General features: G+C 36.1%; 9 protein-coding genes across 20 annotated transcripts; 7 read left to right on the forward strand and 2 right to left on the reverse strand.

Annotated features, from left to right (window-relative positions):
- The first annotated feature begins 1,901 nt into the window (after positions 1-1,901).
- LOC6033563 (transient receptor potential cation channel subfamily A member 1) lies at positions 1,902-28,093 on the forward strand. Of its 6 annotated transcripts, XM_038264771.1 has the most exons (16): positions 1,902-2,187; positions 2,319-2,483; positions 16,543-16,790; positions 17,278-17,473; positions 17,546-17,842; positions 17,908-18,717; positions 18,774-19,088; positions 19,168-19,278; positions 21,692-21,799; positions 22,260-22,445; positions 22,596-23,009; positions 23,189-23,305; positions 26,649-26,811; positions 26,962-27,240; positions 27,300-27,430; positions 27,511-28,093. In XM_038264771.1, exons 1-16 carry the CDS (start codon positions 2,059-2,061, stop codon positions 27,685-27,687), a joined length of 3,846 nt encoding a protein of 1,281 aa, XP_038120699.1. In that variant the 5' UTR covers positions 1,902-2,058; the 3' UTR covers positions 27,688-28,093. The 6 variants fall into 6 exon arrangements, with proteins under 6 accessions (XP_038120699.1, XP_038120694.1, XP_038120695.1 ...); XM_038264766.1 differs by lacking the exon at positions 21,692-21,799; XM_038264767.1 differs by lacking the exon at positions 19,168-19,278 and having other exon boundaries at positions 2,059-2,187; positions 27,511-27,687.
- A 356-nt stretch (positions 28,094-28,449) lies between these two features.
- On the forward strand, positions 28,450-47,680 carry LOC6033562 (transient receptor potential cation channel subfamily A member 1). Its single transcript, XM_038261238.1, has 15 exons — positions 28,450-28,581; positions 28,644-28,808; positions 37,986-38,233; positions 38,313-38,508; positions 38,562-38,858; positions 39,014-39,823; positions 39,876-40,190; positions 43,894-44,001; positions 44,075-44,272; positions 44,408-44,806; positions 44,913-45,029; positions 45,178-45,340; positions 45,403-45,672; positions 45,732-45,862; positions 47,540-47,680. Exons 1-15 carry the CDS (start codon positions 28,450-28,452, stop codon positions 47,678-47,680), a joined length of 3,690 nt encoding a protein of 1,229 aa, XP_038117166.1.
- A 54-nt stretch (positions 47,681-47,734) lies between these two features.
- Positions 47,735-71,299, reverse strand: LOC6033561 (zinc finger protein on ecdysone puffs). 2 transcript variants are annotated; one of them, XM_038260795.1, is made up of 6 exons: positions 71,072-71,299; positions 65,774-66,139; positions 57,488-57,639; positions 52,939-53,507; positions 52,145-52,870; positions 47,735-49,672 (listed from the first exon to the last, which is right to left on the reverse strand). In XM_038260795.1, the coding sequence occupies exons 2-6, from the start codon at positions 66,041-66,043 to the stop codon at positions 49,374-49,376; spliced, it is 2,016 nt and encodes a 671-aa protein (XP_038116723.1). In that variant the 5' UTR covers positions 66,044-66,139; positions 71,072-71,299; the 3' UTR covers positions 47,735-49,373. The 2 variants fall into 2 exon arrangements, with proteins under 2 accessions (XP_038116723.1, XP_038116724.1); XM_038260796.1 differs by lacking the exon at positions 57,488-57,639 and adding an exon at positions 54,502-54,587 and having other exon boundaries at positions 71,072-71,227.
- Positions 71,300-79,855: 8,556 nt separating this feature from the next.
- Positions 79,856-120,645, reverse strand: LOC6033560 (uncharacterized protein CG5098). Its single transcript, XM_038261673.1, has 9 exons — positions 119,898-120,645; positions 95,958-96,306; positions 95,549-95,892; positions 95,068-95,482; positions 94,910-95,000; positions 89,583-90,661; positions 81,343-82,093; positions 81,073-81,275; positions 79,856-81,006 (listed from the first exon to the last, which is right to left on the reverse strand). Exons 2-9 carry the CDS (start codon positions 96,162-96,164, stop codon positions 80,608-80,610), a joined length of 3,489 nt encoding a protein of 1,162 aa, XP_038117601.1. The 5' UTR covers positions 96,165-96,306; positions 119,898-120,645; the 3' UTR covers positions 79,856-80,607.
- LOC119769409 lies at positions 100,241-101,406 on the forward strand. Its single transcript, XM_038261674.1, has 3 exons — positions 100,241-100,499; positions 100,574-100,820; positions 100,878-101,406. Exons 2-3 carry the CDS (start codon positions 100,629-100,631, stop codon positions 101,070-101,072), a joined length of 387 nt encoding a protein of 128 aa, XP_038117602.1. The 5' UTR covers positions 100,241-100,499; positions 100,574-100,628; the 3' UTR covers positions 101,073-101,406.
- A 1,683-nt stretch (positions 120,646-122,328) lies between the features above and the next one.
- LOC6033559 (thymidylate kinase) lies at positions 122,329-123,230 on the forward strand. Its single transcript, XM_001843937.2, has 3 exons — positions 122,329-122,531; positions 122,600-122,848; positions 122,909-123,230. The coding sequence occupies exons 1-3, from the start codon at positions 122,333-122,335 to the stop codon at positions 123,205-123,207; spliced, it is 747 nt and encodes a 248-aa protein (XP_001843989.2). The 5' UTR covers positions 122,329-122,332; the 3' UTR covers positions 123,208-123,230.
- Positions 123,231-132,064: 8,834 nt separating this feature from the next.
- LOC6033558 (proline-rich protein 2) lies at positions 132,065-139,636 on the forward strand. 3 transcript variants are annotated; one of them, XM_038264957.1, is made up of 8 exons: positions 132,065-132,230; positions 132,289-132,352; positions 132,425-132,641; positions 132,712-132,874; positions 132,937-133,051; positions 133,387-133,443; positions 138,626-139,119; positions 139,404-139,636. In XM_038264957.1, the coding sequence occupies exons 1-8, from the start codon at positions 132,159-132,161 to the stop codon at positions 139,521-139,523; spliced, it is 1,302 nt and encodes a 433-aa protein (XP_038120885.1). In that variant the 5' UTR covers positions 132,065-132,158; the 3' UTR covers positions 139,524-139,636. The 3 variants fall into 3 exon arrangements, with proteins under 3 accessions (XP_038120885.1, XP_038120884.1, XP_038120886.1); XM_038264956.1 differs by having other exon boundaries at positions 132,066-132,230; positions 132,934-133,051; XM_038264958.1 differs by lacking the exon at positions 133,387-133,443 and having other exon boundaries at positions 132,066-132,230; positions 132,934-133,051.
- An 11,379-nt stretch (positions 139,637-151,015) lies between these two features.
- On the forward strand, positions 151,016-161,545 carry LOC6033555 (rap1 GTPase-GDP dissociation stimulator 1-B). Of its 4 annotated transcripts, none has more exons than XM_038263466.1 (5): positions 151,016-151,292; positions 158,372-159,289; positions 159,467-159,640; positions 159,699-159,911; positions 159,978-161,545. In XM_038263466.1, exons 1-5 carry the CDS (start codon positions 151,286-151,288, stop codon positions 160,508-160,510), a joined length of 1,845 nt encoding a protein of 614 aa, XP_038119394.1. In that variant the 5' UTR covers positions 151,016-151,285; the 3' UTR covers positions 160,511-161,545. The 4 variants fall into 4 exon arrangements, with proteins under 4 accessions (XP_038119394.1, XP_038119395.1, XP_001843985.2 ...); XM_038263467.1 differs by having other exon boundaries at positions 158,375-159,289; XM_001843933.2 differs by having other exon boundaries at positions 158,378-159,289.
- Positions 161,546-169,421: 7,876 nt separating this feature from the next.
- LOC6033552 (protein transport protein Sec24A) lies at positions 169,422-209,750 on the forward strand. Its single transcript, XM_038261976.1, has 16 exons — positions 169,422-169,766; positions 190,007-191,054; positions 191,103-191,335; positions 191,399-191,501; positions 191,564-191,690; positions 192,532-192,641; positions 192,702-192,933; positions 193,000-193,157; positions 193,225-193,298; positions 195,457-195,608; positions 195,678-195,931; positions 196,010-196,375; positions 196,437-196,648; positions 196,721-196,818; positions 208,228-208,366; positions 208,451-209,750. The coding sequence occupies exons 2-16, from the start codon at positions 190,023-190,025 to the stop codon at positions 208,560-208,562; spliced, it is 3,402 nt and encodes a 1,133-aa protein (XP_038117904.1). The 5' UTR covers positions 169,422-169,766; positions 190,007-190,022; the 3' UTR covers positions 208,563-209,750.
- The last annotated feature ends 54,044 nt before the right edge of the window (positions 209,751-263,794 follow it).

Here is a 263,794-nt window from a genome sequence, read left to right on the forward strand (position 1 = left end):
ATTCTGAATAGTTTTACTTCAATTGAAAGTTATTCTTTTTTTTTCAATCAAAAAAATATTTTTTTACGTTAAAAAAAATAAATTTGCATTGATCTTATGATTGCAAGATAACGGTGATGTTGAATATGCAAATTAAACTCGATTTAATTGAAATTTCGAACCTGTGGAAAATGTGTGATAAAATAGTTTAAGTGAAGCATCGACATGAAAACTCAATTTGGAAATAATAAAATAAATTTTAATAATCAGTTTTACAGTTGTTTTTCATCAACCAAAAAAAATTAAGCAATAGGAAATTGAAAATGACTTGTTTTGTGAGTGTATCGTTCATGAGCAATGACTTAACGAAAATATTAAATTGAGTCGCAAGACAACGTCATTGCAATAAAAAAGGATAAATTTGTCAAAAAATGAGAGATTTTTAGAAAAAGACTATTGAAAAATTTGAACAAAATAAACTCAGCATTTATTTTATTTCATGACTTTGTCCCTTTGTTTTATGCGATTATTTTTTTTAATTTGTAATATAATAAACAAACTTCAAATTCTAAGCCTAATTTTCAAAACACTGGAACAAAAATAATTACCAAATTCTACTTACTATTTATTACTATCTTATTCTTACAGTTTCACATAACAGTACAAATTAAAACAAATAGTTTAAATTTGCAAGGTGTTATTTTGGAAAGTTGAATATTACCTCTAGGTATAATGTTGTAAATTTACCTCAAATTAGACTGATAAAGTGGCATTACATCAGAAAAGAAGTAAAATCACACTTTTTTTTTCTGACATAAAAGATGTACCCCTTCCCTGATGTAATATTATCATGATTTTTTTTACTGTGTGCTTAGTGAAAATTTAATCAATTGTAAATTATTTTTCAATGAAAGACTTTTTGAAATATATTTTGTTCGCGATTTTTTTGGGAAAATGTTGTAGGTAGTTTGGTTAAAAACATGAAAAATTAATGTATTGACCTAAATAAAAAAATATATAAATAAATACGAAACTTATGTTTGAACCACAGTCTTGAAGGCATCTTAAATAAAAAAAACTTAATTGTCCTGTATTTTTTTTTTCAATTCACCAAGCAGAACTATTTTGCTTGATTAACTAGCTTTTGTAATTTTTGAAAAGGTGGTGAAGTGTTGTTACGAAAATAAATTATTTCACTTTTTTTTAATATAAACGAGCATGATTTATTAGTGCTCATGATCGCAAAAAGCAAGTTTTTTTGCTTCGATTTTTGATTTAACATTAATTATGCCAATTAATTGAAAAATAATTTATTCGCGAATCGATTAACCCATTGTTTTAAAACTTGTTTATTTGTATGAGAAAAAAAGAGGCAAAATAATAAAAAAAATCACATACACGCTTCAAGTGTATCAGATTATTTTAACAACCCATGCTAAAAGGTAATTTTGTTATCAAGCCAGAAGTGATTCAATATCAAATTTTTAAAAGCATAATTGCAGCTAGTTACTTCTACTACGGTAATAAGCAAGTTGTTGCGTTACAATCACAGATATAATCTTCTTTTTGAAGATTAAAGATTGAAGTGCTGAAGATATTTAGCTATTATAGCTATCTTTGGATTTTGAATTTTAACTTGATAATATGGAATACACTTTCATTGTTCATTGGCTGAACATGAAAACTAAATCAGATCAAATCTTTACGCAACGGAGTGAACTTCCGCTAGTGTTAAATTGTGAATTCTAGTGTGAAATAAGTATGAAGAAAAACACATGAAAACATGAAATTTATATCGGATTTTAAAGATGTATTTCCAGTAGGAAAATTGTTGGCTGCTCAAGGCTGCCATGTTAACGGCGTTTCTATAGTAAGTGTTGGGATTTAATTTCGAAGCAATTTTTAAATATTTATCTATACAGAGGAAGAAAAAGTTGAAATATTTCAGTTATAGTTCAATCCAGTCGCAAATGAGTGCGTTAGAAAACTAATTACAACCCAACAAAGGGACATCGGAAGCCCCACAGAGTGCCAACAAAGTCATGACCAACCCCCCACGGAAGAATCGCTACTAGCGCCATGCCAACTCCGCTGTACCTGTGTCACAGCGCTAGAACAACCGCCACTTCCGACGAGCCGGACAGTACCCTGGGCGTGTGCGACTCTCCGGCGGAAGAGGATGACCTTCACAGTGCGCCACATTTCGGAGTGAGATTCATGAATGAAGGCAGAAAAGTGCTTTCTACTTAAAGAGTGGGCCTAGAAAAAAAGATTTGGCTACATTGGGGATCCTTTTTGCTCTTTTTTTTTTTTTGCTCGTTTTGTCTCCGCGAACACAGAATTGGTTGCTGGCCAAGCTGCGGAAAACCGGCGGAAACATTCTTCACGGCAGCAAGGCCGACAACATGGACCAAGTCGAAAACAGTGAGCTGCAGTCCATCCTGTCGCAACCGGCGGAGCACGAAGTGTGCCTGCTGAGCGAGAGTCCTTACAGGATACTTCGGGTGAGTGGAAAGTTCGACGCCAACATTTCAAAAAGCATCATGTACAAACCTTGCGTTTTGAGAAAAACACATTTGAATGTTGAGCATCCATTTTCAATTCCCATTTTAATATAAAAGCAAAATAAGATGTTCTAATGATAACAAATGATGAAAAACGTTGCTTTTATTGATACTTGACCATCCAAATTCAATAAAACATCATTTTCGTAATTTTATTTGAGTAAAACAAACATAACTCCTTTTGAAATCACCAACGTCGATATCACCCTGCTGTCATTGAGGGAGGCGCTTTGTTATGATTCGTTTCTCTTCGCCGAATGTACATGGCGCTTTGTTCATGTAGCTTTTTTTCCGTCACGAGGTTCATGTAGTCTTTTGTTTGACAGGTTGACAGGGCTATATAAACAGGGACTGCTGATGGCAGAGCTTTTGTTTATGTTACTTTATTTAAAATCATGATTAAACAGACTTTACTGAAGTAACTTTTGCTCATTTTTGGTGGAGAGGTAGCTTATTAGGAGTACTTTTAGAATATGCAATAAACCAGAAAGTGTCAAAATGTACATGATGCCTTTTGAAATGTTACCGTCGAGTTATCTTTTTTTATTTGTGAGAGAGGTCATGGCTCCATCCCAAATATTTGTTAGGTCTATCAATCATTTTCATTATTATCAATCAATTCTTATTCAGTTTAAGTATGATCAGCACATGGTTTTTAAAAAGCTATTTGCAATAAGAAAATATTTTCATGGCAATTGACAATTATATACACTACAAATGGGTACAAAATCGATCCACATTAATAATCCTTCAGTAAATTAAATCAATCAATTAGTATTGTTAATCATAACTTGCCTTTTTTTCGAAAAAAATCGCGGTTCTTCTAAGCATAGTATTTTCAAATAAAACAACTCACGTTGCACGTTTTCTCTCAGCTGCTCTTAAATATCTCACTGGTTTAGGGGAAGGAGAGCAAGCTTGATGTTTTTTTTGAACATGGTTTTTTTTAGAATGATTTGAATCATCAAATTTATTTTTTAGTCGCCCCCCCCCCCCCACCGTCTTGATTTGTTTAATACAATTTTGGATGATTTATAAAAAGGGTAATTCTCCGCCAACTCACACAGCAGTTGCCCCGACCCCTCTTCGATTTGCGTGAAACTTTGTCCTAAGGGATAACTTTTGTCCCTGATCACGAATCCGAGGTCCATTTTTTTTGATATCTCGTGACGGAGGGGCGGTACGACCCCTTCCATTTTTGAACATGTGAAAAAAGAGGTGTTTTTCAATAATTTGCAGCCTGAAACGGTGATGAGATAGAAATTTGGTGTCAAAAGGACTTTTATGTAAAATTAGACGCCCGATTTGATAGCATACTCAGAATTCCAAAAAAACGTATTTTACATCGAAAAAAACACTAAAAAAGTTTTTAAAATTCTGCCATTTTCCGTTACTGAACTGTAATGTCATGTTATTTTATAGGAAATTCAATCCACATTGACCCAGAAGGGTCATTTTTTGATTAAGAACAACTTTTTTCATTTTAAAATTTCGTGTTTTTTCTAACTTTGCAGGGTTAATTTTTAGAGTGTAACAATGTTCTACAAAGTTGTAGAGCAGACAATTACAAAAATTTTGATATGTAGACATAAGGGGTTTGCTCATAAACATCACGAGTTATCGCGATTTTACGAAAAAAAGTTTTGAAAAAGTTGGTCGTTATCGATCATGGCCGTTCATGGTACCCGCGACAGACACGGACAACGAAACAAAGAGAAACGCAAAAAGTAACTTTTTCAAAAAAAAAATCGTAGAATCGCAATAACTCGTGATGGTTATATATATATATGCAAACCCCTTATGTCTATATATCAAAATTTTTGTAATTGTCTGCTCTACAACTTTGTGCAACAATGTTACTCTCTAAAAAATAACCCTGCAAAGTTAGAAAAAACACGAAATTTTAAAATGAAATTTTTTGTTCTAAATGAAAAAATGACCCTTCTGAGTCAATGTAGATTCGAAAAGTGCATTAAATTTCCCATAAAATGACATGTTACAAAAAATTTTACAGTCAAGTAACGGAAAATGGGAGAATTTTTTAAACTTTTTTAGTGTTTTTATCGATGAAAAATACGTTTTTTCGGAATTCTGAGTACGCCATCAAATCGGGCGTCTAATTTTACATAAAAGTCCCTTTGACACCAAATTTCTATCTCATCACCGTTTCAGGCTGCAAATTATTGAAAAACACCTCTTTTTTCGCATGTTCAAAAATGGAAGGGGTCGTACTGCCCCTCCGTCACGAGATATCAAAAAACGGACCTCGGATTCGTGATCAGGGACAAAAGTTACCCCTTAGGACAAAGTTTCACGCAAATCGAAGAGGGGTCGGGGCAACTTTTCCCGATTTCGTGTGAGTTGGTAGAGAATTACCCACTTACGTTGACCAAACATGAAATTGTTTTAAAAAAAACATAGGCAATATTGATGAACAGCGTAACGCTCAGCGAAAAATCGACAATTTCAATGAAAAGCTTAGAAAATCTTACGTTATTCTCTGAAAAATCGCATGTGTTTGCCTTTTTTGAGCTTTGGTCGAATTTAAAAATAATAAAATTCAATTAGAAACATAACTTAGTTGAGGATTCCGTGGAGAATTTCTCTTATACTTTTAAAAAAGTGGAACATCAATATTTAGATAGCTTAATATTTAATTTTCATTTAGAAAACAATATTTAACCTAATAAAAGAACACAATCCAGATGCACAGCAAAAAAAAAGTTGAATTTTGGAATGTTGAAAATTTGGTTGGTTGAATATTACTCATTCTTTGAGTAATATTACTCAAAAAAAGTATAAAAGTGTGACCTGATGAATATTCATCAGAAACTGATGAAAATTCACCAATTCCTGATGCAATATTACACTTTTTTTTTGTCACAAAATCTGTCACCATTTCCTGATGAATATTACCATATTTTTTTTCTGTGTTTGACAGCACATCAAAATTTTGGAAAATCGAATCTAAACTTCATTTTTGGACCTCTCTCTGTGGCGTTTGCCTCTGCCTAGCCTCTGATCTTCCCAGCCCTTGAAAAACAAACTAAGAATATTTGGCCATTATTGACCAAACGATGCCAACAAAGTTTCTGACGTTTTTTGAACAATATTTTAGCAAGGAATACCAACTTAGTTACATCTCTCCCCTACCAATAGCATCTCGTCAACACAATGTTCTATTTCTCCACCAAATGGTGGCTCTCACCGTAATTGTAGCTGCTACCATGTCGCCACAACCGTCGTTTGAGAGATTCACTATTTCAAGAGAACCGAGACCAACCGTATCCTGTCGTCGTCATCGGTATCGTTCGGGAAAACGCCGGGAGCCGAGATTTGGCTCACCACCTCACAGGAGCAATGAAAAGCTATAAAAACAGCCATTCGCGGATCGTAGATCTTCAGTTTATCTCGGAACGCGGTGGAATTAATAACAGTTACGGTGGCGGCATAACGTGACGCGTGTGACTAACTTTGACCAGAATGGATATTTATCTGTAAAGCGGTGTGACCATCGCTTTCCCCCAAAGGATATTAACCTCAAGTGTGGATGGAAGGGGGGTTTTGTGGAGAGCAAGAGTGCTGCAAGTGATCAAAGGATTAGTGATTTTTGATAAGTGATAGTGATCAATCGAGCTCAAACGGTTGTTAGTTTTATAATCTGTGTCTTAGAATTGGATTAAAAATGAATCACAGAAGTCAACTTCACGCCAAAATATAACATTTAAACAGTCCTTGTCAAACATTTTGATAACGAAAACATGAACACACCAAAAAAATGATGGTAATATTCATCAGGAAATGGTGACAGATTTTATGTCAAAAAAATGATAGATTTTACATCAGGAATTTGTGAATTTTTATCAGTTTGTGATGAATTTTTATCAGATTCATATTTTTACACATTTTTAGGTAATATTCCTCAAAAAGAGGTAATATTCAACCAACCAAATTTTCAACCTTCCAAAATTCAACTTTTTTCTGAGCACCAGAAAGTTTGCCAAAAAATCACTGAATAAGTGTAAAGTAATCTAGGTAATTATCGATACTTTACCGACAATTTCTTATGTCTACGGACTTGTTTGCTGTATGTCCTCTATTTCAGTTCTAAAAATATTTTTAAAACCCTGTTTTTTTGCACTCTTACAAAGCTGCTGAAAAAACTGCGATTACGGGTTTTTAAATAATTCTGTAAATTGTATTATTTAAATCTAACAATTGAAAAAAAAAATCATGGTAATATATATTACACTTGGGAAGCGGTACATTTCTAAAAATATGTGTAATCCAGCGCCGTACCTAGGGGTTGGCGCAGTTGGCGACCGCCAAGGGCGCCAGCCCTTGGGGGGCGCCGAAATCGGTGATTGTACTTATTTTTAATGTCAGTTATAACATCCTCATTAGGTATTTAAAAGAGAAAGGGCGGCAAAATATAAAGTATAACTACAAATTACTAGATAATTTGGTTTAACATATAATAAAAAAATGATTTAGGAGCGTCAAAATCAATTGTATGAATATTTCTACCGAAGTGTTCTTGAAAATTTACATTTAATGCTAAATTTATTTTGTCAGAGGCAGGGCGCTGAAGTGGCAGAAAGATCAAGGAGTTATAGATGAGCTTTTCAAAATTAATACAGCGTTAAAGTTTGGACCGTTATACAATAAAGTTTCCAGACTAAAATATTGTCCAACTGTATGTTATTTTCACGTTGTTGTCATATTTTGAACTCCTTTAAAATAGGAATTATTTCTAGATTTTTTTTTTAAGGAATCCTATAAACAAAATTTAGATTTTTTTGCTTTTTGGGTGTTTTTCAAACCGCCTTGAATCAGAGGTATTTAGAAACATCCAAAAAGCTAAAAATAAATATTTTTAACCTTAAAAAACTCTAGATTGTAGCATTGAAATTCATAATTTTTGTTTGGTTTCTCTAAACCGGATTTTGATCCAAGGAACAACTTTGTAAAACATCGCAAAGCGCTAGAAATTGATCCTGAAAAAATACAGGATATTTTTTGAAGTATGGAAAAAATATAACGTGCTGGGGCACATCTTCGGTTTTCGGCTCGGAGTGTTTCTGGGGCTCAGGGTTTTTGTACTGGAACACATCTAGGTTCCATAAAAGTGGAAATTGTGATTTTGTGAATTAGAGTTATTTGATGAAGCTTTGCCTCAACGCAAGGAAAACAGAAGAAAATGTCCTCTACTAAGAAGCAGAGCCTTTAGAAGCTGTTGGTGGAAATTCTGGAGCGGTAGAGCGGCTGTTTTGGGTCGTGTTGTCCTATCCCGGTGAGCTCTTTCCATTTTGGGTCCTTATTTAGTGTTCATGTATTAATTACATAACAGAAAAAAAATATTTGAAGTTGCTGCTGTCAATGTCATGGCAACGTACTTTTTCCCGAAACTCATGGCTACCTTGTTATTCATTGAAATAATAATTTCACTTTTCAGTGATTTTTTACGTTCCTAAATCTAATTTGTGCAAGAAATAGCTTAAGTTCTCTCTAAAATGATAGAGCATTTTAAGCCCACACTTAATTCAGTGCTGCTACACCCTTTCAAAGAAAAATATGCCTTTTTTTAATTTCATAGATTTTCTAAATTGAAAAATGACATTTACACAATCAATATAGATTTAAGAATATTAGTGACAGTAGAAAAAAAACATGATTACTTCGATTTGGTTTTTTTTATATTAAAATAAATGTTAAAAATGCACCGAGTAATTAATTCAGAAACTGTATGCTGCTTGATGAATTCATCAAATATTTAAGAATTAATTGAGGTATTGTAAATGTGTTTTATGTTTGATGATTTTTATGGTTTTAATAAAATCTGTTCAAAGTTTCTGATTATAAAACTTTGAAAACTTCTGCGATTCCTTTTGTAAATAATTTCTTTTCCTATCCATCTTTGTACTAATGAACGACTAAAAAATCTTCATTTTGCTTAAATTATTATATCCTTTTTGTATCTTATTATTTTATTAATTTTGATGATGATACTTGAGTATTTCAGTCTATTCTACTTAGGAATTAAGTATGCTGTCATATTTTTATATTTTTTTTGTACCAAATGTTGATTTCCTCAAAATGTTCATTCTCTATTATGTGCAAAACTATGCCTTCCTGCTTCATTTTATTTTATTTTTGTTGTTTTTGATGCTGTTTTCTATCCATTTTAGCAACTCAAGAAAACAAGTTTGCAGATGTTTTTTCGGTGCACTAAGTTTTAGCAAGATTTGATGTTCAGCAAAACATGAAGACTATTTCACTTGGTGAGAGCTTTCCATTTTAATACAGGCAACTCTTCATATATTCTAACATATTTACAACTCATTAAAGACCAACCACGCCAATCTTACTATATACGCGGTAGGGTGTTCCCTTGGTCGTTCGCTGTGAGTTGTGGATTGCCTGCTTCTCTAATGAAGGTTCGACTAGGGGGGCATGCTTATTAATTTCTCGTCGCTCCATACCCTCAGTGACGTGATGGGAGCAAGGGCGTCTATGCAAAGTGTCTCACACCGCTACAAATTTTCGGCGCTTGGGGAGGGAAAAGGGAAACCATTTTGATCTATGCGCCGGTATTTGTAGCATTAAAATTCGTGCAAAAAAACTTATGCACGTGGGTGTACAGATTACGGAGTAAAAGATGATCGAATTGTTCACCTAGCGCTCACATGTGTTCCAGGACCAAGTTGCCTGCGGGTATGGGGATCATACATACATACATACATATGGAAAAAATATAACGTGCTCTAAAAATGTGTGATGTTGTACAAAGTTGTTCCCCGGTTCAAAACCTATAAGAAACCTTTAATTTGAGAAAAAAATCATAGGGTATAGGAAAACTTTCTCGAAGATGAGTTAAAAGGTGAAAAATAAATTAATTAAATTTATTTAAGACTTAACAACTTAACATTAACCAAATGCGCTCAAAATTTCAGGATAGTTTCTGAGGCTATAGTACTTTTAAATTCCATTTGAGGCACTAGAAATTAAACATTTTTGTCTTTTTCATATATCCGTGAGCCATGCTACTGTTCAAGTGTTATTTCGCCAAAATTTACACATTTACTTTTTTAAACGTCTTAAAAGCTCTGATAATGAGAAACTATTTAGAACTTTATTTTTAGAAAAAATAGTTTCAGGTAAAGACAAACAAATAATATTTTATCAAGGTTAGGAAATATTCATACAGCTTTGTTAAAAAACAAACAATTTTCTAGAATATGGAATTTAATTTAATGAATTAAAAATAAATTTGAAAAATTTCAATGAAAAAAAACAAAGAACAACATAATTTAACAAAAAAAAAAATATATATATATATATATATTCCGGACGCCCAGTATGGGCGAATCTATAACAAAAAATTACTTATCTTCATATTTTTCACCAAATATAATGCTATAATTATTATCATTAAAATAAGTTTCATCATGAATTGCGCTGGATTTTGAATGATCATTAATTAATTTTGACGAAATTTGGTTCTGCCGCTGCAAGTTGAAAAATTATACTTATTATTATTTTTATAATTTTTAAGAAGGATTTTTCTTTATCTAATAACACCGAAATGAAAACTCATCAGGATTGAGTATCAATTCTGTGCATTTATCTGAAAAATAAACTTAAAAAAACAAAACCCTGCTATTATTATCGATTTTATGAAATCTGAGAAAATATTCAGCCAACTTAATTCCTACAATAAATTTTCAATTCAACCTATCTCAAATCAATTTGAAAAATAAAACAATAAAAATACTGTGTTTCGTTTTTTAACCATCACAAGGTCTCCAATTGCAATTATAAAATCAAAAGTAATTGAAGCAATCATTGAAAAATAACATCAGTTTATCAAAATGCTTGTAATTTTGGGTAGGGCGCCAAATTGATGCTTCGCCAAGGGCGCCGTGGACCCAAGGTACGGCTCTGGTGTAATCTTACCTCTAAAAAATTGTAACTTTACCTTTTTTGGACTTTTCTGACGAAATGTCACAAATTCAGTCTTAATTGAGGTAAAATTACATCATAAAAGAGGTAATATTCAGCATTTCAAAATTACATCTTCCAAAATAAAACAATATTCTACTGTGTAATTGAACAGTTAATGACGTTATCGCCTTACTTTCGAGATAGTGAAAAAAGTAAAAATCTCAAACCAATTTTCACCATTTTTGTTAGCTTGGGAGTTTAGGTGTTAATATTTGCTTATAGCCATATTGTTTTTTTTTATTTTGCTACTTTTAAAATATTACACAAGAACCATATTATTAATAAGAAGAGGGTTGAAATAAATTCATACATAAAGGAGAATGGGCAAATTTGTATGGGAGCTGGTCCAAGGATGTACACGAACGGGACCAACTTTTTTCGAAAGATCTCGCCGAGACATGAAAAAAGTCTTCTGGACAAACTCTCTAAACCCCGGGGTTCAAAAGTTACATGCTGTTGAAGTTTGAGCATTTTGAGTAAAAATATACAAAAAATCGCATTTTTGCCATAACTCCAGGGAGTCCTAGGATGACCAAAGACATCCCAACACATTAACAAAGCAGTCTACCATACTGACTGAAGCTATGCGGGTATGTTCCGGGGTCAAAAACCGTCGACCTCTTGCTTGTTACGGCTGTAGCTCCACAGATCATAACTCCAGGGAGTCCTTGAATGACCCAGGACATCCTAACATATTAGCAAAGTAGTCTACAACACTCACTGAAGCTATGCGGGTATGTTCCGTTGTCAAAACCGGTCGACATTTTGCTTGTTACGGTAGTAGACCCACAGATCTTAACTCCAGGGAGTCCTAGGAGAACCCAGGACACTCCAACACATCAGCATAGTAGTCTACCATACTCACTGAAGCCATGCAGGTATGATCAGTGTTCAAAAACCGCCGACATATTGCTTGTTACGGCGGTAGACTCACCGGTCTTAACTCCAAGGAGTTCTCGGATGACTCAGACCATCCCAATAAGTTGTTACAACATTGCACTGAAGCCTTTCATACTCACTGAAGCAGTCTGGGTCGGATCCGGTTTCAAAACCTTGAAGTTTCGACTTGTTTCTATGGGATGCCTCTTGCACAAACGGTTCAAACGGATAAAAACAAGAGAAATCATGTTTCACTCATGCTAAGACATATCAGAATTTATAGTTTTTGCTGATACGCGTCGAATGAAGTCAAAAAAAATCGAAATCCATAATGAAACAGAGATTTTATAAATGATTTTAGAAATGGCAAAAATGCGATTTTTTGTATATTTTTACTCAAAATGCTCAAACTTCAACAGCATGTAACTTTTGAACCCCGGGGTTTAGAGAGTTTGTCCAGAAGACTTTTTTTCATGTCTCGGCGAGATCTTTCGAAAAAAGTTGGTCCCGTTCGTGTACATTCTTGGACCAAATTCGCCCATTCTCCTTTAAAACATTTTGTTCAGTGAGGATTAAATGCTTCGGGAAGGCGGTCAATTTCTCGTTGAAGATGAAACTCAACTGTATTCTGTGATGCTCATTTAATTGGCCAATCGACCAGAATCGAATAAAGATCAAATGAAATTTTCCCGCTCACGTTGCAAGCCCAGGCTTCGATTACGAATACAGTCAGCTGTCGGACCACGGGTTTTATAAATTGAAAATTAATTGATTTAGCTAGGACTTTGGTGGCTTCGTATAGGTCGGTAGTAATCATAAATTTCAAAGAGAGGACGTTGACTGGACTTTGAGTGAAAGTGACTGTGTTCAATAACAGCAAGGTACAACATAAGGAATAAACTGTGCGATATGATAGTGCAATTGTGTAACAACGTCCACGGTAACCGTCGTCCATATCAGGTGTTATCTCGAGCATTGAAAATAACAGAATTTGATATCTATCTGTTACAATGATTAACCGGAAATCAATCAGACAGATGTTTCGTAACTATCGCACAAATCCAAATCATCCGTTGAGTATAGCAACTCCACTAAAGATACCGGCCACCTGGAGTCGAGTTCTTCGGCTGCAACCCAGTACTCGGATTAATCCTGAACATCTTCTAGAGGTTGGTTAATACTGTTTCTTAAAAGAGTTATTCGATCATTAGATTATAAATCATTTACACATTTTATTTTTTTTAAAGCATGGAAAACATTGTAAGAAAAAATCCTACTTGAAATCCAATGACAAATTTCAGAAAGGTTACAAGAGCTGTATATAAAAACTCTTTAAATTGCTATAGATTTAATATTTCAACTACAGTGTTATAACATTCATTTCAATCCTTTTCCCAGCCTCAAGAATCATTCAACTATAGGCTGTTTAATTTTTTTTTTCGATGAATCTCAGTTTTCTCACCGAAAAGAATAAAATAAAAAAAAAACCTGAAAAGACAAACTGTCATAATATTGATTTATGGTATTTTTTTTGGTGTTATATATCCATTCCATTCTACTGAAATTCTGTTTTTTTTTGTTTTTTTAGCTGGTGCGTTTAGATTTGCATATGATTTTGAAACACTGGAGTTTGAAATTTAAACTTTGTAACGTAAAAATGACTTTGACCTTAAAAAAAATTTTTTTTCAAGGTAAAATTGTTTGTTTTTAGAGCACATAAAGTGAACGTAATTCCCTTATCTTAATCCTGAATTGATATCCTAAAAATTGATTTGCTCGGGTTGTAAGCATTTGTTCATAGAAGGAAAGATACATTATTTTTTGTGTCGTAGCAACAGTAGCAATATTTTTCGGAGAACAATAAATTCCGCTTAATTTTGCGAACATTATAGAATTTCTCTTATGAGCAATTGTACATTTTCAAACAGCTTTTTGAAGCTTTGAGTTTAATGGCCTTTAAATATTATTTTTAAAAATAAAAACAGAAATATATTTAATCAATGATTGAAAATATTCATAGCTTTTTGGTTTTGTATGAAGCTATGAATTTTCTAAAAAGAATTTTAAGAATTTGAAATCAATTAAAACACTGTTAGGGTAGAGTAGTCATCAATGAGACACGGGGAACAATGATAAAATGGCTCTAACAAGTCGTAGTTTCAACCAACCAGGCTCATATTTGGGGGAAAAGTGTGTCTACTGGATACACGTCTGCCATAATAGTGGCTTTGGTTATGGACGCTCCCTAGAAAAGTTATTCATAAATGTTTGATTCTGGGGTGTAAAAGTAAATTATGGACAAAAATACTTTTTCGCACGTAGGCTGCCATTTACACCAAAACTAATATTTCTTCAAATTTCTTTCGACGTTCCATAGGGATTGAGTTGGGCTACAATGTCTTTTCATTAGATTTGGCCAAAATGTAGAATATACCCAGAATCCAGGGCTGTCTCATTGTTCCCCACTCATTTCAGCCCATGGGTAACAATGAGACACTTTGATTTTTCTTCATTAAACTTTTCAAAATCGATGAAAAACTTTCAAAACTTGAATTAAAAGTGATTTTTGGCATATTTATAGAGTTTAAACTTCATTTAACCAAAAATACAAAGATATTTGGTATTAATATATGGATTTTACAAAATTTAAATACTTTTTAGTGTAACTTTTGTTAATAAAAGTTTCATGTTGGCAAAATTGTTCTAAAATGTTCAAGGCAAGTCACCTGCAATGGAACATTACGAAAACATGATGTTTTACTAGAAAAATGTTGATTTTCGTAGAGTGTCTCATTGTTCCCCAGCTGTCTCATTGTTCCTGCCAAGTGCGTCTACAATGAGACAGTTGAATGACTCTGGCTGTAGATGTCGGATCGATCTCATATTTTGGTCAATGTTAGAACACATTAAAAAAAAGATGATGCAACAAAAAGCTCATTAAAACATGCCGATGAAAAAATTAGAAAAATCGTTGAAAGTGTAAAACCAAAAGTGTCTCATTGATGACTACCCTACCCTACAAGTAAAAAATATGTTTGATTGCTTGAAAAATTGGAAAAAATATCGAAATTAGATGCAGAAAAATTATTATAAACAAGCCTAACCCAACAAACTTCGTTCTTCCTTTTTTTTCGTTTGTTGACGTTATTTCTTTTTGCTTATTCAGCCTCCTGTGATTAAAATTTGATAACACGTAACTTTTTCCATACAATTTGCCGATGCTCCAGAATCGGTTTTAGAGTTAAAAAAAAATAAAACCTTCCTTGGACTTATACGAACCCACCGTAACAAAGAGCACCTCGATCCGACACTCCGTATTGAACTGATTCACCCCCTCAAAGTTGGGGAAAAAAAAACTTTTTTCCAAAAAAGTTCAAATTTTAAATGGAAATATACGTGTAAACAACTGAAATCAATATTAAACAAATTCCCCTGCGTTTAGAACCATTTGTAGCATGTTTGGGTTAGTTAAAAAATATTGTGGATTTTCTTGAAACAAACCCGCAAAAAAAATCGCTTTTTTTATTTTGCATTTTTTGATTGCATATCAACTGTACAAGTATATAATTAATTTTCAAACTGTTTTTTCATTGAAATGTTGAATTTCTGGTTTGTAATTTCAATTGATCCAGTTTTTAAATGGAATTAATCGATAAATCTGTAGATCAAAATTTATTTCTGATTCTGGATTTTTTGCTTATATCATAAAATTAAAGCTAGATCATATCAATTTCTGCTGGCTTAGAAAATATAAAATATCTGAACGAGTTTCGGCTCGCTAGTGAACACGTCTTATTTTAAACAAGAATATTAGGTATAAAACATTCATTGGTTTGAAGTAATAATCGATTTTACCCACATTTTCGTATGACTGCGCTATTAACACGCATAACTAGCTTCTTAACCCTCTACAACCCAACCCCACCTTTAGGCGGGCTTTGATCTAAAAATTCGCCAAAAATCCATTTTTCAATTTTCATATGTTCATTAACATCAACATGAATAAACTAGATAGGCAAAAGGTAAAGATAGGAGGTGGTAGAATAAGCCCAATACTATTAGGTACAACCATAAACTAAACTAGATTAATGCTAATAAAAATTCTAAAAAAGAAACAAGGAAAATATAAACCAAGGCAAGTTTTTAGTAGAACAAAAATTGCTCAAAATGACCTCCTGATGAACACGGAAAAAAACAAAAAAATGGGCAGTAGAGGGTTTACCGCTTTTCTAGCGTGCTTAGAGGTACTTCTCACATGGTTTTCAATATACTTGCCCGAGGCTTTCAGGAGCCTTAAAGATAAGCGTAATTACTATACTCTAACAACATTATAAATACAGACATTGGAACAGTTTACAAATCGTGGAAAAATAGCTATCCACTTTATCAACCCCCAGGTCTTTTGTGGTCTCTTTTGCACGTTTTACTCTCCCATCCGATGGAAGGCTGGAGTAGATGGCTGGATGTGGTAATGAACAAAATGATATGCTTTTACCTTCATTTGAAAGCTATTCTTGTGATTTTTCAATTGATTTTTCGATCATTGTAAAATTTGATCTTTTTTGATTTTTGTAACGATACTCACTGATTCATAAATACCTAAGTAAAGTTTTTTTTTTTTATAATGGGTGTAAACAAACTACAGAAATGTGTGTTCTGAAATAGTTAACAAGTATATTGCATTAATAATTACAAATTTTAATTAATCCACAACCATCAAACCACACGCAAACATCTAACAAGAGGTTAAATTAAATTGGATAGGTACTGCCCAGAGTTCCGCTAGTAAGTAGGTTGCAGTATGTGCTTCAGGAATGAACACAATTTATTTCTCTACTCTAAAGTCAAAATTTAAACACATCATGAAGCGTATTGCTTGGGTTGACATTGTCCAAACAATATTTCCTTCAATAAAAGAATTTGCATTTGTACGTATGAAATTTACCTGTCGTGTTTTTTTTTTCATCGTAATTAATTACCTTTAAACAATGTTTATTTTTTGAATAACTTTATCTTTCAAATGCGATTCATCTTTTTCGCACCTCCCAGAAAAAAACCTCAGTAGAGAATTCGATACTGATTTCCACTTTCCCTTTCTCCCGCCATTTCTCCCCAGGCCGCAGAATCGGGCAACTTGGAGGAGTTCGTCAGGCTGTACGAGGGAGACAACGGCCGGCTCGCGATAAAGGACAGTCGGGGGCGCACGGCAACCCACCAGGCGGCGGCCCGGAACCGCGTCAACATCCTCAACTACATCTACACCCAGCGGGGGGACCTCAACGAGCAGGACATGTTTGGAAACACGCCGCTGCACTTGGCCGTCGAAAACGATTCGCTGGATGCGTTGGAATTTCTGCTGAAAATGTAAGTTGGCGATTTCGCTCTGGATGCAAATTTTTGATGAGGGGGAGAGAGAAAAGTTGTTACTTGTAATGGAAATGGATTTTGCGTATATTTCGACAAATTGCAGTTTATTTTAAGAATGTTTTAAAGCGCGCAGGTCGTAAACGATCTGATATCAAATTGTTAACAAAACATAACTGAATAATTCCTCAACAGTGTGTTTTTGGATTTTTGATTAGCATGAGTGGGTAGCAAACTGGAAATTAGTTTCATACGTTACTCCATATCATAAAAAACCCTCACTGCACAGCTAAGCTAACACTTCTCAGCTTCCACTTTCACCTGACCTGACCCTGAACTTCACTGCCCTCGACGTTGACTAGGATTTCCACTTCGGTCCTTGAACGGGAGAGATTACGTTTTTCTAATATGATGAAGTCAAGCACCTTTTTTGGGAATGTATAGCAAAATATGTTGAAACACACGAAAATATAAACCATTTTTTCAGACCGGTAGCGACCAACATTTTGAACGACAAAAAACTAGCGCCCGTCCACTTGGCCACCGAGCTTAACAAAGTTAAGGGACTGCAGGTGATGGGAAAGTACCGGGACGTCTTCGATATCCAGCAAGGCGGAGAGCATGGTCGTACAGCACTGCATCTGGCGGCTATCTACGACAACGAGGAATGCGCTCGGATTTTGGTGAGCTATTTCTGATTTTAAGTTTGTCATTCGTGGGCGTAATTCTATTGTGATTATTTTTGACAAAATCAGATTTCGGAGTTTGGAGCTTCGCCGCGGAAACCGTGCAACAATGGCTATTATCCCATTCACGAGGCGGCGAAAAATGCCAGCTCAAAAACGATGGAAGTGTTCTTCCAGTGGGGTGAGTCGAAGGGATGCACTCGGGAGGAAATGATTTCGTTCTACGACTCGGAGGGAAACGTTCCGCTCCACTCGGCGGTGCACGGGGGCGATATCAAGGCGGTCGAGCTTTGCATGAAGTCAGGTGCGAAAATCTCCACCCAGCAGCACGATCTTTCCACGCCGGTACACTTGGCTGCAGCTCAGGTAGGACATCCTGTTTGGGGTATTGAGTTGGGTTGGGAATTTAATGAGTATTATTTTTTAAATAGGGAGCGATTGACATCGTGAAACTTATGTTTATGATGCAACCGTTGGAGAAACGCATCAGTTTGAACTGTACTGATATTCAGAAGATGACTCCCCTGCATTGTGCCGCCAATTTTGACCATCCAGAGATTGTCGAGTACCTGGTCCAGGAGGGAGCGGACATCAACGCGTTGGATAAGGAAAACCGGTCCCCTCTGCTGTTGTCCGCGTCCAGGGCTGGATGGCGCACTGTGATGATTCTCATTCGTTTAGGGGCCAACATAGAACTGAAGGATGTCAACTCCAGAAATGTCCTCCACTTGGTCATTATGAACGGTGGCCGGTTGGATGAATTCGCCAAGCAAGTGTCCACCACCCAATCGGAAAAGTATCTCTTACAGTTGATGAACGAGAAGGACGACACAGGTTGCTCACCGTTGCATTATGCAAGTCGCGAAGGGCACATCCGTTCACTGGAGAATCTTATCCAGTTGGGTGCCTGCATCAACCTAAAGAACAACAACAACGAAAGTCCACTGCACTTTGCTGCTCGCTACGGACGATTCAACACGGTTCGTCAGCTCCTGGACTCGGAAAAGGGAACCTTCATCATCAACGAAAGTGACGGCGAAGGACTGACTCCACTGCACATCGCGTCCAAAGAGGGTCATACGAGAGTTGTTCAGTTATTGCTAAACCGGGGAGCACTTCTCCACAGGGATCACAACGGACGAAACCCGCTTCACTTGGCGGCAATGTCTGGATACACGCAAACCATCGAATTGCTACATTCTGTTCATTCTCACCTGTTGGACCAAGTTGACAAAGATGGAGTAAGACACTTGATAACACGAACACGACCCCCAACTAATCCCCAAATTCCTTCCAGAACACCGCACTGCATCTCGCAACGATGGAGAACAGACCAAGTGCCGTGGTGCTGCTACTAAACCTCGGCTGCAAACTGCTCCACAACTACATGGATATGAACGCGATTGACTACGCGATCTACTACAAATATCCAGAGGCTGCCCTGGCCATGGCGACCCACGAAGAACGGTCCGCTGAAATAATGGCGCTCAAATCCGACAAACACCCTTGTGTCACACTAGCTCTAATAGCCTCCATGCCACGAGTCTTCGAGGCCGTTCAGGACAATTGCATTACGAAGGCAAACTGCAAGAAGGATTCCAAGAGTTTTTACGTAAGTTGGTCATTTTAATCTATCCAAAGCTCAATATACCAAACCAGACGCTGTACTCAAAATACAAAACCCCTCCCAGATTAAGTACTCCTTTAGCTGTCTTCAATGTCCCACCATGTACGCTCAGATGGACTCCCGAACGGGGGAGGCCGTCCAGATTTCGAAGCCGATTCCCCTGCCGGCACTGAACGTAAGTGTGCGGACATCCGGCTGGTCGAACTGCATGCATGCTACTCTCGTATCTCTTATCGTTTTGATATTATCTCGAGCAAATAATCGCTATTGCATGGCAATTTTTGTATTGTTTGACAGTCATTTTATTACCAATCAGTACTTGAATCGATATCCGGTTTTCGGTTTTTGTTTTAGTAGCATTGAGGGTTGGCCTAATGATTGTCAAATAGGAGTTTGATGATAACGAGTGCTGCGGGAATTAAGCTATTACCTCTCGACAAGTTCACTGACATTGTGCTCAACAATAGATTTATTGCTGTGTTTGGTTTTGCATTTATAGGAGAATCCCACTGATCAATATATTTTACTTGATATCAGCACTATTTGTTAATTTGATTTAAAAAAAAATGAAAAAAATATTGTGATATTTGCGAATCCGGATATGGAAGGCAACCTATGAAAATCTTTAAATGTTCAGAAGAAAATAATAAAATAATTTTTGAATTTTTTTTTAACAGTGCACATTAACCAGAGCAATTTGCATCCAGATTTTTGTTACATAAATTTTTAGTGTCATCAAAACTACGGGAACTATCGATACATTTTTTATTCATCCCCTAGAGTACTGTCTACACATTAATTTTCAACAAAGTTTGACTATTTATAAAATCAGATTTTTGCAGGATTGGGGCCGTAACTTTGACAATTTAGGAATAAGAAGACAAAAACTTCCATGATTGCTGTGCACCCTTAACCGAAATGTTGCCAACTCGACGGTACCATTTCAAAAGGCATCATGTACATTTTGACACTTTCTGGGTTGTTGCATATTCTGAAAATACTCCTAATATGCTAACTCTCCACCAAAAATGAGTATAAGTTACTTCAGTAAAGTCTGTTTAATCATGATTTCAAATAATGTAACATAAACAAAATCTCTGCCATCAGCAGTCCCTGTTTATATAGCCCTGTCAACCTGTCAAATAAAAGACTACATGAACCTCGTGACGAAAAAAAAAAGCATCATGAACAAAGCGCCATGTACATTCGGCGAAGAAAAACGAATCATAACAAAGCGTCCCCCTCAATGACAGCAGGGTGATATAGACGTTGGTGATTTCAAAAGAAGTTATGATTGTTTTTCTCAAATAAAATTACGGAAATAATGTTTTATTGAATTTGGATGATCAAGTATCAATAAAAGCAACGTTGTTCATCGTTTGTTATCATTAGAACATCTTATTTTGCATTTATATTTAAATGGGAATTGAAAATGGATGCTCAGCAATCAAATGCGTTTTTCTCAAAAAGGATGGTGTGTACATGATGCTTTTTGAAATGTTGGCGTCGAACTATCCATTACTTATGTCAAATAAAGCCAATTTCCATCACGTTAAAATAGTCCTCAAATATAGTTCCTGACTCTCCAAACAAAGGAAAAAGTCTGTACCATTAAGAAAAATTTCTTTTTGATTAAGTATATTCTAAGCAAGGCTGGAATAATCGCAAAACAAACATTTTCGCTTGCGAACTTTCTTCACCCGTGAAAAAGAGAAGAGCCGAATCACGCGAAATTCTCAAAGAAAATCAATCTGCTGATGATTTTTTGTGAATTTCCTGGTCAGCGCAACTTAAAATCGTTTATTTCACTTTATTTACACACATTGCCCATCTACAAAATGTGACAGATCATTTTTCGCCGAGTGACATTACATTTGTAAGTGTAGCAGTGAAAAAGATGTTCCGCCGAATAATCAAGATGATGATTTTTTTAAGATTCCTTATACCGATCTTCCGTTCGCGAGAGAGGAGAGCCATGCTCCCTTCGGATTTTTTCTCTTGATGAACATTAAAAGAATTTCTTTTGATGATGATTATTCCATCGCTGCTTCTAAATAATCTTCTTAAAGACTAAAAAACGCTATAAAGTTTTTAAATACATTTTTAGGGTTTTTTTTTTCATTTAAAAAAAATCGATGTATTCTAAATATATAACACAACTTTAAATTTAGCACATTTCTTCTTAATTCGTGTCTTAATTCAATTATTACGTAACCCACTTAGGGAAGAAATGTTTTGACATGTGAGAGGGGTGTCTGAAAATGGTGATTTTTAAATTTTCAGTATTTAACGACACATTCATCGTTTCGTTTCTTTCTGATACCAGCTTAAAATCCGCTGGTCTTGTGTATCACAAATCCGCTATTTTCGTTCCAAGAAATCGTTCCCTGTAGCTTTAAAGCTGTGCGACGATACAAACCATCAACACACATCGCAATCCCCGACGGCAGCATTTCCACACCTAGACGGCTTCTCCAATGACGACGACGACGACAACGAATGACTTCCGAACTTCCGCCGTGGAAAAATTACCTGTCGCTTGTTTTTATCATCACAAATTTTCTCACTCTCCTCCACACGCTTCACAGATCAAGTATTCCTTCCACGCGTACCAAAAATCAAAAGAAGAAGTGGAAAAGATTAGAAAAGCTCTAAATGATCCAAACTGGCGCCAAACGCCGCTCCACGTGGTCAATGTGAGTGGACCTCTAGTTTGTGTGTGTGAGTGTGTGTAGGTGTGGGTGTTGGGTTTGTGTGTACTATTGTTTTCCAGTTGTGACTATTTGACATTTTTCCGGTGCTTTTGATATTTCTGTGTTTACAAAAAGTAAGGTTTTTCTTCATGCTGGCACCGAAACTTTTTTACTATCACTAAGGCATTTTGTAATAGGTGTATGTATGTTATATTCTGCTTTTTATAATTTTCCTCAAAGCACATTTTTTTAACTTACACGCTTGCAAACTCACTTCAATTTTTATTTATTTCCCGTGTGGTCTTGCTGGTGAAATGCCAATAAGGGTAACGAGCTGTTTTTTCGACTCGAGGAAATCTGAACATATTTTGCAAATTTCGGTCGATTTTATAACTCGTTAACCTTACCGTTCTACCCAGAGTTGTCAGGATGCTTGCTCATTTTTCAATCTCTCTCCCCAAAGGCAATGGTGGCCCACGGACGCGTCGAACTGCTAGCTCATCCCCTTAGTCAGAAATATCTGCAGATGAAGTGGAACTCGTACGGGAAGTACTTCCATCTGGCGAATCTTTTGTTCTACAGCGTGTTCCTGTTTTTCGTGACTCTATTTGCTGCTCAGCTGATGAACAACGACACGTCTCAACTCAATGTAAGCTTGTTGACTCTTTCTTTCCAGTGAACTCGGATGACACCTGATAGCATGAGAATACACTAGGGTTGTCTTTGCATGAGCAAATGTGGACCACCCTAGTGCTTCCACAGTAGAACCATTAATTTTGTTTCTTCTGCTACTCATCAGCAAACTACCCCGGCGGCGGAAGAATCCTCAGAGCAGGATTCGCTAGCTCCGGTGACGATGGCAGCCCGGTACAAACACTACAACCCATCATACAACACTGGCCAAAACGACTCCAACCTGCGCGTGGAAAGCCACATGACCGTTTCGACCACAACGTTCGTTTCCGGAATCGGAATAATCGTGTACATTCTCGGCAACGCCATGCGCGAGATTCTCCAAGCGTATCAACAGAAATGGCACTACCTAATCGAGCCCATCAACCTGATCTCATGGCTGCTGTACTTTTCCGCGCTGGTCATGATTTGGCCAATGTTTGTCCAGGGACGCTGCGAAAGTGGCAACTTTTCCGCGGCATCCGTGACCGTGTTCCTCTCGTGGTTTAATTTGCTCCTCTTTCTGCAGAGATTCGATCAGGTTGGTGCCGATGGTTTGAACATGGATGTAAATATTTTAAACATAATCGCATAATTGAATTTCGATCCCAATCCAAATTTATAAACGCGTCGGTGTTGTTTTGTGAACTAGTTGCAAGGTGGCACAACGGAAACAGCGTACATATTTTCAGTAACATTTTCCCCTCCCTCTACCGACAGGTTGGTCTCTACGTCGTCATGTTCCTGGAAATCCTGCAGACGCTGATAAAGGTGCTAACGGTGTTCTCTATTCTGATAATTGCGTTTGGACTTTCGTTTTACATTCTACTCTCGAAGGTAATAAAATTATCGTAGGTTTAATGTCGCGAGTTGAATCATGCGTTAAATTTTAGGCACTTGTATCGTAACATTACATGTTCATCAATTTTACAAATCATTGATAACCTTAGAGTTTTTTTTTAACTTTTCATGAAACTTTTCAATAGATTGCTAAATTTTATTTCTGAAATTATTTTTATTAAAAATTATCTAGCCTTTTCCATCACAAACTATTGAAAATTAACATAAAATCAAATAAATTAAAAAAATATATTTAAAGTCTTGAAAAAATGATTTTTAACATACATCTAAGAGTACAAAGATAAAAAGCAATTCTCTACGAAATTGGCTGATTTTTACATTTTTATTTCTTGTATTTTTATTTGGCTCAAACTTTGTGGGGGCCTTCCCTATGACCAAAGAAGCCATTTTGTGACATTGATTCATCCATAGAAGTCTCGATACAATTTTAGCAGCTGTCCATACAAAAATGGTACGAAAATATTCGAAAATCTGTAACTTTCGAAGGAATTTTCTGATCAATTTGGTGTCTTCGGCAGAGTTGTAAGTATTGATGAGGACTGTTCAGAAAACAATAGGTACACGGAAAAAAATCTAGCCGATTTTATAATTATTTTTTTGTTTCACACAAAAACATTCTCCCAAAATTGGTATTTTATTTATATTCGAGATTTTGTTATATGTTTTAGGGGACCAAAACCCGCAACATTTGAGCCATAGAGAAGAATGGTCAAAAATGTTGCCACCGAGATACATTTTTTGGAAAAAAGAGATTTTTGTAAAAATCGAAATTTCATACACACAATTATTTGACCTCAATTTTTTATGTAAATTTGAAATTGCAATCTACAAGTACTTAACAGATTTTTTGATAAAGTGACTCATTTTCAAGATGTAGTCACTTAAGGGGTTACATACATGTAGAAGCCGGGACCGTGGTGTAGGGGCAAGCGTGGTTGCCTCACACCCAGTCGGCCTGGGTTCGATCCCAGAAGGTCCCGGTGGCAAATTTTGAGACGAGATTTGTCTGATCACGCCTTCCGTCGGACAGGGAAGTAAATGTTGGTCCCGGTCTAACCTAGAGGTTAGGTCGTTAGCTCAGTTCAGGTGTAGGAGTCGTCTCCCTGGGTCCTGCCTCGGTGGAGTCGCTGGTAGGCAGTTGGACTAACAATCCAAAGGTCATCAGTTCGAATCCCGAGGTGGATGGAAGCTAAGGTGTAAAAAGAGGTTTGCAATTGCCTCAACAATCAAGCCTTCGAACACCTAGTTTCGAGTAGGAATCTCGCAATCGAGAACGCCAAGGCAATGCTGTAGAGCGAATAATTTGATTGATTTTGATTTTTGATACATGTAGAAAATCAAAAATTTCATATTTCAGAAAATTCAGTAAATCCACTTAAAAGATGATTTTCAATCACTCCTGAAAGTTTCATGAAGATATTTCATGATTAAACTGAGTAAGAGACGATTTACGTTCAAATTTTTTCCATACGCAAAGCGAACTATCGAACTTTGCGAGCGTTTTTCTCTGAACACCGAGTTGACTTACGGGTGCCACGATATCTTAAGATGGGATGGGCCAAATTGGCTGAAATTTGAGATGAAGACTTGCAAGACATATCTCGTGTGCATGACGAAGCCCAATTTTGAATTTTTGCTTTTTAAAAAAATAAAAAAATAAAAAACTGGCGATTTTTTATATGAAAAACATAAAATTATTTTTATCTTTTTTTCAAACAAACTTTTTGAAAATCGGGCTTCGTCATGCACACAGGACCGGTTTAACGAGGCTTCACAAAAAATTTGAACCGATTTGGTCAAAGCAGTGTGGAAATATCGTGGCACCCGTTTTTTGAAACTGCTAACTTAAAATGGCTATATCTCGGCAAGGATACAACCAAATATCTTCAAATTTATTTTGATAATAGTTGAAAATATATATTTTAATGCCCTTAAAACAGATTTCAAAAAAAGTTTAAGTGTGTGCCCAAACCAACCTCTTACATTAAGTTTGATTTCAGTGAACTATTTGTATATTTTTTCCGATTTTTTCGAAAACAATATTTTAAAAATTATTGAAGCAACACTAAATTTTTTAAAGGGCCAAACATTCAATATTACGCCCTTTTGAAATGTTAGTCTGAATTAAAAAAAGCTGTTTTTGAAAAGATCGGAAAATTACACGATTTTTTATTTTTTATAAATTGAAAATCGGACCATAAGTTGCTGAGACATCGGCATTAGAAAATGGAGAGTTGTTTGGGTTAGACTTAGAAAACTTCAATTTTATTATTTATTTTTCTTTAAGCCGCTGTATCACAGTAATCAATTAAACTTTTGGTGGCTATATCTTAAAAACCAGGCACTTTACAAAAAAATATGTGAAATACTTGTCGATTGCAAATTCAAATTTACAAAAAAATTAGGTAGAATTTTTTTTCTCCAAAATTCACAACTTAAAAAAAAAATTATAACTCGGTGGCCATTTTTTACCATACTTGTCTTGCGAATTTTATTCCCCTAAAACATATCAAAAATTAAAAAATACCAATTTTTGGAAATTGATTTTTTAGTGAAAAAAAAGTTAATTAAAAAATCGGCTAGATTTTTTCCGTGTACTTTTTTTCTAAACAGTCCTCATTACCTACAACTTTGCCAAAGACACGAAGTAGATCAGAAAATTCCTTCAAAAGTCATAGATTTTTGAATATTTAGGCACCCACAAAATTTGAGCCAGATCAAATAATACAATTAAAATCAATTTCCGGTTTTGTTCGAGAAATGCTCTAAAGTCAATACCGTAATCTGGGGTGAATCGGGACTACAGTCTGAATAGGGACAGCAGTTTTTAGAGCACTTAAAGCTTCTAAATTTGGAAATGGATGTACACATTTTGTTGGCCTGAGTCTTTTCGAACCGAAACCAGCCAGGAAAATCAAAATATTGTGTTCCAACATGGTTAAAACTGCTGTCCCAATTCGCCCCATGTGTCCCGATTGACCCCAGTTTACGGTATCTAAAGTATTTTTTGAAAAGGTCCTATAAACGAAATTTTTAATTTTTGCCTTGAGTCAGGATATTCAAAAACACTCAAAAGGCAAAAAATGAAAATTTTGTTTATAGGACCTTTTCAAAAAAAAAAACTCTAGATATGTATGGAGCCAATAAAATAGAAAGTGACCCTGTTGTTCCCAAGGGAGGTCAATGCCCGCGGAGTATTTAGTAGCTATTCGATTGTTACATGTGCGCTTGACCTTACATCAAAAGAAAATCAAATGACGTGACGTGTGTATATGTTTCTAATTTCCTGTTTTTCAATCTTCCCGTCCCCGTCCACCAGATAAAGAGCCATCAAGCGAACCACCAATCATTCTCGTCAATCCCGATGTCACTGGTGCGTACCTTCTCCATGATGCTGGGCGAGATGGACTTTCTTGGGACATACGTTCAACCGTACTACAGCTCGGAACTACCCTATCCCATACCGTCGTTTATAATTCTAAGTAAGATTCCCACTCATACGATAGTCGCATAGTTGTCCGTTTTGTTTCTTGTTTCCAAGAAAGACAACCCTAAAATAAACTGTGACAACCCTCTTCACGAAAAATAACTCTAATCGAAATGTCATCTGACCGGATGGTCGCCCCTTGCAGGTCTCTTCATGATACTGATGCCGATTCTGCTGATGAACCTGCTCATCGGTTTGGCGGTCGGTGACATCGAGTCGGTACGTCGGAACGCCCAGCTCAAGCGGCTGGCCATGCAGGTGGTGCTGCACACCGAGCTGGAGCGCAAGCTGCCCCAGATGTGGCTCGAAATGGTCGACCGGAACGAGCTGATCGAGTATCCGAACGAGAAAAAGTGCAAACTGGGCTTTATGGACTCGATTCTGAGGAAATGGTTCTGCAATCCGTTCTCCGACGAAGGCAAGGGTAATTCATTTTGACTTTTTGATATTCAGCGAGAGCTCTAATGCAAGTGTATTCGGCAGGTGGCATCGACTTTGTTCTGGACAGCAACGAGGATTACATCGTAACGGAATTGGAAAAGCAAAAACGGAAACTTCGTGAAATTGGGAGCGCTTTGGACAGTCAACACCAGCTGTTGAGACTCATCGTACAGGTAAATTACCATGCTTCCCCTTTCCGTTAATACGATGGAGACGCGCTATACTTTAATCTTATTTGTATATTTTTCTTCAGAAAATGGAGATCAAAACGGAAGCAGACGACGTAGACGAAGGGGTTTCCACCGGCGATGGAAAGGGCCTGCTGACACTGGGTTGCGGACGAATGATGAGCGGTTCACGCTGGTCTTCGCCAAGAATCAGAAAGAAACTGCGCGCAGCTATGAGCTTTAACAAGTCCATGAGCAAGTAATGCGGGAGAATGAGCACAAGTTTAGCACAAAAAGTTAATGAATGGCAATGTGTGATTGTATTGGTATGCTAATATTTCGATGGAGAGTTTTTCATATAAAAGGAAATGATTGCTAGACATTTAAAAAAAAAAGTCACGTTTACAAGAGTGATTTTGAAGAGCCTTATTCTCTAATCAAATTGAAAACCTAACTAATACAGGGGATAAACTCAACAACGATGATCTCACGACGAGGATTGGGACTTATTTTATGTCTATTCTAACCTATTCTCCAACTTCACTAAATGTTTATGTTTGATGTTAAAATCAAGATGATAATTTCTGTAACACTAAAAAATACCGTCACTGTACTTAACTCTGTCAGAAAACGTTTGGGTTGTATTGTAATTTGTGACATCTATCAATTTAGATGGTTTTTAACTTGTTGTGATAAAATGTAATGGAATAAATGTATTCACAAAAATATTTGTTTCATTCAACTGAAAATATTGAGAAATTTCCAAATTAGTGACATACAACCTATAGATTGTACGTGCGTGAAATTCGCTTGAAAAAAAAAAACATTTAAATAGAAGAAACTTCACATTGTATCAATATTGATTCACTGAATTACTATAATGCAAATCAAATTTCAATCAACATAATTTAGTTTCAACCAGCTCGCGTTCTATGTTCAAATAAACCTCGCAAAAACCATACCAAGCATCTCCTATAAAATGGCCAAAAGGTCACGACCAACCGGTCAAAGTCAAGTCTGCAGCCATGCCAGCACCACTGCTGGTGCCCCACAGCGGGAAAGTCATCGGGCTGGACGTGGCCAGCACCGGCGGCCAAGTGCCGAGTGATTGTGCAACGGACGGGGATGAAAAGTTACCCAACAAGATTAATTTCGGTGTAAGGGTTAGAAATTTGATCACAAAAGAGTTTGCTCCTTTAACTATTTGGACGTTACGCAGATATGGCTGCTGGTAAAGTTACGTAAAATCGGAGAAAATATCTTCAACTCGCGCAAGGTGGAGGACGGAGAGAATCTCGAAAATGAAGACTTGAAGTCCATTATATCACAATCAACAGTGTCGGAAGTGTGCCTGATTGCGGAAAGTCCGTTCAAAATTCTCAAGGTAGGTACCGTGTTTTAAATGTTTGTGAAAACTTTTTGAAGTTATTAATTGATATTCAATCTGTAATTTGCCAGAATTGTCCGACGACGAAGCTGAGGGCATTTTTCATACCTCACAGAGCGCAAAAAATATGTCCCAGAGTAAATCGTTGACAAACGACGGAAAATATTTTATAACTTTTTTCAAATAAATTTTAAAAACAAAACTAGAGAACTTTTTAAAGGATTTTTTTCCGGAATAACAAAATAATTCAATTAGGTTCTAAAATTAAGCTTAAATTTGTGATATTATTGTTCAAATCTCTAAAGCTTATTTTTCTTAGTACAATGACCCATTGTACGACCGCAAAGGATTTAAAATGGATTTTAAAATCAATTTTAAAAAAATAACTTCGCGGCTAGAGGGTGACGATTCTCGAGATTTTCAATTTCCCGGGAATCGAGAGTTGAATTTGGCCATTTCCCGGGAATTCCTGGGAGTTTTTTTTTACTATACCAATATAGGCAATAATTTAAAAAGAAAAGTAATAAATTTGTTTTTTTTTTTTCATGAATTTATTTACTTACAATCAATTCATACTTATTCTTTGAAACGTTAATTTAAGTATCCTCATTTTATAAAGGAACTAAGGAACTATATTTCATTATGATTTTTTGTTTTTTTTTTTTTGTTTCTTGAGCTTTTTGGGACTCAACATTTTAGTTTATAATGTTTACGAATAATATATAATTTCCCAGTTTCGGGATAAATAACGACTCAAACAAAAAATTAAACCTGTTTTATTTTTCCTTTTTAAGGTCTGAACTGAAAATATTAATTGAAGAAACCGGCTCCGTGGCTTAATGGTTACGGCTTCTGTCTCCCAAGCAGAAGGTTCAGGGATAAAATCCCGGTCGGTACCTTTGAAATTTGGAATCAGGAATTTGAATATGAATAAAAACTAAAATGAATCAGGTGGGATTCGAACCTTTGGATTGGTGGTCTGGGACGCTAAGCAGTCGGCCATCAGAAGGTTTACACTCTAGCAGTGAATTGATCCGTAGTGTTGAAACATGTTATTTTCTCATATCAAATACGCGCTGATCCCTGATTTGCCTGACGGGATTGGAAGTCTAAATATAGATCGAGTTTCCTTCAGATGCTTGCTTCTATGTTTAGGCGGGGCCGAACAATGCCAAGCGACCTCGGAATTGGACCGCAAGGAGCTCTGTCATTCTGAAATGGGCCGTTGGAAGCAGCGCGAGGGCTATCACCACCTAATACCCGGGACTGAGATAAGCTGTATCAGTGTATCAGCATTCGGCATATACACTAGGGCGGGTACGTTTTTCAAAAAGTTCTCGGATCAAGTTTTAGTATGGTTCCCCTTGTAGGGCATGCCTATAGGGACTTTCATGCCAAATATCAGCTCATTTGGTTGTAAACTGGCTGCGCGCATCAGGGTTAAAGTTTACATGGGAATTACTATGGGAAATTGGAACTTTTTGTTCAAACGCTCCTACAGGTCTGGGAAAATCACGCGCCAACTTCTAGTATGGTCAGGACTATGGGGAATGGTCTGGAGAACACTTTTCCCGAAGAGAGCATATGGATTCGTTGTCCCTAGACCTGGCGCATCGGCAAACAATCCGATGTCTCCGGAATCAATGGTTTTTCCTCCTAAAGCATCAAATTTTCCTTAGCATGCTATGAAAGCTTGATGAACACCGCGACGCCATACGTCAGACAGCAACCACGTGGGTGAGAAACGGCTGGAATATTTAATTGCAAACCTTCTTTTAACTGGAAATTGATCATTTTGAGTAATCCTGATATTATTATGTCGAATTCAGAATCTTACACACTAAAAAATAGCTAATATTACATTTAACGTAATTGCCACTTTGATGTAATAAATTATCGTGTAAATAAGATTTTGATGTAATTTTATGTTTGTTATGACGTAAGTGAACAACTTTTACACCAGCATTCATAAGCAAAACCTTTACATCGTGCGAACATGAAAAAAAATACAAATTTGCTATGCTAACACATAAGTTTTAACCTAATTTTACACTAAATTTGATGCACATAATTGGAGCGTGTTATAAGATGTAATTTTACATCTAATTAAACAGAATTACACGCCCTCTCTTCGATACACGAATGACAGATGTGTCGAGCAAACAAATGTCAGCCATGTTTACAATCGTGAAAGTTGTTCAGACTGGAATTTTTCTCTTCGAATATTTCCGATATTTTGTCGAAAGCTGTTTTTAATAATTAAAGAGGACTTTAATTAGACGTGAGCAATGGTAAATATGAGGGTTTTCCGTATAAACCAGATCAGTTTAAGGTTTTTTGATTTCGCTTTACAGGCGGAACTTCGACTCTTGAAACCTGTTCCGGAAAGGCAGCTGGCCAGGAACTGAACGACGTTCTCAACAGCAATGACCAATGCCATTCCGTAGTAATTTGCAGCGATTTAAATGGGAATATAGTTTCGGAAGAAGGAAAAGTTCGTGGAGTGGACCGAATCGTATGAAAGTTAGGAAGTTCTTTGGAACCGCGTGTTCCTTTCAGCTAAGCCAGTTTTACGCCTTCTGCAGTACGGTACAAATGGTTTGCCGGATGATCGTCAGTAAGGGTTACGGAGCAAGATCTGTTGGAAAATCGCATCGAAAATACATGTTGGCTTCAAATTTATAAGGGAAATCAAAAAACAAAATGTATTTAGTGCTAAGGAAAAATAAATAAAAATAAAAGTGTAATGAGGGGCAATAAAACAATCACAAATGATTTCAAAATTGTTTTCGTTCGTCCAGTTAGAATTGGCCAATTCCAATAAGAATATTTTCCCACAGCGTTGCGTTTAGTGTAATATTACCCGACCACGAATGATTTTTTAGATCGTGTAAATTTACAATTTGACGTAACTTTACGTCTAATTAGACGCTCCAGTTATGTGCATCTTTTTTAACGGAAAATTACACGATTTTTTCGTAGTGTGTTAGCATAGCAAATTTGTATTTTTTTTGCAAATATTTCAACCACGTGGTAGCTGCCTGACGTATGGCGTCGCGGTGTTCATCAAGCTTTCATAGCATGCTAAGGAAAATTTGATGCTTTTCAGCACAGCAAAAAAAGTGGTAAAACGCTGGCATGTAAAGATGGGTCGTGTAGTTATTTTTTTGTAATATTACACAGTTTAGTAGTACTGAGCTCCAGAAAGTTGCCTATCACCTTTTACACCCAAAATGTGTAATATTTTACACATTTTTAATTAATATCGCATACGCGTGTTGTTTGCATCAGCAGCTGGAATCTAGCTGTCAAAATTTTCAAACAGTTACCAAATCGCGCTAATAAAAAAAAGTGCAGAAGATTTTTTTTACAAATTTTATGTGAAAATCTGTCTGAAACGCAAGGTCTGTGCAGGTGAGTGTTTTTTCCGTTCTACCTCTCCAGTTTGAAAAAAAAACTCAAACTTTAAAACTCCTTCCAGGCCATGCAACCTTACGGAAATCTCCGGGTAATTGGTGGCTTTATAACGACGGTCCAGAGGTGGTGTTTCGGAAAAAGAATAATTCCGGATTCCGAATCTAGAGATGAGTTCATTTTTGGGAAGTGTGCGGCATTAGAGAGCTGACAGGTAGAATCCAGCACCATCTGTTAGACCCGCGGTCATTCCCGGATCTGTTTCCACTCATTCAACCGGCTACATAATTGTCTTTTTATAAGGCGTATCGGTTGACATAAAATCGAGAAGCAAACGCATCTCGCACCGGTCACAATCATCCGCTCCTCGGTCGAGGAACAACCGATTGGACGCGAAAAGGAAATGCACCCGGGTCGTTCACGATCATCCGTACCTTGGCCGCTGGAATTCAATTCGAGAGTTTAGTTGACCTCTAGGAGGAAGTGAACCTTGCCATTACCGGACCGGTCACGATCATCTGCAGCTGGAGATCAAACTTTCCTCTCAATTTTCCTTCACAGATCTGATTCGATCTTCAAGAGAATTCCGGGTGTTCGAGCTGGCGGCGGAAATCAGGCTTGGACATTTCTCGGCAGCGGAACAACCCATTCGGATGAAAGTTAGCCGCGAAGAGGAATCGCACCTTGTCTACACCTGGGCACACAGTCACCAGAACCTCGGGCGTAGAACAGACAGATGCGCGCGAAGAGGAAAACACCTTGTCCCGGGCCATCATTCGTACCTCGGCCACGTATCAATCGATTCGAGAGGTAAGTTGTCCTCTAGGAGGAAACGTACATTGTCACATCGGGACCATTCATCCGCAGCTGGACATCTAATTTTCCTTTTCCTTCACAGAATTGATGCGATCTTGACGGAACAACGCCGGGTTTTTGAGCTGGCAGCGGAGTTCAGACCTAGACATTCCGCAGCCGCGGAACAATCGATTTAACATGAAAGTTGTCCGCGAGGAGAAATCGCATCGAGGATGCTGCTGGAAAAATTGCCAACATTAACATGACGCTGGCCGTTTGGCGAAAGTTTAAAGGTTTGTTTAAGGGTGAAGAACGACCTCATTACGAAGAAATTCCGGAAACTCGTTGAAAAGTTTATTGAAATGCTTTTATTACATATATTATTCGTTGTGCAATAAATCAAATACAAAAAATCATTCTGTTTATGTTTAATTTGACATTTCTAATTCAAAATAACCAATTCGATATCTATCTCAGAGGACAAAATTGGTTTTGTGTAATATTACACGATTTTTAGGTTACATTCATAAATGTAATTTTAAGTGGTTTCTTTCACAAAGGTGATGTGCATGCTTTTTGATGCGATTTTACCATCGCATTTTTTGCTGTGAGGGAAAACCGTTGATTCCGGAGACATCGGATTGTTTGCCGATGCGCCAGGTCTAGGGACAACGAATCCATATGCTCTCTTCGGGAAAAGTGTTCTCCAGACCATTCCCCATAGGCCTGACCATACCAGAAGTTGGCGCGTAATTTCCCCAGACCTGTAGGAGCGTTTGAACAAAAAGTTCCAATTTCCCATAGTAATTCCCATGTAAACTTTAACCCTGATGCGCGCAGCCAGTTTACAACCAAATGAGCTGATATTAGGCATGAAAGTCCCTATAGGCATGCCCTACAAGGGGAACCATACTTAAACTTGATCCGAGAACTTTTTGAAAAACGTACCCACCCTAATATACACAGTCTGATACAAATTATGTTTTCCCATAATTTCGCTACCGGTTAGCGGGTATTGGATTGGACCACACACACACACTGAAAATATTAATTGAAGAAATATTTATATATTTACAAAGTGAAACACAAAGTGACTTATCGACATCAAAAAAGGAAATTACCGTGATTCAGCGGAATTAACTTAGGGACTTAAAAACAGATTCTGAGGATGGCAATGCTCGAGAGAGGATATGGAAATTGAACCCATTTTGAAAAAGTTTTTCCCTCTTAAAAATAATGAATAAACTATTTAAAAAAAAAAATAGATTTTATTTCTGCACACTACGAAAAAATCGTGTAATTTTCCGTTAAAAAAGATGCACATAACTGGAGCGTCTAATTAGACGTAAAGTTACGTCAAATTGTAAATTTACACGATCTAAAAAATCATTCGTGGTCGGGTAATATTACACTAAACGCAACGCTGTGGGAAAATATTCTTATTGGAATTGGCCAATTCTAACTGGACGAACGAAAACAATTTTGAAATCATTTGTGATTGTTTTATTGCCCTCATTACACTTTTATTTTTATTTATTTTTCCTTAGCACTAAATACATTTTGTTTTTTGATTTCCCTTATAAATTTGAAGCCAACATGTATTTTCGATGCGATTTTCCAACAGATCTTGCTCCGTAACCCTTACTGACGATCATCCGGCAAACCATTTGTACCGTACTGCAGAAGGCGTAAAACTGGCTTAGCTGAAAGGAACACGCGGTTCCAAAGAACTTCCTAACTTTCATACGATTCGGTCCACTCCACGAACTTTTCCTTCTTCCGAAACTATATTCCCATTTAAATCGCTGCAAATTACTACGGAATGGCATTGGTCATTGCTGTTGAGAACGTCGTTCAGTTCCTGGCCAGCTGCCTTTCCGGAACAGGTTTCAAGAGTCGAAGTTCCGCCTGTAAAGCGAAATCAAAAAACCTTAAACTGATCTGGTTTATACGGAAAAACCTCATATTTACCATTGCTCACGTCTAATTAAAGTCCTCTTTAATTATTAAAAACAGCTTTCGACAAAATATCGGAAATATTCGAAGAGAAAAATTCCAGTCTGAACAACTTTCACGATTGTAAACATGGCTGACATTTGTTTGCTCGACACATCTGTCATTCGTGTATCGAAGAGAGGGCGTGTAATTCTGTTTAATTAGATGTAAAATTACATCTTATAACACGCTCCAATTATGTGCATCAAATTTAGTGTAAAATTAGGTTAAAACTTATGTGTTATTCATGTTCGCACGATGTAAAGGTTTTGCTTATGAATGCTGGTGTAAAAGTTGTTCACTTACGTCATAACAAACATAAAATTACATCAAAATCTTATTTACACGATAATTTATTACATCAAAGTGGCAATTACGTTAAATGTAATATTAGCTATTTTTTAGTGTGTGGGGTGTAACTGCTTTAAGGTAAATTTTGGTTATTGCTTCTCTCAATTATAATTATTGGAATTAAAAATTAAACTTTCTAAATGAGAAGATAGGAGAAGAATAGGTTTTTTCAATCTTTTTCAATATTGAACATCCGATGTTCTAAACAATTTAGAATTTTCCAAATAATTTTCTGATCAATTTAAATAATTTCGTTCGATATTTAAAAGCATAAAATTTCCCGGGAATCGAGAGGTACAAAAATGGTTGATTCCCGTTCGTCACCCTCTATTCGCGGCCCTACTTGACAGCTCGTTCAAAGGGGACCAAATCCATCGAAAAAATTTTGTCTTGTCAATTTATTTTTTTGCAATAAAATTCTTTTAATCGTGTTTTTTACTGTTGTACAAAACGATTTACAAAGGGGTTTAGGACCTTATTAGAGAAAAATTAGTATATTTTCAATGTCTGAAAATAAATCTAATGTGCGATTTTAATATTGAACATTTCTATTTTAAATCCTGAAAATCTAAAAAATATTAATCACAGAAACTAAAATATTGTTCGTTATTTCTTTAAGGACAACACAAATAAAATTTATTTAAAAAAATATTTCTCAAGTAAATTTGGTCCAACCGAATAGCCACCAAAGAATTTAACTAGAAAAAAAAAATATTTCACAAAGCCATAGCCTGTTCATACTTTTAAACTTCAATCTCTTTAATAATAAAATATTTTTGTGATAATATCTAAAAATTTCATGAAATATGTTGTTGGTGTGATTCAGAAATAAAATGATGCTCCGATATTGCTCAATATTGGATTAAAAGTGACAACTAAATTATACTCATATTTTTTGTTTAGTAATTTGAGTATTACTGGCTATGATGGAGTTGTAAAAAATGGTCCCGACCAATAGTTTTCGAGATATAGTCAGTTAAAAATTACAGCCTAATTAGGTGACAAATAAAAAAAAAAACATTTTCATTGATTCTAATTCTTTGTGAGTCTGAATCTAAGAAACTAATTGCCCGATTTTCAACGTTCTACAAAGTCAATTTTAGGAAATTTTCTCAGCTTTTTAAACATCTTTTTTCAGGGATATTTTCTTTCAAGAAAAAAATGTCCAATGCAAAAAAAGAAAAGAAATCGAAAATATATACCTAAAGATGCTATAACTCGAAAACCGTACAATATATAAAAATGTAAAGAATTTTTCTATTGCAAACTAGATTTTTCGTTGAAACAGGATTTCTTGATATCTTCCAAAAAAACACGATTTTTCAAAAAGTCATATCTCCTAAACCAGATTTTGCCCCATCACGCACTATGGCTCAGAAGATGTCTTTTCAGTCCCCAAAACTTTTCGAAATTTCGAACAAATTTTGAAAGCTAAAATACGTATTTTGTGAATTTAACTGTTACTAATAAAAAGTTAAATGAAGAAATCATTTTTTTTGTATTATTTTTTGTCAAAGAGTACGAATTATAACCAAGTTGTAAGTTGACAAAAAAAGACACCAATCCCTTTTCAAGATACTGAATTTCATTCCTACTGAATATTTATTTTGTATAACCAACCCCCAAAATTTTATAGAGACTTGTATGAAAATACTAATGATGCAAAATACAGTATGTGAAAAAAGTATTCCTTGGGCACTATGCACATTTTGTGATGAAACATGTATACAATTTAAAGTTTGACAACCCACGATTTTAAATACCTGGGCAAAAAGTATGTTTGATCCACGAGAACAAAAATTACGAAAGCCATACATTTTTGGCAGATTTCTCAAACGAAACCATAGCAACGTTTTTGCCTAGGTATTTAAAAACGTCGATTTTATAGAAAACCTAGATCTATGGGTATCAAAAGATCGGAAATTTTATGCCCTTTCCGATGCCACATAGGTTGACTTGTGAATTATGGACCGGTTCGGATGCCGGCGGATTTTCCGACGACGTAATTCCAGTTTGGTACGAAATTCCAACGAAAAATCTATTCTATCGATACAAAGACCCCCAAAACGGTGTTATACCCACTCCAAAATGTTTATTTAGCAATTCTATGGTAATATATTGACATTTAGATTAATTAAAAGTTTGCAAAATCTAGTTTAGATAAGTTTTATATAGAATGTCCAGAGTTATATAAACTTTTATACTAAGCATTTAGTAAACTTTATATTCAATCCAAATTATTTTTTTAATCAATCAAGGATGCTTATTTGGAGTTGGGAGACTGGATTTATGGTGATTTGTCAACAAATAACATTATTTATGTTAATTTTTCGAAAGGTGTACAAACTTTTTTTGCACCTTTTTTGATTTCTGTAATAGTATTTGTTATATAACTTTTAAGGGAAACCATCTATTTATGAGCATTTTGGACACTTTTTTGAAATTCCAGAGCTCTCGCCTTCCCCTTCTTGGACAATTGCCATACAAAATAAATCTTTTTTGTATTGAGCGTGGACAATCGCCCTATCGAAAAATCGATATGGTTTTTTTTTCTCCAAAATTGATTTAAGTAGGACCGTTTTTTAAATTATCAATTAATCTATTCTCCCCCCTCATCAGATGGCCGAGTTCGGCAACATGGACGAGTTCAAACGCCTGTACGAGGCCGATAACGAGCGGCTGGCGTTGCAGGATCACCGCGGTCGCACCGTCATGCACCAGGCCGCGCTGAAAAATCGTATCAACATTCTGGAGTTTATTCAAGCGCACGGTGGAGACTTCCACCTGCAGGACCTCGCCGGCAACACGCCGCTACACGTGGCCGTGGAAAGCGAAGCGCTGGATGCGGTGGAATTTTTACTGAACATGTACGTAGAATGCTTGAGGTGTGGAGTTATGATATTTTAATTGGAATTTTTTGGATTTTTGTTTTTTTTTGCTACTCAGTCCCGTTGCCACAAACATTTTGAACGAAAAGAAGCAAGCTCCAGTGCATTTGGCTACCGAGCTGAACAAGGTTAAAAGTTTGCAGCTTATGGGAAAATTTCGAGATCTGTTCGATATTCAGCAGGGTGGTGAGTACGGTCGAACTGCTTTACATATAGCGGCAATTTTTGATCACGAAGAATGTGCAAGGGTTTTGGTAAGTTGTTGTGAGCATGTAGATATCACAAATTTTCAATTCTATATTTTAAGACTTCAGAATTTGGAGCTTCTCCACAGAAGCCATGCAACAACGGATACTATCCAATACACGAGGCTGCGAAAAATGCCAGCTCCAAAACGATGGAAGTATTCTTCCAGTGGGGTGAATCCAACGGTTGTACTCGCGAGGAAATGATTTCCATGCATGATTCCGAAGGAAATGTGCCTCTGCACTCGGCTGTCCACGGGGGTGATATCCAAGCGGTTGAGCTGTGTCTGAAGTCGGGGGCGAAAATCTCCACCCCGCAGCATGATCTGTCCACGCCGGTGCATCTGGCCGCTGCGCAGGTATTATTCTTTTGTATTTAAGAGGAACAGAAGGTTAGATGTCCCTTTTTGATCCTATTAAGAGTCTTAAGCATGTCTCAAATATTGAAGTTTTGATAAAATTCAAATTTGATCTAAAAGATTCTAAACCTTATTTTTTTCTATTCATTATACAGGGTTCTATTGATATCGTGAAGCTCATGTTCGAAATGCAACCATCTGAAAAGAAGCACAGCCTTCATCGAACTGACATCCAAAAGATGACACCTCTGCACTGTGCCGCAATTTTCGATCGTCCTGATTTGGTCGAGTACCTAATCCAGGAGGGAGCGGAACTAAATGCTCTGGACCAGGAAAACCGCTCCCCGCTGTTGCTAGCCGCTTCCCGGGGAGGTTGGCGCACCGTCATGGTCTTGATCCGGCTGGGAGCCAACATAAGTTTGAAGGATGCTAATTGTAGAAATGTTATCCACTTGGTCATTACGAACGGAGGTCATCTGGATGAATTCGCCCAAGAAGTGTCCGGTACACCGTCGGAGTTTTACTTTCTACAACTTTTGAACGCCAAAGATAACACGGGATGTTCTCCGCTGCACTATGCCAGCCGAGATGGACACATTCAATCGTTGCAAAATTTGATCAGACTTGGCGCTTCTATCAACGTGAAGAATAAGTACAACGAGAGTCCTCTGCACTTTGCCGCTCGCTATGGACACATCAATTCACTTCGGCAGCTGCTTGACTCTGAAAAGGGAATTTTCATCATCAACGAGGGAGACGGTGAAGGATTAACTCCACTACATATTGCGTCCAAGGAGGGACATACGAAGATTGTTCAATTTTTGCTTAATCGAGGTGCCTTGCTTCACAGAGACCATAAGGGTCGCAACCCACTTCACTTGGCTGCAATGTCCGGTTACACGCAAACCATAGAGTTACTACATTCTGTTCATTCTCATCTGCTGGATCAAGTTGATAAAGATGGAGTAAGTTTTTCAAACATCAAAAAAATATTCAACATCATTGAATTGTTTCCAGAACACGGCACTTCATCTCGCGACCATGGAGAACAAGCAGAGTGCCGTACTACTGCTGCTCAATCTGGGCTGTAAACTGCAGCACAACTATTCGGACATGAGTGCGATAGATTATGCGATTTACTTTAAATATTCGGGGGTAGCCCTCGCGATGGTCACCCACGAGAAGAGGGCCACGGAAATAATGGCCCTCAAGTCGGATAAGAATCCGAGCGTTACGCTTGCGTTGATTGCCACCATGCCGCAGGTCTTCGAGGCCGTTCAGAATAATTGCATTACGCGGGCGGAGTGCAAGAAGGATTCGATGAACTTTTATGTGAGTTTTGACATTTGCTATTGAAAATTTATATGTAGATATACTAATTTTTAAGTCACGTCTTTGTAAAAAATTGGAATTCAACAAAAATCTTCATTTCATTAAATTTTTGTTGTTCTCTTTAGAGCAATTCTCTCAGATTTCGGTCACTCGATTTTCTTTTGCATTTTTAATCCGACTGAATTTTTTTTTTTGCCTTCGGTATGCAAAAAGAAGCCATTTTGCATCATTAGTTTGTCTATATAATTTTCCATACAAATTTGGCAGCTGACCATACATAAATGATGTATGAAAAGTAAATAATCTGTATTTTTTGAAGGAATTTTATGATTGATTTGGTGTCTTCGGCAAAGTTGTAGGTATGGATACGGTCTACACTGAAAAAATGATACACGGTAAAAAATTTGTGATTTTTAATATAACTTTTTGTCACTAAAACTTGATTTGCAAAAAAAAACACATTTTTTATGTTTTAGGGGACATTAAATGCCAACTATTTAGAAATTTCCAGGCTGTGCAAAAAATCTTTGACCGAGTTATGAACTTTAAAATCAATACTGATTTTTTTTTCAAAAAAACAAAATATTTATTTAGGCAACTTTTTTGAAAATAGTCGCAGTTTTTCATTGTTTAAAATAAGTTCACATGTTTGCACACCTTTGAAAAAAATATTTTTGAAGAGCTGTGAAAATTCTCTATATTTTGCTTTTTTGAACTTTGTTGATACGACCCTTTGTTGCTGAGATATTGCCACGCAAACATTTAAAAACAGGAAAATTGATGTTTTCTAAGTCTCACCCAAACTACCCACCATTTTCTAACGTCAATATCTCAGCAACTAATGGTCCGATTTGCAATGTTAAAATATAAATTATTCGTGAATTTTCCGATCTTTTCGAAAACAATATTTTCAAAATTTAAAAATCAAGACTAACAATTCAAAAGGGTCAAACATTTAATATTAAGCCCTTTTGAAATGTTAGTCTTGATTTCTTGATTTGAAAATATTGTTTTCGAAAAGATCGGAAAATTTCACGAATGTTGGCGTTTGATGACATATCAAAAACAAAATCAAGCTTTAGTAACGAAAACTTGAATTAAAAATCACCAAATTTTTTTCACCGTGAATAAATTGTTTTCAGTGTAGTCCTTATCCTACAACTTTGCCGAAAACACCTAATCGTTTAAAAAAATCCTTCAAAAGATACAGATTTTTGAATTTTCATACGGGTCATTCCACCTGAAGCGGAACAGCATTCGAAAATTACCATCTCCGATTCTGCTCAAATTTGGCAGAGCTGTTGAGACTATCAAAACATGCAAAAATCCCGAATTTCATTCAAATCGGACCACCCCCTCCATTTTTGTACCCTCCCAAAAAATCGACTTTTTGGCGATTTTTGAGCGAAACCCCTATCTTCAAACGACGATAACTCAGGAACCACAAATCTTAGAGGGTCGGTCTTAGACTCAATTTTTAAGGAAATTGGACGTAGAATCCATTTCCGTGATCAAAATTTAGATTAAAATATGTTTTCTACCTGTATTGCACAATTGAAAACTTTAAATGGCCGTATCTCAAAACAGCCCTATTTATTTTTTAAATTTGACCTCACCATCGTATTCCCCGTCCGATTTTACATAAGAATCACTTATCGACAGAAAGGAATATTTTTCGTTCCAGAGATATCGAATTTTAAAGTTTTAAGTATTTGAAATTACCTATATTAGCTACACTCGCCGCATCTGCTAGAAGCACTCAGTCATGTTGTTCAATAATAACTACCTGGTGTTCTGTAAGATGAATTATTTTTATAATTTTATACGATTTTGAGATAATCAATACCTTGAACAATCTATTTTTTGTTTAAGGAATATTTATTGGGTAATTTTTAATGCACTATTTTCCCTGATCTCAGTGTCATTGAACCATATTAAGTAAAATTTGAACTTTTAATATTTATTTGCAAATGCTACAGAGTTTTTACAATATAATTTTCGAAAATTTATCATTATTCTATTATTTTCATATTTTTCCTGATTCCTTATTTCTTCTCACTTTCTCAAATTATTTCCTTTATTTCTTCTTTTATTTGAAACGAGAACAAATGTAGAGCTGGCTGTAGTAGATGAAATAATTCTCATGGGTTCTAGATCTTTTGCCATGTGCGGTAGCGAAATAGTGGCATTCAGCAAAAACCCCAAATTATGCCTTAGGGTTTGAAAGATTGATCATATTAAACCGATTTTTATATTGTGTTTCACCAGAATAATTGATGATTTTTTTTTTCAATTCTGGTACATTTAATTTCAAAAGCAATACCATATACTTCTGATACATGTGGATAGCAGCTGTATCGTCTTCCAAGATTTCGAAATGATTGACAAACAAAAAAAAGATTATTGTTCGGACTGTGTCGAAATGAACACAACTGAATAATAACACAACTAGATAATAAATCAGATTAATCGTTGTGATTTTCTTACCTTTTTCCAGTTTTATACTTTCCAGAAATCCTCCTCCTTAATGCTTCAAGAGAGTTTTATTCATGTTAATTCATAATTTTTAACACGATAATGTATCGTACACTTTTTCTTAAGTTACAAGATCAATTACAATTTCCTGCTAGCTCTGCACATTACATTTTTGCCTAATTTGCTAATGATTATTTGGGATGAAATCTTAATTCAATAAATAACCAGGTAGCAGTTATTGAACAGCGCTTCTGAGTGCTTCTAGCATATGCGGCGAATAAAGCTAATGTAGGTAATCTCAAAAACTAAAAACTTTAAAATTCGATATCTCTGGAACGAAAAATATTCCTTTCTGTCGATAAGTGATTCTTATGTAAAATCGGACGGGGAATACGATGGTGAGGTCAAATTTAAAAAATAAATAGGGCTGTTTTGAGATACGGCCATTTAAAGTTTTCAATTGCGCAATACAGGTAGAAAACATATTTTAATCTAAATTTTGATCACGGAAATGAATTCTATGTCCAATTTCCTTCAAAATTGAGTTTAAGACCGACCCTCTAAGATTTGTGGTTCCTGAGTTATCGTCGTTTGAAGATAGGGGTTTCGCTCAAAAATCGCCAAAAAGTCGATTTTTTGGGAGGGTACAAAAATGGAGGGGGTGGTCCGATTTGGATGAAATTCAGGATTTTTGCATGTTTTGATAGTCTCAACAGCTCTGCCAAATTTGAGCAGAATCGGAGATGGTAATTTTCAAATTTGCATTTTTTCTTGCACACTTCAGGTGGAATGACCCATACATCATTTTTTTATGGCCAGCTGCCAAATTTGTATGGAAAATTCTTTGGACAAACTAATGATGTAAAATGGCTTCTTTGAGCATACCAAAGGCGCCAAAAAAGTTTCAGCTGGATTAAAAAATACAAAAATTAAAATTAAAAAAAGACCGATTTCGTAGAGAATTGCTCTTTATTGATCGTATTTGTTGTTGTTTTTGCTGTTCTGATAAATAGGGACCATCCATAAATCACGTGGACACCTTAGGGGGGGGGGGATTGAGAATGTTCTCGCTCCATACAAAAAAGATTTTATTTGTATGGAAATTGTCCACGATGGGAGGGAATGTTGAGATTTCCAAAAAAGTGTCCCCGTAGTTTGTGGATGGTCCCATAACAACATAAATCATTTTAGTAAATAATAATACAGAATTTTCAATACGCGTTTTCAGATAAAATATTCTTTTCATGCATATCAAAACTCACAGGAAGAGGTGGAAGAAATTAGAAAGACGGAAAATAACCCAAAGTGGCGCCCACCTCCATTATATGTGGCAAATGTGAGTTACCTACTTTTGAATTTTAACTTCAGATTTCGTAAATTTGAACTGATTTATGCGTGACTCATTTCAGGCAATGGTCACGCACGGTCGCGTCGAACTGCTGGCCCACCCCCTGAGCCAAAAGTACCTGCAGATGAAGTGGAACTCGTATGGAAAGTATTTCCACGTGGCCCATCTTTTGATCTACAGCATTTTCCTGCTTTTCGTAACCGTCTTTGCGTCCCAGTTGATGCACAATGATGCCATGGAGGCGCATCCTACCGTCAATGTAAGTCCATTAAGGGTCGAGTGTGTCACAACGAAGGTCACACAAGTGAACTAGTTAACACCCCCATGCTGCTGCGTTAGTTGGGTCACGTGTGCTGGCCAGACTTATAACTTCATTATAAATTCTACTCACTAGGAATCTTCACCCGACCGCGAACCGACAGCAGCCGGGCACGACTTACTGGCAGGACGTTACGGTAACGGTTACAATATTGGCCAGAATGCTACCCACCTGCTGGTGACCATCGAGGGTCAAATGGTCATTACGACCACAACCCTTGCGTCGGGATTGGGGGTCATTGCCTACATCGTCTGTAACGCTCTGCGCGAGCTTGTCCAGGTGTACCAGCAAAAATGGAACTACCTAATCGAGCCCATCAACCTGATTTCGTGGGTGCTGTACTTCTCGGCCATCGCCATGGTGTGGCCAATATTTGTCGAGGGCCGCTGCGTTAGCGAAAACTTTTCATCCGCTTCGGTGACGGTTTTTCTGTCGTGGTTCAACTTGCTCCTGTTTTTGCAAAGATTCGACCAGGTTGGTGTGAATTTAAATAAATTGAAAACTACTTTCTGCTTCGATAAATCAACTTTGGTTCCAGTTGATAGAAGAGATGATTTATCCATGCATTTGTTCCGCACAGGTTGGTCTTTACGTTGTGATGTTCCTGGAAATACTTCAGACGCTCGTGAAGGTGCTGGCAGTCTTTTCGATTCTGATTATTGCGTTTGGTCTTGCTTTTTATATTCTACTGTCGAAGGTAATAAACTGGTAAAACTGTGGACATTTTTCAAAAGCAGGCAAATATGCGAGAGAGTTTAAAAAAATCGCATCTTTCATTTAATAGTATTTGTTTTTCTATGTGAGTCCATGAGAAGGTTAAACCATACGTTTCCTATTTTTGTTAGATTCAGGACCACCAAGCGAACCACCAATCGTTTTCGTCGATCCCGATGTCTCTGATGCGTACCTTCTCTATGATGCTGGGCGAGATGGACTTCCTAGGCACATACGTCCAACCCTACTACAACTCTAACCTTCCCTTTCCCATACCGGCTTTCATTGCGCTGTGTAAAAATCTTGCCAACTTTGACTTTGAATCAGTTTCATCCAAAATGAACACAACATTCCAGGCCTCTTCATGGTGCTGATGCCGATTCTGCTGATGAACCTGCTCATCGGTTTGGCCGTCGGAGACATCGAATCGGTGCGTCGGAACGCCCAGCTGAAGCGGCTGGCCATGCAAGTTCAGCTGCACACCGAGCTGGAGCTGAAACTGCCCCGAATCGTGCTGGACAAGGTGGACCGGATGGAGGTCGTTGAGTACCCCAACGAGCACAAGGCAAAGCTGGGCTTTCTGGACGTGGTGCTGAAGAAGTGGTTCGGGAATCCGTTTGCGGAGGGTGGTAAGGATGTTTTTTAAGATAAAAGAAGTTCGAATGTCTTGATTTGCGAAATTTAGGTGAAGCTGATTCGATGCTGGACAACAACGATGATTTTATCATGATGGAGTTGGGTAAACAAAAACGTAAGCTTCGTGAAATCGGAAACGCTTTAGACAACCAAAGTCAGATGTTGAGGCTCATAGTGCAGGTAAATTAATCGCTAATCGACAAAATAACATGAAAATCCCATGCATTTTATGTACTATTCAAAAATCATCAATCTTCATTAGCCTGTCCCATTTTGAGATCATATCGAGGAATTACTGGTGCTCACTTCTTAAATGATAGATTATGATGTTAGGAACAATGTTTTCTTAGACTTTTTACTGAAAAAGTCACTTTTTTGAACGAATCTTCTAAAACCGCTTGGAATCAATACAAAAACTGTTTCAATCTAGTGTATATGTATTTTGCTTAAACTATAGGTTTTTGTCCATAGATTAAGATGCACTATCAATATTAGACCAAAATTTAAGTTTTTGGCGTCTCCCAAGCTGATTTATGTCGAAAAAATCGCATTTTTCGAGACTTTTTTCAGAAATGTTCATTTAATTTAGGGTAGCCCATTTTTCCCAGCAAAACAAAACTGCATGCAGCTTGTAGGAAATTTCACGGCGAACATTTTTCCCTCTGAGAAAATGCAATTTCGACACTCCAGTGCCGAGATATTTGAGTTTTAGTGAGAAAAAAGTGCCAATTTTCAAAATTTCTCAGAATTCAGAACCCAGGCCTACTAATTATACGACGTTGCAAGCATATGTCTTAAAGGTTAGGGTATGCTTTCATAAAGTAATTTTGGCCACTGAATCCGAATCTGGAATCTAATTTTGTGTTATGCACAATGCTATGTTTTGGAGCTACGCCCTTTTGGACTGTTATTTGCGCGTATAAACTGCAATTTAAATCGCTTGCAAGTTCGGTCAATTCTCGTTTTTTTACTCACAGAATTATTTTTGATTAATGTTTTCTCATGTTCTCAAAATTTGCAGAATATCGTAAAATCAAACTAAAATATGCGATTTTACGATATTCTTAAAATATCTATCCTATGAAGGGTCGGATGATGGTTCCCATAGTTTACATACAGATAAGTGAGATCCAGCTTAAGTACATAAATGTCGCTTAAGTGGTCATAAATTGAGACAGGGTTGCCAGATCTTGATTTTTCTAGCGTTAACTAGATTTTCGATCACCTAAGTGAATATTGGTGGGATGACGGTTTCGGATATAATTTTTAAATGAATTTGTGTGATTCGGCTTCAAAAAATAAGTAAATAACACTCAGGTGGCAATAACTTTAAACAGGGTTGCCAGATTGTCAACGTTCAGATTCGTGAGGAATGTTTCACGATTAACTTACTAACGATCGTTTTCATACTGATTAGTGCGTTCAGACTTGAAAAAAACATAAATATTAATTGGTAATAACTTTAGACAGGGTTGCCAAATTACCAAAATTTTGTTTTTATCGGAAAGGTCTTTCAATTACCTTACCAACAATAAATACCGTTATTGCGATATTTCGAGTCGGTTTCTAGATATTTTTAATATCCGAATATATGCGTGTAAAGTTTAACGGTGCAGAGCAACCAAAAAAGTTATTCTCTTCTGTTTACAAAATTGCCAAACTTACGGACTCAATCATGCAACAATCTGATTGTAAAAATAGTCCAACTTTATTGTAAATTATTTTGTAGACAACTTCAGCGGATGAATAAAAAACTATACAGATAATTCCCGTAATTTGCTCTGATTGGTGTGCACCGTTAAACAATTAATTGAGACGCAATGAGACCTTTCAGCACCATGCAACTTTCAATTGCAGAAAATGGACATCAAAACCGAGGCAGACGATGTCGATGAAGGAATTGCCCTAGGAGGGGATGGAAAAGCTTCGTCGAGTTCACCGAAACTTCGAAAAAAGATTCGCGCCGCAATGGTTGTCACCAAATCTATTCGCAAATAAATTTTGAAAACGTGTAGTGATGTTCTTTCAACGAAACTGAATAAAACAATAATGTTTTTTAAACTCAGATTTTTGCATGGTTTTATTTTTGTCAATCACTAGAAGAATATTTTTCGGTTTCACAATTATGCTCCGTTACATCGGTACCTGTTTTGTTTTTGTATGCTTTGTATTTTTTTCGTTTTTCATTGCGTTTTAGCGGTGATGTCGCGTGTAATTTATTAACATTTGTTTGCTTGTTTGCTGTGAATATTTTTTACTGGGAATTTATTTTTTTCTCTTTTTTCAAATCTCCAATAAGTTAGACAGGGAGTTTCGCACGGATGATGCACGTTTGCTACAAATATATGCTTGTCAAATGGTTTTGCTTTTTTTCTCAAGTTCAAACATGTTTGCGTGCACTTCCATAACACAAATGGATCGCTACGAATTACGCAAGCGTCGTTTCCGTTAACTGTGGGCGTTCCTGCTCTTGCAGGACCAACGATTGTTTTTTCGAATGATGCACCCAAACAGTCATGTGGAGTGGGTGGTAAGGGATGATGACGACGGTCCTCTACTAAACTGCCCGTGGTTCGATTTTTGCGCCCATTGTCCAATTATTATAAAACTAAATCTTTTTTGTTTGAATTTTTCAGTGAAAAAATCAATCAATTCGAAGCACAATATTAGGGTGATTTTTTTGCTGTAACTACACAAAGAGAAGCATATTTTCCGCAGAGTTTCAACGTATGCCCCACAACAATGCTACTACTGTTTTTTTTTGTTTCCTGTGAAATACAATTACATTTTGTTCATTATTTTTAGGTAGATTACTTAACGATACCGAGAATTTAGTGTTTTTAATTTTAAACTTGTTTTGTTTGCTTACATTTGAGAGAATATATTATGCTTTTGTTTTCATTAAATATTATATGCTTTCTGTTTTGCTGGCAGATCAGCATCAACGGTTTACACAATTATCCATAAATTACTAATAAATACGTAAAAATGTGCACTCGTCTTTCTGAAGTATCGAGGTTCTATAGAAGCATTAAGCAACCCGAACTGGTTGTTGCTCGCACTTTTGTGTGTGGTTGGTTGTTTATGATTTGTTTTATTATTGAAAGCCTGGACGACACAGAAGCGTTCGAGTGCACATTTACTAGAAGTATTTGTTTCCGTTTGCTTGAATTGTGTTTTTTTTTTTTTTGTTTATATCTGTAACAAACACATTTTCTTGGTTTTCTATATTTAGTCATGCATAAACATTTCTTCTGTACTTGGCGTTACAGCGCATTGATGAAGTGTATTTAAATAATTCAAATTTAAATAATATTCTATAATATTGGACGCATTGCCCTATCTAGGATTACACAAAGGAAAACTAAAATGATCGTTAGTAAACGAAAAAAAAAGGTTATCATTACAGGATGTTAAAACCATTGAAGATTGCTGTATTTGTGTGCGTCATCATTACAAACGTTATCATCAAATAGTAGAGTTTGATAGAATAAAAATACAATATTTTGAATGTGTCGTGTGATTTTTTTGTTTTGTATCATTGCAGAGAGTAAGTTTTTTTTGGCTTCAGAATTTCTCTGAAAATAGCTGACTTTGCACAAAACCCTTTTTCTTTTGTTATGATCAGTTGAAGCTGAAAGTGTTGTGATGAATCTGAGTTTAATTTTTTTTGTTTATTTTCTTAGCCGCATTAGTAGCGTCCACCGTAACGGCCGGAACGTGCGGCACGTCCCCGCCCGCTGTTTTTCTTGCCTCCGGGGGTGGTTTTCTCCTCCTCCTTCTCCTTGGCCTCGTCCTGGGAGGCGTCGTCGGATTTGGCGGGAGCCGCCTCACCGGAAGAAGCGGTGGACTTTTCGTCCGCGGATGCGGCCGCGTCACCGCCCTTGTTCGCTTCGGCGCCGTCCGTCTCCATCGGTTCCTGCTGAGATTCGCTGTTGCCGTTGGCGTCGTCGCTCTTGCTGTCGTCGGCCATGCTGGCGTCGCCCGATTCTGGAGCGATTGAAAAAAGGTTGTTGTGAAAAACCTGTTCTACTTTCTACTTTTCCATTGAATGTGGATGTTGGAAATCTATAAAATTGTTGACAAATTACACTAACCTACAAAAATTGCGAAAAAAAAATTTCATAAAGAACATCATTTTTAAATCGTTAATCACTTTTCAAGATCAACTCGGATCGCTTTGCACTCTTCGACAAAATTGAGCGTTAAATTTCACAAAAAAAATCTCACTCTTGACAAAATTTCCACACAATTAACAGCAGATTCTGGAAAAAATCGAAAATGTTGCCATTCTTTATAATATTTTATTTTATTCCTGGATTCAAGCCCAGCACTCACTTAGGGGACTGGCTATATAAACATTTTTTTTATAAAGCTATATAAACATTGAAATGTTTCAAAACCGTCAACATTTTCTCGATTTAGATATAAATGTTTTCAAAATTGACAACATTGTTATTCGAAAACGGAAAAAAAATGTTGACGATTTTGGAAACATTTCAATGTTTACCAATTCAAAAACACAAAGTTGCTTTATTAGTAGGGCTTGTGATTTTTCGCGATTTCGCGGAAGCCGCGTAATCCGTGAAATCCACCCCTGGCCGTGAAATTTGGGAAATACCGTTGAATATAAATTATGTGTTTTAATTCAATTGATTAGTAAAATAATACATATCGATATCATGTTTGTTAATCATTTTGCAATGCATTATATCTTTTTTGAATTATCAATAAATGTAAAAACTGCTTTTAATGAAGTTTTACCTGAATTTTAATAAAATACTCAAATTTCCCTATTGCTGAAATTAAGGAAAGCAAAAAACATCTTTATTGCATTTTTTTTATGATTCTAGGTTTGATGAATTAGAGGACGTGCTAATTTTATAAAATCTTAATAAAATTAAAACATCATAAATTCTTGAACTTTTTTTATTAGGTCCAATAAATAAATGTTTGAGTGTATCCCTTTCACACCTTATGTAAATGTTTATTAGTATAAGCGGGATACACTCAATGTTTACATTTGTTTGTAAGACTTAAAACAAAAAGTCTAGAATTCAACTGACGGAAATTCTTCAAAATTTCCCAAGATTAATCCAATACTCCTTTTTTAAATAAATAATTTGTGTCAGGGGGTTTTATTTTGCAAACTTTTAAGACACTTTTCTGTTAGTAACTTTGCTAAAAGTATACATTTTAACGTTCATTTTGAGCAGTTTTTAGGGTACCGTGAAATTGCCGTGAAATTTTAATGTTTTGTAATTGGCATGCCGCGTAATTTTGATTTATTTGCCGTGAAAAATCACTAGCCCTACTTATTAGCTTACAGGATTTCTATCCGGGTGTAACACAAACTTATAAAACAAACTTTTACAAACTTTCAAAGATTAATGGATTCCAAATGTGGTTCTTATGGCAAATTTAGTGTACATTTCGAATCTGTAAAAATATTCAGGTGTAATGTTGTTATTACATTCGAAATGTTTGAAAAAATCCCGTTCGTTTGATACCCACAATGTAAAAACGGAAATTTTTAGTATTTTTTCGGAAATACGTAGTTTTGTGAAAATTTGGAGTATTTTCAAAGAATATTGTTTTTACATTCGAAATGTATGAAAAAATCCCGATCGTTTGATACCCACATTGTAAAAACGGAAATTTTGAGTTTTTTTTTCTCGAAAATACGTAATTTTGTGAAAATTTGGGGTATTTAAAAATTTTTTTTATTACATTCGAAATGTATGAAAAAATCCCGATCGTTTGATACCCATATTGTGAAAATTGAAATTTTGAGTATTTTTTTTTCGAAAAAACGTGGTTTAGTGAAAATTTGGAGTATTTTCTAAAAATGTTGTTTTTACATCCGAAATGTATGAAAAAACCTGATCATTCGATACCCATATTGCAATATATTTTTGGATTCTTTAGAGAAAAAAAAATGCATTTTCAAAATACAGGAAAATACGTATTTTTGTGAAAATTTTAATGGATAACTGACATCATCCCGATTCCAAAACACTATAATTGTTTGATGTTTGCATGATTTTTCATAAGATTAAAGACAATGTCTCCCATATAGCCAAAACCCCATAAGCTCTGTGCTTCAGTTAAGCACTGGGCCGTGCTTAACCGAGGCAGCTGACCGGTGCAAATCCGGGGCAGTGCAAAACCGAGGCGTACAAAACCGAGGCATGACTGTATGTACTATTTTTACTACTATTTTTTGCTGTGTACAGATATATTAAGTGATTTTTTAAATCTCGGATAAAATAAAATAAAATACACCAGCAAAAGCAATTTCAGTGACGAGAAATACAACAACGTGGTATATATTTAAATTTCATGATGTCACAAATTCAAAAAGTGTCGTAATTCTACAACGTACATGTAAGCTTTACATGTGAAATAATATTACAATAAAGATTTGTCAAAAAACAATATATATAACAATTCAATCCTGACCTTCACCCGTAGCCTCCGACGGGTCGTACAGCTCGGGGTCCTTCTTCTCGGCGTCGCCGTTCTCGGCCTCCTCCGCGGCCTTCTTCTCCTCGGCGGCAGCGGCGGCCAGCTTCTGCTTCTTGGCAGCCTCAGCCTCCTCCAACGCGACGGCGGCGCGCTTCTGCGAGATGCGCACCTCCATGGCCTTCTCGTTCAGGAAGCGAATGAACGCACGGTAATGGGAGTGCGTACGAGCGTGGATCTCCCCGGTCTCCTCGGTGTCAAAGTACTTGTGGCAGATGCGGCACTCGTGACACTCGAGCTTGCTGATCAGGCTGATGCCGAGGGCACGGTTCTTCTTGTACCGCGGCAGCTTGTTGTCGATCTCCGGAGCGATCTCGTCACCGAACTTGTAGTCCAGGATGCAATCCGCGCTCTCCTCGTCCTTGACGATTTCGTCCTCGGGGACGTCCTCGTCGGGCTTCGGTTCTTCCGCAGCTGCGCCATCTTCGGCGCCTGTTGCGGGCACCTTTTCGGCACCCACCTCCGAATCGGCTGGCTTGGCCGCATCCGCACTAGTAGCGGTAGCAGTGGCCTCACCAGATTCGGACGTGGCTGTCGAAGCTTTGTTCGATTCTGTTTTTTTCGCTGCCGAAGAGGCAGCATCTTTGTCCTTCTTCTTGTTTTTCGGGGCCGTTTCTTCACGAATGTCTAGCAATTCATCATTAGCAGTGGAGATAACCAATTCTGGAATGAAACGGAACCTTGGGTCAGTACAACAGCCGATTGCCAAACATGTACAATCGGTAACTTACGTTTTGCTTTCTTCTCGATGTCAAGTCGGCTTGGTTTTGTCTTGCAGTTCTTCATATGAACCACAGACAACAAATGGTCATCGTACTCGGTGCGGTTGTGGAACTCCAACTCGCAATCATCGCACTTGGGGTGCAAGAACTTCTTCAGGTCCAGATGCTTCTCCGACCTCCGATGGGCGATTATATGGCCGTAGAAGAACAACTCGCACATCGGACAGTACTCGCGCATCTTGGAGTAGTTCTTGGCTTTGCCCATACGCTTCAGCCGGTCGATCTCGATCGTCTTGAGCTGTTCGGCGATCCGGGCCTCCTGGCGCAGCAGAGTGGCCCGCATGCGGTAGCTCTCCTCGATGCTCTCCTTCATGACCCGGTGGGTGCGACCCGTGATATGGTTCTCGAACGAGGTCGCATCGTACATGTGCTTGTCGCACATGTGACAGTACAGGTACTCGTTCGAAACCTCGTCGTACGGCGAACTCTTCGACTGCTGCTGGTTCTGCTGCTGTTGCTTGCTGTTGTTTCCTGCATTGCTCGAGTTTCCCTTCTTATTGTTTGCTCCCTGCTTGTTGCTGTTTGCGGGAAAATAATAAAAAAGTTAAAACAATAAAGAAAACTCAGTTAATATATTATCATCGAAAGCGTGAAGAAAATGACCACATTGTTTCAGCTTTTAAACTTATAACTAATGTATATGTACAGTACCAGAAAGCCACACAAAGTTAACTTCCCAGAATAACATTAAAATTATATTTCACTGAAAGTCGAGCATCATATTCTTAGAAATCCTTTTGCTTGAAGATTCGATTAATCGTGCAACTGATTTTGCATAGAAATAAATTGCCTTTCGACACAAATCACTCTAATCAACTGGCTCAGACAGCGTTAGGAAAATGAACAAATCGGAAAGAGACATTTTTCTCCAGAATGAAATGTTGTCTCACAAAACAATAATTCATAGAAATATTGATTTCTTTATTCATAAACAATTTAAAAAAACAGGTGTAGAAGACTGAGGTAAGTTTCAACCTTGCTGCCCATACATTACAAAAAAAAACTATTGATCACCAGTTATTCCAGTGTTGACCAAGTAAAATTGATTTAGGTCATACTTGGATGGAATGAGTGCTGAGGAAAAGAGTTTATCGAACTCTGTTGTTTGATTTTGTAAGAGATTGATTGCAATATTTGTATTTTGCTACCTGCACTGATGTGGGAATATTTACAATATCTAACACAACTTGTTAACATGAATAACACAATGTTTCTCAAAAAAAAACTTAAAGATTAGCTAATGGAATGGTGTGATGAAGGAGCAAACAAAAATACAACGATTTAAGCACACAACATCAAGTATAAAACATAATGATGTCAAACATAAACGAAACATTTGTGATGATGTGCGAAACAACCTTAAAAACACGCCGAGTGTCGATTAAAACCATTTTACATTAACAAAAAAATAATACAAATTTTCCCTGTTGTGTGTGCGTGGTTCAGAGACATGTTATAAGTTCACCTACGAAAACAAAATGAGAGAATGTTTGAAAATGCTGGTGGTATTACCTGTTCTTATTTTTACTATTATTATTACTAGACTGAATTGGATTTCGTCTTTGATATCCAAGATTTAACCTTGAAATATAGTCGTTCTGAAAAGGACAAACCGATAAAAGAGAAATATATATAGGATTTAAATTAATGAGAATTTAGTCCAGAAAAAAACGGGCGCGGATGTGAAAACACAAAAGGTGGGGTTTTGCGGGGAGGGTGAAAAGGAGGGTTTTCAGTTATTGCTACCACGAAGATGGGAAAAATAACAACTAAAAAATGGTTCAGAAATCATTTGGTTACTAGAAAGTGATACCAACGGAGAAAACACATCGGGAGAGGAAATCAAATTTGAATGATGGGAGCACAAATTTGGAGGTTTTTGTTTGTAATTTTCTGATCTTTTCAAACTGTTTTCAAAATTTTGCCTGTGAAGGAAATTCCTTCGTTTGCTAAATATCAAATTAAATCCAATTGAAGTCTAGCAGATTTTTAAATTAACCTAATTATTACCTGTTTTAAACTAATTACAGCAATGTGAGATTCGTCGGTATAAAGGTTGATTACTTTTTCAAAAGATTCTATCAGTATAGGAAACCCATGGCGCAGATGACCTTTTGGAAAAATACTTCATATAGATGAAATTCATCATTTTTTGAACATGAACTTATTGAAACCGTTTAAGTATCCTGGGATTGTAAATTGAAAATTAACCCTTTAATAAGTTAATTCTCAATAATTGAGGATTATGCTTATCCAAAATAAATTATCCTATAAAAAATTCAATAAACTTAGAAATCAATTAAAATTTAAACTGTCGATGTTTAAATACTGTTAAAATTTTCTTTTTTACAAATATCATGTTTTAAAAAACATGTTCAGTGCACTTTTGGATTAGATCACTTTTCCATTTAACTCAATATTGCAAAAAAAACTACGTAACGCTATCGAAATATCACTTGCAGCACCAACGGAATCAAAATTTACGCGATGCACCAAGGGGGTCAACAAAAGTTGGAAATGCAACTTCAACCGGCTGTATCTCGGCAAAAACCAACTTGGATGATTCTTGTAGCATTCGATCCGGAAGAATGTCAAGAATCACCTCCAACTAAGTAGATCCAAAACAGATGCGTCTACCCTAAGTTATATTGAAAAAGGCATTTCCATCTTTTTTCCAAGGGTTCAAAGAGCCGGTAAATTGCATTTCCAACGTTTTTGACCCCGTTGGGGCTACAAGTGATATTAGAGCTATCTCGGGAAACTCTAGCATAGACAGCAATTGAAGAAATCCCAGAGGTAATCTTCTCAATCCATTAGGACATGTAAACACGCAAGAAGCCATATCATGATTCATTCAATTACATATTCCGATTCTCTGAGACCAGAGTACGTGGCACCGAGGGATTTCTCGCGAATTAAGGAATCTACGTTAAATTTGATCTAAGAGTTGCGTTACAGTTTGTTGATATTTGCGAACAATGTTAAAAAACGTCATTTTATACATACCGTCATCAGGGGTGACATTGGGTCTGGGGGGTGAGATTGGGTCTTACAATAATGCTGAAATTTGTATGACCCAATCTCACCCCCCAGACCCAATGTCACCCCTAATGACGGTACATGATTTATTAATCTTTCATTAATATGTTAAATGTTACGTAAACTAGGAGAACCGTCATCAGGGGTGACATTGGGTCTGAAATGCTGAAATTTGAAACCTATTTCACCTCTTATCCGTAATGTTTTAAAACATAATTAAACCGTCCTTAATGCAGAATCGAATTGACAACTCTAGCATCTCCAACTTATGTGAAATTTCCTGATGAGATCAACAATATCGTCTCGTACGGCGTTTTAAGCTTGTTACAAAAATATCTTCAGATTATGAGGAAAACTTCAATTGACCAAAATCTGATTACTAGGAGCTTGTGATGCACAAAATTCCATAACTTTAAACTTTTAAGTATGTGTGTTGGGGCAGTTCCAAAAATAAATTTGATTTTTAACACATTTTTTCAGTATTTGAAAAAAAAAATAGAAAACGTGAAACGTACGCTGGAAGAACCTTTGTAACATAAATCGATCGCTACACGGAAAAAAAGAGTTCCCAAAATCGTGAACAAGCGTTCATGAAAATGGGAACCACGAACAAAGTGTTCAAATCCCATGGTACGATTTTGAAAAACGTACCATGGCATTTGGTTCCCATTTTCATGAACGCTTGTTCACGATTTTGGGAACTCTTTTTTCTCCGTGTACTTACTCGCTCTTAAGCTATAACAGTAAAAACATTGCTCATGGTTTGCTCGAAACCAGAAGTATCATGCGCCTCCACCGCAAAGTAATCGAGATTCAGTTAGTATGGAGACGCATCATAGTTTGTAACCTTACACGGAGAAAAAAGAGTTCCCAAAATCGTGAACAAGCGTTCATGAAAATGAGAACCACGAACAAAGTGTTCAAATTTCATGGTACGTTTTTCAAAATCGTACCATGGGATTTGAACACTTTGTTCGAGGTTCTCATTTTCATGAACGCTTGTTCACGATTTTGGGAACTCTTTTTTCTCCGTGTAAGAATAAGTAATTTTTGTGTTTCGCTGAATGTAGTCTGTACAGTTCACATACTCTTTTGGAGTCACAGAATTAGGACTATAATTCAGAAGTTTTGGCTTTAGTGAACAGAATGTGCAGCAAACTAATGATCTAGAAGTGTCTATCCGGGGGAAAAAAGGCTGCCGAAGTGCAGCTGTACACATACTCTCTGAACTTGAGGGGGTGGGGGAAGTACTTTGGGAGCTTTTTGGTACTGGCCGAATACACCGCAACTCTTCAAAGGAAGAACACACGTGACCATCACGTGCCTGTGTGTGAGTTATGCAAAAGCTGAATCATCCGAAACAGAAGTGGTGAGCTTTTTTCACGTGAATCATTCGCTTTTGGTTGTTGTTGTTGTTGTTGTTGTTGTTTTTTGGAGAAAATGGTAGAAAATCTCTTACCTCTCTTTCTTGTTCGAGGAGTCTCTAGCATCGGATTTGTTTTTATTATGGGAATTTTTGGCCAGAACATTTTTGGAACGGGTGAATGCATCCGGCTTGCGAATGCCACCTTTATAGGGGCCGTTATTGTTACGGTTCTTGCCGTACCGATTCTGAATGTGGAAGAGATAGAAAACAACGAAGAGAAGAGAATAGAAGAGATGTTTTGTTTTATGGACAACACTTTTTTTTTCTTGTTTGTTTGTTTATATTTTTTGCGGGGTGTGTGTATCATTTTGTACTCGAAAGTTGCATTTTTGGGAGGTGTTTGCGCAGCGACTTGAAAGCTACCGTTCGAACCGTGTGGCAGCCTGGGAACACTGGAAATATTTCGCTGCCTAAACACCTTGGGAGTGAAATGCACACTGGAGCTGGTTCTCTGGTGGATTTGTTCGAAAGCATGGAGAAAGAGCCAGAAACAGGGAAGTTTATTTCGTTCGATGTGTAGTTGCGATGAGAATGTTTTAACAGTACGGTAAACACGTTATTTCTATTAGTATCGATATTAATTTGGAAACATAACATGAGCGAAAGTGTTTTCTATAACTAGGCAGTAGCACTTGGAAATCAATCTTTGAATCGCTGAGAGTATGATATTTAGAAAACAAACGGAAATATTAAAGGTAAATATTTGCATGTGGTTGACTAGATGAAAGATCAGAAAATTGGAATTTAAATTTGACTGAACGTAACTGAAAATGTTCATAAGGACTGAAGGTAATTTTTAAAAATAATGGTTTGGAATGTTCACGATCCAGATGTTCAATGTATGTGACGAAAATTGTAAGTAACTCAAACTTTAATTTCCTCTTTCACCGACATTACACTTTTAAAGAATAAAAAAAAAGCTGCTCTATACAACCACGTTATTCCCCTGCGGATATTATTAGCCTAACTAGAAAGGATAATGATAGTAGGAAGTAACTGAAAACCAAACGAAAGCAATCAGTCGTTGTGCTAGTGCTCTTGGACAATTCTCTGGAAGATTGAATCATAGAGTTTTTTTAAAAGGTCCTATTAGATATTGTCTTTCATATGTTTATAAAACCTTTAAAAAAACTCTGGAATTATTTGTTCGTAACGCAATTAAAATAATCATTCTTGAAAATTTATAAGTTTATCCAATACAGTCCAAAAAACAAAAACAAGGTCTTTTTTGCATTGTTTTTTAACATCAATTTACAAGCCAATTCTATTGTTGTCATTGATTTGACTATGTGACGTACGCGCCTCGACGAAGAAATGTATTTTAAATTAACTAGCTTTAGAACAAAAAAAATTCAAGATTTTGATGAAAACGGCTTTTTCATTTTAAAAAACATTCATAATGGCGCTTACGTCACGTCACGTGACGTCAATCAATGTAAACTATAAATTTTGCTCAAAAATTGATGTTATAAAACAATGCAAAAGGTTTGGAAACATATTAAATGCTGGCAGTAGCTGAAACAGTGGGGTAAGTGATACAATTGAGTTTTTATAGGAAATGTTGAAATGTTGAAGGAATGGCTGTATCTTGGCACTGAAGTGACATATACTAATTGTTAAAAAATCAAAATTGTTCAGAATTGTATCCTACAAGATGGTATTGGTTTTGGTGCCAAATTTTTTTAGATGCATTTTAAAATTACGATTTCCTGGATCAATATGAATACTGAACATAATTGGTAGGACTCCTCACTATGATTTAAAGCAGGGGTGACCAAAGTATGGCCCGCGGGCCAAACGTGGTCCGCGAGGTGTTATTTTGTGGCCCGCGGACCCATTTTGAATAATCATGTAAAATGGCCCTTTGGATTTCATAATTCTTAAAATTAAGGTTTAGTGAACATTTTCAGTTTTTTTATAACATATAACTAATGATTTAGTCAATCTTTGATCCAGAATATACGAAACAGATATTTTACTGAAAAATCTATCGTTTTGAAACTGTTTCACAAGTGCGAATGGGATTGAAAACAGTTAATTTCGTCAAAAACTTCATCAAATGAATTATGAAACGTTCAAATTTTACTGAAGTGAAAACTGTAAAGACAGCAAAAATATAGGTATTTCATATTAATTGAAATGTCATGACGCAACATTTTTTATGAGCTGGCCCAACTTTTTTTTCTGCACTTATAAACCACCCAACTCATGACATTTGGGTTACGAATTAAGTTCGTAACACCTAATTCAGGTTGTCGAAAATTTATAAAAATATTATTGAAATTGGTGGAACAATTGTAGAATAATTTCTTCGCAGCGATTTATATTTAAAAACAAGCTCTTCCCGGCAAACTTCGTCTTGCCCTTGTTTGGTTTCCTGACGTTTCTTGCTTGTTTGCTAATTCAGCCTCCTGTGATCAAATTTGATTGTACGTAACTTTTCCCATACAATCGGTAGATTTTCCGGAATCGGTTTCAGAGTGGATAAAGTTGTAACTTTTTGGTGTAAGAACCTTCCTTGGGCTTTCACGAACCTAACGCATCAAAGAGCGCTCCGATCCGACTTTCCGTTATCAACTGATTCGCGTTCGAACAAAATCATCGAAATTTTTTATATATATAGATATATAGATACAAGCTTACCCCGGCAAACATCGTCCTGCCCTTGTATGGTTTCCTGACGTTTCTTGCTTGTTTGCTAATTCAGCCTCCTGTGATCTAAGTTTGAGTTTACGTAACTTTTCCCATACAATCCACAGATTTTCCGGAATCGGTCCCAGAGTGGCCAAAGTGACAACTTATTTGCGTAAAAACCTTCCTTGGGCTTATACGAACCCAACGCAACAAAGAGCACCTCGATCCGACGTTCCGTATTGAACTGATTCGCGTTCGAACAAAACCGTCGAAATTTTTTATATATATAGATTCCATTTCTCTAAGTATAAAACACCTGTTTTAAAATATTTTTACAAAAAAAATAATGTAAAAATATAAGTGAATTCAGTTATAGACTATTCTCATTTTCATTAAATTTGTTCAAAAACTAGCGTCTTCAGTCACAAAATTATCAAACATCCATCAACTTAGACCAAAAATATTGTACAGCCTAATCTGTTGGTTGAGGCATAATAATTGCTATTTTTCTGCTATTTTTTTGTCCAAAAAATACATGCAATTTAAAAAAACTTCAGCTGATACATGTATTTTACAGTTGTATAATTTAAAATAACGCCATTTATTTAAAAAAAACATTTTTTCCCATTTGGCCCGCAATTTTATGTAAACTTCAAATTTGGTCCGCCACTCTATAACTTTGAGCACCTCTGATTTAAAGTGAAATACGTGGCAATTTGAACGCAATTTTTAAGGTTTGAGAAAAAATATGATATTTTTCATGCAAACAGTAAATTTTTAATTTTTCAGTAAATCGTAAATCACGAGTTCTAAACGATTTTAGCGAATTTGTCGTCGTATGAAAACATTGTTCCTGAGGCAAAAACCTATCGAAATCCGGGTGAGCCCGAAGGCACATAGGTGGAACTCCATACAACCTGTCAGCTCAAAAAGTGGTACGATTCTTGAGTTCTGTCACTGGTATAGTGGAAATTTGTCCACGCTTGTCACAGCCTACTCAGCATCAATTACTGTAAAATTTGAATCTATTATACCTCTTGCAAATTGACAGAACAAAACATGTATACCACTTGTATGTTGACAGAAGTTTAGATTACAGTGATCAATCGTACGGAAATATAAAGTTGAAAAATCATGAGAGTTTTCAGTAAAACTCGCACAAAAGTATCATGCGTAATTCAAGCATTCGTTCAATAAATGAAGGAGTTCATGTTGCTTTGGTGACGCGATTTCTTTGCTAATAGGGGGAGAGGGGGTAATATGCACCCCCTAAGGGAAAACTGTGATTTCTCAACCATTACAGCATTACTGAGGAAGAATTTTGTTCGATATTCTAAAACAACTAATATTCTTCGTCATCCATGTGAAAAAAGTCTTAAAAAACCTCAAAATTGTTCGAAAATATCAAATTTCTAAAAACATTTTTGATTCATTTCAAACAACCATGCGGGGCAATATGCACCGCAACATTGGGGCAAAATGCACTACAACAACGGGGCAAAATGCACCACAACATGGGGCAAAATGCACCGGGTAAAAGCAGTTTTCACTAGTCACCACTAGATGACACCGCTGTTTTTACAAAGGAGCTTCACAGCGGTGCATTTTGCCCCGACCACGCTTTTTGCAGAAAATTTAATTAAAAATGCATTTTTTGATGTTTTTGGACTCATCTATCTACAGAATAGTGAAGATTATGGCAAAAACTATATACCTCAACACTAACAATAACAACAAATGCTTTTTATATTGTCAAAAAATCATAATGAAAGTTCAATGAAAATTAGATGAAAACACAACATTTTAAAGTTTTGCAAATAACTTAAGCTGTATTTATACTACGATACTCAAATTTTTCCAGCATGGTTTAGCAATGTTAAGCTTCCAATTTCTATGAGTTTATCCCCGGAAAATTCTTCCAAATACCGAGAAAAGCAGGGGGTGCATTTTGCCCCGGGGGTGCATATTACCCCCTCTCCCCCTAATTCAATTTGTATGCTCTTCCTCAACAATTAAAGCTCTCCCTCGTGATCCACTGATGGACGATGGGTTAATGACGTGGTTGATTTGAAAATTGAGAGGAACAGATAAGAGCTGCGAATCTCCTCCTCTTCCCATATTTTTGTTCGATGTCAAAGAATTCAAGCCATGCACTACCACCTAAATACCTGTTTGCAATCGAATACAATGATGAGCCATGATATCTGAAAATGAAGTTTTTAATGCACAGTTTTTTCCGGCATTTTGGAGCAGGAAAGGTAAAAGAATCGCAAAAACAAACCGCCAACATGAGAGTCGCACGAGAGGCAAAACGAAAATTCAAATCATGGAGTGCTGCGATTTTGTTTACTTGAGGCAACTTTTCAGTATACCAGTTGTGATTGGACGAGGGGTCAATGCATATTTCATGTAGCCAGTGCCTGTGTACGATTTAATAAAATTATCAACTAAGATTTAACTTAAAACTTTAAAAGCATTATAAAAAAAATGATCGAAAATTATAAAATTTGGAATATAAGAAAACTAGAAATTTAAAATTTGGTTGTGAGTGATACAAACACATATGACACATTCTTGCGAAATTAACCACTTTTTTGGGAAATATGTCTCGTATGAAACCTGTTCCAAATATAATTATTATTACAGATGCGGATTGGAAATACGAAGCCCTTTTTAGTTTCAACAAATTAATAAGGCATGTTTTAGCTATTTGAAAAATTTCCAGCTGCGATTAAAGAAATAAACCAATAATGATGAACAACCATCGAACAAATGCTATTTAGCGCTTCTGTACTGCCCACCATTGAAAAAACGGCTAATATCCACTTTTGGCAAAAACGAGATATTAGCACCAGGTGGTAGAGGATGTTCGAACGCATCTTCTGGAACTTGAATTTCACTGAAATAGTGTTTAGACTTGGCTGCCGATGCGAAAAAACCAAACGGCTAATATGCCACTCTTATGGGATATTGCCTTGGCGGTGATTTTGTGACAAACACTAAAACGCGTTTTTCTCGGAATACTTGATTTGGCATAATAGCCGAATTTTCAATTATGGGCAGTGTAAGCGTTCTTAAGAGATTGGGCACAGATAAAAAAACAAAATTGTATTTGAATAAAATTTTGATCAACAAATGGGACTAGATTTACTTAAATTAAGGATTACTCACTAGCTATATTCACTAACAATATTTATTAGAATCTATAGAACAACGACAACATCAAGGGATGTTTATGTGTGTGACAAATTGTCCAAGGCATTGTGCACATTGAAATCAATCATCGTAATCTGGGTCGAACGGAGAGAATCTTCTGTCTCATTTTACACGCTATCTCGCGAGTTTTCCTTTCTGCTCTAACAACCGCAAGGTTATGGAGGTGGCTCGCACTGACAGCGGCTCGACATCCTCTCCGCTTGCCTTAGATCGTAATCAGCTATGAAATTATTTGGCTGGCCGGAAACATTGTTTTCAAATGAGGCAAGTTTTGTAAAAAGAGTTCTGTTGAAAATGCTGTTTAGGTTTAATTGCACGCCGAAGTACTGCTAAGTCAACATTATGTTCTCGATGGAAATAAATGCTGTTATCACAATTAAAAATAATTTTCCACTTTTTATAATTTTTTGAAATTCAAAATATTCTAATTACATGCACTATGGACGACCCGTCGTTGCGAAACTGCCATAAAAACTTGTCGAAAAGTTGGAGCTCTCCACCGCTAGAGGCAGCACCGTGCATAGCCTCATTTTTGAACCTCAAGTTCCACGGATGTGCCGAAGGTTTCTGCCACATCGCCGTTTTTTGGGACATACTACTACACACTCTTATATCGAAAAAAATCCGTTTAAAAATCAAATTTTGAGGAGCACTAACTATTTAATCTACTCATAAAGCTTATATTTGAAATTAAGGCTCAGTTCACAAAAGGTTACAATCACTTGAAGGTTGGAGAGGGTTTATTTTTGAAGTTTTTATGGTTTAGTGTTTTTTTTTATTCAGATTTTATTGTTTTTTAAAGAACCTTAACAATGCAGTCTTAAGGAGGGAAAACAAAGTTAATTATGTAACTTGAAAAACAGCAAATCGGCCAATTTTGATTATTATTGTTGAATTTGAACCAGCGGATAAAAAAAAATACAGGATGTCGTTAAAAATTTTAATGTACGAAGCATTTCACAACATGGAAATGGTATTAATATATTTATTGTATAATAAATGTAATTTTTTTTCTTCTAGAATCACTAGGCGTTGCAGGTGTTAACACGTTTCCACTGATGTCTTTGCTAAAACAACCCAATAAATGAAATAAAATTGAAATATTTTGCGGCACTTATATGAAATGTTTGGACTTTTTTTTACTTTGGACTTTTCACTTTGGTAAAACTTGATAAATATTAAACTTGAAAACTAAAAAAAAAAAACTTGATAAATATTATTTTACTCCCTGATATAAAGTAAACTAACAGGAAATCGTTTCAATAAAATTACAATTACAATTATGTATGCTTCCCTTTAATCAGTATCCAAGCAACCTGGGCTGGACAATCATCACATATACATGACGAAATCTATTCTGCAACCCGCTCAAGTCACCATCGCCATGCGAATGCGAATGCGAATAAATATTATTCATGCTCAATTGATAATTTAAGGAAACAAGATTTTTCTTTGAAATTTTCGTTACTCAAATATTTTCTTCATTTTAAACCACTCAATCTAAGGAGAACTCTAATTTTCAAATGACCGATTCTTAGCGAAGCTACACCAAAAAGTCACTTTTTTCAATTTTCAATACGATTTTTTAAATGAAAAAAATCATTTTTATTATTATTCAAAAAATGCAATGTTCATTAAATACGTTTTCTTACATTAAACACCAAAAATATTGACCAAATAGAGTCTGCAAGCCATTGAATGGGAGAGGAGTTTTTTCATAAATCTGCTCCTTTCGTTGTCCCGTCACGAAAAGAAATGGCTGGCAAAAACTCAAATTTTAACCAATTCTTTCGGTTCAAGGAGCAAAAGATTCGTTTTTTAATTTGTGATAATGTGTAGAAGAGCAAAAGTTTTTAAAAATCAAACTGGCAAAACTGTAGCGATTTTTGTAGTGTGCCTTTTAAAAGTCCAGTTTTACGATGTTGTCCCGTCACGCTACACTTTTATTTCAGGGGAAGCACATGTACTATATGGTTCATTCTGCATGATATTTCTTTGTAGGAAAATCAATTATCTTTCCAAAAATGTAATAACACATTGGGGTTTCTTCTTTTATTTTGCCACTACAGCCAAAACGCTAAAAAAAACTTGGGATTTTTTTTAAAAGGAGCCGAAGAATCGGTCAAATATTTTTTACTAAAAATAAAAAACCCAACCATGGGGAAACCTTGAAGACTCGAAACTAATAATACATGATTATTTTGTCACATAGCAAAATAAGTAAATTTATCATGGACAAAAAGTGTATTTCCAGAGAATTGTTCAGCTTTGTTCAGACAGGTAGAGCACTAGCGCACAGGTGAAGAAATCAGTAGGTAAATCGTAGAGTTAAAAGTGAAACTAAAGTGATTGAACAGATTTAAGAGAAGGGGCTTCAAAAGAATGAAAAATTAACAGGTCGTTTGTGATGATGTAGGAAAGAGAGAGTGGGCGAAGAAGGGGGTGATCATCGGAACGGCCACAACTTACCCGGACGAAGGGGAATCCATTCATATCGTCGAATCGGGACGATTGGACGCCGTCCAGGAGCGACGGCGGAACCTGGTTGGAGTTTTGATTGCGGAGTAAATTATTGATCAGACTGTTGGCTAACGTGAGGGCGTCATTATTGCCACGGCCCCCGCCCACACCCGTGTCCCAGGGGTTGATTCGGCCAGCACCATAGTTGTTGCCGAAGTTGCCACCGCCACCACCACCACCACCTCCTCCGTTGCGACGGTTATTGTTGCGATAAGCCATTTCTAATTTGCTTGTTGCTTCGTTTTTTTTTTCTTCGTAGAGATTTGAAAGGGCGGTGATGTGTGCTGCACTGGTTCAATTCAAACGTGGGAGTATCTGCAAAAGGAATCGGAACACGACGGGGTCGATTAGAACAGGTGAAAAATTGTTGGGCGCCTCGACGCCGGCCCGGCCTGGAGAAAAGTGGTTATGAAACAGTTTTCCCAGCATGGAGCAAGTCATCCACACTGACTGTTGCCGGCACCATGTGTCGACACTATGGAACATGCGCATATTGGGCGATTCTTATGGGAGATTTGGGCAGTAATGCGTTTTTGAAAGGAATTAAGTCCTTTTATTTCAATCTTAAAAAGGAAAAGGAAATTGATAACTCTGCTGTTCTAAATTTTCTTGATAGAAGCACTGAAAATTATAGTAACCCTAATTTCCCCTAAATTATTCATCCTCTCCATCCAAAATCCCGGCTTCTCGCCAATTTATTCCTCAATCTGCCCTTCGTTGACGAACCACTCATGAAAAAATATTGATTCAAAGTGTTCCCACGGGATTAGCACGTGGCCCTGGCTGTGGAATCACTACCATAGAATTGGTCTGGAGCACTTTCACTAATGACCACATGTAGAATGCTCATTTGGTTACGACGAAGAAGCTTTAACTGACATGCATCCTCCCCTGTGGGTTGAGAGCAGCGCTCTGACTCACAATATTATCGATTGGTGAATTTTTCCATGTGGAAGCACGTTACACAAATTGCACCATTTATTAGGTAACTTTGGGAACTCTCAAAAGTTGCCCAGCTCATCCGCACTTTCGCACCATTATCGGTCTCCAAACTGCAGAAAAAAAAAGCTCATTAAAAATTTGAACCACGTCCACAATTAGCGTCACGGTTAGTTTAATTCCCCCTAGCACTCGCACACACTCACACTCGCCAATTATCCAACTCCCACGGGGTTGATTCTTAGCAGGTTCCAGCTGTTTATTCACCTTCACCAATGAATAGTATACACACTCGTGGTCAAGAAGCGCTCCCCTTTCGGGTTATTGCTAGCCGGCAGAAGACTGAAACGGATCAAGTATCACGGTTCTCTCAGATTATGTGGTCAAGCGAGCTAACCCTTAAATGTCCAAAATTTGATCGTCTTTGATTGTTGTGTTAATATACTCCAACTCCAACTAAAAGTTTTATTCTACAATAAATTCTACTATTTGTTTCTTTTTTTCACGAGTTTCATGTAGTTTGTTTACTTTTCTTGGAGTTGTTCTTACTAAGCACTTTCCTGATATTTTGTTTCAATTTAATTAAACCCTAGCACAGCCAATCTTTCGAAGGGTTATTCGCTTTTTTAATCTTTTTTTTTTCAATTTGATTTGTGTTTTTATTGGAATTTAATAAATTTGCTGGAAGTTATTTGAGATCGATTTATAAGCCTTTGCAGGGAGAGTACACATATCAAAGTTTAGATTTAGCTAGCTAAGTGTTCTTTAAAGGAACAAGTTTTGAGAAAGAAAACTTTGTGATTACTTTGTATTTTTGTGTGTTATTACTGGGTTTATTCAACAACTCTAGAGTTTCTTTTTTTGAAAAGGTCAAAATACAAAATTTTTAATTTTTGCTTTTAAGGTACTTTTAAATTACCTTGAGTCAGGGATATTGGAAAAACTCAAAAAGCTTAACATTCTAATTTTGTTTATTTGACCTTTTCAAAAAAGAACTCCACAGCTTTTTAATCTGCTCTATAATAAAAAAAAAAAGTTGTCGTTAAGGGTTATCTCCAGCAGATTGTTTCCAGCAATAAGTACGAGGCAGAAACCTTTCGTAATATGCAGGCCGGCTGGTTGCAGATTTCATTTTATCGCTTCTAATGTGGACGTTTGGATCAAAAACGCACACACTCACACTTAAATCTACTTTTCTAGATTGTCGAGAATCGCGTCGGATGGAAAGTTGGAGCAAGTATTGGAGAGCAAGTGCGTGCGTAAAAGTGTGCGAACGTCAAGTAGATTAAATTCACGTTATAGAGAAGCAAGTGCAACTCGTTTGCCCTATACATTTGCTCTGTGATGTTATTTTACAGAGTGACGTGTTAGAGAGTGGCGTGGATGGATATAGCTGCTTATTGTCAAAATGCAATTTAAATGACTTTTTGCATTATCATACGAGTAAGGGAAAGCTATATTTAAACCATAACATCTGTTTTAAGAAATTGTGCTAAATCTTAAAAAAAATCTATTGGATATTTGATAAAATCGTAAAATTTTTGAATGTTGATATGCACAATTTAAAAAAGCTCGATTATGGATTTTGTATATGTGTTTTCTTCATAGTTGGAAAAGTTTGATGATCTTGACACAATTTCCTTGTATATCGTAAAATTTGGTTAATGTTGTTAAAAATGGCATCTGGAACCATTTTTTTTTTTTTTGTAAAATGTCATAGAAAATGAGGATCTGGCAACACTATCCTGAGCTATCGCAGTTTAAATTAAATTTTAATTAAGAACTACGTTTTATAGATATTGGATAGTTTTTTAACTTTCCAATAAGTCACAATGTTGATGATCCGTAATGCTGTTCAAAGATGTAGAAGATATGGTTAAATTTATGAAGCTATTCGGGACTAAATGTAATAAATTTTGTTAGTGGTCAAATCGTACCCAATTTGAAGCAGTCCGATAAATTATAATGTTTGGTAATTTGGCATGACTTTTTTTATGAATCTTAAGTTAAACTAATGAAAATTTGTGTGGCTGGATGTTGTAATTTGTTACTGTAAAAATAGCTAATTCTAGGGTTATTTTGCAACTTTTTTGGATCAGTAGATTTACTCGATTCTTGAAGGGGTTACATGTAATCGGCAAAAAGTCTAAGGTTGTTATGATAACACACTTAATTTTATTTACAATCTGGTTTCAGAGTATTGAAGTATACATTTTCATCTATTAACAAAACAAATTTGGAGACATTTGGTTGTATCATTGAAGAGATATAGCTATTTGAAGTTAGCAGTTTCAAAAAACGGGTGCACTGCCACACTGCCTTGACCAAATCGGCTCAAAATTTTGGTGAAGACTCGTTAAACTGGTCCTGTGTGCATGGCGATGGCCGATTTTTAAAAAGTTTATTATAAAAAAGATAAAAATAATTTTGTGTTTTTCGTATAAAAAATCATCAGTTTTTGATTTTTGTATTTTTTAAAAAGCAAAATTTTGAGCTTAAATCGTTTCTTACTCAGTTTAATCCTGAAGTATCTTCATGAAACTTTCAGGAGTGATTGAAAATCATCTTTTTAGTGGATTTAATAAATTTTCTGTATAACGAAATTTTGTGATTTTCTACATGTATGAAACCCCTTAAGCAACTGCACACTTTGTTCCCAACTTTGAATTTATCAGCCTAGGACCTTAGTCAACATCTCAGCTTAGGATACTAACTTCATACAAGTAATGCATAATCAACGAAATAAATGAAAAAAGTTGCTGTAAAAATTACATCCAGAACTACATTTTACTACAATGATGGTTCAAGCAATCCTTTCTGCAATATTTTTGGGTAAAATCATAAAAAATGTTTGGAGGTGCTCACCCAACTACAGGTGCAAAATACAAGTTTAAACAATAGCTTTAAAATGATGGCAGAGCAATTCTGAATAACACTCTGAATAGGATATTTCAGTGAAACTTTTTTCTCCACTTTAGTTTGGCGTCTCAACACCCAAAACAGGTGCCGAAAAGTATTTCTTTTCAATATAAGTGCTGAAAGGTTGAACTTTTCAGCACTCAAATAAATGGTGTAATACATTTTACAGCACTGTTTATTTTTGGAGATAAAAATAAGGCAATTTCGTCATTATAGAATAACAGGAAAATTTACAAGTATTTTCAAATCAGAATTGTGAAAAAAAAACTTTTTAAATGGGAAATTCGAGGATTCGATTAGCTTGGTGCTGCTGAATTCAATTTATTTTATTGTAGTTGATAAAATGTTTCATGTAGCTCAAAGAAGAGGTTTGCCTTCAAAATAAACTTTCCAGCAGCACAGTTTTACACTAATAAGCTGTTTTATCAAGAAAACATAACAAAACCAGATCCAAACCGTTGTAAAATCTGAAAGTAACATAAGCTTGTAACTGTTTTAAAAGTAAAATCAACACGTTACTAACTTTTTCAATTATTGATGCGTTATTTTAATGTTCTTTGATGTTTCTACCGATACCGGAAGCACTTTTCACCAAAGATAATATCCACTCGCGAGCCCTGCAAAGGGGGACTTCCCCCCATCCTATCTATAACGAATCTCACCTCACCTCTCTATCGATTGATATTTTTGACGCAACTGTACAAATGGCAGAAACTAGAAAATTATACATGAATGATTTTACTTTTGCATCTATCAAGAAGAATTATATAATTTTTTTATTTCTTTTTATGATATTTTATTCGGCTTTATAAATCATTCTCATTCGCCATTGGTGGCCATCACAAATTGGTTATTTGTCATAGACCAAAAAAGCCGGCTACATTTCTTATTGCTTCTACTACGGCATCATCACCATCAGTAGCAATAGCAATACCTATATGATTGAGGGGTGAACGCCAGGCAGACAGACGAAAAATCGATAATTTTTTGCTGCTAACTCCGCTATTTCACTCTCTCCCTCTCGTAACGAGAGTCGAAATGGGATTACGCCCTGCCTTTTTTCCTATAGGAAAAAAAAGGTCCGGCATTTTTTCCAAACTTTTATTGGAACAATTGAAGCTAAATTTTAAACCAAAAATTGCGTGGCCTATTGCACACGGAACACCAGCCTGAAACTTCCTGGTTCGTATTTTACTACAAACGCAAAGTCCCTCACGAGACAACTTTTCGCAAATGGTGGCCACCAGTGTCGATTTCGATCTCTGTGGCAGTCCCTGAAAATTTTCCATTGCCACTTTTCCACAAATAGTTGGTGGCCAATTCCATACTATTCCTACTCTGCCACCTACCGCGGCCAATTCGGAAGCTTTTCCGGCCACATTTACTTACTTCTTGACGAGGAAAAACCACTTGAAAAAATTGAGACACTTTCTTTGAAATTTACTTGGAGAGAAAAAGGGTACTTGACACCGCGAAAGAACAAAATCAATTGAAAGCCGGAGCGAGTGAACACGGCATTGGCCACTCTGCTCACGAGGTGTTCTACCCTAGTCGGTGGTAGTTCCTACCCTACCCTATCGAACTTGACAGCCGGCTGCGCATAAGCGTTCATCGGATAGTTAACAGGCCCTCCCTCAGCCACAGCCGGCCGTATTTACTAATACTGCTACCTCGGACTGTCAGGCTGCAAGCCGGGAGTTCATCATTTGACATGACTTGTGTACTGCGAGCCGGCTTTTTATTTTTGGGCGAAATCTATGAAAATGAACGTAACTCGCCCGTTCAGAAGTGACGTCTGCTTTAGAAGTGAAATATGCAGTTCGAGAGTGTTTGTATCAATTTGGTTGAATGACAAAATTGTATAATATTTTTGAAATATTTTTATTTAGGCCAGAAGGACTCCCCTCATCATCTGAAAAAATATGATCTTGTTTAAAAATAACAAATCATGAAACCAAATTTCGATTTCGATAATGATTCTAATGATTTTAATTTAGGTACTATGCATCTAAAAATCCGATCGTGAAATTGCATGCACATCACACGGAATGACGGAAGAAAAATACAGGGTGGCCACTCAAGTCGGGAAATCGGGAAAGTCGGGAAAAAGTCGGGAATTCGCCAAAATCCGCCAAAAATCGGGAAAAAGTCGGGAATTTATGATTTTTTGTCAAAAAGTCGGGAAAAGTCGGGAATTCTGAGCATACTTGTTATAAAATTATTTTTTAACTCTTGCATAATTTTGTAATATTTTGTACAATTTTCACTAATTTCTGTTTAAGTAACTTACTTAAATTTTAAGGTTCTTTTCACTATTTCAATATATTTGAGTATAGAAAAGCTGTTTAAGACATTCAGAATTTTAACGAATATTGGAGTCTTTGACAAAGTTTTTTTTAATTGATCAAATGATTGCTATTAATTTTTGTTCATCAAACAAGAGGTAAAAATTGATTAATTAATGGAAAACTAGTATAAAAATAGAGCCTAATGGCCAGCTTAGAATTATAATTCTATTTCATTTTGTCACACAATTGAATATTTGAAAACAGATTCCAACTTGAGTTTGGCAATGTTTTTTTTTTTGGTAAATATTTTAAATTGTTAAAACTTAAATATCGAATAAAATTCCAAATTGAAAAGCTTTTTTACGTTTTGAAAACATAAAGAAAATATTGAAATTGCAAAAAAAAAATCCAAGAAATTTTGAGTTATTGCGAAATTGTTTAAAAAAAACGTCTTTTCAAACATTTTGCTTAAAATAAGTGGATAAATAAGTTTTTTATCAAACTGAATTTTCATTGAAAAAAAAAGTTAAATACTGACCACTAAATAAATTACCATTGATTAAAAAATTCAATATCAAAAATTACAAAATTAAAAAGGGAACTTGGCAAAAACATTTTTTTATGAGTTCCTTGACATTTTTCTAAACCCTTTGAATAAATAATAACAGCAATTATGTTTTAATCATTCTTTGATTTAAAATGATGATGAATTTCAAAAAAAATAGAAACGATATTTTAAGTTCAGTTATCTTTAACTTTTTGTCATTTCCAGTTGAAACGAAGTTGAAACTATACGTTTGTCAATTTAAAAAAAATAACATGGAAGTTATAAGTTTTGTTGAACTTTCGATTATTTTTTCAAAGAAATTTGTGTTTCTACTCTGAATCATAATAATGAAATTCTAGTTTTGAAGTTTTGTTTTATTTGTTGTTTAGTTTCTGTATTTACAAAAAATGCCTATATTTGGATTATTTAAATTCATTGAAATTTTTTTTTCGGTGGTTAATATTGACGGAGCCACGTAGCCTAGTTGTAACGCTACCGCCTCGTAAGCGGTAGATCGGGGTTCAAATCCCGGCTCGGACCAACACAACTGGTGATAGTTTCTCTTCTGGATTCGATTGCTTAGTAAAGGGAAGGTAGTGTATCGTCACAAACTGGACCTTATCACAACACCTTAGGGAGGCGACCTATGGAATGTTAACAATAACCTTTACATGTTAACATTAGTTGAGTGAAAAACTGCCACAGAATCCGCTTTGTAAATGCCGGCCCCGATACTCTTCACGGGTGTTCCCCTCAGGAACTGGGAAAGATTTACTTTTTTTTACTTTAATATTGACATTTCCTCTAGAAAATTTTTTGCTTGAAATTATTCTTTAAATAAGAAATGCCAATTATTTCAGCATTCTGGAAAAGTCTGGAAAAAAGTCGGGAAAAAGTCGGGAATTTGAAAATGGAATTTGAGTGGTCACCCTGATTTAAAATATAACAAATCGAGTTGGCCCATGAGATATTTATACGTAAAAAGTTGTGTTTCACCTCCCTAATTTTGAATATGTTAGTCCAAAATATTCGATCAGCGCAAATTGTGTTTTTCAGTGTGTTTTTTCGGTACTAAACAAATATTTAAAAAAAAATTAAAAAATACATTTCTTTGAAGTTCATAGTAATTAATGGTAAAGAAACACAAAACATTCTGAAAAAATACAAATAAAAAGGCTTATTTTCAAATTATTAAAATTTTCTTGAGCAACCAAGCGCCTTCTCCTGAGGTACTTTATATGGGAATACTTTATTTTCTTAAAAAAAAAAACACAATTTTCGTCGATAGAGTATTTTTAAGCGCCCGTATTCTTAAACCCAAGTTTCTACGTATAAATCTTCCATGGGTCATCTCGATTTATAATATTTGACTTCCGCCATGCCCTGACATCTCACCATCTTTTTGCACACTGAATGTACGATGAGTCTGCTTAAATTTCTTCATAAAATACACACACTGACTTTAAAATAAGAAACACAATAGCTTTTCAAAAACACTCTAGAAAATTTACTTCCACAAAAACTGCTTTCAAAACCCAAAAGGAGACGCACGGTAGTTCAATCACCCACGCGGAAGAGTGCGAGAAACGAACGTGGAAAAACTCTCCCAAGCAACGGCGCGCAAAACGAGAGAGCGCGCGCTGGTTTTTCCTTATTCTCTCTCAATGCGCCGTGCACACACGCTCTTGAGAGAGGCGCACGGCGAGGACGAGCTGACTGCAGCATGGCGTCGGTTGCTCCGATTTATGCTGCGTAGAGCTTTTGTGAAAAAGGAGAGAGCGCAGAGGCTCGTTTGACGCACACATTCGCGTTGCGTTTTAAGAGCGAGTCCACGAGCAAAGCATACCCATCTCGCATCAACCTCATCAATCTGCCTGAAATTTTCAGGGATTGTTTTTACATATAAAACTAGCATCTGGCCAAAATATGAGCACTCTAGGTCAACGGGAAGTGGGGCAAATCGGGACACAAATTTCGAAGGTTCAAAAACGTCAAAAATCTTAAAAAGGCTATAACTTGAGCAAAATTCTATTTAATTTCAAAATTCAAAATGCATCTAAAAGGGCTTGAAAAATGCAACAAAATGCAGGGAGAAGCATCCCAATTGGTTAAATCTAAAGGGAGTTATTGACATTTTAGTGAAAAAATAGCATAATTTTCAAACTCAAATAAAAAAGTGTTCCATCAAGATATCAACTCGGTTCGACCTGCAGCTTGTAGGGGACATCTGGGACTACCATCTGAAAATGAGAACGCTTTGGGTAAGGCAGTTTAACACATCAAATAGACAATTTTACTTTTAGTGCATTTTTTCGCTGTAAATTTTGGCTCGGGGACCCCTTAGATCCCATTTTTTGGTTACAATTTTATCATATTCGTGTTCCTGAGACAATTTCACAATAGAAACATGCATAAACATGTTTAATTTCATCCATTTTAACCCTTTAAAAAATGAAAGTTTAAAAAAATCTTCGATTCACATTTATTGAAAATCAAGTTCGTTTCCAAGGATACTAGATGACACCAGAAAAAAAGCAGCTTCATAATTTTTTTTAACTTTCATTTTTTAAAGGGTTAAAATGGATGAAAATAAACATGTTTATGCATGTTTCTATTATGAAATTGTCTCAGGAACACGAATATGATAAAATTATATCCAAAAAATGGGATCTAAGGGGTCCCCGAGCCAAAATTTACAGCGAAAAAATTCACTAAAAGTAAAAGTGTCTATTTGATGTGTTAAACTGCCTTACCCAAAGCGTTCTCATTCTCAGATGGTAGTCCCAGATGTCCCCTACAAGCTGCAGGTTGAACCGAGTTGATATCTGGATGGAACACTTTTTTATTTTAGTTTGAAAATTATGCTATTTTTTCACTAAAATGCCAATAACTCCCTTTAGATTTAACCAATTAGGATGCTTCTCCCTGCATTTTGTTGCATTTTTCAAGCCCTTTTAGATGCATTTTGAATTTTGAAATTAAATAGAATTTTGCTCAAGTTATAGCCTTTTTAAGATTTTTGACGTTTTTGAACCTTCGAAATTTGTGTCCCGATTTGCCCCACTTCCCGTTGACCTAGAGTGCTCATATTTTGGCCAGATGCTAGTTTTATATGTACAAACGACCCCTGAAAATTTCAGGTAGATTGGTGAGGTCCAAACGACCTCCCATACAAAGGGGTATGCCCTGTTCGTGGACTCGCTCTTAAGCGCATAAACAATAAACATAACGGAGTGGAAGCTTGTGCGTTTATGTTGTTTGGAGACGGATTAGGATTTTTAATTTATGTGCGATGCAAATAAAAGAAAAAGGATCTAAAAAAAAATTTAACATGAACCATTTTTTAAAACTTTTTTTTGCGCTTGTACAAAGAACCTACCCTTTTAAATAAAATAAAAAGTTTGCCAAGATTGTCAAAATTATTGGGACAATCGGACGATTCTTTTTTCCAGTGATTTGTAAGGATGTCTAGATGATCCTAGAACCTAGAAGTTTGCAGAATTTGATTTGATCAAATATGTCATTTTTGCTATCAAAAGCATCGTTCCATTTTTTTGTCCAAAATTCTGCTTTGCAAAAATTAAAGATTTCTGAATTTCAACTGAAAATTTCACAAAAATATCAGTAGCTAATAAAAAACACAGTTTACCTCAGGATTTATTGATTTCAGCGTTTGTAATAATTATTTTGTTGAAATATGCACTTCCAGAGAGAACAAAAGTTTGTTTACATCTGTAAAAAAAAGTGATTCAAATTTGTGGATTTCATGGGTCAATACTCTTTTAAATTATTCAAAATAAGCTGGAAATCAAGCCCATAATTTGAAATATCAAAAATAATTGATTAGCAAGGATTTTTTTAAATGTTGAACCTGATTCCGAATAATTAAAAAGTTAAGGCAATTTAAGAGCGAGTCCACGAACAGGGCATACCCCTTTGTACGGGACGTCGTTTGGACCTCACCAATCTGCCTGAACTTTTCAGGGGTTGTTTGTACATATAAAACTAAAAATATGAGCACTGTAGGTCAACGGGAAGTGGGGCAAATCGGGAAGGATTAAAATGGATGAAAATAAACATTTTTATTGATGTTTCTATTGTGAAATTGTCTCAAGAACACGAATATGATAAAATTATCACCATAAAATGGGATCTAAGGGATCCCCCGAGCAAAACATTACAACCAAAAAATTCACTAAAATTAAAAGTGTCTATTTAATATGTTAAACTGACTTATCCAAAGCGTTCTCAATCTCATATGGTAGTCCCAGATGTGATATCTGGATGGAACACTTTTTTATTTGAGTTTGAAAATTATCCTATTTTTTCACTAAAATGCCAATAACTCCCTTTTGATTTAACCAATTCAGATGCTTCACTCTGCATTTTGTTGCATTTTTGAGCCCTTTAAGATGCATTTTGAATTTTGAAATTAAATTGAATTTTAGATTTTTGACGTTTTTGAACCTTCAAAATTTGTGTCCCGATTTGCCCCACTTCCCGTTGACCTAGAGTGCACATATTTTGGCCAGATGCTAGTTTTATATGTACAAACAACCCCTGAAAATTTCAGGCGGATTGGTGGGGTCGATGCGAGACGGGTATGTTTTGCTCGTGGACTCACTCTTAAATAGGTAAAAACTCATGTTTACAAAATTAAAATTTTGATAGGATAGGGGCAGGGGGGGCAGAATGGTCCGCCTAAGTAAAATGCGCCAAAAACCATCGAAAAACATAAAAATTTATGAATTCAGTGTAGTAGGCTTATGCTTTGGGATGTTCCCTTCAATGTTGTATACTTGGTTGATGAAATTTTTGAGCTTAGAACTATTTTTGAGCCACTTTAAAAAATAATGTTTTTTTCGACTACTTTTCCAGGGTGCGGGGCAGAATGGGCCACCTTACAAAACAAGCTATTTTTTCTAATACAACGTTGGAGGGTGATAATAAATGACTTGAGGGACCTTTCTAACATAGTTTCCATGAAGTTAGACAACTTTTATAAAAATAGTCACTTAACAAAACAAAGATTTTTGAAAATAGTGTTAAAATGTTGAAACAAGACGCTATTTTTAGAAATAAGCATCAAAACAAGTAAAAAATCAACTAATGTTGCATTAAACGTAATTTGTGAAGCTACCAGGAGTGAAATAATTCATTTAGCTCAAATTTCGTGACTTTTGATTGTTTTTATAAGGCAGGAAAAGGGTGGTCCATTTTGCCCCCAAGTGGAATTTAATTTAATACTTCCACCACCAAGCCTCTAAATGATTTTAAGGTTCCGTTGTTGTTTGTTTACCTTGGTAGTAACCTCTAGTAACATTATAAGCATTGAACAAACTTTTTCAAACAATCATACTTATCAGAAAGCTTATTTAGAAACCTCGAAATAAACAACATTTGCGTGGCTTTGTCAATTATTTACATTTTTGCTCATAATTCGAAAAATACAATGAATTCAAACGTCGTTTTCGGTAGTAATCCGATCAACAAATCAAAAAAAGAAAATTGTATTTGTCAGTTTTTCGAAAATTTGAAATTCGAAAAGCAGGGGTGGTTTTCCTTCGAAGTATTTTTTAATTGCATAAACTTGAACTTTTTTCGATAAAAATGAACAAAAAATGGCTGTAACTAGAAAACGGTGCACGTTATAAAAAAATGTGAAATGGTAAAGTCCTTTCGATTGATACATTTAAAAAAAATCGTTAATCCTTTGGTTAATCGGTACCAGATTTTGCACCATCCTCTATAGCGCAAAAGATGCCTTTTTGAGTTTCCTCGTTCTACGTAATTGTCCCGTATAATTTTTTGATGATTCTGACTTTTTTAAAGTTATGTTTGACTTTTCGAAAACACCCATAAAATCTAGTCTTTTGTTCGAATAGTCATTAGAAAAAAAAAAACACTAAGTCAGATCGTCCTGTTGTTACACTTCTGTGCATAATTGTCCCACCAAGTCATTTTACGAAGAATTGAATCTTGTTTATTTTTTGCAAGAGGACAACAGCTAAGAGTGATAAACTGCTAACTGATTCCAAAGCGAAAAAATCCCGATGAAACTCTTAAGTGCAAATTGATTTAAATAAAAATTCAGATGGTAATTTTTCGATAGAGTGCATGTAAAGGCGTAACATACATTTAGAAAATCTTTAAAAAAAAAAAACATTACAGAGAACTGATTAAAATTTACATTAAATATAAAAGTGATTTCAATCACCCCTGAAAGTTTCATGACGATAAATAATTCATGATTAACAAGACAGACGAATAAAGCTTAAAATTTTGCCATGCGCAAAGCGAACTGCCAAACTTTCTGAGTGTTTTTGTTGAAGGACTGAGTTTATTTACGGGTGCCACGATAAATTTGGGCTTAAGACTTTCGAAACATATCCCGTGTGCATAACGAAGCTCTATTTTTATCATTTTTTTTTAATAAACTTGAAAATTGGCTCTTGCAACGATGGAAGCGAAAATGATTTGTTTGCGATTATTCCATCCCTGGGCTCTTGTCATGCACACAGGATCGGTTTAACGAATCTTCACCAACAATTTGAATTGATTTGGTCAAAGCAGTGTTGAGATATCGTGGCACCCGTTATTTGTAAAACGGCTAACTTCAAATAGCTTTATTTCGGCAATGATACATACACAACAGTCTTCATATTTATTTTGGTAATTTTGGAACATGTCTATTTCAATTCCCTGCAAACAGATTAAAAAACACAGTATATTGAGTGCTCATACCAACTTATTGCCGATTTACCATTATCGAACCCCATAAGAATAAACGAGAACCACCGATTTTGATATTGCAGATAAGGTCAGACCGCTCGATGAAAATTATTTCAGATCCCGAGCAGACGGAAATAACTTGGGAATAACATTTTTTGATATTTGAAAATACTAGGCAAATAACATTTTGTGTTATTTATAACAAGATTTGTTATTCGTCGTTATGATTTTGTTGTTTTGGATTGTTATTGTAATAACAGACTTATAACATTTTTAGTTATTCTTCGAGCAAATCTTTGTTATTATTTTTTGTTATTTTAACAACAAATCCGATCATCCCAATAACAGTTGGAGGTATTCTTCCATAACAAAAAATGTTATTCCAAGGTTGTTTTGGCCTTCAGCCAATATCAGACCAATAACAAATTTTGTTATGATAACATAAACTGTTATTAAATCCTTATGCAAACATTGATTTTTCAAGAAGATTCCATAACACTTTCTGTTATTATAACAGTATTTGTTATTGAAATGGCATGAATTTTGTTATTACCGTCTGCCCGGGATAATAAAACACAAGTGTCATAAATTTTTCATACAGTTTTATTTTTGCTGCACTTTAAGTTTGCTTACTAAAACTTTTTTTTACGAGAATTCAATATAGATTTTACTTCTCCAGATTAGACACTATTTTACAGACTACACACGTGGTGATCAATTTTATCAATTAATTTTTATTTAATCACATGCATCCAACGAATTGTTCAATTCGTCTATTGTGTTTTTTGTTTCTTTCTGTTGCTCACTTTCAATGTGTTCGATTCAATGTCCTCAGTTTAGTGTTGTTTGTGTGTGTTTCTTTTGCAAAAAGAAAACTTCCCTTGCCTAAATGAAAATATGTATCCTTCTGCTTGAGAGACAGTACCTAACATTATTAAATAAATTACCTCGCTGCTCACAACTAGTTCAAAGATATCGCCCTGAAAAGTACATTCTCGAAACACGATCGAATATCTTCCTTTCTTGCTTTTTTTGATCTGGCTTTCCCGTCTAATTTAAAATTAAATTAAAAAATATCATACACTAGCTGACTGACTGCTATATTTACACGAGTAAAATGTACATTTTCGTGAATTGATCTTGGTGACTGTTTTGTGTTGGCAAAATACCCAATCCACCGTAATATCTTTCGTTTGAACAACTGACGCACAGTTGCAGAGTGTTTTAGTTTATTTTCTGTGGCTGGGAAAAAAATGACAAAAAAAACAACGGAACATAATACAAGTTTTAACCAAACCGAAAAAAGAAAAACGAACAAAAGCAACAAGTCCTAGCGCCTAGCCCTAGTTCCGTAATACTCAAGAATCGCCGTCCTCGGAATGATCCTTGCAGTGCGCTTTGAACTCGTCGCTCAGCTCCCAGTCGTGCTTTCGCGCACACACGACGTGCGCTTCCGCGTTGCAGCCCCGCCTCAGGCAGCTGACCACGGCGCCCGAGTGGCCACATATCCGACACGGGTGCCGGCAGCAGTTCCAGATGGCCGCCTCCAGCCCGACGATGCGCGTCCCGATGATGTGGACGCCCGGCGCCCACACCAGGCAGTCCTCGTGCAGCCACACCTCGTACGAGTCTTCGCCGGCCTTGACCATGCCGTAGAACATGTCCGGGGGTGGAGGAGGAACGGTGGCCGTTGGGGGTGGCGCCGCACTACTCGTGCTCGCCGTTGGTTCGAGCGACTTTCGCTTTTTGGACTTTGTCTGAGAACGAGAAGGGGGAAGGCGTTTAGATGCGGCGTTGAGGTTTGACATAATTGAACAACTCACCCCACTTGCGCCGACCGGTTCCACCTTCGGCTGCACCAGCTTCGAGGCCAGACTCTCGCGCGTTCGCTTCTCGCTGAAGAAGTCCTGGTCGGTTTTACTCTCCGCGAACTCGCCCGACTTGGTGCTGATGATGTACGGCCCGAAGAGGTCGCCGAGGCGCATCTTGTGCGGTCCCGTCTTGCAGAATACGCACATCCACGAGGCTGCAGGGTAATTTAGGAAGACATTGGGTTATTGAGGAAGAATGATCAACTTGAGTTTCGAACTTACCGTCCGTCGTGTCCGCGTCGTACTTGGTGCTGAGCGTGCTCACGTGCAGACCCCGGATTTTGCTCTTCTCCGAGTTGTTCATGCTGTTGGCAAACTTTTTCGTCTGCTTCGCCGGCTTGTCCGAGTCGTCCTCGTTGATGGGCGCGTTAATGACCATGTGGCTTCCGTCGGACTTGACCTGCACGAACGGTCCCTTGTACTTTCCGTTCATATCCGCCGCCGACGACGACGACGCCGTCGCTTCGTTTGATTTTACTTTGGCATTTTTGCCCCCGTTGGATCCTGCCGCCGCCCCCTTCTTCCCTCCTTTGGTTATCGGCTTCTTTCCGAGGCCCGCCTTCCCCGAGCCAAAGTTGGCCATCCTTTCCTCAGCCGCCGCAAAGCTCGTTCCCTTACCGTGCGCGGATTTCTTCTTCAACACCTTCTTCCGCTTGTTCGGTGGCGTTCCGGCCGCTTTACCAGCGCTGGCCCGTTTCGCCGCCGGTGTTAGTACCTTTTTCTGAGTCCCACTCGGGCCCGGTTCCACATCCGCCGCCGGTGCCGTTGGTGAATTACTGCTTCCGGGTCCGACCGAAGTCAATTCGGACTCTGCCTTCCCAGCCAGTTCGGTGAGAATGTCCGTGGCAGGTTCGCTGGCTGGGGCCTGTTGCTTCGCGGAAGGGGACGACTTTTTCGCTGGCGAAGACTTGGAACAGGAGGGCGGCATCGATTCCTCAATACCGGCGAACATCTCCTCGAGTTTGTTCTCGATCTGCAAGAAATCAGTCTTAATTAGGGTGGCCACTCAAATCCCAATTTCAAATTCCCGACTTTTTAAGACTTTTCCAAAGTCATTATTAACAATCGAACAAAAAAATTTACATGAAAATAAGAAAATTTTAGTGTTTTCGAAAAAATAAACGGTATTTTGTGAAAATTGGAATTTTATGCAAAAAAAAACAACTCTTATAAAGCGAAAAAATGCATAATAATTTTCGCTTCGTTTACTCAAACTTTCATATTTTGCAATATGGTTATTTTGCAAAATATGAAAATTTTAGTATTTTCGAAAAAAAAATTTATTATTTGAAAATCTAAGTAACAAAAAACTCTAATAAAGCGAAAATGCATACAAAATTTTGTTTTATTTGATACCCATATTGCAAATTGTAAAAAAAAAAATATTATTTTCCAAAAAAAACGATATTTGGTGAAAATTTGAGTTTTTACAAAAAAAAATAGAGTTAAAATGCATACCAAATTTCGCTTTGTTCGATATTGCGAATTATGAAAATTTGACTATTTTCCCAAAAAAGGTATTTTGTGAAAATTTTAGTTTTTTTACAAAAAAAAATCAAATAAAGTGAAGTGCATACACAATTTTGCCTCATTTTATACCCATATTGCAAATTATGAAAATTTTAATATTTTCTGGAAATACGGAATCTTGCGTTTTTTTTTGTATTTCGCCAAAAAAAAGCCTAATAAAGTGAAAATGCATACACAATTTCCCTTCGTTTAATACCCATTTTTCCAAGAAAAAAAACAACTCTAGTAAAGTGAAAAAATGCATAACAATTTTCGCTTCGTTTGATACACTGAAACAAATATCATGATGTATGGTATTAGTTTCGCATATAGATTTTTGCAGAATGCCTCTACATTTGACCGGTATATGCGCTGCACATAAGTTGTGTGAGCACTGCATATAAGTGGATAAGAAATAGAAATATGCTACCGCATATAAAATTTATGCTCACGGCACATGAAAAGTATATGCAATGCTCACAGATTTAATTATTTGGGGATATGCACCCGCATATAGCATGTAAGTGAAACACTCATGATTTTTAATAAATTTTCAATTGTTTTTTAAAAGTCATGCATTTTATTAATATGGATTACTTCTTATGTTGAATTATGGTTTTATTTTCTTTCCTTTATATAAAAAACAAGTTATTAATTAACGGTTTCATTTTATTAAATTTAATTATTTAAGTAATTTTAATAAGTTACTGGTGCACTTTGGGTGTTTTCTGAAACGGGAGCGGCTCCGTTTGTTTCTTCGAGAAGATCGCATCGAGCGGCTGCCTCGTTGCTCTTTGTTTCCGACCGCGCCGGCTGCTTGAAGTGGTCCATCGGATTCTCTAAGCACATGCCCAACTTGATGTCCAGCTTGAACAAAGTGCGACACGTCTCCTCGATCTTTTCGCGTCAAGGTTGACCGGCAGCGGCGGATACACCGGAAGATTATTCTGGTCCAGAAAGAAATGAATGTTTAGCATCGTTCTCACCACACCACACACATCTCTACAAACCTGATTCGGAACTGTTGTAACCGAGAGTGGCGAAAGGACAATTCCGACGATGCGGTTCACCATCTCCGAATGCATGGCCCTTCGATGTTCTGCAGGCCCCGAACCTATCACCGCCTGCTGCTCTCAAAGTAAATGCCGTGGAAAACCCGGTACAACACCAAACAGGACACGTCGAATACAGCCGGAATCTTAGCAATGTGGCCAAACAAACTCTGCATCTGGTTCGGTTGATGATCCGGACCACCTTCTAGCCGGAACTACCACCGGAACTGCGCGTAAAAAAAATTGAGGCCCACCGTTTGAGCGAAGTTGCACAAAAATGAACCGCGGCTGTTACTGCTGACCGACACACTGACACACGCGCAAACAATTTTGAACACATTTGGGCACACATTCATAAATGTTGTGAACCTTGCATATAAATTTCATGAGTAAAAGCATACTGCAAAAATCTATAGAATTGCGCATATGAAACTTATATGCGATGCTCACAAGCGGTATTTGCGTAAACAATATTTTTTATCTAACAGTATGCAAGCTCGGTTATGTGCAGTACGCATATAATGTCTATGAAGATATTTATTCAAATTTATATGTGGAGCATATGATGTTCAATATGAAAGCTCATGGTTAATATTAGGTTGATTTGAGATACAGTTATGTGCGGTTGGCATATAGAATCAATCATGATTTTAGTTTCAGTGTATGAAAATGCATACAAAATTTTGCTTCATTTGAAACCAATATTGCAAATTGTAAAAAATTGATTATTTTCCCAAAAAAAAAAACAATATTTTGTGAAAATTTGAGTATTTTTTCAATAACCATATTGCGAATTGTGAAAATATTACTTTAAAAAACAGTATTTTGTGAAATCAAATAAAGTGAAAATGCATACACAATTTTGCCTCGTTTGATACCCATATTGCAAATTATGAAAATTTTAGTATTTTCAAAAAATACGAAATTTTGAGTGTTTTTTTTTATTTTACCAAAAAAAACCTAATAAAGTGCATACACAATTTCGCTTATGAAATTGAAAGCTTATGAAAATTTTAGTACTTTTGAAAAATATGATATTTTGTGAAAATTTGAGTATATTACATACCGAAAAACTCTAATAAAGTGAAAATCATCCAAATTTTCGCTTCGTTTGATACCCAAATTGCAAATTATGAAAATTTTAATATTTTCTAAAAAATATACGGTATTTTGTGAAAATTTTAATATTTTACAAAATAAAAAACAACTCTAATAAAGTGAAAATGCGTAACAAATTTCGCTTCGTTTGATAACCATATTGCAAATTTGAGTTTGTCGAAAACAAATACGGTATTTTGTGAAAATTTTATTTTTAACCTAAAAACTCTGGTACATACAAATTGTAAAAATTTATTATTTTCTAAAAATACAATATTTTGTGAAAATATGAGTATTTCACAAAAAAAAAACTCTAATGACCTGAAAATGCATACCAAATTTCGCTTTGTTTGATACCCAAATTGCAAATTATGAAAATTTTAGTATCTTCTAAAAATATGATATTTTGTGAAAATTTGTGTATTTCACAAAAAAAAAACTCTAAAAAAGTGAAAATGCATACATTATTTTGCTTCGTTTGATACCCATATTGCAAATTACAAAAAAAAATATTTTCTCAAAATACTACATTTAGTAAATTTTTTATATTTTACCAAAAAAGCTAATAAAATGAAAATGCATGCAAAATTTCGATTTGTTTGATATTGCGAATTATGAAATTTTTTGTATATGCAAAAAATACGATATTTTGTGAAAATTTTAGTATTTTACGAAAAAAAATCTAATAAAGTGAAAATGCAAATCAAATTTTGCTTCGTTTGATATATATTTTGCAATCATGAAAATTTTACGATTTAAAAAAAATAAACGGTATTTCATGAATTTGTTTGAGTATTTATACTTTGAAACTTACTAAATTTTCAAAAATATATTCTTAGAGAAAACTTTCACAATTTAACATGATATGGTTGCATTAATTTAGTTTTAGATAAAAAAAAAACGAGATAGTGTCCGTTATTATCGATAAGATTATTGCCGATAGGATTAACGAAATAACAATAACGATAACCGCTATCATTAGACGTTGATATTATTGACGATAATATAATTGATAAACAACCTTGTATCATGCTTTACCATTCATTTTATGCAAAATATTTGAAGAGAAATATAAAAAATTAATCGTTTTTGATATTTTCAAATAGGTAGTAAAAAAGCCTAGTGTGTTGACATTTAACCCGAAAGTCATTTAAATTTTGATTTGATAGTTAAAGTATTTCGATTTATGAAAATCAAGCTGCATGTGGCAATATTTCTGAAAAGACTCAATGAATTTAGTTTTGAATTTTAAAATATTAATAAATATTTCAACTCAAGTTGAAATCGTTTTTCAAAATTACAGTTTTTGGGGGGAGGTGTCCACGTGCTTCCATCCCGCCAGTCCATATGTATAGCCTTAGTGTTGTGTTTGCTGTATTTGATATTTTGTGAACCACACCGTATGCTGTACTCGACAGATATGGACTGGTTACCGGCCGGGCTGATGGGTCTCGCAGCTGGCTAGTTGAACGTACCTGTTAGAACATCAAATCATGATGTTTTATCCTTTTGTTTCCTTAGTAACAGTAGCATAGTTAGTTCAGCAAGGGAAGCAATAGTTTGATCCGTTCAGCTGTTCAAGCAATTGCTTTCGATTCAAACTTGTGCTGAACATTGTTGGACTACCTAGACTATGGTTCAAAGGAAACAAACACGAGGGTACAAAGGGATAAGCTCCCCCCGGATGGGGCTAAATTGTGGAACGCTCCCAGTGAGTTTTACTGAGCTGCTTTGGACATTTTAGGTAATAGTTGTACAAAAAAATAGTTAAAGCTCGGTATTAATTCACTGGGAGGTCGTGTAAAAATGTCCGTGCTTGTGAAGTTCTGTTTCTGTGTCACTGTTGTGTTAGTTTGTAACATGTTCGACATGAAACTTCTAACCAGCAATGATTAGTTATGCGGAATTCTTCAAGTACGGGAGCACGACGAAAATTAGACGACCCGAAGAAATAGTGAAGTGATAGTGAAAGCAAAATAAATAAAGTGTCTATAAAGAATCATGAAGTGAAATTATTATTATAATTATTTATATTTAATATGATATTACACTTTACAGCTGAATTGAAACTCACTATCAGAATCTAATGTTTTCTTGTGTTCTCTTTTGTTCTTTTCGTTTCAAACTGAATGAGCGAGCATCTGACTTGCTACGCAGCCGCAGGATAACACCAGCTGTGATCAATACCACACCGACTGACGAGGTTTGCTACCAAGCTTGGTGTCCATGGCTATATGTCCATTGTCCAACCGAGAGACCTCCAAGGTCGCAGGGAAGTATTAATTAGTATCGCCTTTTTATTTTTGACCATTTTGTTAATACAAATTCCTTTGCAGATACCACTTTAAAAGTATGGCTCGCGCTCTGCTTTGATGTTTTGCTAATTCTATCCGCTTTCTACCCCCAATGTGTCCTGCACTGGGGGTGCCTGGGGTAACTTCGAGTTTACCTGGGCCGCCCGAGGAATTATGTCGTAGGTGGCTCGTGTACTGGTTCACTCACCTCTCCTCGCGGCAAGGGTTTCCGTAGGTCTACACTCGAACATGCAACATGGGACAGCATGAATCTTCAGCTGAAGCCGGACGAATGTATTCCGAAATTACAGAATTACAGAATTAATCAAAATTATATCAAATTGAATTTATTCATTGAAATTGTTGTGCTAATCTGTGTCAAGCACATGCCATCATAATCATCCTATATTTATTAGGATTTTAATGTCTTAAGTAGCATTTCCATTCTCAAATTCATGAAACTAGTGAAAGTAACCTTAAATATTGATTTAAGTCACCCACCGCCTGCCACCCACCGCCCGCCGCCAGCCGCCCACCAACAACCGCCTGCCACCAGCCGCCGACCACCCACCGCCCGCCACCCATCAACCACCGCAAACAACCCATCAACAGTCGCCCAACACACCATATACGCAACCACAGTAGAAGAGTTAAAGAATAGTAATAGTTTAGTTGTGATCGAAGTCGGTTGATAAGTTTAAGCGACAGCCTTTCGCTATCACAGTGTACATAGTGAAATTTGCTCCTGATTTGTGTTTCGTCGACGTGAGCTTAGGCAGTATGTTGGAAGACGGCAGCTTTACACTTGACGCAAGGCTCCTTTTGGATAATGTGATTCAACACGTCGGCTTAGGATGAACCCGGTGAGTTTGTTCCGAGCTTTCATTTTCTTTGATGAACTAATGGGCTAGATGAAGCGAAATCATAATTAATTTTGAGCTAGAAAAATGTGTAAACAAGTTGTTAGGTTTCGTTCTTTTAAAAGAAGCGAACATTGAAATTGAAGTAAATTTTAAACTGATAAATAACGACTCCAAAATTAACCACTTGTGAACTATCTTGAACAAAAAGGGGGACAAAGTAATACACATCCAAATTTCTTTGTGAACTAGTCTTTTTTTTTATATTGAATTAGTTTTCAGCAGGATGACCCCTTTATGTGAAAGCAAGTGAGTGTAAATGATCACCTCTTAATCTCATTTGATTTTGTTCGATCTTTCCACAGCCGGCTGTCTAAGAAAGAACCTTTCCAAAATTAATGTCCTCAACAATTAAACGAGAATCTCTCAACAGCAGAATCTGATAACTTGCCTTGAGAATAATATTTTCATAATAAACTAAAAAGACTCAAAAAATCTTAAAACTGGAATCTTCTCAACAGCAACATCTGAATGCTTGCTTTGAGATTAATACAACATACTTTAAAATTTTAATGGAAAATTAAATAAACGGGAATTGTCTCAACAGCAGCATCCGATTGCTTGCCTTGAGAATAAAATGGTATCCGTTAATTTCATCTATGCCACTGGTCGTATCGCTTGCTTAGGGCGAATCCCAGACCTTTACCCCACACAACTACCAACTCCACGCGACACTTACGCAGCCCTGTTGTTTAAATTCAATTAAATTTGGTCAAACGGTCAATTTGATCGAGTTCCACAATAGGGTTGGGAAAAAGAGCCTGCGGTTTCGCTACCTTTTTCTAAGTAAGTCAAGCATCAACATTTCCCGTGCTCCTAATCCTTATTCCTGCCCCGGTGAATGGTGGAGATGGGAGCGGCCGGCAATGGATGGCTCTCATGGTGCTGCCTGTCCTGTTCGAGTAGAATTGGTTTTAATTCCCTTTAATCAATTTCTAAGCAACCTGGGCTGGACAATCATCACATATACATGACGAAATCCAGTCTGCAACCCGCTAAGATCACCATCTCCATGCGAATGCGAATGCGAATGCGAAAAAGTAATAGTTTAGTTGTAATTAATGGCAACAAAATCCCTTAAAAGAGCTTAGCTCACTGGGATTTGCCAACCTGCAAAGTGCTAACAGTAATGATTGTTAAAAATAATAAAATACGTAGCTACCGAGCCTAACTCTTCAAAAAGAGTAGGTGAATGTTTCCAGCAATCAACGCTGTGAAGTGCGAAATTCGGTTTAATTTAAAAAAAAAAAAAAAAAAAAAGTGCTCAAAACTAATTGATTAGAAAATTGTATAAGAGGTTTTAAAATTTTGCGAATTATTGAACTTTTTCCCAATTTATCCACTCGAGTGGCCACCCTAATCTTAATTTTATTTATGTAAGGTATGCACTTCGGAAGAAACCGGTCAAGAAAAATTTCAAATGGGAAGCAGCGGTAGCGAAAGCAAGCCAGAAAGGGTGAAGAAAAGCCCCAAGAAAACGTTCCCTCTTTTTTGTTCTGCCGTTCGTAAAGCTGTTTCTTGACCCCCTTTCTTTTGAACAGCATACCGGCCCTTAGCCCATTTCAAGACAAACGATGATCTTCACTCACCTCTTCATAACTTTTATCCGCGTCCGGTTTGTGCTGAGATTCTGGCTTTGAGCTAGCGGAACTTGAGGAACCTTCCCCCGCAGGAACCGCCGTTCCTTCAGCGCTTACACCAGCGGGAGGACCATTACAACTACCACCCGTCGTCGTTGTCGTCGTCGCCGAAGACGCCACCGCCGCCGCCGCAGGAACCTGTACATCACCTTCCGTGCTGGAAATCATCGCCGCAATCTTGTCGATCGTCTCGCAATCGTCCGACGTGGACTCGCTGTCCTTGCGCGACTCGGCCATGGCTGCCGCCGCCGAAAGCACGCTGGAAATGACCGAACTTACGGCGGCCGCCGGTGATTTAATCCTCGGCGATTCCCGCGTCGTCTCCGGATGCCGGTTATTGCTTTCGTTCAACGCCGCTGCCGCCGACGCCGGCGTCCCCACTTGCTGCTGCAGGTTTATCCGCGTGCTGTCGGACAGATCGGTAATGTGCGGACTATGACTACTATCACTGGCGAGGCCCTGGCTGAGGCTGCTGATGCCCTCCAACGCCAGCGTCGCAATATCGTTCCGAACCGCAATGTTGGGCCGCATCGGATCGATCCCGTCGATCCGGTCGACGCCGCACTTGTCCGCGCTGTTCTCGCCCGTCAAAAAGTCGTGCATCCGTTCCAGCTCGTCCGCCGAGCTCATCTTGTTCGTTCGGTCCGGCTTTCTCCGGCGGCGCGACTTGCTCGAGTTCGAGTCGGCCGAATCGTCGTTCGACGTGATGCTCTGGCTGGGCGAGGGAACGGGAACCGCTGCCGCAGGTGCCGCCGGGGACGTTGAGGGAGCTCGCAGCAACGGTGGACTGTCGGTTTTGGCGGTGGCGGAGGTCGCGGCAGCGTCGGGCGTCACTTCCGGTGGTGTCGATGGCACGTTTGCAGAAATCAACGGGAAAGACTTGGCGGCTCCCGGTGGAAGGGGTGGTGGTGGTGCTGCCGATTGGTGGCCACCGCCGTCCAGGGCGGCAGAGGAGGATGATGATGCCGGTGGGCTGCGACTCCGGTTCGGGCTCTGGCCTGGGGGAACCGGAGTTTGCAGGGACGAGTCTGGAGGGGAAATAGAGGAGTTAACTAATTTTTGATTGCTAACTCTCGTGTAATTTTTTACTCAAACATTTTATCAACAAGTCAGATGATTTGTATCATAATTTCAACAAAAAAAATTTCTCTCCAAAGATTTTTGAGAGTTAAAATTAATTGAAAATATATTTTAAACTTTTTGAAGATTCTTTAATATTGAAACCCGTCCAGAGGCAAAGTTTGTTTTAAAAGGATTAATTAATATTCGAATGTTTAAGAAATCTGAAGTCGGATTAAGACTGTACGGCCAATCGAATACCGTCATCTGGGAAGAATTGAGACACATGTGCGAATTGGGACAGCTGTTTTAGTCTTGTAACTTTTTGATTGCTGAATTTATTTATTTAATTTTTTTTTTAATTTGTAATTTTTTTGATTTTTTATTTTCTGAATTTCTTAAATTTTAGAATTTTAGAATTTTAGCATTTTGGAATTTTAGAATTTTAGAATTTTAGAATTTTAGAATTTTAGAATTTTAGAATTTTAGAATTTTAGAATTTTAGAATTTTAGAATTTTAGAATTTTAGAATTTTAGAATTTTAGAATTTTAGAATTTTAGAATTTTAGAATTTTAGAATTTTAGAATTTTAGAATTTTAGAATTTTAGAATTTTAGAATTTTAGAATTTTAGAATTTTAGAATTTTAGAATTTAGAATTTTAGAATTTTAGAATTTAGAATTTTAGAATTTAAGAATTTAAGAATTTAAGAATTTAAGAATTTAAGAATTTAAGAATTTAAATTTAGAATTTAAGAATTTAAATTTTAGAATTTTAGAATTTTAGAATTTTAGAATTTTAGAATTTTAGAATTTTAGAATTTTAGAATTTTAGAATTTTAGAATTTTAGAATTTTAGAATTTTAGAATTTTAGAATTTTAGAATTTTAGAATTTTAGAATTTTAGAATTTTAGAATTTTAGAATTTTAGAATTTTAGAATTTTAGAATTTTAGAATTTTAGAATTTTAGAATTTTAGAATTTTAGAATTTTAGAATTTTAGAATTTTAAATTTTAGAATTTTAGAATTTTAAATTTTAGAATTTTAGAATTTTAGAATTTTAGAATTTTAGAATTTTAGAATTTTAGAATTTTAGAATTTTAGAATTTTAGAATTTTAGAATTTTAGAATTTTAGAATTTTAGAATTTTAGAATTTTAGAATTTTAGAATTTTAGAATTTTAGAATTTTAGAATTTTAGAATTTTAGAATTTTAGAATTTTAGAATTTTAGAATTTTAGAATTTTAGAATTTTAGAATTTTAGAATTTTAGAATTTTAGAATTTTAGAATTTTAGAATTTTAGAATTTTAAATTTTAGAATTTTAGAATTTTAAATTTTAAATTTTAGAATTTTAAATTTTAGAATTTTAGAATTTTAGAATTTTAGAATTTTAGAATTTTAGAATTTTAGAATTTTAGAATTTTAGAATTTTAGAATTTTAGAATTTTAGAATTTTAGAATTTTAGAATTTTAGAATTTTAGAATTTTAGAATTTTAGAATTTTAGAATTTTAGAATTTTAGAATTTTAGAATTTTAAATTTTAGAATTTTAGAATTTTAGAATTTTAGAATTTTAGAATTTTAGAATTTTAGAATTTTAGAATTTTAGAATTTTAGAATTTTAGAATTTTAGAATTTTAAATTTTAGAATTTTAGAATTTTAGAATTTTAGAATTTTAGAATTTTAGAATTTTAGAATTTTAGAATTTTAGAATTTTAGAATTTTAGAATTTTAGAATTTTAAATTTTAAATTTTAGAATTTTAGAATTTTAGAATTTTAGAATTTTAGAATTTTAGAATTTTAGAATTTTAGAATTTTAGAATTTTAGAATTTTAGAATTTTAGAATTTTAGAATTTTAGAATTTTAGAATTTTAGAATTTTAGAATTTTAGAATTTTAGAATTTTAGAATTTTAGAATTTTAGAATTTTAGAATTTTAGAATTTTAGAATTTTAGAATTTTAAATTTTAGAATTTTAGAATTTTAGAATTTTAGAATTTTAGAATTTTAGAATTTTAGAATTTTAGAATTTTAGAATTTTAGAATTTTAGAATTTTAGAATTTTAGAATTTTAGAATTTTAGAATTTTAGAATTTTAGAATTTTAGAATTTTAGAATTTTAGAATTTTAGAATTTTAGAATTTTAGAATTTTAGAATTTTAGAATTTTAAATTTTAGAATTTTAGAATTTTAGAATTTTAGAATTTTAGAATTTTAGAATTTTAAATTTTAGAATTTTAGAATTTTAGAATTTTAGAATTTTAGAATTTTAGAATTTTAGAATTTTAGAATTTTAGAATTTTAGAATTTTAGAATTTTAGAATTTTAGAATTTTAAATTTTAGAATTTTAAATTTTAGAATTTTAGAATTTTAGAATTTTAGAATTTTAGAATTTTAGAATTTTAGAATTTTAGAATTTTAGAATTTTAGAATTTTAGAATTTTAGAATTTTAGAATTTTAGAATTTTAGAATTTTAGAATTTTAGAATTTTAGAATTTTAGAATTTTAGAATTTTAGAATTTTAGAATTTTAGAATTTTAGAATTTTAGAATTTTAGAATTTTAGAATTTTAGAATTTTAGAATTTTAGAATTTTAGAATTTTAGAATTTTAGAATTTTAGAATTTTAGAATTTTAGAATTTTAGAATTTTAGAATTTTAGAATTTTAGAATTTTAGAATTTTAGAATTTTAGAATTTTAGAATTTTAGAATTTTAGAATTTTAGAATTTTAGAATTTTAGAATTTTAGAATTTTAGAATTTTAGAATTTTAGAATTTTAGAATTTTAGAATTTTAGAATTTTAGAATTTTAAATTTTAGAATTTTAGAATTTTAGAATTTTAGAATTTTAGAATTTTAGAATTTTAGAATTTTAGAATTTTAGAATTTTAGAATTTTAGAATTTTAGAATTTTAGAATTTTAGAATTTTAGAATTTTAGAATTTTAGAATTTTAGAATTTTAGAATTTTAGAACTTTAGAACTTTAGAACTTTAGAACTTTAGAATTTTAGAATTTTAGAATTTTAGAACTTTAGAATTTTGCAATTTTAGAATTTTAGGATTTTAGCTTAAATCAGGAATTTTTGTGGTACTTTTGTACCCGACCCCCTCCGATTTCAATGAAACTTTTTAGACATGTTATCCTAGGCCTATTTAAGCCATTTTTGTGTATATCCAGTTGCACTCGAAAATGACATTTGAGAAGGGCGTAAGTTAGTTAAATATTTTTGTATTTTGTAATTTAAAAATTACTGTAACTCAAAGTCGTTGCATCGTATCAAAAAGTGGTTAAAGACAAACTTGTAGGAAATTTGATGAGCTTTCTGAAAAAAAATACACTGAAAGAAAAATACACGCCACCTCTATGAGATTTTTAAATTTTTAAGTTTAAAAGTTAAATTTTAAGGTGATGTCACGATTTTTTTTCGCTCAAAATTTTTGTCAAAATAGCCTAAAATGTGACAAAAAGACTCACAAAAAATGCAGGATGGTATGTCTCTCCTAAAAAAATACAAAATTCATTTACTAAAACTGTTTTTTTTGAAAAGTGGTCTAAACGTCAAAATTTTCAAAAACCGATAGTGAGAATCGATTCTCCCGACAATGTTACACAAAAGTCTCCATATTGACCAGCATCTGATGATTTTCTGAATTTTTTTTTTGAATTTTTTTGAGTTTTTGATTAATTTTGATGCTAAACGAGATCCAAAAACGAAAAACCATATTTGCACCGCTGTGGGCTTGGCTTGTTTTGTTGGAAAATTTGCTACCCTAGGTGGGAATGGCGGAGTTTTTTTTAAGATAGAAAATTTGATCTCGGTATTCATAAGACGGGAGCAAATTTGATACGCACCCCAGAGCTGGAGATGGCCCTACAAAAGCCTTTTGTAAGGCCATCTCTAGCTCTGGGGTGCGAATCAAATTTGCTTACGTCTTATGAATACCGAGATCAAATTTGCCAACTTAAACAAAAACTTCAGATTTTCAGATGAAAGAGCAAACTTACAAATCTGAGATCGAAAAATTAATAAAAATCTAACATATGTAACAGAGGTTTGGAGATGGATTCAAACTGTGTTCAAAATGTTGTGATGGGATCGGATTAGGGTTTCTTTATTAAAAATTAATATGCTCTTAATTTTTTAAATAAATCTGCAGTTCAGGATTTTTTGGGTTTCTGTGGTGAGTATGGCATGAAATAATAACTTACTTATCTTCGGCGACATTGAAACTGGATTACTCTGCATCGCATGCAGCAGGATATCTTTCACCAAATCCGATGTCTCGACAACTCCCGGCATCTAAAAATTGATCAAATCTCATTAATCTCCCCCGCAAATCGCCAAAACAAACTATACAACAACTCACATTATCCCTCCCATTCTTGCCGACTTCGCTGTTGAGCTGCTTTGCGTCCTTGATGTGCAGCCCGCCAAAGTCGTTCCCCGCTCCGATTGGTCCCATCGGCGGCATGTTGTGCAATCCCCCAGCAGCCGCTGCCAGCCCCGGCGCCCGGTTGTTAATACTTGCGGCGTTCGGGGGCACGTTACTGTTGGTGCTCATCATGTTGTAGTAACCGTTACCACCGGCTTGTGGCGCCGCCTGGGGTGGCAGCCCGCCCGGACCCGGCCCAAGGAAGCTACACGACGGAGCTAAGCCGGCGGCGCCGCCACCGCCGTTGTTGCCGACTCCGTGGGGACCATGGCCGGAACGGTCTTTAAGGGCTGCGGTTGATTGGATAACGCCTCCGATTTGACTCAACGGTCCCGATCGATTGTGGTTCCTGGAATTGAGGGGTGGGTGGAGAGTTAGGTTCAAGTTATGCTTGGGCCGTTCAGCAAAACCTTACGCATTCATGTGATGATGTTGCTGGTGTTGGCCGTGTTGTTGCTGGGGCTGCTGCCCGGGAATCATTTTGTGGTGAAAGTGATCGTTCTGCTCGGGCATCGCCGGAGGAGGGCCACCTCCACCGCCCATGCCTGGAGGAATGTTTGACGGTAGTCCTTGTTGCTGCTGCTGGGATAGTGGACCAAGGGGCGGCGGTCCGGGCAGTCCCGGCTGTTGCAGGTTGTTGCCTGCCCCCTTCGGAGAGGGCGTACTCCGGGCGGCCGACGACAGGGACAGATCGACCGAACCCAGCGGCATGCCGGAACTACGACCAAACGTTGGCAGTATCGGATTGATTTCAAGATTCTGCGAAGAAATAAAATCAGTGTCAAACCAAACTCCAATCAACTGAAACACAAAAAAACACTCACGTTCTTGTGGTTTGCGGACATAAAGTTGTACAGCTGGTCCTGGTGGTTGGGCGGGGTGTGCCAGGTGAGCGGTGACCGCGCCATTGACCGCTCGCTCGACATGTGCGCCAGCTGGGGCTGTCGCGGAATGTACGAGGGCACCTGCAGCGGGTTCCAGGTCGAGTTCGGCTGGCCGAGACGCCCGTGGGGCGGATTGTGGCCGGACATTTTGGCGGAGCTCGGGAGCTGGGCAGCTGAGAATTTAGCTTTTTTTCAGTTGGCGTCGAGATTGTTGGTGGTCATCCGGAAAATTATTTTGATTTGAGACTTGGGTTTAATGCTACGGTGTTTATTGGATTGTTTTGGCTAGCTGGGATAGAAAATAGAGAAAATTGCAATGTTTAGGGGACAGTGGCTTTGTAATTTACATAATATTTAGTCAATGTCGGACACATTACTACTTCGGTAAACAATTTAGAAATTGCCTTTTTGAAGGGGCAGAGATGAAACATTTAACAACTGAGCAATTGTATGTATGTATGTATGTATGATCCCCATACCCTCAGGCAACTTGGTCCTGGAACACATGTGAGCGCTAGGTGAACAATTCGATCATCTTTTACTCCGTAATCTGTACACCCACGTGCATAAGTTTTTTTGCACGAATTTTAATGCTACAAATACCGGCGCGTAGATCAAAATGGTTTCCCGCTTCCCTCCCCAAGCGCCGGAAATTTGTAGCGGGTGTAAGGACACTTCGCATAGACGCCCTTGCTCCCATCACGTCACTGAGGGTATGGAGCGACGAGAAATTAATAAGCATGCCCCCCCAGTCGAACCTTCATTAGAGAAGCAGGCAAAAATGGAAGGGGTCCACAACTCACAGCGAACGACCGAGGGAACACCCTACCGCGTATATAATAAGATTGGCGTGGTTGTCTTCAATGAATTGTCAATATGTGTGAGTAAATGAAAGTGTTCTTTTGTATTAAAAAAGGAAAGCTCTCACCAAATTACGAATTCTTCATATCTCGGGTGAGTTTTCAAAAAGCCGTAAGAACCACCGTGACCTCTGACACTAATTTTCATTTTTCTCGAAAATGAAACAAAATTTCATTTATTTTTAGTTTGGAGCACTTGAAGGACGTGTAGATGAACAATCTCGAGCATTTTTTATATTGGTTTTCCCTAAGAAAGTCGAATACCGATGCAAAAAGGACTTAGTTTACCAATGGCTCTTACGGCTTTTTGAAAACTAATCCGAGATATCTAGATGGGCATTTCTATCTTGAAGTCCAAGTTTTTTCAAGTTCAGCTTTGAAAATCCATGAAAGCTTCATTCTTGAGTTGCTCTGCTTCTCGATCTTCTGTTCCTGGCACTGTTCTCGCCGTTTCCGTGTTGGTTTTCTCCGGCAGCTCCAAGCAGCAATGACATGTTGGACGGCTTCCGGTGCGTATCGCGAATGTAGTCATTCACGCGATTGATGATCTTGTCTCGGACACGTACGACACAGTGGCCGGAGGTTTGGGCACTACTCAACATGGCGCGGATGAAGCTTTTTTCTCCAATTTCACCTGGTGCACATCGAGTTCCGGTTCATTCACAAACCGTCGGAATTACTTTGTCGAAAAATAAATTTTAGTTTTAACTCAAACACAAAAAAACTCCAGAAAAATGACAAGCGCAGAAAAATTTGCGTCCGACCCGCCACGCAGCCTACTTCGATCTTAAACATTTAACAACTGAGCAATTCTCTACGAAATCGGTCTTTTTTCTTCAATTTTAATTTTTGTATTTTTTAATCCGACTGAAACTTTTTTGGTGGCTTCGGTATGCCCAAAGAAGCCATTTTGCATCATTAGTTTGCCCATATAATTTTGCATACAAATTTGGCAGCTGTCCATACAAAAATGATGTTTGAAAATTCAAAAATCTGTATCTTTTGAAGGAATTTTTTGATCGATTTGGTGTCTTCGGCAAAGTTGTAGGTATGGATACGGACTACACTGGAAATAAATGATACACGGTAAAAAAATTTGGTGATTTTTTTATTTAACTTTTTATCACTAAAACTTGATTTGCAAAAAAACACTATTTTTAATTTTTTTTATTTTTTGATATGTTTTAGAGGACATAAAATGCCAACTTTTCCGAAATTTTCAGGCTGTGCAAAAAATCTTTGACCGAGTTATGAATTTTTTTATCAATACTGATTTTTTCAAAAAATCGAAATATTGGTCGCAAAAATTTTTCAACTTCATTTTTCGATGTAAAATTAAATTTGCAATCGAAAAGTACTTTAGTAAAATTTTGATAAAGTGCACCGTTTTCAAGTTAAATCCATATTTAGGTGACTTTTTCGAAAATAGTCGCAGTTTTTCATTTTTTTAAATTAGTGCACATGTTTGCACACTTTTGGAAAAAATATTTTTGAAAAGCTGAGAAAATTCTCTATATTTTGCTTCTTCGGACTTTGTTGATACGATCTTTAGTTGCTGAGATATTGCAATGCAAAGGTTTAAAAACAGGAAAACTGATGTTATCTAAGTCTCACCCAAACAACCCACCATTTTGTAATGTTGATATCTCAGCAACTAATGGTCCGATTTTCAATGTTAATATATGAAACATTTGTGAAATTTTCCGATATTTTCGAAAACAATATTTAAAAAAAATTTAAACCAAGACTAACATTTCAAAAGGGCCAAACATTCAATATTACGCCCTTTTAAAATGTTAGTCTTGGTGGTGATAGCCCTCGCGCTGCTTCCAACGACCCGTTTCAGAATGACAGAGCTCCTTGCGGTCCAATTCCGAGGTCACTGGGCATTGTTCGGCCCCGCCTAAACATAGAGGCAAGCATCTGAAGGAAACTCGATCTATATTTATTTAGACTTCCAAATCCCTTCAGGCAAATCAGGAATCAGCGCGTATTTAATATGAGAAGATAACATATGTTTCAACACTACGGATAATTTCACTGCTAAAGTGTAACTTTCTGATGGCCGACTGCTTAGCCTCCCAGACCACCAAAATTCAAAGGCGTGAGTTCGAATCCCACCTGATTCATTTTCGTTTTTGTTCATATTCGAAGTTCAAATTCCTGATTCCAAATTTCAAAGGTACCGCGGCCGGGATTTGATCCCTGAACCTTCTGCTTGTGAGGCAGAATCCGTAACCATTAAGCCACGGAGCCGGTTTGTCTCCCCCTCTTCAAAGTCGGCCCGGAAAATCAGGGGGCAAAAAAAAGTATTTTTTCAAAAAACTTCAAAATTTCAATGGAAATTGAACTGCAATCAGATGAAATCAATTTAAAATGCATTCCCCTGCGCTTAGAATTATTTTTAGAATGTTTGGGTTGATTAAAAATCTTTTGTTTTTTTGGAAATTTTCGATGTTTAGTATCGCAAAAAAAAATTCTTCGCTACAATTTTTGTTTTTGTCAAATCTTACATTTTTTTTTTTTGAAAACTAATGATTGCAAAAATAACTGAACTAGTGTAAAATGCATTTTATAACACTATTTCCATGCAAATGTTGAAACTATGGCTTGTTATTTCAATATTTATATTTTTTGCCCCCATTATTATTATTTGAGATGAGAAAAGTGAAAGGGTCATTTCGCCTCATCTGTACACAAAAAAGTACAAATTCGAAATCGACTTTTTCCAGTGTTGGCATTTTCGCGCTCTCACGAGAAAAATTTCTCTCTCTCGAGTTCTCGCCGCGAGTCCCGAGCTTCCGAGAGAAACTCACCGATTGCCCGTGCTCTACTCCGTTCGCGAACGGGCAATTACAAAAGCCGACTCGGTCCTAACCAGGTCCAGTACAAGGGTCGTATGAAAATAATTTTAAGAAAAAACGACTGGTAGCGCGAGAAAAAACTGTATGATTCATCTCCTCCACACGTTTTCACAAGTTTTTTCCTTCCTCTTCCGTCGCCGATCGCAGCAACAGTTGCATTTCGCTTCAAATGGTGGTTTTTCGATCGAAGCAACCTGGCTGCGGTGATAGAAAATGGTGCCAATTTTTCTATGACCGTTGAAGAGACAACATCTGGGGGAAGACCCAGCAGGAGCAGGTTCGGGAGGACGGCCAGCTTGGTGAGAGGCCGCCGGACCGCAGTGCTGCCGACTCTCATGTCAGTCGTTCTGACGAGGACATCGGGCTCTGGGTAAGTGTTCGTCACGAAGCTAGCCGCCAACGGGAAATTTTCACCCTCGTCTTCGCACAGTTGGACCAGACATCTCGTCGCCAGAGAAGGAGCCGCGGCTGTCCCGTAAGTCACGGTTGTGAGTTCAAGGACCTGGACAAAGTCGGACGGATCGTTTCTCCAGAAAATCCGCTGGTAGCTGGTGTCAGACGAGGCGACTCGGATTTGGCGGTACAACTTTGAGATGTCCGCGGAGAAGACGACAGGGTGTTTGCGGAAGACCAGCAGTTCTGGGAGATGGCGGAGGGAGAACATCTTGGCCGAGGCATCGAAAACGACCCACAAGTCGGTCGTTGAGTTCGAGCGGCGGAGAATGCCATGGTAAGGCAAGAAGTAGCGGCCAAGGTAGGTGAGTCACCGGTTTCGTAAACCGTATTGCAGTGCCCCAGGGTTTGGTATAAACTCATCGTATTGTTTCCGCAGATCCGGTTCTGGCGACGACGGGGCGGAACGGCCAGCGAACCTCGAACCGGCCGGTATGGTCCCGCTTGTGGGTGGAGCGGAAGGCCTCGCAATCTTTCTGTACGGTGGTGACAGGCGTAGCAGATTCGATCTCTTCGGCCTACTAGAAGCGTTGAATGGACTCGCTGATGCGCTCCAACGTTGCGGTGTGGCTGTACTGTGGACCAGGGACGGTGTCCCCAACCTCTCCTGCGACGACCCAGCCCAGGTAGGTCTCGCGCAGATCCGGTAGTTTGTTCCCCAACTCAATGTGTCCATTTTTCAGGAGCATGAAGAACATGGCAGCAAGCAGCAAGTCCGGAGTCTGGAAGTCGGGATCGGCCAGCTGGATGCACTCCGGAATCGGCCAGTCAGCGATGCGATCAGCGATCAAGCACTCAACCTTCATCGCGAAGCTTTTGTACCGGGCGTACGTCTTCATTGCGCCGATGTCGCAAATTGGAACAGCCATAGACTCTGAAATAAAGTTGACCTGCGAACCGTTGTCCAGCAGGGTGGGTGTGGGCTTTCACGTCGCCTCGGTTGTCGACGGCGACTGTTGTTGGCCAACGGGTTGGACCACTGGCGCCGGGTTCATTGGTGGGGCAGCGCCCTACTGCAGTTGCTTGCTACTTCTCCTCCACACGTTTTCGCGCGTTTTTCTCCTCCCTTTTTCTCCCCTTTTCCGTCGCCGATCGCAGCAACAGTTACGTTTTGCTTCAGAGGGTGGTTCGTCGATCAAAGCAACCTGGTTGCTCTTACATCGACCGTTGAAGACTCGACATATTTCCTGGATAGCTTTCTTCCGGACCCATTTCAAGATTGGTCTAGGCGGAATTCCGTCCGTGAGGGGAAATTTCCCATTGATCGCGGGTCTCAAACCCTGAAACTAATTAATTTGATATGAACATTTTACCGATCGTTACTGATCGTAGTAGCCGACCAAACACCAACCACCCAAAACAACGTTACCAGGGCCGGCCGTAACCATGGTAGCCAATCTGAGAGGGGTGTAGGTCAAGTGCAGGCCCCCTAATCAGTCATACCCGCTTGGGACGTTGGTGAGATTAGACGCACTTATTAATTTCTCTCTCTCCCTCTCTATTTTCAGAAAGCCGGAGAAATGGGCGCCAAGATGTCTCGCCGTAAAGGGCGGAAGGCCGCGGAAGAGGCCACAACGGCCGCGCAGTTAGCCACTCCGGAGATTCGAGTGGACGAAACGGACGTTGACCGGGTTGCGTGTGGCGGACGGGTTGACGGGGGGATCGATTTGGCGGGGGGTGCTTCGGAACCGGATCCGCCGGTTTCGGAAACAAAATTTATTGATTCTTGTTTTGGCCACTCTATTGAACCGGCGGATCCGGGTCCGGAAACCCCGGTGGTAATTGAAATTTTACTAAATAACCCTTTGGAAAATTCTGCGGCGGTTCCGATTCCGGAACCGTCCGTAGATCAAAATTCTTTGTTGACTGATTTGTCTTTTTCAGGGGTATGCCAGGGCCAAATTGATGAGGTTGTTCCGATACCGGATCCGTCGGTTTCGGAAACAAAATTTATTGATTCTAGTTTTGACCAATCCGTTGAACCGGCGGATCCGGTTGCGGAATCTCCGACGGTGATTGAAATTTACGTAAATAACGTTTCGGACAATGCTACGGTGGTTCCGATTCCGGAACCGCCTGTAGATCAAAATTTTTCAATTACTCTTTCAGGGGTATGCCAGGGCAAAATTGATGAGATTACCGCTGTTCCGATACCGGATCCACCGGTCACGGACCAAAATTTAATTGACAATCCTTTGGTTGATTCCGAAAGACCGGTGGATCCGGCTGAGGAATCTCCGGTAATCGATTCTGTTGCATTTTCGGAACCTACTGCGGCGGCTTCCACTTTGGAACCGCGCGCAGAACGGTATGTTCGCAAAATTGATTTGTCCATTTCAGACTCTTCGGAGGGAGTTCCGGAACCTCGAAATTTAAAAACTTCGCAAAATTCTAAAAAATCCGCTCGATTTTCAGATTTGGCCCAGGTTAAAGAGTTCACAGTGTCGGAATCTTCAATTTCGACCTTGTACTCGGTTCCGGTGAAAGGTTGCCCGGAAACGGTGCCGGAACTGCCTCCACAAAATTCAAATGATGTAAAATATTTTTGGTGTTACACCTGTCAAAATTCTCGTACTAATTCTTTGCCCTGGTTGCTGCGATTGCGGTATTCCAAATTTTCGATGTATTTGCGCCATTTGTTTTGTAGTTCGATGTTTTGCGCTGTTATTTGTTTGGTAGTTTTTGTTTGAATTGTTTAATGTTTTTTTCTCGTTTCATGAGCTGTTTCTAGTTTTGAGCGTTTCTTGGTTACCGATGATGAGACGATTGGATTGAAGATTTCAGAGTAGAGTAAATATTATTTTTGGATATTTTTTTTTTCAAATAAAAAAAAATACTTTATTTGGTTATTACAGATGATGATGACGATGATGGCGATGATGATGATTATATGACGAGCAAGACGATGATGCAGATGATGGATGGACGAAGATTTGATTATATGAGATGAATTTTGGATGGATTAGCAAGGTATATTTTTAGATCGAAAATATAATAATTACAAATAATTACAAATAAACCGTTTTGATATTTCAGATGCCGAATTATTGGACCGAACGACGATACCGACGGAGCGGCCTTTTTGAAGATCTGGAAGACTGCAGATTTTGTTTTATAATGAAATGTATTGTATTTTTGAAATGTATTTTTGCATTGTTTGTAATAAATTTTTTGAAAACAAAATTGTGTTGCTTTATTCAATGAATGTGAGAAATTGATAAATTTCAATTTAATTTATCTTTTATTTAGTTAGGCTAGTACATATTTTATTTAAAACATTTTTCTCTCGCCTTTGGTAAAGGTAGAAGGAGGACAAACGAATAAATAAAACTTTGCTTTTTTTAAGAAAAAAAAAGTATTACATAATGATTTATACCAGGGATGACCAAAGTATGGCCCGCGGGCCAAACGTGGCCCGCGAGGTGATTTTTTGTGGCCCGCGGACCCATTTTGAATAATCATGTAAAATGGCCCATTGATCAAATGTAAAGTGATTTAATACTACTTAAAAAAAAGTTTATTTCAAACTGTTTTATGTTCCTTTTTTTATTCTGATGATTTATCCATATTTTGATTCCCATTTTACGACATGAATATATTGTTCAAAAATCTTTCTAATTTAAACAATTTCAATTAAATAAGTAATTATCAACATTATTTTTATCAAATATTTAAGAAAATGTTTGAGAAACTTTCAAATTTAGTTTAGTTAGAAAACTGCAATACAACTTTTCATGAACTGTGTTCAAACTTACTTTGCACTTAGAAATCTTCCACCTCGGGATTGGAACTCATGACAGTTGGATAACGGATCTGATTGACTACCACCTCGCTCAGACAGACAAAATTTACAAATTTCAATTGTAAATTAAGTGCAGTCAGCTGAAATCAATTTTAAATGCATTTCTCTGCGTTTAGAATCATGTTGAGCATGTTCGGGTTTATTTAAAAAAAAATTTAGTGAATTTTCGATCAACAGTTCCACAGATTTCATATCGCCATTTTTAAATTTGAAAAAAAAAACTTTAAAATTCAAATGAAAACACATGTACATTCAATTAAAATCCTTTTTTCAAATAGCTTAAAAAATTAAATCTGATGGAAAACTTTCATTTTCATTTTTTTTTGTAGTTTTGAATAACGAAAATGTTCAAAAAATAACAGAAATTTCTAAAAACTTCAAGTGATACATATATTTTTTAGTCTTTTGAATGAAATTAACGCAATTTAATTTTTCATTATTTTTTTAATTTGGCCCGCAAGCTCATTTGAGTTTGAAATTTGGCCCGGCATCCAAAAACTTTGAGCACCCCTGGACTACAAGTTCTCTCCCTCGCCCGCGAGCGAGCAATGCTTTCCTTCTTTTCGTTCGAATTCCAACACTGACTTTTTCTGATCAAGCTCAAATTTGGTGGAACTATTGATACTATCAAAACATGTAAAAATCCCGATTTTGAACCAAATTGGACCATCCCTCTTTTTTTTTTGAAATTAAATATGTCTTTATTGAACTTTCTTATAATAATTACATTTCATTTACATTCTAAGTGGTATGGCTACATGCTCTTCATCTTTGTTATATTTTTCGTTTTCTTATTAACTGTTCACATTCATTTATTTACTTCAAATTGTTTTACATTTTTGCATTGAATCGAATACATTTGGGTAAAAAAGAAAAAAAATCACTTTAACAACTAATCCTAACTTAAAACTAAAAAAGTAAATTCATTGAAATATTCAAAATCATCAGAACGAGTAAACTACGAACTGTATTTTAAGATAAATCCTCCAAGCGTTCTTACTTGTTCCGCACGAGTTTTGCAACCACGCAGTGTTGTTGTCATTTCGATGAAAATGTTCAGAAGTTCTTGTGGTGAAAACAGGTCACTACTGCCTTCATCCGTTGATGCAGGTTGGTTTTCCTTCGGTTGCTGACTGAAACCAGGAGGTGTTGTATTCTCTGCAACTTTTTGCCGCTGATTCAACGGCAATGGCTGCAGATTTGGAACCACTCGAACAGATCCCGCTCCAGGTGACGCCAAAGCAGGAAAATCCACGTCCGTGAAAGTTGGTGGTGTTTTGCGACGATTTGGTTGGTGCCTCGTCGTCGCCTGATGCCGAATTTTCACAAACTCAGCTCGTTTTGGGCAGCTTCGATTCTTGGTAGAATGGTCGCCGCCGCAATTGAAGCATTTGGCTTCAATGTTCTCGTTGATTGTTTCGCAAGCTTGAGTTTTGTGCTCACCTCCGCAGGTTGCACAACGACTCTTGATGAAACAGTTCCTTCCACCATGTCCAAACTGCAAACAGTTCGAACACTGCGTCACGTCACGGTGCACTGGACGATAACGTTCCCAAGTCACGATGATGTTGAAAATTGCCCGAACTGCCTTCAGCTCAGACGGCGATGTCGATCCTTTCTCGAGATGAACCAGGTACAGTTGATCACGATACTTGATGTCCTTGTTGTGTCTCGTCATCTTGAAGACTTCGATTACGTTCAACTTCAGAGTTTTGAGCTCTTCTTTCAGCACACTCACATCCATGTCGTACAGGCCTCGGAGGACCTGCTTCATGGGGCGTTTACCTGGGTCGTCATGGCTGTAGTATTCAATCTTTGTGTTGTTCAGGAAATCCCGAACGTAGTTGTAATCCTTTCTGGTAGGTAGCAGAATTTTGAGTCCATCAGCACACAAGCGAATGGAAGCTCGTAAAGCACCAGATTTGATAAACCCGGTCAGCCACTTTCGCACCGAATCCGATGACGATGTTTTCACAAAAATGGGTGGCAACTTTTCCCGTCGTTCAAATTCTTCCTTCTCGCTCACGTCCACGGGGAGGGTAGCGAACTGGTTTCCAGACAATTTTTGAGCGTCCTTGCTCAAACTGCCTGGCTTTGCAGGTAGCGCTTCGGCATTCTTTAGTTTCTTCAAATCTGCCGATCCTGCTGGTGAGGACCGCCTCTTTTTCTTGCCGTGAGGCATTTTTGCACTTTTTAAGCACTTTTTTGGTTTGTGAGGGACGCACGTCTGACTCGCTTCTCTGCTGATCGCAGACTCGACCATCCCTCTTTTTTTGGCACTGCACAAAAGTTTTGCGATTTTCGTATTTTTTTCGAAAAACCTCTTTTTTCAAATGGCCATATTATCTCAGAAACAAGAAATGATAGAGCAAAACTCTACAGCTATTTTTAAAGGAAATTGGTCGCTGAATTGAATTTCTATAATCGTTGTATACCTACTAATTTTAAAGGCTTACATAATAATATTTTTTAATAAATTATAGAACAGAAAAAATAATATTTTTTCGATTTAGGGGCAGGGGGGGGCAGAATGGCCCGCCTAAGTAAAATGCGCCAAAAACCATAGAAAAACATAAAAATTTACGAATTCAGTGTAGTAGGCTTATGCTTTGGGATGTTCCCTTCAATGTTGTATACTTGGTTGGTGAAATTTTTTAACTTAAAACTATTTTTGAGCCACTTTAAAAAAAAAGTTTTTTCGACTACTTTTCCAAGGTGCGGGGCAGAATGGGCCACCCTGCGGGGCAGAATGGGCCACCTTAGAATACAAGCCATTTCGTCTAATACAACGTTGAAGGGAGATAAGAAATGACTTAAGGTACCTTTCTAACATAGTTTCCATGAAGTTAGACCACTTTTATGAAAATAGTCACTTACCAAAACAAACATTTTTGAAAATAGTGTTAATATGTTGAAAAAGGACACTATTTTTACAAATAATCATCCAAACAACTAAAAAATCAACTAATGTTGCATTTAACGTTATTTGTGAAGCTACCAGGAGTGAAATAATCAATTTAATCAAAATTTCATAACTTTTGATTGCTTTTATAAGGCAGGATAAGGGTGGTCCATTCTGCCCCCAAGTGGATTTTAATTTGAGCAATTCTCTACCAAAACCGGAAATGGATTTTATTTGTATTTTTTGATTTGGCTCAAACTTTGTGGGGGCCTTCCCTATGACCAAAGAAGCCATTTTGCATCATTAGTTTGTCCATATAAATTTCCATACAAATTTGGCAGCTGTTCATACAAAAATGGTACGTAAATATTCGAAAATCTGTAACTTTTGAAGGAATTTTTTGATCAATTTGGTGTCTTCGGCAAAGTTGTAGGTATTCGCAGTAATTTTGAGTTTTGACCCAGAAGGAGGGTAACCGTATAAATTAGAGCAACACATGTCTCATGGTGAAAAACATTGGAAAGTGATAAACATTGAATAAAGAAGGTAATTAGCGAAAAAATTGTGCACTGTATTCCGCCGGGGAATTGAACCCCGTTCTATCTCATACCGTGAGAACGCATCACCGATCTGCCAACGGAACCAAACCACCGTGCTGAGAGGCGACCTCTTAGAACGTGATCTGTTTCTACTGGGTAATCGTATGACATTTGTTCCATGTCTCCGACGCAACCATAACACCAATTCTTTCGCTCTTCTATTATGTCAATTTCTCTCTCTTTCCAGTGGCTCTCCGAGATCCTTGTGGATCAAGTATATTTTTAGAAGCATTTGTGTCGTTGTTCATTAGGGTCATTGGGTGAATACTGAACACCTCGACCCAAATGCGACGTATAAACGCGGTTGCCTACTTGAACAATGACAACATTTGAGTGGATTAAAGCCACCGGCTTATTTTCGCAGTAATTTTGAGTTTTGACCCAGAAGGAGGGTAACCGTATAAATTAGAGCAACACATGTCTCATGGTGAAAAACATTGGAAAGTGATAAACATTGAATAAAGAAGGTAATTAGCGAAAAAATTGTGCACTGTATTCCGCCGGGGAATTGAACCCCGTTCTATCTCATACCGTGAGAACGCATCACCGATCTGCCAACGGAACCAAACCACCGTGCTGAGAGGCGACCTCTTAGAACGTGATCTGTTTCTACTGGGTAATCGTATGACATTTGTTCCATGTCTCCGACGCAACCATAACACCAATTCTTTCGCTCTTCTATTATGTCAATTTCTCTCTCTTCCAGTGGCTCTCCGAGATCCTTGTGGATCAAGTATATTTTTAGAAGCATTTGTGTCGTTGTTCATTAGGGTCATTGGGTGAATACTGAACACCTCGACCCAAATGCGACGTATAAACGCGGTTGCCTACTTGAACAATGACAACATTTGAGTGGATTAAAGCCACCGGCTTATTTTCGCAGTAATTTTGAGTTTTGACCCAGAAGGAGGGTAACCGTATAAATTAGAGCAACACATGTCTCATGGTGAAAAACATTGGAAAGTGATAAACATTGAATAAAGAAGGTAATTAGCGAAAAAATTGTGCACTGTATTCCGCCGGGGAATTGAACCCCGTTCTATCTCATACCGTGAGAACGCATCACCGATCTGCCAACGGAACCAAACCACCGTGCTGAGAGGCGACCTCTTAGAACGTGATCTGTTTCTACTGGGTAATCGTATGACATTTGTTCCATGTCTCCGACGCAACCATAACACCAATTCTTTCGCTCTTCTATTATGTCAATTTCTCTCTCTTTCCAGTGGCTCTCCGAGATCCTTGTGGATCAAGTATATTTTAGAAGCATTTGTGTCGTTGTTCATTAGGGTCATTGGGTGAATACTGAACACCTCGACCCAAATGCGACGTATAAACGCGGTTGCCTACTTGAACAATGACAACATTTGAGTGGATTAAAGCCACCGGCTTATTTTCGCAGTAATTTTGAGTTTTGACCCAGAAGGAGGGTAACCGTATAAATTAGAGCAACACATGTCTCATGGTGAAAAACATTGGAAAGTGATAAACATTGAATAAAGAAGGTAATTAGCGAAAAATTGTGCACTGTATTCCGCCGGGAATTGAACCCCGTTCTATCTCATACCGTGAGAACGCATCACCGATCTGCCAACGGAACCAAACCACCGTGCTGAGGGCGACCTCTTAGAACGTGATCTGTTTCTACTGGGTAATCGTATGACATTTGTTCCATGTCTCCGACGCAACCATAACACCAATTCTTTCGCTCTTCTATTATGTCAATTTCTCTCTCTTTCAGTGGCTCTCCGAGATCCTTGTGGATCAAGTATATTTTAGAAGCATTTGTGTCGTTGTTCATTAGGGTCATTGGGTGAATACTGAACACCTCGACCCAAATGCGACGTATAAACGGTTGCCTACTTGAACAATGACAACATTTGAGTGGATTAAAGCCACCGGCTTATTTTCGCAGTAATTTTGAGTTTTGACCCAGAAGGAGGGTAACCGTATAAATTAGAGCAACACATGTCTCATGGTGAAAAACATTGGAAAGTGATAAACATTGAATAAAGAAGGTAATTAGCGAAAAAATTGTGCACTGTATTCCGCCGGGGAATTGAACCCCGTTCTATCTCATACCGTGAGAACGCATCACCGATCTGCCAACGGAACCAAACCACCGTGCTGAGAGGCGACCTCTTAGAACGTGATCTGTTTCTACTGGGTAATCGGTGGCTTTAATCCACTCAAATGTTGTCATTGTTCAAGTAGGCAACCGCGTTTATACGTCGCATTTGGGTCGAGGTGTTCAGTATTCACCCAATGACCCTAATGAACAACGACACAAATGCTTCTAAAATATACTTGATCCACAAGGATCTCGGAGACCACTGGAAAGAGAGAGAAATTGACATAATAGAAGAGCGAAAGAATTGGTGTTATGGTTGCGTCGGAGACATGGAACAAATGTCATACGATTACCCAGTAGAAACAGATCACGTTCTAAGAGGTCGCCTCTCAGCACGGTGGTTTGGTTCCGTTGGCAGATCGGTGATGCGTTCTCACGGTATGAGATAGAACGGGGTTCAATCCCCGGCGGAATACAGTGCACAATTTTTCGCTAATTACCTTCTTTATTCAATGTTTATCACTTTCCAATGTTTTCACCATGAGACATGTGTTGCTCTAATTTATACGGTTACCCTCCTTCTGGGTCAAAACTCAAAATTACTGCGAAAATAAGCCGGTGGCTTTAATCCACTCAAATGTTGTCATTGTTCAAGTAGGCAACCGCGTTTATACGTCGCATTTGGGTCGAGGTGTTCAGTATTCACCCAATGACCCTAATGAACAACGACACAAATGCTTCTAAAAATATACTTGATCCACAAGGATCTCGGAGAGCCACTGGAAGAGAGAGAAATTGACATAATAGAAGAGCGAAAGAATTGGTGTTATGGTTGCGTCGGAGACATGGAACAAATGTCATACGATTACCCAGTAGAAACAGATCACGTTCTAAGAGGTCGCCTCTCAGCACGGTGGTTTGGTTCCGTTGGCAGATCGGTGATGCGTTCTCACGGTATGAGATAGAACGGGGTTCAATTCCCGGCGGAATACAGTGCACAATTTTTCGCTAATTACCTTCTTTATTCAATGTTTATCACTTTCCAATGTTTTTCACCATGAGACATGTGTTGCTCTAATTTATACGGTTACCCTCCTTCTGGGTCAAAACTCAAAATTACTGCGAAAATAAGCCGGTGGCTTTAATCCACTCAAATGTTGTCATTGTTCAAGTAGGCAACCGCGTTTATACGTCGCATTTGGGTCGAGGTGTTCAGTATTCACCCAATGACCCTAATGAACAACGACACAAATGCTTCTAAAAATATACTTGATCCACAAGGATCTCGGAGAGCCACTGGAAGAGAGAGAAATTGACATAATAGAAGAGCGAAAGAATTGGTGTTATGGTTGCGTCGGAGACATGGAACAAATGTCATACGATTACCCAGTAGAAACAGATCACGTTCTAAGAGGTCGCCTCTCAGCACGGTGGTTTGGTTCCGTTGGCAGATCGGTGATGCGTTCTCACGGTATGAGATAGAACGGGGTTCAATTCCCCGGCGGAATACAGTGCACAATTTTTTCGCTAATTACCTTCTTTATTCAATGTTTATCACTTTCCAATGTTTTTCACCATGAGACATGTGTTGCTCTAATTTATACGGTTACCCTCCTTCTGGGTCAAAACTCAAAATTACTGCGAAAATAAGCCGGTGGCTTTAATCCACTCAAATGTTGTCATTGTTCAAGTAGGCAACCGCGTTTATACGTCGCATTTGGGTCGAGGTGTTCAGTATTCACCCAATGACCCTAATGAACAACGACACAAATGCTTCTAAAAATATACTTGATCCACAAGGATCTCGGAGAGCCACTGGAAAGAGAGAAATTGACATAATAGAAGAGCGAAAGAATTGGTGTTATGGTTGCGTCGGAGACATGGAACAAATGTCATACGATTACCCAGTAGAAACAGATCACGTTCTAAGAGGTCGCCTCTCAGCACGGTGGTTTGGTTCCGTTGGCAGATCGGTGATGCGTTCTCACGGTATGAGATAGAACGGGGTTCAATTCCCCGGCGGAATACAGTGCACAATTTTTTCGCTAATTACCTTCTTTATTCAATGTTTATCACTTTCCAATGTTTTTCACCATGAGACATGTGTTGCTCTAATTTGTAGGTATTGTTAAGGACTATTTAGAAAAAAATAGGTACACGGAAAAAAAAATTTCCCGATTTTTTTATTAACTTTTTTTTCACAAAAACTCAAATTCCCAAAATACGTATTTTTTGATTTTCGAGATTTTTTGATATGTTTTAGGGGACAAAAATCCGCAACTTTTGAGCTATAGAGAAACATGGTCAAAAAATCTGCCGCCGAGTTATGATTTTTTGAAAAACTGGTGATTTTTGGAAAAAATCGAAATTTCGTACATAAATTTTTTTTGACCTCATTTTTTTATGCAAAATTGAATTTGCAATCGAAAATTACTTTACCGATTTTTTGATAAAGGGCCCCGTTTTCAAGATATAGCCACCGAAAGTTTGATTTCAGCGAAATATTTGCAGTTTTTCGATTTTTAAAAATAGTGACCATGAGTGACCATCTCTAAAAATATTTTTTTTGAAAAGTTCAGAAAATTTGCTATAAAATTGTCTAAGAGACATCGAAGATTGGACCTCTGGTTGTTGAGATACAGCGGCTTAAAGAAAAAGAAACACAAAAATTGAAGTTTTCTAAGTCTCACCCAAACAGCCCACGATTTTCTAATGACGATTTTCCAGCAATTAATGGTTCAATTTTCAATGTTAATACATGAAACATTCGTGAAATTTTCCGATCTTTTCGAAAAAAATATTTTGAAAATTTTTAAATCAAGACTAACATTTCAAATGGGCATAATATTCAATGTTTGGCCCTTTTAAAATGTTAGTATTGATTTAATTTTTTTCAAAATATTTTTTTCGAAAAGATCGGAAAATTTCACGAATGTTTCATGTAACATTGAAAATTGAACCATTAGTGCTGAGATATCGTCATTAGAAAATCGTGGGTTTGGTGAGACTTAGAAAACTTCAATTTTCGTGTTTCTTTTTCTTTAAGCCGCTGTATCTCAACAACCAGGATCTTCGGTGTCTCTTAGACAATTTTATAGCAAATTTTCTGAACTTTCAAAAAATATTTTAGAGATGGTCACTCATGGTCACTATTTTAAAAAAAAACTGCAAATATTTCGCTGAAATCAAACTTTCGGTGGCTATATCTTGAAAAGGTCCTTTATCAAAAATCTGTAAAGTACTTTTCGATTGCAAATTCAATTTTGCATAAATGAGGTCAAAATTTATGTATGAAATTTCGATTTTTCAAAATCACCAGTTTTCAAAAATCATAACTCGGCGGCAGATTTTGACCATGTTTCTCTATAGCTCAAAGTTGCGGATTTTGTCCCAAACATATCAAAATCTCGAAAATCAAAAATACGTATTTTGGGAATTTGAGTTTTTGTGAAAATAAAGTTAAAAAAATCGGGAAATTTTTCCGTGTACCTATTTTTCTAAATAGTCCTTAACAATACCTACAACTTTGCCGAAGACACCAAATTGATTAAAAATTCCTTCAAAAGTTACAGATTTTCGAATATTTACGTACCATTTTTGTATGAACAGCTGCCAAATTTGTATGGAAATTTATATGGACAAACTAATGATGCAAAATGGCTTCTTTGGTCATAGGGAAGGCCCCCACAAAGTTTGAGCCAAATCAAAAAATACAAAAAATAAAAATGGTCGAAATCGGCCGGTTTTGTAGAGAATTGCTCATTTAACACTTCCACCACCAAGCCTCTAAATGATTTGAAGGTTCCGTTGTTGTTTGCATACCTTGGTAGTAACATCTAGTAACATTATAAGCATTGTACAAACTTTTTCAATCAATCCAACTTTTCAGAAAGCTTATTTAAAAACCTCGAAATAAACAACATTTGCGTGGTTTTGTCAATAATTTACATTTTTGCTCATAATTCGAAAAATACAATGAATTCAAACGTCGTTTTCGGTATGGTGATGTTATTTGACGTCCTTTATAAGACCCTTGCCTTACGGTTGGTCTAAATCCATTCTAAAGCCCAAAACCAAGGGTGGCCCATTCTGCCCCCCTGGTCCATTCTGCCCCCCCTGCCCCTATGCCTGAATTAAAAAAAAATTACGCTCAACGGTGGTTGATCACTTTTTCGTTGGACACTTTTTAATTTGTATCTCGTTGGTTTGACAATGTCAAACTAAAAGGTGACGAACTGTCACTTTTTACACGGGATACACACTTACTATCAAACCAATCGCTTGGTGAGCTCCGTGTAAAGAGGGTGTCAAACTAAAAAGTGACCCTGTTCGTTTGACAACAACTGGTGTCAAACCATCGGGGTTTGAGTGTATCTAAAAATTTTAATTGCTGTCTTGTTTTAAAAACAGGATTAGGCGACAAATCATCGCGCCTTCAGTTTTACCTTTAGTTTTCAAAACGGATTGGTGCTAAATTTTTGAAACTTATCATGAATTAACATTCAAACGCTCGGTTAGTCATTTGACCCCTATTGTTTGAAGTTTCGGACCGAGACTTTGCTTTGTACACCTAAAAAGTGATGAAATTGCATACGCTCCATACACAATTTTTAAAATTTGTTTGGAAATTTTGTTGCGAGGGAGGGGGAGGCGGAATTTGCGTTACGTAATATTTGAACGCTCCCTTGGTAAACTGTCAAACGCGAAAGAGTGCGAGTTTGTTTGTCATAGTCTAATACCACCTTCAGTAATCATCACTTTTGCTAAAATTCTATAATGAACGAAAAAATGATGTTTTAAAAATCTATAACTGCATATCTGTCAAACTGAAATGTCACTTATGACTTATTGTTTGGATGCTGCCGAAAAAAAAATCCTCTTTCAAATGTATTGTGATCTTTAGAAACAAAGGTAAGCTAAATGTGAGTAAGAAATGCCTCGATGCTAACCACCTGTTTTTTTTTTTGGTTTGGTATGAATTACAGTCCTGGAAACATTTTTAATGGCAAGCAAAATCAAATTTTGATAACTGAAATACCACACACCAATTTCTCATTACTGAAATCAGTTAAATTTACTGAAATCTGCACTACTGAAATTTTCAGTAAATGAAAACTTGCTGAAATTTGAGCAAACTTTGACAGATCCATAAAAATTTTAACTGATGTTCAGCGAAAAACTAACTGAAAATTTCAGTAGTGCAGTTTTCAGTAAATGTTAACTGAAAACGAATATCAGAACTGGCTGTGCAGCAACGATTGCTGGATCTTCAGAAAATGATCTGTCAAGCTGACACAAGAAAACTGCTAAATTTTTAAGAAAAATAATTTGGCGTTTATTTTATTGAAATTTCAGTTGTTTTGAAAACCATTTTTACTGAAATTTTAGTAAATTCAATTCAATTGTGTTTTTATGTTTCTAAGTTTAGATTTTGCTATCTGCTTGCTCTTTTAGGGAAAATAAATTTTGAGAAAAAACCCTAGATCTATGTAAAATTTTAGTAAACTATCTGTCTAAGTGACAAATATCACTTAACTTCAGTAAAACTTTACCAAAATTCTAGCAAAAAAACTTTGGTGTGGTATTTACATTAGTTAGTGAGATCATTGTCAAATAAAATTATTGAATCATACTTTAAATCGCTCGTAAATTGTTGTAAATGTTCATGATATCAGGCAATGTAGCATGTTTTCTTAATTACATATTTCAAGTAACCTATCTTAAATTTTATAATTTTGTATATGTGTATCAACTTTTTGATAAAATTCCTTCTACAAGTTGTTTAAAATAGTGCCCTACACATGCTGATTCCTTTTGGTAACGATTATCCCATTCCTTGCAAAGTTATGAAAATCGTCATTAATCAATGATTGCCAACTGAACGTCAATGATTGTACCACAAAATTATATAAATTTTGAAGCACAATTGATTTAGATAAAAAAATCCTTCAGTGGCTTCAAGAAGGCAACAACTGGCACATGCTGATTCATTTTGGTGCAGAAATTCTTAAAATTGAAGTAGATGCAGAGCTTTTTAGACTAATGATCAATTTTTTTCGAAAATGATCAACGACTTCACCTTAAAGGCTATGCCAAATAAATCATTACGAGAAAAATGCGTTCGTCACAAAATCTTTGTCTAAGTATTTTTTGTAGATTTGGAAATGGTTTTTGCATCGGCATTAAAAATTAAAGACTATTTTAGGAAAAATCAAGTTTTAGGAGATGCATCCGGAAGAATCAAACGGTTCGATAAAAAAAAAACGTTACTTAAATCCACCTTTAGGTGGTTAGTGCCTTCCTCACATTTAAAGGGTAATGCTATCCAAAATAGACACGCTCGTAGGAAGGTCTTTTAACCCTCTAACGCCCAGAGCTGTTTGCTAATCGAAAAAATAGTAAATGGCTAAATTTTGATACAATAATGCAGGAAATACTTTACTTTGACCCACAAACATCGAATTGGTGCAAAAAAGTTGAATTTTAAGTGGTGCACCATCAGGAAGATGAGCAACTTTTTTTTAAATCACAAAATCTCGTTTTCTTAAAATCTATTGATTCAGTTGCTTGAAAATACTTCGAAATGTGTTAAAAACTACTTGTTTTTTGCTATAAGATCATATTTCTGAAGTATGAAATTACAAATTCTAAAATCTCTGCATTTTCAGATTTCATTGATTGACTCATTCAAAACTCACAAACAACCATTTTCATGAAAAATAAGGAAAATTATAAAACCATCGTTCTAATAACAATGTTTTGTCTTTATTATGGATAGTCAAAACGTTTATAACCTTTTGTTTTGATAAAAATAAGCTTTTTCTGTAATTTAGAAAAAAACTGCTCCTGAATATTTAGTTCAGGGGTGCCCAAAGTATGGCCCGCGGGCCAAACGTGGCCCGCGATGTGATATTTTGTGGCCCGCGGACCCATTTTTAATGATCATGTAAAATGGCCCGTTGACCACTTGCAAAGTGATTTTATACTTTTTCAAAATTATGGTTTATTTTAATTTTTTATATGACAATCTTTTTTTATTTTTTTTGATAATAAAAAGAAACTTATGGTTTAACGGAGCGGCCGTGGCTGACTGGTTACGGTGTTCGCTTTGTAAGCGAATGGTTCTGGGTTCGATTCCCATCTGCTCCCAACGAGAAAGTTAAGAACATATAAATTTGAAATGATGAATATGAACGAAAAATCAAAGTCGCTCGAGGCGGGGTCGATCCTCCGTCCTTTGGATTGGTAAGCAAATATGCTAACCACTAGGCCACGACGACTTGGTGAGCGTAGACTGGAATTAGGAATACTATTACAGAGAGCGAGTTGTGGCGCTATAACCACGGCAAATAGAGTCCAGGGCATTCGTGGAAATACAATGTCCCATCCCAGAGGGTCCCGGAGTACCAAACCTTGATAAACCAACGAATACAACCAAAATCTCGGAGCGTATGGTGGTGTGTCCCCACGCTTCTTCCTCCTGTCGATTCAGAATTGTGTTGTTGTTCGAACACTCAGTGCTCAAACTCAACCCAATTACGAGTCATCTCTGCGATACGGCTTTACGCAGTAGGCCTGGCCGGTTTAACGCTTGTGATGTTTCAATGCATTCTAATGCAATGGTGCACTGTAAATGTTAATAAATGACAAGAAGAGTGCTAGGCGTCATCTAACCTAAGGCACTCTCCAGGATCCCTTCGAAAGATTGGCTGCGATAGGGTCTGATTAGATTAGATTAGATTAGATAAAAAGAAACTTATGGTTTATCAATATTTTGATCCCCACTTTAGGATACAAATAATTTGTTCAAAATATTTTATAATTAAAACAATTTCACACGTTTCAATATGAGTGAAACTAGTAAATATCGTCAAAACTTTCATCAAACATTTTTAGAAATATCAAAAAACGTTCAAGTTTGACTTAGGTAGAATTCTGTAATAGTTGCAAAAATAAAAGTTTTCTTTATTAATTTGCAAGTCACCCTCAAACTTACATTGCACTTCCTTAGGGATTCGAGCTCATTACAGTTAGATAACGAATCTGATTGACTATCAACTGATTCAGGCAGACAAAATGTGGAAATCGGAGGATCAAGTTTGCAGCAAATATTTTACAAAGCTTTCGTCGATCAACCCACCCTCCACCATTATTAAAAAACCAGGAGCATAAATATATTTTCAAAAAACTTAAAAATAATAAATTTAAGTGCATTTAGCTGAAATTAATTAAATATGCATTCCTTTGCATTTAAAATCATTTGAGCATGTTTGGGTTTATTTAAAATAATTTGAATTTTAGTGAATTTTCGATTAAATAAATAAATGTTGATTCGCTTTTTTTTTGAAAAAAATGATTGCAGGTTAACTATACGGAAGCTTAAAACATTTTCTAAAAGTTGTTTTTCATTGAAATGTTCAAATTCTGGATCTCAACGATTGTTTATTAGCCACACTTAACTTATAGAAGAATTGTTCAACATGTAAAGTCACCACAATTTTCGAAATATAAAAACAAAACTTTTTTTTTTTTTTTGAAAACACAAGTACATTCAGCTAAGAACTTTTTTTTTCAAATACCAGAAACAACAATACCGATAGTAACTCGTTATTTTGTGGTTTCTATTATTTTGAAAAGACATTTTTTTAAATATTTAACAGAAATGTATTCTTTTACATTAAAATAACGTAATTTATTTTTTTAACAACCTTTTTTTGTAAATTTGGCCCGCCAGCTCATTTGAGCTTCAAATTTGGCCCGGCCTTCAAAAACTTTGAGCACCCCTGATTTAGTTGCTCATATGCCTAGGTGGTGCTCTGGTGCACCAAATGAAAAAGCTTGAAAAACACTTAAAACCGGTCCAAATTCACAATGTTATTCACAGGGGTTCTTGTCCAAGGTTCAAATGATAGCAAAACATTTTTTGTTTCATAAAATTTTGTGTTTGGTATTTTTTACGGGCTTTCGAAAACAGGTCTTATTTATTTCCCTAAAATTGGCCCATTTTTGTTTACACTTCGTACTGTAATTTGCTTGTGCTTAACCAAATTTGATGAAATTTGGAGAGATGTTAGTATACATTCTACATGAACACATGCAACTTAAAGCACCATGAAAGGTTGTGTCAGTTCCGAGATATTTGAGTTCGAAGTTTTGGTGCTCTGGAGTAACCATGGGCGGGAGAGGGTTAAATACCTCGCATGTCGCATGATATATTTGGACCACGTTTTCATCAAAATATCTGAGATCTGGCCTCTAAAAAGTGTATAAAACACTTAAGTGCTTATAACTTTTGATAGGGTTGTCCGATTTTCAATGTATTGGACGCGTTGGAAAGGTCATTTGATTACCTGTTCAATGACAGGTTGCATGATAGATCCGGACAACGTTTTCATCATGATATCTGAGATCCGGCTTCCAAAAAGTACACAGATAACACTTAAGTGCTAATAACTTTTGACAGGGTTGTCAGATCTTCAATGTATTGGTCGCGTTGGAAAGGTCTTTTAAATATCTTTTAAAAATGTACAACGTGCCGGGTTCTTTTTTTACTAAAACCACCCTTTTTACAATCTTCCGGACTTTTGTTAAAATCGTTTTTTAGCATAACTTTTGAAGTACTTAACTAAACCGCATAATTTTCAATAGCGACTTATGAGACCCCAAGACGGATCGAATGACGCCTAAACGGACAAAATCGGTTCAGCCAATGTCGAGATAATCGAATGACAATTTTTCGATCAACATCCCACCACACACAGAGACATTTGCTCAGAATTCAGAATTCTGAGTCGATAGGTATATATAAAGGTGGGTCTAGGAGGTCTAATTGCGAAGTTCAGTTTTCGAGTGATTTTATAGCCTTTCCTCAGTAAGGTGAGGAAGGCAAAAACTTCTTGGGACAGACTTGATGTAATGAGTTTCCAAACAAACTACTAGCTTTTTAAGGTCTTTCGAAAAGTAATCTTCAAATAATTATATGAAGTCAGAATCGTCCAAAAATTACATTGCAAAAAAGAACTAAATTAAGATCTCTTTTTTATATTTTTTGAAGGAAAATCAAACTAGGCAGATTTAAAATTGTAGCAAGGCCGTAAAGATCAGTTTTAGTGTCAGCTTTGTATAAATTTGTAATTTGGTGCTAGGATTTTGGGTACAGTAACTTGTTCGTGTGAACTTGAACATCATGTCCAGGGAGAATGCCATCAATATTTCAGGAACTGATTAATATCTTCAGTTCGAGATGCTTTCATCGGAGTTCCAACACTGACAACAACAAAAATCGATTCACCGCCGTGTCATCACCCTTACAAACTTTGATATCCTTACATTGTCCAATCCTGCCGGCGTAGTCGATTCCGCTTCTAATCCTTCGATCCTGCGGTGGGTGCACCTGGACAGTGAGCACCAAAATACACACTCACACGCCAAGATCCACAAACACCACTTCTTTCGCCCGTAAAGATTCCTTTTTTTCCTCTCTTTTTTGCCTTTCAACACCAACTTTTCTTCAGCGACATTCTGGTCCTTTTGCGCGACGGAACAGTTCCACCGGGAAATCCGTCCCGCGGAAGCCGTCTTCACCACACACACGCACACAAGTCCACTCCGGTTCCAGCGATGGGCTCTTCTTGATGACGGACCGAATCCGTGGTCCCCCGAGGAAGGTTCCTTTCGCCGTCTTCTTTTGTTCAATATGGCGTTCCCTTTTTCCGACACTTTTGGACGGACAGCGCTTTGGCAGAGCCTCGGATCGGCAGCGGGTGGGGAACACAACACACACGCACACACAAACACACACGCACGCAATTTGTGTGACCGAAGCGTACCTGTCAAAGAGAAACTTTTGACGTTTGCTCGCGGAGCCGCAATGACACGATCCTTTTTCGGGGCCGATTTTCGGCAGAGATTTAAAACATTTTCACTGAAATGTAACACTCTGGTGTAATTTTCAACAATAAGCGTCCTGTTGTGCAATTTTGAGTGGTAATTCTAGCAGCAAATTGTAATTTTGAAGACGATTTTACTCGACGAGACTCGCGGTTTGACTTTTCTACGGCAAACTTGCAAATTTTGCGTCACCCGGTGTGAAAAATGTTTGCTCTTTAAATTTCATACCAGTTTGGTTGAAATGACAATGTGGGAAGGTCATTCCTAAATAACGAATAGAAAACAAAATTCAAAATAAAAATTAAGAGTTTTATCGAGAAATTGGGTCCTAAAATGAAGCTTAGATTGCTGATGTTATTGTTTACAGTGATAAAGCTTATTTTTCTGAGTACAATGACCCTTTGTACGACCACAAAGAGTTTAAAATGGATTTTTAAATCAATTTTGAAAAATTAACCTCGCGGTCCTTCTTGACAGAAAAGCTCCTACTTGACAGCTCATTCCAAGGGGACCATGGTTGATCCATCGAAAAAATGTTGTCTTCTAAATATTTTTTTTTGCATTAAAATGAAAAAAAGTGATCACAAATGGTTTTTAATCGTGTTTTTTACCGTTGTACATAAAAATTGACATTGGGCTTTAGTACCCAATTAAAAAGTGAGTTGTGAGCCGGTAACATCCTCTTGGGTAACCTCTGGAGTGAAACTTTCACAGCTGTCATGGAAAACTTCACAGCAGCTTATCAGATAGTTTAACTCCATGTAGCACTTTTAATTTCTCGAATGATCAAAATAATCAAATTATTCGCTCTACAGCTTTGCCTTGGCGTTCTCGATTGAGAGATTCCTACTCGAAACTAATGGTGCCGCACTCGTCGGTGCCAGTTTTGGTTCAATCGAACGTCATTTGTCAGTACGCGTGGAACTCGCAAGAAACTGAAAAAATATCGAGTGCGGCACTAGAGTTTCAGTTCCAAGATGGCGGCGAAACTCGTGCGAAACTAGCGCGAGTTTCTTCAAAGAAACACTTTGACAGCTCTGAGTGCGGCACTCAGTGTGGAACTAGCCATCAAACGAACGTACCATAAGTGTCCGAAGGCTTGATTGTTGAGGCAATTGGGTACTAAAGCCCTATGTCAATTTTTATCTACAACAGTAAAAAACACGATCAAAAACGATTTCTGATCACTTTTTTTCATTTTAAAGCAAAAAAAAAATTACAAGACAACATTTTTTTCGATGGATCAACTATGGTCCCCTTGGAACGAGCTGTCAAGTAGGACCACGAGGATAATTTTTAAAAATTGATTTAAAAATCCATTTTAAACTATTTGTGGTCGTACAAAGCGTCATTGTACTCAGATAAATAAGCTTTTTCGCTGAAGGCAATAATATCAGCAATCTAAGCTTTATTTTAGGACCCAATTGCAAATCTCATTTTACACATTAACTTCCATCTATCCCGGGATTAGAACTGACGACCTTTAGATTGTTAGTCCAACTGCCTACCAGCGACTCCACCGAGACAGGACCCAGGGAGACGACTCCTACAGGATTGAGCTAACGACCTAACCTCTGAGTTAGACTGGGCCAACATTTACTTCCCCGTCCGTGGTGAAACCAAAACATGAAATTATTGGGAATTTTATAATTTTATAATTTTATAATTTTATAATTTTATAACTTTATAATTTTATAATTTTATAATTTTATTTCTTCATAATTTACGTACGTTACGTACTCTACGACAGCCTCCCCTAGAGGTACTATGAAATTTGTATGCCGGCTCACATCTCTGCTGTTTTATTTTTCGATTTGTTGTGACGTTTCTGCACTTTCACGAGCGTTCACGTCAAAATTTTAAACATCTGAGCCATGATCTTGGGTGAAATTGCGCGCCAAAACCGTAACTTGATGAAGTGGATTAGGCCTGCGCTGAACTCTCTAGATTGGTCGCCCACTACAAATCGAGTTACATTCCATTCCACAATGTCGATAGTTCAAAAACGAGGAGCCCTGATCGTGCTGGAGGGATGTGACCGGGCCGGTAAAACCACACAATGCAAGCGGATAGGTAAGATTCGGTTTGAGTTTGGCGCAGGATTTTTTCGGGTTTGATTTCGTGGGTTGATTGTTTTTTAGTGGAACACCTAACCCAATCCGGACGCAAGGCCAAATTTATGAACTTCCCGGACCGGTCAACGGACTGCGGCAAGCTTATCAACTCTTACCTGACCAACAAAGATAACTTCACCGATGAAGGGATCCACCTGCTTTTCACACTTAACCGGTGGGAAGCCCGAAAGCAGATGGAACAGTTACTGCAAGATGGAACCACTCTGATCGTGGATCGGTACTCGTTTTCGGGAGTTGCGTTCAGTTCAGCCAAAGGTGAGAAATAGTTGGTAAATCTTAATACAAAAATCCTAACCCACTTTCAATCCTGTGAAGGACTCGACATGGAGTGGTGCAAGGCGCCGGAAGCGGGCCTGCTCAAGCCGGACCTAGTGATCCTGCTGACGTTGACGGCGGAAGCGCTTGCGAAGCGCGGAGGCTTCGGCGAGGAACGGTACGAAGTGCCCGAGTTCCAGCGGCGCGTGATGGGTAAATTCGCAGAGCTGAGGGACGACACGTATTGGAGACAGATTGATGCGGACAAGGGCCAGGATGAGCTTACGGTGGAGTTGAGCGAGCTGGTGCTGGGCACGATCGACGCGTGTGGGCACCGGGCGCTGGGAAAGTTGTGGTGAGAGAGGGGAGGGAAATTAGGGAATTGGGGTTTAATTTGCGTTTATCTGTATTTAGTCTTTTTGTCATTCTCATTGATGTATCAACTGGGATAAAATTTATGTTTGATCAAGTAGTATCATAAGATATTTTTTTCCGAAAATTCAATCTTTGTATGACATACCTGCCAATCCCTGTTTGAGAAGTTGCAACATCCCCTAATTAAAAAAATGGTATTTTGGGCGCCTTGGGGCCTTCTTACATCTTTTTCGTGAAGTCGCAACACAAATCGGCAATTTGGCAAATTTGCAAAATGCAAAGTTTCTCTTGGGCTATGCTGAGGGCGCAAGATTGTTTAAGAAGGGTGACTTAAATATTTTATTTTTTTAAGAACTTGTTAGTCGACGACTAACCTACCCTGGAGATGGAGCCACACGTTGCCGTCGTTTCAGGGCTATTTGCAAAGATGGTTTCCGATGTTGATATATATCACACATTTATTTTATATTTATATACTTGTGTTGATAGAAATCACAACTTTTATACTATGTAAAATTGCAAGATATTGATTTTTTTATTTGCATCTCAATATTCTTGTTTATAAAATCTGGTAGGAACAGGTTTAAATCTTTTTGATACATCGTTAGCTTAGGTAGAAATTCATAAAGCAAAGCAACGCTTACGCACAACAATAAGAGAGGTCTCTTCTAGGCATTGTGGGATTATAATTTTTTGTAACTTTAGATTGTTTAATAATTCCAGGCCGACAGTTCTGTGTAAACAAGTTAAGTGATGCTATCAGAATCTCTGATTATAATTTAAGTGATATACTAACCATTCGGGATTGTCAAAACATCCATAGAGTCTCGATCAATCAATAATGAAATGATATCGGACAAAATTCGTTAATCTGTTGAACTAACGGTTCTCGGATTATGGTTGTATCGACCATTGTTGCGAATCGAGGATTTACAGGAGTTTTGACGATCAAATGGAGCCTAACATTTCAAATGGACACAAGGGTTTTGTGAACAGGAGTTCATCTCTTTCACTCAATTGACAGTTTATATTAGGTATGATAGGGATACACTCTTGTTTGCAGAGCTTCTGTGCCCTAATGAAATGGAAGGCACGAAATAGTCTTCTTAACGAAGAGTATTCAACTTGTAAAGTATGAACTGTTCATTTATGTTTATTGGTTTTGGAAGCGGCAAGTCAGGTTTAAAAACAAGGTAAAGGAATGTTTGGCTTTGCAATTATAATTTCGGGGATTTGAGATTCAAGTTACTTTCAGACAGTTTTGTTATGGTTGTTGATTCAAGTTAGTTAGTTTTCTGTAAATGAATAATTGGACTTAAATGATCAGTTGAACTTGTCGGAGTGTACTAATTCATTAGCAGATCTGCTTCTAGTTGTAATGTACGACAAGGCTACTGACGGACGCGACAGGACGGGGCCCAGAAAAAAGTCCTCAAGATTTATATTCCCAAGACAAGTTGGTTTCCATTTTTTGTTTTCCAGTATTTTTTTTTAATTTCCTTTAAATTTGAAATACATCATAGGTTTCTTTTGTATAAATCTGCGATTAGTTACATTTTCTTATTTAATTAACTCATAATTTAATTTCTCCGGGCCTTTTTACTTTGGATCATAATTTCAGATTTCCTTTATTCAGTGTTAAACTTAGATTACCGTAACTGCTCAAGTCATCCAAGTTCTTACTACTCACACCTACACTAATTTTCTTTCACCTTCCCCCTCCCGATCCCCTATATCTTCCGGTGGTGTTCATTTTGTTTGCAATACTAGTTCGGCCACTACCCTTTTTTCCACAAGAAACCGGACTTGGACTGACTTGAGGCCGCGTCCCCCACCTTGCTCCGTAAAACGAAAACGAAAACGAAACGAAATTCTTAAATTCTTAAATTCTTAAATACTTAAATTCTTAAATTCTTAAATTCTTAAATTCTTAAATTCTTAAATCCTTAAATTCTTAAATTCTTAAGTTGTTAATTTCTTAAATTCTTAAATTCTTTAATTCTTTAATTCTTAAATGCTTAAATTATTAAATTCTTAAATTCTTAAATTCTTAAATTCTTAAATTCTTAAATTCTTAAATTCTTAAATTCTTAAATTCTTAAATTCTTCAATTATTAAATTCTTAAATTCTTAAATTCTTAAATTCTTAAATTCTTAAATTCTTAAATTCTTAAATTCTTAAATTCTTAAATTCTTAAATTCTTAAATTCTTAAATTTTCAATTCATAAATGTTTAGATTCCTGTGGCAAATGGGCAGTATTCATGATTGCTGAGAGTCGCAGGACTCTCGCCCTTTGCTATTAGTAAGTATCCAGCAAAGCAAAGGGTATAGCATGCATTTAATACTGTCAACTCCCATTCGGCTGTGTTCTCGTCGCTGTCATGTTGTAAACTGGAGCCGAGGGAGGTCCTGTTGTGAATTCTAGTTGGAGGTGGTCCGAAGATCATTGAAGAAGGTAGAATTCGCCATCACCCAAGACACGAAGGCACGAAGGATAGACCATGTCTTGGGGGGTGAAAGGATGATAGGATTTAGTGATAATACCACAATTTTAATATTTGTCTTTCTCTCTTATTTCAGAGGATGCCTGGTCTGAGTTCTAAGTGTTGCAGAAGCCTTCCGCTCTACATAATGGAGCCTTCCTTCTATCATTTCCTGTATTTTGAAAAAGGTGATGCGCCGAATGTCGACATATAGTTTATCACACTTACTCTATACGGTGTGAGCGTGAAATGCTGTATGTTTGCAATTGGTGCATTGGCTATTTTCAAAACAGGCTAGATTTTTCCTATTATTTTAAGATAAAATTTAGTAAAATCTATCCATCTATTTATTTTGCTATTGCTATAACTTGTCCCTTACCTCACAAACTTAACTACTCTATTCTTCAAACTTGGAATCGCAATACATTATTGTAGAAATGTAACAGTTGAAAAAATTGGTAAGGAATTTGGGCATAACTGTTATTAATATGATTAAAGGTACGTTCAATCTGTTTTATTATATATATTAACTATTCTAGTTTGTTTGTCCTGTCCCATATTTCACAACTTCAGTTGTTATCTTGTAAACATCTCGTTACAAGTTGGTAGTTCTGTCTAGTTGCAAAATAATGTTTCTTTATTCTTTCTTTATGTGTTAGTCTGTTATTCAATGTTCGATTTTATTTTACATTGTAGGGGAGAGTGGGGAGACTTGATCCCCTTTTTTTGTATCGCACATAACTCTGTCAATTTCTTACATAACTATGATCTTTTTGCATGAATTGAAAGCTTAAACATTCAACTATGTTTGGCTGATAAGGGTATTTCATCAGATAAACTCTTCGAATAATGCCAAGCGTTTTAAAAAAATATTTTAAACCGGCTTTTTCAAAATGTTGGGGGTAATTTGATCCCCCTTTCAACAATTTGAAGAAATCTCAAGCAAAATTTTCCTTATTTATCCAAACTTTTAATTTTCTATAAGATACAGCAATTTCAAATTAAACCTGTACGTTTGTGTTCAAAATATAACAAGTTTAGCGTGTAAAATATTTAAAAACTTAAAATTTTCTTTTTAGACCGAAATTGAGCATGTTTACAAAGCTGGTAAATTTTGTTTACAAAACTTTTGAAAAATGGTTCAAACTGCAGTTAGTTATGTACAACTATACTGAAGGAAACTATGTACGAAAACCCAGCCAAATTATTTAATCATGAGGCTGATTCCAGTGACTGTAAAAATGCAGGGATCAAGTCTCCCTAAACGCACTTTTTTAAACAATTGATTGTAAAAATAGTATGACGATAAATTTAACGTCAAATGCGTAAGGGTTTTGGAGTTGATATGTTTATCAAACAATTCATGTATAAAAAATATTTTTTTGAATAATTTTTGAGTGTTTTCTATACTTATCAAAACAAAAAAAAAAGATCTCTTGGATGTTTTTTGCAGCACTTCTTCGAAAAATGTGTGTAACTCAATTTAAACATTTTTTATTTTTTTTTTCTTTGTATTCTACAATGAGTTTTAGTCAATTTCGCACAACTTTCTAGAACAAAGCTAATTGTTTTACCCACATGCTGACGAGATACAGGCTTGGGATCAAATCTCCCCGGGGATCAAGTCGCCCCACTCTCCCCTACTTATCCCATTTTTTCTCTTTTTCTCTTTCATGTACCTTGCGAGCATACGATGACCAAAAAAGTCATTGTATAAGCCAACACACGTGTATTTTTCACAAAGCCGCGAAACAGAACAAGTATTTTTATAAGTGCGTGAATAACAATCGGTCGTTGAATCTCAAAAAAATGTGAGAACAATATCGCGCCGTGGTTCAGTGATAATAAGGCGAAGAAAGTAGACGACGATTCCGCATGAAGAATATAGCGAAAATTATGTGTTAATTGCACAATGGATGAAGGTTTGAAGTTGACACTATCAAAAGGGAATGGTAAGATGCAATAGTAATATTGCTAGGTTTGATAGTGTCAAAAGGTAAGATCAAGGAATAAGGATTATATGAAACTATATTGTCATAATTATTGTATTCACTGAAATATCTATCCGCTTTCTACCCCCAATGTGTCCTGCACTGGGGGTGCCTGGGGTAACTTCGAGTTGACCTGGGCCGCCCGAGGAATTATGTCGTAGGTGGTTCGTGTACTTCTCACTCACCTCTCCTCGCGGCAAGGTTTTCCGTAGGTCTACACTCGAACATGCAACATGGGACAGCATGAATCTTCAGCTGAAGCCGGACGAATGTATTCCGAAATTACAGAACTTGTTAGTCGACGACTAACCTACAGCTCCGCCCGCTCAGCCCTGGTTGCAACATCTATGTTTCTAAGCGTAAAGGAGCTATTACACTACCGCAAACAAACTCGCACTTTTTCGTGTTTGACAGTTTGCCAAACTCGCAAACTTGTATTCGGCAAGTTCGCAAACAAGAAAAAATATGTGCAGGCTGCAAACAAACAAAGTAGAGAAACTGTCAAAAACTGCGAGTTTGTTTGTTTGTTTGCCTTAGTCTAATACGTCCTTTAGGAAGTTCGGATAATCGAATCATGGACAATTTTTTTTTTCTCACTTTTAACTCCAAATTAAGATTCTGCGACCCCATTTTAGTCACATTTCAGTGTTTGATTGCCGATTAAATTCCGAAATGCATTTTCTCAATATTTAATCATAGCCATTTTGGCCGCCATCTTGCATTTTAAATTTCCAAATCCGTGCCGTCCCAAAACTCCAAAACCCAATCCGCGAATTTAAGAATTTAAGAAGAAGCAGCTGTGGCTGAATGGTTACGTTGTTCGCTTTGTAAGCGAATGGTTCTGGGTTCGATTCCCATCTGCTCCCATCGAGAAAAATAAGGACATAGAAATACTTGAAATGCTGAATATGAACGAAAAATCAAAGTCGCTGGAGGCGGGGTTTGAACCCCCGTCCTTTGGATTGGTAAGCAAAAATGCTAACTACTAGGCCATGGCGACTTGGTGAGTTTAGACTGGAATTAGGAATACTGTTACAACCAACCCGCGGCGTCCTCCAAATGCTAATGCTTAAGAATTTAAGAATTTAAGAATTTAAGAATTTAAGAATTTAAGAATTTAAGAATTTAAGAATTTAAGAATTTAAGAATTTAAGAATTTAAGAATTTAAGAATTTAAGAATTTAAGAATTTAAGAATTTAAGAATTTAAGAATTTAAGAATTTAAAATTTAAGAATTTAAGAATTTAAAATTTAAATTTAAGAATTTAAATTTAAGAATTTAAGAATTTAAGAATTTAAGAATTTAAATTTAAGAATTTAAATTTAAGAATTTAAATTTAAGAATTTAAGAATTTAAGAATTTAAGAATTTAAATTTAAAATTTAAATTTAAATTTAAGAATTTAAATTTAAGAATTTAAGAATTTAAAATTTAAGAATTTAAGAATTTAAGAATTTAAAATTTAAGAATTTAAGAATTTAAGAATTTAAGAATTTAAAATTTAAGAATTTAAGAATTTAAGAATTTAAATTTAAATTTAAAATTTAAGAATTTAAGAATTTAAGAATTTAAGAATTTAAGAATTTAAGAATTTAGGAATTTAGGAATTTAGGAATTTAGGAATTTAGGAATTTAGGAATTTAGGAATTTAGGAATTTAAGAATTTAAGAATTTAAGAATTTAAGAATTTAAGAATTTAAGAATTTAGGAATTTAAGAATTTAAGAATTTAAGAATTTAAGAATTTAAGAATTGGGTACTAAAGCCCTATGTCAATGTTTATGCACAACGGTAAAAAACACAATTAAAAACCATTTCTAATCACTTTTTTTCATTTTAATGCAAATTTTTTTTTTACAAGGCAACATTTTTTTTGATGGATTAACTATGGTCCCCTTGGAACGAGCTGTCAAGTAGGAGCTTCTGCCAACCTCCTGTGGTCTAGTGGTTACGGGATCCGCCAACAAGCGGAAGGTCAGAGGTTCAATCCTCGGGTGGCAGCTTTGGAGCCTTGATCATCCCGCAAAATCATCAGTACAGGTTTTCTTTCCCTGCTGTCTGCGCTTTGGAGAAACCTCGAGTTAGTCAAAAATTGGACTACTCGGGGAAGAGCTCCAATGCCAACTGACGACAGTCGGGTCAATACAGAGAGCCGAAATAACTGATGACAAAGGGAGAGATCTAAAAATAGCCAATAGGGACCGCTCCAGTCCCCGTCCGTCCTCATCATTTGAAGTTGGACATCAACAGCCTGCGAGCCACAACAAATCTTCAAAGTTGCTCATTTCTCCTTCGCTAAGTCAACCACTACGGATTTCGTCCGACCGTAGGACGGTTCGCTCTCTTCGGGAGCACATAGCTTCGGCTGACTTGTGCACTTCGGAAGGTAGTTGTCTGGTCAACTAGCCGAAGATGCGCTAACAGATTTGATGAGTGTTCGGACTCAAAAAACGTTACTTAATCCACCAGAAGGTGGTTGCTGCCTTCCTCCTGAAAGCTTTGGCTAACGCTTACTTAGTAAAGACACTATACATCTGAGTGCTGCCATCTATGATACATTTTTATTATTCATTTGAAAGCACTGCAGTGTTTGTGTGCGTGAACGGCGTGCACTGAGCGGAAAGTTCCGACAGCTATCCGCCGGAGCTTTCAAATTATGTAAATAATGACCCTTTTTAGTATCAACCAAAACAGTTTTTCTAACATAACTTTTGAGGTACTGCACCAAACCGGATGAAATTAAAAAAAGACTTAAAGGACCTGAAGGCGAATCTAAAAACATAGATCCGGACAAAATCGGTCGGGCCAATTCCGAGAAAAGTGAGTGAGAAAAAAAATTCTACGTCCATCCACACGCACAGACATTTGCTCAGAATTTGATTCTGAGCCGATATGTATACGTAAAGGTATATCTAGAAGGCTTATTTAAAAAGTTCAATTTTTGAGTGATTTTATAGCCTTGCCTCAGTGAGGTGAGGAAGGCAAAACACGGGAGGAGAATTGTTCCTTCCGCACCAACCACGCTTCAACGTATAGCGTTCAAGCGCACTCTACCAGTGTATATGTGCATTGGGAAAAAGGCTGTAAACAGATAGCTTGATTCTTCTCAATAAGATTCGAGCAAATTGCAGCCTTAAGAGTATAACAGGGAATCACAAAAGATAGTCGCTATGACGGTCGAGGTGAATTAATCCCAAAATCTGCCCACAAGGCGGACAAAAAAGAAAGGAGCTTTTCTGTCAAGAAGGATCGTGAGGTTAATTTTTCAAAATTGATTTAAAAATCCATTTTAAACTCTTTGTGGTCGTACAAAGGGTCATTGTACTCAGAAAAATAAGCTTTATCGCTATAAACAATAATATCAGCAATCTAAGCTAAGAATTTAAGAATTTAAGAATTTAAGAATTGAAGAAGTTAAGAATTTAAGAATTTAAGAATTTAAGAATTTACAGCAGTCGTATGACAGAAACAAAAAAAAAGAATTCTCGACTTTTTTTTGAAAAGGTCCTATAAACAAAATTTTCAATTTTTGCTTTTTGGGTGTTTTTAGAACCGCCTTGAGTCAGGGGTATTCAAAAACACCCAAAAAGCAAAAAGTGAAAATTTTGTTTATAGGACCTTTTCAAAAAAAACTCGAGAATTTAAGAATTTAAGAATTCAAAGTTTTTCATATTTCTAGTTTTAGAATTGGGTCCCAATATTAAGATTACATTTGTGATATTATTGTTCACAACGATAAAGCTTATTTTTCTGAGTACAATGACTCTTTGAACGACCGCAAAGGATTTAAAATGGATTTTTAATTCAATTTTTAAAAATTAACTTCACGGCCCTTGACAGAAAAGGTCCTACTTGACAGCTCGTTCCAAGGGGACCATAGTTGATCCATAAAAAAAATGTTGTCTTGTCAATAACTTTTTTTTCATTAACATGACAAAAATGGTCAGAAATGGGTTTTAATCGTGTTTTTTATCGTTGTACATGAAAATTTAGAAGTTAGGCCAAAGTTGATACCCTGTTTATAGTACTCAATTTAAGAATTTCAAATTTTCAGTTTTTTTTTATTTAAGAAATTTTAAATTTTTGATTTCTTAATTTGGGTAGAGGGGAAGGGGGGTTGGTGATTGTCCACGCTTCATACAAAAAAGATTTTATTTGTATGGAAATTGTCTACGGGAGGGAGGGGGGCGGTAACAGATTCCTAAAAAAGTGTCCACGTGGTTTATGGATGGCCCTAAACAATGATGTGCAGACTTTAAATTCTGAAAAAAATATCACAGATTTCTGTAAAAAAAAACTGGCAACCCTGTCGCACGCAACAAAAACAAAACGTCAATCATTTCCAAAAGTTTTAACTCGCGCGATCGATTTTCACCCCTTTCCAGCATATTTTCCAGCAAATTTCGGTCCATTTCCCGGAAAATTTCGTCGTATTTCTACACCACAAGAAGTGACCAAGTATGAGTGCCAAGAAGTATCTGAAAACGGTTCCACCACAACCGCCGGCCCAACCCGTGGCAAAAACGGAAAAGGTAAACAGGTTTTCTGATTATTTGGCTTGGGCGTTACAAAATGATTTGGAATTTTCAGGAGGAACAGCTCTGGAACGCCCTCAAGCGCCACATCATGCGGGAACGGGAACGCAAGAAGCAAGGTAAGCTGCTGCGGTGGCGCACAGGTTCCGGGATTTCACGGTAATCAAATTTATGGCAATTTTAATTTCCAGAGATGGAAGCCGAAGTGGAGGAGGAACGCCAACGGAAGGAGCGCGAGGCTCGGGAAAAGCAGGACGTTATGACGCTCGGCGAAACCAAGGAGCAGATCTCGATGATGGAGAAAACGCTGCAGGAACTGCGCAACGAAAAGCAGCAGCTGTTTCTGCAGCTGAAAAAGGTTCTCAACGAGGACGACAACATCCGGAAGAGGCAGATGAAGGAAGCAGCGTACGGAGGAGCAGCATTGGGAGAGTTTGAGAGGGAATATTTATCGAAATTTGTGTTGTTTCTTTTTCAGGGAGATGTTTCCTGTTCACAACATTCAGCAGCAACAACAACAGCAGCAGCAGCAGCAACCTCCGCCCCCGCAACAGCAACAGCAGCAGATCTTCCTGCCAGCGGGAAGGCCAACCAATCCGATGCCACCTCACCAGCAGCACCTGATCCATAAGGTTCCCACGGTAAGGCTCTACAACTCAAGATGATTTAATAAAACTCTCATTTTCACATTTTTTTCTAGCAGGTGAATCCGCCGGTGGTGACCAACGTGGGCAAGCGTACGCACAGTCCGTCGCCGCAAAATTACTACCCCAAGCCGAACACGAGCCAGACCTACGCGCTTCCCCCGCAGCCGCAGAGTAAGTATTGCGCACTAACCCCCTTCTCGCGTCAGAACATTGCAATCTGTCTCTGGTACACATCATGAATGAAGATAAACTACTTACTTACTTTCTTACCAACGATCTTAAGAATGATTTAGGTTTTCCATTTTGTTTGTCTATATATTCTCGTTCATTTTTGTCTAAATTTTTGCAATCTTCTTTCTCTAATAGTGTACTTAATTTACGACTATATTTTATATTTATTCCTGCCAATCATTTTTCCTTCTTTTCTCGAAAAAAACCCGTTGAAAATCGTATAATCTTTATATGAACAAACCGAAAACATAAAAAAAACTATAAAAACAATACAGAAATGGAGGAGGGCAGACGAGGCCCGGGTGAAGTGGCCCGTGCCGTTCTGTGGAACAGTGAGTTGATATTTTTGCTATTCTCTATTTTTACAAATCTCTCTCTTCTTTCTATCACTCTTTTTCTGAATTGCTTATCATTTCCTCCTCGCCACCCTCCCCCGCATCATCACCATAACTTGTGTTCAATATTGTTTCTTCCTGCTTGTAATCATCCCTTTTTGCAGTTTACGGCGTTAGTATCATAATAGGGGAAATATACCCTTTCTCGACCCATTTCTGTTGTCGGCTTATCAGAACTTTGATAATGAATTACAGCTTTCATTGTCTTTTGCAATCAGTAACATAACCAAACTTTTAGGAACCCTCAAGAAGGTATTAGACTATGGCGAACAAACTCGCACTTTTTTGTATTTGACAGTTTGCCAAACTCGCAAACAAAGCCAAATGTAGGCAGGCTGACGTTTCTGCAAGCAAATGCAGGCAAACGAACAAAGCAGGCAAACTGTCAAACTGTTAAAAATTTGTTTGTTTGTTCGTCATAGTGTAATGCCTCCTTGAAAACAAACAAGTGCAATGGTAATGTGAGAGGCATAACCAGAATGACGATAGAACGAACAATTAATCTGATAGAAAATTTCAAATTAAAAGGCCACGTGTTTTAAATCTTGTTTAAAAGAAATACTGAAATTAAAAAACTGGTGACAAATATTTTTTTTTTTAAATAAACTTTTTTGAAAATCGGCCTAAGCGTGTGCGTGGCACACGGGACCAGATTAGCGAGTCTTCACCAAAATTTTGAATCAATTTTATCCATGCGGTTTTTTTTTAAACTGCTTACATAAAATAGCAATGATTAAGTTGATAGTTAAAACTGTATATTTAAATTCCGTGAAAACAGATTAAAAAAAGTTTAATTGTGTGCTCATACCAACCTCTGGCATTTTTGCCGATTTACATGTTACCCCTTAAATAGTGAGAATTTGCAAATAAGTTATGCCGTGACGTCGTGCATGACAGTTTAAGAGGCAGTTTTTGTAAATTTGCAGCAAAATAACCTGTTTTTTGGCTTTTTTGCTCGGTTTGTTCTGGAGGTCGTATCCGAGGTCGTATCAGCGTTTTTTTTTATGAGCCAAATATGAGCCCAACACGAGCATTGGCTGGCACTTCGTGCATTGTTTACCTTTTTTGGTACACGCAGAAAAATGTTTTGTAGAATCAGCCTGTACGAGGTTTGAATCAACAAAATTTTTGTTGAATATTATCAACGCCGATTTTGCGTTGAAACTAACCTTTATTTTCTCAATTCCACAAAAGTCTTTTGTTGTTTTGAAAAAGCTGCTTTGACGTTTAGCGTTGATTCAACAAAAATCATGATTTTCAAATCAACAAAACGTTTTGTTGATTCATATATGCCTTATTTTTCTGCGTGTACCCTCCGTAAATGTCAAACCATACAAAATTGCTGCCGGATCTTTTCCGGGAGAGATCTGGAAATAGATCCGGCACAATTTGTATTGACTTGACGATTACTGAGGGTGCCGAAAAGTTTGGTTATGTTTTGCTTGCAAAAAACAATGTTGACAGCTCCAATACAAACTGAGTGGGCCTAAGATATTATCTAGCCAAACATTTTAAAAATGGCGAATATATTAAAATAATATCGAGCCAAACATTTCATTAGGGCACAAAACCAAAAACCGCGACTCGAGTAAATCGCTGGCAAAAAGTGGACAACTTGTTTCAATTCCTATTTAAAAAGAAAGCTTGACTGGTGGTATTTTTACTGATGATACGATAAAACACATCATTATCCTCAACTCTGCTTTAATGCTTCTTAATTATATCCTCAACTCTGCTTTAATGCTTCTTAATTTATGTTGATTTTCGCAATAAAACTCATAATTTTAGAAAATCTCGTTATTGGGCCTTTTTAACTTTCTAACTGTTGTTCATAATAGGCCGTTTCTAAATGCAATTTCGAAGAGAACTGAAAGGGCACTAAAGCGCTGTCACCGGATTGTTGTTTTGAATGACGTTTATGGGCCTTTTTGTTTAGTTAGAAATAATGAGGAATTCAGCGGAAATTTTGATATTGGTGATGTTTTGTGATCGAATGGTGTAGATAAGGTATGTGAAACATAAAAATTCTTCAAAAGTGTACTGAACAACAGCCGCGGGCCGTATTAAATATTGTATTTCGACGAAGTTTTTTTTCTGCAGAAATCCTTGGTGAAACGTAAACCAAGCTTTGTTTTGAAGTGAATTAGTGTTAAGAATGTATGAAAAGTTCACTTTATAACATAGAAAGTTCCTTAACCACGAAAAACTAACGAAAAAGAAAAGGGCACAATTTAACTTTTTTTCTGGTTTGGAGTGAACATTGTTTTGTGCCCTTTTGTGTTTTTGATTTTTTCAATAGAAAATTGTTTGCTAACAATCTGATTCTTGGAGGGCATGTAGGGAGTGTACTAATGAATGGAATAGTGGAATAATCTCAAATGTTTACGTTTTGGTTTTGTGCCCTAATGAAATGTTTGGCTCGATATATTCATTGCTTTGTTTTGGTTTTGAACGACAAAATAAACATTTTGAAATCATTTTCTTGAAAAACTTGTTGAGAGATACGCCATGTTCAAATATTGTTCTAGAACAGTTGGAGGGAGCGCGCCGCGAAAGCCGTCACGAAAAAGAAGATTTCCATACGAATTTTGAGTTGCGTTTTTAACGGACGAGCTCCGATGAGGCCCACATTCCCACTGAGAATTTTGGCTCGAACCTCGAGTCGATCTGGCTCGAGATCGAGCCTGAATCGAGTCGAGGCTCGAGCCAAAATTCTCAGTGGGTTGCCATCTGTCAGTGTATACAGTCATCCCACATATTCGGAACACCCACAAATTCGGAACACTTTTGTGGTAATTTGTCAATAGGATGCAAAATGCAACTTTTCTGTCGACCCTACTATTTTTAGGACCTATATTTGGACATTCTCTTGCTATTTCACTAGTAAAAGTAGTACTTTTCAAACAAAAACCTGCCACCAGAGCAGCAAAACACTGCCTCCAAATTGCCTGTTCCATGATTGTGGGATGTTATTGTGCCTCCCACAATTGTGGAACACCTGAATTTAATTGATATTTTCACAAAAAAATTTATCAGACCATTCATAAAACATTACTAAGCGTGAGTTTTATTGGTTTCAGAGTGTGAAGTCATTATTTTGTAAAAAATAAGTACTCCTGGAGAGAGAAAAAAGTTTGTTTACATCGGAAGAAAAAAGTGTTCCGAATTTGTGGATTTCAAGGGTCAATGTTTTTCTTTAAAAACTCGATATAAAACGTAAAAATATATGGCCGGTCTATACATCAATTGAAAGATCGCAAGAAAAGCTGTCTTATGAAGGTAAAAGCAAATCATTATGTTCAATTATCGATTTTCCATGATTTGTTGAACAACGGCCGATTTGTAAACTGTTCCGAATATGAGGGATGACTGTACGCGCAATTAATGAAAACTGTCATTTTAGGGTAAGCCTGGGTAAATCCTTGGGTGAAACGGGCTTTAAAATTTGAGCTCCAAAACCAGTTAAAAAATTGATGAAATCTAATTCTTTCACACTAACATTTTTTTACCGAATTCGGTAGTTGAAAAATCGGTAAAGTCTAGACCGGTAAACCATCTGTCAAAATGAACAAAATTTTACCGAATTTCGGTTGTACGGTGAACAATAATTCTCAGTTTACCGAACTGTTCAGCAGTTAAAAATTCGGTAAACTTTACCGTTACGTTTGAACAGTAAAAATAAACATAAACCCTGTTTTCTTTTTGCAACAGCCTCCAACACTCTTACTCCCATAGGTCAAAAATTAGGGAATTTTGTGGTATTAACTTTTTGACCAATTGCAGTTTTTAATAGTTTTACGATTTTTCTATAACAAACTTTTAACACCGTTAACTTTTGCCCTGTAAACAATTAGATTTTTTTACCGAATTCGGTAAAGTTTACCTAATTGGGTCCTAAAATGAAGCTTGGATTGCTGATATTATTGTTTACAGCGATAAAGCTTGTTTTTCTGAGTACATTGACCCTTTGTACGACCACAAAGAGTTTAAAATGGATTTTTAAATCAATTTTGAAAAATTAACTTCGCGGTCCTTCTTGACAGAAAAGCTCCTACTTGACAGCTCGTTCCAAGGGGACCATAGTTGATCCATCGAAAAAATGTTGTCTTGTAAAAAAATAATTTTGCATTAAAATGAAAAAAAGTGATCAGAAATGGTTTTTAATCGTGTTTTTTACCGTTGTACATAAAAATGTACATAGGGCTTTAGTACCCAATTTTCAACTGCTGAACAGTTCGGCAAACTAAAAACTATTGCATTTGTTAAAAACTTACCTAAATTCGGTAATGAAGTTAATTATCGTTCATCGTAACACCGATTTTCGGTAAAATTTTGTTCTTTTTGACAGATGGTTTACCGATCTGAACTTTACCGATTTTTCAACTACCGAATTCGGTAAACAAATCTAAGTGTGTTGGCCAACAAAACGACACTTTTTAGGCTCAATTATTTATTTGCATCGGCTCAAATGGTCCAGTTTGGTTGAATATCGGAAAAAAGCGTTATTAAGTTATTTGCATAATTAACTTAGAAAAATTTTCAATGGAAAACATAAGCTAAATATCAGTAAATTCTTCATAACAAAATACTATCAAGACAAACATGTCTGAAATGTTTATTTCAGTCCCCTATAAATCATTCACTAACCTCCCCCAAAACTCCTTTAAATCTATTGCGTGTGTTTTTAATTTGTTTTTTCTAAGTCTATTTTTTGGGAGTGGATTTTCTTCTTGTTTGTAAAACTATTTCGTGTTGGTTGTTTGAGATTTCCCTTCTTTATTAGCACAATTTCTATGGTATCTATGGTTTCGCAGCAGTTGTCCTCTCTTTTTTTCGTGTTGAGTGCTCAATCACCCCCACTGTAGACGACTTTCACCCCACGGGTGCTTGCAACGGATGGTAACGATCGAACAAAGTTCGCTGCGTGTGCGTGTGTATATAAATTCAAAAACATTCCTCCCGCTTTTACACCACTTACTAACCGCAACGAGAGTCGCCAAATCTTCTAACAGGACAGAACGGTTGACCCTCTCCGTCCCCTTCCCCCTCGTTGAACCGCTTACGTTAGCGTGAAGCTGCCTCCGAGTTCAAATGACTATCTCCCGCTTGCCTCTTCCAGAGTCGCAGTACTGTCCACCGGGGACGCTGTTCTACCCGACCGCTGCTCCGCCACCGCAGGTTCCTCCGACGGGACCGGGACCCCAGGACAATCGCCAACCGCAGCCACAGCAAATCATCTACCCGCCGTACCCGCAGGCGAACATTGCGATGCCCATCCGGCAGTCGTACCACGTGGAACTTCCACCGCAGGGTGGCGGCTCCCAGAAGGCACCGGAACTGATCAAAACTGGACCCGGAGGTCCTCCACCCGGTAACGTGTACCACATTACGCTCGACCAGCAGGGAATTCCGCAACAGGCGCCTCAAAATCCGGGTCCACCGCCCCAGCTGAAGGCCATTACGATCGAGAAGATCCCCGAACAGTACGTTCGCCAAGGTCAACCGCCGCAGCAGCCACCACCACCGACGAGCCACCTCCCAGAAGGGATCGTGTACACTTCGGCGCTGCGTCCCGGGGCCATCCCGATGCACGCGATCGCCGCCAACCAGCAAGTAAGCGCCATTGATCTATCCAAGTATTACTAGCACGCACCTGCTTATTCAAACACCCAAACACCCTCAAACATCCTGGTTTCGGTCACAGCTTAACAAAAACAATTCGCACCATTCCAACAAAAAAAAAATCACCCAAATAAAGCCATTCCTCGCGCTCTCTACCCCCTAACAATTACGCTTTGCACGTGCCACATTAAATTGAAGAACAAAACCAAAGAGTCTCGTCTCGTCTGCTCTTTTTCCTTTCTCTTGTTTTCAAAATGCGCGCGCCCCCCTCTCAGATGTCGAAGGGAGGCGGTGGCAGCATCACCCAGGGCTACCCGCCGGCCCGGCCGCCTCAAATAGTGGCCCAGCCCCAGCCGCCACCGGGCCAGATGCACTACCCGCGGCATCGCTATTAGAGTTAGAGAGGGTTCGCTCCGCAAAAAAAATATTGCATTTTTATTAAAGTTTTCTCGACTCTTTTAGCAAAGAGAGGTTCTATTTTGACAGAAATATATATTAAATATATGACAAAACTAACGCGCATTGTAATTTAGTTTGTTGGTCGAAGATGACAGATTCCTTGAGCACATTAAAGAATAGATTATAAAATAGAAAAAAGCATATATTTCACAAAAAGTACCGAAAAAAAAAATCAAAAATCTGTGTCTCGAGTAGTATTTTTCTGATCAATCAAATCCGACAAATTATAGATTATTTTCAGGAATGCACAGAAAAATAGTTGACCACAGGTAACGAACATCCTGGTTCCTTGCACCTATTTTCTTACCTCCACGTTGGTTTAGTTGCACGATGACAAGGTGTGACCTATTATAGCTGGTGGCTTTTGGAAACGGCTCGTAAACCTTTGAACAGCGAGGGTCAGAGTCGAGATGGCTAAAAGAAAACGGCGCGTAATTTGAGATTGTAGACGGTATTGTTTTGATTCGCAGCATGTTGAACCAACCCTACAGAACAGGGTTTCCCATCTACCCTTTTTAATGTTTTTAATTCTTGTATGCGTTTATCTACTTATATTTGAACTCAGTGACCCAAATGAAGATAATGATTTGGATGGATGTTCGAGTATTAATTGGCCAGACTTACATGCATAATCCAGAATTGACCCTCATTGGCCAGATACTGTCAGATCAATCAAGATGGGTCAAATGAGGCATGAAATTGGATAGTTATAATTTTCAATTTCATGATGTTTGATATGTCTCACGAAGAGGAAGCATATTCCGTAAGTGTCCCCTAATGGCCATCGGTAACCGGTTCCGGAATCAATTCGGTATAACCAGATTGAGTCTGAGGATATCGGATTGACCTAGATGATCATAACTTGCAATTTCAAGAAGTTTGGTATGCAACATGACGGGGTTCTACACAGAAAAAAGAATCAATTCCAGAAATCGTGAATTGTGTTCATGAATTTGAGAACCACGAAATAATTTATTCATGAGTATGATGCATTTGCACTATAAACGTATATTCCTTCGTGGTTCTCAAATTCATGAACACAATTCACGATTTCGAGAATTGACTTTTTCCCGTGTAACGAGACCATTTTTAGAATCGTATTGGTGGTACCCTGAAACCGGTTCCGGATTGGCCACATTGGTCGGAGCCGATAGTCATCGAACTTAAGCTCTCTAGGTATCAAAGGTCAAAATTTACGATATATTTTATGAAGACCATGCCCGGGTTAACACTCAAACGCACGGGTAGTAATTTCAACCCTTTGTTCTGAAAAACCTTATCTGCTTTTGGCAGAATTGACCAAATTAGATACATTTGGTTGCAAAAATTCAGATTTGTCTATGCAGGCCAAGGGTGCATGATACTGATGATACTCGTCGGTTGACACACCTAGGCGAGGAACATCCCGGAAGGAGCCCAACTACATCCGTAGTGCTGTTTGAACAAAACAGCATGGCTCTGGTTCCTTGCAAGTGTCCTATTTTCTTACCTCCACGTTGGCTTGGTTTAGTCATCATGATGACAAGGTGTAACCTAGCTGGTGGCCTGTGGAAACGACTCGTAAACCTTTGACCAGCGAGGGTCAGAGTAGAGACGGCTAAAAGAAAGGGGCGCGACAATGTGGGAAAGGGAAGTAATTTGTGATTGCAGACGGTATTGTTTTGATTCGCAGTATGTTGAGTCAACTGCTGTGGATGTACCTGAGCATCGCAGAACGGGGTTTCTCTTCTTTCCATTTCAGCTATCAGCTATCTTCTGTTTATTTTGTTTTCACTGATTTTCTAAAACGGCTTCTGTTTACTATCCTCCATTTAATTTCGATTTTACTTATTTGATTCTCTTATTTCTCAACGCTTTTCCACTCTATTTTACCAATTGATGTTGCTGTAAAAACTGTCTGCTTTCCCTTAATTTGGCAGCGATGTCAATTTTGTTTATCATGTGCCTTTTCTTTATTTATCTATTTGAATAATTTCTCATCTTCCTGTAAATTGCCCTCAATACAATCTAAGCTTGTTTGTTACCTCTTTTTATTAACTATTGTTAATTTCTATATCTACTTCATAAATTACTATCTTCCTTTTACTACATAGTATATTTCCTTCACTGTCCATTGTTTTGAAACTTCACCTTTTTCTTAAGCAAGTGAGGTTCGAGCCCTTACTCAATTTATGGAATGATTAAAGGATTAACACAAATATTACTACTGTACTTTTGAAAAACTTTTCTAAAATGCTTAGGACCAAAATATTGTAACACAACACCGCGACAAAAGAAATAGCAACAGATAAACACAACTCAACAATAGGGGAGATTTCAGGAGAAAACAATACACACTAAATAACAATTAGTTTTTGAATTCAAACTAAAAATAAAACAGTTTTTGCTTTAATGAAAATTGATAGGCACACTATAAATGGTTAGGCGCTTATACTTACATCAAACCCTACGTAATGTACCACCCCCGGCCGAGTTAAAATGCGTAACCGGAAAAGAAGGTGTGCATGCCTGGCACGAACACTCAAAGCGTGTTCTAGCGTGCTGCTCGTACTGACTCAGAGCAAGGGTGAGATGTAGGTGTAAGGGCTGTGCGTGTTCGTCGGGAACCTGGTGCATAAGATCGGTCAAGGCCCGTTCTTACACTGAAAATTGCGAATTGCGAATTGCGAAAAATTCAGATTTGTCTATATTTTTAACTGTCAGAAAAAATATGGGGTGCCGGACATTTCGCTTAAGGGGTTACATACATGTAAATCGGCAAAAATGTCAGAGGTTGATTGAGCGCTCATATGAACTTTTTTTTAAATCTGTTTTCAGGGCATTAAAATATACATTTTCATCTACTAACAAAACAAATTAGGAGCCATTTGGTTGTATCGTTGCCGAGATATAGCTATTTGAAGTTAGCAGTTTCAAAAAACGGGTGCCACGATATCTCAACACTGCTCTGACCAAATCGGCTCAAAATTTTGGTGAATTCCCGTGTGCATGACGAAGGCCGATTTCAAAAAGTTTATTCTAAAAAAAGATAAAAATATTTTTATGTTTTGCATATAAAAAACCGTCAGTATTTGATTTTTGTATTTTTTTAAAAAGCAAAATTTTAAAATCGGGCTTCGTCATGCACACGGGATATGTCTTGAGAGTCTTCACCCCAAATTTCAGCCAATTTGGTCCGTCCTATCTCGAGATATCGTGGCACCCGTAAATCAACTCGGTGTTTAGAGAAGTCCCGCCCGTGTGGATCAATCGGACCGCGCACTGGACTTACAATCCAGAGGTCGCCGGTTCGAATCCCGCGGCGGGCGCTCTAAAAATTCTTTGTGTAAATATGGGTATTCGGCGCCGTCGCTCCGTGCCATACTTTCATACACTTAGGAGCCCAGGGCGGCGAAGTCCTTGTAGATAAAAAGGAAGACACTAGTGGTTGGTACTAGCAATGGTGGCCGACAGCTATAAAGTCAACTTCGTTTCGTTTAGAGAAAAACGCTAAGAAAATTTGACAGTCCGCTTTACGCATGGCAAAATTTTGATCCTGATTGTCAAAATAGTCAAACTTTATTGTAAATTACTTTGAAGACAGTAATTTAGGGGATGAATAAAAAATCATATCGATAGTTCCCGTATTTTTGAAGATACTAAAATGTCTTTAACAGAAATCTGGGTGCAAAAGCTATGGTTGATGTGTACTGTTAAATCGTCTCTTACTCAGTTTAATCATGAAATATCTTCATGAAACTTTCAGGAGTGATTAAAAATCATCTTTTTAGTGGATTTAATAATTTTTCTGTAACATGAAATTTTGTGATTCTCTACATGTATGTAACCCCTTAAAGTCGTTTCGCTGAATGGACATTTCACCGACAGTTGTTTTGCCGAATGGAAAAAAATGACAGAAAACGAACTGTAGAAAATAAATCAGTAGTTAAAAAAAATACAGCAGTTCCATATGAAAGTTAAAGAAGAAAAATAAAAGTGCTTCGATTTGGCTCAAAATTTATCTAGGGGTTCCTTGGCCAAAATAATTAGACCCATATTTTTTGTTTGGTCATTAGGGTGGCCAACGCCGTGTTAGGGTGGTCCAAAAAATTGCCATTTTCGTCGATTTTCACAAAAACCTTTTTTTTTTCAAAAAATCATAACCTCGCTCCATTTCAACAGATTTTAGCTGTCTTGAGCTCAAAATGAAAGAAGATAATTTTGACTTCCAAGAAAAAATAACGTGGAGTTTCAAAAATCTAGCCTGACCATTGAAAAAGCCTTATGAAAACATCAAATGCCGTTTTGACAGTGTCTGGACCAAAGAGGCATATATCTGAAAATATTTTTAACGGATTCCTCGGACAATTTTACATTACATATCAAAAATTGGGCGAGGTTCATTAACAGGATTCAGAGGAAGGATTTTTTTGAAAATAAAATCCGGGTTTTTCGACGCACCGCGCGCGAAAACGGGAAATTGGGTACTAAAGCCCTATGTCAATTTTTATGTACAACGGTATAAAACACGATTAAAAACCATTTCTGATCACTTATTTTTTCATTTTAATGCTAAAAAAAAGTTTGACAGGACAACATTTTTTTTGATGGATCAACTATGATCCCCTTGGAACGAGCTGTCAAGTAGGACCTTTTCTGTCAAGAAGGACCGCGCGGTTAATTTTTCAAAATTGATTTAAAAATCCATTTTAAACTCTTTGTGGTTGTACAAAGGGTCATTGTACTCAGAAAAATTAGCTTTATCGCTGTAAACAATAATATCATCAATCTAAGCTACATTTTAGGACCCAATTGACGAAATCGGCTAAAAAACATCTTTTTTCACTAAAACTGCGATAACTCGAAAATTTCAGCGATTACCTATACATGTTAGGGTACCAAAATTTTTGTAATTGAAATACGCAATACGGTCTAATTATTTTGTGGCAGTGCGTGGCCGAATGGTTACGCTGTCCGCTTTGTAAGCGGATGATTCTGGGTTCGATTCCCATCTGCTCCAACCTTCCATCGGATGAGGAAGTAAAATGTCGGTCCCGGCCTTGGTTGTTAAGCCGTTAAGTCATTTCAAGTGTAGGAGTCGTCTCCATGCCATAAGTCAGGGTTGCCAGGTTGCCAGATAAATCTGGGAATGCCAGATTTTTTAAGTGTCAGCCAGAATAAAGATTCACCCTTCTCTGTGCCAGATATTGACAGGTTTTGCCAGATTTTTCACTTAATGCCCATTTTGAACAACTTTTTGACTAAAATGAGCGAATTTAATTGAAAATCATAAAATTTAGAATGAGTTTTTCTTGTAGTAAATGTACAACATTTTTTTAGGCCATAAAATCAGTTAAAACATCTGAATTCTACAAACATTCGAATTAATTCATATCCTCCCTCATCTTCATCATTCAGAATTGTTAGATTTTCGTCTGCCAGATTTTTCCAGATTTTTAATCGATACTTTACCAGATTTTTAAAATTTTGACCTGGTAACCCTGCCATAAGTACAAACAGGGTTGTTACGGACGGCGCGGATCGCGCGGATGGCGCGTTTCGCGCGGATAGCGCGGATTTGGCGCGGATTTGCTGACGAATTTTGCTCAGGCGCGGATTTCGCGCGGATGGCAATTCTGATAAATAAATAGATAAATAGGTAGAATTACTTTCAAGTTATTAAGAAAAATATTAATTAAGAATTACGAGAATTTGTTTTTTATTCCATTGAGTGCAATTTCAATTTCTTATTAATAGATTTTTTTCTGAAAATGTTTGTTTGTATTTTCTTAATACGAACCGTTGTATGTAGAGATTATTTTTTAAATGTATGGTTGAAAATTTCTTAAATAAAATTATTACTACACTTAACTCATTTCTTAATATATCCGGCTCTGAATATGTAATTTCTTTTGAGTTTTGAGTAATGTTTTTTTAACCTTATTTATTTTTAATTTTATAGTGGATATATTCAATTTGCCTTTGAATTTTAGATGGGATTTACCCGTAGAAATATTTTTCTAAAATTAAACATTCTTGGCGAAAAATAAAAAGATCAGAACATTCAAAAAATAATGCTCCATCATTTAAAGTTCAAATTTCAAAAATTGGATACTTTTTTATGTTTTAATAGTTTTTTTTAATTTAAATTTTTAAAATTCAGATTATTTTTTTTCGAATTTCTAAAATCGTAATTAAAAAACCCGAAATTTCTACATTCAGAATTTCAAAAACCTGAAATTCAAAACGCCAAAAAACAAAAAAATCAAAAATTCAAATCTAATGAAAAATTCAAAATTAAAAAAAATCAAAATAAAAATAAATCAAAATAAAAATAAAATCAGAATAAAAAAATCTAAATTTTAAAACTAAAAAAACTTAAACTTTAAATTTTTAGAAGAAAATATTTCAAATATTGGAAATGCAATTAGTTTCTGAATGAAATTTTAGTGAGGAATTTAGAATACAATCTGTATTAAAATTCATAGACTTTGATTTTTTAGAATTTCGAAATATATAATTTAATCATATTAAAATTTTATATTTTTGTTTTTTTTGAGCTTATATTTTTGAAGTTAAATTTCATTATTACATTTTTAAATTTTGTTTATATTGGTTTATAATATTCTATTTTGTTTATATTGGTCAAAATTATTGTGGTGTCCCTCTGATTTACAAAAAATATTTTTTTTGTGACACTTTTCTTGACGTCTCTTGAGGATTTTTTTTAAAAGGATTTTTTGCTTTCATTCCTTTAAACATAAAACGAGTTTCATTTTTTTTTATCAAATACTTTCTGTATTAGTTTTTTTCTTTGGAAATAACATTTCTTGAATGTTGATCGCGATTTTTTTTTATATGGCGCGGATTTCGCGCAGACTAAGGTTTCGGTCGGCGCGGATTTGGCGCGGATTTTTTTTCGATTTTCCCGTAACAACCCTGTACAAACAACACACCAAACCAAGCCAGTTCAAACACTGGGGTGGAAGGTTCCTTGGAGTAGAAAGAGGTTTGGGTGCTCTCCCCATTCAAGCCTTCGGACTCCTAGGTTCGAGCAGAAACTTCCAATAGAGACCACAAAAAGACCCGAGGGTCGTTAATGTGGATGGTTTGATTTTTGGTCTAATTATTTTGAACCAAGGAACCCCTAGAATAATTTTGAGCCAAATCGAAGCACTTTTATTGTACAAAGGGATAAGCTCCTCCCGGATGGGGCTAAATTGTGGAACGCTCCCAGTGAGTTTTACTGAGCTGCTTTGGACATTTTAGTAGTATGAAAATAGTTAAAGCTCGGTATTAATTCACTGGAAGGTCGTGTGCAAATTCCCGTGCTTGTGAAGTTCTGTTTCTGTGTCACTGTTGTGTTAGCTTGTAACATGTTCGACATGACACTAATAACCAGCAGTGATTAGTTATGCGGAAATTTCCAAGTACGGGAACACGACGAAAATTAGACGACCCGAAGAAATAGTGAAAGTGATAGTGAAAGCAAATAAATAAAGTGTCTATAAAGAATCATGAAGTGAAAATATTATTATAATTATTTATATTTAATATGAAATTACACTTTACAGCTGAGTTGAAACTCACTATCAGAATCTAATGTTTTCTTGTGTTCTCTTTTGTTCTTTTCGTTTCAAACTGAATGAGCGAGCATCTGACTTGCTACGCAGCCGCAGGATAACACCAGCTGTGATCAATACCACACCGACTGACGAGGATTGCTACCAAGCTTGGTGTCCACGGCTATACGTCCAACCGAGAGACCTCCAAGGTCGCAGGGAAGTATTAATTAGTATCACCTTTTTATGTTTGATCCTTTTTTTTGTAACCAGCCAGCTCTCTGCTGGCAAGAGGATGGACGACAATAAAACAAGCAATTAGACTACACAAACGAACTAAAATACATGTTTATTGGACGAGAGCACAACTGATTATGACGATACAAAACAAGTTAAAAGCCTTTGTTGTTGTTCATGCAGTGGCGGCATCGGGCAGAACTGTCAGCTATCACTGTCAGTGCCGAGCCGCATGGTTGTGTTGGTGTGGTAGTTCTGTGTGACTACCAACCAGTGTTGCTAGTCACAACATCTCCCCTCGAAGATTCGATGGTCCAGATCGCACCGGAACAAGGTTAATGATGACCACAAGAACGATGAGGTGCGATGACCATCGAGCAATGCTGGGACACCGACGGATACTCGCTGAAGATCGTCGATGTGAATGATGAGGGCAGTGTTGGAAGATCAGGCTCTGGTCCGTGATCTGGTTACGTGCACGCCATGGCACGTGGATAGTTGAAAACTGCACGTGCACGGTTGATGAGCTTGACAATGGCAATCTGACCAAGTAAGGTTGGTTTCCGTGACTGCTGCGATGACCGTGCGCTGCCCCTTCCCCCTCCGATTTTGTTTGCGACGATCCTGAGCGAGCACAATACTTGCGTGGGCGGCGGCCAAGGAGATGGAAGATTGCTCAACGACTTGGAGTTCGGTGCGATCGCCCACAGTCCTCGAAAGTCGATGCAACAACGAGGGGAGCCACACGCGAAGGCTACAGCCTTTTCTTGTTGGTGAATGTTGTTGACACCGGTTGTGACGGTCTGGATAGCTAATGTTTTTGCGGGCTTGGGCCGAAACTGCTGACCGAAACTGTCCTTACCGTCATCTCCAGGACGCTGGCGAGGTCCTTCAGAGACACAGACGGGCTTTCGGTGATGGTGACCGTCGCTGGTGACGTCACGAGCTGACCCACCTCCGGTTTCGGATTCTGCTGTGGGACATCCGACTTGCTGCGAGGTGGTGTTGACACTACAGTCTGTGTAAGTCTTCCTCCTGTGTGCCATCCAAGGTCCTTTTGCTTTAGCGGGATCACTGTACGGCGAAACATATGGCGCGGTCGCCATTACCTCAAACTGCTGCTGCTTGACCTTTTTCGCTGGATGGACAGAGTGCGATGGCGCGGCGGCCATTACGTTTTCCGTTGCCGATGCTGCTGCCGGCGAAAACACTTGCCGAAGCTGCTGTTGGATGTGCTGCTGCTGCTGTGTGATTTGCGTCAACACCTTCGTACAGCGAACCAGCATCTCGTGGAAGTTGCGCAGCTGTTGATCGGGACTTGCTTGGGCTCCAGGTGCTCGAACTGCGCTCGCTGGTTGTCCGGTTGATCCTGGGCCTCCCGGGTGAAAATTGCACGGTACCTTGATCGCGACCGGCCCGACGGGTGAGAAACCGGACGTCGGCTTTTGCTGACCGGGGATCACTTGGTCACCGTGAGCGGGGCCAGTCAACGGCGGGTTGACATGTTGTTGGCCGAAGAGCGATGGCTGCCGGTCGATGCATCCTGGGCCGACGGGAAAATGGCCGTCCATTGGCCGCTGAAGATCGGGCACTTCGAAGTCACCGCGGGGGCAATCAATCAGCGGGATCGATTGCATCTCCTCTCCTCTTGCGCGCGCGGGTCAATTTCTCCGGTGATTAATCACTGCGGGACACACGCGGAGAAAAAACACTACTCGTCGCCACTTTTGTAACCAGCCAGCTCTCTGCTGGCAAGAGGATGGACGACAATAAAACAAGCAATTAGACTACACAAACGAACTAAAATACATGTTTATTGGACGAGAGCACAACTGATTATGACGATACAAAACAAGTTAAAAGCCTTTGTTGTTGTTCATGCAGTGGCGGCATCGGGCAGAACTGTCAGCTATCACTGTCAGTGCCGAGCCGCATGGTTGTGTTGGTGTGGTAGTTCTGTGTGACTACCAACCAGTGTTGCTAGTCACAACACTTTTGTTAATACAAATTCCTTTGCAGATACAAACCATACTAAAAGTATGCCTCGCGGCCTGCTTTGATCTTTTGCTTATTCTATCCGCTTTCTACCCCCAATGCGTCCTGCACGGAGAACCTGGGGTAGCTTATGGTTGACCTGGGGAGCCCGAGGAATTATGCCGTAGGTGGCTCGTATAGTCTTACTCACCTATCCTCGCGGCACGGTCTTCCGTAGGTCTACACCCGAACATGCGACGTGGGACTGCATGAATCTTCAGCTGCTGCCGGAAGGGTGTATTCCGAAATTACCGAATTACCGAAATCGAAGCACTTTTATTTATTTTTTCTTTAACTTTCATATGGAACTGCTGAATAAACAAAAATATTTGCGTTAATATTCACATGCCTAGTTCTTTGGAATATTTTAATGATGATTTTATGCATTGTTAGGAGTTTTTGCATTTTTTTTTTCAATTAATCAATTCTTTGAAAAAAAATCTGTATTTCATACGTTCTTTTAAACATGACCTGTTTTTTCGACTATTTTAAAATTTCGAATAAATATTGGATGCATTTGACACAGATCTTCATAAGAGGTCTAACTTCAAAAAATCAAAACAAACTATCCACATTAACGACCCCCGGGAGAGCACCCAAACCTCTTTCTACTCCAAGGAACCTTCCACCCCAGTGTTTGAACTGACGACCTTTGGATTGCGAGTCCAACCGCCGCCAGCGATTCCACCGGAGTAGACTTGGTTTGGTGTATTGTTTGTACTTATGGCATGGAGACTACTCCTACACCTGGAATGACTTAACGGCCTAACAACCAAGGCCAGGACCGACATTTTACTTCCTCATCCGATGGAAGGTTGGAGCAGATGGGAAGAAGAGGTTTAACTTAAAAAAACTGATTCAAAAGTTTATTTTTGCAAAAATGTTTTTTGGAATTCCGTGAAACTATTTACTTTTTCCTGTCATTCTCGAACAACGAATCAGCCTACTTTTTTTCTTCAAAAAATAGCAGAATCGAATAGAAACCCTTTTCAAAACAAATGGTGAAAAGTTCTACTTTTCAGCACTGGGTTTGAAGTATAATACTTTTCAATATTGTTTTGATTTAAATGGTGGATTGATAAAATACATGGACATTTGACTTACAATTCCATTCAAAGGGTGTTTTTCGGAATTGCAAAAATTTTTGTATGTAACTCGTTGCAAAACTTGGTGGAATCGGTGAACCTTGTTGGATAAATGTCCGACTCATGCTAATAAAAATCTTCTTTTTGCAAATTGTTGGAAGTTGTTGCTATTATGCAACTCGAGGCAAAATAAATCGTTGTGCTTACCCAGCTTGTATATAGGACTCGTGCTGATATAATCATAATTTGTTGCATAAACTTTTGTTTCATCTCAATATTATTTCTAATAATGCAAGTTTTAAAAGATACCTAAAAACATTACATGATTTAACCTTTGAAACATAAAAGTTTAACAAAATCTTTATTCCAAGGCACCGCTCTCCCTGAGACGTCACCGTGCCTGCATTCAGCCCACGACGATCCATTCTCCCAACCCGGCCTCTAGATCGGCCCACCAGTTTGATGGGTGCGCAATGACATAAATAAAAACCAAAATAAATATGGCAGCGCGGCGGCGGCGGCATCGATTCCTTGGTGGTGTATGTGCGCGAGTGAACGAGAAGGAACCAGTCATCCAGTGGATACTCGACGACCGACCACGGAGAAAGGCGGACCAGCGGTGGACTCCGGAAGCGCAGCGAAAAGGAAGGATTTTGGCGAAAAAAGTTTGCACATTCGCGACAAGTGACCATCAGCAGCAGAAGGACTGAGGTAGTGTTTGAGCCAGTGGGATATTGACGTCCCATGAAGTCAACGGCAGCCGTCGTCGCACAAAGTTAAGCTAGAACATCCCGCAGTACGATGGAGGGTAAGTATTTAATTTTTTCGCGATAGCATCCAACCCACTGGGGGATTGTTTGGAATTTGGAAATGATGTCATGCTATTGTTTCGGCGACAGAAAAGAAGCAACGCATTATTCATTCATAACTTCAGGATAGAATAAACCATTGCGGGATAGGAAGGTAGCCCAAACAAATTCTACAGAGATCATTCACTTCTCGCGAATAGAGACGGATCGATACGATACCCATCAGAGAAGGATAGACCAAGCGTGTTTTGCGGTGTGGGGGTGGACGATGGTGTAGGAAGGTAGTGTTGTAGGGTTGGGGGGTGGTGCCAAGCAAGTGCCGTGCAGTTGATGTTCTATGGTTCGGACTTCATACTTCATACAATGTTGGTGTTGGGGCCCAAGTCGTCAGGTTAGGCTGCTGCTAGCTCGATGAACGATTTACTGTAGTAGTGTTGTGTTTACCTTTGGAGTCATGTTTAAAATAAATCTTCGGTTAGTGTGTTCTAAATTTAAGCCAAAGCCAAGTGAGGGCGCACGTTTTTATCACACGGCATCGCCAGCAGTTGGAGGAAAATGCGCCGGAGGATGGTCTGGTTTAGATGTTTGGCTAAGATGGGATAGCATCTGGTTCGGTTGGTTGGTAACTCATGCCGGTCGACCCGTGATGTAACTGTTACATGGTGAGAGCAATCGTTTCAATCACTCTAAAGTTGGACACGGAAAAAATATGCATTCACAAGAAAACAATTTACGGTGGATAATGTTGATACAAAAATCAAATTTAGAAAAAAAAAAATATTATTTTGCAAAATAAATTCATCTGTAACCACCCAAACCATTATCGATAACTTTACATGGCGTCATCTGGGGCGAAACGGGATACAAAAAAAAAGCAAAGCAATCCACTTTAACGACCCCCGGGTCTTTTGTGGGCTCTGTTGCAAGTTTCTGCTCATTTCTAGGCGTCCGAAGGTTATGTGTGGTGAGTCACTCAAAACCTCTTTTACGCTAATGGACCGACGTTTTACTTCCCCATCCGATAGAAGGCGTGGTCAGGCAAATCTCGTCTCGAAAAATGCCACCGGGTCCGTCTGGGATTGAACCCAGGCCATACTGGGGTTTGGAGGCTACCACGCTAACCACTAAACCACCGGACCCGGCAACGGGATACATTGGTAGCGAATTGAGACATCTGTTTTAACCTTGTTGCTGCACAATATTTTTATATTTTTTTATTAGTTACGGATAGAATATCGTCCTCAGGGATTCGAGTCCTGTGTGTGTGTGTGGTCCAATCCAATACCCGCTAACCGGTAGCGAAATTATGGGAAAGTATAATTTGTATCAGACTTTGTATATGCCGAATGCTGAAACAACTTATCTCAGTCCCGGGTATTAGGTGGTTTGTAGCCCTCGCACTGCTTCCAACGACCCATTTCAGAATGGCAGAGATCCTAGCGGCCCAATTCCGAGGTCGTTGGGCATTGTCCGGCCCCGCCTTAACATAGAAGCAAGCACCAGACGGATCCTTGATCTATCTTAAGACTCCCAGTCCCTTCAGGCAAATCAGGGATCAGAGCGTATTTAATATGAGAAGAATACAACATGTTTCATAACCTTCACATGGCCGACTGGTTAGAGTCCCAGACCATCAATCCAAAGGTGTGAGTTCGAATCCCACCTGATTCGGTTTCGTTTTTGATCATATTCAAAGTTCCAATTCCTGATTCCAAATTTCAAGGGAACCGACCGGGATTTGATCCCTGAACCTTCTGCTTGTGAGGCAGAAGCCGTAACCATTAAGCCACGGAGCCGGTATCGTCCTCAGGGATTCGAGTCCTTTGGCAAAAATATGTAACTGTGCAAATTTTAAACCAAATCGGTTAATGTTAAAGGGTGTGTCGCTATACTGCCCCTGATCGCATATGCATTTTCATCACTTTTGAGTTATTGATGCAGCTTGGTTCAAAATGGTGTGCTCTTTCAAAAGAGCCTATAACATCCAGTCTTTGTTCTTGAAATCAGGAGGAAATCCAGTTTTTTCGTGAAAACTTAACATGTATGTGGGACAAATTTGTTTTGCGTTTTTCTCAGCTTGCTGTTTTTGCATATGGGACATTTATGCGAACATGGGCAGTATATTAAAGCTGGTGAAAAAATAATCTTTTCACCCAAAAACGTCTTCTTTAAATTGCTAATAATAAATAAATCGTCTGGGTTAACTCGGATCGTTTTGTGGTCTTCGACAAAGTTGTTTGTCATAAAATTTTACATAATAAAAAATTTCGACGGTTTTGTTCGAACGCGAATCAATTCAATACGGAGCGTCGGATCGAGGTGCTCTTTGTTGCGTTGGGTTCGTATAAGTCCAAGGAAGGTTCTTACGCCAAAAAGTTACAACTTTGGCCACTCTGGAACCGATTCCAGAAAATCTGCAGATTGTATGGGAAAAGTTAGGTAAAATCAAATTTTGATCACAGGAGGCTGAATAAGCAAACATGATAAAAACGTCAACAAACGAAAAAAGGCAGAACGAAGTTTGTCGGGTAAGGCTTGTTTTACATAATTTTGGATTTTTTTTGCATTTTTTTCCATATAAACTTCAACGACCAAAAGCGAACATTAACCCTTAACCGATTTGGCTTAAAATTGGCACAGTTTCTTATTTCTTCATAAAGATTCGGGCCAGGGGGTATCTCTTGAGATTTTCCAAAATTTTCAATTTTTCTTGTCACCCTAGTGGTGCTGCTTAAGAATCGAAATTAAGTAGATTCCCTGTCAATAAAGAAATTTGTGAATGTGAATTCAATACTGTCGATTGTGGCGTGTTAAAGGAGCTCAAATCTATCATACTTTGACGAAACTGATGCGTTTAATTACATCAACTTAAAAAGTTTCGAGTTGTGAAGAACACGGTCTACTACGACTACCTGGTCACGTCGAGGAGAGGTAATGGAAGACGACGAAGATCTGATCATAGTAGACTACGTATAGGGGAGTCAGAGGTGTAATGGGACGGCAGTCCGAAATAAAGTTTATTCTATGGCTCAACTGAAGTAGTTTGGTCTCTGGCTTATATCACAAAACTAGAGCGTCCAATTTTCCCGGGAAACGCGAATAATATTTTTAAATCCCGGGAACACCCGGTATCCAGGATTTTTTTTTAAACAGTCATAAAAAACTATGTTTTTCATAACATTTGTTAAGTTTTTCAAGAATAAAATTATAGAATTACAAAATACTATTAATTGAGCATGAGCATGAGCATGGTTGACTGCCAATGAGCTGCTACTCCGTTATTGACGGATCAGCTGAAGTTACACAATGAACCAACAGATGAGTAGTGGGAGCTAATCATCCTCACTGTATAACCCCTGAAGATCTCTGCTTTAAGTCAATACCGGCGCCCCCCCAAGGAGATGCAGTTCAACAAAGGTAGGAATGTTAGTCCGATAGTTGAAGTTGCAGACTCATCAGACACAGAGTTTGTCGCTCTATACCTGTTGACACCGCATGAGACCGTTGAATCCACAGCATCTCCTTCAAGCATCACGGGAAGTGGGGGAATTGTGTAAGTAGGGGAAGGAAAGGGAAGGTCAGGATTCATCTTGGTAGATGATATGACCAGAATGTGAACTGTGAACCATAATCGTTGCCTTCTGAGCTACGACGCTATGAGAAGGACTTATCATTCGCGTATTTTTTTACTTTTTACCGCCGGCGTGCCATCCGAGCAACGATGCTTTTGGATGGGCTTTCAACACGAAATGAAATTTGAATTAACGCATTATTCGGTAACGTACAATTTAAAATAGATCCGTCGTCGTGCCATCCGAGCCACGATGCTAAGGGATGGGCTTTCAAAACAAAATTAAATTTTTAGCAACGTATTATTCGTTATCATGTAAACCTCAAATAGTGCTGATACACCGAACTGTTTCAATTGATTTAATGAAATTCTTCGCGCATGAATTCTTTGCAACAAACTTCCCCACGAATTTACCCAGTCCGGACCGCGAACAACCGGCTCAACAACAGAAAGAAAATATATACACGACGACGCGAAGCCTTCTATCAATAAATTCAAGAATCTTCTATCACTTTCTCGCGGATTCTCGCGCGTCGATTCTTTAACCGATCTCCCCCACGAACACCACACGACTGAGGACCAAACTCCCAAGGCCACCACGCGACACTTTTTCAATAAATTCCAGAATCTTCTATCACTTTCTCGCGGATTCTCGCGCGTCGATGCTTCAACCGATCTCCCCGACGAACACCACGCGACTCAGAATTACAAAATACTATTAATTGGTGATAAACTACACTTCAATCGAAACAAGAACAGCAGTTTTGAGATAGCTTAAAATAAATTAAAAGTGTTTTTTTTTGTTCTTTGGTGTGCCTTGGATTTTAAATTAATCACAATTTTTAATCCAATATTATTAAAAAACTAAATAAGTCTGTTATATTTATATAGGTATTCTAACTAACTTATTTTGTTTTATTTGACATGACAAAGCTTTAAAAAGTTCTTTGAAAATGTAAAAAAACAAGAAATGACAACAAACAAAATGATACCAGCCAATGTAATATTTTAGACAAAGTCACTACCGCCAACTGGGGAAAATCGAGACTACAGTCTGAATAGGTGCAGTAAATTTTAGAGCAATAAATTCAGAAATCAGAGTACTGATTTTGATGTTCTGTTCTTGTTTCAACGAAATAAATAAAAAAATCAAAAAATTATTTAAAAAAACGTTACATAATCCATCTTGAGGTGGCTGGAGCCTTCCTCACATCAATGCAGTGTTATTCTTCTAAATAGCAATGCAAAAACAAATACAAAATCTAACATCATATACTCATAACTTTTGACAAGGTTGTAAGATCTTCAATATCCTCCCATGATTGATTCGGACTTCATTTTCATCAAAATATTTGAGATCCGGCTTCCAAAAAGTGTATAAATAACACTTAAGTGCCCATAACTTTTGATAGTGTTTAAATAACACTTAATTGCTAATAACTTTTGATCGGGCAATCAGATCTTCGATGTTCGATGGAAAAGTATTTTAAATACCTTTCTAAAAATGTATAACATGACGGGTTTTCTCACAAAAACCACCCGATTTGCGATCTTCCGGACTTTCCTCAAAATGGTTTTCTTAGCATCACTTTTGAAGTACTTTACTAAACATGCTGATTTTAAATAGATACTTATGGAACCCCAAGACGGATCTAATGAACACTAGCGTGCACAGGGTGGGGCAACATGGGGAAACTGCCCCACCATCCTCAGAAATTTGTTCTAAATTTGGTCAAGGGGTGTCCACAAATGACGTATTTTTCAAAACGTCCTTATTATTGCCCCACCTTCCTCAAAGAGCTGGGCACGCTAGTGCTAATGAAACCAAAACAGTTAAAAATCCGTGAAGTCAATCCGGAGATAATCAAGTGACAATTTTTTGTCCACCCACCTACACACATCCACACAGACATTTGCTCAGAACATGATTCTGAGTCAATAGGTATACGTGAAGGTGGGTCTACGAGGTCGAATTAAGATGTTCATTTTTCGAGTGATTTTATAGCCTTTTCTCAGTAAGGAGAGGAAGGCAAAAATTGGCTTGAACAGCTGTCTTAATTCGTTACATTTGTCCTGATTTGCCCAAGATGCGATGTTTGATGAAAAATAATTAAATATGGTATTTTTTTCAAATTTAGGATCATAAATATACGTAAATATAATACCCAGTCTTTTTAAAAAAAAATATAAAATTAAATAGAAATTATCTATAGCGCTATTCATTTTGCGGACTGTAAACTAAAATTTTAACATTTTTTCCTGATAATCCAAATTAATGCTGATATATGCCGAATACAAATGTTAATGCTTTTAAAATTCTTATCGATTGCTAAGTTTTCAACTGTATCGATAATATAAAAGTGCAACATGGAGTTAAAATTTCTGTCAAGCTTCTGTGAAGTTTACCATAACAGTTGCGAAAGTTTAACTCCATGTTACCGGCTCACATCTCTCTTTTTAATTTCTCGAATATCTTGACTAAAATTTGATTTTTTTTTCAATTTCGGTATTTTTTTTTCAATTAATAAAAATCCCAGGATTTGGGAATTCCCGGGTTTGAAAAAATCCCGGGAATTCCCGGGATGGACGCACTACACAACTATTACAAAAAAAAAACCTCATGTTACAGTTTTTGGAACATTTACTCAGAGAGCGTTATTTTAACTTACTTAACCAAATTTCCATAATTTTTTTTTAATAAAGCGTAACACAGCCTTCGAAAATATTTATAAAAGGTTTCCGTTTTTTGTGAAGCTCTCAAAAAAAAAAAAAAAAAAAAAAAACCAAAAGTTAAATCATACTTTAAAATAGGTGCAAGTCATTGGTAGGGACACTATTTAACTAGGAAAAAAGCATTTTTATAAAATAAGCCTTAAAGCGAACCCTAAGCCTTATTTTGTACTTTCCAAATATTATAAGAAAACAAAGGTTTTGAAAAAAAAACCTAATTAAATCTTATGCGTGGCGTTTGCGTCGTTTTGGCTATTATGTGGTAGTATAATCAGCTAATTGTACTGCTAGCAACAGTTCCTCATACTGGAAATAATCAAAATTGTAAAAATTACGGCCGTACGAGCGATTGTTCCTCTTGCCCCATATGGTCGTCTTGCCCCACCTTCCCCTACTTCCGTAAGATTGACTATTATACTTAAAAAAATTGTATTGCTTCCACTTAAGTAAAAAGTATACGTTACATTGCATGACATGACATGACTGTACAGAATCTCTATAGATGACCTAATTAGTCACGTTCAAAAACTATAGATAGGTCAGAATTAGATCATTCACAACGTAGTAAAAGCTTAGGGCGGCCACAAGGTTGTGTTCGACTTATCCCTGGATAGCGTACAGTTCTAGTTGACCGTTATCCACTCCGCCACCACTCAGAAAGAATTTTATTTTAAACGCTTCCCTGTGCCATTGGCGACCGTCCAACATTCTTCGTTATAAATTGCTTCCACCCGTGCTGGTACTGATCCAATATTTTGCTATCCTCCCACCCCACAGCAGCAGCAGCAGCAGCAGCTGAAATGGATGAGATCATCGCCGGGCTGAAGAACGCCACGCTGGAGAAGAGCCCGGAGCGGGCGCTGCCCCTGCTGAAGCAAATCTCCGACGCGGAAAACAACCTCTGTGATAAGTACGACATCAAGGGTGATTTGCTGGAGCTGCTCGGGCTGGACGATCGAGCCGTGCAGGTGCAGGTGGCGCGATGTATTGCCGAGGTGGCCAAGACGGAAGCCCAGCGGGACAAGTTCACGAAGGAGGACGTCATTGGGAAGTTGGTGTCGTTGCTGTCGGTTGACGCGGGGAGCTTGGAGTTGACGATTCAGGTGTGCCGAGCGTTGGGGAATATTTGCTACGCGAATGACGACGCGCGGAGTATCATCAAGACGACGAAGGGGGATGAGCGGATCTTTGCGTTGCTTGATCTGGACGTGGACACCGACGAGGACGATCGGGACCAGTTTGTACGGGTGCGGTGTGGACTGGTGTCGAACTATCTGCTTGGGAGCGATGACATTGCGGAGCGGGCGGTTGAGCTGAAGATTGTCGGGAAGATCGAGAAGATTTTGGCGCGGTGCGTCTCGGACGTGGACAAGTACGAGGACCTGCTGCTGAACATCCTGCCTCCGTTGAGCATTTTGACCGAACAGATCAGCGAGCTGTACTTTGAGCCGTCGCTGAACAAGCTGATCGCACAAATTCTGGCCAAATGCACGAACCCGGACCTGGCAGAGTCTTGTCTGGCGTTGTTGCACTTTTCCGCGCAGAACGACGACGTGAAGCTGCTGCTGGCGGAGGAGGGACTCTGCGAGACGATCTACAAACTGCTCGAGAAGTACAAAACGTTCGCCAACACGGACGAAGCGCGCGTGCTGATGAAGCTTGCCTGTGATCTGATTGTACTTATTCTTACCGGAGGTAATTATGACGATCTGTTTGAGGAGTATTTGCGCTCGCTGGTGAGCAGCGAGTGGAGTTTGATTTGCTACGACTAGTCTATTGTGTACGCTTTTAGTTCAGAATAAATGCTCAAGTATTGCGCGTTCTTTTTGGTTTGCCTTTCTTCTAATCCTCGATTTCCGCTTGGGTTTTTAGACAAATCGATGCATTACCTGTACACGACGCCCCTCCTCAAGTACATGGAGGATTGGCTCGACTCGTCGGACGTGGAGCTGCTCACGACGGGCGTGCTCGCACTGGGAAACTTTGCCCGTACCGATCGGCACTGCATTTACATGGTCGAGAACCGAATCATGCACAAGTTGCTCTGTAAGTGCTGCGTTTGTTGAGCACCCTCTTGATCCTAACCGTCCTCCTCTGATTGCAGCAATTCTCGCCAAGAACAACGGCGTCGACCATCAGATGACGCTGCAGCACGCGTTGCTGAGCACGCTGAAGAACCTGGTGATACCGAAGCCGAACAAGGCGGCCGTCGTGGAGGCTGGGCTGGTGGACATTATACTGCCCATGCTGGAGATTCACCAGCCGCCGGTTGTGTTCAAGCTGCTCGGAACGCTGCGGATGACCGTGGACGGGCAGGGTGAGTTGGTTCAGAGTCGATGTTTTTTTTTGGGTAAATCGCATTGCAATTTGTCCTTTTTTGCAGAGAAACTAGCCCAACAGCTGCTGCAGAACGAGAAGCTCATCAAGCAGCTGGTTCACTGGAGTAAAACTTCCGAGTTTACCGGCGTGCTGGGGGAATCGCTGCGGCTGATGGCGTGGCTAATCAAGCACGCCTACCACGCTAGCAAGGACCTGGCCGCGGCCGACGACACGGGCCTGCGAAAGTTCGTAGCCGTCGAGGGATCCGTCGAAAGTATGGTCGGCATGCTGACCTCGACCCACCTGGTGATGCAAAACGAAGCGTTGATTGCGTTGAGCATTTTGAGCACAACCTTCCAGAATAAAAACGCCGACGTAAAGCTGGACGAGTTGGTGATCAAGACCGAGATTGGCGCCAAGTTGGCCGAACAGATTACGCTCAACGGCGAAACGATGACCAAGGAGATCGTGGACAACCTGCAAACGTTTATCAAGCTGCTAAAGACGTCCGAGGCGTGCGAGGAACACTTGAAGAAGCATAATATTGATGAACTGCTGAAGAGTATTCCCAGCCTTGTTGAGTATTGCACACTGTAAGGAGAAAGAGGTCACACCAGATTCTATTCTGAACTTCTAGCGATCCTCCCCCCAATTCTCTTGTCATAACTCATTTCTAATCCTGTTCGGTTTGCTTCCTTAGCGCGCAGATATTCGTGTCACTTTGAAACGCGATGCATTTGCCAAAGTAGTACTGAAAAAAACGTAGTGATTTTATTTTCCAAAATTTAAAAAAAAACAACAACAAACGCAATTATTAGTCATTAGCTATTCAAAGTACTTTTATTAAACACAAGAGCAAACTCTTTACCAGCATTTTAAGGAATGTCCGTAGGAGTAACATTACGATATAATACTACCAACAACTTAAAACAATCATTGCATTTATTCAATATATGTGCTAAACGGTATTTCAAACAGTAGTTAATTAAAAGCAAAAACTTGTAGTGTCAGCATATCTTTTGATATCTACGAAATAAAAGTACTGTTTTTTTTAAATACGATATCTACGCAAAACAAAAATTTAAGACTTTAAAACCAACTCTCTCAACACCACAAACACACTCTTTCTATTCTAAGATGTGAAAACTCTGTTCGACAACACTTCTACTACTCTGGTTGCACAGAAGAGTCCCCATCCCCTTTTCTATCTAGAACAAAAAAAAAAAAAAAAAAAAAAAAGAACAAAACACAAAGATGATAATGTGAATCTTAAAAAATACCATGTTGAAAACATTTAAAAAACCAAATATAAGCAATGTTTTTTTTTCATATTTATTGAAAGCGAAAAAATGTTACACAGAAAAATCTAACGATCAAAGTCAAGATTGTTATTTACAAAAAGAATAAAAAAGAAACAAGAAAAAGTCACGAATAAAAATTTGCTTTTAGTCGGATTATATAGTGAGCGCGCGCAATCTCTACGGTAAACAAAATGCAACACGATTAAATTAACCTGAAAAAAGACAAACAAATAAAAAACAACATTAAAGAATCGTTAATATTGGTGCAAGTTTCGATAGTCCTTGTGTAGAGAAAGCAAATAAATCAGATTATAAATTATACACAAAAAAAAAACCAAAAGCACACCGACACACAGTCGCAGCAGCAAATCATCTCTAGAGAGCAAATGGCACATCGAAACCTTTTTAGCCACACCCGGATGTTACAAGGCAGAATGCAGAATGAAGCAGTAAAGAAGCAGTTTAGATGTCGTATTCACTTACACCATAATTTCAAACAAACAAGCAAACTTAAACTCGTTCATGCATGCATTGAAAAAAAAAACAAGAGAAACAGAACGTATTACAATATTGATATAGGACAATTTTGCGATGAAATGAAATGCTCTTATTGATAGAATACCTCGGGGGGTTTGCGCATTTTTTGTAGAACTCAAAAGAAATCATTACAGTAGGGTGGAATCGAAATTGATTTTTTCAGCAACACATTGTTTGAGTCCCTTTTCAGCCCAGTTACCGAACAAGTACTGTATTAAAATAATAATAATAATAATATTATAAAAATGCTGTAATTAAGACTACCTATCATTTTAAAAAGGTGAAATATTTAATTTTACGCTGTTTTTAAATGTTAGAGTTGGTTGGAAATTTTCAAAATAGTTTTTTTTCGAATTGATAAGAAAATTTAACAAATGTTTCTTTTTTCAACATTGAAAATAGGATCATTAGTTTCTGTGATATTGGTACTACCAGGAATGGAATAATCGCAAAAAAATCAATTTCGCTTGCGAACTTTCTTCACCCGCGAAAGAGAGAGGAGGCAAATCACGCAAAAGAAAATCGCTACCGAAAATCTCCAAAAAAATCAATCTGCTGATGATTTTTTGTGAATTTCCTTGTTAGCACCACTTAATAATATTTATTTCACTTTGTTTACACACATTGCCCATCTACAAAATGTGACAAGTCATTTTTCGACGTGTGACAGTACACTTGCAAGTGTAGTAGTGAACAAGATGTTCCGCCGAGTAACCAAGATGATGATTTTTTTAGATTCTTTTTACCGATCTTTCGTGCGCGAGAGAGGAGAGATTTTTTCTCTTGATGAACGTCCAGAGATTTTCTTTTGATGATGATTATTCCATCGCTGGGTACTACAAAATAAAAGGCTGTTTGGATGAAACTTAAAAAACATCAATTTTCATATTTAATTTTCTGTTATTCGCTGTATTTCAGCAACCAGAGGTGCAAACCTCAATATCTCTTAAGCAAATTTATTGGAAATTTTCTGAACTTCCGAAAAAAATATTTTCAGGAATTGTGCATTCCTGTCCATTCAAGGACGATATCTGGAGTTTTTTTTTAAAAAAAAAGGTCCAATAAACCAATTTTTTTCAAAAACACCCAAAAGGCAAAAAATGGAAATTTGGTTTATTGGACCTTTAAAAAAAAACTCCAGGTACCGTCATCAGGGGTGACATTGGGTCTGGGGGGTGAGATTGGGTCATACAAATTTCAGCATTTTTGTATGACCCAATCTCACCCCCCAGACCCAATGTCACCCCTGATGACGGTATTTAAAAAACATGTCGAAAAACGGAAATAGGGTACTAAAACCTTATGTAAATTTTTATGTACAACGATAAAAAACACGACTAAAAACCATTTTTGTTTATCTTTTTTGTTATTCAAAAAAATAAATGTACAAGACAACATTTTTTCGATGGATCAACTATGGTCTCTTGGAACGAACTGTCAAGTAGGACCATTTCTGTCAAGAAGGGCCGCAAAGTTAATTTTTCAAAATTGATTTAAAAATCCATTGTAAACTCTTTGTGGTCGAACGAAGAGTCACTTTGGTTCGAAAATCTGTAAAATGCTTTGGGACCATCCAGAAATCAGGTGGAAAAAAATACATACTTCTTTATGGCTCAAAAGTTGCGTGTGTCCCCTAAAAAATATCAAAAAATTTCTACAACTTTATTTGTTTTCACAAAAAAAAAAAGTTTATTTTAAAACCGGTAAAAAAAATGCGTGCCCCAGACTCGATTATCCGAAGGTTTGTATGGGACTTCGAATTATCGTGTCCCGAACAAATTCTAGAGTTTTTTTTGAAAAGGTCCTATAAACAAAATTTTCAATTTTTGCTTTTTGGGTGTTTTTAGAACCGCCTTGAGTCAGAGGTATTCAAAAACACCCAAAAAGCAAAAAGTGAAAATTTTGTTTATAGGACCTTTTCAAAAAAAACTCGAGAATTTTTTCTTCGTTTTTTTTTTCTTTTTTTTTTGTTTTGCGATCTCATTTTAGTCAAATTTTAATAGGCAATTATTAAATAACAAAATGCATTTTTTCAATATTTCGTCACCGCCATATTGGCCGCCGTACTGGAATTTTATTTTTTAAATCACTCTAGCATAGTTTAGGGGTCATAGGGGAACGGCATCTAACTCTAGCGTACCTCTAAAAAACGGAATCGACGTAACACCTTATAATGTGGCCCTCTTAAACCTTGCGGTTTCGTCAACGGATCCACAGGCGTGTATCGTTCTTTTTGCGACAAGACTCCGCCTCCCGGGTCTCCTAAGTGTGAAGGTATGGCACGGGGAGAGGTCACCGAATACCTATATTAACACTTAGAATTTTTGCGTCTGCCTCGGGATTCGAACCGGCGACCTCTGGATTGTGAGTCCAGTGCGCGGTCCGATTGATCCACACAGGCAGACTCATCAGCGTACCTCTAATGTTGCCATATGAGCACTTTGACGTTCAATTACAGCTGGGTAATTCTCTACCAACTCACACGAAATCGGGAAAAGTTGCCCCGACCCCTCTTCGATTTGCGTGAAACTTTGTCCTAAGGGGTAACTTTTGTCCCTGATCACGAATCCGAGGTCCGTTTTTTGATATCTCGTGACGGAGGGCGGTACGACCCCTTCCATTTTGAACATTTCAATAATTTGCAGCCTGAAACGGTGATGAGATAGAAATTTGGTGTCAAAGGGACTTTTATGAAATTAGACGCCCGATTTGATGGCGTACTCAGAATTCCGAAAAAACGTATTTTCATCGAAAAACACTAAAAAGTTTTAAAACCATTTTCCGTTACTTGACTGTTAAAATTTTGAAACATGTCATTTTATGGGAAATTTAATGTACTTTTCGAATCTACATTGACCCAGAAGGGTCATTTTTAATTAGAACAAAATTTTTCATTTTAAAATTTCGTGTTTTTCTAACTTTGCAGGGTTATTTTTAGAGTGTAACAATGTTGTACAAAGTTGTAGAGCAGACAATTACAAAAATTTTGATATATAGACATAAGGGGTTTGCTTATAAACATCACGAGTTATCGCGATTTTACGAAAAAAAGTTTTGAAAAAATTACTTTTTGCGTTTCTCTTTGTTTCGTCGTCCGTGTCTGCCGCGGGTGACCATGAACGGCCATGATCGATGACGACCAACTTTTTCAAAAGTTTTTTTCGTTAAATCGCGATAACTCGTGATGTTTATAAGCAAACCCCTTATGTCTATATATCAAAATTTTTGTAATTGTCTGCTCTACAACTTTGTAGAACATTGTTACACTCTAAAAAATAACCCTGCGAAGTTAGAAAAAACACGAAATTTTAAAATGAAAAATTTTGTTCTAAATGAAAAAATTACCCTTCTGGGTCAATGTAGATTCGAAAAGTACATTAAATTTCCCATAAAATGACATGCTCCAAAATTTTTTTTACAGTCGAGTAACGGAAAATGGGAGAATTTTTTAAACTTTTTTAGTGTTTTTTTCGATGAAAAATACGTTTTTTCGGAATTCTGAGTACGCCATCAAATCAGGCGTCTAATTTTACATAAAAGTCCCTTGACACCAAATTTCTATCTCATCACCGTTTCAGGCTGCAAATTATTGAAAAACACCTCTTTTTTCGCATGTTCAAAAATGGAAGGGGTCGTACCGCCCCTCCGTCACGAGATATCAAAAAACGGACCTCGGATTCGTGATCAGGGACAAAAGTTACCCCTTAGGACAAAGTTTCACGCAAATCGAAGAGGGGTCGGGGCAACTTTTCCCGATTTCGTGTGAGTTGGTAGAGAATTACCCACGTTTAAGTTTATACCGTTGTATAATGCAGTTTAAGTCATACCTTCCAGACTAAAAAAATGTCCAACTATACGTTATTTTCACGTTAATTTGGCTGTGAATCACAATCAGCCAAATTGAGAAAAAAATAAGGTCATATTTTGAGCTTCTTTTAAATAGGAATTATTTTAACATTAAAATATAAACCTTTCTTTTGAAATTTTTACGTTCTCGAGCAAGGGTCCTGATTGCTCAAAATCAACCGCTCTATTCGCGAGCACAAATAGCAGGCGACGCGATACTGCCCTGATGAATTCCTACTGTTTGTCACTTTCACACCATTCGCTCCCGTACACTCTCTCTTCTACTCTCCTTCTCTCTCTGATCGGCTCAGTCTCCGAACGGCTCAGGCAGGCCGAACTGAAAACATTTTTTCTCTGATGAGCTGCGTTATACTCATTGATTTGAGTTGCCTAAAATCAATGTTATCAGTTAAATTGTGCATTCATTTTGATTTCATAACATTATAGACACCTTTCAAAGAAACTTCCACCAAGAAAAAATCAAATTGATGGCAAACTGAGGGCGTGAAGACAAAAAGACTGCCGAGCTGGCATTTTGTGAGAATGGCTCTTTGCTGAGCATGGTAGTGTGTGAGTGTCGTCGAGCGACGGAGTAGGCAAAAATTTTCACGATGTATTTGTTCGCTGAGTGAACAGTTCGGGCCACTCGCTGGCTGCTTGCGAGTATCATTCGCTCATGAATGCTAGCGGGTTAGAATAGGCGACGAATGGATAGGCGATGAGTGAGTGGTTTCTGTTCATTGAACTGAAAATCAGGACCCTTGTTCTCGAGTAAAAAAATGGCCTTTGAAATATTTTCAGCTAGATTTTCCCTTTTTTAATAAACTTCGTGCATAGAAATTTACATACTCTTTTTCAAAAAGCTAGAGTTTTTAATGTGGAAAACTGCTGTAAATTTTCACCGATAAGACCAACATTATTTGTTCAGAGCGAGTTGTGGCGCTTTAACCACGGCAAATGTAGGGGAGAGTGGGGAGACTTGATCCCCGGGGACACTTGATCCCAAACCTGTATCTCGTCAGCATGTGGGTAAAACAATTAGCTTTGTTCTAGAAAGTTGTGCGAAATTAACTAAAACTCATTGTAGAAAACAAAGAAAAAAAATAAAAAATGTTTAGATTGAGTTACACACATTTTTCTAAAACGAGCTGCAAAAAACTTCCAAGAGCTTCTTTTTGATATGTATAGAAAACACTCAAAAATTATTCAAAAAAATATGTTTTATACATGAATTGTTTGATAAACTTATCAACTCCAAAACCCTTAAGCATTTGATGTTAAATTTATCGTCATACTATTTTTTCAATCAATTGTTTAAAAAAGTGCGTTTAGGGAGACTTGATCCCTGCATTTTTACAGTCACTGGAATCAGCCTCAAGATTAATTAATTGGGCTGGGTTTTCATACATAGTTTTCTTTAGTATAGTTGTACATAACTTACTGCAGAGTAAATTTTTTTTCAAAAGTTTTGTAAACAAAAATTACCAGCTTTTGTAAACATGCTTAATTTTGGTCTTAAAAATAATATTTTAAGTTTTTAAATATTTTACATACTAAATTTGTTATATTTTGAACACAAACGTACAGGTGTTATGTGAAATTGCTGTAACTTATAAAAAATAAAAAGTTTGGATGAATAAGAAACATTTTGCTTAAGATTTCTTCAAAATGTTGATAGGGGGATCAAGTTACCCCTAACATTTTTAAAATGCCGGTTTAAAATATTTTTTTAAAACGCTTGGCATGATTCGAAGAGTATATCTGATGAAATACCCTTATTAGCCAAACATAGATGAATGTTCAAGCTTTCAATTCATGCAAAAAAAAAAATAGTTTTGTGAGAAATTGACAGAGTTATGTGCGATACAAAAAAGGGGATCAATTCTCCCCACTCTCCCCTATAAACAAAAAAATAATATTTTATCGAGGTTTAAAAACATTTGTATAGTTTTGCGCAAAACATATTTTTCTGAAATAAAAAAATTAATTTTACGAATTAAAAATTAATCAATGAATACTGATGAAAATAAGATCAATGCAAAACATAATTAAAAAAATAAAATTATGAAATACGGACAAATTACTCGTCAATCCTTAGAAATTTTGGAAACTTCTGATTACAAAACAACTGGACAGGTGCATAATGCATTTTAAAACACCTTTTTTAATTCAAATGTTGGAACCGTTGCTTGTAATTTATTTTTTTTTTTACTTTTTTATTTTCTTGGTCAGAGTTGAGGACCATAAATTTCCAAAAATATTTGCAAAGGCCTAAATTGATTTTGACGAAATTTTATACTTCAATGAACTAAGCTTGCTGGGATTCCTATCTAGATAGAACAAGATAGCTCACGGGCATCGAGTTATTATTTTTTTTCCAATTTTGAAGAAGGATTTTTTTTCTTTTTTCGTTGTAATCATTGTTGGAATTTGAGCGAGAAGAAGGAAAGCATTTCTCGCTCGCGAACGAGATAGAGAACTTGTAGCACTTTTCTCTTCTCGCTCGCGCTCGCATTTTCGTTCGCGTTCTCGCTCTCGCCGCGAGCGCTCGCGAGCGCCTCGTGCTAGCCGTTCGCCCCAAGCTAGCAATTTGTTTATCAGGCTTATGAATACGAACCAGGCGATGGTATAGAGGTGTAACTTCAATCGCTGTGTTGTTTTTTGTTCGTTTCTAAAACGTTCAACTTCTCGCGAACGGGCAATTCTGGCTCGCGAGAAAGCCCGTTCGCGAGCGGAGGAGAACACGGGCAATCGGTGAGTTTCTCTCGGCAGCTCGAGACTCGCGGCGAGAACTCGAGAGAGAGAAAATTTTCTCGCGAGAGCGCGATAATACCAACACTGGTTGTAATTAACAAAATAAAATCCGAAGCTAAATCAGCTAATTATTTTACGAATCCGAGAAAAGTTCTTTGCTTATACAATCAAATACTAGATCAGATCAAATTATGCAGGCTTAGATATATTAATTTAGCTGACAAGTTATAGCAAAATTTATTATTATTGAGCATTTAATTCTGTGCATTTGTCTGAAAAATAAATAAAAAAAAAACAAAAACCTGCTATCATTATCGATTTTATGAAATCTGAGAAAATATTCAGCCAACTTAACTCCTATAATAAAATTTCAATTCAACCTATCTTATATTATCTGAAAAATAAAACATAAAATAACTGTGTTTATGAATTTGACCATATTTAGGTCTCCAATTGAAATTATAAAATCAAAACTCATATTGAAGCAATCATTGAAAATTAATATCAATTTATCCAAATGCTTGTGAATTTGGGAGGGGCGCCAAATTGATGTTTTGCCAAGGGCGCCGTAGACCCAAGGTACGGCTCTGGGTTTAAGGTAGACTTGCAAAATACGAGAAATACAAAAAAATCATGATAGATTAACTGAAGTACCACTCCCACTTATACACAATCTTTGCGTTCCTTCCAATCCAAGCTCCGTTCAATTTGCCATTTTACCCCGGGCCACCCATTGCCCGTGCGCATCAACTGCTCGTCTGCAGGGAAGTCAGTTAAAATATTCAAATGTATGCCAAATTTTTTTGAGATTGCCTGTAAATCCTTTCGAGATGCTTGGTCCGACAACTCCTTTGAACCGGATAAACGCGGCAGTGAACCTTTCATCCAAAATCCCTAGCAAAATTGACGCAAATTGATTTTTAAAGATATCTGCAATGCAAAATTGTCTGCAACCACCGTTGAATATTTGTAAATTTGCAGGAAAAACCTGCACAACTGGCCACCCGGGACCGTCAGCACCAGCCAGCTGTCAGAGCGCGCGTACGGTGCTACCGTTGGCCACGTAATGCTAGCTGTCAGAAAGTTTGAGTCAGTTCGAGTTTTTCATCGGTCGGTCGTCGTCGCGAGTTGGCGAGTTTCTGCGGATTTCCACGGGAAAATTGGCCTCCAGCAATCCTGGAAAATCGGTTCTGCGGTCCTCCGGAAGTGTGTGCGTGACTCGTCGGTCCGGAAAATGTATCACAGTTGACTAGCCGTCTAGAAAGGAAAAATATCGAATTAAAAGTAAAGTGGTGCCCCGTGCGTGTGATTGAGAGGAAAAGCTCGAGCGTCGAAGGTTTTTTCTTTCGTTTTTGGTTTTTTTTCGCTGGTGGAAAGTGGAATTTTCATTGAGTTCTAAAGAATTAATGATAAAGGTGAGCCCGTGAGTTCTGGGGGGAATCAGCTTTCTTTTTGGAAAATCAGTATCAAGGGGAAATCCCGTAATCTCCGGAAGAATTTGGCTTACGTCAAAGAGGCCACTGTGGTGAAGAGGCAATAATTCTCAAAGTAAACGTCATTGAAAGGAGAAGGAGAACCAGCAGCTTCCCCACAACCTCCCCAACCTTCCAGGACACCCGTCCTCCTCGGAACAACCCCTTGATGATAGTGACGAGTTCGGGGGCAATAATTTGCCTTGAGTGTTGGCGGACAAAGAGCAAAGTGTTTTCGCCTCGAGACAAGGCAAGAAAAAAAAAAGGTTCCGCGGAAGCAGGATCAGAGACCAGCCTTGTGTGGGTGTGTGTGCGTGGGGTTGGACCCAGTAGCGGGCTCATTGATTGCCGAAACTGGGTCACTATCAGTTGCGAAGGCCACCCTCCAAGTGGCGCAAAAGGTACAACGTATATTTCGATGGTAAATGGCCAGGTCAGCAGTAGCAGCTGCAGTGAACAGAAGTGAGCTGGCAGATTGGGTAAAATCAAGCGGAATGCACTCCTCGTACCATTTTACACCGAACGGGGCTGCTAGTGGAAGGTTGCGTGGCTACAGCAGTGGTGGTGGATCGAAGTGAGGAAGGTCGAATTACGTTCACCCAGAGACCTCGTTCGCTGTTAGCTGGCTGATGGCGATGTTTAGCAAGTTTACCAGTAAGCCACTTGAATGGACTCTTCACTGCAAGGAGGAAGAAGGGAAAGAAGGAGAGAGGTGCTTGCCTTGCGATGGGTGCAATCAAAAGCATAAATGGGTGGTAATTTGGAGGAATTCGAGGTAATCGTATTTTGAAGAGCGAAGCAGCACCAGATTAGTATGTATAAAATTCATATTTATCTCCACAGTCTCAGTGCTAAATCTTGCTCGTCTTAATATCAAAGATAAATAAATGTATCTTTCCCAGTTTCTGATGGAAACACCTTTGAAAAATATCGGGCCCAGCGGATAAAATGACAGTTTATTATTTAACTAACGTTTACATGTTGATGTTGATGTTAACATTTCGTAGGTCGCCTTACCAAAGGTTGCCAGATAAGGTTCAGCTTTTGATAGAACTCTGTCTTCCTTTTACTAAGCATCGAATCCAAAAGGGAAGTGATCAAAAATTGTGTTGGTCCTACATATGAAACCACTGAGTTGCTAAAGCTAGTTAAAATTTTGACTTTTTTCTATATCCTATAAAAAATGTTGACATTGAGTGTATCCCGCATAATTGGGTCCTAAAATGAATCTTAGATTGCTGATATTATTGTTTACAGCGATAAAGCTTATTTTTCTGAGTACAATGACCCTTTGTACGACCACAAAGAGTTTAAAATGGATTTTTAAATCAAATTTGAAAAATTTACCTCGCGGTCCTTCTTGACAGAAAAGTTCCTACTTGACAGCTCGTTCCAAGGGGACCATAGTTGATCCATCGAAAAAATGTTGTCTTGTCATTATTATTTTTTGCATTAAAATGAAAAAAGTGATCAGAAATGGTTTTTGATTGTGATTTTTACCGTTGTACATAAAAATTGACATAGGGCTTTAGTACCCAATTGGATGGACACTGACATAAGGTGTCAGAGAGATACAATTAATGTTTAAATTTGTTTATACTAAAAAAAAATCTCATGACCCAGAGAGATTAGAAATCATCTCTGCAAGGACTAAATAAATTGGGTCCTAAAATTAAACTTAAATTGGTGATATTATTGTTCACAACGATAGATTATTTTTCTGAGTACTATGATCACAAAGGTTTTAAAATTGATTTTTGAATCAATTTAAAAAAATACTTCACGGCCCTTCGTGACAGAAAAGGTCCCACTTGACAGCTCTTTCCAAGGGATCCATGTTGTCTTGTCATTAAAAAAAAAAGTGCTCAGAAATGGGTTTTAGGCGTGTTTTTTTTACCGTTGTACATAAAAATTAACATAGGGCTTTTGGACCCTATTTTCTAAATCATGAAATTTTTAGATTTTCCACATTGAATCCCTTAATATGTAAATTCTTAATGCATGTATTTAAATTTGAGCTGAGAATTGTAATTAGACAACAACATTTATCCCGTGTTCATGACAGGGCTTTCGTAAAATATATAAAAACAATCCGTCTCTTTTAAATGTTAAGTTTTTTACGTTTTACATATTAAAATAAAAAATATATTCATGAAAAACACTCATAACATCTATTAAATTATTGATATTTTCAAATTAGAAAAGTTTAATAAAATAATTCGAAAAAAATGAGCTATGGCTAGAAAAAAATCTTGAAACTTCAAAATGTCCTAAATATTTTTGAAACAGCTGTTCAAGTATCTTGCTACAGTAAAGGAGGTATTAGACTATGAAAAACAAACTGGCACTTTTTGACAGTTTGGAAGTTTCCCTGCATTTGTTTGCAGAAACGTCAGCCTGTATACATTTTTCTTTGTTTACGAGTTTTGCAAACTGCCAAACACGCAAAAATGCGATTTTATTTGTTTGTTTGTCATAATGACAGCAATTCACCACGAAAACAGCATGATTCGAAAAAAAAGTTCTCCGATCGAGCTCAATTTTTTTCTGGGGGATCCTTACCCGAAATAAGACCCGTATTTTTTTGTTTGGCCATTAGGGTGTCCTACGCCGTGTTAGGGTGGTTCGCAAAATGGCAATTTTCGTCGATTTTCGCAAAAACCACTTTTTTCAAAAAATCATATCTCCGCGCCGAAACTATTGGCACTACGCCCCCCGGGGCATGGCCTTCCTCTAACGTGGGATTTCTGCTCCAGCGCCTCTGACGAGACAGGAGAAACCGGGACCGACGTTTTACTTCACCATCCGATAGAAGCTCAGTGGATAAGGCGGGAATCGAACCCGCGTCTCATAGCATCATCGGGATCGGCAGCCGAAGCCGCTACCCCTGCGCCACGAGACCCACATCTCCGCGCCATTTTATCCGATTTTAGCTGTCCAAAAGAAATGTGATTAGTTTGGCTATTTGGAAAAAAATAGTAAGAAGTTTTAAAAATCTAGCTAAACATTTGAAAAGGTAGTATGAAAACTTAAAATCCTGTTTTGGAGGTCTCGGGACCAAAGAGCTTATATCTAAACATATTTTTATCAGATTCCTCGGAAAATTTCACATAACATATCAAAAAATGGTGAAGTTATATTTTCGATACTCTGAGATACGATTTTTTGAAAATAAAAACTGGGGTTTTCGACGCGCCACGCGCAAAAATGGGAAAATGACGAAAACGGAAAAAACGACTTTTTTCACTAAAACTGCGATAACTTTAAAATTTCAGCGATGTCCTATACATGTTAGGGTACCAAAATTTTCGTTATTGAAAGACGCAACTGTAAATTGAGTTGAATTAAAAACAAATTAGGCTTTTTGAATTAACCCTCTACTGCCCATATCGTTTATTGATTTTTTATTTTTCCTGTGTTCAGGAGGTCATGTTGAGACAACTTTTTTAATATGAAAAACTTTACTTCTCATGTTTAATGTTTTTCTTGTTTCATTATAGAATTTCAATTTACGTTAATCTTGTTAAGTTTGTGTTTGCTTCTGATAGCATTTGGCTTACTCTACCACCACCTTTTATTACCTTTTGCCTATCTAGTTTTTTTTTTATGTTTTTAAACATTTTTGTGCTTGTTTTCACATTTTCTGCTATATAATGGCATCATTATCATTTAAATTGTAAAAAAAATCGAAGAGGCTTAGTCAGGGACACTAGAAAAATTGCTGCATACTTATTTTCAAATAGAACATAGGAAATGTCAGTAAGAAACACAGCCAAAGTTGACCGCTGAAAAAAATGACACTTTTAAAAACATTGGCAAAGCCACATAAAACAAGTCAAACTTCCAAACGTTAAATTTTCTTTCATTTTAAGATTTCTTCTTTCGAATGCTTTTTCTGGTTCAAAAATTGGTTGGAAAATTGATTTTTGGCGAATTTTCAGATCGAAGCCCGTTTAGAGGCAAGGTTGGGTTGTAGAGTTAATTGAATTAAAAATTATAAAGATAATCTAATCTAATCTTACACATGCGTAGCCAGTCCGAAAAAAGCTTACTGGTGGTTAGTTTACGCCCCAAGTCCTTTCTTGACAATTTTAATGATTGCAGTACATCCGAGTAATGCCGAACATGCATTGCGAAAATGAAAGCGGCCAGGCTTGAACTGCGTCGCATTAACCGCAGAGACACATTATGTGAACGGAGCACATTTCACAGAATCAACGAAGGAGGAAGAATGCGTAGACATACCGTACCAAACCATCACCAAATACTACTTGAATCATATACTTCATCTGAGACTTCTGGACTTGATCAGCTGAACATCCGGCAAGAAATCCGGTATTGTTTTGATGAGATAAATTAGCGAATTTCTGTACTTCGTTGGAAAGGTATTTGAAAGATAAAGCAAAACGTTGAAATTAAAACAAACTTCAAACTTCTAAGGTTAAAAATTCAGAAATAGTTTTTTGTTTGTTTTCTTTATACAAGAAATATTGGAAATGTCAAGGCAAAACTGCTTCAGCAATGTTATTTTTACTCAATGATATAATTGTTATTAAATAAGGAGTTTAGTGACATCATACATTAAGCGTTATCCGCAACGCTCGAGCTGATTATGTTTACATGCGTATTTGTTCACCCATATAAATAAATAAAAACTAACAGAAATTAAAAGAGGAGTTAAACTCATACAATTTAAGTTTGCTCAAACCAGAAACATAAAAGTGCAATCCAACAAACGCACAGGTACATTATACTTCACACATCATAAACCCAGTATGCCAGTATACAGGAGCTAAACCTCATTCTAACGAGTGCTAACCAGATAAATTAATGTAAATATAGCTGTACGTGAGTCTGAGTATAAAGTGCCACGGGCAAGGCCGCCTAGCCGAAAAATATTCTTATCTCTATTTTTAGACGTTGACTGCCACACTTTATTAAAAATGTTGTAAAGACGCAGTATTCTTGATGTTGTTATATTTACGTTTGTGAAAGTGTTCTGTTGCGTTGCCAAAAACGCTAAACACAACACATGCATTTGATGTTTGCTTCAACTTGACACTGAAAACGATCAGAAATAAAGAAAAGCAACAAACGAAGAGTTCACTTTCATTGTCTAGCTACTGCTGTATGATTTATGAGTCCGACTGAATGATTGATTGAACAAACATATAAACACGAGACTGAATGAAGGATGGGAAATTGAGGTGACTGGAGCGCACTTGCATTGGAACCGAGTGTCGAAAGTTGTTGTGTACTTTACTATTTATCTAGGTAAAGTAATGGTATTTGCATTCGGGGTTGAATGAAGCCCCGGAGGGGTTTTGCAATTTTATTTATTTAATCAAATTTATTTGCACTGGGCTTGCGTGGTAACTGGTAGATATACTATATTGCATTATCTGACTTTAAAGTGTTATTTGTATGTGTTGCACGTGTCGTTCAGGTGTTGATGGTTCATGTGATGAGCTGTGATAAGCACTTTGTTCTTGGCAATATGTGATCTTTTCTTTATAGTTTTGACCCACATATGCGCGAACACGTTTTTTTGTATGTAGATGAACAGTGTTGTGATTATTCATAATTGTGAACCTCGAGGCAACATTTTTTAACTGACTATTTTTTGGGCATTGTATTATTGTAAGTATTTTTGAAGGCGAAATTCACAACAGATTCATGTATTCATGAACTTGTGCTCACTGAAAAAGTTTATTCTCAAGGAAACATTTCAATAAGTCATAAAGTTTCATGATCTGGTTTTATATTTTGCCCTTTACCCTTTTGAGGCCTGAATCTTGAAAAAATATATATTTTTTTACAGCTTCAGAAAAGGGTTTTCAATTAATTTCAAACAATAAATAGCTAAAAATGAGATGTGAGCAAGCAAGTTTCTTTCAAAACTTATGCGAAACAATTTGTTTAAATAGTGAGAATTTGCAAATTTGACGGAATTAGAACCAAGTCCTTAACCTGCCAAACATACGAGATTTCCCCTATAACCAGGTCCGAGAAGGTCCAGGTGCAAAAAGAAATCAATGTTTTCATAAGAGAAATTTTACCGGTAGATCAAGAAACCTTTTTTTTATATTTCGATAGTTTCAACTGCGGATAGAGGGTGACGATTCTCAAGATTTTTAATTTCCCACGAATTCCCGGGACTTGGGAATGTTTTGAACTATGCCAATAGTGCCAATAATTAAAAAAGCAAGTTAATAAATTTGTTTCTTTTCAATTAAGAGCGAGTTTTTCACCGATGTGAAACAGGTCGTATTGTGGTGCTCCGATTTGGATGAAACTTTCATGGTTTGTTTGTCTATACATGAGATGAACTCATGCCAAATATGAGCCCTCTACGACAAAGGGAAGTGGTGCAAAACGGGCATCTCAATCTAATGTAAAATTTCCTGAGGATTCCGAATATGTCAAAATTGAGACCAAAAAGTGCCGCTATGGAGGCCTACAGGGCAAAAACTAACGTTGTAAAATGTTTGTTATAGAAAAATCGTAAAACTATGAGATTGGCCAAAAAGTTAAAACCGTAGGCTTATAGTCCATGAAATTCCCTAACTTTTGACCTATGGGAGTATGGGTGTTGGAGGATGTTGCCAAAAGTTATTTAGGTTTTAAAAAAATCAATTTTTAACAGTAATTTGCAAAAGCTATGAGAAAAAGTCAAACCAATCCTGGATGTCTATAGCACATCTTGAAGGGCTTCAAAAAACCATTCGAATGCATCTAAGAGAGTTGGAATTGATGAAGTTTTTCGAAAATGCGAGCAATTTTAAGATTTTTCATGTTTTTTGGACCCCAAACTTCAATGCCCGTTTTACCCCACTTCCCTTTGTCGTAGAGGGCTCATATTTGGCATGAGTTCATCTCATGTATAGACAAACAAACCCTGAAAGTTTCATCCAAATCGGAGCACCTCGATACGACCTCTAGAACAAACCGAGCAGAATCTACAAATACTGCCTCTTAATTCAGTTACAATTAATTGATAATTATTCAATGAATCGTTAATTTCAGTTGCCTCTTTATTTTGAGGAACTTTTTCTAACTTTTGATGTTTTTTTTCTGAATCTTCAAAAACAAGATCGTTTATTGAGCTTTTTGGGACTCAACATTGTACTTACCAATGTTTACGAATCATCATTCGCACTGAGTGATTTTTCAAATTTGCAAAAAAATGTTGCATAAACATATTTTTAGATTTTTGCGAAGTAAAAAAATGCCTAATATAAATTTCCCAGTACCGGGATTTTAGCAATTAAGGCTACCAACTCTTGCTAAGCAAAAATCCGTACACTTTGCCGATATGCCACCATGGTATAAGAAAAACTGTCATTGAATTATTTAGATAAATTAAATTTAATAAATCTTAGAATTAAAAATATAAAACTGTGTCGTTTTTACAGCTAACAAATTTCACAAAACGCTATCAGAGTGCTTATAACTTGCACGTTTAAAAGTATTCATAAAATAAACCGTGATTTGAATCAAATAATTATGTTCTTCAATTTTGTTTTGTTAAACGTTTAAAAGTTTACGAAATGTCAAGATTGTTTTTACGAATAATATCGCTCTTAGTGTTTTCACGAACACTTTTCCAGCGTTTTTTTTTATTGAAAAGGTCCTATAGCATGTGAAACACAACAGTTTATAGGACCTTTAAAAAAAACTCTAGATTTGTTAAATGTTCAAATGTTTTCACAAGTTTTAGAAAGCTTTTAGAAATGGAATATATTTAGTAAGGAATTTCTAAAAGAACAATTCTAGAGTTTTTTTTAAAGGACCTATCAACATAAGCAAGACAATAGTTTAAAAACTCTAGAATTATTGATAATCAAGTTTGAATTGAAGAAAACCCCGGAAAACTCTCCCTTTTTAAATCAAACTCACAGAAACCAAAAATTTCTAGTTAACAAAAGCTTCGACCAAATCAAAAAAGCAATTCAATGATTAAAAAGTTTTTTAAATTCCGTACAAATCCGTATTATGCGTAAAATTCCCTACAAAAATTCCGGCCTGTTAAAAATCCGCGAAGAGGTTCGAAAATCCGTATGGTAAGGAAAAAATCCGTACAGTTGGTAGCCTTATGATCAATTTAAAGTTGTTTTTTTTTTCCTTTTTAGGGTCAACTGTGAATATTCATTCAAAAAATGTTTATAGTTATCAGGAAAACCCGTATGTTCACAATAGGCGGACCTTAGCTTTACAAAGAATGGTAGAGTTTTGTTTTTCCAAAAGATAATTTAATATTGAGGTTGATGCGAAACACAAAATGACTTATTTAAAAACATAAAAAAGGAAATTACCTTGATACAGCGAAATTAACTTACTAAGAATAAAAAAAACTAGATTATGAGGATTGCTATGTTCGACAGAGAATATCCAGAGCAACATTTGAAAGGGGCGGTACGACATTGCTCTTACGGCAGGGGTGACCAAAGTATGGCCCGCGGGCCAAACGTGGCCCGCGAGGTGATTTTTGGTGGCCCGCGGACCCATTTTGAATGATCATGTAAATTGGCCCTTTGATCATTTGTATAATGATTTATTTTTATTTTTTAAATGAATGTTCATTCAAAACCATTTTATGCTATTTTTTTTATTTTTGTTGATCAAAAACTAATGGTTTATCCATATTGTGATCCTTTTTAAACGATACAAATATTATATCATAGTTTCAATGTGAGCAAAAATATTTAGTGAAATTCAAGAAAACATTAATCAAATATTTCCAGAAATGATTTATGAAACGTTCAAATCTGACTTACTTTGTACTTAGAATCCTTTTTCCACCTTGGGATTCTAATTCATAAAAGTTGGATAACGAATAACGAACGAATGCTTAGCTACGATCTGATTCAGGCAGACAAATTATTGTTGAAATCGAAGGAATGAGGCTGCTGTCTTTCAAAATGTTCGACATTTCACCGCACTTTTTTCTCGTAATATTGAATGTTAATTGTTAAAATTCTGGCATATAATTTTTTTATTTTTTTTTGCTATTATTTGCGCTCACAAAAACTTTTATAAATATTTGCAGAGGACTAATATTTGGACAGTAATTTTGCAACGATTTTTCATTTGTTACACTTAATTTAAAGATAAACACATTTTCATCACATTTTATGTCACTATTTTGAATAGAATACATGCAATTTCCTTAAATACACAAGCACATTCAACATATTCCCATTTTTTACCAGAACTATTAAAACAATAAAACCAATTTTTTGTTTTGTATTATTTTCAAATAGCAAAAATTTTCAAAATATAACAGAAATTTTAATAAACTTCAACTTATTGATGTAAATATTAGCCATTTAAATTAAAATAACGCAATTTTTTTTTTTTTAATTAACTATATTGTACATTTGGCCCGCAAGCTAATTTGAGTTTCAAATTTGGCCCGGCCTCCAGAAACTTTGAGCACCCCTGTCTTACGGCCTTTCATTACACGCGTTTAAATGGGACAAAAGGCCGTAAGAGCAACCGCCCCTTTCAAATGTTGCTCTAGATATGAAAGTTGAATTATCTTGAATAGGCCATTTCCCTTTTAGAATCAATAAATGACACATTCTCCGGCAATGTACACCTTAGGATGAAATTTTGAAAAGCGTGTATGAGCTATTTGGATATTTTTCCTCGATTCTAGACTACTTGAAGCTTCAAAAATCATGGTTTTCATTAATTGATCATTTCAATATCATTTTGTACAAGTTGGTTAAGTTATGCATCGATTCGTGATAAAATCATCGTTTTAAAACATTTTTTTAAAAACTAGTGGTTTTCAGCGGAATAAAATCCAAAAATTATTCTTTTGATTGCTTTTTGTAGGTTTATAGATGTACTAAAAGGAAATGTCATGGATTTGCAGTTTATCTTAAGTTAAGTATTTTTTCAAACTAGTGTAAGTTTACCATTTTATTGCGTTGCAACGTCACGAAAAAGAGACAGTTGTTTATGCCAACAGAAAACTAAACATTCAATCATTTTGATATTTCGGATGCTCTTTGTACTTGGAAAGAGCTTTCAAATGCAGCCTAGAGCGACTAAATAGGTTGTCTAGGTCCAAAGTTACAACAGGTTTAAGTTTGCGTTGCAACGTCACGAAATTTTAAATCATGTTGGTCACATGGCAAAAAAGGTGTATGCGTAGTTGTTTGTTGAAGATAAAAGGATACTAAATATTATATATTTTTATATAATGTTTCCGAGCATATTTACAGAAGAATTGTACATGGGTCATTCACAAATTCTGTCACTTAAGTTTGTAAGCAACTCGAAAAAAGAAGGTATTTTATGAAACAAATCAAAATAGACCGATGTTCACAAGGGGAGAAAATTCAAAAACTTTCAAAAATGTAATCACGTGGTTACTGGATGGCCCCTTTATGAGAAACTGATTTACGTGAGGGTTCATTCTAATACAACGCAACGATTTTTTTCATCCCAAACCCTTATATAGGCCAAATTACAGTGAAATTCACTAAACAATAAAAATCACGTGATTCGATTGTTTTTTTTTTACAAACTCTTGTCACTTTGTTGTTCGACGAACCCTTACCTAAATAAGTTGTATGCATCGTTTAGTTGTTCGCAATAAAAAATGTTATGTTGCGCAGGTAAACAGTTTTATTATCTCCTCAAATTTAATTTGAAAAGCACAAAAGTCAACAAAATAAGTTACGTTGTTTGCAGATCACCCCTTAGGGGGCATGAACAAACGATATGGGCACTTTATTTATAAATATCAGCCCTCCTGAAAACTTGAAGCTCCTTACATCCCTTCTAAAACTTCCACGTGTTTTGTAAATTGCCCAAAACCATTAAAATATTAAGGGAGCGGTCTTGCATTACGTAACAAAACATTTATATTTTTAGACCCCCTCCACCCCCTGGTAATACATTTCCGATACATTTTTTTGTTTAAATCATCGAATCCCCCCTCCTCCCCTTTGATATAACGCCATTACGTAATGCATGGACGTCCCATTACATGGATAGAGGAGGGGAGAGGGGAGGGAGAGGTGTCCTTCGTGATAATGAAATAATAAAAATATTTATTTTTACTTTGAAAGCGTTTTGAAAAACTTCGTAAATCGTAATACTACTGTGCGGTATAGAGAGAGAGAGAGAGAGGGGGGGGTCTAACATGGGCGGGCCAATCAATTCACATGCCCTTATACTGTCTATCAATGTCTTATAATGAAATTTTAATCTACAGTTGTTAAAACTAACAAAAACTATGATTTATTTTGAAACTAGAATTTCGTGACGTTGCAACGCAACGAAAAACCCTGTTTTCAAAAACAGAGCGTTGCAACGTCACGAAATGTAAGTGGTCTTTAAAAATCGGGGTTTGATTTTTTCGAAAAACTAATGATTGCATTCGATTTGTTAGCCAATTTTACATTGAAAATGGAAGAAGAACTCAAAATTTGCCGTTTAACAGAGCAGAGTTAATGGCGAAACATGAATTGGGTCAGGATTGAGAAAAAGTCACGCGTTGCAACGTCACGCTACATATTCCCCTCTCAAAAATAGAATATTTGCTTAAAATAATGTTTCAACACTGTTTCTTATAGGAAATTTAATGCTCTTTCCGAATCTGTAATAACATATATACATTTTTTATGTATTTTTTGAGTTACAGCAAAAATACTGAAAAAAGAAAAGTCAAAGCGTTGCAACGTCACGGCGGAATGTGTCAAATAAAAAAAGAAAACTGCAGTTTTTTTTATTTCTGAGGTGTAACTACTAAGGTAAATTTTGAGGTCCACTTTTTTTGGCTTCTCTCATTAAAAAATATTGGAATTTTTGATAAGTTAAAATTTACACTTTCTGAATAAGAAGATTGGGGAAGCATTGGTTTATTTTAACTTGAACATTGAACATCTAATGTTCTAAACAATTTAGATTTATTCAAACAATTTTGTTTTGATTGGTTTATACTATTTTGCTTTGATATTTATAATTATAAATATTCCCGGGAGTCTCGACCAAATTTCCCGGAAATCGAGAGGTCCAAAAATGGTCGATTTCCCTGGAATTCCCGCTCGTCACCCTCTAACTGCGGATAAAACAGATAGACGGTAATTTTTGTCAAAACAATTAAAAATAAAACACCACTTATTTCTATTTTTTTAGTTTTTTTTTCGATCGTTAGTTTGCAATATCCGGCCTTAACCCTCTACAACCTAACCCCGCCTTTAGACGGGCTTCGATCTAAAAAATCGCCAAAAATCAATTTTCCAACCGATTTTTGATCTTTAAAAAGCATTGGAAAGAAGAACTCTTAAAATTTTAGAAATTTCATGGTTGGAAGTTTAACTTGTTTTATGTGACTTTGCCAATGTTTTTAAAAATGTTATTTTTTAGAGGTCAACTTTTTTACTAACATTTCCTATATTTTCAGTAAAAAGAAGTATGCAGTAATTTTTCTAGTGTCCCAGTCTATGTCTCTTTTGAAATTTAAATGATGATGGTGCCATTCTATAGCAAAAAAAGTTAAAAACATGCAAAAAATTGAAAAAGTGACTGTAAAACGTGAAAAAATAGATAGGCAAAATGCAATTATATTAGGTGGTAGAATAGACTAAATACTACCAATAACAAACATAAACTAAACAAGATAAATGCAAATTAAAATACTAAAAATAAAACAAGAAAAACATTAAACAAGAGAAGTAAAGTTTTTCGTAGAACAAAAGTTGCTCAAAATGACCTCCTGAACACGGGAAAATTAAATATTTTCGAAAAAAAATTTGGGCAGTAGAGGGTTAAACCTGTTGTACAATGTTGTATGTTTATTTCTGACCTTTCGATTCGACCCGTGTTCGAATGCAACAGACGTCCAATTTGGCTAATCTTACAAACATCGAACTCTTCTTCGTTGAAGACTACGTCATCGTTACGTGTTGGATTTTATCATCTTGGGAAAGCTTTTTTGTGCAATTGTGACACTGCAAAATTGCTCATCTTTATTACGTGTTGAGATGCTGCCATCAGGTCAACCGATTTTAGACATAAATCGTTTTCGTAAAAAGTTGCTCTGGCCTGGGAAAAAAAACTGAATTTGTTGCTGCCACAGACAATGATTGCCACTTTGTATTAAACGAGTGGAACAAGTGTCGATGATGGGTGGCAAAATCGACAAAGAATGAGTTTGCTGATAAAACCATTTTTCGAGGGTATTGATTACGAGCCTGCGTTTCTACTTGAATTTCACGTTTACGTGTCTAAACTGCAAAGTACCAATCAAAGCGTTACGATGCGCTTACTTCCGAGTTGAATTCCATTACTATTCTCCGGCGCTCGAAGGCTAACTAAGTTCGTTGCCGTTCGGAAGCTTAGTGTTTTTTGCTCCAAGCGCAGTCTGCTGAACTGTTATTTCCTATACACTACACTCTACTAAAAGCTCATTGTGTCGGTATTGGTACACCACACATTGAGTCCGCTGAAATAAGCGCGATTCGACTTCACGGCCAAGTTCATTGAGAGTGTTGTACACAACAACACAGTCTGATCAGCGTGTGATGAATATGTGTGCTCGCGGGCACGTTTTTTCTCGATACTATTTGAGTGAGAAAATGTGTTCACCACACACAGGCATGACACGACGACGTATTGTGTGTGGCTGCGTGACGTGGTGGATTCTAGAGATATGCGTCAAACGGTGTAAACAATGATTGATGAAAGACGGCGATTGCAGGGATTCTCAGACTGATTTTTTTGAGTTTGAGTTTCGTTTATTTGTAATAAAAAAAAAACATAAATAAATGGGGTCGCAAGGTATCAATCATCACTAACCTATTCTTACTCAAGGATGAAACGTGTACGAAGATTTTGGAAAAAAATCACTTTTCATATGGAAGAATTTTCAATCTTGTCGAGCTATCTTGACACACCGTGGAAATTGCTGTAAGTGCGACTACTGACCAAAGGGATTTCAGGTCAGAACGCGTTTGACACACGGACATGCCCGATTACCGTAAACATTTGTAATCATAATTCGGAACTGGGGCAATCAAATTCAACCAAACTTCGGGACAATGCACAATGATGGTCAGCCAAATAAAACTTCGAGCCAAACATTTCATTAGGGCACAAAACCAAAACGTAAACATTCGGGATTATTCCACTATTCCATTCATTAGTAGACTCCCTACATGTCCTCCAAGAATCAGATTGATAACAAACAATTTCCTATTGAAAAAATCAAAAACTCAAAAGGGCACATAACCATGTTCACTGCAAAACAAAAAAAATTGTTCAAATGTGCCCTTTTATTTTTCGTTAGGTTCTCGTACTTGAGGAACTTTTTGTGTTATAAAGTGAACTTTTCATACATTCTTAACACTAATTCACTTAAATAAAGTTTGGTTTACTTTTCACCAAGGATTTCTGCAGAGAAAAACTTCGTCAAAAAACAATATTTAAAACGGTCCCGCGGCTGCTGTTCAGTACACTTTTAAAGAATTTTTATGTTTCACATACCTTATCTACACTATTCAATCACAAAACTTCACCAATAATCAAAATTTCTACTGAATTCCTCATTATTTCTTACTAAACAAAAGGGCCCGTAAACATCATTCAAAACAACAATCCGGTGACAGCGCTTTAGTGCCCTTTCAGCTCTCTTCGAAATTGCATTTAGAAAGGGCCCATTATGAACAACAGTTGGAAAGTTAAAAGGGCCCAATAACGATTTTTTTTTAAATTATGAGTTTTATTGCGAAAATCAACAAAAATTAAGAAACATTTAAGCAGAGTTGAGGATAATGATGTGTTTTATCGTATCATCAGTAAAAATACCATCAGTCAAGCTTCTTTTTTAAATAGGAATTGAAACAAGTTGTCCATTTTTTGCAAGCGATTTTCTCGAATCGCGTTTTTTGGTTTTGTGCCCTAATGAAATGTATGGCTCAACTTGTTTGTTATTGTTTACATTGCGAGTTTTTGTTTTTGTTTATTCAAGGTCAAACATTGAAAAGCTTTTTTCTTAGAACGTCAAAAAGCGACATGCGACAAGTTAGCACAACCACGTCGAATTGATACTAAAAAGTTATAAGCGATGCAAAAACAGTATAGCTGCAAAAATATTTGGTAAGTTGCTAAATGATGATTTTCGGCAGATTTTTACAGCGAGTTGCCTACAATCTTTTTTTGCAATTACGAAAAATAGTTTAAAATATGATTTTTCAGTTTAACTTTATTTTCCCCCCTTGAGTTTGGCGTTCGTTTATTTGGTCAACTCAAAAAAAAAAAAAAAACAGTGTCCAAAAATACAACTTTTCGTATCGGGGTTGCCGGAAAATTGAACTTTGCAGCACTCAAATGAGTGCTATAATGAACTATTCAGCACTGTTATTTTAAGTGATGATAAGTAGAGATAAGTAGGATATAGTATCGATATCGATATCGTCACTATCACGGGTATGAATCTTCAAGCAATTTCAATATGGCGACTTGTATCAGAAGAAAGTGAGGCATTTTCGCAAGTTCTCACTGTTCTGTGTTCTGCGTGCACGTCCGCAAATATCGACCACACACATACTAACACAAAGTGCCACCAAGAGGCGCCACCGTTTTGATTGAGAAAATGATACAGGTTTTTCAGACGAGTTTCAATCCCGTGTCACTATAGAATGACAGGCAAAGTAAGTATTTTGAAAACGAAACTGAAAAAAATGCATGAAAATCATTTTAATCAGCTTAATTTTTTTTTCTTAGAGCTCTTTCTGGAAGTTGTAAGATTTGGTAATGTACTTTAAACGTAATGCCTAAAAATCTATTCTTGTTTTTTAAGGGTGCACAGCAACGAAGGAAGTTGTTGTCTTCTTATTCCAAAATTGTCAAACTTACGAACCCAATCCTGCAATAACGGGAATGCAAAATTAATCAAACTTTGTTGTAAATTACTTTGTGGACAGTGCTTTAGGGGATGAATATAAAAATATGTCTAAAGTACCCGTAGTTTTGAAGATACTAAAATATCTGTAACAAAAATCTGGGTGCAAAAGTTCTGGTGGATGTGAACCGTTAAGAAGAAAATGTTTTAAAATCTGCCGCCCCATTCAAAATTATGAGTACTGAAGTGAAATTTATAGAACATTTTGCATTTTGTAATATCTTTTGCTTACAAAGTGCGAAAAACAGACTTTAAATTTTAAACCTAGTTTTTTTTGCAACCAGAGGTGAGGAACAAGAAGTTTGAATAAAATTGGTACAAGCCTGATTAAAAGAGGTTTCCTGAAAAATAAAATAAAAAAAACTCACTAGAAGAAAAAATAAATGCAATTGGAAGTATGGGCTTATAGATATAAGCTAATTACATGTCTCATAACTGAAACCAGAATATTTTTTTCAGTGTAGCTCATTGGATGATAGTAACCTGGATAGTAAATTAGCTTAAATCATCAAAAAACGAGTTATTTTGAAAAGTGGCCAAAGACAATCTTATGGGAAATTGGACGAGCTTTCCGGTAAAAATATTTACGAGATTTTTTTCAACATTTTTATTTTTAAAGCCGCTGTAACTTCACAAGGATTAGACTTAGGACCAGGGGCGCCGACTCTGGGGGGGCACGGTACTTTTTGCCCCCCCTAAAATTTGGCTGGGGGGGCAGCCCATACATTGTGCCCCCCCTAGAAATTTTGGAAGAAAAATATTCTTATATCAATTATAAAAAAAGGAAATAATTGAAAATAATATCTAAAACTTAAAGATGCATTTTTTTCTAAATCGACAACGTATTATCTATACCACTGTGCTCTCTAGGAAAATCAGTAAGCTTAGTACAAGAGCACAGAGGCATCGGTGAATGATTTGAGAGATGTCGTCAACATACGTCGGATTTGCTCATAAGATTTCTATCTGTGCATGTTGTTCCAAAAACAAAACCAATGTACTTTTCTCATAGCACTTCATCTACAAACAAACTTGCGCAAACTCTTGCGAAAGCAATCATCAAGTTTTCAAACGCAACATTCTGCGATTTGCCATTGTAGATCAGGATTTAACGAGTATAAACTGAAACACTTTTCAAAATGGTCATTTGTTGACTGCTTTACATTAACAAAAATGCTGATAAATTCGATAATTTTTTGGGTAATTTTAGTAAGGATTTGAAAAGATTTCAAATACATTTGTTAACCGTTCTATACCAATTTTAGCCGATAAATACAATTGTTTCAAAAAAAGTAATTTTTTGAAAACTAGCGCACCGCTTTACTGAGAAACCGACAAATTAAAACCTAATCTGAGACAATTCCACATTATAATCTTAAAAAAACAAGTGTATCGTCTTCTGCAATTTATGATCGATTTAAAAAAAAGGCCAAAAAAGGCTGTAGAAATTTTAACTGCACCCTCAAAAAATATGCAAAAAAAATCAGGAATTAGAGAATAATACTAAAAATAGAACATTTTCAGGAAATCAGCATTATTGAGTATTGGGAATCCAATTTAAAACGTGTTTAGTCGTATTCTTTAATTCTAAAATTCTTTGGTCGTATTCTTTAATTCCTAAATTCTTAAATTCTTTTATTTTAAAATTTTGAAATTCTTAAATTTTCAAATTCTTACATTCATAAATTCTTTAATTCTTTAATTCTTACATTCTTAAATTCTTTAATTCTTTAATTCTTTAATTCTTAAATTCTTAAATTCTTAAATTCCTAAATTCTTAAATTCTTAAATTCTTAAATTCTTCGATTCTTAAATTCTTAAATTCTTAAATTCTTAAATTCTTAAATTCTTAAATTCTTAAATTCTTAAATTCTTAAATTCTTAAATTCTTAAATTCTTAAATTCTTAAATTCTTAAATTCTTAAATTCTTAAATTCTTAAATTCTTAAATTCTTAAATTCTTAAATTCTTAAATTCTTAAATTCTTAAATTCTTAAATTCTTAAATTCTTAAATTCTTAAATTCTTAAATTCTTAAATTCTTAAATTCTTAAATTCTTAAATTCTTAAATTCTTAAATTCTTAAATTCTTAAATTCTTAAATTCTTAAATTCTTAAATTCTTAAATTCTTAAATTCTTAAATTCTTAAATTCTTAAATTCTTAAATTCTTAAATTCTTAAATTCTTAAATTCTTAAATTCTTAAATTCTTAAATTCTTAAATTCTTAAATTCTTAAATTCTTAAATTCTTACATTCTTAAATTCTTAAATTCTTAAATTCTTAAATTCTTAAATTCTTAAATTCTTAAATTCTTAAATTCCTAAATTCTTGAATTCCTAAATTCTTAAATTCTAAAAATAATAATTGATGTATCATAATTTTTAAATTTTTGATTTTTTCAAACATTCAGTTTTATTGTTATTTCTGAATTTCTGATTGCTTAAATTTCTGAATTTCTGCTTTTGATTTCTTAACATTTTCAAGCCAAGAGTTTTTTTAACCCTGGAATTTTTTTATACAATTTTTTTTTGGAATATTGAATTTTGTGTATCTGTTATTTTTTTTCTAAATTGCAGATTTGAAAAATGGATGTTTTTTAAATGTGTATTTGTATTTTTAAATTTTAGAAGTTTTTAAATTTTTGCAGTTAACTTAAGTTTTTATTTTTAAAATATTAATATTATTGAATTTCTAAATATCTGATTTTTTTGACTGTTACTTCTAGAAAACAATCACGTTTTAATAAATTATCTTTTTCTAAAAAAAAAAATGATTCCGGATGAAAAAAAATCGTATCACATCGTAATAAAATTATTTAAATTCGTGATATACAAGAATTTTAACATCTAATCGCCACTCTTACCTATCGATTTCGGAAAACAACCGTGCCCCCCCAACATTTTGGACTAGTCGGCGCCTCTGCTTAGGACAGTGGTCAATATGAAGACTTTTATGTAAAATTGTCTGAAGAATCGATTCCCGTATTCGTTTTTGAAAATTTTGACGTTTGGAGCACTTAAAAAAAAAACAGTTTCAGTAAATGATATTTGTATTTTCTTAGGTGAGTTGCTCTATCCTGCATTTTTCGTGAGTCTTTTTGTAATATCTTAGGATATTTTCAAAAAAAAAATAAACGAAAAAAAAATCGTGGGCCGTTTTTCAAATTTGACTTTTAAACATAAAAAACAAAAAATCTCGTAATAGTGGCGTGTTTTTTTTAGTGTATTTTTTTCGGAAAGCCCGTCAAATTTCCTACAAGTTTGTCTCTGACCACTTTATTGATACGATGCAACGGCTTCGAGATCCAGCGATATTTAAATTACGAATTAGGGACCATCTATAAACCACGTGGACACCTTAGGGGGTGCACTTGATAAGAGTTGTGTTTGTGTATATTTTTTATTGTACTTTTTTCAATATGGGTCTAGTTATTTTGACCAAGGATCCTGATTGCTCCAAAAAGACCCATTCACCAGCGATCACAAATCGGACCCGACAAAAAACTGCTCTGATCGTTTCCTACCGTTTGTCACTTCCACAACAATCGCTACTGAGTACTCTCTCTTTGTTCTCGCTCTCCACTCGCTACGCACTTCATTCGGGTGGTACAGCGAATGGTTCAGAGAGACCGATTGCGTTATGTCGCTCCAAAGCTGAGTCGAAATAGTTTGCGATCTGCTTTGTTTTGATCATTTATTTAACTGCTTAAAATCGAGGTTATTAAAAATGGTTGCAAGGTTAAGGCGGTAAAGAAAGACGATTTTTACTTTATTCAAAAGATAAAAAAATGTTTTTTTATTCGTAATTATACAAATAAGTGGCAGTGGAACCACTGCCAATCGACAATAACATCAAACCGTAGGTACTCATCCCTGCTCAAGCCTCAAGTGTTGAAGCTAAAATTAGTCGAACGCGCGGTGCATCTTGATCGGGCGCACATCCAACTAAATTGTCGTGATGAATGTGTCGTGTGCTGGAATGTGAAAATTTAAATATCACAGGCTCAAATGGGTGACCGAGAGCTATCTTATCACGGTACCTGTGTGTGTGTGTGTGTGTGTGTGTGTGTGTGTGTGTGTGTGTGTGTTTGTTTCCAGTGGGGATGATAACGAGATCCCAAGGCTGCCGGGTTTTTTTAAAGCTCCAATAATTGTTTAATGATTGTGGCTTTACCTTGATATTGATTTTCCGGGATACAAATGAGTTTACCAGGGGGGTTTTGCATTGCATTCAACTAATTACTTTTTTGTTTGCTTTTAGATATATCGAATAGCGCATGATGTCGAATCCATCACAATATTATGGAATGGCGAACGGATACCCTCCGGTAGCGAACGGTCCAGCAATGCACCAGCCACAACAATATCCGCCCCCACAGCAGCAGCAGCAACAGCAACAACAACAATATCCAGTGAAGACCGCCCTAATGAATGGACCATCGTCACAGCAGCAATACGGTGCACCGCCAGTGGCAGCCGTTGCTCCCCTCCAGAACGGACCACCACCGCAGATGTTGATGGGTCAGAAGGTGCCACCTCCGTTCAACAATACTCAGCAGCAAAACAACCGAGTGGCGAATTTGGTTTCGAATGGCAACAGTGCCACCTCGTCACGGACATCGTCCCCAGCGCTAGTTAACAACAACATCCCGGCGTCGCAGTTGCCACCGCGCTCCGTTCCCCCGGGTGTTACGTATCAACCGCCTTCTAGTCAAAGTCAGACGACACCCGTTGTTAGCAGTAATTACCAGCTGAGCCCAAACAACAACTGGGCGAGTGGGATCAACACGAGTAACCAGGTCAACACACCGCCCCGAACCGCGTCTGGCCTCTCGACTCCACTGAATGCGTCCACGCCAACGGTGAATGGACCGAGCGCCGTCAACAACCTCACGGCCAGCATGCAAAATCTGGCCGTGAATCGACCCCACTCGGCGCAGCAGGTTAATCATCTCAACGGTTCCGGAACTCCACAACCTCCGCCGACGGTGCCCGCTAGCAGTTACCAGAACCAACTGCCACCGTCACAGCCGACGTCCATGAAGCCAAATGTCCAGCAAGTTCCCCAAATGCCACCCACGACTTACGGCCAGCCGCAGCCTCAACTAAACCAACAGGGACGCCCCATCAACGGCAACTATGCGCAACCATCGCAACAACCTCCCGCAGGCCAACACTACCAGCCAGGAATGCCTCCAATTTCTTCCGCTGCCCAAACTTCAACTCCACTCAACAAAAGGCCGCTCTATCCGTCGCAACCAATGGCACCTACTCAGCAGCAGCAGACCAACAACTACTACCCGCAACAGCAGCAGCAACAACAGCCAATGCCCAACAACAACAACCTAGCCCAGCAACAGCAGCAGCAGCAACAACTTCATCAACACCAGCACCATCAACATCAGCAGCAGCAGCAGTACCAGCAGCAAGACCCGCAGTACAACGTGGTCAAGAGTGGGTTCAACCGGCTCTGGGGCAACAACACGATGGATCTGCTCCAGAACCGGCACGTTCTGCCGCCGGGCAAGGTGCGGCCGCCCGTCATCCACCTGAACCATCCGTTCCAGGAGGCGGTCAACTGCAATCCGGAGTGAGTTTCGGCTTTTCCTCGTAATGTTGAAGTCATTGACGAAACCCCACTTTTTCTCTGTAGCATTTTCCGGTGCACGCTGACCAAGATTCCGGAAACGAATCAGCTGCTGCAAAAGTCGCGACTTCCGCTGGGCGTGCTGATACATCCGTTCCGGGATTTGAACGTAAGACCTTTAACAATAGCTTTGTCTGACTTGGTATTGACTGATTTCGTCTCTCGTTGTAGAATCTGCCGGTGATCTCGTGCAACACGATCGTGCGCTGCCGGACCTGCCGGACGTACATCAACCCGTTCGTGTTCTTCGTGGACAGCAAAAAGTGGAAGTGCAATCTGTGCTACCGGGTGAACGAATGTGAGTATTGCTTTTTGGGACAAGAGTTCAATTCAATTCAAGGCAAGACACCACGATAAGTGTTAAATACAAGACAGACAAGACAGACAAGACAGACAAGACAGACAAGACAGACAAGACAGACAAGACAGACAAGACAGACAAGACAGACAAGACAGACAAGACAGACAAGACAGACAAGACAGACAAGACAGACAAGACAGACAAGACAGACAAGACAGACAAGACAGACAAGACAGACAAGACAGACAAGACAGACAAGACAGACAAGACAGACAAGACAGACAAGACAGACAAGACAGACAAGACAGACAAGACAGACAAGACAGACAAGACAGACAAGACAGACAAGACAGACAAGACAGACAAGACAGACAAGACAGACAAGACAGACAAGACAGACAAGACAGACAAGACAGACAAGACAGACAAGACAGACAAGACAGACAAGACAGACAAGACAGACAAGACAGACAAGACAGACAAGACAGACAAGACAGACAAGACAGACAAGACAGACAAGACAGACAAGACAGACAAGACAGACAAGACAGACAAGACAGACAAGACAGACAAGACAGACAAGACAGACAAGACAGACAAGACAGACAAGACAGACAAGACAGACAAGACAGACAAGACAGACAAGACAGACAAGACAGACAAGACAGACAAGACAGACAAGACAGACAAGACAGACAAGACAGACAAGACAGACAAGACAGACAAGACAGACAAGACAGACAAGACAGACAAGACAGACAAGACAGACAAGACAAAACAACAGCTAAGATAAGGATGAGTCCGACTTTAAACTTACCTCTCTCTCTCCCTTTTCCAGTGCCGGAAGAGTTCCAGTACGATCCGGTGACGAAAACGTACGGAGACCCAACGAGGCGACCCGAGGTCAAATCCAGCACGATCGAGTTCATCGCTCCGTCGGAGTACATGGTGAGCGCCGGTCTCCAGCCCTCGTATCGCTTCAAAAACTCAAAAAATCGTCTTTTTCAGCTCCGACCACCGCAGCCGGCGATCTACCTGTTCCTGCTGGACGTTTCCTCGCTGGCCCAGCAAACCGGCTATCTGCACACGGTGTGCCGGACGCTGATAGAGCACCTGGACAGTCTGCCGGGCGATGCGCGCACCCAGGTGGGCTTCATCGCGTACAACAGTGCGATCCACTTTTACAACATCGCCGAGGGGTACAATCAGCCGCACGAGGTCACGGTGCTGGACGTCGATGGTGAGTTCCGAAATTCTAGCCAAGAAGACTTGTTACTAAAAGAGATTTTTCTTCCGCCCCGCGCAGACGTCTTTCTTCCCTACCCGGACAATCTGCTGATCAATCTGAAGGAGTGCAAGGAGCTGGTTAAGGATCTGCTGACGCAGCTGCCGAAGCGGTTCGAGCACGCCCACGATACGCACAGTGCGCTCGGGGCGGCACTGCAGGTGGCCTACAAGATGATGGTATGGTTTACAGTGGTTTTGTTTGGTTGTTGGATTGAACTGATCACAAGTGTCGTTCTTCTTGCAGTGTCACACCGGAGGACGCGTTACGGTGTTCCAGACTTGTTTACCTAACCACGGACCAGGTGCTTTGCAGTCGAGGTAAGTTCAAGACTTTTGTCATATTATCTATACGGAACACTTCTTGGAAAACAAAGCAACAAAAGACTAATTCATATTTCTTTTTCTTAGCTTCTTTATTTACATTGAATTATGAATTTGGTATTATTTAAAAATGATGTAAAAACATTTGAATTTGACTTTGTCTCGTTTTTTCCTTACTAAGTATTAAAAAAATGAGGTTATGTTCTAAAATGCGTTTTTTCAACCTTGAACTCTCAAACCGTAGAAACAAAAAAATGGCCTGGTCTCCAAATTTCAATGTATCTTTCGATATTTAATGTTTTCATATTTTTGGACAAATATCAGGCCGTTTGTGACTTTCGAATCCCGCGGCGGGCGCTCTCAAAATTCTTTGTGTAAATATGGGTATTCGGCGCCGTCGCTCCGTGCCATACTTTCATACACTTAGGAGCCCAGGGCGACGAAGTCCTTGTAGATAAAAAGGAAGACACTAGTGGTTGGTACTAGCAATGGTGGCCGACAGCTATAAAGTCAACTTCGTTTTTTTGTGACTTTTAAAAAAAGCTGAAAAAAATGGGACATAAAACGAATTTTGTAATTTTTTTTTTTTGCAATTTGTAGAATTTTTGTGAGCTTATGGATTTTATTTAGATTTTTGATCTTAAAATTCTAAAATAAAAACAAAATCTTTACTTTCTTAAAAATCTTAATTTTTAATGATTGTTGTTTTGAAATTTAATTGTTCGAAATATTTCTATATTTTTTAAGAATTTATTAATTTTTAAAGAATTTTATATTTGGTTGGAATTTTATATTTGACAAGAAATTTATATAAAGAATTTAAAGAATTTTAGGAATTTTAAAAAATCACATAAATACAAAAAATATAAAAATTAAAGAATTTAACGAATTTAAGGAATTTAAAGAATTTAAAGAATTTAAAGAATTTAAAGAATTTAACGAATTTAAAGAAATTGATGCTCACGCGCTTTCGTGCCTGCCGGAACAAGGCAGAACAATTCCAAGCTCTGAGTGAGCTTATGATGAAGTATATCTACAACGGATAAGCTGCCTTGTGCAGCGAAGTTTTTCGACGTCAAAAGACAAAACAAACTGTGATCTAGTTTTGAGCTTTTCTATCTCTATCCTTTTCCTTAGCAAATTTAGAAATTTAAAATAATTTTTCCTTCTGTTGGCAAATCCATTGTTAGAATATCCAATTACATCAAAATGAACTATAGTACAAATTATAGTTGAAAGGTACTCCAAAACTCTATTAGGTTATAAGAATTACGAAATTGTGAATTGATTATTTACTAATAAAAACTAATTGAATTGAATAAAGAATTCAAAGAATTTAAAGAATTTAAATAATTTAAAGAATTTAAAGAATTTAAAGAATTTAAAGAATTTAAAGAATTTAAAGAATTTAAAGAATTTAAAGAATTTAAAGAATTTAAAGAATTTAAAGAATTTAAAGAATTTAAAGAATTTAAAGAATTTAAAGAATTTAAAGAATTTAAAGAATTTAAAGAATTTAAAGAATTTAAAGAATTTAAAGAATTTAAAGAATTTAAAGAATTTAAAGAATTTAAAGAATTTAAAGAATTTAAAGAATTTAAAGAATTTAAAGAATTTAAAGAATTTAAAGAATTTAAAGAATTTAAAGAATTTAAAGAATTTAAAGAATTTAAAGAATTTAAAGAATTTAAAGAATTTAAAGAATTTAAAGAATTTAAAAATTTAAAAATTTAAAGAATTTAAAGAATTAAAAAAATTAAAGAAATTAAAAAAAATTAAACTTTATTTTTTTTTATTTGTGGAAGTTTTAGGATTTTTTGGAATTTAAAGAATTTTTAGAATAGTTAGAATTCTCAAAAAATTTCAGAATTTTATATTTTTTTAGAATTTTTGGAATTTCTAGAATTTTGAATTTTTCAGAATTTTTATATTTTTATGAATTTGAATTTTTTTAAATGTATTATTTTTTTTAATTTTTAGAATTTTGCAGAATTCTAAGATTTTTAAAATGTTAACATTCTAATGAATTTTAAAAATTCTATGAATTAAGTCCAATATTTTTTCAAACATTTTTGGAAAATAAGGAAATGTCAATAATTAATAAGACAAGGATTTTCTATGAATTTGCCAATAATTGTACAACTTCTATTTACAGGGAGGACCCAAATAACCGCTCCTCGAAGGACGTGGCCCACCTCGGACCGGCGACAGATTTCTACAAGCGCCTCGCGCTCGACTGCTCCGCCCAGCAGATTGCGGTCGATTTGTTCTTGTTAAATAGTCAGTACTGTGATCTATCCACTATGTGTGAGTATTTTCTTCTACTGTGAACTTCATTCGTTGAAACAATTCGCTGATCAACGTTTTCTCTTCCAGCTGGAATCAGCAAGTTTAGCGGCGGCTGCATGCACCACATCCCGCTGTACTGCGAGTCCAAGCCGCAGCTGGTCAAGACGCTGCAAAAGTGCTTCGAGCGGTACCTCACGCGCAAGGTGGGCTTCGAGGCCGTCATGCGGGTTCGGTGCACGCGCGGACTCGCGATCCACACATTCCACGGCAACTTCTTCGTCCGGTCGACCGATCTGCTGTCGCTGCCCAACGTGAACCCGGACGCGGGCTTTGGAATGCAGGTGGGTTTCGGGAATTCTTTGGAGGTGGGTTTCTTAAAGATTAATCGTTTTGTGTCTTTTTTTTCTTCTATCGCACAGATCACGTACGAGGAAAGTTTAGCCGAGTGCAAAACGGTGTGCTTCCAGGCGGCCCTACTCTACACGAGCAGCAAAGCCGAGCGGCGGATCCGCGTACACACGCTGTGCATCCCCGTTACGGCCAGCCTGTCCGAGGTGATGTACTCTGCGGACTCGCAGTGCATCGTCGGGCTGCTCTCCAAAATGGCCGTCGATCGCTCGCTCACGTCCAGTCTGTCCGATGCCAGAGATGCCTTTATCAACGCGACCGTCGACATCTTCAGCGCGTTCAAGATCGCGCAGAACCTGCCCCAGAATTCCGGCTCGATCGTGGCCCCGGAGAATCTCTCGCTGCTGCCGCTGTACATACTGGCGCTGCTGAAGCACGTAAGTCACCCAAAAATCAACCTTATCTCAACTCCACAAACTAATCAAACCCAATTTTCAGACCGCCTTCCGGGTGGGAACGAGCACCCGGCTCGACGATCGCGTCTTTGCGATGAGCGAGATGAAGACGATGCCGCTGGACCAGCTCATCCGGTACATCTATCCGGACTTTTACGTGCTCGACAGTCTGTTCCACTCGGCAACGCAGGAGCACAGCGGAAACGGGGAGGCGCACCTGGTGGAACCGCCCCGGTTGCAGCTGTCGGCGGAAAAGTGAGTCGATCGATGCGAAATGTGTGGGATTTGTGAAGAGTTACTAATTTTGGGCGGGTTTCTTTGTTTCAGGTTCGACTCACGGTCCATGTTTCTGCTGGACTGCGGTCCGACTATGTACATCTACGTGGGATCGAATGTGGCGCCTGATATTTTGAACCAGGTCTTAGGTAAGTTGAGCAAAAATGGGTTAAACTTGTCGATCTATCGATTTTTAAAGTTTTAAACATTGACTCTTCGTTGCTGTGGGTTCTCGTGGCGCAGGGGTAGCGGCTTCGGCTGCCGATCCCGATGATGCTATGAGACGCGGGTTCGATTCCCGCCTTGTCCACTGAGCTTCTATCGGATGGTGAAGTAAAACGTCGGTCCCGGTTTCTCCTGTCTCGTCAGAGGCGCTGGAGCAGAAATCCCACGTTAGAGGAAGGCCATGCCCCGGGGGGCGTAGTGCCAATAGTTTCGTTTCTCTTCGTTGCTGAATAAGACCATTTTTTCTAAAAGCACAATCAATCCCACAATCCTAAATTAGGTAATTCTTCATTTCACCTTAAATAATGTAGAGATAAACTGCATAATTGACTTTAAATTGGGGCCTTCCTTATGACCAAAAAAGCTATTTTGTGTCATTGGTTCACACATACAATTTTGGCCGCTGTCCATTCAAAGATGGTACGTAAATATTCGAAAATCCATATTTTTTGAAGGAATTTTCTGATCGGTTTGGTGTCTTTGGCAAAGTTGTAGATTGTAGGTATTGTGAGGACTTTTATGAAAAATATGGATACAAGAAAAAAAAAAATTGTTGATTTTTTTGTTAACTTTTTTTCACAACAAATCAATTTCCAAAAAATCATATTTTTTTATTTAAATTTTTGAATGTTTTTTATGTGTTTAAGGGTACACAACACTTTTGAACCATAGAAAAGTATGGACCAAAAATTTGCTGTCGAACTATGATTTATCAAAATAAAATTGTTTTTTGAAAAATACAAATTTCACTCCAAATTTTGTTTGTCAAATTTTGACACAGATTTTTTGATAAAGTTAAATTTTAGCTGAAAAAACAGTTTTACGATTTTCAAAAATAGTGTCCAAAAAGTTGAGAAAATGTTCAATAAATTGCCTAAAAGAAGATTGGATCTATGATTACTGAAATTCAGAGAATAAAAAAAAGAAACAGAATAATTAAACAACCTTTTATATTCTAATACCAATATCTCAGAAACTAGTGCTCTATCTTTCATGTTAAAAAATTAAACATATTTGAAATTTTCTGATCTTATCGAAGAAACTACTTTTAAAATTTTGGAATCAAGACTAACATTTCCAAAAAGTCCAATATTCAATTTACCGCCCTTTTAAAATGTTGATTCCAAAATCATATAAAAAAATCGAAGAGATCAGAAAATTTCACATGTGTTTAGTTTTTAGCATTGAAAATAGGACAATTAGATTCAGAAAAAATGGTGGTTAAAAAATATAAAAGGCTGTTTGGATGAGACTTAAAAAAAATTTTTCTTGTTTGTTTTTTTCGCTGTATTTCAGTAACCAGGATTCCAAATCAGGCATTTTTTTTTAAATTTTGTCAGCGCCTCGAGAAAAGATATTTTCACTTTTTTTTTAAATCGAAAAGCTGGAATTATTTAGCTAAAATTAAACTTAAATTGGATATATTTTGAAAATGGTATACTTTATCAAAATATATATAAAAATTTTAATTATCTGTGAAATACTTTTCTATTGCAAATTTGATTTTACAGTAAAAACCACAGTAAAAACAAAATCCGCTAAAATTTCTATTAAAATAACTTTTTTTAATTCATATCACTGTGGTAAAATTTATGTCCATATTTCTTTGTGGCTCAAAAGTCACTGTTTTTTGTCCCCTAAAACAAATAAAATTGTTTTTGGAAAACTATAAATTTTACTCGACTTGACTTAAGTTTTTATGGTAAACTTTACAGATTTTTTGATAAAGTTAAATTTTAGCTGAAACATCAGTTTTACGATTTTTAAAAATAGTGTCAATAATTGCCCATTACTGATTTTTTTGTTGAGAAAATTTTTAGTTTTTTTCTTTTTTTTTATAATTAAATAATTAAATAATTAAATAATTAAATAACTAAATAATTAAATAATTAAATAATTAAATAATTAAATAATTAAATAATTAAATAATTAAATAATTAAATAATTAAATAATTAAATAATTAAATAATTAAATAATTAAATAATTAAATAATTAAATAATTAAATAATTAAATAATTAAATAATTAAATAATTAAATAATTAAATAATTAAATAATTAAATAATTAAATAATTAAATAATTAAATAATTAAATAATTAAATAATTAAATAATTAAATAATTAAATAATTAAATAATTAAATAATTAAATAATTAAATAATTAAATAATTAAATAATTAAATAATTAAATAATTAAATAATTAAATAATTAAATAATTAAATAATTAAATAATTAAATAATTAAATAATTAAATAATTAAATAATTAAATAATTAAATAATTAGATACCGTCAGTGGGGGTGACATTGGGTCTGGGGGGTGAGATTGGGTCAAAGTGATTTTTTACGGATTTCACCATTTCTCAGATTCTTTTCAATGAAACTGAATTCTGTTAAAAGGGTTGTGTAGGGGACATCTTAAGATGACTTCGCTGAAAAAAATTCGTTCTTAGAACATATCCTGTTATTTTGGCAGATGTCTAAAGTTGGAGTACGTTTTTGGCCAAAAATGACCTCTCGAAAAATCATTTTTCTAATATTTTTGTTAGAATTGCTCGAAAACTACCCAAATGTTTGAAAATCTCCACTTCAAACATTGTAGCGTGTCAATACAATTCCCTCGAACAAGAAACGCTGTTGGATGACTTGTTTTTACCATATCTTTGTATTTCAGCATCTTTTTTGTTTCATTTGACCCAATGTCACCCCCTCTAAGGGGTGAGATTGGGTCAATTTTCAAACAATTGGCATTTAAGGTAGTGTTCATCAAAATCGACCATATTTTGGGAAAATGTTAGTAAACTACACAGCGTAACAAAATATTTTTTTTATTTTTTGGCAGCACGAAAAAAAATGCTCCTCTAGGGATCGGCTTCCCGAACAAAATGCAACCTGGCGCATATTTTTATTGTTATCCTAACTCGAGATATTCAATGCAGAAGTTTTGCATATGAATCACCCCCCGTCGAAAAATATTTTTTATTTTGTTTTCTCTGTAACTTCTGATCAATTAGGTCTTTTTGGACGCTTCCGGTGTCATTCGACGGTAAATTGTTAGAAACACTCATGATTTGGTCCCATTGGCCGGTTCCCGTAACCAGTTCCGGAGGAAATCCGGAATATTGGCCGAAACTGTGCAAAAACTTCAAAATTTTGAAGTTTTTTGCTTTTAATGCGAAGTGAACACACTATAGCATGAAACAATCCATACAAACTAAGAAAATGTTGGTCCCAGCATGTTTGAAGGTGTTTAATTGAAAAAGTGGCCATTGAGAACCGGTTCCGGTCAATCCGGATCCGGAAACTCCGGAAAAAATAAGCAATATTTTCACAATTCCAATGTGTCAAACAGATATAAACAAAAGTGTTGTTGAAGAATTCTTAGCTACTTCAAATTCATATTACCACAAAAACATGGCCAAGTGGCCAACGGGAACCTGTTCTGAATGTTCCGGATCATGGAACCAGTGGACACTTGACATTTTTTTTTAAATTTTAAAAGCATTTTTTTATTAAGAAATTTTCAAGGTGTCTAGAAAAATTATGAATTAATTCGAAATCAGGATCAGAAATGTGGCCAAGTGGCCAACGGGAACCCGTTCTGAATGTTCCGGATCAGGGAACCAGTGGTCACTTGATTTTTTTATTAATTTAAAAAAAGCATATTTTAATAAGGAAATTTTCTAGATTTCTAGAAGAATCTGAATTAATTAAAATCAGAATCAGAAATGTGGCCAGGTAACCAACATGAACCCGTTTTAAATGTTCTGGATTAGGAAACCAGTAAACATTTGAAGTTTTTATCAAGTTTAAAATAAAAATATTTTGATTATTGAAATTTAAAAATTTCTGTAAAAATCCAGAACACATTCGAAATCAGAATTAGAAATATTGCCAAGTGGCCTACGGGAACTCGTTCTGAATGTTTCGGATCATGTAACCAGAGGACACTTGAAATGTTTATTAATTTAAAAATGCATATTTTAATTAATGAGGTTTCTAGAAAAAATATGAATTAATTCGAAATCAGGATCAGAAATGTGGCCAAGAGGCCAACGGGAACCCGTTCTGAATGTTCCGGATCAGGGAACCAGTGGAAACTTGATTTTTTTAAATTAATTTTAATAATGCATATTTTAATAAATGACATTTAAAAATTACAGTTAAAATCTTAAAATTTTAAAATTCCTTGAAAAATTCAGAACATATTTGAAATCAGAATTAGGCATACTGCCAAATGGCCGACGGAATCCGTTCTGAATGTTCTGGATCAGGGAACCATAGGACACTTGAATTTTTTTTATTAATTTTAAAAATGCATATTTTAATTAAAGAAATTTTTAAATTCCTCGATAAATCTAAATGTATTTAAAATAAGAAATAAAAATATTGCCAAGTGGCCAACTGTTCCGGATCAGGGAACCAGTGTTCACTTGACTTTTTTGTTTGTTTATTTTATAAAGCATATTTTAACTAAGAAATTTTCTAGATTTCTGGAACAATTTAAATTTATTTGAAATCAGAATTGAAAATGTTGTCAAGTGGCCAACGAGAACCTGTTCTGACTGATCCGGATTAGGAAACAGAAATCACATAAAAGTTTATTTATTTAAAAAATGCATATTTTAATCAGGAATATTTCTAGATTTCTAGAAAAATCTAAATTTATTTGATATCAGAATTAAAAATGTTGCCAAAGGCCTACGAGAACCTGTTCTGACTGGTCACAATTTTTATTAATTTAAAAATATATGTTTATTTCACTGATTTTTTTAAATTTTTGAAAAAAATTAAAAAAAAAATGATATCAGAATTAGAAATGTTGCCAAGTGGCCAACGGTAACCTGTTCTGAATGTTCCGGATCAGGGAACCAGTGATCACTTGAAATGTTTGTTAATTTAAAAAAAGCATATTTTTATTTTAAAAAATGTCTAGTTTTCTAGAAAAATCAGAATTAATTAAAATCAGAATCAGAAATGTGGCCAGGTGACCAACAGGAACCCGTTTTAAATGTTCTGGATTAGGGAACCAGGGAACATTTGAAGTTTTTATCAAGTTTTCAAAAAACATATTCGAAATCAGATTTAGAAATATTGCCAAGTTGCCAATGGAAACCCGTTCTGAATGTTTCGGATCAGGTAACCAGAAGACACTTGATTTTTTTTTATTAATTTTAAAAATGCATATTTTAATTAATGAAATTTTTAAATTCCTGGAAAAATCTAAATGTATTTAAAATAAGAAATTAAAATGTTGCCAAGTGGCCGACTGTTCCGGATTAGAGAGCCAGTGTTCACTTGACTTTTTTTTATTTATTTCATAAAGCATATTTTAATTAAGAAATTTTCTAGATTTCTAGAAAAATCTACATTTATTTGAAATCAGTATTGAAAATGTTGTCAAGTGGCCAACAAGAACCTGTTCTGACTGATCCGGATCAGGGAACCAGAAACCACATGAAAAGTTTATTAATTAAAAAAAAGCATTTTTAATTAAGAATATTTCTAGATTTCTAGAAAAATCTAAATTTATTTGAAATCAGAATTAAAAATGTTGCCAAGTGGCCAACGAGAACCTGTTCTGACTGGTCAAAATTTTTATTAATTGAGCAATTCCAGCCCAAAACAGGAATTTTTTAGGTACTTTTTTCTCGACCCTCTCCGATTTCAATGAAACTTTGTAGACATGTTATCCTAGGCATATATAAGCCATTTTTGTGTATATGGAGCCAGTAACACTCGATAATGACATTTGAGAAGGGCGTACGTGTTTTCAATATGTTTGTATTTCGTAATTTAAATATTGCTGTATCTCGAAGCCGTTGCATCGTATCAAAAAGTGGTCAAAGACAAACTTGTAGGAAATTTGACGGGCTTTCCAAAAAAAATACACTGAAAGAAAAAAACAATCCACTTTTATGAGATTTTTTTATTTTTAAGTTTAAAAATTAAATTTGAAGGTGAGCCCACAATTTTTTTTCGCTCAAAATTTTTGTGAAAATAGCCTTAGATGTTACAAAAAGACTCACGAAAAATGCAGGATGGAGCAACTGACCTAAAAATATACAAAAATCATTTACTGAAACTGTTTTTTTGAAAAGTGCTCTAAACGTCAAAATTTTGAAAAGCCGAATACGGGAATCGATTTTCCAGACAATTTTACATAAAAGTCTCCATATTGACCATTGTCCGAAGTCCAATCCTTGTGAAGTTACAGCGGTTTTAAAAATAAAAATGTTGAAAAAAATAGGTTTTTTGATGGTTTTTGGCAATTTCTATGTGACGGACTTGATTTTTTAGTTTTGAAAATATTTTTACCGAAAATCTCGTCCAATTTCCCATAAGTTTGCCTTTGACAGCTTTTCAATTGGATGTATGGGCTTAGAGATATAAGTTGAATTACAATGCTCATAACTGAAAATAGAATATTTTTTTTTCAGTGTTATACTGCCCCTGATCGCATAAATGTCCCATATGCATTTTCATCGATTTCGAGTTGTTGATGCAGTTTGGTTCAAAATTGTGTGCTCTTTCGAAATAGCATATAACATCCAGTACTTTGTTCTAGATATCAGGAGGAAATCCAGTTTTTTCACGAAAATTTAACACGTAGCCTTATGTATGGGACAAACTTCAAATGCGTTTTTCTCAGCTTGCTGTTTTTGCATATGGGACATTTATGCGAACATGGGCAGTATAGACACCTCAATAAAAAATAAGCTTACGCAAATATTGAAACGAGTCAAAATAAAAAGCTGTCAAAGGCAAACTTATGGGAAATCAGACGAGCTTTTCGGTAAAAATATTTTCGAAACTAAAAAATCAAGTCCGTCATATAGAAATTGCCAAAAACCATCAAAAAACCTATTTTTTCAACATTTTTATTTTTAAAACCGCTGTAACTTTACATGGATTGGACTTAGGACAATGGTCAATATGGAGACTTTTATGTAAAATTGTCTGGAGAATCGATTTTCGTATTTGGCTTTTGAAAATTTTGACGTTTAGAGCACTTTTCAAAAAAACAGTTTCAGTAAATGATTTTTGTATATTTTTAGGTCAGTTGCTCCATCCTGCATTTTTCGTGAGTCTTTTTGTAACATCTTAGGCTATTTTCACAAAAATTTTGAGCGAAAAAAAATCGTGGGCTCACATTCAAATTTAACTTTTAAACTTAGAAATCAAAAAATCTCATAAAAGTGGATTGTTTTTTTCTTTCAGTGTATTTTTTTTTGGAAAGCCCGTCAAATTTCCTACAATTTTGTCTTTGACCACTTTTTGATACGATGCAACGGCTTCGAGATACAGCAATATTTAAATTACGAAATACAAACATATTGAAAACACGTACGCCCTTCTCAAATGTCATTATCGAGTGTTACTGGCTCCATATACACAAAAATGGCTTATATATGCCTAGGATAACATGTCTACAAAGTTTCATTGAAATCGGAGAGGGTCGAGAAAAAAGTACCTAAAAAATTCCTGTTTTGGGCTGGAATTGCTCAATTAATAAAAATTTTGACCAGTCAGAACAGGTTCTCGTTGGCCACTTGGCAACATTTTTAATTCTGATTTCAAATAAATTTAGATTTTTCTAGAAATCTAGAAATATTCTTAATTAAAAATGCTTTTTTTTAATTAATAAACTTTTCATGTGGTTTCTGGTTCCCTGATCCGGATCAGTCAGAACAGGTTCTTGTTGGCCACTTGACAACATTTTCAATACTGATTTCAAATAAATGTAGATTTTTCTAGAAATCTAGAAAATTTCTTAATTAAAATATGCTTTATGAAATAAATAAAAAAAAGTCAAGTGAACACTGGCTCTCTAATCCGGAACAGTCGGCCACTTGGCAACATTTTAATTTCTTATTTTAAATACATTTAGATTTTTCCAGGAATTTAAAAATTTCATTAATTAAAATATGCATTTTAAAATTAATAAAAAAATCAAGTGTCTTCTGGTTACCTGATCCGAAACATTCAGAACGGGTTTCCATTGGCAACTTGGCAATATTTCTAAATCTGATTTCGAATATGTTTTTTGAAAACTTGATAAAAACTTCAAATGTTCCCTGGTTCCCTAATCCAGAACATTTAAAACGGGTTCCTGTTGGTCACCTGGCCACATTTCTGATTCTGATTTTAATTAATTCTGATTTTTCTAGAAAACTAGACATTTTTTAAAATAAAAATATGCTTTTTTTAAATTAACAAACATTTCAAGTGATCACTGGTTCCCTGATCCGGAACATTCAGAACAGGTTACCGTTGGCCACTTGGCAACATTTCTAATTCTGATATCAATTTTTTTTTAATTTTTTTTCCAAAAATTTAAAAAAAAATCAGTGAAATAAACATATATTTTTTAAATTAATAAAAATTGTGACCAGTCAGAACAGGTTCTCGTAGGCCTTTTGGCAACATTTTTAATTCTGATATCAAATAAATTTAGATTTTTCTAGAAATCTAGAAATATTCCTGATTAAAATATGCATTTTTTTAAATAAATAAACTTTTTATGTGATTTCTGTTTCCCTAATCCGGATCAGTCAGAACAGGTTCTCGTTGGCCACTTGACAACATTTTCAATTCTGATTTCAAATAAATTTAAATTGTTCCAGAAATCTAGAAAATTTCTTAGTTAAAATATGCTTTATAAAATAAACAAACAAAAAAGTCAAGTGAACACTGGTTCCCTGATCCGGAACAGTTGGCCACTTGGCAATATTTTTATTTCTTATTTTAAATACATTTAGATTTATCGAGGAATTTAAAAATTTCTTTAATTAAAATATGCATTTTTAAAATTAATAAAAAAAATTCAAGTGTCCTATGGTTCCCTGATCCAGAACATTCAGAACGGATTCCGTCGGCCATTTGGCAGTATGCCTAATTCTGATTTCAAATATGTTCTGAATTTTTCAAGGAATTTTAAAATTTTAAGATTTTAACTGTAATTTTTAAATGTCATTTATTAAAATATGCATTATTAAAATTAATTTAAAAAAATCAAGTTTCCACTGGTTCCCTGATCCGGAACATTCAGAACGGGTTCCCGTTGGCCACTTGGAAACAGTTTTTATTCTGATTTCAAATTAATTTAGATTTTTCTAGAAATCTAGAAAATATCTTAATTAAAATATGCTTTATAAAATAAACAAACAAAAAAGTCAAGTGACCACTGGCTCCCTGATCCGGAACAGTCGGCCACTTGGCAACAATTTATTTCAAATGCATTCAGATTTTTCCAGGAATTTAAAAATTTCATTAATTAAAATATGCATTTTTAAATTAATAAACATTTCAAGTGACCACTGGTTCCCTGATCCGGAACATTCAGAACGGGTTCCCGTTGGCCTCTTGGCCACATTTCTGATCCTGATTTCGAATTAATTCATATTTTTTCTAGAAACCTCATTAATTAAAATATGCATTTTTAAATTAATAAACATTTCAAGTGTCCTCTGGTTACATGATCCGAAACATTCAGAACGAGTTCCCGTAGGCCACTTGGCAATATTTCTAATTCTGATTTCGAATGTGTTCTGGATTTTTACAGAAATTTTTAAATTTCAATAATCAAAATATTTTTATTTTAAACTTGATAAAAACTTCAAATGTTTACTGGTTTCCTAATCCAGAACATTTAAAACGGGTTCATGTTGGTTACCTGGCCACATTTCTGATTCTGATTTTAATTAATTCAGATTCTTCTAGAAATCTAGAAAATTTCCTTATTAAAATATGCTTTTTTTAAATTAATAAAAAAATCAAGTGACCACTGGTTCCCTGATCCGGAACATTCAGAACGGGTTCCCGTTGGCCACTTGGCCACATTTCTGATCCTGATTTCGAATTAATTCATAATTTTTCTAGACACCTTGAAAATTTCTTAATAAAAAAATGCTTTTAAAATTTAAAAAAAAATGTCAAGTGTCCACTGGTTCCATGATCCGGAACATTCAGAACAGGTTCCCGTTGGCCACTTGGCCATGTTTTTGTGGTAATATGAATTTGAAGTAGCTAAGAATTCTTCAACAACACTTTTGTTTATATCTGTTTGACACATTGGAATTGTGAAAATATTGCTTATTTTTTCGGAGTTTCCGGATCCGGATTGACCGGAACCGGTTCTCAATGGCCACTTTTTCAATTAAACACCTTCAAACATGCTGGGACCAACATTTTCTTAGTTTGTATGGATTGTTTCATGCTATAGTGTGTTCACTTCGCATTAAAGCAAAAACTTCAAAATTTTGAAGTTTTTGCACAGTTTCGGCCAATATTCCGGATTTCCTCCGGAACTGGTTACGGAACCGGCCAATGGGACCAAATCATGAGTGTTTCTAACAATTTACCGTCGAATGACACCGGAAGCGTCCAAAAAGACCTAATTGATCAGAAGTTACAGAGAAAACAAAATAAAAAATATTTTTCGACGGGGGGTGATTCATATGCAAAACTTCTGCATTGAATATCTCGAGTTAGGATAACAATAAAAATATGCGCCAGGTTGCATTTTGTTCGGGAAGCCGATCCCTAGAGGAGCATTTTTTTTCGTGCTGCCAAAAAATAAAAAAAATATTTTGTTACGCTGTGCTATCTAAGAACAAATCTACGTTAAAAGATTTTCGATGCTATTTAAATTGTTTTTGTTATTAAGAAATTTCGAGAGGTGTTTCGTTTTTTGACCCATAGTCACCCCCACTGACGGTAATTAAATAATTAAATAATTAAATAATTAAATAATTAAATAATTAAATAATTAAATAATTAAATAATTAAATAATTAAATAATTAAATAATTAAATAATTAAATAATTAAATAATTAAATAATTAAATAATTAAATAATTAAATGATTAAATAATTAAATAATTAAATAATTAAATAATTAAATAATTAAATAATTAAATAATTAAATAATTAAATAATTAAATAATTAAATAATTAAATAATTAAATAATTAAATAATTAAATAATTAAATAATTAAATAATTAAATAATTAAATAATTAAATAATTAAATAATTAAATAATTAAATAATTAAATAATTAAATAATTAAATAATTAAATAATTAAATAATTAAATAATTAAATAATTAAATAATTAAATAATTAAATAACTAAATAATTAAATAATTAAATAATTAAATAATTAAATAATTAAATAATTAAATAATTAAATAATTAAATAATTAAATAATTAAATAATTAAATAATTAAATAATTAAATAATTAAATAATTAAATAATTAAATAATTAAATAATTAAATAATTAAATAATTAAATTATTAAAATATTTTGTTTTATTTCGTTATTTTCGCAGGAGTTAACACCACGGCGGAGATTCCGGACTTTTGCATCGAGCTGCCGTCGCGGGAAACGCCGGCGAGCGAGGCGCTATTTGCATTTATCGACACCCTCAACGAGGACAAACCGTACCCGGCGTACATACAGGTCATTAGGTATGCAGACGCACCTTCATTTTTTTTTATCTCTGTAATAAAACAATGTTTTCCTCTTTTTCTTGACTGCTTTGCAATTCACAGAGACACAAGCCAATTCCGGTCGCTGTTTGTGGAAAAGTTCGTCGACGATCGGAACCAGAGTTCACTGTCCTACTACGAGTTCCTGCAACATCTGAGAACGCAGGTGAAGTAAATGCTGCGCGCACGATGCGTGTAGCAGAGGTATAAAGTAACAACGTGAAGGGAACGCAATTGGGGGGACGCAAAGTTTAAGGGTAAACAACAATTTATACAGTAGAGATGCATTATCAATGGGCCGAGAAGCGAGAGGGCGCCAGTTTTTATCCACATCTGCGGAAACAGGACATAACGCTGTAGTTAATTGTGTATATTTAATAAAGCGAGAGTAAATATAATCTAGCTAATCAACGGTTGAAAGTGTAAAGAGAAACAACAAAGATATATATTAAAGATAATAAAAGAAACTGAAACTGTCGTAGATAAATGCAAAAAAGGCTAACACAACACAACACACACACTCATTAATTTCTTTGACGACGACTGCGAACATTTTCTTTCTATCGACAAATAAAATAATGCTAAAAATGTTTGGAAAAAATAAATACGGAAACAGATCCCAAGCCACGGGATGGTGGGAGAAAGAAAATGTAATCAATTATAAAATTGTAAGATTAACCCTTTATACCCCATGAAAGAAAGCATAGATTTAGAGTAGCAATTATCCCAATTATTTAATCTTACTACGATGTTGAGCGAGCGAGCGAGAGAGAGAATGAGAGAGTTGTGTTTTTCAAACCATACCGTTGCAAGTCGAAACATTTAATAGGGCGTTCGATTTTTTAAATTATACGATATTCCTGATCAAGTTCCAAAAATTCTACCGTAGAAGTTTAATAACATTGCATCTAAATTATTTAATTCTGTCGCTGAAAAGCGATTCCAAAAGCATCCTAAAGGCAGACCATTTTGGACAGAAGGAAGGGTTTGGTGGAGTGTGATTGGTATTAGTGTATGTTTTTTTTGTTTTACGTAAGTTTTGTATAGTTACATGTTACACAGCTCATTTACAGTTCTTGGAACCGTGGTCGTAACTAGCTAAGAAAATGCTATTGTTTCCTTTTTTGTTTGTTGGTTTAGTCTAAGCCGGTATGTTTCACATAGCATACAACAAATTTATAGATTGCAGGTTAGATAAGCGAAGAAGAGGAAGAATATGAATAAGTAGGAAGGAAAACCAGCAGTCAAAGAGTGGGAGAAGGTGTGAAAACGTGAAGTATTTGGTGTATGCATGATGTTAATTATAATCAAATCTTATGAAGATATAAGTTATCGAAAGTAATAAATGAATTATGACCTCACACTTGTTTTTTTTTAATGTAAATTTATTTCAGCGACGATGCACTTTCCGAAAATATAAATTTTATTTTCGTTTCAATTAATTTTGTTTCGTTTGGTTTATTGAGAACAAGTATCTTGCGCCTCCATCAATGAATTGTTTCACAAAACATTTAATGGAGTGGTTCGATTGTTCGGGTAAGTTCACTCTTCTGGCCAGAACAAATGTATCGTTCAAGCGTAGAAATCCTTTAAAAACTGTTTGGCGAAAAATCCCTCTTCTGTTTTTTTTCTTTTAAATTTACAAGAAAAAAAACTCTACAACTTGATATTTTTATTCAAAACTTTTCAAAATGCTACACATTAAAAAAGTTGGTATTATCACATCTGTAAATGGGGACAGATTTTGTGTCAGTGAATAATGTTGACTAAAAAGTGTGTACTCAAGTCGGGAAAGTCGGGAAGTCGTCAAAATCCGTCAAAAATCGGGAAAAAGTCTGGAATTTTTGATTTTTGTTTTTTCAAAAAGACGGGTATTCCAAGCATACTGGATTGAACATTATTTCCTATTTCTTGCATCCTTTTTAAATATTTTTTGATTTTTTTTTATATTTTGTGTAAATTCACTAAATTTTTCTTTAGTAACTAGTTACTTATTAAATCTATTTGAGAATGAAAAGGCTTTTTAAGACATTAAAAATCCTATTAAATATTGGATGCATTTGACACAATTAATAATATTTTTTAATGAGTTAAAAGATTTTTAATATTAAAATAACCAGTCCGTGTAGATCAATTGGACCGCGCACTGGACTCATAATCCAAACGTTGCCGGTGCGAATCCCATGGCGGGCGCCTTAAAATTAGGTGTCAATATAGAAATTCGGCACCTTCACCCTGTGCTTTATTCTCAACTCTAGATAAAGCTTAATTTTCAGTTATCGGATCTAACTTAATTTTTCATTGAATAAAATAAAATACTGACAACTATAGATAAATTAAAATTGATTCAGCAATTTAATATCAAAATGGAAAAATTAAAAAGGAAACTTGGTAAAAAATGCTTTAACAGCCATTCCACGTCAAACAGGAAGTCTCCAAATAAAAAGTGCTCCGATTTGGCTCAAATTTGGAGTGGGGGTTCTTTAACCCAAATAATTAGACCCGTATTTTTTTTTGTTTGACGATTAGGGTGCGCCTATCCGATATAGGGTGGTAAAAAAATGGCATTTTTCTTCGATTTTCGCAAAAAGCATATTTTTCAAAAAATCATATCTCCAGAACGGCTGAACCAATTTTAGAGCGCCACAATTCAAAAGAAAGGTTATTAGTTGGGCTTTTAAAAAAAATGTGGAGGTTCGAAAAAGCTAGCTGAATATTTGAAAAGGTCCTATGAAAAATTCATTTGTCAATATGATGGTCTCGGGACCAAAGAGCTCATATCTGAATTTTTTTTCCCTGATTCCTTGTAATATTTTACATAACATATCAAAAAATTGCGAATATCCCTTAACACGATTCGGAGATATGATTTTTAAACAAATAAAGTGGGTTTTTTCGACGCGCCGCGCGCAAAAATGGGAAAATGACGCTTTTTGCGCAAATCGACGAAAAATGCAATTTTTTGGACCACCCTATTTCGGGTAGGAGCACCCTTATCACCAAACAAAAAAATACGGGTCTAATTATTTGAGTTAAAGAACCCCCACTCCAAATTTGAGCCAAATCGGAGCACTTTTTATTTGGAGACTTCCTGTTTGACGTGGAATGGCTGTTAAACGAATTTCTAAATATTTTTATAAAACCTTTGAAAAAATAATAACAGTTACATTTCATGTTTTAAGCGTTTTTTGAATTAAAATAAAATTTTAAATTCAGTAATCTTAAACTTTTTCTCCTTTCAATTTGAAAAGAAGTATAAAAAACTATACGTTTGCCAACTAAAAAAAACTGAAAATTATAAGTATTGTTAAGCTTTCGGTTATTTCATAGACCTACTGTAAATGTTTCTAATCTTAATCAAAATAATAAGTAATAAGTTTCTGTTGTTACAAAAAATTTCAATCGTAATTTTTTTTAAAATTCATTCAGAATTTTGTGACTATTTATAAAGAGTTTTTTTTTTTTAAAAACACTCTTTAGATAAGAAATGCCTATTATTTGAGTTTCTGGAAAATTCGGGAAAAACCTTGAAATTTGAAAATGCGAGCTCGAGCCAGATCGACTCGAAGCTCGAGCCAAAATTCTCAGTGGATTTGCTCTTTATTCATACGAATTAAGGTGAAATTACAAAATAAGTTTTAACCTAATTTCATTTAATTTATTTTGTTGCTTAGGCACATTTATACATTTACTGTTCTAAGCTGAGATGTGGACTACCCGTCAACAGCTGATGAATTCAAAGTTGGGGAGAGAGTTTGCGGGTGCCTTTTGGATCGAGTATAGCAACTGAAGGACAAAAAGTTACAAAATGACCTTCGACAGAGTCAAAGAGTCAAAATAAAACATAAAGTTAGTTACGTTTATTGTTTACATTTTGAGTCCAACTGAGACACTTTAAAAATTTAATAAAAAATATACTTCGGATCACTTATCAGAAAGAAATTTAAAACATGAAGACATTTTTTTTTTTGACAGGAAAAACCGCCCAATCTCAGCCCTTCGTGAAAAATGTTTTATATTTTGTTTCTAACCAATAGTTATTCCTTTTCCTTTAACAAGCATATAAAACGAATATTTTCGAAGTATATTCTAGTCAAACGGTAAAGTCAAAGTCAAACTGCCTCTCACATAAATTTGAATTTTTCGGGCCAGTTTTTTCTTCTTTCATCCTAATCAAAAAGCCACGATTTGCTGAGTTCGTTTTCCCACTTTTTCATAACTAGTTTTTCAGGTCAACCCATATGGTTCATTTCACCCCACTAAAAAAGTACAACTTCGAAAACGACTATTTTCTGACCATGCTTAGGTTTGTTGGAGCTGTTTATACTTTCGATACGTGCAAGAATCCCGAATATCAGCAAAATCGGACCATCCCTTCTTTCCTGGAACCACTCCAAAGCTTTTCGATTTTCGTATTTCTATTCAAAAAACCATTGTTCCCAAGTGGCTATACAAAAATTATAGAACAAAACTCGACCAGTATTTTTGCAGTAAATTGGACACTGGATCAAATGGCGTCATGTCAAATTTGAGCCAAATCGGAGCACTTTCAACTTGGATCCTGCTTGTTTGACGTGGCTGTATGATAAAACTGAACTACAAAAATTGACAAAAATGACTGCGCAGGCTCAACTCGAGGGGAAGCATTAGTTCGGGGACCTCAGAAATACGTACACTTTGAATTTTTCATAAATATTTAGGCAGGGCCGAATGTTATTTCTCCAAAGTTTGTATGGAAAATTAGGGTGGTTCGTTGGCGTTGCATGCAAGTAAAAATTGCATGCAATATGTAGGAGTAGCGAACAGCACTTATTCACCATACACACTTTGATGAAAAACCATTCGGCCCTGTCTAAATATTTTGAAAAAAACATAGTGCACGTGTTTCTGTGGTCTCCGAACTTCATGCTTACCCTCGAGTTGAGCTTGCGCAGGAATTTTATTGGCCGGTGTAATTTTAGCAGAAAAGAATATAAATGGTGATTTGTAGAATCTTTCTAATTTTTTAAAGTAGGTACCATGCGTTTCCATAAATAAAATCTACGCGGTTTTCCCGCGCAATGATTTGTTTACATTCTTCGTGAAAGCATCGTTCAGTTCAAACTTCCCCTCAAAAGCTCTCTCTGCAATGAGAGCCATTTTCTAGCGAGCGCCCAAAGAGAATCTAAAATCACTTTAGTGCGAGCGAATCATGCGAGCTTTTCCTTACGTTGAATTTCGCATGCTGTCGAGGTGAACAACACTCACAATTTGGGGTTTTCCCTCTGTGGAAAAGCTTTCGACACACGCACCCAGCACCAACAGGCTAGCTAACCGACCAATGCCAGATCCATCGCGCTAGCAGATCCATCGCACTAGCAGATCCATCGCGCTAGCAGATCCATCGCGCTAGCAGATCCATCGCGCTAGCAGATCCATCGCGCTAGCAGATCCATCGCACTAGCAGATCCATCGCGCTAGCAGATCCATCGCGCTAGCAGATCCATCGCGCTAGCAGATCCATCGCGTGTGGTGCAGCATCGTAACGGGAATCTGGCAATGCGAAAAGCTGAGACAAGTGACCGTCGCCGCGACCTGTGGCCACCACGAGCCGATGTAGCCAATCTTGAGGTAATTATCGCACTTGAAAGCCACGGTTGACGCTGGCACGGCCGGCGGTGGCTTGTAACCGCGGTTGATCACCTTGAACTTGCCGGGGGCAGCAGCGTGAGGGTAAACAAGCCGGAACTTGTCCCTGAGCGCAGGGCAGCGGCCGACGGCGTCCCGCCAGAGGTGGCACGTTTCACGAACGCTGAGCAGATCGTCGAACGGAACGTGCCCGAAGATTTGCTGCAAAAGCTCCGGTGGCAACGCGCTGATTGTGGTTTCGGTTCGGGCCCGTTTGGCTTGCGACCGGGTCAAGTACTTTCGCTTGGGCATGGTCAACCTCTGGTGGGGTCAACACGATAATTTCAGGAAATTGATTATATAACATTTTCAATCAAAATTACCTGTTTTGAGGAACTCTAAAAGTATTTGTCACAAATCCAGTAGAAAAACGCAACACAAAACACAAAAACTATTCAAAACAACTTGTTCCTTCCGCCAACGCAAGTTTCGCGCTAAATTTGACTCCTATTCCCCAATTCGACCTAAGCCTCCCCCAATTCGATAGGAACGACCGTTTGCGGTTTTGCTGTCCTGTTCTGGTTCTGCTGGTGCTTTTGCGGTGGAGACAAATTTCGCTCCATCACACCGAATTGGCCATTAGGAGGACGACTTTCGGGCACGTTGAGTTGGTATGCAAATTTGGTGGTTTGTGGCCAAGGTTTTTCCTTCTCGTTTTTTTTCTTCAAAATTGAGCGCAAAAGCGAGCACGAAGAACTGGGTTTTTCACTTTGTCCAACGGAAATTGCGTGCGAGAGTCAGGTGAACAACCTGTGTGCATGTGTGTGTGTGTTTGTTTATTTTGGGAGTGAATATTGTGGGTGGGAGAGGGAGTGTTTATGGTATGGAGGTGGCAGTGGCCCGGATTTTGGGAAGACAGCAGCAGCAGCACCAGCCACAACGAGTCCTTTCGAGCTAGATCCAGGGCTCGCTGGCTCGGAAAGGTTGGTTCTGTTTGTGTGGTGGCAGGTTAGATAAGGGCTCGTAGGATTTATTCGTAATCAGGGAGTTGAGTAGATTTTGCGTATCAATTTGGTTGTAGAATTTTGTTTTACAATAATTATAATTAATTTTTTTTTGTGTTAAGGGTGCACAGCAACCAAGGAAGTTGTCGTCTTATTTTAAAATTGTCAAACTTATGGACCCAATCCTGCGACAACTAAATTATTTTGTAGTCCATACTTTAGGGGATGAATTAAAAATCATATTAAGAGATCTGTAACAATAATCTTGGTTCAAAAGCTCTGGTTGATGTGTACCGTAAATTCACAGATTACTATTCAGAAATTTGAAACTGGTTCGATTCTGTAGGCAAAAATAAGTCAAAATCAAAATCTAAACATTCGCTCTACAGCATTGCCTTGGGCCTTGGCGTTCTAGATTGCGAGATTCCTACTCGAAAGTAGGTTTCCTGAAGGCTTAATTGTAGAGGCAATTGCAAACCTCTTTTTACACCTTAGCTTCCATCCACCCTGGGAGCGGTCGTGGCTGAATGGTTACGATGTTCGCTTTATAAGCGAATGGTTCTGGGTTCGATACCCATCTGCTCCCAACGAGAAAGTTCTGGACTCATTGAATTTGGAATTAATGAAAAAACTTCAGCTCACGGCGGGGTTCGATCCCCTGTCCATAGGATTGGCAAGCAAAATGCTTTCCACTTTACCATGGAGCATTAGTAGCTTTAGTAGGACTTAGACTGATATAGTTGAATCCAAGAAACGGACGAGAATAAAGTTGAATGCAAGTTGAATATCAGAACATACAAGAATGCATTGCATTGCATGCATGCAGGCGCATTTGAAATGAACCTTCATTACCTCGCTATAAATAGCCTGGGCGACTGCTAGAATTCATCCAATAAGAGATGAGAAGAATTGAAAGCATTCCCATTAGAAATGAGGAGAACACACGAAGAATTCGAACAACAATGCCAACGGTCGTTACCACTCGCCTAGGGTGGCTCCTCAGACCATTCACCTTCCCAAAAACCGTCCAACTCCAAGCGAAACTTACTTGAGGATACCGTGGAGATTTTCCCTTAATACTCTTAAAAAAGTGGAGCATCAACACTTCCCGTCTTCCAATTCCCTTTCCTTGTCCCTGGTGCGCGGTGGAGATGGGAGCGGCCGGCAATGGACGGCTGCCATGGTGGTGAGAATCTGGTTCAGGTGGAATTGGTTCTATTCCCAATTATCGATTCCTAGGCAACTTGGGCTTAGACAATCATCACATCACATGGCGAAAATCCAGTCTGCAATCCGCTAAAATCACCGTCTCCTAGCGAAGCGAAGCGAAGCTTAGCTTCCATCCACCCTGGGATTCGAACTGACGACCTTTGGATTGTGAGTCCAACTGCCTACCAGCAACTCCACCGAGACAGGAACCAGGGAGACGACTCCTAAACCTGGACTGAGATAACGACCTAACCTCTTAGTTAGACCGGGGCCAACATTTACTTCCCCATCCGACGGAAGGTGTGATCAGACAAATCTCGTCTCGAAAAATGCCACCGGGACCTTCTGGGATCGAACCCAGACCGACTGGATGAGAGGCACTACGCTTACCCCTACACCACGGTTCCCGGCAAAAATAAGAAACTGTGTCAATTTTGTGCCAAATCGGTTAAAGTTCACTTTTTATCGTTGAAGTTTATATATAGTTTATATATGCACTTAAAAAAAACGGATGGCAGCACGATGTAACGCCACGTCCATATGGGGAAAATCGCGAAAATATATGTGGAAAAACATCGCTTCAGAATTTTGGCAGCAGATGGTGCAGGTCTCGCCCAACTTTGTTCAAGTGTGAGATTCTTGTAGGAAATTCAATTTCCAAAAAAAAATCACTAAAAATCAGGATCAACTCGGATCGTTTTGCACCCTTGGACAAAGTTGTAGGGAATTGAATTTCCTACAAAAATCTCACACTTGGACCTGCGCCACCTGGCAGAAAAATACTGAAACGATGTTTTTCTGCATACATTTTTTAGATTTTCCCCATATAAACTTCAACGATAAAAAGCGACCCCTTAAATTGGCAAAGTCACTTATTTTTGCCTAAAGAATCAAGCCAGTAGGTATTTCTGATGTCGATTTTTTTATTGTCACCTTAATAAGCACTCACATCTGTTAAGGCAATTAAAAAAAAAATTAAAGTGATTTCCCTTCCTCTTCAAAATGTCTCCAAAAAATCAAGAGGCAAATGAAACAGTTGCTGAAAATTTAAATATTTACTGATTTTTTTTTCAAATCGATTGTTAATTATTTGATTGAAAATAAATTGACATTTATTTTCGTATTTTTAATCAAATAGAGCACTTTCAGATTCGAGTTCCTGAGCCAATTTCACAGTAAAAACATGTATGTGAGCAGCTCTCTACGAAATCGGCCGATTTCAACCATTTTTATTTTTTGTATTTTTTGATTTGGCTCAAACTTTGTGGGTGCCTTCCCTATGACCAAAGAAGCTATTTTGTGTCATTGGTTTACCCATACAAGTCTCCATACAATTTTGGCAGCTGTCCATACAAAAATGGTACGTAAATATTCGAATATCTGTAACTTTTGAATGAATTTTCTGATCAATTTGGTGTCTTCGGCAAAGTTGTAGGTATTGTTGAGGACTATTGAATAAAAATAGGTACACGGAAAAAATATTTGCCAAACAGCCCACCATTTTCTAATGTGGATATCTCAGCAACTAATGGTCCGATTTTCAATGTTAAAACATGAAACATTCGAGATTTTTTCCGATCTTTTCAAAAAAAATATTAAAAAAAATAAATCAAGACTTACATTTAAAAGGGCCAAACATTAAATACTACGCCCATTTAAAATGTTAGTCTTGATTTTTTTTAAATTTTTATTTCGAAAAGATTTGAAAATTTCACGAATGTTTCATGTTTTAACATTGAAAATCGGACCATTAGTTGCTGAGATATCCACATTAGAAAATGGTGGGCTGTTTGGGTGAAACTTAGAAAACTTCAATTTTCGTGTTTATTTTTATTTAAGCTGCTTCATCTCAGCAACCAGAGGTCCAATCTTCAATGTCTCTTAGACAATTTTATAGCAAATTTTCTGAACTTTTCAAAAAAAATATTTTTAGAAATGGTCACTATTTTTAAAAATCGAAAAACTGCAAATATTTCGCTAAAATCAAACTTTCGGTGGCTATATCTTGAAAACAGAGCCTTAAATCAAAAAATAAAATAAAAAAAAAATAAAAAAATAAAAAAAAATAAATAAAAAATAAAAAAGAATTGTAAAGTACTTTTCGATTGGAAAATTAAAAAAATTACGTCAAATTAGTTTTTGCATGAAATTTCGATTTTTTCCAAAAATCACTATTTTTTCAAAAATTTATAACTCGGCGGCAGATTTTTTGACCATGTTTCTCTATGGCTCAAAAATTGCGGGTTTTTGTCCCCTAAAACATATCAAAAAATCTCGAAAATCAAAAATACGTTTTTTTGGGAAATTGAGTTTTTGTGAAAAAAATGTTAGTTAAAAAATCGGCAGTTTTTTTCCGTGTACCAATTTTTTCTCAATAGTCCTCAACAATACCTACAACTTTGCCGAAGACACCAAATTGATCAGAAAATTCATTCAAAAATTACAGATATTCGAATATTTACGTACCATTTTTGTATGGACAGCTGATGCCAAAATTGTATGGCGACTTTTATGGGTGAACCAATGACACAAAATAGCTTCTTTGGTCATAGGGATGGCCCTTACAAAGTTTGAGCCAAATCAAAAAATACAAATAAAATCCAATTCCGGTTTTGGTAGAGAATTGCTCATGTTAATGCATGGTTATTTTCATTCATTCACATTTATTGAAACTTAGGTTCGTTTCCAAAGATACTAGATACCGTCATCTGGGTCGAAACGGGATACATGGGGCGAATTGGGACAGCTGTTTTAGTCTTGTTACTGCACAATATTTGGATATCTTTGATTAGTTGCTGGTAGAACAGACACATAACAATAAAAATAGTGCATCGTTTTTCAAATGTAAAGCTTTTAAGTGTTCTAAAAACTACTGTTCCTATTCAGACTGTAGTCCCGATTCGCCCTAGTTGACGGTACCAAAGATTCGAGAAAACGAATTCTTATTTTTTAATATCATTTGGTAACAGATACAAATGGATGTATGACAGCTCCAAATATCATATAAATTCCAGGTCCAATGGAGTTGGTATCTGAATAAAACACTTTTTTGTTAGAGTTTACAAATTTGGCTATTTCTCACAAAATGTTAATAACTCCCTTTAGATTTAACCAATTGGGATGCTTCACCCTTTATTTTGTTGCTTTTTCAGTCTTTTCAAATGCTTTTTTTGAATTTTGAAATTTAATTTCAAGATTTTTGAGCTTATTAGACATTCAAACTTTGTGTTTCAATTGACCCCACTTGTTATTGAGTTAAATTAGTGATTTCCAAACAACGTACCTAACAAAGGGTTTGCCCAGTTCGTGGACTCGCTCTTAACTAAACTAAACAATGTTAAATGGGGACTGAATCAAAATTTAACGTCACAACATGCCAAAAATATAAATTTGGACAGAAAATTTATATCTGTGAAAGTCTTTATCACAGAATTTACTGATGATAGTTTAGCTTAAATGTATTAACTTAGTTTGAATATTTGTTTTCTATGTTAAGACTTAACTATGCTTTTTTAAGATAACATTAAAAAAATATATCTTAGTTAAAAAATAAGTAGAGAAGATCAGTTTTGAAAAAAGTCAAAAATTACATGAAACAGAAAAAAATAACAAAAAAGTACAGTCATCCCACATATTCGGAACACCCACAAATTCGGTTTGCCCACAAATGCAGTTTTTCTGTCGACCCTACTTTTTTTAGGACCTCCATTTGAACATTCTCTTGCTATTTCACTAGGAAAAGTAGCACTTTTTGAACAAAAAACCTCAAGACTATTTTATCCTGAGCAGCAAAACATTGCCTCCAAATTGCCTGTTCCATGATTGTGGGATGTTATTGTGCCTCCCACAATTGTGGAACACCTGAATTTAACTGATATTTTCACAAAAAAAAGTTAGCAGACCTTGTATAAAACATCACTAAGCTTGAGTTTCATTGGTTTCAGTGTGTGAAGTCATTATTTTGTTAAAAATGTGTACTTTTGGAGAGAACCAAAGTTTGTTTACATCCGTAAGAAAAAAGTGTTCCGAATTTGTGGATTTCAAGGATCAATGTTTTTCTTTAAAACATGATATAAAACGTAAAAATTTACAATCGGTCGATACATCAATCGAAAGATCACAAGAAAAGCTTTCACATGAGAGTAAAAGCAAATCATTTTGTTCAGCTATTGATTTTCTATGAATTTTTGAACATTTGCCGATCTGGAAACCGTTTCGAATATGTGGGATGACTGTACATTAGGGTGCCCAGAAAAAATGACCCCCTGCTCCACAAGCGGAAAACGGTTTTTTTTGGGTTATTTTAAGCTTCTGTGTAAATTTTGAGCGAAATTGGATAAGATTAACCCATTGATACCCGAGCCTAAAGTTGGAGAATTTTTTTTTTCATACAAAAATTACTTTTTTAAACCGCTAATAACTTTTTAGGATCGAGTTTTACAGCTTTGATATGTTCTACAAAGTTGTACAGCATTAAATTTTCAATAAGAAACTCACTTTTGGGAATATTTGGATGGAAGTAGCGCACCATGCAGTCCAAACCGTAAAAAACTTGGGTTTTCCATACATTTTTTCGATTTTTCCCATACAAACTTCACCTCTGAGTATCAATGGGTAAATGATGACCGATTTTGATCATATTTGGCCCAGAGTCCTAAAATAGGTCAAGGAACAATATTCAGCTTGTGGAGCAAGGTTTTGAAAAAAAATCCCATATTCTGGGCACCCTACTGTACATTCAACAAAACAAGTTTCCACTGTTTCCAAGAAGCACTCACCGTGTTCAATCAATTGCCGTCATTCGTTTGTTGTCACTCACGCGTACATTCCAACCGTTGCGTTTTTGGAGATGAAATAATTTAGAGGAAGCGCCACCACACACGCCAAACGGACGAAATGATGGATGTTGTTTCGTCAGGCAGCAACGTTTCGCCACGCGCAGCGAGTTTAGTGCTTTGGTGTAGGTAGGACGTTATATGAAATGGATGCTTTCTCTCGAAATGTGCGATATTTGTTGGTTTTCTACGGTTGAAAATGTTTACTAACATCACAGAACAAAAAGATCACCTTTAGATTTAATTTTGTTTTGGAGTGAGTTTATTATTTTTTAAATTTTAGTATTTTGTTACTTTAAAATGACACTATTCACAATAATTATTAAACGTTCTGTTTTTGTAAATATATTTATATATTTTTAATGTTGTTAAGTATTGAGTTAGCTTTTTATGGAAAAACTAAATAATTAAATAAGAGTACATTTTCACAGATAAATAACATTTTTTTCATATAAAGCAACAGACAGGGAAAACTTGCATAAAAGTATAAAACTATTTTTAAACTAATCGATTAAATTCTGTATATATATTTATCTTACTGTGTAGCAAAACCATGTAACAGGTAACATACCGCAGTCATCGTCACTCGTCAGTGCTTCTAATATTGAATGTTGCTCAAAGCAAGCGTTCGTTGGCAGCGAATATTTCAAGCATATCTCACCATGTAGAAGCGCGAAAATGAAATGAAAAATGCGAGTTCATATTTTCTATGAAAGCAAACATCGCAGCGGCATGACAGGGAGGATTTAATGCGGATTATTGGGAGCTTCCTCTCTTTTTTTTGCATTTCACTTTTCGGTATCTTCTTGTGGGAAAGGAAGGGGAGGTGATGGTGGCCCCGGAATTTGGGCCGGAGATATTTCCCGGGTAGGGCTTTAAGCTTGCTTAAGAGTCGTTGAGCGGCGTTAAGGTGACGGATAAAGTTGTGCATTTTCAGGTGAGTTTCGTGGTGTTGAATTATAAAATCATTCGTCAACAAATTTAAAATCGTTGAGCAAACTAAGTTGCAAGAAATATCAAACATAATTTTCTTGTTTTAAAATAAAGGGTAATTAGTTTCGACTATTCGGAAAGAAATATAAAAAAAACAATTGTAGCAACACCATTTACTATAATGCAAATTTATTATATTTTTATGATAAAAGTATAACATTTTGTTACTTTGATATATTTCGCTGAGGAATAATTCACAACCGAGTCAATTATAACAAACATTTTTTAAAGTTTTAGGGTATCACATTTAGGTTATCAATTTCGTTCTTATTTTGAAATCACCAACAAATAAACTATATTAATAAAATATTTTTAGTTGTCTAGCAGGTTGCACGGATTAAAAATTATTACGAAATCTAAATTTACTTTACATTTATTATATTTAATCATATTCACAAGCAAATGGATTGAACTTGGGGTATTACATTGACTTTTTTCATAGTTCCTTGAAGAGACCATCCGTAAACCACATGGACACATATTTTTAGAAATCTCAGACTCTCTCTCCCCCCTCCTCCCCCTTGTGGACCATACAAAAAAAAACTTGTTTGTAAGGAGCGTGGACAATTCTGATTTAGATTTTTTGGATAATAATGTTTTTCTGGAAAATTTCAAGTAGGTAGTAAAGTTTTGTGATCTGCCAAGTCTGTCATAAAATTTCAAGATGCCAGTGAAATTTATAGAAATAACGAGTAATCACTTATTACAATTCAGCGGGCCAAAATTCATAAATAAAAATAAACTTAATTAAACAAATATTTTTTGATTTATTTTGGAGTTGTATGTGCATGAGCTTTTCCCTTCAAAAATGAAAAAAAGCTAAATTGATTCGAGTATAAAGGAATACATACTCGTGAATTTCCTGCTCCATAAAAATATGTTTTGTGAAATACAGTCCAGACTCGATTATTCGAAGCCTCGATTATCCAAAGTTTCAATTATCGGAAGTTCGATTATCCGGATAATCAAATCGTGATATTTTTTTTGTATTGTTTTACTTTCTTCCTTTTACATCAAATTTGAGTTTCGACCCAAATAGTTATTTGCCTATTAAATTACAATTTTTTTTTGCAATTCCTTCGTGAAACTACTTACTTTTCCTGTCATTCTTGAACGACGAAATAGCCTACTTTTCTGTACCAAAAATAACATAATCGAATAGCAACACTTTTCAAATTAAATGCTGAAAAGTTCTACTTTTCAGCACTGAAATGGGTGCTGAAAAGCACTTGTTTCTATAAGTAACACTTTTCAACATTTTTTTTATTTAAACGATTTATTGACAAAATACATGAAAATTTGACTTAAAATTTCACTCAATGGGTGTTTTTCGGAATTACAAAAAATGTTGTATGGAACTCGTTGCAAAACTTGATTTTTTCAGCACTCGTCGTAATTATCCAACTCGGTGAACCTCGTTGGATAAATGTACGACTCGTGCTGAAAAATCCTCTTTTTGCAACTTGTTGCATAAACTACTATTTTAAATTTCATAACCTTTTCTTAGAAATTAAATTTCTATACCGCTTTAGCGTAGTTTAGGGGTCATACTTAAGCTCGACGATCACAAATCAGACAACGAAAAAAATGGCGATTCGATTATCCGAGGTGAAATTTTTCCAAGGCCCTCGATAATCGAGTCTGAACTGTACAGTCATCCCACATATTCGGAACACCCACTTTTGTGATAATTTGTCAATAGCATGCCAAATGCATCTTTTCTGTCGACCCTACTATTTAGAAGACCTTTATTTGGACATTCTTTTGCTATTTCACTTGTAAAAGAAGTACTTTTAAAACAAAAAACTGCATTTCAAGACTATTTTATTCAGAGCAGCAAAACACTGCATCCAAATTGCCTATTCCATAATTGTGGGATGTTATTGTGCCTCCCACAATTTTGGAACACCTGAATTTAACTGATATTTTCACAAAAAAAGTTATCAAATAATTCATGAAACAAAACTATGCTTGAGTTTCGTTGGTTTCAGTGCGTGAAGTCATTATTTTGTAAAATTTATGTACTCATGGAGAGAACCAAAGTTTGTATACATGCGTAAGAAAAGTGTTCCGAATTTGTAGATTTCAAGGGTCAAAGTTTTTCTTCAAAAACTCGATATAAAAGTTAAAATTTGCAGTTTTTCGATACAGCATTCGAAAGATCGCAAGAAAAACTTTCAAATGAAGGTAAAAGCGAATCATTAAGTTCAATTTTCGATTTTTTGAATATTGGTAGATCTGTAAACTGTTCCGAATATGAGGGACAAAAAAAAAAGAAATGGCAATCAATCGTGAAACTAAAAAAGCATTTTTTGCTGAATTTGGACGCCAACATAGACAACTTTTGTGCATCTTAATCAATCAATTTGGGAAAGAAAAATGCATGAATTCTTAGATGTTTTACATGTTTTTGACATTAGCACAACTGTTGACATTAGAGCAATTCTCTACGAAATCGGTTTTTTTTTCTTCAATTTTAATTTTTGTATTTTTTTAATCCGACTGAAACTTTTTTGGTGCCTTCGGTATGCCCAAAGAAGCCATTTTGCATCATTAGTTTGTCCATAAAATTTTCCATATAAGTTTGGCAGCTGTCCATACAAAAACGATGCATGAAAATTCAAAAATCTGTATCTTTTGAAGGAATTTTTGGATCGATTTGGTGTCTTCGGCAAAGTTGTAGGTATGGATACAGACTACACTGAAAAAAAATGATACACGGTAAAAAAAATGGTGATTTTTTTATTTAATGTCGATATCTCAGCAAGTCCGATGGTCCGATTTTCAATGTTAAAATATGAAACATTTGTGAAATTTTCTGATCTTTTCGAAAGCAATATTTTCAAAGTTTTCAAATCAAGACTTACATTTCAAAAGGGCCAAACATTCAATATTACGCCCATTACGACCATTACTTGCTGAGATATGGACAATTAAAAATGGTGGGCTGTTTGGGTGAGACTTAGAAAACATCAATTTTCCTGTTTTTAAACCTTTACATTTCAATATCTCAGCAAATAAAGGTCGTATCAACAAAGTCCCAAGAAGCAAAATATAGAGAATTTTCTCAGCTTTTCAAACATATTTTTTCCAAAAGTGGGTGAACATGTGCACTAATTTAAACAAATGAAAAACTGTGACTATTTTGAAAAAAGTCACCTAAATATGGATTTAACTTGGAAACGGTGCACTTTATCAAAATTTTACTAAAGTACTTTTTGATTGCAAATTTGATTTTACATCGAAAAATGAAGTTGAAAAATTTTTGCAACCAATATTTCGATTTTTTAAAAAAAAATCAGTATTGATTCAAAAATTCATAATTCGCTCAAATATTTTTAGCACAACCTGGAAATTTCTGAAAAGTTGACATTATATGTCCTCTAAAACATATCAAAAAATAAAAAAAATAAAAATAGTGTTTTTTTGCAAATCAAGTTTTAGTGATAAAAAGTTAAATAAAAATATCACCAATTTTTTTTACAGTGTATCATTTTTTTGTTCAGTGTAGTCTGTATCCATACCTACAATTTTGCCGAAGACACCAAATCGATCAAAAAATTCCTTCGAAAGATACAGATTTTTGAATTTTCATACATCATTTTTGTATGGAAAGTTGCCAAATTTGTATGGAAAATTATATGGACAAACTAATGATGCAAAATGGCTTCTTTGGGCATACCGAAGGCACCAAAAAAGTTTTAGTCGGATTAAAAAATACAAAAAAATCGAATGACCGAAATCCTAGAGAACTGCTCATTAGCACAACTGATCATTTACTTTTAGATTTTTTTTTTAAATTGTGATGAAAATCTAGTTTTCAATGTATTTAAGTTATACATTTACTTTATTTGTCTCAACCATTTGAACTTCAGAAAAAATCCTAATTTGTAAATATAAATTTCTCTTTGTGATTCAGAACAGATTGTTTCTAAAAATTGCAAACCGACTGAAGTTATCTTGCGAGTTTAAATTTTAGAAGGAAATTTATTTAATTTTATTTATTCACGAAAATATTCCTTCAATTATTCTGAATAAAATCGAAATTACCTTGCAGACTGGCTTAATGAAACCAACTGAAGTTATCTTGCGAGATAAAATTTTAGAAGGAAATTTATTTAATTTTATTTATCATGAAAATATTCCTTCAATTATTTTGAATAAAATCGAAATTACCTTGCAGACTGGCTAAATGAAACCAACTGAAGTGATCTTGCGCGATAAAATTTTAGAAGGAAATTTATTTAATTTTATTTATTCATGAAAATATTCCTTCAATTATTCTGATTAAAATCGAAGTTACCTTGCAGACTGGTTCTATGAAACCGACTGAAGTTATCTTGCGAGATAAAATTTTAGAAGGAAATTTATTTGATTTTATTTATTCATGAAAATATTCCTTCAATTATTCTGATTAAAATCGAAGTTACCTTGCAGACTGGCTAAATGAAATCGACTGAAGTTATCTTGCGAGGTTAAATTTTAGAAGGAAATTTATTTTATTTTATTTATTCATGAAAATATTCCTTCAATTATTCTGAATAAAATCGAAGTTACCTTGCAGACTGGCTTAATGAAACCAACTGAAGTGATCTTGCGCGATAAAATTTTAGAAGGAAATTTATTTAATTTTATTTATCATGAAAATATTCCTTCAATTATTTTGAATAAAATCGAAATTACCTTGCAGACTGGCTAAATGAAACCAACTGAAGTGATCTTGCGCGATAAAATTTTAGAAGGAAATTTATTTAATTTTATTTATTCATGAAAATATTCCTTCAATTATTCTGATTAAAATCGAAGTTACCTTGCAGACTGGTTCTATGAAATCGACTGAAGTTATCTTGCGAGTTTAAATTTTAGAAGGAAATTTATTTAATTTTATTTATTCATGAAAATATTCCTTCAATTATTCTGATTAAAATCGAAGTTACCTTGCAGACTGGCTAAATGAAACCGACTGAAGTTATCTTGCGAGTTTAAATTTTAGAAGGAAATTTATTTAATTTTATTTATTCATGAAAATATTCCTTCAATTATTTTGAATAAAATCGAAATTACCTTGCAGACTGGCTAAATGAAACCGACTGAAGTTATCTTGCGAGTTTAAATTTTAGAAGGAAATTTATTTAATTTTATTTATTCACGAAAATATTCCTTCAATTATTCTGAATAAAATCGAAATTACCTTGCAGACTGGCTAAATGAAACCGACTGATGTTATCTTGCGAGTTTAAATTTTAGAAGGAAATTTATTTAATTTTATTTATTCATGAAAATATTCCTTCAATTATTCTGAATAAAATCGAAATTACCTTGCAGACTGGCTAAATGAAACCAACTGAAGTGATCTTGCGCGATAAAATTTTAGAAGGAAATTTATTTAATTTTATTTATCATGAAAATATTCCTTCAATTATTCTGATTAAAATCGAAGTTACCTTGCAGACTGGTTCTATGAAATCGACTGAAGTTATCTTGCGAGTTTAAATTTTAGAAGGAAATTTATTTTATTTTATTTATTCATGAAAATATTCCTTCAATTATTCTGATTAAAATCGAAGTTACCTTGCAGACTGGCTAAATGAAACCAACTGAAGTTATCTTGCGAGATAGAATTTTAGACGGAAATTTATTTAATTTTATTTATTCATGAAAATATTCCTTCAATTATTCTGATTAAAATCGAAGTTACCTTGCAGACTGGCTAAATGAAACCGACTGAAGTTATCTTGCGAGTTTAAATTTTAGAAGGAAATTTATTTAATTTTATTTATTCATGAAAATATTCCTTCAATTATTTTGAATAAAATCGAAATTACCTTGCAGACTGGCTAAATGAAACCGACTGAAGTTATCTTGCGAGTTTAAATTTTAGAAGGAAATTTATTTAATTTTATTTATTCACGAAAATATTCCTTCAATTATTCTGAATAAAATCGAAATTACCTTGCAGACTGGCTTAATGAAACCAACTGAAGTTATCTTGCGAGATAAAATTTTAGAAGGAAATTTATTTAATTTTATTTATCATGAAAATATTCCTTCAATTATTTTGAATAAAATCGAAATTACCTTGCAGACTGGCTAAATGAAACCAACTGAAGTGATCTTGCGCGATAAAATTTTAGAAGGAAATTTATTTAATTTTATTTATTCATGAAAATATTCCTTCAATTATTCTGATTAAAATCGAAGTTACCTTGCAGACTGGTTCTATGAAACCGACTGAAGTTATCTTGCGAGATAAAATTTTAGAAGGAAATTTATTTGATTTTATTTATTCATGAAAATATTCCTTCAATTATTCTGATTAAAATCGAAGTTACCTTGCAGACTGGCTAAATGAAATCGACTGAAGTTATCTTGCGAGGTTAAATTTTAGAAGGAAATTTATTTTATTTTATTTATTCATGAAAATATTCCTTCAATTATTCTGAATAAAATCGAAGTTACCTTGCAGACTGGCTTAATGAAACCAACTGAAGTGATCTTGCGCGATAAAATTTTAGAAGGAAATTTATTTAATTTTATTTATCATGAAAATATTCCTTCAATTATTTTGAATAAAATCGAAATTACCTTGCAGACTGGCTAAATGAAACCAACTGAAGTGATCTTGCGCGATAAAATTTTAGAAGGAAATTTATTTAATTTTATTTATTCATGAAAATATTCCTTCAATTATTCTGATTAAAATCGAAGTTACCTTGCAGACTGGTTCTATGAAACCGACTGAAGTTATCTTGCGAGGTTAAATTTTAGAATGAAATTTATTTTATTTTATTTATTCATGAAAATATTCCTTCAATTATTCTGAATAAAATCGAAATTACCTTGCAGACTGGCTAAATGAAACCAACTGAAGTGATCTTGCGCGATAAAATTTTAGAAGGAAATTTATTTTATTTTATTTATTCATGAAAATATTCCTTCAATTATTCTGAATAAAATCGAAGATACCTTGCAGACTGGCTCTATGAAACCGACTGAAGTTATCTTGCGAGTTTAAATTTTAGAAGGAAATTTATTTAATTTTATTTATTCATGAAAATATTCCTTCAATTATTCTGATTAAAATCGAAGTTACCTTGCAGACTGGTTCTATGAAACCGACTGAAGTTATCTTGCGAGATAAAATTTTAGAAGGAAATTTATTTAATTTTATTTATTCATGAAAATATTCCTTCAATTATTCTGATTAAAATCGAAGTTACCTTGCAGACTGGCTCTATGAAACCGAGTGAAGTTATCTTGCGAGTTTAAATTTTAGAATGGAATTTATTTAATTTTATTTATTCATGAAAATATTCCTTCAATTATTCTGAATAATATCGAAGTTACCTTGCAGACTGGTTCTATGAAACCGACTGAAGTTATCTTGCGAGATAAAATTTTAGAAGGAAATTTATTTATTTATTTATTCATGAAAATATTCCTTCAATTATTCTGATTAAAATCGAAGTTACCTTGCAGACTGGTTCTATGAAACCGACTGAAGTTATCTTGCGAGATAAAATTTTAGAAGGAAATTTATTTAATTTTATTTATTCATGAAAATATTCCTTCAATTATTCTGATTAAAATCGAAGTTACCTTGCAGACTGGCTCTATGAAACCGAGTGAAGTTATCTTGCGAGTTTAAATTTTAGAATGGAATTTATTTAATTTTATTTATTCATGAAAATATTCCTTCAATTATTCTGAATAATATCGAAGTTACCTTGCAGACTGGCTCTATGAAACCGACTGAAGTTATCTTGCGAGTTTAAATTTTAGAATGGAATTTATTTAATTTTATTTATTCATGAAAATATTCCTTCAATTATTCTGAATAATATCGAAGTTACCTTGCAGACTGGCTCTATGAAACCGACTGAAGTTATCTTGCGAGATAAAATTTTAGAAGGAAATTTATTTAATTTTATTTATTCATGAAAATATTCCTTCAATTATTCTGATTAAAATCGAAGTTACCTTGCAGACTGGCTAAATGAAACCGACTGAAGTTATCTTGCGAGTTTAAATTTTAGAAGGAAATTTATTTAATTTTATTTATTCATGAAAATATTCCTTCAATTATTCTGATTAAAATCGAAGTTACCTTGCAGACTGGCTCTATGAAACCGAGTGAAGTTATCTTGCGAGTTTAAATTTTAGAATGGAATTTATTTAATTTTATTTATTCATGAAAATATTCCTTCAATTATTCTGAATAATATCGAAGTTACCTTGCAGACTGGCTCTATGAAACCGACTGAAGTTATCTTGCGAGTTTAAATTTTAGAATGGAATTTATTTAATTTTATTTATTCATGAAAATATTCCTTCAATTATTCTGAATAATATCGAAGTTACCTTGCAGACTGGCTCTATGAAACCGACTGAAGTTATCTTGCGAGATAAAATTTTAGAAGGAAATTTATTTAATTTTATTTATTCATGAAAATATTCCTTCAATTATTCTGATTAAAATCGAAGTTACCTTGCAGACTGGCTAAATGAAACCGACTGAAGTTATCTTGCGAGTTTAAATTTTAGAAGGAAATTTATTTAATTTTATTTATTCATGAAAATATTCCTTCAATTATTCTGATTAAAATCGAAGTTACCTTGCAGACTGGCTCTATGAAACCGAGTGAAGTTATCTTGCGAGTTTAAATTTTAGAATGGAATTTATTTAATTTTATTTATTCATGAAAATATTCCTTCAATTATTTTGAATAAAATCGAAGTTACCTTGCAGACTGGCTCTATGAAACCGACTGAAGTTATCTTGCGAGTTTAAATTTTAGAAGGAAATTTATTTAATTTTATTTATTCATGAAAATATTCCTTCAATTATTCTGATTAAAATCGAAGTTACCTTGCAGACTGGCTAAATGAAACCGACTGAAGTTATCTTGCGAGATAAAATTTTAGAAGGAAATTTATTTAATTTTATTTATTCATGAAAATATTCCTTCAATTATTCTGATTAAAATCGAAGTTACCTTGCAGACTGGCTAAATGAAACCGAGTGAAGTTATCTTGCGAGTTTAAATTTTAGAATGGAATTTATTTAATTTTATTTATTCATGAAAATATTCCTTCAATTATTTTGAATAAAATCGAAGTTACCTTGCAGACTGGCTCTATGAAACCGACTGAAGTTATCTTGCGAGTTTAAATTTTAGAAGGAAATTTATTTAATTTTATTTATTCATGAAAATATTCCTTCAATTATTCTGATTAAAATCGAAGTTACCTTGCAGACTGGTTCTATGAAACCGACTGAAGTTATCTTGCGAGATAAAATTTTAGAAGGAAATTTATTTAATTTTATTTATTCATGAAAATATTCCTTCAATTATTCTGATTAAAATCGAAGTTACCTTGCAGACTGGCTCTATGAAACCGAGTGAAGTTATCTTGCGAGTTTAAATTTTAGAATGGAATTTATTTAATTTTATTTATTCATGAAAATATTCCTTCAATTATTCTGAATAATATCGAAGTTACCTTGCAGACTGGTTCTATGAAACCGACTGAAGTTATCTTGCGAGATAAAATTTTAGAAGGAAATTTATTTATTTATTTATTCATGAAAATATTCCTTCAATTATTCTGATTAAAATCGAAGTTACCTTGCAGACTGGTTCTATGAAACCGACTGAAGTTATCTTGCGAGATAAAATTTTAGAAGGAAATTTATTTAATTTTATTTATTCATGAAAATATTCCTTCAATTATTCTGATTAAAATCGAAGTTACCTTGCAGACTGGCTCTATGAAACCGAGTGAAGTTATCTTGCGAGTTTAAATTTTAGAATGGAATTTATTTAATTTTATTTATTCATGAAAATATTCCTTCAATTATTCTGAATAATATCGAAGTTACCTTGCAGACTGGCTCTATGAAACCGACTGAAGTTATCTTGCGAGTTTAAATTTTAGAATGGAATTTATTTAATTTTATTTATTCATGAAAATATTCCTTCAATTATTCTGAATAATATCGAAGTTACCTTGCAGACTGGCTCTATGAAACCGACTGAAGTTATCTTGCGAGATAAAATTTTAGAAGGAAATTTATTTAATTTTATTTATTCATGAAAATATTCCTTCAATTATTCTGATTAAAATCGAAGTTACCTTGCAGACTGGCTAAATGAAACCGACTGAAGTTATCTTGCGAGTTTAAATTTTAGAAGGAAATTTATTTAATTTTATTTATTCATGAAAATATTCCTTCAATTATTCTGATTAAAATCGAAGTTACCTTGCAGACTGGCTCTATGAAACCGAGTGAAGTTATCTTGCGAGTTTAAATTTTAGAATGGAATTTATTTAATTTTATTTATTCATGAAAATATTCCTTCAATTATTCTGAATAATATCGAAGTTACCTTGCAGACTGGCTCTATGAAACCGACTGAAGTTATCTTGCGAGTTTAAATTTTAGAATGGAATTTATTTAATTTTATTTATTCATGAAAATATTCCTTCAATTATTCTGAATAATATCGAAGTTACCTTGCAGACTGGCTCTATGAAACCGACTGAAGTTATCTTGCGAGATAAAATTTTAGAAGGAAATTTATTTAATTTTATTTATTCATGAAAATATTCCTTCAATTATTCTGATTAAAATCGAAGTTACCTTGCAGACTGGCTAAATGAAACCGACTGAAGTTATCTTGCGAGTTTAAATTTTAGAAGGAAATTTATTTAATTTTATTTATTCATGAAAATATTCCTTCAATTATTCTGATTAAAATCGAAGTTACCTTGCAGACTGGCTCTATGAAACCGAGTGAAGTTATCTTGCGAGTTTAAATTTTAGAATGGAATTTATTTAATTTTATTTATTCATGAAAATATTCCTTCAATTATTTTGAATAAAATCGAAGTTACCTTGCAGACTGGCTCTATGAAACCGACTGAAGTTATCTTGCGAGTTTAAATTTTAGAAGGAAATTTATTTAATTTTATTTATTCATGAAAATATTCCTTCAATTATTCTGATTAAAATCGAAGTTACCTTGCAGACTGGCTAAATGAAACCGACTGAAGTTATCTTGCGAGATAAAATTTTAGAAGGAAATTTATTTAATTTTATTTATTCATGAAAATATTCCTTCAATTATTCTGATTAAAATCGAAGTTACCTTGCAGACTGGCTAAATGAAACCGAGTGAAGTTATCTTGCGAGTTTAAATTTTAGAATGGAATTTATTTAATTTTATTTATTCATGAAAATATTCCTTCAATTATTTTGAATAAAATCGAAGTTACCTTGCAGACTGGCTCTATGAAACCGACTGAAGTTATCTTGCGAGTTTAAATTTTAGAAGGAAATTTATTTAATTTTATTTATTCATGAAAATATTCCTTCAATTATTCTGATTAAAATCGAAGTTACCTTGCAGACTGGTTCTATGAAACCGACTGAAGTTATCTTGCGAGATAAAATTTTAGAAGGAAATTTATTTAATTTTATTTATTCATGAAAATATTCCTTCAATTATTCTGATTAAAATCGAAGTTACCTTGCAGACTGGCTCTATGAAACCGAGTGAAGTTATCTTGCGAGTTTAAATTTTAGAATGGAATTTATTTAATTTTATTTATTCATGAAAATATTCCTTCAATTATTCTGAATAATATCGAAGTTACCTTGCAGACTGGTTCTATGAAACCGACTGAAGTTATCTTGCGAGATAAAATTTTAGAAGGAAATTTATTTATTTATTTATTCATGAAAATATTCCTTCAATTATTCTGATTAAAATCGAAGTTACCTTGCAGACTGGTTCTATGAAACCGACTGAAGTTATCTTGCGAGATAAAATTTTAGAAGGAAATTTATTTAATTTTATTTATTCATGAAAATATTCCTTCAATTATTCTGATTAAAATCGAAGTTACCTTGCAGACTGGCTCTATGAAACCGAGTGAAGTTATCTTGCGAGTTTAAATTTTAGAATGGAATTTATTTAATTTTATTTATTCATGAAAATATTCCTTCAATTATTCTGAATAATATCGAAGTTACCTTGCAGACTGGCTCTATGAAACCGACTGAAGTTATCTTGCGAGTTTAAATTTTAGAATGGAATTTATTTAATTTTATTTATTCATGAAAATATTCCTTCAATTATTCTGAATAATATCGAAGTTACCTTGCAGACTGGCTCTATGAAACCGACTGAAGTTATCTTGCGAGATAAAATTTTAGAAGGAAATTTATTTAATTTTATTTATTCATGAAAATATTCCTTCAATTATTCTGATTAAAATCGAAGTTACCTTGCAGACTGGCTAAATGAAACCGACTGAAGTTATCTTGCGAGTTTAAATTTTAGAAGGAAATTTATTTAATTTTATTTATTCATGAAAATATTCCTTCAATTATTCTGATTAAAATCGAAGTTACCTTGCAGACTGGCTCTATGAAACCGAGTGAAGTTATCTTGCGAGTTTAAATTTTAGAATGGAATTTATTTAATTTTATTTATTCATGAAAATATTCCTTCAATTATTCTGAATAATATCGAAGTTACCTTGCAGACTGGCTCTATGAAACCGACTGAAGTTATCTTGCGAGTTTAAATTTTAGAATGGAATTTATTTAATTTTATTTATTCATGAAAATATTCCTTCAATTATTCTGAATAATATCGAAGTTACCTTGCAGACTGGCTCTATGAAACCGACTGAAGTTATCTTGCGAGATAAAATTTTAGAAGGAAATTTATTTAATTTTATTTATTCATGAAAATATTCCTTCAATTATTCTGATTAAAATCGAAGTTACCTTGCAGACTGGCTAAATGAAACCGACTGAAGTTATCTTGCGAGTTTAAATTTTAGAAGGAAATTTATTTAATTTTATTTATTCATGAAAATATTCCTTCAATTATTCTGATTAAAATCGAAGTTACCTTGCAGACTGGCTCTATGAAACCGAGTGAAGTTATCTTGCGAGTTTAAATTTTAGAATGGAATTTATTTAATTTTATTTATTCATGAAAATATTCCTTCAATTATTTTGAATAAAATCGAAGTTACCTTGCAGACTGGCTCTATGAAACCGACTGAAGTTATCTTGCGAGTTTAAATTTTAGAAGGAAATTTATTTAATTTTATTTATTCATGAAAATATTCCTTCAATTATTCTGATTAAAATCGAAGTTACCTTGCAGACTGGCTAAATGAAACCGACTGAAGTTATCTTGCGAGATAAAATTTTAGAAGGAAATTTATTTAATTTTATTTATTCATGAAAATATTCCTTCAATTATTCTGATTAAAATCGAAGTTACCTTGCAGACTGGCTAAATGAAACCGACTGAAGTTATCTTGCGAGTTTAAATTTTAGAAGGAAATTTATTTAATTTTATTTATTCATGAAAATATTCCTTCAATTATTCTGATTAAAATCGAAGTTACCTTGCAGACTGGCTCTATGAAACCGAGTGAAGTTATCTTGCGAGTTTAAATTTTAGAATGGAATTTATTTAATTTTATTTATTCATGAAAATATTCCTTCAATTATTCTGAATAATATCGAAGTTACCTTGCAGACTGGCTCTATGAAACCGACTGAAGTTATCTTGCGAGTTCAAATTTTAGAAGGAAATTTATTTAATTTTATTTATCATGAAAATATTCCTTCAATTATTTTGAATAAAATCGAAGTTACCTTGCAGACTGGCTCTATGAAACCGACTGAAGTTATCTTGCGAGTTTAAATTTTAGAAGGAAATTTATTTAATTTTATTTATTCATGAAAATATTCCTTCAATTATTCTGATTAAAATCGAAGTTACCTTGCAGACTGGTTCTATGAAACCGACTGAAGTTATCTTGCGAGATAAAATTTTAGAAGGAAATTTATTTAATTTTATTTATTCATGAAAATATTCCTTCAATTATTCTGATTAAAATCGAAGTTACCTTGCAGACTGGCTAAATGAAACCGACTGAAGTTATCTTGCGAGTTTAAATTTTAGAAGGAAATTTATTTAATTTTATTTATTCATGAAAATATTCCTTCAATTATTCTGATTAAAATCGAAGTTACCTTGCAGACTGGCTCTATGAAACCGAGTGAAGTTATCTTGCGAGTTTAAATTTTAGAATGGAATTTATTTAATTTTATTTATTCATGAAAATATTCCTTCAATTATTCTGAATAATATCGAAGTTACCTTGCAGACTGGTTCTATGAAACCGACTGAAGTTATCTTGCGAGTTTAAATTTTAGAATGGAATTTATTTAATTTTATTTATTCATGAAAATATTCCTTCAATTATTCTGAATAAAATCGAAGTTACCTTGCAGACTGGCTCTATGAAACCGACTGAAGTTATCTTGCGAGTTCAAATTTTAGAAGGAAATTTATTTAATTTTATTTATTCATGAAAATTTTCCATCAATTATTTTGACTAAAATCGAAGTTACCTTGCAGCCTGGTTTTATAAAATCCAACTGAAGTTATCTTGCAGAAAGTTACCTTACAAAAAAATCTAGCTGAAATTACCTTGCAGAAAGTTATTATGCATAAACCGAGCTAAAGTTACCTTGCAGAAATCGAATTGAAGTTATCTTGCAGAAAGTTATCTTGCCAATTTGAGCTGAAGTTATCTTGCAGAAAGTTATCTTACAGATTCGATGATTTTAGAAAAAAAACATCGCTGCAAGATAACTTCTGTACTAAAAAGTTATCTTGCAGCGATGTTTTTTGATTTTTAGTACTTGCAAGATAACTTTTTTAGTACTTGCAAGATAACTTCTGCTATCTTTCCGCAGCAGGTCTTTACAGTTTGCCATCATTTTTCATACTAAAATTATCACGTAGAAACTGGTCGAAATGGCGCACTCACAGAAAAACAGCTTCGTTAAAGTTATATTTCAAACACGTAAAAGCTACATGAAAGAACCTAGTGGAAAAATACCATAAGGTTTTTCACGTAACTTCAACGAGAAAACATTTTTTTGCCAGAACACTTTCATATTATTTTTACGTGTGTCACGTAAAAAGGGCCTAGCGAGGGGGAAATCAAAAATACGTGATTTTTCACATAGCATGAACGTGTGGATTTTTTTGAGTGCTCGGTTTTCTTCAGCTTTCGATTTGAATGCAAAGTGAAAATTGAAACGTCAAACGACTTGGCGCGTTTGTTTTTTTGATGGCGCTTGCTAATTTATTACATTTTTCGGGATTATTCTTCAAGTGAGTGACTAAGTAACGGTCAAAAGAACATGTTGCCGGTAGTTGGAAGCAATTTCATATCTTAAGCGCCGTGAAAAAGTAAGCGAAAGTGAAAAGTTAATTTTGGCGATATTCATTAAGCGTTTGAGGGATTCTCGTGTGTGTCACTGTGTGTGCCAACAAAATGATGAGAAGTGGTCTCGCAAAATACAAATTATGATCAAAAGTGCATTAAATGTGATCTTTTTGGCCAGTTAGTGGCATACATTTGCGTGCTTACTCGAGGCGGTTCTGTTGCTGGTAAGTTTATAGCCCAAATAGTATTTTTGGAGCTTTAATCGAGCATCAAACTCTCCATATGACGAAGATAGGTGTTTGATTGGAAAGGGTAGATTTCCCCTAAATAACTGAATGTGATTCAGTAATCATCACATTTGCTGAAATTCGGTAATAAACAAAAACATTACTTAAAAATCAGTAACTACATATCTGTCAAACTGAAATGTCACTTCTGACTTATTGTTTGGATGCTGCCGAGAGAGAATCCTCTTTCAAATGAGTTGTTTTTACAATTTTGTATTGTGATCTTTTGAAATAAAGGTAAGAAAAATGTTAATAAAAATTGCCTCGATGCTAACCTCATGTGTTTTAGGTTTGGACGATTGATGAAATAAATTAATTAATAACAGTATTTTTAATGACAAGCAAAATCAAAATTGGATAACTGAAATACCAGCAATGATTGCTGAATCTTCAGCAAATGATCTGTCAAACTGCCACGCCACAAGAAAATAACTGAATTTTCAGCAAAATAATTTGACGTTTCTTTTGCTGAAATTTCAGTAGTTTTGACAACCATTTCACTGAAATGTCAATAAATCATCTGTCAAATTGACAAATATCAGTTAACTGAGAATTCAGTAAAATCCAAATTACTGAATCGTTTACTGAAATTTTTGTAGATGAAAATTCAGTTAAACTTTACTGAATTCTCAGTTAACTGATATTTGTCACTTAGACAGATAGTTTACTGAAATTTCAGTAAAATGGTTGTAAAAAAACTGAAATTTCAGCAAAAGACGCGTCAAATTATTTTGCTGGAAATTCAGTAATTTTCTTGTGTCAGTTTGAAAGATCATTTGCTGAAGATTCAGCAAATGTTGCTGGCATTTCAGTTATCAAAATTTGATGTTGCATGCCATCAAGAATGTTTCCAGGACTGTTATTTATACGTTTATCTCATCAATCCTCTAATCCTAATAAAAATAGGTGGTTAGCATCGAGGCATTTGTTATTTACATTTTTTTTCCTTTGTTTCTAAAGATCACAATACAAAATTTAAAAAACACAACACTTTTCAAAGAGGATTTTCTCTCGGCAGCATCCAATAAGTCAAAAGTGACATTTCAGTTTGACAGATATGCAGTCACTGATTTTTCAGCAATGTTTTTGTTTATTGCCGAATTTCAGCAAAAGTGATGATTACTGTATCGCACTCAGTTACTTATTTTACTGAAATGTTAATCCAAAATTTACCGTGCGTACAAAAATGGAATGTAATATTCAAAAATCTGTACCTTGCAAAGATTTTTTTACAATTGGTTTGGTGTCTTCGGTAAAATTATTAGAAAGGACTTTGTAAAAATAGATACACGACAAAAAAAATCTGAATTTTAATTAACTTTTTGTTACGAAAAAGTGAAATTAAAAAATTGGGTATGGCTCAGCAATAAAAAATCGATATTGTGGCACTATTTTTTTATGACTATAATTTTAAATGTTAAAACGAATTTGCAATCGATTTTTTTTAGAAAGAGCACCGTTTATGAGTTACAGCCGCTTTAAAGTTTTTTTTTTAGGAAAGACTTAAATTTTCGGTCTCAAAAATAGAGGTTGCCATGTTTGCCAAGCAATATTTTTTTTTTGAAAAAAATAAAAAAAATCATATAAAATTAGTTTTTGGGCAAGCTTAGGCCAACCCCAGTTTTTCACTGAAATATGTTTAGTTAAAAATTAAAGAGACAAATCTATCTTTTTCAAAACGGAGCAACATATTTTAGTGTCAGGTTATAAGAAATTTATTTATTTTAGACAGAATTTATTTTATTGAATTTCCTGACAATAGCATAATTTTAAATGTCGAGTATAAATGGTATGGAATCATCTTGAGCAACCATGCGCACCCACGTTTATCTGTGGGGGTAGCAACTAAAAGGGTTGTGCATGGTTGTTTAAAATGAATCCATAGATTTATACCTGAAATTTACAATTTTAATTATTGGCAGGGAATTATTTCTATTTGAATTCTGTCGATTGTAGCATGTTCAGGAAGCCCAAATCTATCATACCTTGAAACTGAAGCGTGTAATTTTTTCAAACAACCTAATATTTCAAGAAATTGCTGAAAATTTGGTGTAACACTAAACAAGTGAATAAACCCACCAAGGTGTCCATTTAATTGGATCAGTAAAACTCAGAACTTTGCCCCTAATCAATTACATCAAACTCATAAACGTCAACCGGTTGTCCTTGTCAACTTTGGGGACCTTCGAGGAAGTCCGAAAACTTTTCCGAATTGTTTCTACTCAGCTCATCGATGAAGGACGCACTTTTGCAGAAATTATCTGAGGAGTAAAAAAGGAAAAACAGCTCCATAAAGAAATATAAGAGAACGACGACGCAAAACTCGATTAACCTTTCCTCAGTCGGTTTCAGTTAGCCCCGTGAAGACAGAGTTCTCCTGACCATGGTTCCTGTCTGCTGAACGTCGTGAAAATCTAGAAGAAAAACAATCGGTAAGGAAAAAAACCCAAAGCAATAAAGCATAAGTGACCGTGCCCAGGCTGAGAGTGTTTGTCGTGCAGTTCGGGGAAAAAAAAGTTTTTCCTTTTCTTCCGTTGAAACTTACTCAATTGCTGGCGAAACTTCTGGGAAGGGTTTATTTATTTTTGCTTGTAGGTAAGGGACGAAAGCCTTTTTTTCGTAATACTATAGCTTAACGATGTGGGTGGGAAGGGTTAATGAAGGAAAACAATTTCGTAGAAGAGGTGTAGGCAGCGGTGAAAACAAACAAAATTAACACCATATTAAAGTAAGGAGCTCGACCAGCACGCAATCTGATGTCTAGACCGGTTAGATTTTTTTTTTGCTGGTTGTTAAAAGGCGATTCAATCAATCAAGCACCTTTTTCTGACTTGTTGGTTTACTGCCGTGATAAAAAAGATGATAAGAAATTATTATCACATTTTGAAGAAATAATCACTGTTAATTTTATATTTATTTCAAAATAATGCATAACTTTTCAATGTTATAATCATATAAAGTAGTTTTAAATACATTTTGAAAAGTTTTTAAATTATTTTCAATAAATTGCAACAATTTCCATGAATTTTTACTCACACATCAACGCATCACAATCATTCTCTTACTCGCTTATTCACTCACTTACTATCTCACTGCACAGTGGTCCAGATCGCAAAGTTAAGAGGATCATGGATTTTACGAAAAATTGTGAAGTTTTGGAGCTTTAGTGTTTCAGAAGAGTTGTTACAAATGGAAGAGGGCAACTTTTGGTTTGCGATTAGGGTTATTTTGAAAATCTAACTTTTCAGGAATATTTTAGGGATTTTTTCGTCTTCTAAAAAGATGTTGAGCTTGCCAATCCGAGCAACTTTGTCGAAGACACCAACATTTTATCTCGCAATCTTCGCCTTCTACGACCAAATTTAGAGAAAGTATCTGAGCAAATCTTCAAAAATCAGCTTTTTGAACGTAGCAATTCAGGGTTAAGTTTTAGAGAAAAGTGTTGCTCGGAGTACTTTTAGAGCTCTTAAAAACGAACATTTTTATTTTCTGACACGTCAATTTGGACTTAAGGGTCAAAAGTTACAGCCATTTTAAGGTAAAAAAGATGCAAATTTAATACTCAAATATCTCGAAAAGGCGCAGCCCAAATTTTAAGCGCCACGTTGCATTCGAAAGAGGAAAATTGTCATAAAAACCCAAAATATGACCAAAAATCGAATTTGGCCCAATTCTGAGGGTAGATTTAGATTCAGCGGGTAAAATTATATGAAAAAACATATAGTTGGACAATTTTAGAATTTCGTTAGGGTGGACCCATACACTTTTCGAATGAAGATATCTTAAGTTTAAAGAAAAATTCCCCTGGGATTTTTTCAGCGTTTATGGTGCTAAATCTCCTCTTGCATGCAACTTGGCGCTTAAAATTTGGCCTGCGCCTTTTCGAGATATTTGAGTTTTGAATTTGCATCTTTTTTACCTTAAAATTGCTGTAACTTTTGACCCTTGTGTCCAAATTGACGTGTCAGAAAAAAAAATGTTTGTTTTAAGAGCCCTAAAAGTGCTCCCAAAAACACTTTTCTCTAAAACATATCCCTGAACTGCTACATTCAAAAAACTGACTTTTGAAGGTTTGCTCAGATGCTTTCTCTAAATTTGGTCGTAGAAGGCGTAGATTGTGAGAGAAAATTTTGGTGTCTTGGCCAAAGTTGCTTGGATTGGCAAGCCCAACATTTTTTTAGAAGACGAAAAAATTCATAAAAATATTCCTGAATAGTTAGATTTCCAAAATCATCCTAATCGTGAACCACCCTAATTTTGAACCAAACCAAAAGTTGCCCTTTTCCATTTGCAACAACTCCTCTGAAGCACTAAAGCTCCAAAACTTCACCATTTTTGGGAAAATTCATTTTCCACTTAACTGTGCGATCTGGACCACTGACTCACTAAATCTCTGACTCATTTATTCACTCACCCAATCACTCACTCTTCCTTGATAACTAACTGATTTAGTCACTATTTGGATGACTGACTAACTAACTCACTAACTCACTCACTAACACACTCACTCCCTCACTAACCCACACGCTTACTCACGCGCTTACTCGCATTTTCACTAACTTTCTCGCTCACTTGCATTCTCACTCACTCATTCACCATCATTCAGAACATGCTCACTAATTTTCGCACTGACACCGACACACTCACTGAATAACTCACTTACTTACTCACTTACTAACTGTCTGATTCACAGACTCTCTCACTGACTCCACTAATTATTTCGCTCACTAACTCATTACTTGTTCAATCATTGACTCATTTTTTTTAATTCGGCTTGTTCAGTTTTAAAACAATAATTTGACCTTCAATGGATATCATTTTTTAAATCTTTTTCTCCTGCCGTCGAAAATATCAGCTGCTTCTTTTCAAAGCAATTAATAACAATCCAAATTAAACCAGGATTTTTGCTTTTCTTGGCAATATTCAGTTAGTCTTCTAATTCAAAATTCAGCTAAATTCAACTGGCAAAAACATCATCCTTGCTCTCCCGAAATACTCACAATGTAAGCCAATTTGCTGAAATATTTGCCCTCCGAAAAAAAAAACCTTAAATAAAATTCCTACACGAAAGCGGTGCCATAATTGAGTAACTTTGTTCGTCCCTCCCCATCGGATAGACATGTCTGAAGTGTGGCGGCCATCACTCTCCAGTACCAACCCAGGCAATCATCATCATTTTTGCACAGAGCGCACTGTTAAAAAGAATGATTTTGGTGGTTAGAATAATCTAATTTGATTCAAACAATTGGGTACTTAAGCCCTAAGTCAATTTTTATGTACAACGGTAAAAAACACGATTAAAAACCATTTCTGATCACTTTTTTTCATTTTAATGCAATTTTTTTTTGACAAGACAACATTTTTTCGATGGATCAACTATGGTCCCCTTGGAACGAGCTGTCAAGTAGGAGCTTTTCTGTCAAGAAGGATCGCGAGGTTGATTTTTCAAAATTGATTTAAAAATCCATTTTAAACTCTTTGTGGTCGTACAAAGGGTCATTGTACTCAGAAAAATAAGCTTTATCGCTGTAAACAATAATATCAGCAATCTAAGCTTCATTTTAGGATCCAATTGCTTAAGTTTATTTCAAAAGTGCATTTTTTTAAAATTTGAGGTAATTAGTCATTTTTATCTTGATTTCAAGTTTAATTTAACTTATTTTGGACAATTGAAAAAAGTAATTCAGAATTAAAAAAGTACAACTGTTTTAATTAAATTGTCTAAACTTTTTCAATTTCCAAATTCCTGATTCACTCATTCACTCCACTCAATGGATCACTCACTGCTTAACTCACTTGCTCACTTACATACTCACTCACTCCTTAACTCACTTACTTACTCAAACACCTATTTACTCACTCACCTACTCACTCACTCACCTACTCACTCACTCACCTACTCACTCACTCACCTACTCACTCACTCACCCACTCACTCACTCACCTTCTCACTCACTCACCGAATCAATGATTCACTTACTCACTCAGTGATTAATTGACTCACTTATATCGACTAACTTATTAAACGACATCCACTTACTCACTCACTCACTCGCTCATTAATGCTCATAAACTCAATTTCTCACTCATTCACTGCGTTTTTTAAGTGTCGAAAATTCACACCAAAATTCACAACATTTTTTTTTCGCTGTGCATCCCAAGCTGAAGACAAGGCTCGTGACTTTGCACGATCCTGCCAACAATCAACTAGAGCTGGCATTTCCCGAAAAAAAAAACAAGAAACTTTGAGGATTCAGCATACAGCTTGGCGTAATTGCATAATTTAATTTAAGGCTCCCATTTTTTTGTTATCTCGCCGAGCAATCCAAGTTGAGTGAAAGAAGTCGACAACAAATGATAATGATGATACTGCACATTAAATATTCTCGTTTTCATCGTCGTCCTTTTTTTCTTGTTCTGTTGTTTGCTTTCGTTAAGTTGAAGCAGAACTTCATCCGATATAGGTATGTAGAGATTTGCCCAGGTAAGCATTCGAGTTTTATCAGGTGCTGCGCATTTTCTCTGGTTGGCGAGGGCCTTTTAAAGAGTTTTATAAAACTTTCCACAAGGGAATCCTGAATCACGACAAAAATGCCAAGAGACAAACAGATTTTATATCTGCAAAATAAATTGTTTGTGTTTTATCTGCCACTTTGGGCTGACATCAAGAGCTCGTGTTGCCCCATTTAATCGATTTCTTGTAGATAATTGATAGTCAATTGTCACAATTTGCAGCATTCCAAAAGTAACTTCTTTAATGTAAAGAACCACGGGGAATAGAAATTATCAGCCCCGGGAAATCATTTCTTTACCTCCGATTTCCTGAAAATTTTTATCGAGACTCCCGGAATATTTGAAACCAATGCTTCCCTAATTTACGTATCCAGAAATTTTAAAATTAAACTTGTAAAAAAATTCAACAACTGTAATTGAGGATACAGGAACAAAATTGTGGGACTTAAAGTTTAAGAGACCACCGGAGCGGGGAACTAGATGATTTTCTCTCTTTTGGGAACCACTGCTAGGGAGCAGAAATTCCATTGCTACTCTGATGACTTTGAAAATATTCCAGTACGCAACAGCAGGACGCTCATTTAGCAAGACGCATTTGTCCTAAATCATAGCATACCTGAAAACAACTTGCGCGCACATGGCATATCACACGTGGTGATTACACACTTGTCAAGGGAAACAGTTTGGCCAATGTTTGACGGATCCAAATGCGCTGGACACCAACCACCCTTTGCACCCAGCAAAACTGGCAGTGTTGCAAGCGCAAAACATACGTTGCCAGTGCCGATTTATTATGCATCGACCAATCTGTTTCCATTGACAATCTGTAGGTTTGAGTGAAGGCTTTGTTTGTGATTTCTTTTTTGAATCTAAAATTGAATTTTGCCAAAATAAGTAAAATATATTTGAATAATAAGCGGAGCTCGCATGATTGGAAGACAGAAAAGATTATGCATTCTTGTAACATATCTCAGTTATTCAATAGGTTAGGTGATTGACAAGGGAATATCGTAACAAATATGAAATCAAACATCTTTTCCAGAGTACTTTGTCAAAACAATGCTCCGAGGGTTTCCTATGTACATAGGACATTTTGAAAAAAAAAAAAAAAAAAATAGCGTGATATAATGGAAAAACCAAAAGTATAGTTTCCATGTAAATTTGTTTCATTTCTAATCACTTTTTTTATTTTAATGCAAAAAAATATTGACAAGACAACATTTTTTCGATTGATAAACTATGGTCCCCTTGGAACGAGCTGTCAAGTAGCATCTTTTCTGTCAAGAAGGACCATGAAGTTAATTTTTCAAAATTTAATTAAAAATCCATTTTAAATCCTTTGTGGTCATTCAAAGGGTCATTGTACTCAGAAAAATAAGCTTTATCGTTATGAGCAATGATATCACAAATTTAAATTTCATTTTAGGACCCAATTGTAGGTGATTGCCGTGCTTCAAAGTTTGTATTTTTAGGTACAGAATTACGAGAAATCGATTGGAACATTCTCATCTTAAATTGCGGTAACAGCGGCAGTTGAAGATATTTCGAATTGTTATTCATTATTAAAAAGAACAACTGAGCTTTTTCTAGCTGTTGATACCAAGCAAACAAGCAAGAATCCCGATTTTTATCTAAAACGGAGCACCTCCCAAAAGTTCCGTCTTTTTCGTGAAAATTGTGGAAAACCACTATTTTCAAACTGCTGTGGTGATTCTGGAACAATGAATGGTAGAAGATTAATCCAGACTCATTTTGAAGAAAATTGGACGCAGTATCGATTCACGTTCTCTATTTTTTTAAATCGTTTTTATTCAGTGTGTGTTGCGCCAATGAAAATGTTGTCCTTAATTTGCACATCAAGCTCATATTTTAATTTAAGATTTGATCTTGCCATAGTGTTTCTTAGAAAAATTACAATGGTTTCCTCATTGATTGTTGTAAACTAAAGGGAATAAAATTCCTGGATATTGCATTAGGTTAATATCATACTCCTACGGGCCGGCTACGGCCTTTTGAATGAGGATTTCCAGCATAACACAAAAATAAAATAAAATAAAATAAAAATAAAATAAAAATAAATTGTGATACTCTTGTGCTCTCTTGACCTATCAAGATAGGAATCCTAGCAAGCTTAGTACAAGAGAGCACACGGGCATCGATTTAACGTGTCATTAAAGAATTGCTGTCATCGTGCCTCCTAACTGCCGCCTTTTAAAGTATCCTACCATACATACTCCTCTTCAACTTCAAAGCCATTTTAACTAAGTATTTCCCTGACACACACACACCCAAGTCGAAAAAGCAGTCACTTCACTCATCCGTAAGGCTTAATTTTGCGCGCGCCTTCCAAATATATATCGGCCTGCTGAGATGGGGTAGGTACATCAACGTCAGACATGCTACTTCCACCACCACCCAACCATTCACACTCTGAGCGAGCTGGGCTGGGAGCTCGAAAAAGCAGGAAGGAGTGCAAATCACTTTTCAGCGCCAATCTGCTTATCAAGTTTCCTGCAGTATAGGTAGTAGCAGAAGCAGACTTCCACCCCTCCGATTGACTATAAAACATATGCGTGTGAGGGAAAAGCACCGGGCTGGAAGGTGGAAGTAGGACGGATTCTCTGTAAAATTACTTAACTTGAGTTATTATTGTAAATGTATCTTTTAAATTCAGTTTGAAATAAAAGAAAATGTTTAAATTTGTTGTAAAATGATCAGAAGTGAGTTAAAAGCTGAAAAAAAATCATCAATTTTCTGGAGAACCCTTCAACTGATGCTTAGTGAAGGTTTAAACTTTCCTTCTCCCGTCACCGTAGCAGACACATGGTTGTTTATGAGTGGTGAACAGTCGACGTTTGGCTTGCTACAGGAACTTGCTTCGACGACAGGACGAAAATGGTTAGTTCGAAATGCGGACGAGTTCAAAAAACGTCCCCCGCTCGACGATGCGATGAAGATGATGACGATGATGAAAGTAAATGCCAGCCGACAATGTCAGCAGGCTGGAAAGTATAAAGCTTTATGTCATGCAGCTCTTTTGGGGTTGACGTGTGTGTGTGTGCTTTGTTGTGCAAGTTTGCTGTAGAGATTGAAACTGAACTTTGTGGCTCGAACAGGCTTTTAAAACACTGACGGATGTTTATAATTGCTAAACGACAGTCAATATTTGTCCGAAAAATAATAGGAGAGGTTTGCGTAAGAAAAGACGTTATATTTTCTCCTAATATTATTATGTTAATTATTTAAGTGACTGGCAAAATTATGATATTATAAATATTCAATTGAAACATAAAATATCTATTCAGTACTGAGAAGAAGCTTCGAACCAGTTTTTATCGGTCATGACATATCTTTCAATTTCATGAAGTTTGATATATCGGATGATTGGGTTTCTCTCATATTCCGGAAGTGTCCCCAAGGGGCCACCGGTAACCGGTTCCAGATTGGCTAGGATGGCTCAGTGAACAACGGCATTGCCAAAGATGGACGTATCTTGCAACATCATGGGTTTTCACAAAAAACCAAGTAGGCCGTTCATCGAGTACCCGGGAACCAGTTCCAGGTTACCCGGAAGTGGCCACTAACACTCCAGAGTGGTTCTGGTAATCGTGTATTGTGTTTTTATTAAGTTTTATGGATCAATTTCAACTATCATGAGAGAATTGGTATCACATATACGTGAAAAACAGGAAAACATGAACTTTTCGGATGTTCCGGATTTCCGGAACCGGTAGGTCACCTGGCCCTAATATTAATATTTGTGGTCAAAATAAAGGTAAATACCTGTCGAATGCAACCCGGAGCATCCTGATTGGTTGAAATTTGTCGGAGATACAGGCCGTCAAAGTTGGGGTCACAAAAAGGTCTTTTTTCAGTTGTAGCCGATTCTCGGTGGCCACAGTGTTCAAATCCGGTTTTCCAGGTAGGTTTCCTAAGACGTCCTAAGCTTTCATTTGTGACCAAAAGAACCGGAATCGGTCAAAAACTGTATTTTTGACGATTTTTTAAAGTTTGGGGTCGAAAATGACCCCAATACCTTTAAAGTAACTTTTTTTATGGACGCTCCCCTAGGGGTCGTTCTAGGTTTATTTGTTTTGTGAAAGGTGTATTTATACTATAAATTTAATGTCTAAAAATTTCAAAGCTCTAGCATTTATATAGCAAGAGTAATGGCAAATTTAATTTTCAAAAAGTCCTGCTGTTTTTTGGAATAGAGATTTTGATTTGATTTTTCAGAAAACTCTTCTTTTTCAGGATATTTTTTTTTAAATATATGTATGTATGATGATGCTTAGAATGGATTTGGTATTGACAAAATATGATTCAGTACTGATGGAATTTTAGTTAGAACTCGTTTTTTTTAGTTTCAAAATCAAGGCTAACAAATGTCTTTAATATTCAGGATTTCTGCTGATAGAACAAAAACTGTAACAAAAAAGCACAAACTCCTTAAGCAAAGAGACATCTCCATTATGCGGATTCATATTTTCCAAATGAAAACCCATTTTCTCATATTGCCACCGCCGTTGAGTTGACAGAACGGACAGTCAAGAGGGCGCCATTCCTGTGCAGCGCCACCCCGCCGTGGCAAAAACAAACAACCCGCGCGACGGTGTATCTGTTCTCGATATTGCATAACGTGCCGCCATCCGGGAGGGTTCTGTTTGGAATGGCCAGCTGCGATACGGGCACCGGTTGTTGACTCTGGAGGAGGAGGAGGGGATGGGGGAACTTGCATGTAAATTCATTCACTTTCAATTTGATTGCATTTAAATAAAATATTTGCTCGTGTCTATTCTGCAGTTGTTGTCATTCAGGGTAATTAATAAAGTGCTTTTTTGTTCGAAAGAAATTATTGGAGTGTTGAAAAAAATCAAACTGCTGTTAAAATGATTCACACTGGAACTCATATTTAAAACTATCCTTTTCAACCCTCTGATAAAGCTAATAGGATTAGCTATCATTAATGCCAATAGTTGAATGCACGGGCTGTTGTTTCATTGAAAGGCTAACTAACTTCAGTACAGTTCGCTGTAGTATCTAGCCTATCGGACCGATATTATTCAATTTACTGATTTGATCAGTGAATAGAGCGGTTGTTGATTTAGTAATTGGTTTATAGTTTGCAGTAAAAAGTGCAGTTGCAGTTTGCGTATGTGGATCGATATAATTGGCAAAATGCATGATAATGGCTCGTTACATTTCCATTTGTGTCATGATAAAAAGTATAAATTTACTCTCGTTGGTTTTTCAATTCATTTTGAGTTTTTATCTATTAATTTGGTATTGATGCCGATTTTTGTAATTATATCGTCGCTTGTGTGCTATCTTGTGACACGTCTGCTGTAAAAAGATAGGACGTGTCACAAGATAGCACACAAGCGACGATATATTGACTTCTGGTCAAGTAAGAAAAACCGAATAAATAAAGTTCCACATAATAAAGTAAGCAAAATATTTCAATTTAACTGTGTTGACGACTTAGAAAATAAAAAAAATATCATGCAAAAACACACTTTATCTTCACAAAATGACTCAAAATCAATAAATGAACACAAGTCTGTGTGTCAGTATATTGCACTTCAGAATCAGAGTTATTTTCACAAGAACCAATCAATATTTTATTTAGAGTGGTATTTTGACATTCAGTTCAATGAGGAACAAATTAGACCACACAAGTGGAAAACTAACAATCAATTTAAATCAGGAGTGCCCAAAATTTTTGGATGGTGGGCCAAATTTTATGCTCAAATGAGTTTGAAGGGCAAAATGTAGAAATGTTTTTTTTTATTTTCTGCTATTTTTAAAAACATTTTTGCCATTTAAAAAAAAAATTATTTTTTAATCCCGCTTAAACTTTTTTGGTGTCTTCGGTATGCCCAAAGAAGCCATTTTGCAAATGTTTGGTGATTTTTAATTTTACTATTTGCCTCTAAAACTTGATTTGCAAAAAAACACTATTTTTTCTGATATGTTTTAAGGGAATGCCAACTTTTCAGAAATTTCCGGAATGAGCCAAAAATCTTTGACCTAGTTATGATTTTTTGAATCAATACTGATTTTTTCAAAAATTTAAATATTGGTCCCAAAAATTTTTCAACTTCATTTTGCGATGTAAAATCGAACTTGCAATAAAAGAGTACTTTAGTGAAATTTTGATAAAGTGCACCGTTTTCAAGTTATAGCCATTTTTACGTAACTTTTTTTTAAATAATCGCAGTTATTCATTTTTTAAAAATAGGGCAAACACTTTTGAAAAGAATATTTTTGAAAAGCTGAGAAAATTCTCTATAATTTGCTTTTTTGAACTTTTTTGAGACGACCCTTATTTGCTGAGATATTGCCATGCAAGGATTTAAAAACAGGAAAATTGATGTTTTCTAAGTCTCACCCAAACAACCCATCAATTTCTAATGTCGATATCTCAGCAACTAAAGGTCCGATTTACAATGTTAAAATATGAAACATTCGTGAAATTTTCGGATCTATCCGAAAATATTGTTCAAAAAATTTAAATCAGGACTTCCAATTCAAAATGGCCAAACATTTAATATTACGCCCTTTTGAATGATAGTCCTGATTAAATTTTTTTTTGAAAATATTGTTTTCGAAAAGATCGGAAAATTTCCTGAATGTTTCATATTTTAACATTGTAAATCGGACCATTAGTTGCTGAGATATCGACCTTAGAAAATGGTGGGTTGTTTAGGTGAGACTTAGAAAACATAAATTTTCCTGTTTTTAAATCTTTGCATGGCAATATCTCAGCAACTCACATAGAAACACATAGAAATTTTTAATCAGACAATTTTCTGGACAAAATATTTGTGCCGTATAATGGAGATCAAATTATGGATCAATATTTAGTTTTGTATTAATACAAAAAAAAAATAGATTAGCATACAGAAGTAAAAAATAAACATTCTTAAAATAGGGCTATTTTACATGATCATTCAAAATTGGTACGCGGGACACAAAAAAAGTTCGATTATCCGAAGGTTTGTAGGGGACTTCTGATAATCGAATCACGAACAAAAAATATTTTTTTCGTTTTCTTCTTTTTTTTTGTTTTAAACATCAAATTCCAGTTATGCGACCCAATTTTAGTCAAATTTGAATTGTTGATTGCCTATTACATAATAGGATGCATTTTTTCAATATTTCGTCACCGCCATCTTGAAATTAAAAATTCCAAATCACTTCAGTGTAGTTAAGGGGCCATAGTTAAACTCAGCAATAAAAAATAAAACAACAAAACAATTTTTTTTCGTGATTTGATTTTCCAAATTTTGGAATATCCGAAGTGATTTTTTTTCCGAGGCCTTCGGATAATCGAGTCTGCACTGTATATATATTTTTTAAGAAAACATTAAATTTATTAAAATGAATAAAACAAAATTCTCAAGGAGCAAAAAAAAGTGCAATGCTTAAAACAATTTGAAATTGAAAGAATCGTTTTTCTAAGCGAATAAATGGTTCTGAAAATTTAATCTAGAAATATTTTATTCGGCGGGGTACAATTCAACTACTGCAAACATTATAATCAACTTATAAACAACCATTACATTGATGAGTGACACTCTCAAAACAGTATACCGTTTAATGCACAACATTACCCCCCCCCCCTCCTGTGACTGGCTGCGTGCCGCCAGACGATTAAGCGATTTTTTACGTTCCAGTTAACCGTAATTAAGCTTGATGAACGGGAAAATTGAGCATCAATTAGTGGCGCGTTCGCTGCATGAAAAGCCGATCTGCGCCTGCGGAGGCAGGACGGTCCGCTTTGTCCGCGTGTTTGGATCAATTAGCTTCGTTAACGGGACTGATAGAGAGTGCTTTTTTTGGCGTTTTGTGAACTAACCTCTGTGGAATGAGGAAGTGCTTTCAATAACGTCATTTGAATTTCCTCACTGTTAGAAATTTTGAAACAAGTTAAAGTCCCTAGTTATAAAAATTATTTTATCAATTTACATGAACTAACATTCTCAATATTTGCTTCAGTCACGACTTCACTTCCGATAATGTAAAACTTGCTCATATTCAACGATAGTCAAGGACGAAAGTTCGCCGACGGTGCGAAGGTGTCTCTGCTTTTGGCGTTTTCTTCATCAAAGGTTCCATTACCAGACTAGACCAGCAGCAGCCCAGGCCAGGTGTGGGACTGTGTCGGGAGGGAACGGAAATTGGACGGGAAATTGTATCATATTGAATCAATTAATTCTGACATCACCAAAATGGAACTGGTGCTGAAATGAAGGCGAACGGTTCCATTGAGTCGACGGTGAATCGCTTTGCCAAGTGAGAGCGATGTCTGATATCTGATACGTTGAATCGAAAAGGACAAGCTATTTGAGGGGACGGAATCATTTTGTGCATTTTTGTGGAAGCCACATTAAAATTTAGCTGTTAAAGCAATAACATTTCAATATTTCAAATGTTTAAAATGGTGTGAGATTCCTTCTATGTAAAATACATTTTGAGGAAAAAGTCATGTTTGAATAGAAGAATTTATATTTGAGCAGACATTGAAGAACTATACGGCCTGACTATATATTAATGGTCCCCTCATTTTGTTTTTCTCAATTCTTCATAATTATTACATTACAAAAAATTACATCGATAGTTGTTTTAAAAATACTAAATATTTGTAACAAAAACCTTGGCTCATCAGAACCTTGTTGATGACAAAAGATGAAAAAAAATCTGAATTTTATACAATTTTTTTGACGCTGGTAGACTATTTGCTTCTGGCAATGGATATCCTTATCAATCAATATCAATACAATATTTAGAAAGGTGACTGATTCAAAGCCCCAAGCATTTCTAGAACACAATATTGGTTTTGATTTCTCGAAACAAGGTTTAAGCTCTGAAACAACGACGGTGTTCCCAAAAATAATATTCCTAGTCCTAGTTAATTCATTGATTGCACCAAAATTGTGTTACCAGAAAATCACCTCAGGCTCTTTCCAACATTTCCTTTTGTTGAAATCATTTCTGACGAAAGGAGGGTAGAGTTTCCAAAAGCCTCAAAATTGCAAAAAAAAGTGTTCTGTTTCAACTGATTCAATTTTTAGCACCCTTACCCTCAAAAGAACAGAGATTCAACGCGTTAGCCAACAAAATTTCGTGCGACATTTTGCTTCACCAAACGAAGCGATGGTTCCGATAGAATTTCCTTTCCAAGAATAATGGCGGGCGCTTGCTTCCGGGCGTTCACAGTCCGGATTTCCGATGGTGCGGTGTAATGTTTCAGAATATGAAAAAAGGAAGGTTAAAAATGTTTCATTATTTTTTATAGATTGTATGATCAATTGAATAAAATTTAAATAAAAAAAAATTAAATTTATTTCTGTCCAAATTTATTCTATCTTTCATGAAAAATTTAAATTTAAATCTTATTTTTTTGTATTTTTCGAACGCTTACACAAAATACAAAAAGATTTCAGTGTTGTAGTGGTGTTTAATTTAAGTTTTTTTTTTTAAATACTATACAGGCTTAAATTTAACTATTTAACTTCTTTGCTAAATGCTCTTGCTGGCAGCATCTTTCACTAAACTGTCTGTTGAATTTCCACGTGAAACCAAGATGACATCACGTTCGTTACCCGAGGAAATACTCAATCCAAAGTGCTCTCATCCTGTACCACTACCCTGTGGATGTGGGCTGCAAATTGGCAATCAATGCTCGAGCACTGCTGCGGAACTTGTTTAAATTGGTTATGTGGATAGTTCTTCCAGATGGTTCAACTTCAATCAAAAGTCCAACGTTGTGTTGAAGGATATTGGGTGCGCTCGAGTTAGCATTGTTGACTGGAAAGTTTCTTCGAGTGAGAAATGCCTAAGCCTTCCGAAACATGCCTCGTGGATATGAAAATGCATCAATAAATGATATCTCACTAAAAATAGTTTATCTCGCTTCTCTGCAGTGCTGCTGCTACACGTATCAAAGTTTATAAATAAACTCCTTGCTCCTTGAAGCTGGCCTACCCGAAGCGAAGATATTGCTGACGTAGAGTCAATCAATCTATTATTCACGGGAACGTTAGCCTTTCTTCGGCGAAGCCCTTTGAAAAAGGCTCACAATTCCTTCGTATCGAAGGAGAAGCCGTCCGGGCAATGCAATATGCATGCTCCCTTGACTCAATATAGACTCAAAGTGAACTCCATTTAAACTGTTTCAATTTCCCAGAAACCTTGCCACTTTTCCTGCCTGTCCTTCGCTCAACAGCTGATGGCATCATATGTGCAAGTCTGAGGAGATTTATCGGATTGAGGGGTTTATTCTTCTTCTTCTTACAGCTCGTTACGAAAACCAATCCGATGATTGCTGCGTGCAAATCTCTGCCAAAGGGTTTCTTCTACGAATGAACAAGGAGTTGGACGGCAGAGTTGAGATTCCTGCAAAGCACTAAATTGATTAACGAGTAAAATATCAGCTATCAGGGGAATTTGAACTTGATTGCTTTCTTTTGAACAAAGAAACTAATGGAATGGCAGCTGCAAAGTTTGACTCGCTGCAGAATTGATTGACCCTCAGCATTATGAACGCGCAGAATATGGGGAATTCATTCAAAAACTATTCCTTTTGTTGAATGCTGTTAACCTAAGAAGAATGTTGATCTGTAACAGCCTGGTCACGCTACTGGTTATAAATTAGATCAAGTAACAATATTACACGGATAGAAATCCGGTAAGCAAATCTGGTCCTTCTGTGTTGTCGGATTTGACAACATTGAAATGTTTCCAAAATCATAAAAAAATCGATTTTGGGAACAATGTTGTCGATTTTGATAATATTTACAACGAAATCGAGAATGTTTTTTGGTAATTTTGGAAGCAATTCGATGTTTACAAATTTGCCAACGCAGAGTTACTGGATTTGCTTACAGGGTTTCTATCCGTGTAAGCTTGGCGAGTAAGTTTACCAAGTTATTTATGTTGACTATGGTCAACATTGCACAGTGTTCGGAATGGCAAAATTAAGTGGAATAAATTGATAACTCCTTTATTTGACGTCCTAGCGAAATGGTGTCTTCGGAAGAGTTGTTGTACTTGATAAGGGCTGTCTTTTGAAGTTATTGACATACAGGGTGACGACCTTCCAGGGTGTCAACCAAAAACTAACTTTGTTGGATGACGTTGTAGGGCTTTGGTGTCTTGGGCAAAGTTGTAGAGGAGAAAATTTCATGAAAGTTTGTCGAAGGCGCCAAATTTGGAGCTCTTAATCTACTCGAGATATACGTCATTTTTGCAAAAATGGTCCAAAAAGCACTTTTTTGGTGATAACTCAAAATGTTAACATTTTAGCGGCCTACTATGTTCCGAAGAGTTGTTTATGACATAAAATTACACATCTTTGCCGAAGACAGCAAAATGTTTTGAGCCTTTATTGAGGAGTTATAACCATTTTTAGGTGGTTTTTAGCCTATTTTCAAGTTGTTTTCAAAATGGCGCATTTTGGCGCAAAACCGAACAATGCACCTGAAAGTACTCACTTTCAACTACATTTCCTGAAAATATCTCCGTGTCTATCGGTGTCTATTTTTAGATACCTCAATTTGAATTTGACTGTTTTTAATCAATTTATTTATAATTTTTTAAGTGGAATCTTATTGAAAACGTGGTAATAATCGGTAAATTGAAGGGTAAATTGATCGATTTTTATGGAAAATACTTTGTCTATGAAAAAATACGACAACCTTTCTGAATTGACCAAGTATAAAAGAAAATACTTAATTTCAAATACGAACAATTACTTAAAATTTTAACTTACATAAGTTTTGGGCTTAATATGTTTTTATTCATAATTCTAAAATGTGTGTCATAATTAAAGCATAAATAATGTATTTTCCATAAAAATCTATCAATTTACCATTCATTTTACCGATTATTACAATGTTTTCAATAAGATTCCGCTTAAAAATTATAAATAAATTGATTAAAAACCGTCAAATTCAAATTGAGTTATCTAAAAATAGACACCGATAGACACGGAGATATTTTCAGGAAATGTAGTTGAAAGTGAGTACTTTCAGGTGCATTGTTCGGTTTTGCGCCAAAATGCGCCATTTTGAAAACATAGCAACTTGACAATAGGCTCAAAATCACCAAAAAATGGTTATAACTCCTCAATAAAGGCTCAAAAAATTTTGCTGTCTTCGGCAAAGATGTGTGATTTTATGTCATAAACAACTCTTCGGAACATAGTAGGCCGCTAAAATGCTAACATTTTGAGTTATCACCAAAAAAGTGCTTTTTGGACCATTTTTGCAAAAATGACGTATATCTCGAGTAGATTAAGAGCTAAAAATTTGGCGCCTTCGACAAACTTTCATGAAATTTTCTCCTCTACAAATTTGTCGAAGACACCAAAGCCCTAAAACGTCATCCAACAAATTTAGTTTTTGGTTGACACTCTGGAAGGTCGACACCCTGTATGTCAATAACTTCAAAAGATAACCCTTATCAAGTACAACAACTCTTCGGAAGACACCATTTGGCTAGGACGTCAAATAAAGGAATTATCAATTTATTCCACTTAATTTTGCCATTCCGAACACTGTGGCATTGTGATAATCGAATTCGAAATTTTCATTGAAAACATTATCGAGTGATTTTTTTTTACAATTTTGTTAGAAGTTTGTATCAAAATAGTCATATGTTGATTTCATTCTATCATTTTCAAATGAATTTTTACTAAGTACTTTCACCTCGAAATCTTAAAGGTCTACCATGTCATTACAAAACAGTACTCTGGATATGGAACATACATTTGTAATTTCCTGATACCTTAGTGTGATAGATGAACTTTTTATAGATTAAGTACAGGGTACATAAATGTTGGTGTTTTTCGATCCGGTTTAGGATCCAAAAGGTAAGTAAAAAAGTAAATCTTTCCCTGTTCCTGAGGGGAACACCCTTGAAGAGTATCGGGGCCGGCATTTACAAAGCGGATTCAGTGACAGGCATTAATCAACTTAATGTTAACATGTTGAGGTTAATGTTAACACTCCATAGGTCGCCTCCCTAAGGTGTCGTGATAAGGTCCAGTTTGTGACGATACACTACCTTCCCTTTACTAAGCAATCGATTCCAGAAGGGAAAAGATCACCAGTTGTGTTGGTCCGAGCCGGGATTTGAACCCCGATCTACCGCTTACGAGGCGGAAGCGTTACCACTGGGCTACGTGGCTCGGTCAAAGGTGCCAATTTAAAATTAAAACAAGTTTTTTAAAGTACTTCAAAAGTTATGCTGAAGTCCGGAAGATTATTGATAAGGTATTTTTTTGGATGAAATTTGTACCGAGTAAAAGATATGGAAGATCTGGCAACTCTGGCCACTCTGGCAGAAATGTTATTAAATCTAAGACTTTTTTGATTTTTTTGTAAAATTTGATGACCTGTCAACCCTATCGATGTAAGGAATTATTTAATTTTAATGTGGTAAGTTTAGCTGGAAATTTAAAAATCTCAGATAAAATTTGACAATGCCATGCACAGAAATCAGACATGAAAAATGCAGCTATATTTATCTTTTTCTAAATGCTCTGTCCTGCTGTAAAAAAAATAGAAAAAAAACCTGATGAGGATTAACTGACGAAATGGACAGGTGAGTCGAGAGATTGATGTCTGCCAAGATGACATCGCATTAAGCGAAATTTATTTGTCCGTGTCCGTTTTTGTTTCTCTCTCTCTCTCGGTTTTCCAGCCGTCAGTCAGTGGCTGGGAAATAAGTCACACGTTCAACAAGGTGAACTTGAGCGTGAAAGCGGCAAGGCTGTGGAAAACAGAGATGAAGTAAAAAAAAAGCTCTGAAGAAAATCTCTGTGTCAGGATCATTGAGGATTGACACGTCTCCTTGGAATGGACACACACACAATACAAAGGATAGGGAGGAAATTGAGTGTACGACGATAAGATAAAGATTTGTTTGAAAAGAAACAGACGACTTTGTGTTTGGGACGTGTGTGGGTGGGTGTGGGAAAAAAAAGTGTTTGTGTAAGTTTGTTCGAACAACTTGGCGGGACAGTTTAGTTTGTTTTGATTGCAAAGTTAGTGTAATTGAACGATTTTATTTTTCCTTGTCAAGTGCGGAAGTGGCTTGGATTGATGGTATCAATCAGTATCAGTAGTTAGAACAGTTTCAACTTCTGTTCAAGCTTCAGCCTCGACCTTTGAATTGCAAGTCGATGCGTAGATCATCTGAGCCATTGAGATAGGCTTGTTATCTTCCTCCGATAATAAAATATGCTATTGAGCTTTGTTGAAAATTGTTACGCTCTTAAACTTGTATCACAAAGATACAAAATAATAAAATTAAAAAAACGCCAAAGAGCTGTAAAATTGTAGAGACCGTTATGGAGGACTTAAGTAAAATAGTAGGAAAATTCTTAATTAAAAATCAAAGAGAGATCGGGACAAAACAGTGTCTTATGACACAGGTTTACCGAATTTTTATTTTGAGTAAATTTGGTTAATATTCTTTCGAGAAAAATAATTACAAAAAAATTTCAGAGTGGGTCTGTAAAAATAAATATATTTAATGTCGGTAATAACATTATTTTTTCTGCCAATAATTAAAAAACGTTTATTAGGCACTTTTTGAAAAAAATATGAGATTTTAACTTCAGTTGGTAGAGAATGTCTATTGCATCTTTAGAAACTTTAATTTCGATGATGAATGTTAACTCAAAATACCAAAGGTAAATATCCCAATATTACATTCTCTATTGATTTTTTTTTTCAAATAGACGGATTCCAATTTCAGTTAATTAAATCACTTAAGAACTGATTTTCTTGAATTTAACATGTGAAATTTACGATATAAGGCTTTCTAGTCAGAGATTTACCAATACATTCAAAGTATGTTTACATTACAGCTGGACGTTTGTTTGCATCAGGTTTCCTATCTCTTTCTAGCAAAAGTTTTTTGTCAGGCGATTTCTAGCTGGTTTTTTTGACTGGCCGCCCGATATGTCAGAAAACATACTTCACAGGGCAGTGACAGCTCGAGCTCGATCAATGTTTGCATCAGGACACTGTGACGAGAAGTTCGTCATTTTTGGGTTAAATTATATTTTTTTCACTGGGCCTAGAAAGCCTTATGGATATAAACCAATTTGATCAATTTATGTTTAGAGATTTTTTCCTAAAAATTTTAATTGACATTATTTTTTTATAGCGGAAGTTTTAACTTGTTTGCATCAGGATGAGGGTCTAATACAACCAGACCAAACAGTGGAATAAGCGTTGTGGAGCCTTCCGGTGGTGGGGCGTCCTCCAAATGCTAATGCTAATGCTAATGCTAAAGTTTTAACTTGTTTGCATCAATTTTGAAAAAGAAGCCTTTTCCCTTATTCGAGCAAATGTCTCAATATGAAAGCAAAGAACAGACCATCTAAAATTGAAAATCATTCCAGGAAAGTACTTGTTGCTCTGTGATGCTTTCTAGAAAGTAACCATAAATGGGCCTGTCTTATATCATTTAATTTATTTTGTGAGCTAAAATACATGCAAAAATGTGTTTTATGGGTTAACAAAACCCTTCATTTTGTGGAGTTTTATTTAACTTTCAAAATACCAAACCTAGGACTATCATGGTTACAAATAATTGAGAATATTCAGGATAATATTTTCAATGTGTTTTGAATGTTCAAGCTTTTTTTTTTGTACAAAGCTTTTTTGTAATTTGAAAAGACAATGAATTATGCATAAGTTTGTTTTTATCTATTTTTTTTTATTTCAGACTCCAAAAAAAATATGCTTATGCTTATCCCTTGACTTGTCCAAGTAGAGTAAGTCCTCTCTGCCTAATGCAGCCTTTGTTATCGTTCCATCTTTTTCCCATTTTCGCGGTAATACGATTCCACGGAATATAATACTTACAATGCCGTCAGATCCAGGAACCTTGACGTCTTATCATCATCGTTCGGAAGTGTAGCCAAAGATGTTTAAAAAAGAACATCCTGTTGGATGACCGAGCAAATTGAGTTTCCTTCAACGGCGCAAAGATGCACCACCGAACGTCAACCTTCTTCAGCTTGCGATAGAAAAGTGAGCCATTTTTACAAGCATTTTTATGACCTGTAGCACCGCGAAGTTGTACCTGGCGGAGGGAGTCGGAATTACCCACTTTTCCTAGACTTTGCGCCGCTTCAGCTACGGTTGAACACAAAAGGAAAGCCAGCAGACAAGAATATCGTGAAGCCATTAGACACCAGCCGCCAGTCGCTATCATTTATTCACGACGTTCCAAATGGAAAAGTAAACTTTTGCGGGGTGGAAAAGCACCGACAACAGCCGGAACCGCGCTGGCCGCAGATTTCGCCCCGTGTAACGGAGGCTCTCGGTGGAATAGAGGGGAGCACGTTTCTGCGGGAGGAGCAATTTCCATTCCAGCCTGAGAAGCTGTGGAAAAGTTATTTGTGATATAGTTCCTCCCTTAAGTTAATGGATAAATTAGTTCAGAGCAGCAAACAGACGGATCATTCACTTACAGAATGATTAGAAGATTTGAACCATTTTTGCTAATCTATCATTATTGTTTCGTTTTGTCTATGACTTAACGGTGCACATCAACCAGAGCTTTTGCACCAAGATTTTTGTTACCGATATTTTAGTACTTTCGAAACTACGGGAACTATCGATATAATTTTTTATTCATCCCCTAAAGTACTGTCTACTAAGCGATTTACAACAAAATAAGCCTATTTTTAAAATAACATTCTAGCAGGATTGGGTCCGTAAGTTTGTCAATTTTGGAATAAGAAGACAACAACTTCCTTGGGTGCTGTGCATAGTCTGCAATTTGCTGATCAGCGAGTCAGACGTGTGTCCCTCAAACACCAAATAAGTGCTAAAAAGTGCAAAAAATGCCTAACGGCAAGAAAAAGAGGCGGTCCTCATCAGTAGGATCGGCAGATTTGAAGAAGTTAAAGAATGCTGATGCGCTACCTTCAAAACCGCTCAAAATTCGTCTGGAAACCAGTTCGCTACCCTCTCTGTGGACGTGAGCGAGAAGGAAAATTTGAACGACGGGAAAAGTTGCCACCCATTTTTGTGAAAACATCGTCATCGGATTCGGTGCGAAAGTGGCTGACCGGGTTTATCAAATCTGGTGCTTTACGAGCTTCCATTCGCTTGTGTGCTGATGGACTCAAAATTCTGCTACCTATCAGAAAGGATTACAACTACGTTCGGGATTTCCTGAACAACACAAAGATTGAATACTACAGCCATGACGATCCAGGTATACGCCCCATGAAACAGGTCCTCCTTGGCCTGTACGACATGGATGTGAGTGTGCTGAAAGAAGAGCTACAAACTCTTCAGTTGAATGTGATCGAAGTCTTCAAGATGACGACACAACAAGGACATCAAGTATCGTGATCTCGAGAAAGGATCGACAGCGCCGTCTGAGCTGAAAGCAGTTCGGGCAATTTTCAACATCATCGTGACTTGGGAACGTTATCGTCCAGTGCACCGTGACGTGACGCAATGTCAACGAGAATATTGAAGCTAAATGCTTCAATTGCGGTGGCGACCATTCGACCAAGAGTCGGAGCAACCCAAAACGTGCTGAGTTTGTAAAAATTCGGCAGCAAGCGACGACGAGGCATCAACCAAATCGTCGCAAAACACCACCAGCATACACGGACGTGGATTTTCCTGCTTTGGCGTCACCGGGAGCGGGATCTGCTCGATTGTTCCCATATCTGCAACAGTTGCCGTTGAATCAGCGACAAAAAGTTGCAAAGAATACAACACCTCCAAGCTTCAGTCAGCAACCGAGGGAAAACCAACCAAAAATTGTGGTTGCTGCACCCTTAAAAGATTTTTTTAGGTTTCAACTCAATCAGCGATGGAAGAATCATCATCAAAAGAAAAAAATTGAATTCATCAAAAGAAAAAAATCCGGAGAGAACATGACTCTCCTCTCTCGCGCACGAAAGATCGGTAAAAGGAATCTAAAAATTTTATCATCTTGATAAATAATTCAGCGGAACATCTTTTTCACTACATACTTGCAAAAGTAACGTCACTCGTCAAAAAATGACCTGTCACTTTTTGGTGATGAACAATGTGTGTAAACAAAGCGAAACAAATAATTTTAAGTGGTGCTGACAAGGAAATTCACAAATAATCATCAATTGATTGATTTTCTTGGAGAAGTTCGGGAGCGATTTTCATTTTTTTTCTTTTCGGTTGCCTTGATACCTCTTCACAAACAATGATTATATGTCTGAAATAAACACATGTTTTATTTCAGAAATATAACGTCATTGTTGTATATTTCCAAGCATGTCCACTAGGGTGCCCAGAAAAAATGACCCCCTGCTCCACAAGCGGAAACGGTTTATTGGGTTATTTTAAGCATCTGTGCAAATTTTGAGTGAAATTGGTTGAGATTAACCCATTGATACCCGAGCCTAAAGTTGGCGAAACAAATGTTTTTCATACAAAAATGACTTTTTGAAATCGCTAATAACTTTTCAGGATTAAGTTTTACAGCTTTGGTATGTTCTACAAAGTTGTAGAGCATTCAATTTCCAATGAGAATCTCACTTTTGGGAATATTTGGATGTAAGTAGCGCACCGTGCAGACCAAACCGTTAGAAAATTGGGGTTTCCATACATTTTTTGATTTTTCCCATACAAACTTCACCCCCGAGTATCAATGGGTAAATGTTAACCGATTTTGCTCATATTTGGCCCAAAGTCCTAAAATAGCCCAAGGAACATTATTCAGCTTGTGGAGCGAAGTTTTGAGAAAAAATCCCATATTCTGGGCACCCTAATGTCCACACAATCATTCTAAATTTATTATTTTATTGAAGTGTGAAGAAGGTTCTGAGCAAACCAAATAAACATGACCGTTCTCCGCATTGCTAGGCTTTTTCCAATAATATCATATCCTTTTCCCCTGAAATTCACTTATGTGTTTGGCCCTGATTCTAAAGAAAAACCACCTGTAAGCGGCCGTTTGCGTTCGTTAAGTCCTCTTATCAGCCAAACAGAGAGCGAGAAAAACCCAACGAAACTCTCTCACTCTCCTCTCATTTTCCCGCAGAGCTTTCCTATCAGCAGTGTACCACCAGATTCCACTGCCGGATTACTTCGACGAGAGAGAAAATGATTACCAGGGAAAGCTCACTCCCTCGTGGTGCGAGCTTTTCTCGGGGGGTAATCTTGGTCCACGAATTTTGAGTTTCCCTCAATTCAGTCTGAGATGTACTTTGGTCGCGTTCGGTCGGAAAATCCTCGTCGCTCCGCGTTCCGTGGACCACCTGGCGCTAAGAGTTGGTAGAAGGGTAGTGGTTTGGAGGTGTTAGTAGACACACACATAAACATAGAGTCACCATCGCTGGAAGTGGGTCTTCAGGTTACCCCTGGGTTCTGGGATCGCAGCAGGACGCGCGGAAAACCCGGCTGAACTCTGCGGAAAACTCGGATGGAAATGCATCCCCCGATGGTCTGAGTGGATTGTGGCGGTCGGTGTGTGTATTACTCTCGTAGTGGATGTTGGGGTTCAACAGTTGTGTGTTGATGGAGATTTATAGGTTATGTATAACTGAGGAAGTACATAATCAAGTGAAGAACGGAGAAATGAAAAATTGTGGCAACTTTTCTCGGGCTTGTCGACTTTGAAGCTGCTGGTTTTGTGTGTGGCTGTATTTGC

This window comes from Culex quinquefasciatus, chromosome 3 (genome assembly GCF_015732765.1).
Source record: "Culex quinquefasciatus strain JHB chromosome 3, VPISU_Cqui_1.0_pri_paternal, whole genome shotgun sequence".
Taxonomy (NCBI): domain Eukaryota; kingdom Metazoa; phylum Arthropoda; class Insecta; order Diptera; family Culicidae; genus Culex; species Culex quinquefasciatus.

Coding starts and splice junctions, on each gene's coding strand:
- LOC6033563 (XM_038264771.1), top strand. CDS start 2,059: ATGCCAACTCCGCTGTACCTGTGTCACAGCGCTAGAACAACCGCCACT. Junction 22,446..22,595: donor ACGACACGTCTCAACTCAAT/GTAAGCTTGTTG, acceptor GCTACTCATCAG/CAAACTACCCCGGCGGCGGA. Junction 26,812..26,961: donor ACCGTCGTTTATAATTCTAA/GTAAGATTCCCA, acceptor CGCCCCTTGCAG/GTCTCTTCATGATACTGATG.
- LOC6033562 (XM_038261238.1), top strand. CDS start 28,450: ATGCCAGCACCACTGCTGGTGCCCCACAGCGGGAAAGTCATCGGGCTG. Junction 40,191..43,893: donor AGGATTCGATGAACTTTTAT/GTGAGTTTTGAC, acceptor ACGCGTTTTCAG/ATAAAATATTCTTTTCATGC. Junction 45,863..47,539: donor TGTTGAGGCTCATAGTGCAG/GTAAATTAATCG, acceptor TTTCAATTGCAG/AAAATGGACATCAAAACCGA.
- LOC6033561 (XM_038260795.1), bottom strand. CDS start 66,043: ATGGCTTATCGCAACAATAACCGTCGCAACGGAGGAGGTGGTGGTGGT. Junction 57,640..65,773: donor ATGGATTCCCCTTCGTCCGG/GTAAGTTGTGGC, acceptor TTCCACATTCAG/AATCGGTACGGCAAGAACCG. Junction 53,508..57,487: donor TCCTCGAACAAGAAAGAGAG/GTAAGAGATTTT, acceptor TCCCGCAAACAG/CAACAAGCAGGGAGCAAACA.
- LOC6033560 (XM_038261673.1), bottom strand. CDS start 96,164: ATGTCCGGCCACAATCCGCCCCACGGGCGTCTCGGCCAGCCGAACTCG. Junction 95,893..95,957: donor TGTCCGCAAACCACAAGAAC/GTGAGTGTTTTT, acceptor ATTTCTTCGCAG/AATCTTGAAATCAATCCGAT. Junction 82,094..89,582: donor CGGATAAAAGTTATGAAGAG/GTGAGTGAAGAT, acceptor GATTTCTTGCAG/ATCGAGAACAAACTCGAGGA.
- LOC119769409 (XM_038261674.1), top strand. CDS start 100,629: ATGGTCCCGCTTGTGGGTGGAGCGGAAGGCCTCGCAATCTTTCTGTAC. Junction 100,821..100,877: donor CCTGCGACGACCCAGCCCAG/GTAGGTCTCGCG, acceptor TCCATTTTTCAG/GAGCATGAAGAACATGGCAG.
- LOC6033559 (XM_001843937.2), top strand. CDS start 122,333: ATGATCTTGGGTGAAATTGCGCGCCAAAACCGTAACTTGATGAAGTGG. Junction 122,532..122,599: donor CACACAATGCAAGCGGATAG/GTAAGATTCGGT, acceptor ATTGTTTTTTAG/TGGAACACCTAACCCAATCC. Junction 122,849..122,908: donor TGCGTTCAGTTCAGCCAAAG/GTGAGAAATAGT, acceptor AATCCTGTGAAG/GACTCGACATGGAGTGGTGC.
- LOC6033558 (XM_038264956.1), top strand. CDS start 132,159: ATGAGTGCCAAGAAGTATCTGAAAACGGTTCCACCACAACCGCCGGCC. Junction 132,353..132,424: donor ACGGGAACGCAAGAAGCAAG/GTAAGCTGCTGC, acceptor TTTAATTTCCAG/AGATGGAAGCCGAAGTGGAG. Junction 139,120..139,403: donor CGATCGCCGCCAACCAGCAA/GTAAGCGCCATT, acceptor CCCCCCTCTCAG/ATGTCGAAGGGAGGCGGTGG.
- LOC6033555 (XM_038263466.1), top strand. Junction 159,290..159,466: donor TGTACTTATTCTTACCGGAG/GTAATTATGACG, acceptor TTGGGTTTTTAG/ACAAATCGATGCATTACCTG. Junction 159,912..159,977: donor GATGACCGTGGACGGGCAGG/GTGAGTTGGTTC, acceptor CCTTTTTTGCAG/AGAAACTAGCCCAACAGCTG.
- LOC6033552 (XM_038261976.1), top strand. CDS start 190,023: ATGATGTCGAATCCATCACAATATTATGGAATGGCGAACGGATACCCT. Junction 191,502..191,563: donor ATCCGTTCCGGGATTTGAAC/GTAAGACCTTTA, acceptor CTCTCGTTGTAG/AATCTGCCGGTGATCTCGTG. Junction 192,934..192,999: donor CACGGTGCTGGACGTCGATG/GTGAGTTCCGAA, acceptor CGCCCCGCGCAG/ACGTCTTTCTTCCCTACCCG.